Raw genomic sequence first — 285985 nt, 5'->3', positions numbered from 1 at the left:
CTGAGGCCAACAAGGTGAAGTGACTCACCCAGGATCACACAGCTGAACTCAGGAAAAGGAATCTTCCTGACTCTGGACTTGGCACTCTATCCACTAAGCCACCTAGCTGCCTATGTATGTTGTATACATGTGTACATATATGCATTTATACATATACATATTAAGAGAGGGCATGTTTTGCTACACAATGTATTCTGAGACGAACACTCTTCTTAACCAAATAATCCCTAGCATTTATATAGGGATTTACAAAGCCCCTCATGTGCTGTCTCACTTGGTCCTCAAAATAGCCCTTTGAAATAAGTGTTGCTATTATCCCCATTTCACAGGTGATTAAACTTAAGCTCACAGATATTAAGTGACTTGCTCAGGACCATATGGTAAAGGACCATATGGTAAATGCTGAGACAGCTCTTTCTAACTTCAAATCCAGTGCTATATCTATAATGCATCCCCTTAAGTCCCTAGAATATTCTGCTTGCTTTTACAGTAAAACCATATACATCATATACATAATAGTAGAGAAATTCAAATTTAGGAAATTATTAAGTTTTAATCTTAATACATAACAGACTACATCAAATAGCAGAATGGTGACAAATGGATCCTCTAAAAAAATTACTCTATTCCTATTAGCTTGCAGTTACTGGATTTGTACCACCAGATGGCACTTGGCACGTGGAGAAGGCCAACTGCTAAAGCTTAATAAGTTAGCTGTTTTTAAAGACCAGCAGAAATAGACATGAAATTAAAGCATGAAACATGAAGAGAATTTTTAGCATTATCATATGCCTTTAAAAGGCAAAAAAGGCAAGAAAGTATATACAGCAAAATCCAAAGTCCTAACTGAAAATAGTTTACTCTATCTTTGATCCAGAAATTTAATTCTAGAACGACTTGGCAATTACAATTAAGAGCACCTGGTTTGGAATATCACACCTGTGGAAGACTATTTGATACAAAACTGATCTTGATATTATTAAAGAGAAAATTTAACGAACATTTACAAGTAATGATTAATTATTATCATGATAAATGAAGTGCTTGAAATCTTCATTTGGAGTTCCAAGTATTGTTTTAAGTTTAGTCTTTTTCAGTTTTAAGGAAGAACTGTTTCAAACCCCCAAAATACATGTTTTCTGTTCCATAAGTAGGAGAACTGTTTTTGAAGCTTCCCAGTGATCTAGTTTCAGAGGAAAACTAGGATCTCAACTGTTTTACCCTTTTTGGTAGCAATATTAAGAAATTTCATCTTTTTATATTGTATTTCCTCAAGACAGTTTAATTGTCCAGTTAAGGGAGTATTCTGGTTGAAAGAAGTCTATGTAATGGAAAATTTACAAAATTAGAACAGAAAATATTGAAGATATAAAGGAAATACCAAAGGAGGGGTTCATAAATAGAATATTGTCAATAACCATTACATCTGTTTCAAACTAAAAGAAGAAAAGTAATGACAGTGGAAATCATTTCGAATTTATTATAGAGTGTGAATCCAAACATTATATGGCTAAAAATGAATTCCTTGTCCAGTGCTGGTTATTATAGTTTAGATATGCTTTGAAAATGCTTAGACTTATTAATGTAGATATGAAATAATGTGTATTTTTTTAAAACAAAGTTCTACTGTTTATCTTTTTTTTCTCCTTGCTTCATTCACTGCTCATGATCCCACATTTTTTGGTGCTGTGGATGCTTTAGATAGCATCCTATTTTGTAGTTTTGGCAGCGTGGCATTTTTACTTTTAAGAATTTCTTGTTCAGTTGGAATAACTATTATATGTAATTTAATTACTTTGTTTACTATGTCATTATGGTAGAATGTTAGCTACTAAATTAAAGAGAGATTCTTTAGATTTTTAGGGGTTTCAAATTAATGCTTAAATAGCTATTACAGAAAAATCTTTTGAGATTTAAAAATAATCAAATTATAAGCTAGTCCAATGTTCATTGACTTGGACTATTTTTAAAAGGGGGGGTATTATGAATGTTTAAAACACCTGCTTTTATTAACTTTTAAATTTTTGTGGATTTTCATATATACATGTTAATTTTAAAAACATTTTAAGATTTTTGAGTTTTCACATTTATAGTTTACCCATTTTTAAAACAAAATTACATTGTAATCTAGTTTTCATGCAAAAAACAATGTCTACTTAGTGTACTTTTTTGACATACTTGGGCTTGTGTGTTTTTAATTATATTTTTGCCTAAATTAAATGACAATAAATAATTTTTATAGGTGTAGCCATTATATATATATATATATATTTTAGATTTTTCAAGGCAATGGGGTTAAGTGGCTTGCCCAAGCTCCACATGGCTAGGTAATTATCAAGTGTCTGAGGTCGGATTTGAACTCAGGTACTCCTGACTCCAAGGCCAGTGCTCTATCCACTGCACCACCTAGCCACTCCCATTATATATTTTAATATGGCATTTTCCTGTTATGATTTTTGTGAGTTTCTTTATGAATTTACTTGAAAACCCATTAATTATATTGTGTGAATGTATAATTATTGTAATTTATTTGTATTATGATAGTTCATTTAATTTGCTTTCAAATGATTTATAAGAAGAATTAAATGTTTTTTATTTCTTATTGAAAAATATTTTTATTAAATGAATAAAATATCTCAAATAGATACACAAAAGTGCATTATTTTATGTAATTAATATTATATTAGGTTTTCATGATTACAGGATAATAGATGTAGGATGAAAAGGAACTTAGAAGTTATCTAGTGCTATCCTCTCCTCCTCCTCTACCCCACCCTTCAATTTTTACAGTTTTGGAAATTAAAATCCATAGAGGTGAAATGATGTGCTTATGATTACAGAAGAAGTAAGTGGTATTATGGATTTAATCTTATATTATTGTCTTAATTTCTCTCCATATACTTCCATAAATCCTCAAAAGAGAATCTACCCACCGACAAATTTCTTCTAATTATTCTAATTTCTTGTTAATTTCAAGGTAGTTTTCAAGACTATAAATCCATTATCAATCACTTTTAGCAAATGATTGATTGACCACCCCCCCACTTCTTTTTCTAGTCAAGCCTAGAATCACAGAGGTCATTATAATTCAAATGGAGAGCAAGAATCTCTTCCACATGCCCAACAACAGTTCTTCTAGCCTTTGCTTAAAAATATATCCTTGATGATGCTCTTTTCTATCACTTCTCACAATTTTATTGATGTTTTGTAGCCATACCCATTGTGTTCATGATTAGATTTTTCCCCTCTTTGCCCTTTAGGTTAGTCTTAAACCTGTATTTTCAGATTCAAGAATTCTGATCTTTATAACATCAGTGAGAGAATAGTAATGTTAAAAAGAGGGAAATTTGCATTAGAAAAAATTGAAAACTGCATTTTCTCCAGTGTGCCTGATCTTCCTTGTCTATTCAGTTTTGGTCCCAATTTACTCATCTGCAGTGCCTATGAAAGTAAATTTATAATTGGACTGACACTAGCATATACTTTTTGTTTTGTTTTGTTTTTTAGGTTTTTGCAAGACAAATGGGGTTAAGTGGCTTGCCCAAGGCCACACAGCTAGGTAATTATTAAGTGTCTGAGACCGGATTTGAACCCAGGTACTCCTGACTCCAGGGCCGGTGCTTTATTCACTGCACCACCTAGCTGCCCCTAGCATATACCTTTTTAGGTACTTAAGTTTATTTACATTGAGTTCAGGGCTTTTCTTGACTGATTTTATTGAGAAGCAGCATAGTGTTCTTGGTTTTAATACAAAGCATAATATCATCTGCATACGGGAAAAAGGAGTTTCTGGAGAATGTCTTCCATTTTAGACCTTGCTCAGGATATCCTTTGTGATCCTGGCAATTCTTCTGGCATGCCTAATCTCCCCATTTTGTTCCTGTATTTAGAAAGGCATTTAGATTAGACCCTAGAGAGATCAGAAATTGCCTCAACCAAATAATAATTTGGGGGGCAGCTAGATGGCACAATGAATAGAGCACCAGAGATGGACTCAGGAGGGCCTCAGTTCAAATTTGGCCTCAGACACTTGCTAGCTGTGTGATCCCAGGCAAATTATTTAATCCCCAATTGCCTCCAAGAAAAAAAAATATTTTAAAAAAAATTATAAAATGTTTCATTTTGTGGATGAGTGTAGCATTATTACATATAAAAACAACACGATTATGTTGCCTTTTAAAAAGCATTAAAAATCATTTATTTAAGGCCATACTGTGCATGCTTGGGGAATGATACCAAAAATAAATAATAGAAAAGGAAATAGTAAGGAAATGATGAGTACAAAGCACCAAAAAATCAGATAAGGGAAAAGATGTAAGGATGGGGTCTTAGAGGCAGATGACATCTGAACTTATAAAATTTGAACATTTGAATTCAAATATTATTTTTAGATTTTCTTTTTGTTATTATCTACTGGTCCTGCAGACAAGTTGGACTAGAGTCTGTCTTCTGTTCTCACCCTAGATAGTAGTTCTTTCTTCTAGAGTTCCCCAAAAAGAATCAGTCACAAAGGACAAAGATGACAAAAAAATGTGAAGATAAGTGAAAAAACATATTAGAAAATGGGAAATATGTAAAAATATCTATTTGAATGAATGAGCTTTTAAAAAAGCATTTATGAAGTTCTTATTATATGTAAAGTGCTGTGTTAATGGGGATATATAGAGGAAGAAAAGAAAGAAAAGACCCTGCTCTCAAGGAACCCACATTCTAAGGGGGGGGGGGAGATTTCATCTATAATATGGAAAAATCCTAGAGACCTCATGATAGACTGCCATGCAACTGTTGAAGACAATTTCAATATTGGTTTAGAAAAGATAGTGTTTCAGTTACAAAGCTATCAGACTATAATGAAATTATTCATATGCATAAAATATTTAATAATTCTTGAAAATTACATTTTAAAAAGGTCTATATAATAGAACAGAAAGCAAAATAGAATAAATACAACAGTATAAAAATGACTGAATTTGACAACAGGTTAATAAATAAAAGGATTCTGGTTTAGTCTTTCACATCAGTTGCACTGATAAAATCATAGCCATTTCTGATATTCAGCAGTACCAATGAACTTTTATCTCTTTGGTATACTTCATCTGTAATTCCTATAGGAGCAGTTGCCAGACTGCATCTCCTAAGGGATTCCTTCCCAGGAAGATGGCTGTGGACACCAGGCTGCAAGCACTACTATTCCCAAGGCTCCAGGGATTGTCTCCATCAGTTTCAGAGAGAAGATGGTGGTCAAGGTGGTAGTGTTTTGATTTGTCTGGAACAAACTTCCTCATCTTCCCCCCTCCCCCACCACCTCAGAGATTCTTTGTTTAAGACAGCATGATGGGGGCAGCTAGGTGGCTCAGTGGATAGAGCACTGGCCCTGAAGTTAGGAGGACCTGAGTTCAAATCCAGCTTCCAACACTTTATAATGGCCTAGCTGTGTGATCTTGGGCAAGTCACTTAACTCCATTGCCTAAAACAAAAAAAAGAAAATTAAAAAAAAAGACTTGATGGAAGAATCCAGATTGCAGCTTCATGAGGAATGACGAGGAGGCTAAACCTGAGGACACCCTCTTCAAAGAAAAGTTTTGAGAGAAGTCATCCAATCAGAGGGAGGGGCCCCAGTAGCTAAGGCTGAAGTGATCTCTCAGAATGGAAGAGTTTTCTGGGGCATGATGGAGGGATCCAGATTATAGCAAAATTAAGACAGTAGCTCCAGTTTCAGGGAAAAACCATAGGAAATAAACAAAAATTAGGTTCTGCTGCCTGAAGTCATCTTCCTTTCTGAGGAAAATAAAACCAACAAAAACAGCAAGGGTGACATGAGGTTACCTTCCTTGGATCACTTGGGAAAGGGGGGAAATGTGAGACAGGAGACAGATGCTACTTGTAACCTTTTGCCACAAATGACCTCAATTTTGCTTATTCTTGTTAAACCTGGAAATCCTTGATGGTTCGGAACATACAGAGGTAGAATTTCGCATGCACTCCAAAGCAGACCGTCCTTTTATCAACATGGTAAACATTTTCTGGTTGGTTTTATGTCCAAGCAAAGTCTCTGAATTTTTTTAAGCTGCTATGGAATTTAATGCCTTATTGTTTTCCTTTAATTGGATATACCAAACCATTTAATGTTGTATCTAACTTTGAAGTGACAATCATTCCTCAGAAAATATACATGACTCAGTTAAACTGCATCTGCTCATAAAAATAGTTTACTTCATTTATCATCAAACTAGAAATAGGGGGACTTTGCCAGGTTTGATTGTCACTTTGATTTAATTGTCTGCTTGGTATCAATAGATTAGGTTATACTCTATATACCTTCCTTAGCACCATAAATATGTTAATTTTCAAAAGACTTTGACCAGCAGCCCTTTCTAAACTTGGCTTTCATGATTCAACAACCTTATTCTTGCCTTCAAGTTATTCAGAGCTCAGGTTTCTCTCTTAAAATTACATTTTTTGATAGACATTCCCTCAGTTTCCATTTCTTCAAGGTATAGACCCAGTAGTGGTATTGCTGGATCAAAGGGTATGCACATTTTTGTTGTCTTTTGGGCATAATTCCAAATTACTCTCCAGAAAGGTTGGATGAGTTCACAGCTCCATCAACAATGTATTAGTGTCCCAGATTTCCCACATCTCTTCCAACATTTATCATTGCCCTTTCTGGTCATATTGGCCAGTCTGAGAGGTGTGAGGTGGTACCTCAGAGATGTTTTAATTTGCATTTCTCAAATAATTAGTGATTTTAGAGTAGTTTTTCATATGACTATGGATTGCTTTGATTTTCTCATCTGTAAATTGCCTTTGCATATTCTTTGACCATTTGTCAGTTGGGGAATGGCTTGTCTTTTTTTTTTAAAAATTGACTCGGGTTGGTTAGGTGGTACAATGGATAGAGCACCGGCCCCAGAGTCAGGAGTACCTGAGTTCAAATCCATCCTCAGACACTTAATAATTACCTACCTGTGTGGCCTTTGGCAAGCCACTTAACCCCATTTGCCTTGCAAAAAACCTTAAAAAAATTTGACTCAGTTCTGTGTATATTTTAGAGATGAGTCCTTTGTCAGAAACACTAGTCATAAAAATTGTTTCCCAATTTGCTACATTTATTTTGATCTTGGTTACAATGGTTTGTGCAAAAACTTTTTAATTTAATGTAATCAAAACTATCTAGTTTGTTTTTAATGATGTTCTCCATCTCTTCCTTGGTCATAAATTGCTTCCCTTTCCATAGATCTGACAGGTAAACTATTCCTTGATCTTCTAGTTTGCTTATAATATTTTTTTTATATCTAGATCCTGTATCAATTTTGCTCCTATCTTGGTATAGCGTATGAGGTGTTGGTCTAATCCAAGTTTCTTCCATCAATTGGGGAATGGCTTAACAAACTGTGGTATGTGTATGTGGTGGAACACTATTGTTCCATTAGAAACCAGGAGGGATGGGAATTCAGGGAAGTCTGGAAGGATTTGCTGAGAGAGATGAGTGGAACCAGAACATTGTACACCCTAACAGCAACATGGGAGTGATGATCAACCTTAATGGACTTGCTCATACCAACAGGGCAACAATCAGGCACAATTTGGGGATATCTGCAATTATAGAATGCCATCTATATCCTGAGAAAGAATTGTGGAGTTTGAACAAAGACCAAAGACTTTTTATGTACCTTTGATTTTTAAAAAAATTGTCTTATTATGTAATTCTGCTATATCTCATACTATATGTTTCTTCCTTAAGGATATTATTTCTCTCTCATGACTTTCAGCTTAGATCAATGCATACTACAGGAATGATGTAAAGACTAACAAACTGCCTTCTGTGGGGAGTGGGGGGAGGGAATCAAGATTGGGGAAAAAAATTGGAAAACTCAAAACTCAAAACCTTTTTTAAAATTAAAAATGAATTACATTTTTTCCTTTTCCTTTCACTAGAAGTTTCTAGTTCGTATCTTAGATTGTACTGATGCTTTATATCAACTGTGCTAGACTATTTAGTAATGCATTACAGTTTAGATTGCTTCACTCTAGTAAATGGCCCACGAGGACTGTACTGAATTGAAAGTAAATTTTGTGTGGTAAAGTAAAATTACTCTGAAAGAAACCCATACTGGTTTTACCTTTCACTCACTTTCCCATGCTTTGGCAGAGTTCTCATCAGTCTTTCGCTGCATGGTAGTGGGACTTTTTGTCCAATAAGAACTTCCAAACTCTTGTGTTCTAATGATTGGTTTGCCTTTACACAGTAAAATTTTATGATTGTTTTCAAATTATTCTTGTATCTTGATAGCTAGATTTCCAATTATTTTTATACATTTTGAATTTCTAAATAATCTTCCTTTTTTTAGTACTTCCATCTAGGCTTTCGTGACAGTATAATGAAATGCAGATGATTTGTATGAATTTATTTTACATCTTACCAAAGTTATTGTATCAAACACTTTTTTGACTGACTTTCTAGAATTTTCTATGTATACCAGATTATCTGCAAAAAAGCAATAATTTTGTTTCTTCTTTACTTTATTTTCTCAACTTCTCCCCTTATTTTATTGATATAGCCAGCATTTCTAGTACTGTATCAAATAGAAGTAATGACAACAAACACCTTTACTTCATCCTAATTTTATTGAAAGAATTCTCATTTATCCCCATTTACATATAATACTGGCTCTTAGTTTATATATATATATATATATATATATATATATATATATATATAGTTTATATTTTCTAGTGTTTTTAACTAAAATGGGTGTCGTATTTTGTCAAAAAAGTTTTTTCTGTATTGATGTAATCATATGATTTTTATTATGATCAATTATCTTTGTACATTTTTACTTTAATATTGAACAAACCCTGCATTCATGGTATAATGCCACAGGTGGTCTGGTGTACTCTTGGGTATTGATAAAAGCTGGGTTGAAGAGAGAGACACACACAACTTGATGTCATGAATAACTGTCTAAACTTTATTGTTGAAATCCATTCTCTTATAACAAAACTAATTTCAGACATGACTAGACAGAAGAAATCCAGCTTCCCTGGTTATGTTTACGATATTTATGTTTTGAAGTCTGTTAGACTTCCTTATCAGAATTTTCCCCACTACACTCTGAGTTCAGCAGATGTTTTAGGTCAAGGTTCATTGGTGAGCCAACCATCCTATTTAATGAGGAACAGTACATGCTGATCTCTGGTAACCTTCATTCCAGGGACCCCTGCATTCCAAATCCACAGAAGTTGGCCCTCTACAGTATAATTCCAAACTGATTGTGATTTTTATGATACATTGCTGTGATTTTTTTTAGTTCATTGAGGATATTTGTCTTTAGATTTTTTTTTTTGATTTACGTATCAGGTAGTAGTGACAATTTAGTAAGATTCCTTCTTTTGCTATTTTTGCAATTTTTATAGTAGTGGACTAACTATTCTTTGAATGCTTGAATCCATATGGTCCTTGTTTTTCTCTGGAAGCTTATTTATACTTTGTTTAATTTCTTTTTGTGAAATTTCAAAGTTGTTTCAATTCTCTTTCTTGCTTCATTAATCTGAATAGTATATATTTTGGAAATATTCATTTTACTTAAATTTTTTATTGACAGTAGTTGGGCAAAATAGTTTCTCATACTTTCTGTTTTAATTGTGAATTCTTTTTTAATTTTTTTCCTGGCAATTTGTTTTTCTCTGTTAGTAGCTGGAATTTTTAGCACTACTAAAATATTCCCCCTCAAAAGTCTTTTCTCTTAGTAACAAAGGTAACAACACTTTGTTTTAACATATATTATGTCAGTAAAGTAGTCATTATTGAACAGCTTGCAAACCAAAGGCAAGGTCTTCATAGAGCTATCACTATCTAGCTCTTGACATTTTATTATTTTCATCGCTCTTCAATATGTCCTTGAAATATGTGTGTGTGTGTGTGTGTGTGTGTGTGTGTTGTATCTAACTTGTGAAATTGTTGTATTTCAACATACAGTATATTAAATGATTGGGTAGCCTACCTGCCCCTATCATTTCCTTTCATGACCAGCCTAATACTACTTATTTCCATAGTGATTTTCTGCAGGTAAATAATATATGAAAAATATTTAAGAGAACTCCTTAGACTAGACTAAAATAATTTTTAATAATTAAAGTCCACAGCAATTTATAAGATATAAAATAAATTCCCATAAATCTTCACCATTTTTATACAGTATTTTAAAAAATCTATCAGGAAAAGAAATTGCAATTAAAATAAATATCTAAAGTATAAAATAATTTGCTAATATATATATATATATATGAACTATATGAATATAACAATAAAAAACTTACCCAAATAAATACAGATCTAAATAATTACAGAAAAACTAGGGGCAACTAGGTGGCGCAGTGGAGAGAGTGCCAGCCCTGGAGTCAGGAGTACCTGAGTTCAAATCCGGTTTCAGACACTTAATAATTACCTAGCTGTGTGGCCTTGGGCAAACCACTTAACCCCACTGCCTTGCAAAAACCTAAAAGAAAAATTAATTTCCTCTAATCACAGGTAGGCCAAGTCAATATAGTAAAAATGACAATATTATCTAAATTAAGTTAATGATTCAATGTCATATTAAACTATCAAAGTGTTACTTTATAAAGCTGGAAAATAATACATCTAAAAAAACATAAGGCAAGAATCTCAAGGGAAATAATGAGAAAAAATGGGAGAAGAGAACCTAAGTAGCACCAGTTCTCATATTTTGCAAGGAGTAATCATCAAAATAATTTGGTATTGGTTAAGAGATTTAGAGGTTAATCTGTGGAATAGATTAAATATACAATATTAAAAAGCAAAGGAGTACAACAGCCTAGTGTTTTATAAACCTAAAGATTTCAGCTCTCATAGGCAAGAACTTATTCTGTCAAAAAGTGTTGGGAAAACTGGAAAGTCTGGCAGAAACTAACTATAAACCAACATCTCACACTGTATACTAGGATAATTTCCAAATGGATATATCTATGGATAGGGAAAAATTATGACTAGATAAGGAATAAAGAGGGGATTACAGAAAGTAAAATTAGATCACTTTCATTACATAAAATTTAAGTTTTGTATAAACCAAACCAATACAACTAAAATTAGAAGAGAGGTAAACAGAAAAAAAAAATCTTTGCAACAAGTTTCTCTGATACAGATCTCATTTCTAAGATAAATTTTTGTTGTTCACTTGTTTCAGTTGTGTTAGACTCTTTGTTGACCTCATTTGGATTTTTCTTGGCTTAGATACTAGAGTGTTTACCATTTCCTTTTCCAACTCATTTCATAGATTAGGAACTGAGACAAATTGGTTTAAGTGACTTGCCTAGGATCACACAACTACTTAATATCTAAGGCCAGATTTGAATTCATGATCAATCTTCCTGACTCTAGACCTAGCATTTTACCCACTGAGCCATATAACTGCCACTTTGATATATAGGTAACTGATTTAAATTTGAGAATCACTATAAGAGCTGGGTTAGCCAAGTTTTCTATCAAAGGTCAAAGGATACAAACAGGCAGTTTTCAGAGAAAGAAATCGAAGAAGCAATAGCATATGAAAAAGTGCTCTGAACCATTAATAGAGGAAATGCTAATTTAAACAAATCTGAGGAACCATCTCACACCATCATATTAGCTAAATTGACAAAAATGCCAAATGACAAAGATGAAAACAGATGTTATCCCACTCTTGGTGGGATTTTGAACTGATCCAACCATTCTGTAAAGCAATTTGAAGCTATCCCCCAAACTGCACATTAATCAATATCACTACTAGACTAATATTTCAGAGAGTTCAAAGAAAGATATACACAAAAAATATAACTGCTTTTCGTTTTGTCAAAGAATTGAAAATGAAGGATGTGCCTCAAAATTGAGGCATATCTGGATAAGTTATACTATATGAGTGTGAAGATACTATTGAGCTATAAGAAATGATGCAGGGAAAATGACTTCAGAAAAACCTGAGAATACTTTATAAACTGATACAGAACATCAGAAGTATGTTTCTAATAACAACATAGTAAAGGTGAGCTTTGAGAAACTTAGAAACTCTGATGAGACAACAAGCAACCACAAAATCCAAAGACTCATTCTGAAACACATTGCTCATCTCTTGATAGGTGATGTACTCAAGGGCAGATGAAAACATATAAAGGGGAGCAGAGAGCAGGCCCTACAACCTTAGGAATTTATTTTGCTTGATAATACATTTTAACAATCATTTTGTTGTTCTGGAGGACTGGGAGGGGGTACAAAGGAAAAAAAGACATATTCATTGTTAAAAACAATTTAAAAACCCAAATTAGAGGAAAAAACTTTTCTCCCATATATTACCAAATAAACTGAATGTGCTTGATATGTCTGGGCTACTATATGGAGGATGACTTTCAAATTCTATGGTTCTGAATACTGTGGTATGTCACACAGTAAACAGTGTACTACTTACTGTGAAATAACTCTCAATTAGAATCATTTGAAATACTTTCATTCCAAAGGAGGAATGGAAATCAAGGAGAAGCAATAGTCTGTGATGCCTTTTGGGATACCTTCTAAAGACAGAGAATGTCTCATTCTGCCTCATTCACATCCTGCACAATCTGGGTCCTGTCATTCTGTAATCTTCCCTACAGCATCTCCCCACCATGATTCCTCCATAAAGCTCTTTACATTTTGTAGCCGCTAGTGTAAACTGTACCTCTTGTTGTTTAGTGAGGTGCACACACACACACACACACACACACACACACACAAACACACACACAAACACACACACCCACACACAGAGGAAACTCCCAGAGTGCAAATTCTACTTGTACAGATAAACTATGTGACTGAATAAGACTAATCTGACAACTAATAATGATATGTACAAAAATCTACATAGGAACCACATTAATACATTCTAAAAAATTTCCAATTGGTTAATATTACTGGCTGGGAGAGAATTCCAGGAGGATGTAGACCTTAAACTCTGACTTAAAAAGGTAAGAGTATGATTTGGGGGGCAGCTAGGTGGCACAGTGGATAGAGCACCGGCCCTGGAGTCAGGAGTACCTGAGTTCAAATGTGAGCTCAGACACTTAATAATTACCTAGCTGTGTGGCCTTGGGCAAGTCATTTAACCCCATTTGCCTTGCCAAATCCTAAAAAAAACCCAAACAAACAAAAAAAAGATATGATTTGGCAAATAGAAAATATACTATTTCTTGGGTTTTACATTCTGAGGTGGTAGATCCTTTTTTGGAGAGTCCATTCAATTAAATTAAGTGTGCAAGGCTACTGACTGGGCCAGGAAGGCAACAGTGTAACTACTTACTGTCTCAGAATTTGTATTCTGGTGGTACATACCATTATGAACAAAGTGAAGTACAAGAAAGAGAAAGGAGTGAAGAGACAAATGAGAGATCATAGAAAACTCCCCTGGGGAATCTGGGAAGGCACCAGCAAGAGTCCTAAAGAGGACTATCCTAAAGCATCTAAGAGGCAGATGACAAACTCATTCCTGACACAAGTGAAAAGAGGCAGGAAGTGGCGTGAATTTAGGGAATGTCTAATCTGGAACAACATGGGTTTGATGGGTCAGGTGGGGTGGAGGTGAGGGTGATGGTGAGAAGAGGGGAATAATATGAAATAAGACTCAGTAGAACATGGATTGGGTTTAGGGCAAGGGCATATGGCAAAGATTTCCTTGGGTGAATCTGTTCCAATCCCTGTCCTTGTTCTATGATGTAAAGTTGAACCCAAACTGTAGAGGATCCTAAAAATATTTAAGGATCCCAAGAAAGCCTGGTTGATTGAATAAGAGGTATGTGATAGATACCTACAAGCTAGAAGAAAACATTTAGGTCAGGAACCTATAAAGCTCAAAACTGATTTTTTATATTTTTGTTAAAAGACCTTAGTATAGTCTGTGTAAAGGATGTAATCCCTACAATAACTAGATAGCATTTAATATAGCTTTTACATATATTATTTCAATTGATTAAAAAATGCTGCTATTCCCATTTTATAGATAAAAAGACCACCTGAGAAATGTTTGTGATTTGTCCAGAGTGAAACATGATTCCAACTTAGTTCTTTATGCCTGCAAAACAACTTTTCCCTACAGTGAAGATCAAACACCTTTGCAAACCTGCCAAGCAAATGTCCCAGGGTCTAGATCCTGACATGACCAATTTCCCATCTCTAACCTATTGTTTAATGATATGACCTTCAAACATATATAAAAACATTACTGCTAAAGTAAACTTGTTATAGACAGAAAACTTGACTAACCCAGCTAGCCTATCTATAAGATGAACCTGAAGAAAGGGATGTGCAATCAGAATATCTCCACATAAGCAGCAGCCTTGCTTGACTTACAAAGTGCTTCATAAATGCTAGCTAATAATGTTCATTCCAAGTTTCTCAACAGTCCTTGCCTGAGGTCAGCTGTCTGTGACTGAGCTGAGTGATAACTCCTCTATTCAGAGATCCACTTGGTCTGAAAACCACAGGGGAAGGGAATTCATCATAGGAGAGAAAATAACATCTCTTAAGCTTCAGGCAGCCTCAGAAAGGATGGGGATTGGTTTTGCCATATGCTTCTGATACAACTGACTGATTTTGGTCTTATAAACCATCAGCTGAGAAACAAATCTAAGTTAATGCCAATTCATGTTCAGAATAGAATTATCTTAGCTCATTTATCAGTATGTGTCTTTAAATGTGGGTAGAATAGGCTCTCCTCATAATGCAAGTGTGGAAAAAACTGCCTACCCATCCCAAAATAGCTTCCACACTGGGCATGTAAAGAATTCTACCATTAGGTTCCTTCTTTTGAATTTCATATAATTACAAGTTGGAGATCACTTAGTCTTGGGGCCTTGTCTTCAGCACTTCTATTTTTAAAATGCAATTACCACAATGCAGATAACATTTAGTTTTTATTAGTCATGAATACTTTCAAAGGGTAAGTATGCTAGATTGTTTACTTAGATAGCCAAAAAGGAATGGGACACAAAACAGGTAGGTGTTGATAGAGGTAGAACAGTCTTGCAAAGTTCACTGAAACTGGGGACCCCCCTTTTTCATTTCAACAATTTTTGGTTTTTTTTTTTTCAAGGCAATGGGATTAAAGTGACTTGCCCAAAGTCATACAGCTAGGTAATTATGAAGTGTCTGAGGTCAAATTTGAACTCAGGTTCTCCTGACTCCAGGGCTAGTGCACCACCTAGCTGTCCCTCAACATTCAGTTTTTGAAAAATCTTGAATTCCAAATGTTTCTCTTTATCTCCCCTCTTTCCATCCCTCTCCTCCCCCAAATGACAAGCAATCTAATATAGGTTATACATGTACAATCATTAAACATTTAAACAAACCCATTAAACATATTTCCACATTAGTCATAATATGAAAAGAAAAAGAACAAAAGTTAAAACCCATAAAAAAACAAACAAAAAATGAAAACAGTATGCTTTGATATTCATTCAGACTTCATAGTTCTTTCTCTGGATCTGGATGACATTTTCCAACATGAATCTTTTGGAATTGTCTTGGATCTGTGTATCTCAAAGAAAAGATATATCTGTCAAAGTTGATCATTGCACAAAGTCGCTATTACTGTATACAATGTTCTCCTGCTTCTGCTCACTTCACCCAGCTTTAGTTCATATTAGATCTCCAGAGTTTTTAAATCCACCTGCTCATTTTTTTTACGGCACAATAGTATTCCATTACATTCATATACCACAACTTGTTCAACCATTTCCCAAGTGATGAACATCCCTGCAATTTCTAGTTCTTTGCCACCACAAAAAAATTGCTATAAATATTTTGTACATGTGGATCCTTTTCCCTTTTTTATGATCTCTTTGGTATATAGACCTAGTAGTGGTTTGCTGGGTCAAAGAGTAGGCACAGTTTAATTGCCCTTCGGGTATAGTTCCAAATTGTTCTCCAAAATGGTTAAGTTGAAACTGGGATCTCCTAAGTAGCCAGGTACAATTTAGAACAAAGTAAAAGGCAGGAGAAAATTTAAATGGAAATCAAAGACAAACTTTTTCTACTTCACAATATCACCTAGGATTAACCTCTTGCTTACCTTTCTAGCAATAGAAAAATTCTAGGAGAAGATTATTTGTGAATATTCCGCTATGAAGGAACAATACATGTTAGGGAAATGTTTAAAATACATTAATATAATTATAGACAGTTTGAAGCAGAAAAGGATAAGGTGGGGTGTCATTCAACATTTTTGAGGAAGTTTTTTAAGGTTTTTAAAAATCACTCCCCTATATGATTTATAGATTAAGCTCTCCCTGTTTGCTAATTTCTAGATGAAATAATATGGAAAGTATTTTCTCTTCTTCCTCACTCCGAACAATACTTAGGAAGTCAACCTGATGCAGAATAAAGCCTTCAAAAGAATTCCCAGCCCTGTCAGTTAATTGCTATGTGACATTTGATACTTTGCCTCAGTTTTCTAAAATGTAAAATCTCTGAGAATCATATCCTTATAATCATACTTATAGTAGATGTTGGAACGGTTCTTGTGAACTGAATTTGGCCTGACCCAACATAGGAGAGTGAAGCAAGGGCCAACTAAAGTACCTTTGTTGGGGAAGGAAAGGAGGGAGGTGTAGAGAAAGAGAAATGGATATGGGGAGATAGTGTTTAAACCCTAAGCAAGGGATCAAAATCTGAGGCCTTCATTTCCCTCTGCCTCCCACCCAGTTAATAACACTAGAAAGCATTTTGGAGAGGAAAGATTCTCCAGGAAAAGGAAATAGGAGGAGTGGCACTCAAAGGGAGTGACATGAAGATATTACCATAATTAATTTCCCAGTGAGTATGGAGAGAGCTTTTTTTCAAGTTATACCTTGTTCTTTGGGACTCTGCAAGTCAGAGGATGGAGAACTAGAAGGCAACAACAATAAAGTAACTACTATAACACCATAGGATGCTTGCTGAGAAAAAAAGGGACAAGAGAAGGAAGGTACCTCAGAGAATATTATTGTAGAGTGAAGCATATCCAACCAATTTTAGCCAACTAATGGGGAGAAGTAGCAAATTGGAGTGTCCAATAAGAGCTAAAAGCTATCTTTTAAAATCCAATTAAGCAAACATTTATTAAGCACCTACTCTATGTAAGCCACTTTTTGTTCACTGGTCTCCATGCCTCCAACTGAGAAATTGGTGTTTACTTTTTGGTATGACCCCTGAGGAAATTTTCTCAGTCTTCTGGGTAAGGACTAAAGCCATGGGCAATAGAAGTACCCCTAAAAAAAAAACCAAGTTCTTAAGATCACAAGCAACTCCAGTACAAGGGCTATTTGATTCCTCAGGGTTGACAAGAAGATGAAACAAGCTAATGTGAATTTGAAAAACACTATTAAATACTTTATAAATGTACTACTCTCACCATTTTAATGCTAGTATTCAGTTCTTTTACTAAGTCACATCACTGATTAAAGAAATGGTAATTAAAACAACGTTGAGATATTATCTCACATCTATCAGATTGACTAAAATGATTGTAGGGGAAAGGGACAAATGTTGGAGAGAATATGGAAAAAATTGGGACATTAAATTACTGTTGGTAGGGGTGGCTAGGTGGCTCAGTGGATGGAGCACTGGCCCTGAAGTCAGGAGTACCTGAGTTCAAATCCGACCTCAGATATTTGATGATTACTTAGTTGTGTGGCCTTGGGAAAGCCACTTAACCCCATTGCCTTGCAAAAACTAAAAAAACTTTTAAAAAATTACTATTGGTGTAACTGTGAACTGATTATCCATTATGGAAAGCAATCTTGCATTATGCCCAAAGAGCTACTAAACTGTCTGTACCCTTTAACCTAGCAATACACTTTTTGATCTGTTTCCCAAGATGATTTGGGAAAAGAAAAAGAACCCATATGCTCAAAAATATATAGCAGCTCTCTTTGTGGTGGCAAAGTACTGGAAATTATGGGGATGTCCATGTAAGATGAGTTAAAATATGGCTAGACATACAAGAAATAATGAAGAGTGAAATGAACAGAATCAAGAGAATGTTGTATACAATAATAGCAAAGTTTTAAGAACAACTTTGAATCATTTGACTATTATAAATTTTAACCATTTTGACCATTGTAAATACCCAAATCACAAAGGATGTATGAAGGAAGACTATCAGCTCCCAGAGAAAGAACTGACAAAAAGAAGTATGTATAGAATGGTTTTACAAGTGCATATTTGTGTCTAATGGCAATTGAGTAGGGGGAAGGGGGAGAAAAAAGGTAAAAAAGAAAAAGCTGCATGATAACTTTATTATATATTTAAAATGAATAATAGTTATACATAATAGATTTCCATTTTATGTACATCTTTTCTATCATGCTATGAAAAATGATTATTTTTTTCTTAAGTCAGAATAAAATAAATACATTTTTTAAAAAAGACACTGTCACAACCTTTCACATAAAAGAATGGCTGGCTTTGCATTACTTCATATACTCAGCACTGCTGCTGCATAGACAGGTTTCTTGAGTTCAAGCAAATTGCATCTACAACTAAGAGAACAAGATGAGTTCCAAGAGTTCCATCCAAATGACAAACCTGCACTGGACTGGGTACCTAGAAACATAACAGTGTTTTGGCAGAGATGATCATGACTTCCATTTATACTCCCACATTTGTTCTCACTTCTAAATTTGTCAGTGTAAAGACTTTTTTTTAAAGGATTAGCTGTTTTGAAGCCACATTTTCAAGGGGAGCTATATGGGTCAGTACACCAACTAGCTGATTACCTGTTATTTCTCCACTTGGGAGCCAAATGCTGGGGTTTTTCTTTTTAAGTCTATTTTCCCCTTTAAGCAAAATCAAAGATTTTGTTTTTTCTCAACAAAAAAAAGGATTCTGTTTAAATAAAATTCAAGTTTATTGTATCAAAATAATCCCCCAAGATGCAATATTGTTTAAGTTTGTGACCAAATGTTTTGAGTTTGAGTTTTTTCTCTCTCCTGTTGGACAGTGTGGTAAAGAATTATTCCCTTTTCAGGTAATAGTCACCACAATCTGAATAACAATTTCAAAATAAGAAGCCAAATTCTTTCTAGGATGTGATATTCTTAGTTTAACAAACAAGAAGGAACAATGGGGGGGGGGGGTTGGAGGGGGGAGGGAAAGGGAAAGGGAAAGGAGGAGGAGGAGGAGGAGGAGAGAGAGAGAGAGCAATCCAAATTTGTTAAAGACTAAAGTGAAAGGTTAAAAAAAAGAATTTGTAACTAGTTACCTGTATAAGATGGAAGCAGGTAAAGACTTCAAAAGTAGTGGGTTACTAAAAGACACTGTCCTACCCAATATAAAAATGGCTACTGAAATGTTAAATCATTTTAAATCATCATTTTTGGCATCTATCAGAAGTTGTCCATAAGTGCTGAGTGTTTGTGTATGGTTAATATTTTCCATCCATTCAGCACCAATTGGGTGAGATTTTGCTAATTGAAATATATAAATGAACCTACAAATCAAGACCAATTAATGAACCTGGTGCTATAGATCAGGAGTTATCATATCACAGATCCTTTTGGCAGCTGAAGAATCCAATGATCCTTTCTCAGAATAATGTTTTTTAAATGCAGAAAATAAGATATGTAAGATTACAAAGAAATAGTCATCAAAATATTTCTTAAATGATTCACAAACCCCAGGTTAAGAATCCCTCCAATACAGGTCATGGGTAGGTATAGATTTTTTAAAATACAAATCTCATTTTGTCATCAGACCTGAGCCTTTCAATGAAAAACACACTTAAAACTCTCCTGAATTAGAAACTAAATGCTGAAGTGTGATACAATCCCAGCAGATACAAGAAAAACTTGGACATTGACCTTGTCCTTTGGAGAGAGACATTTAAAAAGTAATTTTCTTTTTATGAACATCACATGTAATGGCTAGATTGCCTTGTGTAACAAAGGTATCCCTATTTCAAAGCAAATTCAGTCAGATGAAGAAAGAGCTATAGAGATAGCTTGAGGGTTTTATCTTTATTTAACAAGAAATCAATATTCACTAGTGAGAAAGTACTGAAATATTTAAAAAAGTGAGTAACAAGATTGTAAAATTAACTTTAAAATTGGAGCCAGAAGTGGATGAGAATGATGTGGAGGAGTAGATTCAGTCTCATGGAGAAGATTTATGGAATGAGGATCTGATTGAACTGCTAGTTGCAAAGCTTGCAGAAGAAGAAAGGGAAGCTTCAGAATCCAAGATCAAACCAAAAAAGAATCACAATGAAACAATTGGCAGAAGCACTTCATCATTTAGCTGATTTTTTCCCCCTTGTATTGATAAGATAGATCCAAGTACTTCAAGATTTTTAAAAGTTCAAAAGATATTTATCATTAAATTTACCTTTCATTTCAAAATTCTGCTTATTATATGATACAGTATTTAATATGTCTTTATTTTAGCATGTTTTATGACTTATTTAGAGGTAGCATTTTGTATATATGCCTTTGATATATAGGCTAAGTGAAGTGGGTGAATAGGGGCAAGTTTGCATTACATAAAAATTGTTTTACATAGAGGTATCTAGAATAGTTCACTTATGTAAATCAAGAAGTTTCTGCACTAGCTCACTGACCTTGCTTGTAGATATAATAGTTATGTAGATAATAGTTGAGGGATGAGCCTAAATTACTTTATAGAGAACTTTCTATGGCTATGCCATTCTATTTCCTCAAGCCTGAATTTAATTTTAGTCTCTCAGGTCATAAGTGGTCATCTAGATGTTCTAATTAAATATGCACACATAGAAAAACAGTTATTTTATTTTATAACACCTTAGAAATAACTATTTTTTTAGGTTTTGCAACACAAATGGGGTCAAGTGGCTTGCCCAAGGCCACACAGCTAGGTAATTATTAAGTGTCTGAGGCTGGATTTGAACTAAGGTACTCCTGACTCCAGGGCCAGTACTCTATCCACTGTGCCACCTAGCTGCCCCCCTGTTGTGATAATTTAGAAACATATATTAATGATTCCAATGAAGGCAATGACAGTCTTCCCAAAGGTGTTCTTCTAATAATGAAAGTAGATATGTAAACAGTAATATTATTTAAGGAGAAATATTTGTTTACCCTTGTCTGTGCTTATTTGTCATTTTCTGTGGATCTCTGACTCTCCATTGCTCAATCTAATCCTCTTCTCAAATTTAAATTCACTAAGTTAATTGAGAGCAACTTCAGCCCCTTCCCCCTACCCCTCCTCCATCTGTATGGCTCTTAGCAGATGGTTACTCTTTGACCTCCCCCCCATTCTTCCCTGCACAGGAGGTGGGCTACTCCCCATACAGGTTTGGTCAACACCCTCCTTCATGCTGGATCCATGTGATCCCAGCTCCAAACATGGCTGTTTCCCTTTAACTATCTTTGCTGTTCTCCTCCAATCAGTTTGTACCTGGTTCTTCTTTGCTTAACCTTCTTAAAAAATTCATTTTCTTTATCTTGTTAAAGAACTTAACCTGTGAACTTTCATTGTATCTTATGAGCTTTGTGTAACCTGTGAGCCTCTTGTTAATAATCTGTGCAAACTGTGAATTAAAGTCTATGCCTTTTCTTACCTTCCTGAGTCAGAGTCTGGTGATTTCTTACCTCAAAATGAACCACAGCTATCTCTCCTAGATCTCCCCACCCCCAGCTGCTCTGACAGCAATATAATTTGATAATCTCCCTTCTCCTAGACATGCTCATTTTAAAAATTATAATTATATATAATGGGAGATATTTTACCTTGGATATAACTTTAATGTCAAACACTTGTACCTTCATGACCAATAGCAAATTTGAACACTACAAGGAAATTATAAATTCTGACAACAAAAGAAAACTCTTCATATCCAAAAGGCTAACCAGAATGGTAACCAGTGTTGCTTGGGATTTTTCCATTCCTTTCCTCTCCAGGTATTTCTTCCAGGGAAACATATCAGGCCTGAGGTATTCCTTTTTTTTTTTAGTTTTTGCAAGGCAGTGGTGTTAAGTGGCTTGCCCAAAGCCACACAGCTAGGTAATTATTAAATGTCTGAGGCTGGATTTGAACCCAGGTACTCCTGACTCCAGGGCCAGTGCTCTATCCACTGCGCCACCTAGCCGCCCCTGAGGTATTCCTTTTAACCTCATTTTTATCCTATTCCAATTTGTGCCTGGGGAAGAGTAGGGGTCTGCAGATTGCAGAACTTTCAGTAGGTAAGGTGAGAAAGGGAGAAGAGAATAAATTCCCACAACTCTATATCTTCTATATCCATCTCACCAATTCCTATATATATATATATATATATTCCCTAAGTCTTATGTTCTCTCTCTTTCTCCCCCCCCCCATATTTCATACACTCTTATGGCTTCAATGATTGTATCTGTGTTCAATAAACAGCTGTTAAAGCACCTAGTATGTCCCACTTACTATATCTCGGTATACAATACAAAAGCAAGATGGCCCCTGCCTTCCAGGAGCTTTTATTGTATTATAATGATTTCCAATACTATTATTTCCAGTCTAAATTTCTCCCTCATATTGAAGAAGCCCACTTTAACCTGTGGCCAGATAGCTCCTCCTGAATATGCTACATGCTTTCAATACATTTCAAATCTCTCTAAAAACCCTGATGCTCTCTTCAACATTACTCTCTTTTGGGAATCAGATTCTTAAGTTAAAAGTGATTTCCAAGATTATCTCAGTTTATGTAAATAAAGATCTCCTTTACAACATCTCTGACAAGTGAACTTCCAGTCTCAATTTAAAGCTCTCTAGTGTTGAGGGCTTACCAAACCCCTTCCACTTTTGGATAGTTCTAATTGTGAGGAGATCTGCCTTTTTGCATTTTTTGCCCCTTGTTCCTAATACATAGTGCAACTCTTCTCACTTGTGGTACTTCTAGACTGACTGCTTCATTTTTAAGATATTCTGATTCTCCATCCACTCTTAATTACAACTGATGAGTCTCCTCTATGTGTTTAGATCTTTTGCTCAAGTCAATAAGAAGCCACAAAGATCTAGGTGGAGCAATGGATAGAGCACTGGCCCTGGAGTCAGGAGTATCTGAGTTCAAATCCGGCCTCAGACACATAATTACCTAGCTGTGTGGCCTTGGGCAAGCCACTTAACCCCATTGCTTTTCAAAAAACCTAAAAAAAAGACACAAAGATAATTAAGCAAAGATATTTAATGACACAGAACACATTCCCCCTCATAAAGTTAGGACATATTTTCCCACAAATATCAGAAAGGAGAGTGGACATCCATAGGAATCATAGATGAAGGCACATAATTAGGAAATGGCTCAAAGTATAACTCGATCTTATGATGCCACAAAATATCTTCTGGTAACATCTCATGCTCCTCTCAATGGACCTGATCCTTATTGGATTGATTCCTCCTCTGGGCACATTGCTCCACTGATCTTGCAGTACCTACTGAGCACATAGTGCTGCCTAAATGTTGCCTAATATTAACTTCTGGACTTCATTTCTTCAGGGTCAGTTAGCAGCATTCTCAACTCCAGTATGTTAGGGTCTAACATATGAGATTTAATACAGGAGATTGAAAGCTCTTTATAAATCTTATACATTTGGTGAAAATAAATAAGTAGACAGGCAGAATGCCCCTAAAATTAAGTATTTTTTGACCCTTCTCTCTATATGTAACTTATGGCTTTCTGTTCCAGACAAATATTGCATTTAAGATTAGATATTCCCAAGCTTTTCTCTGGTTTAGCACAAAAATGGATTTGAGCTTGGAAAAAAAAGGTAAACAAAGGAGTCCAGGTTTTAGTTCTACATCTACATAGCCACTGTTTCTGTGTTTAGTATACATATTTGTCAACAGTAAAAAAAAAAACACAGGAAATTTGCTTCTTAAGTACTACAATAATGCCATGAAAAAGGAGGAATATCAGGTATAATCTAGAGACCATTTCTCTACTTTTATAGATAAGGAAACTGAAGTTGTGATTTTTCAAGATCTCACCAGATACTAAGTAGCAGAGAAAAGACTTAAATCCAGGTGGATTTAAGAAAAGCCTGGAAGGAGTTATATGAACTGTGCTGAGTGAAGTAAGCAAAACCAGGAGAATATTAAGTTACGTTGATGATCAACTATGATAGACTTAGCTCTTCTTAGCAGTTCAATGAGCAAAGATAATTCTAAAAGACTTGTGATGAAGAATGCCATTCACATCCAGAGAGAGAACTATGGAATCTGAATGTAGATAGAAAAATACTATTTTCACTTTTTAAAAAAATTGTTTTATGTTTTTTTATTTCTTGTGAAAGAGGAGAGCACTTTCACCTACTACTATTTTCTTTTTTTATACAATAGCTGTACTAGTGGATCTATAACTAGGTTTCTTGAAGCAAGGGCAGAAATGTCTTCTCTATCCTAAGCCACCATATAAACCAAATTCAGAGTCAAAATCAGTCTGGGGCAAATGGAGACTTGCCTCAGGATGCCCATATTTGGGGGCTCTCACGTACTCTCTTCCTGCTATTCTTTTTTTCCCTTGGTCCTCTGTTGCCCTACAGATTAATCAGTCACATGTCATAACTCAAGGGGCATTCCAGGGCCCACTTTTTTCTTGGGAAATGAAAGCCCCCACTCCCTTGGACCAATTGTCCCTGCAGTAGGACTGTTCACTACCCTTCTCTTTGTCCATAAGTAGAAAAAATTCTTTATAATGGCTCCATGGGGACCTTCACTAACTACTATAATACAACTCTCTCTCAGAAACACAATTTCAGTAAGCATTCCAGTAGAAGACTTGCATGTGATCCCTAGATTTTTTTATCCTCTGAATTATATCTCTGAACTATGCCTCATACATTGATGATGCTTTCTTCCCTTTCGGTTTTCTTATCTTTCTCTCCATATGTAATTTCTGGTACCTGCTCCTTTTCAATTCACAATTCAATATCCTCCCAGACCATACTCATTATTTATCCCTCCTACCCAAGCTCTGATCTGCTCCTATTTTCTAGTCCTAAAGATGCTAAAAGATCCCTTGATCAAGAAAGTTCTGCTGTGTTACAATATTTGTAGTATCTTTTTTCCCAAAAAAGCTCAAAGCATTTTTATGTAAATTTTGTCTCTGGTTTCTGATTATTTCCAGAGGAGGCAGGAAAGGGTGGTTGTTATTTGCCTCATTCTACAATTAGTAAAATTCATAGAACTCAAGAAGAGTTGTAACCCTTCTAGAAGAGATGTAACCCTTCTCCATTTACTTGAGTTCAAAGATTTGAAACTTTGAAGGACCAGTCCCTCCATTTACAGATAAGGAAACTAGGCCCCCAAAGCAAATTCTCATAGCTACTAAGTAGCACAACTAGAGGACTCAAATCCAATTTCCCTATGCCAGATTCAGAGTTCTTTCTATTATACTAAGCTAATGTCTCTAAGGTTCCTCCCAGCTCTAAACTCCATGACTTCCAATAATTTAGTTTTGTACTTTCATTTGCGAGGAAGTCAGAGATCAGAAAAATGAAATTATTTACTTGAGGTCACACAGCTAACAGAGATGGGACCAGTTTTCAGTGTCCAGTCCTCCAGATTTTTCTTCTTTCCTCTCAACCTTCCTATCCCAAATTAGTAATACTTTATTGAAAACATCTAGACATGAGCTCTGGGACTCCAGGGTAAAGACTGTGAATGTGATTAATATTCATTCTTGCTCACAAAATGAAATGTAACTATGCCACCTCTATAGCAAGTGCTTTTTTAAAAGAAAAACTGCATACAAAGTGTAACTTATTTATTATTTTTAACATAAAAATCTTCTGAAAAGAATATGGAAATCTGAATAAAAAAACTAAAGTGCCATGATATCTCTTATCCTAAGGATACTGTAACGATTAATGAAAAGACATTTCTTAACTCTTGGCAAAGGAGGGACTATGTATTCCAAATACAAAAGTCCTATGATTACTGCAGTTTCCTTGAAAACAGCTAATCAGTAGTGAGAGCAAACAGGCACCTAGCTCCAACCCCCTTCCAGTTTGTGAAACACAATGAGACTTGGTAAAGTGAATGCTAGCTGGGTGCTATGGTGATGGATGCTATTTAAATAATAGTAAAAGGAAGTTGGGTTAAGAAATAAAGCTAAGCAGAAGGTTAAGTACACAGGAGCTTAAATACCTATTTAAAAAATGAATATGATTTCTTAGATATAGAACAAAAGGACTATATCAAAAGATGAGAGGAGAAAACTCATTTGTTAGTCTTAATCCATTCAAAGAAAAGACAAGTTTCTTCAGGTGCTTTGCCTCAATCCCAGTTCTAAACTTAATAAAATAGACAGGTCATTAGAAAATCAGTTTAAAAATAAAGGAAAAATAACCTGCCAATTTTAAAAGGCGGGGGGACCCAATTGAAAAGGAAAAGGAGAAATTATAAGATATAATTGTATCCAATTATATGTCAGAAATATGTTAAACAAAATAAATGAATATTTATAAAAATACCTTATTTAGATTGCCAGAGCAAGACAGCACTAACCTCAGAATATGAAATTGAATGATCCATATAATTAACTCCAAAAGGAAAAAAATTTAGGAACAGATGCATTTAAAAGTGAATTCTAATTAAAGAATAATCTGAATAGCTCAAGGAATATTAAGTACTCATTAGCTAGGTTTTGCCAATATAATAAAAAATGAAAATACCACAAAATTAAATTATACTTTTAACTTGATGCCAATCAGATTATCAAGAGATTGCTTAACAGAGCTTAATATAATAATAGCAAAATTCATTTGAAAAAACAGAAGACATAGAATATCAACAGAATGATGAAAAAAAGTAATAATGAAGGAGAAATAGCACTACCAAACCTTAAATTATATTACCAAACAGCAGTTATCAAAACCAGCTAGTATTGCTTAAAGAATAGAGAGATAAATCAATGAAGTATCCTAGACAAAGGAAAGTCAGAAACAATAGAACTCAATAATACAAAGTTTGATGAAATGAAAAACATAAGTTTCCTAGGGAAATGCTCCCTATTTGCTAAAAAAAATGCTGGGAAAATTGGAAAACAGTCTGGCAGAAATTGGGCTTATATGAATCCTTCATACCACACTCCACATTACATTCTTTTTCCCCCACATTCCATTCTAAATGGAAACCTGACCTTAATATAAAAGATGATATAATTTAAAAATTAGAAGAATAACAGAATATGTACCTCTCACACTTGGATTAGAGATGCATTCTCAATCAAACAAGAGACAGAAGCAATTATAAGAGATAAAATAGATAACTTTGCCTATGTAAAACTGAAAAGCTTCTGAACAGACAATATTAGTGCATGTAGGATAAGAAGTGGTTGAATGGGAAAAACCTTTGTATCAAATTTCTCTGAAAAAAATTGCTTATATATTTATACACACAAATTTATATGTATATATGTATATATATTTTCCTCAATAGATAATATTCCTCAGTTTCTCAATAGATAAAGGGTTAACTAGTTCTCAAAAGAATTTCAAAGTATTCAAAACCACTTGGAAAAAATGCTCCAAATCATTAATAATAAGAGAAATTATAACCAAAACAATTATGAAGTTTTTTACCTCATACCCTGAAAAGTGGCAAAAATGGCCAAAAACTGGCAACAGGAAATATTGGAGGGACTGTGGAAGAAAGGTTCAATAATATGTTGTTGGCAGAGCTGTGAAATAGTACAGTCATTTTGGAAAACAATTTAAAGAATTTTATAAATTAAGTGACTAAACTGTCCACACCTTTTAAACCAGAATTTCCATTATTGGACTTACATATTAAGAAAATCATAAAAAAGAAAGTTCTTATATATTCCATAATATTTATTGCAATACTTTTTGTGATGGATAAGAATTAGAAACAAAGTAGATATTTATCAATTAAGGAATAGCCAGATAAATTATGGTATATGAATGTAGTGGAATACTTCCAAGCCATAAGAAATAATATATATAATGAATATAGAGAAGCATAGAAATATTTATACAAACTGATGCAAAGTTGTAAACAGTGAAGAAAACAATATACATAGCATAGTGATTACAACAATTTAAATGGAAAGAATGACGCACCAAAAATTAAGAAGTAAATGTAACAAAATTATAAAGATCAAGTGTAGTTCAAATAAAGGGATATGAATAGATACCCCAATCCTGTGTCATCATGAAGGAAGGAGATCCACAAGTGTCACACATTGTGTATATTTTCAGATTTTCTTAGTGTATCAATCAAATGTACTGATTTTTTTTCCTCTCAAAAAAAATACTTTTGGTTATCTGGGGGAAGTGGAGAGTATACATAGGATACCATGGTTGTGTAAAAAATTGAAAATATCAATAAAAAATTTTAAAGTAAATTCAAACATCAATAGAACAATTTCTTTTATAGGCTGCAAAAATTGGGAAAGAAGGCATCATCATTTTCCAACTATGAGACAAATGTGGTCCTGATATATAAACCAGAAAGGGGCAAGTCAGAGAAAGAAAACTATACACCAGGAGTTCCTAAACATTTATCTAATGGACTACTTTGGCTGTCAAATGCCCTTTCTCAGGAATTCTTGTGCCCTTTGGGTCAAGGACCCCTTCCCAGAATAATCTTTTCAAATGTATAAAGCAGAAAAACAAAGCTGAGTGAAAAAAAAGTTGACAAATCACCTGAAAGCTATCCACAGATCCCAGGTTAAGAGCCTCTGCTGTAGTTTTATATCTAAGAAATATGAACACAGGAAAAAATGAGTAAATTATTAGCAAGGAGGATATTGCAAAATATTAAAACTATTATTGACAACACCAGGTTGGATTTATACCAAAAAGTCAAAGTTGATTCAATATTAAGAATTAGTATAACAGATCAAATAACAAAAAAACAATAAAAATTGGGGCAGCTAGGTGACACAGTGGATAGAGCACTAGCCCTGGAGTCAGGAGTACCTGAGTTCAAATCTGACCTCAGATAATTAACAATTGTTTAACTGTGTGACCTTGGGCAAGTCACTTAACCCCATAGCCTTAAATTTAAAAAAATTAAAAAAACAATAAAAATCACATTATTTTATCAATAGTAACAGGAAAAATATTTTGGAAAAAATGCAATATTGTTTTATATCAAAATATCAAAAAACATAAGAATAAGACTTTTCTTTATTATGATTAATGCTATCTAAAACAAGAACTACTATGCTAGTATTATCTATAGTAAAGAAATGTTAGTCTTTTCTAATAAGATTAGAGGTAAACCCAGGATGTTACTTATTACCACTACTATGTGATAAAATTTTGGAAGTACTGAATGTAATAAGAAAACAAGAAAAAATAAGTTGAAGTAATAAACAAGCATATAAGAAAAAATATATTGCTTTTTTTGCAGATTATATATTTTATTCAGAGAACCCTAGAGATTTGACTAAAACTCAATTGAAACAATAACTTCAGCAAAACAGTAGGATAAAATAAACCCATTAAAATCATCAAACTTTCTACATATTGTTGACAAAACCTAGAAAAATATATAGGAAGATAAAATAGCATTAAAGTAATTTTTGAAATATATAAGATATTAAGGAGTCTATTTACCAAGTCCCACATAGGAATTACATAAACACAACTATGAACCACTTTTTATAGAAATATAGAATTAAATAATTGGAGAGATATTAATTGCTCATGGTTAGATTATGCCAGTATAATAAAGATGACAATACTGCCTAAGTTAATTTACATATTCAATGCCGTGCGTAATACCAGAGGGTTACTTTTGTAAAGCCAGATAAAATTATACCAGATTGTATCTGGAATAACAAAAGGCCAAGAATCTTAAGGGAAATACTGGGAAGAAAAAGGGAAGGGGACCTGGCAATACCGGACATTAAACTATTTCACAAAGTAGCAACCGTCAAAACTATTTGGTCCTGGTTGAAAAAAATAAATAAAAGTTAATCAGTGGCACAGATTAGTTACACAAAAATCTAGAAGTAATTGAATATAGTTCCACAGTATTTAATAAAAAACCAAGAATACAAGTACAGGGGCAAGAATTCAATATTTGGCATAAACTCCTGAGAAAATTTGGGGGCTTAGTAGATATCTCACCCAAAATAACACAATAAACTCCAAATGGATGTATAAACTAGATATGAACTGTCATATTGTAAACAAATTAGAGGAAAATGGAAGGAGAGATACCTTTTTCAGCTATGGACAGGGGAAGAATTCTTGGTCAAATAAGGGGTAGTTATAATTACAGTATATAAAATGAATAATTTTCATTGCAAAAAAATTGATTTTTTTTTGCACAAAGAAACAGTGGTGGTGGGGGGGTTGCCTCAAATCCCTTTGATAAAGGTCTTATATACAAAATATATTGGAGGGTCAGCTAGGTGGCAACACAGTGCAGAGAGCACCAGCCCTGGAGTCAGGAGGACCTGAGTTCAAATCCTAACTCAAATACTTAAAAATAACCTAGCTGTGTGACCTTGGGCAAGTCATTTAACCTCATTGACTTGCAAAAAATAAAAAACAAACAAATAAGCAAAATATTGGAAATTATGCAAATATAGATAATAAAGGTGCTAGACAATGAAATCTCAATCCTGAGAACCTGAGGATTTGATGAACCTCAGGAAATCTCTAATGACTTTGAATGGAGGGGTCTGGATCTCTTCTTTAGAATAGTCTCCAAGTATTCTTACACTGTTCTTCTGAGAAGGAACTGTAGTACATAAGAAATGCCTCAAAGGAAAAACTCACTCTTTTTCCTTTCTACTGGCTGTAAGTTATAAAGATGACTTGCTAAACTCTTCCCCATAACATCCCATGAATGCATGACATTCAAACAGACCTGTTCCTGGGTGGAGCAATCTGTTTGCATTATATTTCTTTTGCAAGATGGGAGTCTATATCAGAGTATGCCTGTCACTGAGGTTGAAATATCCACATGGTTCTAAGGAGTGACTTATTTCACTTGACCTAGCAATAGATCAACCAATATCTTACTTACAGAAGTAAGTCTAATGGCTATACCTCATTTGGAAGTAAATTGATGAAGTAAATTTGTATCAGGACAACTAAGTAATATAGTGGACAGAGTACAGAGCCATTTGACTTCTCTTACTAGCTATGAGATTCTGGGCAAGTCACTTAACTCTGTTTGCCTCCATTTTCTTAAGTTGAAGAAGAAAATGAGAAACCACTCCAGAATTTTTGCCAAGAAAACTCCAAATGGGGTCACAAAGAATCAGAAATTAATAAAAAAAACAAATCAACAATGACAAAATCAGAAGTTATCACTTTACAGGGAATTATGAAGTAGAGGGGGAAAAATAAAGTCCTCCTGTGGGAGAAAACATTTTATAATTTTTGTTCTTGAGATATAGCTTCTCAGTACATATCACTTCATGAAATTTAATTTATGTCAACTAAATTTATAGTGAGTGTCTAATCCATAATGTTAATGTTATTAAGGAAATAACTGCAGATTCATCCCTATTGGTAAAAACACATCAGGATGAAACCTTAAACTGATGGCATCAGATACTCCATCACTTCTCATGTGTAATCTTAGAACCCCGAGGGAGGAGATATATCTAGCTAGCCGCAAGGGGCCCAACTTAGCAACAACACATGTGGGATGGGAAACTAAGTCCAGAGCTTTTCTTCATGTAATGTAGATAGCTGTTTAATATATCATGGCTATTCTGAATGGATTTTTATTTAAAAAGATAAAATGTAGAAACAGGTCCATCTAAATTATGGAGGAGACAATGATTTCTAATTTTGTGAGGAATAGTAATAGGACCATGGCTGCATTTCTGTAGTTTAGCATGAAATGGCAACTAGAATACATGATAACAATTGTTGGATGACCACTCTTTGTTCTCCTATCTCTAAGAGGAATATTGGTATAGAATTAAAATTTTTTACTATGCATCAGGGATGCAATCTAGGGATATGATGGTCTTTTCAAGCTTCAGAATAAAAACCACTTTCTCAAGTTAATCCCAAGGAGAGGGTAAATAGTTATCCTTCCCTTGATCAGCTTAGTTCCTTCCCACATAGAAGTTAATTATAGATAGTTAGAAAACACATTTATCTAAACAAATAGTAACAGACATTGAGGAAATCATACAAGTTAGATTAGATGATAGACAACAGAAGAATTCACAGGTTTTTAGACTTGGAAGCAAGATAAAATCTCAGTTTGACCAAGGAGAAAACATTTTCACCAAAGAAGTTTGCTCTTAGTAGGTTCTAAGGGTGCCAGGTATTGGGAGTCAAGAAGCATGTCAGTAGACTGGCTTGATTCATATTTCTGAAGCTCTGGGAGTTCCCATTATCTTTTCAAAGTTTCTTTCTCTGTCAAACTCTCCTCTCAAATCTCTCTGGGTCATGTTTGCCATACACTGCATCTCAGGTTCCAAGGCCCTTTCCACTTCATCCCTTTCATACACAGAGGGTATATGCAACATCACATTGCTATTCTTCAAGAAATTGTCTAACCTGTGTGTTATAGGAATGCAGTTATACATGTATAAGAACAAGAGTCAACCCCAATAGATAAATGCTCATAGATAGGAATAGGTAGTTCATAAAAGAAATATCTACCATCATATGAAAAATGCTCCAAAACAGAAAAAAGAGAAATGAATATTGAAATCACTTGGAGTGACAGCTAGGTGGTGCAGTGGATACAGCACTGGCCCTAGAATCAGGAGGACAGGAGTTCAAATTCAGCCTCAGATAATAATTAATCCAGTTGGGTGACCTTGGGTAAGTCACTTAACCCCATTGCCTTACCAAAAAAATAAAAGACAGAAAGAACTTGGAATTTCTATCTTACACCTATCAGGTTCCCAAAAATGACAAAAAAAAAAAAGATAATTGCTGCTAGGACTGTGGGATGCAAGAAACATTAATACACTGTTATTGTAGCTGGGAAAAGTAGTACAATGGTTCTGGAAGGTAGTTTGAAACTATACTGTACTTTCCTGCCCCCACAAATATTCATATTTCTTGACCCAACAATAGCATTACTAGGTAAACCCCAAGTTGGTTTAAAAAAAAAGGCAAGACTTTCTAGAATGCATCTCCAGATGCCTCCTGAGCGTCTCATCAACATCTTAAAATCAACTTGTCCAAAACTGATCTTATTATCTTCTTCCTTAAGCCCTCCTCTCTTCTTGTCTTTGGAACTAATGCAGGAGATAGTACCATCTTTCTAGTAATTCAGGCTTGCAACATAGGTGTCATTCTTAACTTTTTACTCTCTTTCATCCCCTTTACACAATCTGTTACCAAGAACTGACAATTTTTATCTTCATATTGTCTTTTTTGTATAGCCCTTTCTCTCCTCAGACACTGCACTGTCTTGATACAGGGCTTTATCATTTGGACCACTGCTGATTGGTCTCTCTGCCTCTCTCCCCACTCTAGTTCTCTCTTCCACCTTTGGTATCCATCTTTCACCAAACTCTATTGTGGCTCCAAGAAACCATAACATACACAGCTGTCACACATTGGCAAAACCATCTCAGATGGGCTAAACCAAGTTAAGGGTAACTCACCAAAATGTCTACCAAAATCATGAGACTTCCCCTGCAGAATGGGCAGATGAGAACAATTTGTTTCAACGACCATGAGAGGAGTTGAAGCAAGTGCTGTGGAACACTTAGAACTCAATGAGACATTCAGAGACACTAGTTATCCACTGAATTTTTTTTCTTGACACTGGACTTTGATGATTCTGGAAGAGAAAGTGAGTCTAATGACTTTGTGCAACTCTGCCTCACTTAAATACAATTCACATTCAAGTCAAGACATCACCTATGAAGTTACTGGTCCTTTTTGAAAATGAAGGACAAACAAGTCTGTTCACCCAAATGCTAAAGTGATCTTCTTGGAGTGCAAGTCTGATCATATTACATGCCTCTCAACTTCCCAAATTATCAAACTCCAATGGCTTCCTGTTCAAAGCCTTTCATACTCTGTCTCTCCTCACTCATATTCCACATTCACCCCTCCTCCAACTGCAATGTAGTCCAGTGACACTGTCGTCTTGGCTGATCCTCCCTCAAGGCACTCCTTTTTCTGTTTCCAGGCATTTTCACATACTACTTCCCGAGTCTGGAACTCTGTTCTTCCTCTTATTCTTTTGTGCTATCCCTAGCATTCTGCAGTCTCTGGAAAATAGTAGGTACTTAATAAATACTTGTTGACTTGACTTGAATGGACCCCTACACAAAAGTTTTAGTTCTTTTTGTTTTTGCAAATAACAAAAGCAAAGTGGTTTGAGGAATTGCTGAACAGATTATGATCTATAGGAGGGAAGAAAGGAAATGTATATTAAGCATCTACTATATATCAGGCATTGTGTCAAGTATTTTACAAATATTATCTCATTTGATCCTCACAACCCTGGAAGGAAGGTGCTATTATTTTCCTCATTTTACAGTTGAAACTGAGGTAGGCAGTGGTCAAGACTTGCTTAGGACAACAAGGAGATGATTAACAGAATGGATCTGAAGATACCTAGAAGCTTTGTATGAACTGATGCAGAATGAAGTGAGCAGAGCCAAGAGATGATTTCACAATTTCACAATGATCACGATTGCATTAGAGGAAGCAACTTTGGAAGAGTTAATAACTGATCAAAGCAGTTGTGACTCCAGAAGACTATCTCCTACCTCCTAGTAGAGAAGAGAAAAACTAGGCAAAGAATGAGACACACATTATCAGACATGACCAATATATTGCAAATTTATTTTGCTTGGCTAGAGTTATTTATTTAAAAAGTTTTTATTTGGGGAAGGGGAAAGGGAAGTGGGGACACTCATAGCGATACAAAAAAATCAAGAAAAATATTACCAATGAAATATCTAAAAATATAAGTGCTGAAGAAAGTCGCAGTCAAGGACAATGTAAGTAATAGCATGTTAAATGTAATTATATAATTTTAAAAAATCTAGCTATATGGAGTAGATTCATGATTTCATACACATTTTTATAGCCTTCCTTAAAAGTTGTATATGTAAATTACTTTTTAGTTAATAGTTTTATTTAGTTTTCAGTTTTAGTTAACAAGCTTTCAAAAAAGTCATTGGTGATAAGTCATATTGCATCTACCCCATACCCACAGATTGAGAACAGTTTTAGTATAACCCCTTGCCCAGAGATCCTAGCCTCATAGTTCTAGATATTTAACATCTATAAAATAGGTGGATGGGAGAATGTGATTGCAGTTGAAATACTTTATGCCATTTGTCACTGGATTTTTGTTTTGTTTTGATTTATTAAGGCAATGGGGTTAATGTGCCCAAGGTCACAAAGCTAGGTAATTATTAAGTGTCTGAGTCTGAATTTGAACTCCTGACTCCAGGGCCGGTGCTCTATCCACTGCATCACGCAGCTGCCACCTTGTCATTGGATTTTTGATGTCAATAAGTCCTATCTAAGAAAATTGCTCTTATAATTATGAAAGAAAAAGGGTGGATGGGCCATGAGATTCTCCATTTAAAGGATTATCTATTATTAAGCATCTTTCTAGAACATAAAATGGGTACTTCTCAGAGATACTAAGAATTTGAGTTTCTAACCCAATATGATCAGATACTAAGAAGCAAAGATCTAATATATGCCAAAATACTCACAGCAGACAAATGTTATCTTCATGATAGAAAAAATTGGACATTAAATGAGTCATTATTACTGGATAGTCAATAATGTCTACAAAAGTAGTGTATAGATATAATGAAATATCCTGCATGAAATAAATATAGGAACATTAGAATTACTAATTAAGAGTAAAACAAGAACAATATAAAGAAATTTTTAAGAACAATATATACAGTCACTACTCCAATGTAAATGAAAATAACATAAGTCAAAATTTAAATAATTTACAAGCTAATAATTGTCCCAGAGAACAGAATAAAATATATTTCCTTTCTGCTGGAGGGCAGAGGACCACCAATACATGTATTGTCAGATGTTGCCACTATAATCAAGTGTTTTGGTTTAATTGTTTCATTGTTCAAGGTGAGTCCATCTGGATTGGATGAGGGAAAGGTATTTCTAGGAAACTAAGGTGATATAAGCATCAATATAATTTATCATATTTCCCCATGTATAAGACACACCCTTTTTTGAAAAATTTGTGGTCTAAAAACTGGAAGCATCTTATACAGTAGTTGTAGATTTTTTTTACTTGCATTTCCTGCTTTTTCAAGCTTGTTGTCTTTGTGTTCATTGTTTCACATTTGTTACCAGCATATTAGGTTACCTTTTGCCACCTTCTGCTCAGAAATGACTCCAAAAAATTTTCATACAGTGCTAAATTCAAGTTCAAAGTGGCCCAGCTTGCAAAAGTAAATGGAAATCGTGATGCTGAATGTAGGTCTGGTCCTCCTCCAACTGAGAAAACAATCCAAGACTGGCTGTGGGAAGAAGAAACCCTAGTGAAAATGCCTCGAGAGGCAAGTCAACCAAATGGCCTGATTTTGAGAGAGAATTGAAGAGATGAATTAAAGAGCAAAGGGCCATTGGAATTCCTATGTCCACAAAGATGGTTCAGTATGAGGCAAGAAGAATTGCTGATGAAAAAGAAGTGATTGATTTTCAAAGAGGACACAATTGTGCTTCAGGTTCATGAAACAGAATGGATTGAGCATGGGTCCACACACTAGACTTGCCCAAAAGATGCCTCTGAAAGCTATGAGCAGAAGGTCATTGAATTTCAAGTTGAATAAAATGAGTTCAATAACTTTATGTAATACTTTTTTTTCAAATTTAGGGCCTCAAAGTTAAAGTGCATCTTATACATGGGGAAATGTGGTATTTTTGGAGGGAGGAAGAAATTAAGTTCTTCAAAAGATAAAATTTTAATAACTACCATATCTTTAAATCTTAGTTTGTAATGCCTCTATCATCCTGTCAAACCAAAGAAAAATAAGCCTTAAAACAATTATTTCCAGTAACCAAAATTCAAGTGGCAATGGGAAATATCCCCCACTCCCACTTATCCCAAACCAGTGAACCAGGGATATGAAAGAAAGTACAATTAGTCCTGGAAAAGATAACAAGGAAATATCATTTGGGGGAGCCAGATTACAGTGAGCATCACAAAAAAAATGAGAGTAAGAATGAAATAAGTAGCAGTATTTTATAAAATGAAAGGAACTTTGTTCATTATGAAACAGGAATCTCAGAGAGCACAGTGAAAAAGCTGGGACAATCTGTAGTGGAACATTAATAGGATAAAGATTTGGGAAATAGGAATGAAGGAATGGACAGCAGGATTTGGGAAGAAAGGGATTTATTTTTCAGCTGTTAGGAGCTGAATGTCATTACCACTGGAATGAGGAGACCAAGAAGGGATGGGAGTATGCCAATCATTGAAGAATGTGTCCTAATAGAGTAGAATGGATGAAAGGAACTCCATTGAAGAAGCATATTCAAGTCAAGTTGGGTGATACTTTTTCCTCAAGGTATCGAGAAGCCCAGTCTTAAAGCAAATAGTATTATTTTGTAGCAGGATCAAATACAACAAGAAGGCAACCACTTTTGATAATAGAACCAATAGTCTTCCTTCTATAATAAGGTTAACCAAAGTCAGAAGACTGGAACTTGGAGATTCTGAGTTTCTGAGCTAGTATCTAGGCTAGCTCACTGTGGAGGCAATTGGGTTCTTGTTTGGAATAGGAAAAAATAAGTGTCAAGTGATATTTTTTTTGCATTATGCATCTCTCATACATGTTGTTACTTGGGGTTGACTTCCCTTATTTACCTAGATTCGAATTTGCCCTGAATGTGTGTCCCAAGATCTTGTGTTTCAGGTTTCTTGGTTAAGTTTGAAGTCTTAGGTAAAGTGTGCACCAAAGGGATTAGGTGATGACTGTGTAACAAAATCAGTAATGCTGTATCTTTTTAAATGCCTACTGAGAATTTTACTTTTATTTAAAGTGTTCTTGTGTCAGAAGCTGAAGGACTTTTGCAGTCAGTCAGTGGCTATGGAATCCCATCATTTAGATATTTTGTTTCTTGAAATATATAGGTAGAAAGAGACCCTAAAGACTGTCTCAATCAACACTGATATCGGTAACTTTATTATTTCCTACTGAACTGTATATTGCTTCACCTCAATTAAAAGCACATCAGTTGGGGGCAGCTAGGTGGCACAATGGACAGAGTGGATAGAGTCAGGAGGACCTGAGTTCAAATGTGACCACAGACAACTTAATTTTCTAGCTGTGTGACGTTGAGCAAGTTACTTAACCCCATTGCCTTGCAAAAAAACAAAACAACCATCAGTTAAAAATAGAAGTATATATCACAGAACCAACAGAAATGTTACAACTGAAAGAGACCTTAAAGAAAAATTAGTCCCACCTCCTCATTCTATGTATCAGGTAACAGAATCCTAGTTGTGGTCTGCATAGAACAGCATTGTGAGTTAATGTGAAAATATAAACTAGAATTCAGATTTTTTGATATCCAGTTCAGGCTTCTATCAATATACTATAATGTCTCTTTAAACAGGATATCACAGGGCTACTCTTTCTTTGGGTAAAATAACATATGCATATGAAATATAACTATGAAATATAGTATATATGTATATAGATATAGATATATATGATTTAAGAAGTCATGGGGGCTTGCAAAAACTCTTTACAGATCACTAAATTTGCGTGTGGTGGGCCCTGCCAAAATTTATCAATTATTGCTTCTTCCTTGGCCATTATTTTCTACCACTTACTGTTTTTAGAGTATCTAAATATCTGCCTTTGACATATAAGACTATCTGTATATATCAAGCATACAAATGACTACATCTAGTCCATTCTATTCTATTTTAGGCATGTTAGGAAGGATAATAAGAGGACTATGAAATATGAGGAAGGAACTGAAGATGCTTGATATTGAGAAAGGAAGAGTTGGTAGGAGTCAGGACAAGGTAGTATGTAATAATCTTCCTTCAAAGTATTTCAAAGGAGGGAATGTAGGGAGAAGGATTTGTTTTGCTTTGCTTTAGTAAGTAGTTGTTAAGGACCTGCATAGAAGAAGAAAAGCAAATTTCAGTTTAGTGAAAGGATTACTTACTTGATTAGGCAGCCTCTGAGTTACCTCACAAATAGGTAGTGTGATGAAATGATAAAATCATTTGATTTGGAGTCAGGAGTTACCAAGGTCTGAATTCTGTTTTAAGCATTGCTTACTATGTGACTGTGGGTAAATCACATATCCTATCTGAGAACAAATTTCTTGGGATAATAATACCATTGATATTCATCTCATAAGATCAAGATGGGGGCAGCTAGGTGGCGTAGTGGATAGAGCACCGGCCCTGGAGTCAGGAGTACTTGTGTTCAAATCCAACCTCAGACACTTAATAATTACCTAGATATGTGGCCTTGGGCAAGCTACTTAACCCCATTTGCCTTGCAAAAACATAAAAAAAAAGATCAAGATGAAGAAAAAATAATGTATAAAGTGATATAATGATAAAATGTGATAAAATGTATTTAATGCACTTCATAAACCACCATATTATTTATAATCATCCTCCTTATCATCAGCTTTACTTTCCTAAAAGAAAGGATAAACAGAAGTAGAATATATTCAAACTAAAGGACCAAATGAGGAGCCAGAAAATGTATTTTTGTTATAATTCTTCCACTAGTCCTTACTATGTGATCTTGTGTAAGTCTCTTAATTTATCTGCACCTCAGCTTCCTTATTTGTAAAATAAGAGGATTAGACTTGATTTCCAAATTCTTTCCAAATCAAAAATCATTCTATTGGTTGTAAAGCACTGGATCTAAAATTAAAAGACTTTAGTTCAAATCCAAGCTCTGATATTTACTACTTGCTCAATCTTGTATAAACCACTTCATTTGTCTGCTGGATCTGTTTCCTTAGCTGTAAAATGAGGGGTTTGGTCTAGATAAGGAGTAAAGCTCTTTCCAGATCGGATTCTACACTCTAATTTATTTTTTATTAACCCTGCTAAGTTTCTTATCTAAACTACTTGGCAAAACAAAAAAAAACAAAAACCCCAACTTTCCATCAAAGTTCCACTTCCCCATGTGTTATCGTTTGTTTTACAGAATTATTGAGGGAAGATATATTCTTTTTTTTATTAAAGATATTATTTGAGTTTTACAATTTTCTCCCAATCTTGCTTCCCTCCCCCACCCCCACCCCACAGATAGCACTCCGTCAGTCTTTACTTTGTTTCCATGTTGTACCTTGATCCAAATTGGGTGTGATGAGAGAGAAATCATATCCTTAAAAAGAACAGAATTCTCAGAGGTAACCAGATCAGACAATAAGATATCTGGTTTTTTTTCCCAAATTAAAGGGAATAGTCCTTGTACTTTGTTCAAACTCCACAGCTACTTATCTGGTTACAGATGGTACTCTCCTTTGCAGACAGCCCAAAATTGTTCCTAATTGTTGCACTGACGGAATGAGCAAGTCCTTCAAGGTTGAACATTACTCCCATGTTGCTGTTAGGGTGTACAGTGTTTTTCTGGTTCTGCTCATCTCACTCAGCATCAGTTCATGCAAATCCCTCCAGGTTTCCCTGAAATCCCATCCCTCCTGGTTTCTAATAGAACAATAGTGTTCCATGACATACATATACCACAGTTTGCTAAGCCATTCCCCAACTGAAGGACATTTACTGGATTTCCAATTCTTTGCCACCACAAACAGGGCTACTATAAATACTTTTGTACAAGTAATGTTTTTACCCTTTTTCCTCATCTCTTCAGGGTATAGACCCAGTAGTGGTATTGCTGGGTCAAAGGGTATGCACATTTTTGTTGCCCTTTGGGCATAGCTCCAAATAGCTCTCCAGAAGGGTTGGATGAGTTCACAGCTCCACCAACAGTGCAATAGTGTCCCAGATTTCCCACATCCCTTCCAACAATGACCATTATCCTTCCTAGTCATACTGGCTAATCTGAGAGGTGTGAGGTGGTATCTCAGAGAAGCTTTAATTCGCATTTCTCTAATAATTAATGATTTAGAGCATTTTTTCATATGGTTATGGATTGCTTTGATCTCCTCATCTGTAAATTGCCTTTGCATATCCTTTGACCATTTGTCAATTGGGGAATGGCTTTTTGTTTTAAAAATATGACTCAGTTCTCTGTATATTTTAGAAATGAGTCCTTTGTCAGAATCATTAATTGTAAAGATTGTTTCCCAATTTACTACTTTTCTTTTGATCTTGATTACATTGGTTTTTATCTGTGCAAAAGCTTTTTAATTTAATGTAATCAAAATCATCTAATTGGTTTTTGGTGATGTTCTCCAACTCTTCCTTAGTCATAAACTGTTCCCCTTTCCATAGATCTGACAGGTAGACTAGTCCTTGATCTTCTAATTTGCTTATAGTATTGTTTTTTTATGTCTAAGTCCTGTAACCATTTGGATCTTATCTTGGTAAAGGGTGTGAGGTATTGGTCTAATCTAAGTTTCTTCCATACTAACTTCCAATTATCCCAGCAGTTTTTATCAAAGAGGGAGTTTTTATCCCAGTGGCCGGACTCTTTGGGTTTACCAAACAGCAGATTACTATAATCCTCTCCTGCTTTTACACCTAGTCTATTCCACTAGCCCACCACTCTATTTCTTAGCCAATACCAAACAGTTTTGATGACTGATGCTTTATAATATAATTTTAGATCAGGTAGTGCTAAGCCACCTTCGTTTGCATTTTTTTCATTAAGCTCCTGGCAATTCTTGACTTTTTATTTCTCCATATGAATTTACTTACAATTTTTTCTAACTCATTAAAGTATTTTTTTGGAATTTTGATTGGTAGGGCACTAAACAGATAGTTTAGTTTCCGGGAAGATATATTCTTAATCTTATTCAATATCACCCAAACAGGTTTGTTGCTTCCTCTGAATTTTGACTATTTTTCTCTGCCAAGAATTCCGACCTTTATTCTAGATATAGAATGTCTACCATTTTCTTAAGGCTTCATTACTCAAATCACTGGGTCAAATTTATAACCTAATTGACAAATGTTCAAAGGATATGAAGAAATCAAAATTATATGTAGTCATATGAAAAAATGCTCTAAATCATTAGAGAAATGATAAAAAAAATTTTGAGGGACTGTCTCACACCTATCACACTGGATAAAATGGGATGGGAAAAATTACAAATGTTGGATGGGATATGGAAAAAGAAGAATACTTATACATTCTTGTCTGATCCAGCCATTTTTTAGAGCAATCTGGAATTTATATGCCAAATGACCCAGTAATACCATTATTAGCCCTGTTTCCCCCACATAATCAGAGGGGAAAAAAAAGAAGAAAAACTAGTATATGCTAAGATATTTGAGGCAGCTCTTTTTGTGGTAGCAAAGAACTGGAAAGTGAAAGGATGCCCATCAATTGGAGAGTGGTTGAATAAGTTGTAGTAGCTAATTGTGATGGAATAGTATTATATTATAAGAAATAATTATCTCATTGATTTCAGAAAAACATGGAAAGACCTGCATGAATTAATGAAGAATGAAATGGGTAGAATCAAGAGTACATTGTATATAGTAACAGCAATATTGTTCAAAGAGTGACTTGTGAATGACTAGGCTATTCAGAGTAATAGGAATATTTAAATCCACTCCAAAGGACTTATGAAGGAAGATACTATCCTCCTCCAGAGAAAAACTGATACATTCTGTGTGTGTGTGTGTGTCTGTCTCTCTCTCTCTGTCTCTCTCTCTGTTTCTCTCTGTCTCTGTGTGTCTCTGTGTGTGTGTCTATCTGTCTCTCTGTCTCTCAGTTTCTGTCTCTATCACACACACACACAAACAAACACACACACACAGAGCTGTGTGAAATATTGACTTTCTCTAGTTCAGGGTTGAGAAGGAGCAATGGAGATAGCTTGAACTCAAAATGTAACAAAAATAAAATAAAATAATTTTATTTTTAAAAAAAGACATCTTGAGGCGGCTAGGTGGCGTAGTGGATAAAGCACCAGCCTTGGAGTCAGGAGTACCTGGGTTCAAATCTGGTCTCAGACACTTAATAATTACTTAGCTGGGTGGCCTTGGGCAAGCCACTTAACCCCATTTGCCTTGCAAAAACCTAAAAAAAAAAGAAATTGGGGATCTTTAATTTGTTCTTTTTCTAGCTTTTTTAGTTGCTATCCCAATTCATTGATCTCTTCTTTCTCTATTTTATTCATATAGACATTTAGAAATATAAAGTTTCCCCTCAAAACTGCTTTGGCTACATTCCATAAATTTTGGTATGGTGTCTCATTATTATCATTTTCTTGGATATAATCATTAATTATTTGTATTGATCCACCCATTATTTCAGATAAAGTTATTTAATTTCCAATTAGTTTTTGGTTTGTCCTTCCATGATCCTTTATTACATATAATTTTTATTGCATCATGGTCTGAGAAATGTGTATTACTATTATTATTACTATTACTATTACTATTTCTGCCTTTCTGCATTTGATTATATGGTTTTTTGTGCCCTAGTACATGATCAGTTTTGTATAGGCACCATGTACTTCCAAGAAAAAGATATATTCTTTTCTATCCCCATTAAGTTTTCTCCAGAGGTCTATCGTATCTAAGTTTTATAAGATTTCATTCACCTTCTTAACTTCCTTCTTGTTTATTTTGTCATTAGATTTATCTAGTTCTGAGAGAGGGAGGTTGAGGTTCCCCATTATTAAAGTTTTGCCATCTATGTCTCCTTGTAAGTCAGTGAGCTTTTCCTCTAGGAATTTGGATGCTATACCACTAGGTGCATACATGTTTAGTAATGATATAACTTCATTACCAATGGTGGTTTTTAAGAAGATGTAGTTTTTTCCTTATCCCTTTTAATGATATTGATTTTTGCTTTTCACTTTATCTGAGATTAAAATCACTATCCCTGATTTTTTTTTTACTTCAGTTGAGGCATAATATATTTTGCTCCAACCTTTTACCTTTGGGTAAAAGGTAAATATACATACATACTCAGTGTATATCTGTCTGCTTCAAATGTGTTTCTTGTAAACAACATATTGTAGGATTCTTGTTTTTTAATCCATTCTGCTGTCCATTTCTGTTTTATGGGTCAGTTATCCCATTCACATTTACAGTTAAGATTACTGCTTCTGTATTTCCCTGTGTGCTTTCTTTCTCCATTTATATTTTTCTCTTTGCTTTCCTCATATTCCTTCCTACCAAAGGTTTCTTTTTCCCTTTCCCCTTTAATTTTTCTTTTAAAATTTGACTTTCAATTTATTTTCACTTATACCTTCACCTTCCCTTTTATCAGTCCCTTCTTCCCTTATCTTTCCCTTTCCCCATTCCCCCCCCCCCCTTCCTTGTAGATTAGGATAGGTTTTTTTTAAACCCAAGTAAGAATGTATCTTATTCTTTTTCTGGGCCAAATCTATTGAATAGAATTTACTCAGTGTTCACAATCTCCCTTCTTACCCTCTAAAAGTATAAAGTTTAGAGCCTCTTCACCTAGTGTTATTTATCTCTCCCAGTCCTTGGTCTGCTTGCCTGAGCACCAAGGCTGCTTGGTGTGGTCATTCGAGAATCTCCATACTATTAATCAAGTATCATCAATTATAGTTTGATTGCTTGATAAACTCATATTATTCTCAAAGTATCATCCCAGATTGATTGCTTGATTGCTTGATAAACAACATTGTCTCAAATTATATAAAATTATAATTATAATCATTTTTTACCTTACCCCCCCCTTTTCAAGTACCCTTCAAGGACACACAATCCTCCTCATGAGCCAAAGTATCTTCCAAAACCAAATCATTTCTGGAACTGTTTGTGCCCCTCCCCCCAGGCCTATTTCTCTCACACTTTACCCTCCTCTCCCCTCCCCACCTAGGGTACTTAACTTCTTGTTAAGTTAAGATTAACTCAGACTCTGATGATTTTTTACTATTGATCTATATCTTGTCATTGGATCCAGATGACTCTGGAAGAGAAAGTGAGATTTGTGACTTAGCACAGCACCCCTTCAACTCAAATCCAATTCATGTCCTTGTCATGGCATTACCTCCCTGATGTCATGGACTTTTTCAAGAATGAAGAACAAACATTATTATTGTTGTTGTAGTGGTGGTTGTTGTTGAAAACATTTACAAATATAAAATTTCCCCATTGGCACTACTTTATCTGTATCTATATGTTCTGAGGTACTCTTTTACTATTATCATTTTCTTTGAAATTTCAAGTTGTTCCACTAATTTGTTCTTTGATCTTCCAGTTCTTTAGAGCTATGTTATTTAGTTTCCAATTAATTTTTCTTTCTTCTTGTTTTATTTTTGTTTTGAGGCTAAGTAATCCTATCTCACTGGGGCTAGAAGTGATATGGGAGGCATTGATATGGGATTTCTAGTCTATTTCAGACCCAGACCAGTTAATCCTAGTTGACCCTTCACTCCATTACTCCCAGGAGCACATCATTTTGCTATAAAAGTTAGTGTGGGGGAGGCTAGGCGGTGCAGTGAATAGAGCACCAGCCCTGGAGTCAGGAATACCTGAGTTCAAATCCAGCCTCAGACACTTAATAATTACCTAGCTGTGTGGCCTTGGGCAAGCCACTTAATTCCATTGCCTTGCAAAAAATTAAAAAAAAGTTAGTGTATATATACTCGATCAATTTAGCCCATTATAACTCAGAATTTCCAAACTCAAGAAACCCACCAGCTTCAGACAGATATTACAGATTTGTGCAATCATCCCTTTTCTCAAGAGCCCTGTATTGAGTAAAATTTTATTACATTGTAAATAGTAAATTACGTATTTAGGGGTTTTTTTTGCTTTTTCTACATATTTTGATTAGGACTTTATGTCCCAACACAAGGTCAAATTTCTTAAACATATGTACACAAGGAATGGATAAATTCGGTAAATACCAAACATATCATTTTTTATTTTTCTAAAGTTATCATCAGGCTTTCCTGTTTACCTTTTGATTAGATTTGTCTAGATATAAAGTTATAGTTTTTCTATTTTTGCCTTCAATTAACTTTTCCATTAGCTATGCTATTTGGTATGTCTATATTAAGTAATAAATAGTAATCACATCCATAGTGACATTATATAATCTTGCTTTTTATTACTTTTTATCATATCTGTTTTTATTAAATATATATATATAATTATGAATATCCTAAACTCTCTTCTTTAATGTGTCAGTGATCTTTACTGTGGTTCCTTGGTATTTGATCTATTTCTTTTTGTCTGTTGTATTTTTTTCTTTGTTGTAGAAGTTCTGGATTTGGCCATGACATTTCTTAGAGTTTCCATTTTTGTGTAAATAGTATGTTATAATAGACTGTGCTCCATCCTCCATTTCCCACAGGGATTTAGTCTCTCACTCTTAGGACCTTGATTAGTAAGCATTCACCTTATCTTGCCCAGACTCAGTCCCATCACTTTACTTCCCAGTCATCTTCACACCATGTTGTTTTGAATGATCTCTACCTGCCTCCACCCTTTTGCTTCCTAAATCTAGCTCTAAAAACAATAATCAGATCAATACTGCTATATAAAGTAGTAATCATCAAAATGATTTGGTATTGAGTAAAAAATAGAGAAGTTGATCTAAGGAACAGATTTAAGCACACAATATTCCAAAGCAAATCAGCACAGTTGCCTAGCATTTAAATAACCCAAAGATTTCAGTTTTTGGAGCAAGAATGCACTATTTGACAAAAATTCTCAGGAAAACTGGAAAGCACTGGTAGAAACTATATATATAAAGCAATTTCACAGCACATACCAAGATAATTACCCTTATGTTTCAGATAAAAAAAGGTGACATTCAAACAAATTGGAGGAACGAGGAAGAAATTAATATCAGGTATACAAATAGGGGAGAAGTTCATAATCAAACAAGAAGTTAAAAAGGTCATGGGTGATAAAATAGTTTTGATAACATAAAATTGAAATAATTATACACAAGAAAAACTAATCCTAAAATTAGAAGAGAAACAACAAATAGGAAAAAAAATCTTTATAACAAATTTCGCTAAAGTCTCATTGTTGAGATATATAGAGAACTGATTCACATTTATAAGAATGAGCCATTCCCCAAATAATAAATGCACAAAGGAAATGAATAGGCAGTTTTCAAGAAATGAAATTCAGGCTATTAATAGGCATATGAGAAAAGTGCTCTAAATCACTAATAATTAGAAAAATGCAAATTAAAACAACTCTGAGGTTCCACATTACACCTGAAAAAAGAAAAAGGAAAATGTTCAATAGTGGAAGAGTTGTGGAAAAACAGGTACATTAATGTACTGTTGGTGGAACTATGAACTTAGTCCAGTTATTCCAGAAAGCAATTTATGTTGGAGCTATGCCCAAAAAGCCATTAACCTCTACATATCCTTTGACTCAGCAAGACCACAATCAGCTCTCCTTGCTCTCAGTGAGCTCCACCAGACCCAAAATGACTAAAAGAAAAAAAAAACAGAAGAACCTATATATTCCAAAATAATTATAGTAGAAGCTTTTTTTGTGGTAGCAAAAAAATTGGAAATTGAGAGGTTGCCCACCAGTTGAGAATGACTGAACAAAATTGTGTATGTAAATTTGGTGGAATACTCTGGTGCTGTAAGAAATTATAAATGGTGTAGCTATAGAGAAGACTAGAAAAATTTATATGAATTAATATAGAATTAAGTAAGCAGAACCAGGAGAATAATTACAATATTATAAAGTCAAACAACTTTGAAAGTCCTAGCATCAGTGATGGACACAACAACCATACATGATTCCAAAGGATTCATGATAAAACATGCCACCCTCCTCTCAATGAAGTGACAACCTCAGGGTGAAGATTGAGACAGTTTTTTGGATCTAGCCAATTCATGAATTTATTTTGCTTGATTTTATATACATATATATATATATATATATATGTACACATATAATTTGCAACTAATTTTTTTTTGCTTTTTCAAGAGTGGGAAGAGGAGATTGGAGGGATAGAATGAAAACATTCAAAGTTAAATATAGTTGAATTTTTTTTAGCAAGACAATGGTGTTAAGTGACTTGCCCAGGGTCACACAGATAGTAATTATTAAAGTGTCTGAGCCTGTATTTGAACTCAGGACCTCCTGACCCCAGAGCCAGTGCTCTATCCACTGCGTCATTTAGTTGCCCCTAAAGTTGAATTTTTAAAAAATCAATACTACCATTACTAAAAAAGGATATGTTACTAAATTACCCTATTATTCTATCATCATTCCCTCATACTTTCCTGTCCAAAAAAATTCCTACTTAGCTACTACCTCTATAGATGTTATCTTCCCTTATTAAAATGTAAGCTCCATGAAGTCAGGAACCATTTTGCTTACTTGTATTTGTGTTCCCAGAGCTTAGTACAGTGCCTAACATAGACTAAGTACTTTAAAAAAATGGTTTTTCATTCATTCAGTCTAAGGAATTTTTATTTTATCTTACAGGCATTAAGGAGCCACTTGATGTTTTTGAGCAGGGGAGTGTCACAGTTACATTTGTTTCACAGGAAGTTTAATTTGACAGTTAAGTGGAAAATAGATTGAAAAGGTGGAAAACTGGAGTCATAGAGACCAATTAGGAAACTGTTATAGAAGTCCAAGCAAGAAGTGAAGACTACTCATAAGTACAATTCTTACTCTACATATCCGTTATATCTTATATAATTGTTGGGTCACAGGCTTACTCCTTATATAAAAAAGCTTTAAGAGACTTCTTGCTACCATGACTTATTATTCCTAGCCAGATAATCTTGGAATTTCATTATCCCTCCTCCTGCCCCAGGGGTGTAGACTGTTTTTGATTAAAAGCACAGGAACTCTAAACATGAATAGATACCATATTTCCCCATGTATAAAAAGCTCCCATGTGTAAGACACACCTTAATTTTGGGACCTGAAATTTGAAAATAAAAAGTATTACATAAAGTTATTGAACTCAAGTTTTATTCATCATAAAATTCATACAACTCCTTTTCACTGTCAAAACTCCCAACCATTAGCTTGTCCTCATCTATGTTTGATGATGAATCACTGTCTTAGGGGAGGATCTGATTGTTTTCCTGCCTGTGCGCTGGTCTGTGGTTGACCACAAGTACCCCCTGGGCAAGTGTGGCACATGAATGCATGTTTAGTCCATTCCGTTTCATAAACCTGAAGCAGCAATTGTGTCCTCCTTTGAAATCAGTCACTTCTTTTTCATCAGCAATTCTTCTTGCCTCCTGCTGAACCATCTTTGTGAACACAGGAATTCCAGTCGTTCTTTGCTCTTCAATACATCTCTTCAATTCCCTCTCTAACTCAGACCATTTTGCTGACTTGCCTCTCATGGCCTTCTGCTGGAGTGTTTTCTTTCTTTTCTTTTCGTTTTTTGGTTTTTTTTTGGGGGGGGGGGGCAAGGCAATGGGGTTAAGTGGCTTGACCAAGGCCACACAGCTAGGTAATTATTAAGTGTCTGAGGCTGTATTAGAACTCAGGGACTCCTGACTCCAGGGCTGGTGCTCTATCTACTGCACTATCTACTTGCCCCATAAATTACTGTTTTGAATTGTATTGCCCTTCAGTTTTTTACTCCTTAAAACCCAAGCACTAGGGATAGTTTACTTACAGTTTAGATATTAGTTCATGGTTAAGATACTCCTCAAAGGGTCTACAATATAAATCAAGCATGGCAACTTGGTGGTAAATATCTGTATTTATTTCCTCTACACAAAAGAAATGCTAAAACACAAAAGACTCACAAGACTCACTGATAGACTGATTTACAATCATTCAATAACAATTTATATTATATATAACTATTATATATATATGTATATATATATATATACATATATATATATATATAACTACAATGATTCTTCTCTCTTGGGATACTGATACTTCTCATTGGAACATAAAGCAGATTGTGGGATTATAGAATAGACATTTCCCATTTCACCTCAGGGCTCCACTGTCCAAACACTTCTTGGTCCATTTCTCCTTCCAAATCAGACCATAGATTAGACTCATTTTGTTGTTGTTCATTTTCTCTGATGAAGATAAAAACCTTTCCTTGCTACCAGTGAACTCCACCAGATGGACCCAGGTTGTTATGAACTCAAAGGTCACCTACAAGCTTGCTTAAGCTTATCTCTAGTCACCTACTCTGAGAAATTATACATAATGAAATTAGAGACTGAAATATAAGCTTACCTGATAGAGTCAAATTCTTCAAGGGAATGACTGAAGGATATAGGAAAAGGATACTACCTGTATCCCCACTCTTTTATGAAAAGTCTAGTAATGGAACTACAAGAGAGTTGAAGGATGAGAGGGAGTTGGAAATATTTCTCCTTTTTAGTAGACAAAGAATTCTGACCCATTCCTCCTCTTCTTTTTTTGCTGCTGGGAGTATGTGGGAAAGAAAACCAAGAAGCCACTCAAGGTTTTGCTATATCATTCCAGCTCTGAGTCCCATATGTCCAGAGACAGCCAAGAGTTCATCATAACAAAGTACCAAGTTCCTTTAGCACTGAGTCATACTATCTGGTTGTATAAAAGTAGGAAGGTCAACTTTGTGCATGTCATATACAATTCATCATACACACACATATCCATATATATATATATATATATATATATATATATGAAGGCCAAGTTTCACTCTAACCTGAATTACATTATAGCTATGTGACCTTGGGCAAGTCAATTAACTTCTCAGTGTTCAGACAATTTTCTAAAGTTCTAAGTTACAGAGAGACGATGTGAGTTGCTCATCTAATTTAAAACATTATTTCCCATACTGTTGAAATTACAGGCCTAAACGCATTCTGTTAAAATCTGTGTTCAATAGTCCATTTATAGAAATTTGCCTAATTGCTGATAATGTATATCAGAAAACCCCTGAGATTTTTCTTCAGTCAGAAAAGCCTTTCATTTCTAGGTAGTTTCAATAAAGTTCTATTGAAGTCTTTCTGTTGCCTTTGATAAAAAATGAATTGATTAATTAAATTCACATCATTCTTTAGGACTTAATGATGGTGAGTTTTTTCCTTAGAACAAAGCATTTGAAGGGCAGAGACTAGATTAATTTGTGTGTTTCTGACACATCTAGACATTCAACAGATAATATTTTAAGACAATGGTGATAATTGGTGGAGAATGAAAATGTAAATACAGTCATTGAATGTTTTTAACAAGATCATGGGGGTAAGGGTCAATTCTACTTTCTTTCCTAAAATACCAAGAATGTGTTGGATTTGTAGCAATATATATATATATATATATATATATATATATATATATATATATATATATATTTGTTCCTAAATCCTCTCTGATTTTTCATTCTCATTTATCTCTACATATACAATCTGGTGCCAAATCTTGTTTCTACCTCTTCAATATCTCACAAATGTCCCTTTCTCTGGAGGACAGGGACTATCCAGAATTTTTAATTGTATCCCTAAGTGCTTACTTGGATATTCCATAAGTGCTATTCATTCCTTTATTCATAATTGCCACTGAAAGGTTAAGAAATGTCTAGGGTCACATATAGTATGTCAGAAGTAGGTTGAACCCAGGCCTTTGTGACTTTGTGGCTTTCTTTCCATTTCAATACAAGGCCTCTCATTAAGCAGGTACCAAGATTTTGAATGATCAAGAAAAAAAAGACTGAAGGTGGAGAAATAAAAAGTAGATGGTGATTCAGGGCACTGTCATTGTTTGGTCATAGCTTGATGGGTTTTATAAAACAGAAAGTCATACATTCAAATCCACCATGTCTAACTTTCATTAATCAGTCAACCATACTCCAGAATATTAATGCTTTGGAGGATCCTTTGACTTAATTATAATTTGTTCTTTATTAAAACTCCTTTTTTCATGCAGTTCAAAGACATTTCAAATTTTTAAATGAACTTCTAAATGAATTTCTTGTACAAAAGGGAAAATCAAATTTTTTCAAGAAAGATTTTATTTATTTTGAGTTTTAAAATTTTCCCCCAATCTTGCTTCTGTTCCTCCAACCCCTCACAAAAGGCAGTCTGTTAGTCTTTACATTGTTTCCATGGTATACATTGGTCTAACTAAGCTGAACGTGATGAGAAAGAAATCATATCCTTAAGGAAGAAAAATAAAGTATAAGAGATAGCAAATTTACATAATAAGATAATGTGGTTTTTTAAATTAAAGGTAATAACTTTTTGTTTTTGTTCAAACTCCACAATTCTGACAATCAATTGTTTTAAAAAAAATAGATGTAGTGGCAACGAACTGGAAATCATGGGGATGGCCATCAACTGGGGAATGGCTGAACAAGTTGTGGTATATGTATGGCATGAAACTCTATTGTTCCATTAGAAATCAAGAGGGATGGGATTTCAGAGAAACCTGGAAAAACTTGCATGAATTTGCTGGATGACATGAGCAGAACCAGAAGAACACTATACATCTTACCAGCAACATGGAGGCAATGGTCAACCTTAAGGTTGATGGGACAGGCTCACTCTATCAGTGCAATGATCAGGGACATAGAGAATACCATCTGTATCCAGAGAAAGAACTATGGAGCTTAAAAAAAGACCAAAGACTATAATATTCAATTTTTAAAGTCATGTATTACATAATTTTGCTATCTCTAATATTTTCTTTCTTTCTTAAAGGCTATTTTTTGTCTCGACACATTTAATTTTTATCTATGCATATCATGAAAACAAATATAAAGTTTATATCAGATTGCCTTCTGTTGGGGGAGGGGAAAATTATAAAATTCAAAATCTGGCAAAAAAAGATTGTTAGAAACTACTATTGTATGAAAATAAATAAAATATTACTATAATAAAAAAAGATGCCCCCTTTTTTAGCTACATAGAGTTGTACTTTAAGTGACTTTCTCCTCTATCTGATTTACCTCAAATTCTTTAATTTGGCATCTCCTTCCCAAATAGGCCACCTTTCACTGCTTGTATGGTAGAAAGTGTTTCCTCAAAGTGAGAGAAAACAGTCCCTTAAATAACTTACCTCTTATATACTGAGTAAATGCATTGCTGAGTGTACCTTGACTTGGAGATAGAAGATCTGGTTTTTAGCACTAGCTTTGCAAGACTTTGCATTGACTTTAGGTAACCTATTTCATTGTTTTTTCTATATCTTCTTTAAAAATTCAATTAATTTCAACAAGTCTCCATTAAGCACCTACTCTGTGCAAGGTTGATGGACATAAAAGGTCCCTATTAGCTCTAGAATTTCAAGACTTAACTAGTCACATCTTTTTTTTGGTGTGAGTAGATTTCATTTTCATCATTATCACTATATACAAAAGGAATTTTTTAGGAGTTCCCTATACAGCAGTCAGGGCAACTAGTGCAAAGAATCCTGTGCCTGGGAATCAGAAAGACTTGTCTTTCTTAATTCAAATTCAGCTTCAGATACTTACTTGCCATATGACCCTGGGCAACTCACTGTTTCCCTTAGTTTTCTCATCTATTAGCAAAGGCTCTAGTATCTTTGTCAAGAAAACCCCAAATGAGGTTCCAGAGAATCTGAAATGATTCAACAACAATAAATAGCGATAAGATGGGAGGCTTTCTGGTATTATAAAAAGAACAATGGCTCTGGAATCAAGGGTCCTCTGTTCAAATTTTGACTCTAAAGTTCATTACCTCTCTGACTTTGGGCAAGTCTCAAGGCCCTCCCTGGATCTGTTCCCTCATCTAAAATTGAGGTGCTTAGATTAGATAATGTCTGAATCTTTCCAAGTCTAGATCTCTAGGAGATGAATAAATATGTATTGGGTGTCTACAACCAAATATAGTATCTTCATGAAGATATTATCTTTGCTTAGATATGTTTTATTTCACCCTTGAGCTCAAGCAAAAATGAAAAGTCAGGATCTCTTTCTACTGTGCAGCTATCAAAGTATTTCAAGAACTTCCAGAGGTCACCTCATACATTCTCCTGTCACCTCCAGACCTGAAGCTAAATTTAGTACAGCAGAGAACTTTCACCATACATACCAGCCTAATAAGAATCTTTAAAAATTAAGCAAATTAAACAATTAGTGGTAATACTTCTTTCATTGAAAGGAAGTGTCATTAATCCTGATGATTCATGTTGAGGTGCAGGGGGAACATCATTAGCCGGTAGAAGTGCAGGACCCACACGATGGATCTGTTTTTTTACGATTAAAACCAGCCCAATTCCTTTTGAGCAGGAGCATGTGGGCTTGTACTGCTTTGCATGGCAGATCTAAATCATTCTAAGGAGACTTGAGATGCCAATCTTACATTTAGATATCCCCGGTCGTGGGAGGTTCTATACTGAGCCTTGGTGCGTGAGTAGGGCTTTGTTGGCTTTACAGTGGGGATGAGAAGCTGGCTGATTCTTCATGCATAAGCACCTATGTGGATCGGATGAGCATGGAGAGTTGTTTTGTCTCCAGATTAGCTCTCGCCCGAGTGAACAATTGCCCTCCTTTCTGGTGGGCCCTCCTCTTCCTCAGAGAAGTAGCTGGATCTTTTCAACCTTCCTAGCATTAGCTGTATCTTAACAATTCAATCTCCTTCTCAAGTCCAAAAATCGAGTGTCCTCCTCTTTCTCCCTCCCTGGGCACCCTGGCTTTCCATGGGAGGAAGGTGGGAGCTCCAGGATTGTTCAGAATGTAAGAAAGAGAATGAGACTGGGGGGCTCAGCGCCAGAGGAAGTGGTGGGCTGGTGAGAGTGAGGGCAGGTGAGGCTTCCTCCACGTGGCAATATTCAGTCCACTAAAGTTCGTTCAGGGACTCTTCCTTGGTCTCGGTTTCTTGGGGTTTGGGGTGTTTTGGTTATCCGGTTTCCCTGGAGCTGGCAAAGCTTTGAGATTGGCATTTCCAAAGCGCTGCCCCCGGAGTCTCCGGAGAGGTGGGAACGGGGAGATGGGGCTGCCCCCCCGCCCCGCGCCGCAGCGCCTCTCCACGCCTCCAGACTCCCCGCAGCAGCTCGGCGCTCCCCGCCTCTCCCTCGCTCCCTGCCTGCAGGGGGCCCGCCGAGCCCAGCTCTTCCCTGCGGCGCGGACTGAGTGGGCGCTCCACGCAGCCGCTCCCGCGGGGCCGGGGCGCGCAGGGACCTGCCGCGTCCACCCTCGCGCCTCCGGCCGGGAGCCCCGGACCCGGGCAGCGGGGCCCCCAGCAGCTCCTGCCCCTCGGAGCGCGCGCCCAAGAGCGCAGGAGTCCGGGAGCCTGAGCCGCGGAGGGCGAGGCGAGCATCTCTGCGCGGGAGAGAAAGGTGGGTGCGGGTGTCCCGCTGCCTCGCGCATCCCCAGTGGTCCTCTCGCCATTGCCCCTTTCTCCTCTGAAGCTCTCTCTCCTTCCCCTGTTCGAGTCCCTCCTGCCGCCCTCGGGGTCTTCCACCAGCCCTTTACTTTGGCCACCAGCTCTCTGTGAGCGCTTTCCTAAAATGTCTTACGGGAGAGGGGCTGGAAGGTTTGGATTCCTTTAAAGGGTTGGGGGGGGGGCGGTGGGGGTCTCTCACAACCCATTCTTCCTCCGCTGTCCCCACCCTCCTCCTCTTCATGTTTCTTGTGGAGGAATTCTCTTGGGACTCTCAGGTCGCCCAGGACCCTAGCACCTTTGGTGAAACCGGCCCTAATTCTTTTGTGAGGCAGGAGAGAGAGGAAAATACCCCTGGCTTCTATGGCTCGTAGGTGTGCTTCCCCCTCCCCCTCCCCCTCCCCCTTCCCGGACCGGACACCTGTTGGATTTCCTCAGGCAGCCAGGTCTCAGGCTGCTAAAACCCGCATTAGTGGCTGGAAACCTGAGTAACCTCCATTGTTCTTTGCCTGGGGCCGGGAGTTCCTTAGGATGTGTTGAACTCGGCCCTGAGGGGTCCCTAATCTCCTGTTAGCCTCAAGTGGGACGTATGGTATCCCCAGCGAGTTTATCAACCTTCACACCAAGATTACATTTTGATTTCTGTGGTCAGTGGAGACAGGAGCCTGCTCAGTTTTCTCTCTTTGTACCCCCACCCCCCTCTGATTTACCTGAAACCACAAGAAATGCCCAACACTGAAGTTTGATTCTTTCCTGCTAAGTCCCTGAGCTCTGGGAGCTCACCTTTCTTCTACAGTCCCATAAGTCTCCTAAACCGCAAAGAGTTTTTGGTCGTTCTGGGTTTTGATGGAAGATATCAGTTTCCTTCTGAAAAACCATTGATGAACTCATTCAGCACTGTAGAAAGCTTTTTTTGTGGGAATTATTACATGGCCAACATTCAGACAAAATGTAACATCAGCCTTGGAAAACCAGTTATTTTTTAAAAGATGTGTTTATTAGCACCACTACAACATGCATGATGTAATGTAGTGAGGCAGCTTGTATATCAAACATGGTAAATGCTGACTTGTTTGGGTGTTCATTCTTGTAACGCCCACTCTTTCCTTTCAGATTTACAGTGGGACAGGCAGTTTGATTTACATTATTCTTCTGGAGGGTAGAAAACAGGAATCAGTTTGCAGGAAGAAAAGTTACAATTAACAGAGAGAAATGTAATGTAAACAGAACCTTTGCCAACTTGTTGCCTTTCTCTTCTTTGAAGGAGGGAAGAAAGCCCAGAAGAAAAATAGCAAAGGTGAGGCATGCTGTGGAGTATGGGAGTGGGTGAAACAATGTTTCCATTTGCTTGGTCTAGTAGAATTTAATTTTGCTTGTGAAATATGATTAGTACTGAAAATAAACTTCACCTTCATTCTAGCTAACCACCTTCTATAGTTATATTGCTGGCATGTTTTAAATTGCTAGTATGCACAGTTGTGTGTATGTGTATATAGGTGTGTATATTGACATGTATTTGTCTGTATGTTTATATACTTGCATATGTGTACATCTATTTCTATATGTGTATATATGCATTTATATATGGTTGTGAGGGTCTAATGTGATAATAATTGTAAGACATTTTAGTACAGTGCCTGAGTATTCTGTAAATATTAGCTATTATTGTTACTATTACTAATTCTGGCTGTCTTTTTTTTTTCCCTTTTGGTGTGACTTGTGATTTCATAGATGTATGGAAGTCCCTGGGAAGAAATTTTCTGATGTGCAAAGTCATTTAGTATATATTACTTCACTTTCTATTATCCCTATTTTATAGATGAATAAATGACTTGCCCAGGTCTCCCATCTAGTAAGTGTTACAGTCTTAGGTTTGTTTAGTCTTCAGGTTTTAGGGTTTTTGAATGAAGGTCATTAAAACAAATTGGCAGTTACTCTTCAATTTATTGACTTAGAGTTGCCTGGGGTTCTGTACAATTGGTTAAGTTCTGTACAATTGGCTAGTGACTAAGCCATTACATATTGGATATGAGATAGCCGGACTTCCTAACTTACGGGCCTTCCCCCAGGCTATGATAGCTGTTATCTACAAATGGGAAAAATAATGGATAAATTACTGAATAATGATAGCTCACATTTATATCCTTACATCTGTGAGTTAGAGACTCTCATTATCCCACTTTACGGATGAGGAAACTGAGACTGAGAAAGTTACTTGATCAGGGTCACAACAAGCCTAGTAAGTGTCAGAGTTGGGATATTTTCCTTTCTTTATATTTAAAGTTAATTATTTCTCTTAGGCAGCAGGTGTGGGATTTAGACAATGAGCCAAAGGAAATGGGAATAAATTTTATAATTTTATATTTCAAGTGATTGACAAATGCTTTTGAGTTTCTACTATGTGATACTTCCCATTGAGGGAATGGGGCAGAGCAGAACTGTGATTTCACTAGTAGAGGAGTTCCCTCTATCCAGCAAAGAAAACCATTCTACAAAAGTAGATTGATAATTGCTCGGTGTTTTATAATCTTAGAGAGTTGCTTGAGGCAATTCAAATTAGGGAAATTAAGTGTCTTACCTGTATATATAACAAAGGTCATTCTTGAACCCAAGTCTTCCTGACTTTGAGGAGGGGCCACTAACACTCTAAGAATGCAAACTTTCCCAAGAGAGTACTCAGGGCAACTGGGTGCAGTAGATAAATGGGCCATGTCTGGAGTCAGGAAATCCCAAATTCAAATCTAAGCTCACACATTTACCATCTGTATGATCCTGGGCAAATCACTTAACTCTGCCTTAGTTTCCTTTTTTAAAAAATAAAACAATACTGTTACTAAATTCAGAGAACCTCAGTTCAAGTCCTAATTCTAATACTACTTTTGTGACCTTGGACAAAGAATTGAATTTGGTTCTCTATTATCTATGACTTATGAACACAAAATTTTCCTGTTATCAGAACATAAGCTGTTAAATTAACATTTGGTATTTTATATTGAAGAACAAAAAATTACTTGATTAATTGTTCTTTCTGTCATTGTTAATTAACTGAAATTTTGTCTCCAGTTAAAATATATATCTATATCTATCTAATCTATACATATATCTATCTAATCTATACATATATATATATCTAATATATATATCTAATATATATATATATATATATATTCCAGGTTTACTTATCTCCAATGGAGGTAGTGTGATACATAGCAAAAAATTCCAAATTTAAAGTTAAGAGGGGCAGCTAGGTGGCGCAGTGGATAGAGCACCAGCCCTGAAGTCAAGAGGACTTGAGTTCAAATGTGACCAGCTGTGTGACCTTGGGCAAGTCACTTAACCTCATTGCCTTAAAGGAATGAATGAATGAATGAATGAATGCATGCATGAATGAATGAATGAATAGTTTTTAAAAAATTTAAAGTTAAGAAAATTTCATTTTAGCCCTGCCTTCAAAACTTACTGGCTGTGTGACTAAGGGCAAACCATTTAACATTGCTAAGTCACAGTTTTCTCATCTGAAAAAAATGAATAATGATATTTGTATTATTTACCTCGAGGTTTTTAATGGAGAATTATTGATGTTGTTCATTTGTTTCAGTCGAGTCTGACTTTTCTTGACCCCATTTGAGGTTTTCTTGGCAAAAATACTGGAATATTTTGCCATATTTTCTCCTCCAACTCATTTTACAGATGAGGAAACTGAGGTAAGCATGGTTAAGTAACTTGCTGATGGTGACATAGTGAGTGTTTGAGACTGGATTTAAACTCAGGTCTTCCTGACCTGTCCCCAGCATTTTGTCCACTGTGTTACCTAGCTGCCTCTTTAATGGAGAAATCACTCTGTAAACCTAAAACTTCTAGGTAGATGTGAGTTGTTTTAATGATAAAGTGCTAATTGCTATTGTGGGAATAGGGTCTGAATCTGTTATTTCATTGGGATAGGGAGTTCCTAGGTAACAACCCCCCCACATCAATCCTTGTTATTATCTTCAATTTATAATATTAGAAAAGTATCACAAGCATTGTGAGTTTAAGTGACTTGATCAGGATCATGCATTATCTGAGGTAGGTCTTGAACTCAAGTCTTCTTGACTTCAAGGTCAGCTCTCTATTTCTTTCACCACAATATCTATTATTAGTCTGTTTTAAAAATAAATACCACCACAGAAGTCCACTTCAGCCTTTGACTTCTTGCACTGTCTGTGCCCTCTTCCCCATTGCCTCTCCCTTTGATGAGTTGAATCCTCCCAAAATATCCCAGGCCATCTATGTATTCATTTCTCTCCAGGCTGCATTCCTGATAGTTCGGATTTTCTCTCTCATCCCCTACCAGATACTTTCTCTCTGCCATAACCTTCTCAGTTTTCTTTTATGTGTCGTCTTCCCCATTACAGTGTAAGCACCTTGAGGGCAGGGACTATCTTTTTGCTTTTTATTTATATTTCCCATGCTTAGCATAGCATCTCATAAGTAATAAATGCTTGCTGACTTGATTCATCTTGAACTTGTTAATATTTTAAGGACATCATTTCTCTCCTTGATAACACTCTACATTCTGATGATGGTCTCATAAAAACCTAAAGTCATACTTAGAGCCTTACAAACCCCAAGCTGCCTAATGGTAATGCCAATGTGAATATTATTTCATGGGAACTTTTAAGAGATGAAAAAGCACCAAGAAATGACTTGGACAAGAAAGAGAGAAGATATTTATTTTGCTTCTTCAAGTCCTCCTTTTCACTCACTCATGCTTGTACCATGAACTGCAGAGAAATCAAATGACTGAAGTCAATCATCAAGCATTTTGATGACTAATTAAATATTTACTGACAGATAATTTCTATTGTGGGAATAGGGTCTTGTTGTTCTAGGAGACATGGAGGAGGGAGAACATAGAAGTAGTATGTAATTATGTAATTATGTAATTATCTGTCATCAAAATACTTATAACCTAATAGGGGAGACAAGACTGACCTACACTAACCTACAAAACAACACAAAGCAGTGCATAATTAATTTTTTTTAGGTTTTTTTTTTTTTTGCAAGGCAGTGGGGTTAAGTGGCTTGCCCAAGGCCTCACAGCTAGGTAATTATTAAGTGTCTCAGACTAGATTTGAACCCAGGTGCTCCTGACTCCAGGGCCAGTGCTTTATCCACTGCGCCACCTAGCTGCCCCCATAATTAATTATTAAATTAAGGATATACTGTCTGTGTTCAGAGATCCTGTTCACAAAAAGGAAGATCCATGAGGCCTAGGGGCAAAAGAAAAGACTTGATAAGGAAGTGGAGTATGAAGGTTGGTAGGAAGTTCTGAATAGTCATCTCACTAAATTCTGCCAGTAATTTTTTTCTGTTAGCAAAAATTTGTTTTCACTCCCTTTGTACTTAGCACAGTCCCTAACACATAAATGCATTGCTCTTTGTTTCTTTGTTTCTTTTCCTCTCACCCAGAGAAAGTGTAAAAAGAGTGCAGAAGAAAACTAATTAATTTCCTTCCTTACTTCCTTCCAGCCCCCTTTCTCTTTCTCTGGATTTATCTATTTCTCCCTCTCCCTCTCCCTCTCCCTCCCTCCCCCCCTTCTTCTCTCCCCTTCCACCTTCCCCTCACTTGAAAAAAATTTTTTTAAGTATTTAATATTTTATTTTTCTCCAATTCTATGTAAAAATTTTTTGACTTTTTTTAAAATTTTGAGTTCCACATTTTCTCCCTCTCCATTCCTTTCACCCTCCTTGAGAAGGGAAGCAATTTTATAAAGGTTATACATAGTTATTAAAACATTTCCATATTAGTCATATTTTGAAAGAAAACACAAAACAAAAAAACCAAGAAAAATAATGAAATCATTTTTAAAAATATTTTTGATCTGCATCCAGACTCCTTTTCTTTGGATAGGGATGGCATTGTTTTAGATCATTGTGTTGTTGAGCATAACTAAATTATTCACAGTTGATCACTCAAAAGTATTGCAATTCCTGTGCACAGTGTTCTCCTGGTTCTGCCCATTTCACATTCATGCAAGTCTTTTCAAGAAAACAAAACTCTTGTAACAAATGTGCATACTCTTTGCTTATGATTTACATGCTTGACCTTCTTTTTATTTTCTTGATTATGAAATGCATTTTTTTTTGCAAGGCAAACGGTGTTAAGTGGCTTGCCCAAGGCCACACAGCTAGGTAATTATTAAGTGTCCGAGACTGGATTTGAACCCAGGTACTCCTGACTCCAAGGCCGGGTGCTTTATCCACTACGCCACCTAGCTGCCCCTGCACCACCTAGCCGCCCCATGAAATGCATTTTTGCATACTCTGCATGAATCAGCAATTAGTGTCAACTCTTTATCTTCCTTTTTCCCTCTGAAGAGGTGGTTGAATAGTGATGATGCTGACAGTAGCATTTACAAGGTATTTTAAGGTTTTCAAAGATTTTACAAATATTACCTCATTTAATCCTCATAGCAACCCTGAGAGGTAAGTGCTCTTATTTTCTTGATTTTACAAATGAGGAAACTGAGGAAAAGAGAAATTAAGTGATTTGTACAGAGTCACACATAGCTATTAAGTGTCTAAGCCTGGATTTTAATTCAATTCTTCTTGGCTTCCTACCTAGCCACCCAGTGCAATAAGAATAGTGTAATCTATTATTTTATTTATAATTTTAGCCACTTAAAATCATTTTATATAGCTTAACTGAAAAGTCATTCAGTATCCACTTAACAGTGAATTGCTAAACTGGATGCTTATGTAAATTATAAAATAAAAGCTCCTTAGCATCCCTAAACATTAATTTCATGTCTTAAAATAGGTTTGTAAAGGTAATTAAGATGCAGGTTCCAACCTCAAGATGCTTAATTAAATTTCCTAATAAAATATGAAATGCAACTCAAAAAAAATCATTTTATACCTTTTGGAAGGTAGGACTTTATGAATGAGATGAACTAGCTTGTTTAAAAAAAAGATTTCTGATTCTGAGCAGTAACCATAAAATCATTTTTATTATTTGAGCAATAAAAACCATTTCTGGACTCAAGGGTTTAGGACATTTGTCCCTCTCCCTTCTCCATATATTCTGGACTTAGTCATGTAGTCAGGACCAGAACCTTTCTTGGGGGGGGAGGAGTTCCTAGTCCTTCATTGATAGTGGCTCCCTTTCTTTACAATTTGTGGCTCACCAAATCCTTAACCTCATTCTTTGGAGACACATCTTTTTAAAGTTTAGGGTCAGCTCTTTATAATTAGAATACGAAGGTACTCAGTATACATTATGAATTATTTATGGAAAGGTATTTATTTACTATGCACCAAAAAAAAATACTAAAACACAAGACTCATATTGATAGAGTGACTTAAAAATAGGATTCTGTAAGCTGAATCAAAACATAAATTTCAATATCTTAAAACCTACAGAGACTGTAGGCCTGCTAATTAGGCATTTTACATTTCACCCCTCATCTTTTCTTTCAATAGGTGCACATCTCCTCTGCTGTTGTTACTTGCCTGGGAATAAGGGAAAGACCAAAGTACCAGTCAAGGGCTGATACCAAAATGGCAGATTCTTTCAGTGCTAGGTCATCTACTGACTGGAAGAAGTCATGGAAATGATTCATCTTTGACATGTACAAATGTTGAATCAAGGAATACCTGTGAATAGTCTATGCAACCAACATTATATTTTTAGTGAACAATTTATCATTATTTATCCCTTTTACTATCCTGGTCTATGTGAATTCTAATTCATTCCTTCAGTAACCCATTTATTAGAATGTTGTTATGTGCAGAGCATAGCATAAGTACAGTAGATAATATTAAGTTTAGCTGATAAGGGATCTTTATTGATTTACTGATTGATTAATTTTAACATGCTCCAGGAAGCTTATCATTGGGCTAACCTCATCATTCTATATGATATATATGTATGTTATGTGTAATAAAAATATACATTTATATATATGCATATATGTATATGTTTATATATCTATACATATATACATAGATAATCTCTCCTATTGGTTAGGAGGGCAGGGACTGTCTTTTGCTGCTTTTTTTATCCCCATTGTTTTCATAGTCCCTGGTACTTAATTGATGATTAATAAATGTTTATTGATTGATAATCATAACATAGAATAATATGTAATAAGTATCCTTTACAGGAGTCTAATTTGGATCTAAAACCTACTCTTAGCCCTTGGGGTTTGATTCTATCCCTGTAGTTATGGTCCAAGAGGCTCCTAAGTCTTTCATACATTTTTTTGCTATTTTGGAAATGGTTTCTTAGTGCTTACCCACACACTTATCAATCTTAAATGCTAAGTTATTAAATTTTCAATGAAGTTAAAAAAAAGAACAAGAGCAATTATAATATTTTATGATGTAAGCATTTGATACAGTATTATTTTCCAAATACTGTGTGTGGCCACCAAGAAGGAAGGTTGGCTGACATCCCAAGCCCAACCCAGCTTTATAATTAATAATAGCTAACATTCATATAGCATTTTAAGATTTGTAGAATTCTTTCACACATCCCATTTAATCCTCACAACAAGCCTGGAAGGTAAATGCTATTGTTGTTTTGTTGCTGTTGTTTAGTTGAGTCTGATACCTCATGGATAATATAGCACTTCAGACCCTTCTATCTTCCTCTGTCAAAGTTTCCTCAGTTTCATATTCTTTGTTTCTATGACTCCATTTATCTTTCTAATCCTCTGTTGTCCCCCCTTTCCTTTTGCCTTCAATCTTTCCCAGCATCAGAATCTTTTCCAGTAACTTTGCCAAGAAAACTTCAAATGTAGTCATGAAGAATCAAGAACAGGTAAGGAATCTGAGTCAAGGATAGAGGTTAGGTGACTTTCCCAGGGTCACACGGTAATAAGTATGGAAATTCCATATACTGTTAGGTGCTTCCAATAGACACATTTCTTTCCTTTTATACAACCTGGATCTATGAACTGGTTTCTTTTCTACTCTTTGGTAATTAGAAATTAGTAGATTCACTCTGCATATGGTTGTGGAGATCCTCCTTGCTGGGGGGGGGGGGCGGGGGGGGGGGCGGGGATTCATTGACAGAAAGAGCATTGTCTCTGAATTCAAAGGACCTGGATGCAAATTCCATGTCTGATGCTTAGAAGTTTTATAATACTGGCAAGTCATTTAATATCTTAAAGCCTCAGTTTCCTTATCTGTAAAATGAGGGAGTTGGACTTGAGAGTCTTTGTAATCTCTGAAGACTCTGAAGATTCTGGAGTCTTCTGGAGTTCTAAAACTCTTTTCCTTCCCTGTCTCCTCAAAATATTGTTCCTGCATAGTTGTCTCATCTCTTCATTGTCCCACTGATTAGCTAACTGGTCACACTCAATTTTCTGTAATGTGATTTGAATATCTAACTCTTTTGCAAAAATGGTTATTATTATTATTATTGTTGTTTTTTTAACAGAGAAAAATAAATCCATTATTTTTGAGGTCAAGATTCTGTAAACAGACAATTCTCAGAAAATCAGGTTAATTTTCTTTTTTTTTTTTTTTGCTGCTTATCTATTTCAAGGTATAAAACTGTAGTATTGAGCTTGTAGTCAGAAAGATTTGTGTCCAACAAATCTTCCTCTTAAATATTACATGTCTTAGAGATGTTATATCATTTCTCACAGAACTTATGGTTTAAATGTCTAAAAACTGAGCCAAATATGTTTATATAGAGAGATGTATATTTACATATACATGTATGTGCATTTATAGCTATATACACACATGCATATACATAAACATACATATATGGAGCAGCTACGTGGTGCAATGAATAGAGTCTTCATGAGTTCAAATCTGACCTTAGACACTTCCTAGCTATGTGATCCTGGGCAAGAAGACACTTAGCTCTTTTTGCCTTAGTTTCCTTTTCTGTAAAATGAGTCAGAGAAGAAAATGTCAAATCATTTCACTATCTTTTCTTTAAAAGTTTTTATTTATTTAAGACAATGGGGTTGAGTGATTTGCCCAAGGTCACATCTAGGCAATTTATTAAGTGTCTGAGGTTAGATTTGAACTTAGGTCCAACTGACTCCAGGGCCAGTGTTCTATCCACTGTACCACCTAGCTGCCCCATAGTATTTTTTGAAAAAAAAAAAAAACCTTAAATGGGGTCATAAAGAGATGGACAAGACTGAAAATAACTGAGCAACAATATACATATAAATGTGTGTGTGTGTGTGTGTGTGTGTGTGTGTGTTTCTGTAGTTTACTATTCCCTGCTGCTAATTTGGTTCAAGATAAACCCTAACATTCCTGAGAAGATTCAATGCAGGGAGGTTCTCAAATAGTTTACTAATGACTAAGTTATTATTTTAAGAGAAATTTTGAAAGACTTAAAAGGTGAGGAGTGGCAAGTTATTTGGGCCACCTCCTATCACATGTGACAATAGAATTCAACTGTATAAATGGATTTATGCAAGAAATATGGAGATTTTAAAAAAATTATATGTGACCCACAAGCTAGAAATGGTTTCTGCTCCTATGTTCTAATAAATAGTATACAATAAAGAAGTCTGTAATCAAGTGACCGGGAGCAACTATAATTTAGGTAGTTTCCCAGGAATAAAAATCTGTACTTTAAAAGTTTTTCATTTTGTAAAAGCTACCATAAAATATGTATTTGAAATACAGCTGTTAACTTCTTCCTTGTGTTCTTAAAACTAATTTTATAATTATAGTTTTAGGCCTAGGAATCTTAGAGACCATTTAGGCTGATACTTTTGCTTTGAAATTCTAGGAGTCTGAATAATTTGTCCAAATGACCTGGAATTCAAATTTAGGTACTTTGAATCCAACTGTGACTTTTATTGATACTAGATTGTGCTTCTTTTTTTTAAATTTTGAAAAATGTTGAAATTTTGTTGAGTTTCTTAAATTGGGCTATTATTAAGATAGGCCATAGAGTAAGATTATATTAAAAGAAAATGAAGAAGGTTATATATTTTGTTCTCTACATTTTGCTGGATAGGATAATAAAAATAGCATTGGTAGCTAATATTTATATAGTACTTTAAGTTTTGCAAAGTATTTTGTTATAAAATTTTGCATTTAAAATAATAGTCTAATTATATTTTTTCAGTTGTTTTTCAGTCATGTCCATCTCCTAATGACTTCACATGAGATTTTTGTTTTTGTTTTTTTTTGTCAAAGATATTGGAGTGATTGCCGTTTCCTTCTCCGGCTCATTTTACAGATAAGGAAACTGAGGCACAGGGTGAAGTTACTTGCCCAGGGTCATATAGCTAGGAAGTGTCTGAGGACAGATTAGAACTCAGGGAGATGAGTCTTCCTGACTCTATTCTTGGCATTTTATTCTCTGTAAGTCTAATTATATACATCCTTTTAAAACATTATTCCTGGAATTATATGTTTATGAGGACTTTTTCAGGAAAGAATCCTGAGACATGAATAATACCCTCATAGGACCCAAGCAGAGGGACTGAGCTGTGAGATCTTCTCACACATTCCTTTCCCTTTCACAAAGTGAGCATTTCTTTTGAGCTCAGATACCATGGTTGGTGGAGTTCATCTTAGATTCCCATGGGACAGAAATAACCCTGGTTTGATGATTTCCTAAATAATACACTCCCATAATATTTCAAAGCCCTTTCACATCTATTATTTCATTTTATCCTGGCAACAGTTGTGTGAGATAGGGAGGACTAGTTTTATCACTGTTTGATAGATGAGGAAAACTGAGTTGTAGAAAAGTTGTAAATTGCCTGTCACATAGCACAGGAGACTTAAACACCAGTCTCCTGACTCATAACTTGTACTCTTCCTGCTGGGATACATTGCCTTCATAAGAAACAAATAGTTCTTTTTTAATGTACCTGCCATTATTTTAAATGTAACGCCTAACTTTCAAATACAGAGTGAAAAAAATCCTTCTCATATATTTTAATAATTAATTTTTCAAGTAATGAAAGAAAACAAAAGCTTTCTTTCTTTTTTTTTTAAATTAGTACTTTTTGATGTGTCTTTGGCACTTAGAATTTATGATTTCAAACCTAAGTAAATAGAGCTCTGGATTTAGTCAGGAAGACTTGAGTTCAAATCCTGTTTCAGAGACTTGGAATCTCTGTAACCCTGGGCATGTCACTTAGCCCCTCTTGTACTTAGTTCCTCATCTGAGAATAGTAGACTAGATGACCTCTAAGATCTCTTTCAAATCTAAATCTATGTTAATTATTAAGGGTTATGGGATGCTTAGGTGGCACGGTAGATGGAGTATCAGGTTTAGTCAGGAAGACTTTTCTTCCTGTATTCAAATCTGGCTTCAGATACTTACTAGCTTTGTGACCCTAGACAAGTCACTTTACCCTGTTTGCCTCAGTTTTCTCATTTGTAAAATGAGCTGGAGAAGGAAATGGCAAAACCCTCCAATATCTCTGCCAAGAAGACCCCAAATGGGTTTACAAAGAGTCAGAAATGACTGAAATCGACTTCTGGATAGGGAGAACTCACACTGAGAGGATCAGATACTCCCATCAAAGTCAAGAACAAGGGGGATTAGGACAAATTTTTATTATTGGTTATCCTTGTGGCAGTGTAATTGACATAATAATTTGTACATTTAATGCAAATTTTCCTAATCATTTTGTATCAATGTTTCATTTACCTTTCCTGGCCTCAGTTGAAGGCTACAAAACAGTGGAAATAACACTCATTGGTTCTGGAGTTGGAAAACCTGGATTCAAATCCTACTTCTATCACTACCAATGTGACGTTGGGTTACTGAGTCAATTAACTTCTTTGAACCTTTTCTCTCATATGTAAAAGGGAAAGGAGAGAGAAGGAATTAGATTTCTAAGGTTTCTTCTTGTTCTAAATCTAGAGCCTTTAATTTTAGTAATGCTTTACCCTCACTTAGTTACCATGTCTTTATCTTTTTATTAGCTTCAAAGAACAAGGAGAGAGTGTTTGTATTGCTTCCATGTATATAGTTCCTCTTTAGAGATAGTTGAAGTATCATCTAAATTTACTGCATGGGTTATTTTTGTTCTCTGGAAATCTAAGAGTATCAAAGTAGTATCAGAACTAGTATCAGAAGATTAAAAGTAGTATCAGAGATCCATAAAGATTCTCACTTTGTGAGGAGGAGAGTATGAGAGGATTTCAGTTCTTTGTGTATACCTGGGTCCCATGAAGGCACCCATATCCTCAAGCTTCCTTCCATCTCTTGACATTCTGGAGACAGTTGCATATGAAAAAAAATGAACTTTAAGAAAAAACATTAAAAAGGCATTTATTAAGCTCTCTTTTTATTTTCCAAGCATCTTGCCAAACACTGAAAAGGAAAATACAAGAAAAAAATACAATCTCTTTTCTAATAGATCTTACATTCTCAAGAGGAAAGGCAGCTCATAAAAGAAATCTGGAAAGTAGCGGGGAGGTATGAGAGGGGAAGAAGGGGCAAAGAAGAAAAAGCTCATGTAATCAAGAACAGATCCAAGAGAGAAGAGGTCATGGATGACCTGGGTACTTCCTAGAATGATAATCCCAAGCAAGGATTTACTAATTAGAAGAAAGACCTGTGGGGAAGGAGGGGCATCTTCAGTGCAAGAAAGGCTGCTGTTAAGAATCTGGAAAGGTTAGCAGTGGAGCCAGAAGAGAAGAAATAATGTTTTTAATATTATGTTAGGCATTATGAGAAGTTCTAGGGCTAGGAGTGTCTTCATTATACTATTTGCATTCCAGTATTTGGGCTGTACCAATGCCTGTTTCCTACTAACTTTCTTTTAGGGGTGGTAGAGCCACCTGCAGGAGGCACAGCCTTGTCTTGGGATGGCCCTACAATATAATGGACTCTCATGACAAATTACTCTACATATTTCATCTCTGTGGGACTCTGAAAGATGATTTTTCTGATCTCTTCCCACTCTGAAGAAGTTCCCTTATAATTTTCATATATTTTTAAGGAAGCAGCTTGGTACACAAGAAAGAGGACTGGAGGTTTGAATCACCCTTCTTCTTCATACTATATGGGTGACTGGGGCCTATCATTTAACCAGTACAAGCTTAGTGTCCCTAATTTTAAAAATAGGGATTTTAAAATTTATACTAGTTATCTCACAGGTCTGATGATCCAAGGAATAAGGATAAAAAACCAAGTATACACATAAAGCACCTTGTACTAAAGAATGCTATAGAAATATAAACTGTAAGATATTACCTAGCTAGGTGGCCCACTGGACAAAGTGCTGGGTCTGGACTCAAGAAGACTTGAGTTCAAATCCAGTCTTAGACATTTTATAAGCTGAATGGCCTTGGTCAGATCACCCAACCCCTGTTTGCCTCAGTTTCCTCAACTGTAAAGTGAGGATAATGAGAGCACCTATTTCCAATTGTTGTGAATAGCAAATAGAATAATGTTTGTAAAATACTTAGCATAATATTGGAACATGCTATGCATGTGATAAATGTTTTTTTCTTTCCTTCATTTCTTTTTTATCAAAAGATGAGAGCCTTGGCTTTTTTTCTTGCCAAATCTACCAGAGGGCAGCTAGGTGGACCAGTGAATAGACCAGTTGGGAAGATCTGAGTTCAAATGTGACCTAAGATACTAGCTTTGTGTCCCTGCCTCAGTTTCCTCATTTGTAAAATGAACTGGAGAAGGAAATGGCAAAACACTCCATTATCTTTGCCAAGAAAACCTCAAATGGGATGATCACAAAGAGTCAGAAATGAATGAAAATGACTCAACATCAGCACACCTACCAGAAATTAGAGAGTCAGGGAAGATTCAGTCTCATCTTGGACTTGTGCTAGTTGTATGGCCATTTGCAAGTTGCTGAGCCTTTCATTGCTCAATGGGCAGTGGTTTTAGACTAGAGGTAAAAAGTCTCATTTTAAGATCTTTTAGGGGAGTCATGAACCCCTTTGACATTCTGACCAAGCTAGAGAGCTCCCTCTTTAGAATAATGTTTTAAATGCACAAAATAAAGTACACAGCATTACAAAGGAATTCAATTACATGGAATAAAACCATCAAAACATTACAGGAGAGTTGGTAGTCCTTAGGCTAAGAATCATTTTCCTAAGAATATCACTTGCAGAACAACTGATCATCTGCATTAACACTAGGAATCTTCATATCTGGAGCTCTTTCTACACTGATGAAGTCATAAGTCAGGGCAAAAAATAATTCCCTTAGCAATTCTGAGGAATGGAGGCAAGGTGCCTCAGTGTCTGCTGGCTGTCTAACCTGTACTAACATGTTCCTAGAGAAGCATAAAGGTATCATTCTCCTTGGAATGACTCATTAACCTATTTTCCAACTAGTCACATGGGGACAGGAACTTTTGCTCCAGTCACTAACCAGATGATGGGGGTTAGAAAAGCAAAGGTTGACTGAGGGGGAGGAGGAGAAGGGAGGGTAAGAGGGAAGGTGATCCTTAGTTAGAGTTTAGGCTAAGAACAGGACCAGAATTCTGATCAAGATAATTTGTGAATAGATTTTAATTACCATAGGATAAAAACTCTGTGTTCTGTTAACTCTTGAGTTTCTATACTTTGGGTTCTTTTTGTATTGTTTTATTTTTATTTTGTGTTACCCATGGTTTCAGGGGAAAGTTCCTGAGGAAAAATGGCAATCTGATAGCAGATGAATTAGCTATACAGGCCAAGATGGCTAAGGAAATCTGATTGTTCTTAGAGGCTAGCTATGCCAATGGTCATGCTACTTTCCTGAGTTAATCAAGGAAGAGAACTGAGGAAATATGCCAGGAGACGGCTATGGTCATTGATTCCTTCCTTCCTAGACCTAGATACCCCAACACCTGGAAAATTATCATTTGCCAAAATATCGTGCCTGGTGGCAAGATGTCAGAATCACAAGATTTTAGGACTAGAAAGTACCTTCGGAGATCATTTATCCTAATCCCTTTATTTTATAGATAAGGAAATTGAGGCCCAAAGATGTCAAGTGTTTTGCCTAGGGTGATACAACTTTCTGTCTTTTATCCTGCTAGACAGGGCTAATACCCATGGACCCATGATTTATCATTGCCTTAATCAGGAGTTCTAAAGTCTTTCAAAACTATTTTTCTCTAAGCTGTGTTATTATTATTGTATAAGAAGAGAAAGAAGACTCTCTCCTTTTAATATAGACATAGCCCACCTAACACTTTTAATTGGATCTGTGCAAGCATGCTATTAGGTGAAACAGTTTAGTTTCAGAGGGAACAATGTTATAAAAATAAAAAAATGCAGCATAATTGAAATCAAAAGAAGTCTTCCTCCAATTCATCATCTTGGTGGTGAGATGACTGTGCTCTTGAGAGTGTCTTGGTCAGTAAGGATGGTGAAAAAAATGTATTAGAAAATGACCTTTCAGAGGAAAAGGTAACCAAAATGATAGAAGAGATGATGCAGGATGAAGGAAAAAGAGGCTGAGTCTGGAGTCTTGAAGACCTGACTTCAAATCTCGGCTCATATTCTGACCAGGCAAGTCACTTCACTTCATTTTCCCTCAGTTTCCTCCTTGTAAAATGGGGAAATTACACCTATTTTGTAGCATTATCATGAGGATCAAATGAGGTAATATTTGTGAAAATATTGAGTTCAGAGACTGGCAAAGAGTAGCTTTTATAGAATAACAACATTTATATAACCTTCAAATGTGTCAGACACTGTGTTAAACATGTTCTAATTATTATCTCATTTGTTCTTTATGATACCACCAAGACGTAGGTGCTGTTGTTATTCCCACTTTAGAGTTGAAAATGAGGCAAAGTTCAAGTGACTTGCCTAGGATTATACAGCTAGTTGGTATATGAGACTAGATTTGAACTCAGGTCCTCGACTTCAGACACAGTGTGTCACTCAGCTACTCCCAAATATAAAAATGTTTATTTCCTTCTCCTCATTATTCTCCCCCCCCACTAGAAAGCTTATAGATTGATTGGTAGCTTCATATGTGTATATTATATGTATATTTTTGTTTATTATGTTTATTTTTTAAATCAACAAACAATTTTAAATACTAATCTATCACTATCACTCTATCTCTACCCCCATTGAGCAAATGAAAGAAAAATAAAGCTTAAAAGCATTAGCTGCATATGCTAGTAAAACAATTTTCCACATTGGACTTGTCTGAAAATAAATGTCTCTTTCTTAGAATTTTAAGTGCATCACTTCTTTGTCAAAAGGTGAGTGGGATATTTTATCTTCATTCTTTTGGATCCATGGTCTATCATTGCATTAATCAGAGTTCTTTATAAAGTCTTTCAAAATTATTTTTCTCTAAGCTGTTGCTATAATTATACAAATTATTTTCCTAGTTCTGTTCCTTTTACACATCATCAATTCATATAGGTCTTCCTAGTTAACTCTGAAATTATCTGTTTTACCATTTCATATAGCAAAGTAATATTCCATTGTATTAATGTTCTATAATTTGTCATTATTCAGTTGTTTCAGTCATATGTGACTCTTGGTGACCCTATTTGGGGTTTTCTTGGCAAAGATGATGGATTGATTTGACATTTCTTTCTCCAGTTCATTTTATATATGGGGAAACCAAGGCAAAAAGGATTAAGTGACTTGCCCAGGATTCACAGCTAGTAAGTGTCTGGGGCTGGATTTGAACTCAGTTATTCTTAGTTCAAAGTTATTCTTATATTCTTATAAATTTGTACTCATTCTTAATGTATCTTAGACCTTTATAAGAACAACTTCATTAAAAAGTCTTTTCCCCCAAATACCTGTTTCTCTTCTAATTTTTAACCACATTGGATTTGTTCTTGCCAAACCTTTTTAATTTTATAATAAGCAAAGTTTGTGCAGTCCTCGCATTCACTTGCTTAGTCACAGACTATTACCCTAGCCATAGTTCCAATGCGTAATTTCGTATTTGCTCTTCTAATTTGTTTTTATATCTAGGTTATTTATCCTTTTGAAGCTCATCATGGTCTTATAGTGTAAGAGGCTGATCTAAACCTAACTTCTGCCATATGATTGTCCGATTTTTCCAGCAATTTTTGACAAATAAATGAATTCTTTACCCCAGTAGCTAAGCTCTTTGGATTTGCCAAACACTATGCTGTGTTTGTTTACATACATACATATATACATAAGTATGTATATATTTAATACCTGGTTTGCCCACATATTAGACTCTTTCTTCTTTAATCATTTTAATTTTTATAGTACAATTAGAGATTTGGCACTGATAGAACCCCTTCCTTGTCAAGTTTTTAATTTTTACCATGCAGGCACTTAATCTTTTGTTTTTCCATCTGAATTTTGTTATTTTTTGAATATCTGTGAAAGTATATTTTTAGGAATTTGGTACATTGATGAATTCACAAGTTTATTTGATAAATTTATTGTCATTTTATTGATTTACCATTAGCATTTAAAATTTGCAGAGTGTAATGAAGTTATATTCATATAGTCTCTTAGTAAATCATGATAAAGTTCCAAATATTTTATAACTCCTGTGATTCTTTTACATGGAATTTCTCTTTTTAAATCATTTTGCTGTTTTGTTGATTTCATATAGAAATGTTGATGGTTTATTGGATTTATTTCGTATTCTGCAGTTTTGTTGAAATTATTATTTGATTTAATGAATTTTAGTGGACCCTTTAAAGTTTTCTAAGGACATATTTGAAAAAAATGATCATTTTGCTTTTTTCTTTGTGTTTGTTTCTTCAATTAAGACATGCTTGTATATGATGGAACACTATTGTTCTATAAGAAATCATCAGGGATGGGATTTCATAAAAACCTGGAAAGACCTGCATGAATTGATGCTGAGTGAAAAGAGCAAAACCAAAAGAACGTTATACACACTAACAACAAATGGAGTGATAATCAATTTTGTGGAAAACTACTGTTCCATGTAGTTGGAAAATAATTAATTAAAACAAGAACAATTAATTCTATAATTAATTGCTACATCAATAATGCCATACAATCTGTGATAAGGGAAAAAGGCACCCTTCTAACTCTTACTATGATATATTGGGGTTTTGGTTTTTGAAAGGCAGTGGGGTTAAGTGACTTGCCCAAGGTCAAACAGCTAGATAATTATTTCATTCTCAAAGAAGACCATGATATCAGGGAAGTGATGCCATAACATGCACAAGAATTGAATTTGAGTGAGAAAGTTCTGTGCTAAGTCATTTTGTTCTCCAGAGCCATCTGAATCCAGTGGACAGATAAGAATCAGGATGACTTGTGGTAGCTCTCTATACCAGGCAGTCAGGGTTAAGTGACTTGCCCAGGGTCACACAGCTAGTATCTGAAGCTGCATTTGAACTCAGGTCCTCCTGACTCCAAGGTTGGTGTTCTATCCACTGTGCTACCTAGTTAAGATTTCCAGTATCATGTTAAATAGTGTTGCATCCTTTACCACTGATTTTTTTGGAAAGGCTGCTAAATTTTCTCTATTTCATTTGCTGATGGATTTAGAGAAATACTTTTTACCATATTAAGGAAACATCTATTTATTCCTGTTTACATGCTATATTTCTTTTTTTAACCATTCTTTCATATATATATGTATATATATACATGTATGTATGTATAAATGTTTTGTTTTTTCAACTACATATAATGGTGGTTTTAACCAATTTTTTTTTTGCAAGGTTTTGAGTTTACTGTTTTTCTCCCTCCCTCCCTCCCTCGCCTACCTCCTCCCACTGACAGAAAGCAATCCAACATGGCTTTACATTTGTAACCGTTCTGAACATAGATCGAAATTGAATGTGTTGTGAGAGGAAAAATCAGATCCAAAAGGAAGTAAGAAAATATTAGAGATAGCTAAATTACAGAATACATAAGGCAACATTTGAAAATTGAAGATAATAAACTTTGGTCCCTTAAAATTGTCTTTGGTTATTGTATTGAAATGAACAAGTCCAACACAGTTGATTATCACTCCATTTGTTGTTAGTGTGTATAATGTTCTTCTGGTTTTTCTCTTTTCACTCAGCATTGATTATGCAGGTCTTTTCAGGTTTTTCTGAAATCCTGTCCCTGATGATTTCTTATAGAACAATAGTGTTCCATCATATACATACCACAACTTGTTCAGCCTTTCCCCAATTGAGGGGATGCCCATCAATTGAGGAATGGTTAAATAAATTGTGGTGTACATGCTATATTTCTAAATTTTTTTAACAGAAACAAAAACCTTTTTAGTATCTAATGATGTAGCCATATATTTATTTATATTATTAACTTAATTTATTAATTTTATTACTTTTCTTTAGCTGAACCAGTCCTTCATTCATGGCATGAACTCATCCTAATAATAGCGCATAATTTTTCAAATATATTGTCACCTATTGCTAATATTTTGTTAAAAATTTTTGCCTTATTGTTCATTAGAATATTGATCTGCAGTTTTATTTTTCTATTTTATCTCTCCCGTTTGAGCATCAAAACAATCAGGGGCAGTTAGGTGGCACAGTGGATAGAGCACCTGCCCTGGAGTCAGGAGGACTTGAGTTCAAACCCAGACTCAGACACTTAATAATTATCTAGCTGGTTGACCTTGGGCAAATCACTTAACCCCACTGCCTTTCAAAAACCAAAACCCCAATATATCATAGTAAGAGCTAGAAGGGTGCCTTTTTTCTTATCACAGATTGTATGGCATTGTTGATGTTGCAATTAATTATAGAATTAATTGTTCTTGTTTTAATTAATTATTTTTTCAACTACATGGAACAGTAATTTTCAACAATAATATTTTTGCAAAGTTTTAAGTTTTACATTTTTATCCCTTCTTCTCTTCCCTTACCCCCCCCTTCCCCTTACAGGAAACAATCCAGCATAGACCCCTCTATAATTATGTTAAACCTAAATACATGTTATTTATGTTGTGAGAGAGGAATCAAATCAAAATGGAGAAAAGACACTAGAGAAAAAACATTAGACAACTTTTAAAAATTGAAGATAATAAGTTTTGGTTTGCATTTAAACTTCACAGATCCATCTCTGGAAATAAATGATGCTTTTTCATTACAAGTCTTTTAGAATTGTCTTTGATTATTGCACTGCTGAAATGATTAAGTCCATCGTGGTTGATTATCACCCACTGTTGCTGTTAGTGTATATAATGCTCTGGTCTTGCTCACTTAACTCATCATTAGTACATGCAAGTCATTCCAAGCTATTCTGAAGTCCTGTCTCTCATGATTTCTTATAGAACAATAGTGTTCCATTGCATTCATATGCTATATTTTGTTCATCCATTTACCAATTGATAGACATCCCCTCAATTTCCCGTTCTTTACTGCTATGAAAAGAGCTGCTATAAATGTTTTTTACGTGTGAGTTTTTTACTCTTTTTGTGATCTTTTTGGGATATAGATCTAGTTGTGCTGTTGCTGGATTAGAGGATATTCATGGTTTTATAGGCCTTTGGGCATAGCTCCAAATTACTCTCCAGAAAGGTTGAATGAGTTCACAACTCCACCAGCAATGCATCAATGTCCTGGTTTTCTCACATCCCCTCAAACATCAGTCATTTTCCTTTCAGTCATAATGGTCAGTTTGATGAGTATGAGGTGGTCCCTCTGAATTGTTTTAATTTGCATTTCTTTAATCAATAATGATTTAGAGCATTTTTATATGACTATAGTTAACTTTAATTTTTTCATTTGAGAAATGCCTTTTCATATATTTTGACCATTTCTCAATTGGTAAATCACTGGTCAAAATGTTTTCTGATCATTTTCTTTATTTCCTCTTTTGTTGTGAGTTGTCATCCCCCCCCCATTTTTGGTATGAACAAAGTAATTTCCCCTCTCTTAAAATCAGGTTTGCTGTTTCCTCTATTTTATTAGTTTTTATGCATATACTTATTAAAAAGGAATTTAGAACTCATTCTTTTTTGGTGAGTATTGAATAACCATGAAAGTAATGAAATAAACTACCTTTTGATATTCAGTAAACCATTAGCTTCTGTTGCTGGCATTATTTCAGAATCAGCTGTCAGTGCAATCAGATCATTGATCATTTATCTAAGAGGTCAGTATTGACATCAAATTGCAATAAAAGACAAAGGTGAAAAGACATTGTATACAAATAAAATGGCTCTCATCTGACCTATTTAATCTAAGCTTTTCATTCTGAAAAATATGAAAAGACATTTGCTTTGACTGCTGACCTTTCTAAGAGTTTAACTGATATAAAACTCTTAACACAATGAGAGCACCAAAAGTACTTGGAAATTTTCTGAGCCAACAGTTTATTTTTCTGCCAGTTAGAAAAATAAGGCAGGCAAGGGCAGTATTGATTTTGAATATACTCATTTAGAAAACAATAGAGAAGGAGAAAACTAAATATTATGAGAAGTGCTATCTTATAAAATGACAAAAAAAAGCAGTAGAGAAGAAAGCAGACCTGGAGAAAACTTGCTGTGAGACACAGAAAAGATCATAATTAATAAATCCATGATAATTTATAGAGGGAACTGGAAGGAGTAAACAGTGATGTTAAATGGGGAAGAAAAAAGGAAAGAGTGTTTATTAACCATCTAATATATTCCAGACATATACTAAGCCTTTCGTAATTGTTGTCTTGGTTGTTTTTTTACAAGAACATGGAAGGGAGTTCCTATGATTATCCTCATTTTACAGTAGAGTTAGCTGAGGCAGATAAGCTAAGAATTTGTCTTTGGTCACATAGTAAATACCTGAAACTGAATTTCAGTTCAAGTCTTCTTAACTATCCACTTCATCACCTTACCTGCCTCTGATTTAGATCCCTCCTCATTCAAATTAACAAGTAGCTTGGTAGAGTGCAAATGGTTGTACATTTGGCTCAAGTGGACATGGGTTCAAATACCATCTCTTCCAGTTAATACTTATATGATCTTGGGGCAATTTAATTAATTCTTTGGGAGCCTGAGTTTCCTCATCTGTAAGCTGACATTTAATGTCTCTTCCAGCTTTAAATCTATGGTCTTAAACTATATATTAGACACTCTCTGATGACAATACATACGAAAACTGTGTAATAAAACTATCCTGGTTTTTAAGAACTTTTTGGTTGATATTTTTGAGTGATAGAAGCTGTGAATGCTTTATCTAAGGTCCATAAACTTTCACTTGTGTTGTTTGGAGGGAGTCACTAGGATTTCCATCTTTTTGTAATGTATTTTTTTATTCCTCTGTTAAGAAATGTAGAATCAGAAAAAGAAATATGGAATCAGACCTTCATCAGATGATTTGGCTAATAATTCATTCATCCCTGTGACAGATTGGAATCAACATTTATGGATCTTACATGCTTTCAATTTTTCAGGGAAGTCTGTATTTCATTCATTTTCCTTGATGTAACTTTTCTCTCATTCACTGTATTATACTCATTTTCTGTTTAGCATTTGATCCAACTTGAACTTTGTATTGAACTTTTTTCAGTCATGAAGTAAAGTAGAAATTTTTTTCTACCCTCTGCCTCCATGGGTTCCTTCTCTCTAACTGTCTTTGCTTCTTGTCTCTGTAATAAAGATTTTAATTGATGTAGTGGTTTGCTCTGTTCTTTGTGCTGCTTTGACTTTTTGTCACCATAACCTTTTATCTTTTACTTGCAATTGTTGATTGTGGCTATCAAGAATTTTCGGTGTATTTTTATTTCTGCTTTTGATTCATCATATTTCTTTTTTCATTACCTTTAAAAAGGCAATCGATATATATATATATATATATATGCACACACACACATATATATAATATATATATATATATAAAACAGTTTATACAATTTGGCTAGATATTGATATAATTTTCCAATTTCTCTCTGTAGATCTATGAAATTTATGTTGAGATTTCTTTTCTGTAATTGTATTTAACACTTTCCCTTAGGAATAGTCTTAGTTTCACTTTACCTTCTTTGGTCTTTACTGTTGCAACGGACAGAACGTATACCCTTATGGCAAGGTCTTAAAAGGTTTTTAACCCTCAGAATCAAATAATGTGAGACAATGAATTTGTTCACAATAATTATGCTAAAGGCCAACTTTTTTTAATTATTCCTTTGTGGTAGTTGATCTTTTAGCTGGAGTCATCAAACTCAAAAAGACCTCTTCAAAATTTCATTCTAAGTATGCTCATCTTCAATGAATAGAGTGTTGGCCCTATAGGGAGGACTAGACTATACAAAGATAACCTTCAAGGAGCCTACTTTCTTTTGATTGTTTAAACTTCATTGATCACTGTTGTCACAGAAGTGGATTCGTTGGGTGGGGGGTGTTTAGGTTTTTGCAAGGCAAATGGAGTTAAGTGGCTTGCCATAGGCCACACAGCTAGGTAATTATTAAGTGTCTGAGGTTGGATTTAAACTCAGGTCCTCCTGACTCCAGGGCCAGTGCTCTAGACACTGAGCCACCTAGCCGCCCCAAGAAGTGCTTTTTTTAATGACCCTTTAATTATCAAAATAAAAATAAATAGTGCTTAACAAAAATATCTGGCACATAGATGTTTAATAAATGCTTTTTGATAGATATTTGTGGTTGATGCTGTTAATATATATGTATGGTTTCCCCTTTTGGAAGTTTGCAAGAACATAGAAGGTAGTTTTTCTACTGTGCCCTTTTGGGGCTGTTGTCATTTCTGGTTTTCTGTTTTGAAGGCCTGGCATTCAATGAAAGCTTGTTCAATTGAATTGATTGATCTAATTGAATGTAGGTTCAAAACAGGATATGTTCTCTTCCAGGAAGATCCATGACCACTCAAAAAGAGATCAGCTTAGTACAAACAGAAGAAAAACCAAGGAGATGAAACACATTTCCCAAGTAATGACAGACTGAAGAATATAAAGCTAATTTAATAATTCTATCAATACCTATCCATACCTTATATAGCCTTGAATCTCATTAGAGAAATTGTTCGGCATTTTCAGTGAACCCAAGTTGTTGTTATCTGTGATTAAAGTCTATCTTTTTAACACCAATAAATTCAGTGACAGTCAATGTATCATGGTATATACAGTGTTGGGTTTGGTGTTAATAAGATTAGAGTTCGTTTCCTGCCTTTGATTCTTACTAGCTGTGGGACCTTTTAGTCAAGCAATTCCTAGGGCCTTTATCTATTCATATTGGCAGCTTGGTAGTAAAGTAGAGTACTGAACCTAGAGACAGGAAGATCTAAGTTCAAATCTAGCCTCAGGCACTTGCTAGATGTGTGACCTCATTAGACAAACCTCTTAATCTCTTGTCTCCCTTAATGTATTCAATTATAAAATGAGAATTATAATAACACCTAACTCTCAATGTTGTTGTGAGACTTAAACGAAATTTATGTGTCTTTGTCCTGTCTTTAGTGGGCACAGTATAAATGCTTATTCCTTCCCCCCTAAGTATTATGTCATATGTTGACTGTAATCTGAATTGGTACAGGGAGAGCCTATGCTAGAAGTTTTTACATTTGCATAATCTCCTACTGAATCTCTGTGACTCTAAATCATGCAAATCAAAATCACAATAAATAGCAAATAGCAATAAAATGATATGTGGTCAGTCTAAGTAGGCTGTGATGTGCTAGTATGTAAAAATAGTGTAAATATTAAAGTCATGTAAGTCATGGAAAAGACATGTAGAAAGAGCAAGAGTTAGATAGACTGACAGTCACAAAATACTTTAAGATCCAGAGAAAGGATTCTGTTATTTTGGACATATCTTTAGATTTCTTATAGAGATGGAATGGATTTCCTCAGGAGGCAGTGAGTTTTCCTTCACTGAAGGCTGTTAAGCTAAGGCCAGATGAATGACTCTTACTAGGTTTGTTGTTTGTCAGATATGAGCTGAACTACTGGTTCCTGATAATCACTTTCGACTCTGAAATTTTGTGATTCTGGAAATTATATTAGACTCTAGACAGGAATTTGCTTAGAATGAAAAAAAGCATATATGGGTTATAATTTGTTCTGGTATCATGAATTCATTAATGCATTAATTATGATTTGCTTTTAAGATTTTAATAACATATATAGGTATGCCTGGATAGGCTGATTGTATATGACCTACCTCCAAGACAGATTATTTGTTTTATTTTTATGAAAAATATTTCATTTGTTTTCAGTGAAATTCATATCAATAAATGATTCCTTTTGTCTGGTGAAACTAAGTTTAAAGAGGAGAAGTATTTTGTTGTGCCATCCATTTTTGTATCATTCATTGCATTTTTGGTTTATCATGTGATTTCATTGGCATAGGAAACTCCTAGTAAGAAAACCAATTCTATCAAAGCAAATCAATACTTTCTTTGTATTTTAGGATCTTAGGGAGTTGTATGGCGCAGTGAGAGGTGAAGATTATCACTAAGAGGGGAGGCTAGGTGGCACAGTGGATAAAGCACCGGCCCTGAAGTCTGGAGTACCTGGGTTCAAATCCAGGCTCAGACACTTAATAATTACCTAGCTGTGTGGCCTTGGGCAAGCCACTTAACCCCACTTGCCTTGCAAAAAAAAAAAAGATTATCACTGAGTCACAGAGCCAATAGTATAAATCATAAGCAGGGACCAAGGTCTTCCTGACTCCTAGGTTGATTTTCTTTCCATGATACCCTTATGACTACATTAAAATGTCAAGCTATTTACTCTACTTACAATTTATTTTTTTTCAAAATCTTTCTTTTGTTCATGGTACCCATTGAAACATCATTCTACTCAATAAAAATTTTTACCCATAAGATGAATTGTCGAGGAAACCACCCAAGATGTCAGTCAGAAACTTCACAGGCATTTCTATGTGAGGACTAATTGAATTAATTTTCTTATTCTTCCCAGAAAGGCATATTCTTGGACAAAAAATTTACTTTTGTTATTTTCTTAGCTTGCCTACAGTTTACTTTTTTCCCCTTTGCCTTAACCAGTCTACCTTACTGAGTCTACCTTATGAAGCCTTCCTTCCTAGAAACAAACTCTGAGCTTTAGAGCATTGCATCAAACCAAGGCTAAATGAAGCAACAGAAAGTTCATATATAGACTACTAGTTATGGTCTTTAAAAGGAAGGTGAATTGGACTCAAAACTCAAAGGAGAGAAAATTATTATGGATGCCTTAAAAAAATCAAACATGATACACACTTTTTTCATGATTTGCTTTTTTTCCCCCTTGGCAGTTTTGCATTCATTTCCAATAGTCTGGAGTTTGTTAATATTCTATAAATTTTTTCATGGGTTACAATTGATAAGCAACAAAATTTAGGAAAAAATATTTGTCTTTTTTGCCACTGCAAATAGACTTTGTGATTAATTATTGGCAATTCAGGTATTTTAAATTTTATTTATTTAAGGCAATGGGGTTAAGTGACTTGCCCAAGGTCACACAACCAGACAATTAAGTGTCTGAGGCTGGATTTGAACTTAGGTCCTTCTGACTCCAAGTCTGGTACTCTGAGCCACCTATCTGCCCAAGGAAAATTTTGTTTAACCATTGTAAGGAATAGGCAATGTGACTATATCATCAGAACATTACTCTGCTAGTTGCACCTATAGCTTGGTCTCTACAATCATTGATCTTGATTTTTTCAGGATTGGATTTCTTAGCTAAATGTTGGCATCTATAATATTATCATTAATTTATACAAATTATTGAGTCTTTCTACCATCTCTAGGAATAGTGAAAGTATGAGACTGTCAAAAAATGTTAGCATCCCTCTTTAACTCCTATCCCATCTCTCTTGAGAACAGTTTCAATGAGATTGTGACAACCCATACTTGAAACAAATTATGATAATTTGCATTAAAAGTACAAATACTTTGTATTAAAAAGGACATCAGTTAAGAGGTAATTGTTTGCTTTAAAGCATCCTTTGGTAAAGCAAAGGATTTCTTAGCAGTGTTCCTAGTGTTTTCAGAATTTTACTCAGTTTATGAATATTTGAATTACCTGTTTGGAAGGAGCTCTTTTGTTTTGTAGAGTGAAATTTATCTGTAATAGTTCTTATGGGAAACAATATATCCAACCTTCACCACTTAAACCATACTGGATGAGTCTCAACTCTTTGTCCAGAAAAGATATTAGATATTCCAGACTTACATATTTTGAAATAAATTTCTTATAGTCCCTCACAATTTCAAATTAATATGCTTAGAAGAGAGGTAGTGATTTGCCTTGGAAATACTATTTCTATATTACTGTTTAACTTAACACCCCATTAGATACCTTTATCTCTTTTTTCCCAGTATCATATTATGTCCCTTTATTCTCTTCATTTTTATTTTCTTGTCATTTTGTTGCTATTCTTAAATTTTAAGTTTTGGGAATTTTAGTTTAAGACTTGGAAAGAAAACTTAAAGGTCATCCAATCTAACCTCTTCATTTTTCAGTTGAAGAAACTAAGACTCTCAGATACTCTCATACAGGAAAAGCAACAGAGCTGAGATTTTTGAGTCCTAGATCTTCTGACTCTGAATCCATTGTTCTTTCCATTATATCACTTTTAAAGGAATAGGTAGAATATATGTTTAACTTGCCTAATATTATACTGAGTACCTATGTCTAACAAATGTTCATGCTATTTGTTTCAGGACATAAGAAGAGACAGTATGTTATGATAAGCAATATTTTATTAAATAGGAATTAGGATTGAATCACTTTGTATTCTCTTTTTTATTCTCTATATGTGGATCTATGTATACATATGTAACCACATATATATTTACAGATACACCTTTTTTTTGTCACTACCATTAAAATGTAAGGATTGATTTATTCTTTGTTTTTGTATCCTCAGTGAGTAGAATAGTGATCAGCACATGGTAGCTAATTAATAAAGTCTTATTATTTGATAAGAGTAGCTGATTAAATTCTCACAAAACCTTTTGAATATGCAAAAATTTTGGTCAGCATTTTTGCAGACAAGGAAACCTAGTTATTGAAAAAAGGCCACTCAGCAAATTAAATCTTGGTGCTTGTATTAAATCCTATTATAGTTCCTAGTTTCAATCCAATAGTATCTTATATGAACAATAAGTCTGATATCTCAGTATCTTGTCCCTTGGGGCAGCAGAGAGACTCCTTAAGATGAAAAGAGAAATGTGTCCTGACCATTCCACTTTGTCATCAAATAGAAAACAGGGAACAGGGGAGCCTTATCAGAGGGCATTAGGTCTTCTCATATTTTATATACCTGCTGTATTCTGGTTCCCTGGTGACCTGTTCTCTTCTTAGATCTTTCACTGAAGTTTTAATAGTGCCTATCTTCAGGTTTCAACTCATTTTTTATTATCTTTCCTTTCTTGGGTTTTCTTTTCTCATTGTGAACCTTGAAAAGACTCGAGCCAATTTGGACCCCTTCAAACTATGGGATTGACATTAATTCAGCTCAATAATGAGATCACAACATAACCAGTGGTGGCAAAATCTGAAGGTTGTTTTGGATGCTGCAAAAAAAAAATCTCAAATATCTAAAATTCTGTAAAGTTTATGAACTGCTTTCCTAAGAGAAGTTATGTTAAAAAAAAAAGTAGTACAAGTATTATTATTTCCATTTTATAGAGAGGGGAAACTGAGACTGAGAGAGGTTAAATGTGTCCATGATCATATTGCTGGTTAGTGCCAGAGTCAAGATTCCTTCCCAGATCTCTTGATGCTAGTTCCAAAGCTTTTTCTTTTAAACTATGCTACCACTCAGTCTCTTATTCTTTACATCTTTGTGTTAGAAACCTGTGAATATGTTTTTTAGAAACTGTTCTTGCTTGTTCACCATGTGCTACAAAATTAAATGAAGTGTTAAATATTTCCCAAATATCATCTGTTCTTTTTTCCTTTCATTTATTAAATAAATATTTCAGCTTTTGAAATACTATTAGAATTAGAATAGTCTAAAACTATCAGTAAGCATTATCTTGAATGGGAATAAGCCAGAAGCCTTCCCAATGGGATCAGGAGTAAAGTAAAACTAGAAACAGATAATAACAAAACTCACCTGGAAGAACAAAAGGTCAAGAATATTAAGGGAATTAATGAAAAAAACATTAAGGACAGTGGCCTAGCAGTTCCAGATCTAAAACTATATTGTAAAGCAATTATCAGCTAAACAGTGAATCAATAGAATAGATTGTATACACAATACAGTAGATAATGATCCTAGGAATTATCACTACTAGATTTATATCCCAAAGAGATTTATAAAATTGCAAAAGAACCTATATTTACAAAAACATTTATAACATTTCTTTTTGTGGTAGCAAATAATTGGAAATTAAGGGAATACCCTCAATTGGGGAATGTCTGAGCAAGTTGTATATGATTTGTGATGGAATACTATTGTGCTATAAGAAGTGATGAGCAAGATTATTTCAGACAAAACATGGAAAGATATATATGAACTGATGCAAATTGAATTGAGCAGAACCGGGAGAACACTGTACAGAGGAACAGCAATACTGTGTAGCGATCAACTATAAATGATTTGGCTATTCTCAACAATATCAAGATTCCTAAGGACCTAAGATGAAAAATGCTATCAATCTCCAGAGAAAGAACTGGTGGAGTCTGAACACAGATCAAAGCATACTATTTTTTAACTTTAATTTTTCATGGTTTTATTAGGTCTGTGTTTTCTTTCTTTATGACTAATATGGAAATATTTTTTGCATGACTGAATATGTATAACTTATATTTAATTACTTTGTTTTAAGTAAAAGGGGAGAATTCAGATGGAGAGAGAAAATTTGGAACTCAAAATTTTAAAAATCAAATGTAGAAAGTTGTTTTTACCCATAACTGGAAAAAATATTTAAAAACTTAAGAGAATTGATGTAGTTATCTTTTTTAATAGCAGAAATTGTAAGATATAATTAGTGACAAATATAATACTAATGCTCTCTTAGATGGCTGAACTTTGGTTCAGACTTAAAATTAATGTTTTTAACTACCAACTACTATCCTTTAAAATGATTAAAATATGTTTGCAGTCACTGGATTATGTAGGATTAACAAAGTTCATTTCCTTCAAGTGAAGAAAACAAATCTTAACCATCTTAACATCTTAACAGTTCCAGTAGATGCCATTAGGTGATGGTGGTGCTTAGAGATAAAATGATTAATCTTTTTTCCTGGAATGAATAACTAAAATAAATGGGTTTTTATTCTTTAGTTTTCTCCTTTCTCCTCTCCACCTTGTCTCCCTTGTTCCATTTTCCCCCTCCTCTTCTTTCACCTCTTGTTTTTACCATCTCCACTTCCTTCCTTTCCCTGGATATAATTCTCAACTTTAAGTTACTCATAAGCTTTTTATTGGTCTAATTATAATCTCCTTGCAGATATTGTCAAGATTTTTATATCCAGCTCTAGTCTCTTTCCTGGGCTCTAGCCCGTCATTAAAATGCCTATTGTATTTCCAACTGACTGTCCCATAAGCGTTTTTGGACATCTTAATATCCAAAACATTATCTTTCTTCCAAAACTCATTCCTCTTCTGCACTTCCCTATTATTGTAGGGGATGTCACTAATTTTCCACTCATCCAGATTCACAACTTTAGTGAATGTCCAAGTCTTCATTCACAGTCATCCCATATATCCAGTCAACTATAAAAGCTTATCTTTTTTTTCTCCACAACATTTTTCCCCATTTACATCACCTCTCCATTTACATAATCATCATCCTAGTTTAAGCTCCCATCCTTCCTATTGTAGCAGTAGTTTTTGTTTTTCTTTATATTCCCAGAGCCCAGAACACTATTGGAAATAGAGTATGTATTTAATAGTCCCTGGTTGATTGACTAAGTAATTCTCTAGAACTTATATACTTATTCTACTTGCTGCTAGGCAATCCTATTATATTTCTCTTATCAACTCACTGTCCCACTCTACACAGTGACTGTTCCAAACCTTTTCATCCCTCCTCAAATCTTCCATATTTTCCCTTCCCTACAGTCTCAGCTGAGAATCTTGTCTCAAATTTTACAGAAAAAAAATTTAAGGCCAATTGGTGTGAGCTCCTTATCCTGTCCTCTTTCTCATCTTCTATCTATTTTCTTTTATCATATCTCACATGATGAAGTGACCTTATTCCTTAACAAGGATAACCCCTCTACCTGTTCAAGTGATCTTATTCCATCCCATTTTCTCCAGCAGATTTCCCCCTCTTTCATCCCCTTTCACTTATTTTCAATCTCTTGTCCACTAGCTCATTTCCTGCTGCCTACAAACATTTCCATGTTTCCCTATCCTCAAAAAACTCACTTGATCTTTCCAAACCCTCTACTTATTTGTTTCGTTATTTGTCATTTTATATATTTATATACATATATACAATTGATAATATATACATTTTAGCATTCATTTTTTATAGTTTTGAGTTCCAAAGTCTCTTCTTCCCTTCCCCCCTTTAGAGGGAAACAATTTGATATTGATTATGCATGTGAAGTCATGCAAAAAATATTTCTATACTGCCATACTGCAAAAGAAAATACAGACAAAAACCCAAGAAAAATAAAAAACTTTTTAAAAGTATGCTTCAATCTGCATTCACAGTTAATCAGTTCTCTCTCAGGAGGTGAATAGCACTTTTTTAACTGATATTTTATTTTATTTTTCCAATTACATGTTATAAAATTTTTCAACATTCATCCACATGCATCCCACCCCCCTTCCCTCAGTGGTAAGCAGTCAGGTGAATATTGTACATTCACTTTTGTGTTTAGCATGTTTACAAATTAATCATTTTTGGTATGAGGAACTAAAGAAAGAAAACCATGAAATAGGAAATAAATACATAAGAGAAATTTTTTAAAAATGAATTAGTGTTTATTTAGATTCTGTAGAGTTTTTTAAGCTTTGTTTCATTTTTCTTCCTCTGAATGGGGAGAACAGTGTCCAAAGCCTGTCTCCTAGGGTTGTCCCGGCCCTCTGAACTGCTGAGAATGGCTGCATCCATCAAGGTTGATCAATTCACAGTGTTGTAGTTCATGTGGACAATGTTCTCTTGGTTCTACTCCCTTCTCTCAGCATCAGTTCCTGTAATTCATTCAATGCTTCTCTGGAGTTAGACCAGTGAATACAACTTTTTCATCATGGGTCCTCTGGAATTTGGATCCTTGTCTTAAGCAGAGTAGCTAGTTCTTTTATTGTTGATCTACCATACAATAATTTTGTTCCTGTGCACAATGTTCTCCTGGTTTTGCTCACTTTACTTTTTATAAGTTCATATTGTCCCAGGTTTTTCTGAAAGCATTATGCTCATCATTTCTTATAGCACAATCATATACCACAACTTATTCAGCCTTTCCTCAGTTGATCAATCCCTCTATTGTCCTAAATGTCTTTGCCCTTTATAGCTAAATTTGAGAAGACCAAAGAGGAATTATATAATAAATGCACCCACTTTCTCTCCTCTCACTCTCTTCATAACCTCCTAGTCTAGCCTCTGACCTTATTGTTTCACAGAAATGACTCTCTCCAAAGTTATCAGTGATCTCTTAGTTGCCAGATGCCTTTTCTCACTCTTCATTCTCTTTGACCTCTCTGAAGCATTTGATACTGTTGATCACTCTCTCTTCCTTAATACTCTCTTCTTTCTGGTTTTCAGGACACTACTCTCTCCTGGTTCCACTCTTTACTATCTGAGTACTATCTCTAATCATTGGCCCCTCATGGCTCTATTATGGTCCTTCTACTCTTATTTCTCTATACTCCTTCACTTGTTGAGCTCATCATCTCCTATGGATTTAATCACCATCTCTATGCAGATGATTTCCAAATTAACATTCTCTCTGTTGATCTCCTATTTTACAGCTCCAATTACCTTTCAGACATCTTAGATTGGATTTCCAGTAAATATTTTAAGCTCAACATGTCCAAAACAAAACACAATATCTTTTTCCTAAATATATCCCCCCTCCAATCTTCTCTTAGACTGAAGAGGGCAATGCTATTCTCCCTGTGCCTTGCAATCCCCTTGCAGATTTCTTAGTATTGATCACTTCCCTACATCCAATCTGTTGCCAAATCCTGTCAATTTTATTTTTAAAGCATCTTTTGATTATACCCCATTATCTCCCCTGAGACTCCCACCTCTCTAGTGCAGGTCTGCATTACCTTATATCTGGATTATTGCTATAATCTACTAGTGGATCTGCCTGCCTCAGGTATGTGTGTCTCAGGTATTTCTCCATTCCAATCTATTCTCTGTTCATTTTCTAAAAGTGATTTTCCTAAAACGTGATCAGAAAACCAATTTAACACAAGTGGCTCCCTTTGGCCTCCAGAATCTAGTACAAAGTGTCTATTTGGTATTCACAGCTCTTCATAACCTAGCTACCTCCTACCATTTGTGGCCATGTACTCTTTGATCCAGTGATACTGGCCTTTGGCTGTTCCTTGAATAAGACTTTCCATCTGTAAGCATTGTACTGCCCCCATTCCAAAAAATTCTTCATTCTTAAACTCCACCTACTGCCTTCCCTAGCTTGCTTTGAGTTTCAAGAAAAATCTCATATTTGACAGAAAGCAAATGCTCTTAATTCTAGTGCCTCCCCTCTGTTTATTCTTTTCCTTCTAAGTAGCTTATATATGCATATTTATTTGTTTGCTGTCTCCCTTATTATATTTTAAGTTTCTTGGGAGCAGGGACTATCTTATGTCTCTTTTTTTTGTAATCTCTGTGCTTAACTATATAATAGGTGCTTAATAATTATATTGATTCATCCTAGAGGACTTCAGTTCAGTCTGTATCTTTGTAACTTCATTTGGTGTTTTCTTGGCAAAGATAATGGAGATGTTTGCCATTTCCTTCTCCAGTTCTTTTGACAGATGAGGAAACTGAAGTAAACAGGGTTAAGTGACTTGTCCAGGGTCACACAGCTCATAAATGACTGAGACAAGATATTAACTCAGGAAGATGACTCTTCTTAATGCCAGTCCTAGCACTGTAGACACTACACTACATAACTGCCTTTTTATTAGAATAAAGATTATTGGGGTGGCTAGGTGATACAGTAGATAGAGCACTGACCCTGGAGTTAGGAGTACCTGGGTTCAAATCCAGGCTCAGACACTTAATAAATACCTAGCTGTGTGGCCTTGGGAAAACCACTTAACCCCATTTGCCTTGCAAAAACCTAAAAAAAAAGAATTAAGATTATTAGTTAACTTATGCAGTCTCATACAAATTATCAAAAGAAATGGAATGTCCAGGCACTTTATCACCTTAAGTCCAGATATCACTTTAAACTAAGCATTTATTTTGATTAATCATGAAAGAGCTCAATCTAATTTTGGTTTTAACTTTGGGTCAGTCACAGAATTCCAGTTCTAGAAGGCTAAAGTGGACCACATAGATTTCATATTGAAAACTTTTGGGCTCTGTTACCTGCTTTGTTTCTCAGAAGGGTTCCAGGTTTCTCCTTTCTACTTGTATCTTAAGGGAAGGCATCAAAGCGGGGATTCTTCATGTGTAATAAACAGTTTAGTGAAGCCTTTAAACTTCTCCTCAGAATGTTTTTTTAAGGTTATTTTTTTTTATTTAAGGCAATGGGATTAAGTGACTTTCCCAAGGTCACACAGTGATTATTAAGTGTCTGAGGTCAAATTTGAACTCAGGTCCTCCTGAGTCCAGGGCAGGTGCTCTACCCACTGTGACACCAAACTGCCCCCATCATGTCTTTTTTTTTAAGGTTTTTGCAAGGCAAATGGGGTTAAGTGGCTTGCCCAAGGCCACACAGCTAGGTAATTATTAAGTGTCTGAGACTGGATTTGAACCCAGGTACTCTTGACTCCAGGGCTCGTGCTTTATCCACTGGGCCACCTAGCCACCCCTTATCATGTCTTTTAAAAAAAATAATGAAAGAAATTTCTAAATTTTGTTAGAAAGTCAGTGAAAATAAAAATATAATTTTCCTATCCAGTTTCATGGACACCATGAAATCTATCCATTGGCCCTAGGTTAAGAATTTATACATCAAGGATTTCTGGGCACTATGAAGGTATCTTATTTTTTCTCCCTTTGATGTCTTTCTGTTCTCTTCTATGGTAATTTGGCATGTTCAGAGCAGAAAGTTCCCCTCAAATATGGAATACACATAGATGATTCTTTTTTTCCTACCTTATCGGCCAAAAAAAGGAAATGCTGATTTGAATGACAACTTTGCTCTCTGGGGGGAATCATATACCTTTATAGTATTAAAAGAATAGACAACTTATAGTTAATTAATAATATTAATAAAATAATTGAAGTTGCATGAACCAATTCTCCTATACTTCTATATTCACTAGACTTAAACTTTAAAGGAATAATTTCCATTACTAGTGTTTTATTATTATCCTTTGATTCATTCTACCATAAATCCAGAGTGAGCATTTATTGGGAGACAGATGAGCCTAGTTCTGATATGGCAAGACTGTGAAGTCACTTTAAGTCCAAGAATTCCTCTTGTGCTTTCCTTTTGCATCTGTGTTTTGTTTTGCCTTAACATCTCTTTTCTGGAGAAGATCCTGTGATGATCCTTCCTATATATTTTTCCCTGCAAAAAATATGTCTACAAAATTCTGTATCTTGAATCCATCATTTCTTTATGTGTATTGTGTATTTCATCACTGGATTTCTGAAATCAGGGTTGTTCTTTGGCACTGAGTGAAGTACTAAGGACTTTCAAAGCTGTTCTCCAGATTCTGCTCACTCCAATTTATTTCACTTCCTAAGGGTTTTCCTAGGTTAGTCAGAAACTGTTCTCTTCATCATTTCTTACACCACAATAGTATTCTGTTGCATTTTGTATACAATAATTTGTTCAATTATCCCTCTAATTAATGGGCATCCCCTTAGTTTCCAATTCTTTGCCTCAGCAAAAAAGAGATGCTGTATATTATTTTCAGGTTTTTTTTTTCTTTTTTATGGTTTTTTCCCTTTATTTCTGATACTTCTTTCACAACATGACTAATGTTGAAATGTGAGCAATATGTTATGATTTTATATGTATAACCTATATCTGCTTGCTGTCTTGGGAAGGGGAAGGGGAAGGGGAAGGGAGAAAAATGGTACTCAAAACCTTTTCATGGTAATTGGAAAAAAATACTATTAAACCAGAAAAAACTAAACAAAAGCCTATTAATATGAGAGAGAAATAATCATTTTCTCATAAATCTATTGCTACAGTAGTTTTAATTGTTTTACTTTGTTACATGAAACCTCTCATATGGTGGGGATAAATTGCAAATACTTATAATGTAAAGACAAAGCATGACAATAAAATTTTATTTAAAAAATGGAAAAGAGGTGTCATAAATATTTCTATGTGCATATTTTTTCTTAATCCTTTGACGTCTGTGAGGTACAGGTCTATTAATACCATATTATGTAATGTAACCTCTAGAGCTCACTTTCCCCAATTTGATGCTCATGGATTCATGTCTCTTCTGGTTGATGTGACTAGAGCTTTGTAGAATACCTGAAAAGAATTAGCTGTGCTCCAAAGTCGGCAAAAGTATCTGCCTTGATGGTTTCTGAGCTATGTTTTCCCTTTTCAAATAAGCTTGTATAGAATAATAATATGACAGAACACCAACAATGGGAATTGTACCTTCTAACTAAGATTGCAGTTCTCAACAGAAGCACTATAACACCTGTTCTTTCTGTCCCTTATGTTTCAGCTGCCCTGCTTTCCTTATTTCACTACTTAACTTTTATTCTTACTAAATTTATAAAGAGAAATTCATTGACTCTATTTGAGTTTAACATATATTCTTGAGCCCCAATTTTTCTCCAAATCTTTCTCCTCAAATCAGTCGAATCAGTTATATGATATCATGGAAACACAAAAGTATATTTATTTAAAATAGAGGAAAAAGGTAAATGACAAGCAATTAAAATCAAATAACAAACTCTCTTAAAACCTGTTTCATAAAACACTGACTTCTCCTTCTTATACACTGGAAGAGAACAAGTTCACTCTTCTGAACTTCTAGTGTTGTCTTAACAAACACAGTATTTAAATCAAGATTCTCATTTTATGTGCATTTGTCATTATTAATAACACCTTGGGTGCCCAAAGCTTACAGGTCATGGGTCCTTAACTTTTTGTCTATATGTAATGGGCCCCCTTTGGCAATCTAGTGAAGCCTATGAACCCCTTCCTAAAATAATATTTTAAATGCATAAAATAAGGTAAATAGAATTACAATTATATTCATCAAAATATTTTAAAATATTTTGAATATTTAATATTTAAATATTTAAAAAAATAAATGTATGGACCCCAGGATAAAAATACATATGTTTATACAATTTATTCATCAAGTTTGATGTCAACATAATCAACTTCCATCAAGAACAAACATTTCTCTTACAGCACCACCAAAAGCATTAGTCATTTTCATTAGTTATGCTCAGTAGAGTCCATCATTGGAGATGACTTTGAATCACTTTGAGTAAATTCGTTGACTTTGAAGTCCTGGGCTGTTTTTGAATATGTTGAATAAATGTGAACCTACAACATATATTTACAAGGAAATTGGTCAAGAAAAATAAATAAACTCACTCATTAATTCAAGCAGAATATCTACCCAGAAGTTACTGGCATCTTTGGCTATCACATTTACTCATTTTATCATTTGTAGTAAGTATGAGGTAGAAATGAGAAAAATTAGAGGTCTTCAGGGTATTAGCTAAATAAAAACATAATTTTCTTTCTTTTATCTCAAATCATCTTCAGAAGACTGTGAATTTGAGGATAAGACAGTGACTTAGAAATTAATGACCAGGAATCCTATGATCCTAGTCTATTTCTTGCTGTTTTGTTTGGCCTCAGAGGGTAAAGCTAATAAAAATATGTAGGCATTTCAGAAATTACCTTAGACTTAATTTGAATTACTAATTTACTGATGTAATTATTTGTCTAAAGGTGGAATGTACTGCTTCACGTGGCAGGTTCTTTATCATATAACAGACATTTACATATAGTGGTTCTTTAATTGAACTGATTCACCAGTGGTTTTCAATGGAAGTTAAATTCCCATTTGTTTAGGGATCTTGAAGAGGACAAGTATAGGTTGAGCCTGTGAGAACCACTTCAAATCAAAGATTTGATTATTTTGTTTTTTCCTCTTTCTCTAGTGTGAAGCACTAAGCCTTTAACATTTATTTACTGAAGGGGTTGTTGCCATTCATATCAAAGGAAGATTCTATGATCTTACATAAAATAGTGCTCTCTCTCTCTCTCTCTCTCTCTCTCTCTCTCTCTCTCTGGTTTAAGGAGTTTGCAAGCAAAGTTTTTTGCTGTTTCTTTGTACCCAGGCTTGATCTCTCTAACAGGATGAAGTGTTAATTCTCAAGAAAGTCCTTGTTTGAATTGGGCTGTTGGAAAGCTGGGAGAATTGACTATAGATTAGAATGGTGGAGATTCCTGTACTGTTTTCACCTTCTTAGAGTGAGCTAGACAAAATAAGGCTGGATTAAAGATCTGCTTTTTTCTCTGGAAACTGTCAAGTGGCCAGGACTCTCTTGGAATGTTTTATAGAAGCCATGCAGTCCTGTTCTAATGTAAAACTGATAACACCAACCTGGATGGAAGATCATAGAATGACATACTGTAAAATAAACCAAGAGAAAGTATGATAGTAAAAGTTAGATCCTTGAACAGAGAGCAAATTCATAGTTTGTACTTTATATAGAGTAGATATTTTAACATTCATAGTTTGGGTTTGGGGTCTGGGGATTTCGGACTGTAGATTTTCAGAGAAGGCTTTGTACAAATAAGATATTCTAGGAAGTTAGGGATCCTTCTTTATTCAGGTTTTTAGATTTTCATGTGTCTAATTCAGTGCTTTGTGCACATTAGGTGCTTAATGAGTGTTAAATTGAAATAACACTTCATTTCAATACTGATTCTGTATTCTATACCGCATTCTGACTTATTCCTAATGCTCTTTATTTAGAAAAAGAATTGTAGGACTTAGGGTCATTGGGTCTGGCCATTTACTTTCTGTGTGACCTTGGGCAAGTCAATTTTCCCACCTGAGTTTGTTTTCTCATTTGTAAAATGAGGACAATAATACTTGTATTGCCTATTTCTTAAAGTTGTTGTGAGAAAGTGTTTTGCAAATCTTAAAGTACTGTATGAGTGTGACTTATTATTATTCTTCCTATTCCTTTAGTCAGAAAACCTTATTTCCTCTGTCTGACATTTCTGTTTTGAAATCCTTTCTAATATACTCCACCCTCTGACCTTTCTGCATAGCTTGCACAAGTTTCACTACTAGTGTATGTCTATTGTGTGTATTCTTATTTAAATAATATCAATTTTATTTTTAAAAAACTTTAGAAAATTTATTAGCTTAAAATACAAAAAACCCCAACCCCAAAACAAATTAAGCATGCATTTCCAACTATTTTTAAAATGGGGGGGCAGTATTTCAGCATACAAAAGTTCCCAGCACTTTATTAGTTTTTTCCTTGAATGTGAATATCCCCTTTGCTTGTTGTGTATGTTTCTTTTCTTTCATGGAGTAGTCCATGAAACTATAACTTGAGTTCTAGTTTGTTGCTTTTTTTTTGAACTGCAGCTTTTCATCTTTCTATGTATTTTTCATTTATGTCTGTCTTGTCTCCTAAATTAGATCACCAGCTTCTTGAAGCCAAAACTTGTTTCTTCTACCTCTTCTCCTCATGGCACTTAATATTGTGGTTTGCATGCACATGTTGCTTTTATAAATGTTTTTGTAGACTAGTAGTTCTGCTTTTAAGCAGTGATAACCTCACCTACTGGGTTTGCTTATTTTTTCCCCCTTATGAGTGATGAGAGATGGAAAGCAATGCTTGTAAGGTGACTTGGAGTTCAGAAGTGGTACATTTTAAAATACTAAAACAACAGAAGAAACAAAGGTGCTTATTTAGATGTCTCAGAGACAGTCTATTTGTAGAGACTTCTTGATCATTCTGGGGAAGGGGAGTTTAACACTTAAATACCTACCAGGAGCCTCATTTGAACTTTATTTCTATTTCAAAATTAGCAGAGCTAAGGAAAAATGAGGTATTGGGACACTCTGTGATATTCAGCAGTGAACAAAGTCTAGATGTTTTTATTTTTACAGGCTAATTCTTCTTTCTCCAAGAACTCCTCCTATGTCAGCTGAGACAATAAGGTTCTTGTTCATGGTAAAAGACCTAGGTCTCCTGCCCCTGTGTGAATAATAACCTTTGTTGATGGATAACCTTTCTTGTAACTTGAGAGCACCATCTCTAAGCAGGCTCGTAAGGAGGCAGATAATCTAGTGTTATGGATCTTAGAACCCCAGTGAAGTTCCAAGGTCAGACATTAGCAACTATTAAAAAGGAAAAAACCACACACCTCAGTAAATGAAGTCAGAACAAACAGTGAATTACCTGGGCTGTGTTTGACTAATGTAATCTTAAATACACAATGCTAAAGAGATCAGATTCAGCTTATATAACAGAGGAAAGAGAAGGAACAAGGCAGTTTATATTGAATTTTCTTTTGGAAGTTCTTCCATGGTGTATCCACCCACACACAAAAGCACTGTGAAATGCATCAACCCACTCATACACGTGTATTAACAGACTGGATGGAGATTAGTGGAGCAATAATTTTGGAAAATACTTTGCAACAACTGTAAAGGATTTTTTTAAAGGAATTTATAACCCCAATGACTCTGGAAATAGCTGGTTAATCATTTCAAAATCTCTGAAAATGCTGATCAGTTCTTTTTCAAAGATACTTAAGAAAAAGGAATTGGAGAAGAGTCATGCATAGAAAAGTAAGTCAGTTAAGTATGGTACTCCCAATCTATGCCTAGAGATTAATGTGCCATTAAGCTCATAAAGATTGTTACCATTTACAGCTCATTTGTACAGTCTATCAAAATGATATTTTCCCTGAATTGAGATTACCATTTCTTCCTTTTATTTACAGATAGTTGTGAATGAATTCTAGGTAACTTTAAAAATATTTTGGGTGGCATTTATTCAAAACCACAACATAAGGATTTTGACTTCAAATCCTGTGCTCTTTCTACTGTATGACATAATTTCCTACAGATAATATTGAATACTTCCTGAAGATTATTTCATTGGACATTTTATTAAGACCAATCTAATTGTATGCTGTTGGGGAAGCTAGGTGGCATGATGGATAGAGCACTGGCCTAGGAGTCAGGGGGACCTGAGTTCAAATTCAGTCTCAGACACTTAATAATTGCCTAGCTGTGTGTTCTTGGGCAAGTCACTTAACCCCATTGCCTTATAAAATTAAAAAAAAGAAATATAATTATATGCTGGTAAGTTCATACCTAAATGTCTCAAAATAACCCATCAAAAGAATTATAGGGGCAGCTAGGTGGCGCAGTGGATAAAGCACTGGCCCTGGAGTCAGGAGTACCTGGGTTCAAATCCGATCTCAGACACTTAATAATTACCTAGCTGTGTAGCCTTGGGCCACTTAACCCCATTTTCCTTGCAAAAAACCTAAAAAAAAAGAATTATAGCAGCCTTTTGACATGACATTTAGCCTTCATCTTTGTGTGTGATAGGTGGCTTGTAGGCATAGACAAGGCATGCTTGAATAACACAACAACATCTGAATAACATCAGGGGTTGTCAGTTTAATAATGAAATTATGCTGGACTAAACTCTGGAAACCTAGACTAAACTCATTGACCCAAGTAATTCCTGAACTGTGACAAGCAAAAAAAAAATTCAGTCTCAACTACCATGAACATATTGGAGGTTAAGACTTGAATCTCTCTTTCACTCTTTTCATTTCTCAACACAGGCTTTTCAAAGCATATGTTCAAGAATTTAGGATAGGGGCAGTTAGGTGTCACAGTGGATAGAGCACCGGCCCTGGAGTCAGGAGTACCTGAGTTCAAATTCGGCCTCAGACACTTAATACTCACCTAGCTGTGTGGTCTTGGGCAAGCCACTTAACCCCATTTGCCTGGCAAAAACAAACAAACAAACAAAAAAAGAATTGAGGAGCTATAGTAAAGATGTATATGCAGCTTGAACAGGAGACTTGGCCGGAGGTAGAAGGAAGGAGAGTTAGTTTAATTTTCAGTTCTGGGGACACTGATTTAATTTTAAGGTTCAGTTCCCCCCGGGTTATATACAGCCGAGTTGTATACAAGGAATTGATTAATTATAAAGATTAACATGTTTTTACACTCTCTGAACAAACTTGTTTAAGATGCATATTCTCCTTCTGTTTGGATACCCTTAGAGACCTTGAATCTCCCATTAATTTCTGTTGCCCTGACTGAAAATGGACTTCCATGTGTGTACATAGAAGCCCTTCCCACAGTCCCTGCTTCAGGGCTGTCTCAAGAAATCAGTCAAAAATAGATGTAGTGTGGGCTTGTTTAAGATGGCAGGGAGCCCAGAATTAGTTCAGCCATGTTTCAGCAAGGCTTGAAAACATGGAGGGTGGTCAGCTTGCCAAGCTGAAATTTGAGAAACTGGGCAGCTTTGAGGGAGACCTCTATAAGGAGTGGTTCTGTTCTTAGAGACCAGATCAACCCTTGTGAAGGAGATTCTACTTCCCCCCCCCCATCTTCTTGTACCAAATGAGCAGGCTATATAACTCAACCTAGTTTGTCACCACTAGTTTAAGAAAAATATTAGGCTAGGACAAAGACCCTTAGATCAAAAAAGAAGAAAAACATATTTGACATGTCTGAGCCCCAGTCGGCTAACCTAGTTCCTGTACTTGTACTGCATTCTATCAGGACAAATGGTATGTAATTGACTCTAGATGAATTTAATACTTTGAATCTAAACCTCCCCCCAGTAATAAATACTGTCTCCACCTTTATTTAGCTTTCTTATATGCTTTATTTTATTCTGGCATCTAAAATGTTGCTGATGGATGTATTTTTATTACATGTTGGGAGTTAGAACAGATTTGATCATAGAAATGATGGTCCTAGGAGCTGGAATGTTTTCATGTGGCATAAAATCATCCAAAATTCTGTATTTGTTTAATAAGAACCCATGTTTGTATGTACACAACCCTGCCCCAGTTGCAGGTTCATATAGAGATGAATGAGATGCTGTTCCTGTCTTAAGGAGCTTATAGTATAGTTGAAGAAATAAGACATGTACACAAATAACTTAAGAATATGATGAGTGTGCAGAGATACCTGGAAAGACTTGCATGGACTGATGCTGAATGAGATGAGCAGAACCAGAAGTATATCGCACACCCTAACAGCAACATGAGGGTGATGATCAACCTTAATGGACTTGCTCACATTCATCAGTACAATAATCAGGGACAATTTTAGGGTATCTGCGATGGAGAATACCATCTGTATCCAAGGAAAGAACTGTGGAGTTTAAGCAAAGACCTTCAATTTAAAAAAAAAGTTATCCTATGTACTACGTAATTTTGCTATCTCTTATATTTTATTTTTTCCTCAAGAATATGAATTTTCTCAACACATTCATTTTTTTATCAATGTACAGCATGGAAACAATGTAAAGATTATCAGACTGCCTTTTGTGGGGGGGGGATGGGGAGAGGAAAGGGAGATTGAGGGGAAAATTGTAAAATTAAAAACATTCCAAAAAATTATAGGTAGAATATGATGGGTGCGAAAGGGAAGTGTATTTGAAGTGTCTTCAGAGAACTAAGGAGATGGAGGTGAAGAGGGACAGAGAAAGACAGAGAGAGACAGAAACAGACACAGAGTGGAGAGAGAAAGAAGAGAGAGAGAGAGAGAGAGAGAGAGAGAGAGAGAGAGAGAGAGAACAGACAGACAGACAGACACAGAGAGACAGAGAGAAATTAGTTGAGATTTTGTGTTTGAAGGTAATGAAGGAAAGAAAGTTAAAGTATTTTATAAATGTATGTTATCTTTATTCTTATTGTAATTATAACTGAACTAAGAGGGTAGACTTTATTTCAACCATAGAATGGTGTGAGCAAAAGTATAGAAGATTAGTGCAGTCTATTGTTGAACTCAGGAAGACCTGAGTTTAGATTCTGTATCAGACAATAGTTATGGGATCTTGGGTAAGTCACTTAACCTCTCTCAGCCTCAGTTTCCTCATCTAAAAATGAAGATAATATTACCTATAAAATGAAGATAAAAATAATAATAAAAGGTTGTTGTGAGAATAAAAAATGAGATAACAAAGTGTGCTGTAAAACTTAAAGCATGTTATAAATACTGTTACACTCATCATTATTAGTCTTATTGGATAGAAGAATGGTATATATGAAGATGAGTAGTGTGAAAGAAGACTGGAGAGAGTGGACTGAAATTGTGCAGCCTCTTGTATGCTAAAATTTGGCAAACTTTCTTTTTTAATTTAATTAACCAAATTCAATTTTCTCTTCCTCCCACCTCTCACTCACTTCACCACTTTCATTGAAAAGAAAAAAGACAAGTCAAACTTTTGTAACAAATATGCTTAGTCAAGCAAAAAAATTCCCACATTGTCCATCCAAAGTATGTATGTCTTAGTATGTACCTAAATCCATCACCCCTTAGTCAGGAGGTGAGTAGTATATATTTCATTATTTGTCTCTGGAATTGTGTTTTGTTATTGTATTGATCTGAGTTCCTAAGTCTTCCAAAGTTGTTTATCTTGGCAATATTGATGTTCTTGTATAAATTGTTTCTTCCAGTTATGCATACCTCACTAAGCAGTTCATACACATCCTCCTAGATTTTTCTGAAACTATTGCTCTCATCTTTTCTTATAGCTTTTGAATACATGAGACAACTTCATAGGTTTTATTATCTGCACTAATTGGGACTTGCTTTAAGTGCTTATTATGTGTTATACACTGTGTCAAATACAATATAATAGAAAGACAACTTCTACCCTGAGAGATTTTATATTCTAATTGGGGGTTGAAAAGAAGAACAATTTAAATAGGTCAGTAGTAACCAGGAAAGAGAATTTAGGAGAGTCACAAGGATGGTGAATTATAGACAGGGAGGAATTCATTTGACTCTTGTTTCCAGCCCATTAGGTATAAAAGAGCAAAAGGGGCAAGGTAGGAGACAGCACGAGGTGTAAAGCATGGTCTGTCTGGTCTAATAAATGGCTAGGTGAATTTTCATTCTCTCACCAAAATCAATTTACCCCCTTTTTAGGGTAGGAACTTCAAAACTGAATGAATTAATTATAATTATTCTCAAATAGATATTTCCCATGAAGTTCTTTATTTCAGAGAACTTTCACATATATTATCTCATTTAATCCACACATGGTATTGTAAAGTAAGTAGAACTAGTTGTACTATACTCATTTATAGATGAGTAAACTGAGACTCAAAACTAAATTTTTCACACAGTTAAATGACAAAGTCAGAATTCTGGTATATGCTTATTATATTACTATATGTTATTATATGTTATTACTACACAAGTACATGTACACTTGTGCCAATAGATTGCAAGTCGCTTTGAAGACAGAAACTATGTTTTTCTATTTGTATATCTTGCTCTGGTGCCTGATACCAAAATGTATACAGTAGGTATTTAATAAATATTTAATGAATGAATACAACCTGTTTTTCATGATTCCTCATCTAGTGCTGTTTCTGTTATGCTATGTGGTTTTTGGCTGTTCTCCTAATTTGTTCCACTAGTCTATGCCATGTTAATCTACCAGGTGTTCCATATCCTGGTCACTATGAGTAGGTCAATTATAGCAGATCTATGGACCTTGTCAAAATCATTCAAAAGAAGAAAAATCCTAGATTGTCTCATCATTATAATTGTTTTTACATAGTTTATTGTTTCTTTGATATTGTTTCTTTGACCTACTCATTATTTTGTGCTTATTAAGTCTGCATTTAGGTCTGTATCTTTTACTTATGTTACCTGAATTGATTACTATTTATTGCACTGTGACTTCTAAATAATGTATTTGGTATCAGAAATTTTTTCATTTAATGCAATTTTTCTATTCCCTAATTCATAATCATTTTTGTAAAAGTATGATGCAATAGTTCATTATTAATAATTCCACACAGAATTTGCCAGAAACATTTTATTTGTAAACTGTCAATTTTTTAGTTGTTTTCCTTTTTTGTTAATATTTCTGCATATCTCTCTAGCTTTGAGAGATTTTCCTTAATTTAAATATTGAACTATTTGATGTATCTATGATTAATGTTGATATTGATTCATTGTTTTTATAGTTCCTGTAAGCACCATGTAATTTTTTTGTTTGTCTCTGAAAAGTAGTGCAGATTTTTATGTAGAAATAAACTTAGAACAAGTATAGGGCTCAATTGATTTGTTTATATACATCATCAAAATTTAGAAAGCAAATAATTTTTCATCTCTGAAAGAAAAAACAATAAATGAGGTGTGGAGAAGACTATACTAGAATATCAGTTTCCAACTTCAGACTGAGACTTAAATTATTATCACTGAGCTGTTATTGGAGGATCTTGAGTATTACCTGGAAAGACTTAAAAAAGAGGGGAAGGAAACTGAGATATCTGACTAAAATATTAATATAATGTTAAGATATCTTGGATTTGGAGTCAGAGGGCCATAGTTGCTATTCCATGTCTGCCATTAATTAATAGTATTATATGAGATGAGACAGTTTAACCTCTCTCAGCCTCAGTTTACTCATTTGTAAAATGTAGGAACTAGATAGTCCATTTGAGGATCCCCTTCATATATATATATATATATATATATATATGTATATATATATATATATATATATATGTGTGTGTATATATATATATATATATATATATATATATATGTATATATATTTATATATGATCCAAAGGTTTTCTCATGGGCTATATCCAGGGCAGACTAAAGCACTGGTGCCTGACACACCCTTTTCCCCTCTGATCTAAATTCGTACTTTCCCTTCCAGCAAAGGGAGTGGAGCCCTAATCAAAATATGCATGCTAGTAACTGTGTAGATTTGTTGCCTATGTTGGAATGGCCAGTTCTACAAATTTTTTTAAAGTTGAAAAGCATTATGATATAGTGAAGAGAGGTTAGGGCTTGGCATTGGGAGAGACTTTGATTCAAATTCTACTCATGACACTGACTGACTAGCTATGTGACCCTGGGTAAATCACTCATACCTTTTGAGCCTCTTGATACATCTTGATCTATAAAATGTAAGTAATACTATATCATGATACCTATATCAGGGTATTGTTGTGATAATTCAATGAGTACACTATAATCATTCAAAAACTTTATTACTAGGGGGGCGGCTAGGTGGTGTAGTGGATAAAGCACCAGTCTTGGGTTCAAATCCGGTCTCAGACACTTAATTACCTAGCTGTGTGGCCTTGGGCAAGCCACTTAACCCCATTTGCCTTGCAAAAACCTAAAAAAAAAACTTTATTACTGTACAAATATTATTTGTTCTGGATCTGCAATTGTGATTTCATAAGTGTAGGAAAGTTCCAGCATAGAAATTCCCTACATTGCAAATGAGTAACTTGTAGCATATGAAAGTTGCTTAGATGGCCGGTTGTGTATTGCTCAGGGTGAAACAGATAGTATATATTCACTCTCCCTGATTTAGAAACTGCCCTTCTATCTACCATGCCTCTTCACCCATTATGAATGTCATTGTCATAAAAGTTCTTATATGGAGCTGTATAGTTACAAGCACTTTATATATTATCATCTGAATTTACAATGTGAAGAAACTGTTACTTGGAGAGATTAAGGGACAAAGATCACCCAACTATTAAGTAGAGTCAGAATTTGAATCCAGGTCTTTTGACTTTAAAATCAGGTCTATTTGCATGTCACCATTTCATGCAAGCGCATATGAGTTTGTCCATGCTATTTGAGTTAAGTAAAATTTTTTTCAGGAATACTAGATGCTGTGGTGGAATTACTGGGCACCATGACAACCTGGTGCCCAGTATTTGTTAAGCTCTTATCTGGTGCAGAAATATCAATTGACAGATGAGGAAAAAAAATGAGGCTCCAGAGAGCAAATGAAAATATAAGTATTTTAATCTTGGAAAGACTGGTGTGGGGAAGAAAATGAAGCAATCCAAAATAGATATTTAATTTGGCAATGTCACTAGGTCTATCAGCTAATTGCATAATAACAGTATTAGCATTTTAACAATAAAGTCTTTAATAAGAGAATATGTGTGATTGAATCCAAGGTAACTAACTTGGATAAACTACATCTTAGGATACTGAGAGCATTTGTAGTTATAATTGCTGAGCTGATATAAATTCTGGGTTAGTTTTTTGTTTTGTTTTGTATCACAAAGAACAAGAGACATACTACAGGGTTGGAACACTGAAAAGGACACTCTTTGGCTCTGGGGCGGGGAGTTCTGGCTTCAAATTCTGATCCTCTGATTTTTATTGTGTAAAGTATTTTGAGCAGGTCACTTAGTCATCAGTTTCCTTACTTGTAAAGTGTGGTAGTTGGACTAGATGGCCTTTGTGTAACTTAATTCCAAATTGGTAATTCTATCACCAAAGATGAATAAATATCTCAATGTTCAAAAAAGGGAAAATGGAACTCTCACTTCCCCACTCTCATTCTCTCATATCTTACCCCCTTCTCTCCTCTGACACTGCCACCACCTTAGTGCAGGCCCTCCATCACCTAGTACCTGAACTATTACAATAACTTCCTTCCTTGCCCCCTCTCTCCCCCTCCAGGCTATCTTCCAGTCAGCTGTCCAATTGATCTTCTTAAGTGAAGTTTTGACCATATTACCCCTATTTATTAAAGTCCATTGACTACTAATTACATCCAGGATCAAATATAAAATCTTCTCTTTGATTCTGAAAACCTTTCTTGGGGTATTCCTATCTTCAAAATCTTCTTACACCCAAGTACTTTGAAATCAAGTGGCATTGGGCTCCATGTTGTTTCTGACACATGATACCCCATTTCCTGACTGTGTCTCTTCATTGACAGTGTTCCATATCTGGAATTCTCTCCCTCCTCACCTGTCTTCTTGGCTTCCTAGCTAAAATCCTATGTTCTCTAATAAGAAGTTGCTCATCTGCCTTAATGTGATTATCTCCAGTTTATCATATGTGTGTGTGTGTAGGTATGTATATATATATATATATATATATATATATATATATATATATCTTTTTTGTATTTGCAGCTAAATTCTAATTAGTGTAAAAAATCAATTCTGTGAATTGATACATTATTTGAATTTGCACTGTATGGAGCCATTGGGATGGAACCAATTACCACATTATATAATTTTTACTTTGAATGGTATAAATTTGAATACATGACTATTTCATGGGGTTCATTATTTGCACTGAGACTTGGCTTATAGTTTTCATGTTATCTCTCCCCCATTGGACTGTGAGCTTTTTCAGTTAGGGGCTGTTTTTGTTTTTCTTTGTATCGTCAGTGCTTATCTTAGTTCCTGATTTATTTTTGTTGTTATTTAGTCATTTTTCAGTCATGTCCAACTTTTTTGTGACCTTTTTGAGGTTTTTTTGGTGAACATATTGGAGTGGTTGCCTTCTCAAACTCATTTTACAAGTGAGGAACTGAGGCAGTGACTTGCTTAGAATCACACAATTAGTAAAGTATCTGGGACCAGATTTGATGGAGGTTGAGTCTTCCTGATTTCAGATCCAGTACTCTTGCCACTGTGTCAGCTAGGTGTCCAATTTCACTTCACTAACCTTTAGAAAAAAAAACCTTTTAAAGGGATAGTTGGTGAGCATTTGGCAAATGGTAGTCATGTGTGTCACTTTGGGTACATCAAAAGCAAGTCATGCTTGATTAACTGTGTACTATTTTTCTTAGAAAAAGTGGCGCAATGGAAAGAGCGCTGAGGTTGCAGTCAGAAAACTCTTGTGTTCAAATATTACCTCAGACATTGACAAGCTATGTGACCCTGAGATAGTCACTTCAGCATGTTTGTCTCTGGAAAATGAGCTGGAGAAGGAAATGGGAAACCACTCTACTCTCTGAGCCAAGAAACCCTCAAGTATTAGAGAAATGCAAATTAAAACACCTCTGAGGTACCACCTCACACCTTTAGGACAAAAAAGGATAATAATCAATATTGGAGGGGATGTAGGAAAATTGGACGGCTCATGGCTGTGGTTAGAGTTGTGAAATAATTCAGCCATTCTGGAGAACAATTGGCAACTAAGGCCAAAGGGCAATAAAACTATGCATAAGCTTTGTTCCACTTCTAGCTCCCCTAAGAAATCATATAAAAAGAGGAAAGATCCACATGTACAAAAATATTTATAGCAACGCTTTTTTGTAGTGACAAAGAATAGAATTTGAGGGGATGCCCATCAATTGGGGATTGGCCAAACAAATTGTAGTGTATGAATATGATGGAGTACTGTTGTCCTGTAAGAAGTCATTAGCAGTGAACTTCAGAAAAGACTGAAAAGACTTGCATAAACTAATGCTGTGTGAATATTGTCACATTAACAGCAACATTGTGTGTTGATCAACCCTGATGGACTTGGCTCTTCTCAGCAGTTCAATGTTCAAGGACATTCTAAAAGATTTGTGATGTAAAATAGCAAACCAAATACAGAGAAAAAACTATGGAATCTGAATGCTGACCAAAGCATATTGTTTTCACTTATTAAAACTTGTTTTATGGTTTTTTTTTCTCTTTCTCATGGTTTATTTCCTCTTTAGTTCTGATTTTTCTTTCACAACATGACTAATGTGGAAATAAGTTAAATATGATGGAACATGTATAAACCTTAACATTACTCACTCTTGTGAGGAGAAGGGAAGGAAAAGAAGGTGGTAGAAAAATGTGAATCTCAAAAGTTTACAAAAAGAAGAATTTTGAAAATTATTTTTGCTCATAACTGGGAAAAATAAAATAACATAACATAACATTAAAAATGAAAAGAGGAAACCTTAAATAGGGCCTCAAAGTGTTGGATACAACAAAAACAACTGAACAACAACTAGATTAGTAACTCAGGCATGTAAGAGATATAGTATATCTAGAGTTCAGTAAAACATTTGATAAGTCTCTCCTATATCCTTGTGTATAAGATAAAGAAATGTTGATTGAAAAATAGTATAGCTAATCGAGTTTGGAACTGATTGAAGGGCCACAACCAAAGAATGTTGATTAATGAACTTCATGTCAACCCAGAGAGAGGTCTCTAGCAGAGTATTTTAACTGTTTAACAATTTTATTAGTACATTTTATGAAGTCACAGTAGAAACGTTTATCAAATTTATGATTGACACAACTCAAATACTTTAATGAATTTATAACCTCATTGATATTGGTATTTCCATACAGATAGTAAATTATATATATATATGTATATATATCCACCCATTCTGTATGATTTTTGTCTATAACCGTCCATAAATTCTTTTTTTTTTTTTTTAGTTTTTTGCAATGGCAGTGGGGTTAAGTGGCTTGCCCAAGGCCACACAGCTAGGTAATTATTAAGTGTCTGAGGCTGTATTTGAACTCAGGTCCTCCTGACTCCAGGACCAGTGCTCTATCCACTGTGCCATCTAGCTGCTCCCATAAATTCTTCAAAATGAATCCACCCCAATCTTCCAGGTGCCTTCTCAGTTTTTAACATAATGCCAATGGAGTAGATGAGTTGGCTATTTGTTTTCCCTCTCACCTAAAAATAAACTATTTTTAAAAGTTCTTATATTTAATGAGCACTTTATTTTCTTTGATCTTTGTAACTCCTCATTTGTAACATATCCATCATTTACCTCTCCTGAGATCTTCCTCAATCTCAATTGGAGATTTTAGTGTTCTGTAACTCACCACCATGCAGTGTCATTGGAAATATATTATTTTTAGAAAGATGAGTCTTTTTAGCTTTCATTGATTAAAAAAAAAAAACATTAACACAGGACTAAGCAGATTCCTGGTCTACTTTATGGAAGACACTTCCCAAGTTAACATAGAAATGTTATGACTATTTTGTGGGCCAACCATTCAGCCATTATGAATTCAATTGTCAAGTCTGCACCTCATCACATTTTGTCTACAAGAAGACCATGAGAGACTTTGTTAAATGCTTTGTTGAAATCTAGGTAAACTATATTACTCCTATGATGAAGAAGTTGGTGGTAAATTAAAAAAAAAAAGTGATTGATTAGTCTGACATGAGCCATCATTGAGGTGAAACCAGGTTTACTCTCTCTGGTCATAGCTTCCTTTTTTTTTTTTGGAGGGGGGAGGGGTTGTGACTAATCATCCTTTTAGGGCAGAAGACTCATCTTTTTGAATTCAAATCTGGCCTCAGACATTTACTAGCTGTCTGATGCTAGGTAAGTCACTTAACCCCGTTTTCCTCAGTTTCCTCATCTATAAAAATGAGCTGAAGAAGGAAATTGCAAACCGCTCCATTATATTTGCTGAAGAAAATCCCAAATGGGGTCACTTGGAAATAACTAAAAAAAACAACTAAACAACAGCAAATCATTTCTTTTACTATATTCTTTAGAATTTTACTGGATATCAAAATAAGTCACTGACTTCTGAAGTCAGTCTCTCTCTCTCTCTCTCTCTCTCTCCTTCCCTCCCTCCTTCTTCCTCTCCCCTCCCCCCACTTCTCTTCTCTTTCTTGGAAACTTAGGTCACCATTTTTTTCCTTCATTTCCTTCCTATTCTCCATGATCTCACAAAGATAACTGATAATGATTTAAGTATTGGTACTGCCAGTATCCTGAGGTATAGTTCACTTGGATCAGATGACTTTCTCCTTAATAATTATATTGTTAAGTTAGGGATACTTTGAAGCAACTGGAATGAGAGCTCCTTGAGTTTAAGGAGTTTAAAAAAATGAGGCAATTTGATCAGCTTTTTCTATTCATTTAAATTGTTTTATTTGTTTTAAATGCCTCTTCAAACAAGTGATTATATGGTACCATAATCAAGTGTCTACACTAGAGAGAGGAAAAGAAGCTATGCACAGGATTTGTATGTTCAAAGGAAATTTATTAAAGAATAATCTTTTCAGCTACCTGGAGAGAAGAGTTTCATATTCTTTCACCCTTCAAATACGCAACTAGATTCAGGTATGGAAGTTCATTAGATTGGTGTGGTGGGGTAGTTTCAAATATAATTTCCCAGATTTGTATAGGAAAAATTCCATCTGACATAATGTTAGAGATGCTTTTCTCTTCTGGGCTTCTAAAATGGTAATGGTTGAGATTAAGGTTTAATTTTCTCCCTCTAATTCTTCATCTGTGCTTTGGGATCTCCGAGTGCAGTAATTGAGGAATGGGGTGGATGAGGGGTTAAGAAAGTATGGGAGAGGGCAGCTAGGTAGTGTAGTGGATACAGTACTGGCCTTGGAGTCAGGAAGACCTGAGTTCCAACCTGAACTCAGACACTTAATTACCCAGCTGTGTGACCTTGGGCAAGTCACTTAACACCATTGCCTTGCCAAAAAACAAACAAACAAAAAGAAAGTATGGGAGTGGAATGCTTTCAAGAAACAAGCAACTAAGAAAGACATATATATATATATATATATATATATATATATATATATATATATACATATATGCATATATATATATATGTATACACACACACACACACGTGTTATCTGGTTAAGTGTCAGGAAAATGGCCTTTGATTTTTTTCTCTCAAATGAGGGGTCAAAGACCTTAAAGAAATGCTTCTGGAGGGCGGAGCCAAGATGGCGACATGAAGGGATGGAGTCTTAGGAGCTCTCTGATAAAAACTCATAACCTAAGGACTCTAACTAAACTTTCAAGGGACAGAACCCATAAAGGGACCCAGTGAGGCAGTTCTCCTACTCAAGGTAACCTGGAAAAGAACAGAAAGGCTCTGCTCCCCGAGCTTGGAGGGGCAGCCTGCCAGAGGGGTGGCCTGCTAGAACCAAAGAACTTCAGCCTCCCAGAGGCAGCCCCAGGGCACTGGGAGCTGTGGCTCACAGCAGCGGGGGAGTCTCCTGAGCTGCACCCCGGGGAGCACTGGGCACAAAGTGGGGGAACAGCGGGGGACCTCTGCCAGAGGGAGCATGTGGAGCCCAGTCCTCAAGGCACACAGCAAGCAGCTTGGTCTTTCAGCAGCCCAGATCCCGAAAAAAAAGCAGGTGGAGCCGGTAAGCAGGAGCCCCCAGGGCATGAGCCCATTGAGCTGAGGGAGGGGAGTGAAGAGAGAGAGACTGCCAAGCTCTGTCCTCTGCCCCTGGAACAGGACTCTGGGGCTCTGACCACATTCAGATCCTGATTGCAGTCTAGGCCCCCCCACAGAACAACAGGGCCCCCCCACCTCGGCCCCGTGGCAGAGGGGGGTGCTTATGGTCATTCACAGACCAGGAGGGAGGACAAAGCCTCACATACTAAGACCCCAAAAGCTCAGGAAGCACCCCAAAAAAACAGGCTTAGGCTGGGAAAATGAGCAAGCAAAGAAACAAGAGGAAGACCATTGAGAAATATTTTGCAAATGAGCCCAAGAAGGATCTATTAAATACTCAGTCTGAAGATGAGGAAGCACAAGCTCCTGCATCTAAAAACTCCAAGAAAAACAAAAATTGGGCTCAGGCTATGACAGAGCTCAAAAAAGACTTTGAAAATCAAATGAGGGAGTTAGAAGAAAAACTGGGAAAAGAAAGGAGAGAGATTCAGGAAAAACATGAAAATGTTTATTCAAGCTTAGTCAAGGAAATCCAAAAAAATGCTGAAGAAAATAGCATGCTAAAAACCAGCTTAGGTCAAATGGATAAAACAGTTCAAAAAGTTATTGAGGAGAAGAATGCTTTAAAAAGCAAAATTGGCCAGATGGAAAAAGATAAGAAAACTCTCTGAGGAGAACAAATCCTTCAGACAAAGAATAGAATTCAGGGAGATTGATGAATTTACCAGAAATCAGGAATCAATACTTCAAAACCAAAAACATGAAAAATTAGAAGAAAATGTGAAATATCTCATTGAAAAAACAACTGATATGGAAAACAGACTTAGGAAAGATAATTTAAAAATTATTGGAATACCTGAAAGTCATGATCAGGAAAAGAGCCTTGACACCATTTTCAAAGAATTACTACAGGAAAATTGCCCTGATATTCTAGAAGCAGAGGACAAAATAGAAATGGAGAGAATCTACCCATCCCCCCGAGAAAGAGATCCCAAAAAACCAACCCCTAGGAATATTGTAGCCAAGTTCCAGAACTCCCAAGTCAAAGAGAAAATATTACAAGCAGCCAGAAGGACACAGTTCAAATATCATGGAGCTGCAGTCAGGATCACACAGGACTTAGCAGCAACTACATTGGAAGCTGGTAGGGCTTGGAATATGATATACCAGAAGGCAAAAGAGCTTAGAATGCAGCCAAGAATGAACTACCCAGCAAGGCTGAATGTCCTCTTCCAGGGAAAAAGATGGACTTTCAGTGAACCAGGGGAATTTCAAATGTTCCTTTTGGAATGGCCAGAGCTGAACAGAAGGTTTGATCTTCAGATACAGGACTCAGGTGAAGCATGGAGATTGGAGGAGAGGGGGAAAATATGAGGGACTTAATGAGGATGAACTGCATGTATATAACAATGATACTGATAATATTCATATGAACCTTCTCAGTTAATAGAGCAGGTAGAGGGAACTTTTATAGTTGAAGCACAGGAGAAAGCTGAATTTGAAGATAAAATATGGTGTAAAAAATGGAGTCAATAGGATAAAAAGGGAAATGTAATGGGAGAAAGAAAAAGGAGAGGGGGAATAGTCCCAGATATTTCATATAATAAGATTTTTTTTATTACAACGAGCTATTGCAATGATATGGAAGGGGGGAGGCAAGGGGGAATGAGGGAACCTTTGCTCTCATCAGAGATGGCTAGGAGAGGAAACAGCAAATATACTCAATGGGGTATAGGCATCTGGAGTAAGAAGGAGGGGAGAGCAGGGGGAAGGGGTAGGGATGTGAATAAAGGAGGAAAGGATGGACCATGGTGGGAGAGTGGTCAGATATAACACATTTTCTTTTTTACTTCTTGCAAGGGGCTGGGATTGGATGGCCTGCCCGGGACCATAGGGCCAGGTGGATTCTGGGCCTAAGGGGTGGTATGGGGGCTCAGGGCTTCTTGGCCCCAGGACCAGAGATCTGTCAGCTGCGCCACTCAGCGACCCTACAGCAGAGTCAGAGTGAAAGGAGAGAGAAAATATAGTACATGGTAGTGGAGAAATAAGAAAGGAAGGAGTTGCGATCAGCAATGGCAATGTTGGAAAAATATGGAAGTAACTTTGTGATGGACTGATCATAAAGAATGTGATCCACCCATGACAGAATTGTTGGTGTTGGAACAAAGACTGAAGCACATTTTTTGTTATTATTATTTGGGGGAGGGTGCAGGGCAAGTGGGGCTGGGTGGCCTTCCTGGGGCCACATAGCAGGGTGATCTTTGGGTGTCTGGGGCCGGATTCAGACCCAGGTGCTCCTGGCTCAAGGGCCAATGCTCTGTCTGCCACCCAGTCACCCCTACTATTATTACTATTTTATTTTATTTTGTTCTTTTTTCTTCTTCTTTTTGGTTTTTGCAGGGCAGTGGGGATCGGATGGCTTGCATATCACATGGCTGGGTGATTATTGGGTTTAGGAGGCTGGATATGGACTTGGGTGCTCATGGCTCCAGGGCTGGTGCTTCGTCCATTGTGCCACCTGGCCATACCTACAATTATTACTATTATTTTTTTTAATTTTAATTTTTTTCTCTCCCCTTTACTTTTTTTGCCCAAGCAAGTCTATCTATATTCATGAGGGGAGGGGTATTTTGTTTACTTGTAAACAAGAATATTTTATTAATGTAAAAAAACATTTGTACAAAATGAGAATAAAAAATAAATTTAAAAAAAGGAAAAAAAAAAGAAATGCTTCTATTTTCCTACCCATATCCCTCCATCCTCAACCCAGAGATTCTACATATGAAAAACTAACTTAAGTTCCATAAGGAAGAATGAATAAATTTATACTATATAAAGATCCTGAAAAGGCTTTACTTATTAATAGAGCTACATAGTCTATAGTAGGCAATATTAATACACGTTAATTAATTGATTATTAAATCAATAAACTTACTTAAAGCAAGGATTGCAGTTTAAAAATTCTAAGAAATGGGGGGGGGGGCGGAGGCAGCTAGGTGACACAGTAGATAGAGCACTGGCCCTGGAGTCAGGAGGACCTGAGTTCATATCCAGCCTCAGACAATAACTACCTAGCTATGTGACCATGAGCAAGTCACTTAACCCCATTGCCTTGCCAAAAGAAATTCTAAGAAATAAAATGATAACTTTATAATGATAATAATAGTGAAGAGTCATAGAAACTAAAGTGATCAGATATTATGGAAAGCTTGGCAGAAGATAAAATTTTTTGGCTCTGCCATGATTGGGTAACACCTCCCTTTTAGCCCTTTTTTGTTCAGTCTTTATCAATATAAAGATTTCCTTGGTTAGAATACAGAATCAAATTAATAGTTGTTCATTTATCATTGCCTCTTTGACCCTGAACAGCTATATATCCCCTTTTTTTAAAAAAAAAAACCTTCTTTTCCCAAATCTAGCTAACATCACCTGTTTTGTTATCATTAGGTCCTTGCCAACTTCAGCTCATTCTGAGATTTAACACTCCTGATACTATTCTCATAGGACTCCTGTATTTATCCTTTGTTGGAAGAAGAGAAAGAAATAAGTATTTTTATAGCACCAGCATTTATCCCAAACACTTTTAAAAATATTCATTTGATCTTCGCCACAACTCTGTGAGATAAATACTATTTTTTAATTCCCATTTTACAGTTGAGGAACCTGAGGCAAAGTTTAAGTGACTTCCCTAAAGTCTTCCAGACTCCAAGCCAAACACTCTATCCACTATACCATCTGCCTCAGTTGTTTGCCTTGTAGTTAACTTTCAATCTTCTGTACAAGTGCTTTAAAAGTCAAAATTAGTGAGATTCCTGTTCATTCACATCAGTTTCTTTAAGACAAGCATTATTTTCCTTTCTCAAAATTATTTTCCTCTTTGTGTTTTCAGAATTTCATCCTTGATATCTCTCCTAGACTAGTTTTTTCTATAAAATTATATTCTGTGGGATTCTTTCCAACTGTTTCTCTAAGTGCTTTGAAATTCTCTTTCCTCAAATTTTGAATACCAGACTATTCATAGCTTCTATTTCTTCCTGATCAGCAAATTAAAAGTCTCTTCCCCAAGGTTCTGATCATTTCCTAGTTCCTTGGTTGGAGAGAATACATTCATGACTAGAAATGGCCACTGTTGGTTGGTTCCTCTAAATTTTTAAAGACAAAATTATTTTTGAGGGAAAATCTGCTTTTGGCAGAGAGAGAGAGAGAGAGAGAGAGAGAGAGAGAGAGAGAGAGAGAGAGTAAACAAATTTCCAGGTAATTGAAGTTCCCCCCTCTACTATTAGAAATAGGAGCAATGTGAAGTTGCCAAGGCAAATTCAAATTGATCTAAAGAAAAAATTTCCTTAACACTCAAAGTTTTTAAAAAGTGGAATGGTGGTTAGAGTACTAGCCCTGGAGTCAGGAGACCTGAGTTCAAATTTGGCCTCAGACACTTAAACACTTAGTAGTTGTGGGCTAGTCACTTATAACCCATATTGCCTCTGCAAAAAAAAAAATGTGGAATGCACTGTCTTGGTAGATAGGATATTCCTCCCCAACCCCTCCTCACCTTGAGGACTTCAATTCCTTTGGTTCATTTGAAGAGAGGTTGACCATTTACCAGAATGTTATAGAGATATACAGAGTTCTTAGATTAACAAAACCCCCAAGCTTTTAGCAAATGGGGGGGGGGAAATGCTCCAAATTGCTAATAATAAGAGAATTTTAAATTAAAACAACCTTTAGTTTTTATCTTACACCCATCAAATTAACATAGATTACCAAAAAACCCAAAATGACAGTTGTTGAAGGAGAGTGAGAAGATAGCCACACTGATGTGCTACAGGTGGAGCTGTGAATTGATCCAGCCATCTAAACTACCAGAAAAGTTGCCATACTCTTAGACATAGTGTTAGAAAAACCTATTTGTCCAAGAAATCCAACAGAAAAATGACTCATACATACAAAACTATTCATAATAGTTATTTTTGATGACAAACAAAACTAAGTCAATTCCCATCATTTGGGGAATAGTATATTAATATATTGTAATATATTTGTACTGTAAGAATGACAAAAGGGAAAAATTCAGAGAAACCCGGAAAGGCTTATATGGACTGATTCAGAATGAAGGTAACAGTCAATATAATTTAAGGTTTTATTATATGCTAAGTACTGGATAAGCACTGGGAATGTAAATAAAGACAAAAGAATTTGCTCTCAAGTAACTCGCTGTCCAATGGGTGAAGATAACATTAGACACTGTGTAAGAACAAGCTACATACAGGATAAATTGGAGAGAATCCACAGATGGAAAGCACCAGCAGGAGGGAAATTCCTAAGGGAGATTGGCAAAGGCTTCTAATAGAATATAGAATTTTAGCTGGTGCTTAAAGGAAGACAGAGAAGCCAGGAGGCAAAGATGAGGAGGGGAAGAATTTCAAAAATAGCAGGGGAGGGGAGAAAGATAATCAGTGAAAGTGCATAGAGCTTATTTTATTTGCTTTTTAATAAAACCAACTCATGTTTTTATTTACTAATGAAAAAATATGAAAGAATAAAAGGCCAAAAAAAGAAATTTTCCATGATAATCATTATATATTTAAAAGGACTAGCAAGTTGTATATAATATACTCGCAGTTTCATGTGCAATCTTTTTATTATACTTCATTATTAAATTTCATATAATTTTATTCCATATATTAAAAAATAGAATAAAATTTTAAAAATGAGAAAAATTAAATCTTGACAAAAAAACAGAAGAATGTCTTGTGGAATGAACAGGAAAGGGGCTAGTGTCAATGGATCACAGAGTATATGGGGGGGCTTTAAAGTATAAAAAGACTGGAAATGTAGGAGAGGATCTGGTTATAAAGGATCGTGAAGGCCAGCCAAACAGAGAAAGAACCAGAATAACTATACCATGACTACAACTTTTTAAAGAAAAACAACTTTGAAATACTTAAAAACTCTGATCAGTACAATGATCACTCACAACTCCAAAGGATCAAGAATGAAACCTATTACCCATATCCTGACTGATGTATTGGACACAAGATGCAAATGTGAGATGCACATTTTTAGACTTGACCAGTGTTTGCATTTGCTTTTCTTGACTATACTTATTTGTTAGGAGAGGGCTTGTGTTTTATCTTGTTTGCTGCAAAAGAGGATGCAAATTGGGAAAGAGGAGAATAATTACGAATAGTAATGCCAAAAATAAAGAAAAATAAAGGGAGGAAGAAGGAAAGGAAAGGAAAGGAAAGGAAAGGAAAGGAAAGGAAAGGAAAGGAAAGGAAAGGAAAGGAAAGGAAAGGAAAGGAAAGGAAAGGAAAGGAAAGGAAAGGAAAGGAAAGGAAAGGAAAAGAAAGGAAAGGAAAGGAAAGGAAAGGAAAGGAAAGGAAAGGAAAAGAAAGGAAAGGAGGGAGGAAGAAAGAGAGAAGAAAGAAAGAAAGAAGGAAAGAAGGAAGGAAGGAAGGAAGGAAGGAAGGAAGGAAGGAAGGGAAAGAAAAAGAAAGAGAAAGAAAAAGAAAAAAAAAGAAGGAAAGGTCATTGAAGCATTTTTTAAATGTATGTAAGAGAACAGAAAGAAGTTCTGAGGGAAACCAAAACAATTAGGACAGCTTAGAAATTGATGTGTTGAATTCATTACATATGTTAAAAAAATAATAGATTTGAGTTTCATATACAATCCTCTTATTTACTGTATTCAGAAATGTTTATCTTTATTGATATTTGTCAAATTCAGAATAACAAAATAAACAATAAAGTTGGGAAAATGTTGCAAGCAGAAGAGAATCTTTCCATCTATAGGTTGGAATAGATGACTATTTCCAATTCAGAAATTTTGTGTATTTCTGTACTCTTGAACACAGATGGTACAAGGCACTTTTTAATTTTTTTTATAGAGGGAGCAGACTTAGATCATATAAGATATAATCAATACCTTCAAGGAGTAGACAGTCTTGATGAGATGAAACATATGTGAATCAACAGAATTTTGTGTGCAGAATGAAAAGATACTGGGTGGCACAGAAGTGGGGAAAGAATACACACTTAGTACACACCTATTATTTGCCAGGCACTGTGGTAAGCCCTTTAAAAAAATTTTCTCATCTGATACTCACAGCAACCCTATGGGATAGGTACTATTTATAACCCTCATTTTTCATTTGAGAAAAATGAGGCAGATGGACTTGTCAAAAGGCCATAGATCTAGTAAGTGTCCACCTAGTAAGTGTCTGAGGCTAGATTTGAATTTAGGTCTGTCTGACTCTAAGCCTAACACTCTATCTACTGTATCACCTAGTTGCCTGTTATATAGTTATAAATATAGTCTATTGGAAATTCATGGAAGTAGAGAAGAAGAGGAAAAATGTAGGACAGTGAGATTAATGTGTAGCTATATGCTGATTAGTATAAACAATGAATCCCTTGAAGTGGTCATGTTATTTGAATTCAAGCTACTTATTTTCTTTGGACTAGGAAACAGTGACCATATTTCACATAATTAAGACTTCAAATCCAAATCCAAATACTCATGACCACGTCTGGGGGTTTATTATTCACACCTATTGTGATCTAACCATAGTGTAACTGTAGAGGCAATCCAAAGAGTACAGAATTTGGAATCAGAGGACATGAGTTTAAATCTAGCTCTAATACTGGGCCTCAATTTCCTCATCAGTAAAGAGCCTAAACTAGGAGATGTCTAAGGTCCTTTTGGTTCTAGATCTTGATAGCATGAAAGAAACCAGCATGTCCCATACAGAAAATACATCTTATCACAGAAAAGAAAAATTAGGTTTGAGGTTAAATAAAAGAGTATTGGTATTTTGGTATCTCTGTGATAGGCATATATGGTTAGGTGATCTCTATAATCTTGCTTCTGTAAAGCCTGGGGTGTTTTTGTGAAGGGAATCTTGGTGTTGCCAACTCAGAAGGAGACCTGAATGCTGAATATATTAATTGATGTATCAGCATAGTGGAGTTACTTTAATTTGCTGGAGAAACTTAAAAAAAAACCCAAAGCAAAAACACAAGATAGAAGCCTCCAAAGAGGCAACTGAGGAGAGATTGTTGAATAGTGGAATAGAACCCTTGAGTCCTGGATACGTATGGAAGCAATGCCAGCATATTCTTTGATTTCCAATGCTCTAGTCAGATATCCAGAAAGCTTTCTATAAGTTGTCTTCTTTGAGGTTCAACTCATAGTATGTGTCTCCAAAGTCTCTGCAACATATGAAACTATGTAGGCATGTGACTTCACATCTTGTATTCTCTCAGCCAATCAGACAAAACCTCTCCCTCCACAGCTGCAGGCATCTCAAGGTTGTTCCATGAAATCGCCCTGGGGGTGGAGGCAAACAAATAAAGAACCTAATTTAAAAACATTTATAGCATGATCATATTAATCTTCTTGCATCATTTCAGATTTGTTCATAACATGGGAAATAAAACTACAACCTTTTCCAGCTTAGGAGAATTATAACTCCTAAGAGCAGGAGAAAAGGAATTGGGTACCACATTATAAAGTAGGATAGTGTTACCACTTATAAGATATTATCACAACCAGGTTTCATTTCTCATGAGTAGCTGATAACTGTGTCTTATCAAATGTGTCAGATTCCTACTTCACACTAAACTAAATTGCCTCTTCTAGAATATAGTCCCGAGTCCTTTCTTTAAGCAGCAATGCTGTTTCATTATTCTTTGGCCCTTTGTGACCAAAAAAAGAGCTGTACTGCCACACCCTATTAATTAGCTGGATGCTTCAGTAAAGGCTCTTGGAGTTCTAAAGGTGGAGAATTGGAACAGGATTGTTTCTCCTGGCTGAAGGGAGTGGAGAAAGGAACATGAAAAATGATCAAGGGAATTCAGGAACTTCAGGAGATGTTGGGGTTGGGGGTAGATTGGTGCCAGTGTGCTAGGAGGGTTGATTAAATCTGGGCATTGGATTTCACTGTGTCTTGGAGTAGGCATATCAATAACAGGAATGCATAGTGGAAAAGTAATTCTGAATTATCTGAGGAATGCTTATTCACCTGCCACAGGCTGATGATGATGGCTCATGATCTGTCCAATTAGTTTATATATGTAGATTTTTATGAAGGATTACTTGGTGAAAGTAACTTGAGTTCTTATTTCTTGGAAAAATTTCAGTTCTTCAGGTAGCATTTATCTCAAAATTATGACTAATTTTCAGAAATTCAACAGGGATTTCTCTTGTTCCTGTTCTACTTCTGTTCATGAGTTACAGCAATTACCTTCCACAGATGTTAACAATAATTTAAAGGAAATTGAAATAAAATGAGAAGAGAATACCATAATTTAATGAACATGTAAGAACCACTTGAGAAACATGGGGAAACTCAGACATCTACAAAGAATGACAGAAAGACAGAGAAAGGAATTTAAGAATTTGCTACCACCATCTGGTGCAATTAAAAATATTAATTTCATTATTTACAGTAAGACATGCTATTTTGTTCCAGTGTTTAAGGAAATGCAATGATGACTTTTTTTATACATATTAGAAGTGATTTTTTTTACCTATCACCCTCACCTCATATGTTTATCAATGAATCCTCAGTAAATTCCCATAGGAAAACATTCTGGAATACTGATTCATTATATGAAGCTCATTGATGGAAGATTTATATTGAAGTAATCTAGATTGGAGGAATTGAGAAACTGAAAGTGGAAATAGAAATGTATGCTCAATAAACATTAATTAAGTAAGCCTCAACTTGGTACTAAAAAAAACAGACATCCTTACACTTAACCTTTTTAGTTTGTGTATATGTGCATATATATGTATATATATATATGTGTGTGTGTGTGATATACATGTATGTACCATATGTGTGCAAATGCATATATACATATGTTTTGGTAGTGAAAATTAATTTTTTTAAATAATAGCTGCTAGCAATATACTGTTATATCTGTAAAAGAAGTTTCAGGGAGAAAGAAAGACAGAGGTATACTATCATACATTTTTTTATTGAACTGTTTAAGTAGTTCTGTAAGAAATATTCCAAATCTGTTCATTGCTATGACTTCAGGAGCTGAGACTATTTTCATGGTAAATACATAAGCCTGTTGGCATGAGCCTTATTTGGCTGATGGAGTGGTTGATGCACATACAACTTAGACTACAACAAACTTGTATCTCTTCTAATTAGATGCAAATTATAAACAACATAAGAAATTGATTCATCAGTATACTTAAGCATATGATGACATGGGTATCAAAATAGATATAAAACAAAATAAACATCTATTTGGTCTAAATTCTGCTCTTTTTAGCTTCTAAAAGTATCATATAATGTATTATATATCAAATTGTTAAAATAAATATGCTTTATATGTATCTTAGAAATATATAAATAAAATTTATAATAAATAAATACAATATATTTAATATTTAAAATGTATGTAACATGTATATTAATGAATTTAAATATATTATATTTATTAGATTGATGGATGAATAGATAAATAAAATGAATACAAGGTTATTTTGGATGAAAGCACTAGAACTTGAGATCAGTAAGACTTCATGGAGGAGTTAAACCTTATTTTAAAATGGTAAATTATTTTTCCAATTATGTGGAAAGACAATTTTTAACATTCACTTTTTATGAAATTTTGAGTTCTAAATTTTCTTCTTCTCTCATTTCCCTCCCTTTCCCTAAGACTGTAGGTAATTTTATATATATATATATATATATATATATATATATATATATATATATATATATGTATGTATGTATTATATAAATATATATATGAAGTCATATAAAACCTATTTCCATATTAGTCATGTTGTGAAAGAAGAAGCAGTTTGCAAAAAAAAATTTGTTTGGAAATGTAAAAAACTATGAAAAAAGTAAAGAAAGTCAAAATAGTATGCTTTGATCTGCATTCAGACTTCATTAATTTTTTTTCTATATGTACATAAGCATTTTCCATCATAAGTCTTTTAGAATTGTCTTGGATTGTTGTAATGTTAAGAAGAGATAATCAATCATAGTGGATCATTGCACAATTTTGCTGTTACTGTGTATGATGTTCTTCTGGTTCTGCTCATTTCATTCAGCATCAGTTCATGTAAAATCTTTCCAAGTTTTTCTGACATCTGCCTGTTTGTCATTTTTTATAACATACATTACATTCATGTGCCACAACTTGTTCAGTCATTTCCCAAATGGTGGACATTCTCTCAATTTCCAGTTTTTTGCCACCACAAAGATTTGTTAAAAAAAATTTGTGCACATAGTTCCTTTTCCCCTTTTAATGTTCTTTTTGTTCCTTGATTAAAGGAGTGGCACAGTGTGATTGCCTTATAAGTATAGTTCTAAATTACTCTCCAGAATGGTTGGATCATTTAACAACTCTACCACCAGTGCACTGGGGTTCCAATTTATCCACATCCTCTCAAATATTTATAATTTTCCTTTTCTGTCAGGTTAGTCAATCTAGCAGATGTGAGATGGTACCTCAGAATTGTTTTAATTTGTATTTCTCTAATCAATTGTGGTTTAGAGCCTTTTTTTCATATGATTATAGGATAATTTTGATTTCTTCAACTGAAAACTATTCATATCCTTTAATTTTTTTAATCAATTGAAGAATCGCTTGTAGTTTTATAAATTTAATTCAGTTTTCTATATATATTTGAGAAATGAGGTCTTTATAAAAGAAACTTGCTGTAAATATTGTATTCCAACTTTCCTTCTACTTGCTTGCATTGGTGTTGTTTATGCAAAAGAAGAGGTAAATCCACAGGAATTGACACCTAATTAGACATCAGGGTTGAAGGAGAGAAAAGACCCTTTTTTGGCATAATACAGCATTCTCTTTCCCTTTTCACCTCCTGAATGAACACAGAAACCCCGCCCCCTCCTCATTTCTACTTCTACCATAGATTTTCCAAATCTATCTCTACTCAGATCCCTAAAGCATTACTCTGTTTTTCCTTACCATTAATTAGATCTGCTCCTTTGAGGCTGTTGCATCTAAGGATTCTTGAATCTCCCTAACTGCCCCACAGCCATTGCTTTAAGCTCTCTTGGCCTCTCCTTAGATCCTTTAGCTGTACTTTCGTACATGGATTTCTTCTTCTCTTAGCACAGCATCTTCATAAGAGCAAAATTTGTTTGAGTTTTCTATTTGCATCTTCAGTGCTTAGCAGAATGCTCAACACTTAATAAATGCCCCTTCATTCATTCATTCATTCATGCTAAGAGCCCTGGCAAACTGCTATCTCTGAATGCATAGCTGTGTAGCTTCCCAAATCAGTTTTGCAAATTTAACAAGAGGCTCCAGTTTCAGACTTAAAATTCAATCAGTCTAGACCCAAGTGAAATTGGGTTACAGTCTAATGAAGATGGAAAATCCTTTTTTTTTTGGAAAATTTTTTTGAACTGAAATATTGGCAAATGTGGAAAGAGTTGGAGAAAATCTGTGGGCTGCTAAACCATCTTGAAAATAGCCTGCTCATTCCAGTCTGGTTTCATTTACTTTGTATCTCTGGGACTTAATGGAAATTTGAACTGATTGAGGTGACTTGTACTTATTTGAAATCTATTAGGTTGAAAGATTTCTGAATCTATTCCCAGGCTATTGAAATAGAGCTGAATGCATATATTTAGTCAACCTCCTTGCTTTAACTAAAATTTGACTCTCCCTCAAAAGAAGTCTACATGTCCTTCCAAGTTCTTAACTTTTTCCCCATTCTTTTCATCTCAGGACTTGGTAGTAGAGTTGGATAATATTTTTTTTTGCTGTCCTCTGCCATTATCATTCTCTTTTAAAGTTCATTTTGTCTGACATATTACTCCTCCTCTTTCTTTTTTGCTTCCATCTTCTGTCTGCCTGGGAACCTGCCTACTTTTCTCCATTACTCTGACATCTGACTTACAGTCTTCTTTTTATCTTGTCCCCATACTCAGATTTCAGGATCCACAATGACAACCCTCTTGACCTACCCTAATACATACAATTCCTTATACTCTTCCACTTCTCTGGCCTTCATTTTTATTCTGTTAATCATTTATCCAGAACCAAAGCTTTGCAAATCTCACTGAAGGAGGAGAGGACTGGAGACCATGTCTATACATCAACACATGAAAGAAATAGAACACACACACACACACACACACACACACACACACACACACACACACACACAAATGCTTTAGGGTATCAGTAACTTGAAGCTTTAGGTAGTAGGTCAGATTAGATGATTTACAAACACTGCCTGAATCTTGCCTCCTGATCTAGTGTGGAGCCTCACAATCCTCCTTAATCTCACCCTAATTCTAATTTGAATCCTTCTTCAGGCACCTAGTTTCCTGCTCCCACCTCAACCCTGAGATTTTGGTGCCCTCTGGATTCCCAATCTGCTATGGTCTTTGGTTATTCTCTTTTGGATTAGTATTTTCACTCTGTCTCGATGTGTTTTGCTTTACATTACAAATAGATACAGGTTACACCAACATCACAAGAGTTCTTTTATAATAAAGTAAAATAGTTTAATAAATAAATAATGTGATGAACTCATTCAAAAGGGCAAAAATATAAACTAGAATCCTTTCTAGTAAAATGATGGGGTAAAACACAAGTTTACATTGTCATCACTTCTTATGGCATAGAATTAGAAATGCTGGCTATATGAGATGAGTAGAACCAGAAAAACACTGTACACCCTAACAGCAATATGGGGATGATGATCAACCTTGATGGACTTGCTCATTCCATTAGTGCAACAATCAGGGACAATTTGGGGCTCTCTGTGATGGAGAATACCATCTGTATCCAGATAAAGAACTGTGGAATTTCAACAAAGACCAAAGACTATTACTTTTAACTTAGGAAAAAAACTGTTATCTTATTATGTAATTTTGCTCTTATACTTTATTTTTCTTCCTTAAGGATATGATTTCTCTCTTAAAACATTTAACTTAGATCAATGTATACCATGGAGGCAATGTAAAGACTAACAGACTGCCTTCTCTGGGGATGGTGGAGGAAAGCAAGATTAAGGGGAAAATTGTAATACTCAAAATAAATAAAGTCTTTCTAAAAAAAGAAATGCTGGTGGTGGCTAGGTGGCATAGTGGATAAAGCACTGGCCTTGGAGTCAGGAGTACCTGGGTTCAAATCCGGTCTCAGACACTTAATAATTACCTAGCTGTGTGGCCTTGGGAAAGCCACTTAACCCCGTTTGTGTTGCAAAAAAAAAAACCTAAAGAAATATAAAAAGAAATGCTGGCTATAACAAGACAAGAAAAAGAAATTAAGAGGAAAAGCCATAGATGAAGAAGAAACAATTATTACTTTTTTGTACATGACATGATAATGTATTTAAAGAATATTAAAGAGTTAACTAAAAAAATTCTGAATACTTAAACTTATAGAATATTAAAGAAATCCACAAAAAATCATCAGCATTTCTATATAATACCAATAAAACTCAGAAGTGATAGAAAACAAAATTTCATTTGAAGTTGCTACAAAATGTATAAAATATTTGGGAGTTTAATTTCCAAACAAACTGAAAAACTATTATTACAAATATAGATTGACTACAGAAGTAAAGACAGATCTAAAAACTGGAAAAAATATCAATTGCTGACTGGACTAGCCAGTGTAACAAAAATAAAAATATTTCCTAAATGGTTTACTTTTTCAATACCATACTAATCAAACCACCAAAGGATTACTTTTTTAGAACTAGAAAAAACATTAATGAAATTCATATGAAAGGGGAGGAAATGGTCAAGTATCTCAGGAGAAGCAACAACCAAAAAAAATAGACAAAATTTCTTAATTATAATACAAAACAGTAATTATTAAAACAATTTGTTGGGGCGGCTAGGTAGCGCAGTGGATAGAGCACCAGCCCTGGAGTCAGGAGTAGCTGGGTTCAAATCCAGTCTCAATGATTACCTAGCTGTGTGGCCTTGGGCAAGCCACTTAACCCCGTTTGCCTTGCAAAAACCTAAAAACAACAACAACCAAAAAAAACCCCAATTTGGTATTAGTTAAAAAATAGACTGATTGATGAGTAGATCAGATAACATACTGAAATGAATGTATTTCATATCCTAGTAGCCAATAAACAGAAAGACACAACTACCAGATAAGAACTCACTATTTAATGAAAATTAGGAAAATTGGATTACAATATGGAAGAAATTAGATTCAATTATCAAGGATTATTGATTCCACATCTGGCATGTATTTCTCATTTGTGCTATCAGGACATTCTGATAGTATATGTGTGAATTTTGAGTCAAAGAAGGAACCCACATTTACCACTAAATTGATCAAGGCTATATGTTGATAGAGAAAGGAATCTGAAATAGGACTTTTGGTTTAACTGGTGTAGGTGATCAGTACACATCACCTTTTGCTCTTTAACTCAAGCCACTTGGAGTACTGAAAGTTGAGTCTATAATCAAGTCAACAAGTATTATAGACCAGGAATTGTGCTGATCGCTAAGGGAAAAAAAGGAAACATATACAAAAAAAAGTCTACTTTCAAGGTTAAGAAACTTCCAAGGGCCTGTTTGCCTCAGTTCCTCACCTGTAAAATTAACAGGAAAAGAAATGACAAACCCCTCCAGTATCTTTGGCAAGAAAACCCCAAATGGGATCACAAAGATTTAAGATTAAAAATGACTGAGAACCAACAATGATGAGCTAGACTCTACATGTTAGGAGTAAGATAAAAGAGCAATAGTTTCTCCCCTCAAGGACTTACATTCATTACTACATCCTCAACTTCTTCTGGGCTTCACTTCCAAATGCCATTCTTAAGAATGTCATGCCATTTTTTTAATTTCCTTCTAATCACCTATCCAACTTTCAATCTTGCCTTTCAAAAATCTGTCACTCAATAAATTCCAGGTGAAGCTACTTTGATCTTTTTAAACTACCTTTTTTTCCTTCTTTATCACAATCATTTGCATTCATGGCTTTAGTATTTAATTTTTAATGATCATTCCATCCCTCTTGAGACATGTTAACCCTTGGAATCTTAGGCTATGAAAATCTTTCTTATTTCTTGCTCTAAAGTTTTGGAGTACATGTCAGATTATGTTATCTGTGACATTCTGGGATGGTATGGTCATTCCCCCCCACCATCCCTAAACTTCTGACATTTCTATTTTGATGCTAAGTTCCTCCTTGCTGGTCAGAAACAGAACCTGAGTATTAGTTCCTTTCTTTTTCTACATCCTATTGATTCCTCCTCAGGCAACTATACATGTCTAATAGGTATGAGTTTGTGGTAAGGGTGGGAGGTTATCTAGACCTATGATTTCATTGATTTAGGGAATTTTCTCAGAAAGTGTAGGAGTTGCTCATCAGTTAAGGAATGAAAGAACAAAGAATGGTACAGGAATGTAATAGAGAATTGCTGCGATATAAGAAAAGATGAAAGTATATATTCAGTAAAGAGTTGTGTGAACTGATCCAAAATAAAGGGATCAGAACCAAGAGAACAATTTATACAATAATTACAGATTAATATAAAAGAAAACAACTTTAGAAGACTTAATAATTGTGATCAATATAATGACCAGTTAGGGAAAATAACAATGCAAAAAGACTAAAACTAAAGCATATACTTCCCCCATCTTGGCAGAGATATAGGATTATAGTTACAAAATGAGACATACATTTTTTTTTGCAAGGCAAATGGGGTTAAGTGGCTTGCCCAAGGCCACACAGCTAGGCAATTATTAAGTGTCTGAGATCAGATTTGAACCCAGGTACTCCTGGCTGGTGCTTTATCCACTACGCCACCTAGCCACCTGAGACATACATTTTCAATCCTGACCAGTGCCTTGTTTGTCTGGAGAGGGGAGTAAAATTATTGGTGGAGATCAAAGGATTGTGATAGAGTTGCAAACAAGAAGAAAAGAAAGAAAAAAATGTTGATGAAAAATTTAAAAATAATGGTAAGGGAGCAAAAGGAAAGTCAGAATGTAGTGAAAATAGGGCATTATGATACTGTTGTATCAAATTTCATGTATAGTTTAAAATGCAAGCTGGATGTAATAAAGATTTGTGGTTTCATAGAGATTCTTTTTTTTCAGTTCTTTATATATATTAAAGGGTAATATTTGTTGATCATTGTCAAGTTCCTAATTTTAAAAAAGAAACATTTTCAATAATGTGGCATGTAAGGCATGGAACCAAAGGATGAGATAGCTATAAGTATCACATATTGAATAAAATCTCGGTGCTGTTCTCCTTGTCGTCAGACACTTCTCATTCATATCAAGAGAGGAGAGAAGATATTGAACTTCTTTCTCAGGGTGGGGGGGAACTAGCCTATTCCTGTCCAAAAAGTGAATCCAGTTCAAGTTTCCAGGAGTAGAACATGGTGCCATCAGTGGAGATCTGAGTTATCAGATAGAAGATGCACTTCTTATGTGAAAATGAGAAACAAATGATTCTAATGAGCAGAAGGATTTAGGATACCTGCTATAGATGCAAGCTACTTCCAGTGGACCTAGAAATGACCAGATGAGTTCAGTATCACTTCATGGAGATAGCCATTTAAGCACACTGTCAGAAGAAAATTGGGACATTAGGGTAAAAATGAATAGTACTTGTAGTAGTTTGAAAGATGCTATTAAAATTTTGTCTGGATTTCTTGCAAGTTATGGTGCTTGCCCAATAGCAAAAAAAAGTCTCATTAGATTCCACCTAAAACAGTGGCAACAACAATAGATATCTTTCATTTATAACTTTAATGTTTGCAAAGTGCTTAAATGTTATACTTTATACGCATGATTATCCTGTAAAGTACATGCTGTTATTATCATTTTATACATGAGAAATTATGTGACTTACCAAGCTTTACATAGCTGTCCCTGAGGCAGGATTTGAACTCAGATCTTCCTGACTCCAAATCCAATATTCTATCAATATTATTATTTTAAGGTTTTTGCAAGGCAATGAGGTTAAGTGGCTTGCCCAAGGCCACACAGCTAGGTAATTATTAAGTGTCTGAGGCCGGATGTGAACTCAGGTACTCCTGACTCCAGGGCCAGTGCTCTATCCACTGTGCCATCTAGTCACCCCTGTCAATATTATTGTTGTTCTTTAATTGTCCAGTGGAATCCAACTCTTTGTGACCTCATGGATCATATTGTTCATGGGTTTTCTTGGCCAAGATACTGGTGTGGTTTGTCATTCTGTTATCCAATGGAGTAAGGCAAAGGCCATTTTGAGGTTTTCTTGGCCAAGATACTAGAGTGGTTTTCCATTTTCTTCTCCAACCCATTTTATGAATGAGGAAAACTGAGACAAACAGTGTTAAGTGACTTGCCCAGGGTCACACACCTAGGACATGTTTAAAGTCCAGATTTGAATTCAGGTCTTCCTATTTCAAGCCCCAGTACTGTATCCATTGAAACATCTAGCAACCCCTGTTTTATATTATAGATTATGTTCGATTTTTTTTTACCTTGGAGAGATTTTAAAAGTAAAAAGACAGTATGTCTCTTCTTATATGACCAAAGTTACCTTCTAAAAATGTCAGAATGCTGGTGTGTTTTTCTAAATCAGGAGTTCTTAACCTAGGATCTTGTTTTTTTTTTTTAAATATTTTGATCATTGTATTTCAGCATAATTGGCTTCCTTCATAACTTACGTAGTATTCTTTATGTTTTTAAAAAATAATATTTTTAGAAGGTGCTTATGGATTTCACCAGACTACCAAAGGAATCTATAGAGAAAAAGTGTTAGTTGGAAGAAAATGCAGGAAGGCTGGCATAATATAAAAATTATTGGCATAATATCTTGATTTGTTTGACTACATATATATTTATTATAAGAAAATGATCTTTCTTGGGTGTGGGGAGGTGAGTTGGCAAGCAGTGATAGAAGTGAGGTAAAGTGTCACTAAAGCACTTTATAACTCTCAGAGAAAATGAATTGGAGTTGCAGAAGGGGTAAAAAAATTGAGTTTCTCACTACATATTTGTATAAGAGTGTGTTTGTGTGTGTGTGTGTGTTTGTGCATAAAATATTGTATGTGGCAAAAGTTTATGGTTTCTTGTTTGACCTTTTTGCATGTTGAATTCATAATAAAAAAAGGTATGGGAAGGGTAGGTAACTGGCCTGGCAGAGACCCAAGTCCTGTTCTTCCCATTGCTAATGACTTACGTGGTATTGAGCAAATCACTTACCTTTTCTGCTCCTCATTTTTCTTATAAGTAAAATGGGGATATTAAACTAAGTGATCTGTGATGTCCCTTACTAAAATTCTGAGACTCTGAAGGGGAAAAAATGTCAGTTCATACTCAATCTATTCTTGCCAGTAATAATTTAAATAAAAACTAGAAGATAATTTTTAAATGTGTTTAATAAGGACTTAGAATGCTAGAAGTATTTCACGATGCTTGTGTATGCATGTATGCATAGGCAGTCAAACAGATGGTTATTAGCATTTTGAATAAATCACCAAGGAAGGTGATGGAGTAGGAGTGAAGGAGATGATACTATAATAAATTTTGAAAATAAACTTCTCTTAGTTCATCTTGAACCCTTATCAACTTAAAAAATGTTTGCTTTTTCCTACTGAATATGCTGGGTGTAGAAAGTGATTTTTCTCAGTGATATCCACACAGCTATTTTGGTGGGAATTAGACTCTTCTGTCTAGCTCAGAAGGAGTATGACTGGGAGCTTGTTCAGATGTGGAGAGAGAATATTGGCTATGATCTGAAGGGTAGATATAGTTATGTTCATGAAAATTTTTGGTAATATTCATAGCAACTCTTTGTGTAGTGGCAAAGAATTGGAAATTCAAGGAATGCCCATCAGTTTGGGAATGACTGAACAAACTGTAGTATATGTATGTGATAGAACATTATTGTTCTTCAAGAAATCACAAGGGACCAAATTTCAGAAAAGCCTGGATAGAATTGCATGAATTGATGTAGAGTGAAATAAGCATAACAAGAACATTATACACACCAACAACATGAGGTGATGATCAATTGTGACGGGTTTGTTCATTTCAGCAGTACAATAATCAAGGACAATTTTAAAAGACTTATGATAGAAAATGCCATTCATATCCAGAAAAGAAACTGTGGAATTTAAATAAGAACAATGTCTTCAATTTTAAAAAGTTGTCTTATGCATTATGTCATTTTTTTCTCTCTACTGGTTTCTTTCTTCCATTTGGATTTGATTCCTCTCTCAGAAGATGATCAATAAGGACCTATTATTTAACATAATTATAAATGTAGAGCTTCTATCAGATTGCTGTCAGAGGACGGGAAGGAAGGGAGGGAGAAAAATGTAAAACTCAAAACCTTGGGGAAAAAAATGATCCATCAAAACTACTATGACATATAGTTGGGGAAATAAATAAATAAATATTTTTAAAAGATATTTTTTTGGCTAATATTGGGAGGGCTAAAGTCTCTGATAGTTCATCCCCTGGAGACAGGCCACAGTCTTAAAGGGATTCCATTAGGAAAAATCACTGTTCTAGACAATGAGAACATTGAAAGTAGTTCCAAAATTACCTTAGTTCAAATGCTATTCTCTAATTAGAATAAAGCCTACCAATATTCCATAAACCAAAAGTAATTAGTCTTTCCTTGGACTAATTTTAAAATTTCAGACTGCTAATTTCAAATTTATTCACAGAGTACTTTAAATTCTAATTTGAATAGCAGCTTTATTGCCTCCACTAGACTCTAAGTTCCCTTAAGATAGGGTTGTGTCTTATACTGTTTTGTATTCCCCCAACTCCACATAACAGTATCTTCCATACAACAGATGCTAAATAAATGTTTTGAAAGGAAAAATTGGGTAAAGGAATTGAATTCATCCTTTTCAAGATAGTGAGGAAAAGAGGAACAATAATGCATTTAGCTTTGTATTCACTCTCGATTATCTTAAAATATACTTCTCCATCTTCACTGTTATTTAAACATGTCCTTTTGTTGTCTATGATTCAGTGTCTCCAATAGAGATTTGAGAGCTAGTGAAAAGTGAATGAATTCACATGATTTAAAACTGCTCAGGATTTATTTTAGAAGGCTTACAAAGTATACAGATTAAAACCTTCTAGAAAAAAACAACAAACACTTTGAGGATAGGCTAGTCAAGGTTTGAGTGAGATATATATAAAGAGAGAGAGGGAGAGCCATAAGGGCAGGTCTTCTCCAATAGGCAAACTGCATTTGGTCCTTACTGTCCCAAGGTATATGACTTAGAAGTCCAACATGTCATTTTCTGTCATGCCAGTGTCAAGGGGAGGGGGAAGCTGTAGGAAAGGTGAACAATCCAAGACCACTCCCACCCTGGAGTGGAGTCTTTGAACAACAGAATTCCAGATAGGTCACAACATTTTCCCTGCATCACTGATTTTCCATCCATATACATTTCTAAAATGTGTTTAAAACAATTGTTGCTGCATAGAATAGGACACAGAAATAAGAAGTAAAACATAAAAGTAATTAATATCTTTTAATGGAAAGATCACAAATCTTGCTTTACTTGAGTTGTCATCTTTTTTTTTTTAATTTTGAGGTTATCAGTTGAGGCACAGTGTGGTTAAGACTTGCCTAAGATTAAAAAGAAAAAAATTCAATATCTGAATCAATTAATCAAGACCTTTTATACCCACACCATCTCTGTGAACAGCAAGACATCTCTCAATTCACATATAGGTATCCATATATAAGTATAGGATATTTGGGGATATATTGATGGAAAGACTATTGATTTCTAATAGTTGATTACATATGTGAAAGAAAATTTAAGGATGATATAAAAGTAATATACAATTAATTGTGGGAAGGGACCTGCTCTGAATAATTATTTTTTTAATTTTAATTTTAATTTTTTCTTTTTTGTATTTTGAATTTTTTTTACAATTCCCCCCCATCTTGCTTCTCGCCCCTTACCCCCCCCCAATCTTGCTTCTCGCCCCTTACCCCCCCCCAAGGCAGTCTACTAGTCTTTACATTGTATCCATGGTATACATTCATCTAAGTTGAATATGATGAGAGAGAAATCATATCCCTAATGAAGAAAAATAAAGTATTGTGCCTGATTGCTGCACTAATGTAATGGGCAAGTCCATCAAGGTTGGTCATCACCTTCATGTTGCTGCCAGGATGCACATTGTTCCTCTGGTTCTGCTCATCTTGCTCAGCATCAGTCCATGCAAATCTTTCCTGGCTTCCCTGAATTCCCATCCTTCTTAGTTTCTAATAGAACAATAGTGTTCCATGACATACATATACCACAGTTTGTTAAGCCATGCCCCAATTGAAAGATATTTATGTTAATTTCCAATTCTTTGCCACCACAAACAGAGCTGCTATGAATATTTTTTGTGCAAGTGATTTTTTTTATACATTACTAAAATATTTTTTAAGACTAAACATAATACCCCTCCCCCCCAAAAAATATAGACCCTCATGAGAAATAAAATAAAAGAAAGGGAAAAAATGTGTTTCAGTCTGTGATCTGATACTATGAGCTCTGTTTCAGGTGGATCACATTTTTTATGATAAGTCCGTCATAAAAGTTACTTCCATATTTTTGCACTGTTGCTGTTGCTAATTGTAATTCCCTCTATCCATTCCTCCCCACTACCATATATTATACTTTCTCTCTCCTTTCACTCCTGTCCCTCTTTTAAAACATGCTGTAGGATGACTGAGTAGCACAGTGGACTGATCACTGGCCCTGGGGCTGAGAGGCCCCCAGCCCACATACCACCCCCTGAGACCCAGCAACCACCCAGCCCCTGGTCCCAGACAGACCACCCAATCCCAGCCCCTTGCAAGTAGTAAAAAAGAAAATGTGTTATATCTGACTATTCTCTCCTATGATCTGCCCTCTCCTCTCTTACCCACATCCCTGCCCTTCCCCTGTCCCCCTTCTCTCCTTTTTACTGTAGATGTCTATACCCTATTGAATGTGTATGCTGAGCCATTTCTGATGAGAGTGAAGGTTCCCTCATTCCCCCTTGCCTTACCCCACTCCCATATTATTGTAAAATCTTATTGTAAAAATAAATAAATAAAAATTTTAAAAATTATCTTTTATATGAAATATCTTAGCCTATTCCACCTCTCCTTTCTCTTACTCCCAGTGCATTTCCCTTTTAGCCATTAACTCCATTTTTACACTATATTATATCTTTGGATTCAGTTCTCTCCTGTGCTGCACCTGTAAAAGCTCCTTCTACCTACTCTATTAAATGAGAAGTTTCATATGAGTATTATCAGTATCATTTTTCTATGCAGGAATACATGCAGTTCATCATTAAGTCCCTCATATTTTTCCCTTCTCTTCCACTCTCCATGCTTCACCTGAGTCCTGTATTTGAAGGTCAAACTTTCTGTTCAGTTCTGGTCATTTCAACAGGAACATTTGAAATTCTTCTGGTTCATTGAAAGTGCATCTTTTTGCTGAGTGAGATGAGCAGAACCAGAAAAACATTGTACACCCTAACAGCAACATAGGGGTGATGATCAACCTTGATGGACTTGCTTATTCCATCAGTGCAACAATCAGAGACAATTTTGGGCTTTCTCCAATGGAGAATACCATAAAGAATTTTGGACTTGGAACAAAGACCAAAGACTATTACCTTCAAATTAGGAAAAAAATCATTATCTTATCATGTATTTTTACTGTCTCATACTTTATTTTCTTCCTTAAGGATATGATTTCTCTGTCATCACATTCAGCTGAGATCAATGTATAACATGGAACCAATGTAAAGACTAACAGAATGCCTCCTGTGGGGGTGGGGGGAGGGAAACAAGATTGGGGGAAAAATTCTAAAACAAAATAAATAAAATCTTTTTTAAAAAAAGTCCATCTTTTCCCCTGGAAGAGGATGTTCAGTTTTACTGGGTAGTTGATTCTTGGTTGCATTCCAAGCTCTTTTGCCTTCTGGAATATTATATTCCAAGCCCTATGAGCTCTTAATGTAGTTGCTGCTGAGTCTTGTGTGATCCTGACTACAGCTCCATATTTGAATTGTGTCCTTCTGGCTGCTCATAATATTTTCTCTTTGAATTGGGAGTTCTGAATTTGGCTATAATATTCCTGGGGGTTGTTTTTTTTTTAATATCTTTCAAGGGGGGATAGGTAGATTCTCTCAATTTCTATTTTGCCCTCTGCTTCTAGGATATCTGGGCAATTTTCCTGTAGGATTTCTTTAAAAATGAGGTCAAGGCTCTTTTCCTGTTCATGACTTTCAGGTATGCCAATAATTTCTAAATTATCTTTCCTGATTCTGTTTTCCATATCAGTTTTTTTCAATGAGATGTTTCACATTTTCTTCTAATTATTCATTCTTTTGTTGTTGAAGTATTATGTCTTGACTTCTCATAAAGTCATCAGTTTCCTTTCACTCCATTCTACATCTCAAAATATTTGTAGCAGACCTCTTTGTAGAAACAATTACCTCTAAACAAAATTTTTTGAAGAATTAATTCAGTATTTTGTACTGGTGATTTAACCAAGACATTCTTGATTACTTGTACCTATAAAGGAGAAAGTATTTCATTAGAGCAAGGATGAATTCTATAAATTTTTGAAACTATTAAAAATATCTTTGAGGGTGGTTAACTAGGAGAAGGAGGTACAAAATTAGGTGACTGACAAATATAAACAAGTAAGAATATAAATGAAAGTATACAAAATAGTTATTGATGCTTAGCATCTAAGAGAGGCTAATAGAATATCCTGAGGGGAAAAAGTTACATATTAATAGATAATTAATTATAGTAAGTTAAGTAGGTACTTTCCATTTTTCTGCCTAGAGACTACAAGATTTCCAATGGGAAGAAAAATTTCTCATTCCCTCATGTCTTATCTACCCATAGCAATTCACAACCCCGTCAGACTCTTTAGAGCAGGGATGGGGAGAATCTTTTTTTCTGCCAAGAACCATTTGAATATTTATAATCTCATTTCCAGGCTACACTTGGTCAAACATTTAATTAATTTACCCCTCAAAAACTACTAGGTTGATGGAATTTTCAGTCCAGCCTGTGGTTGTCTTAGCAACTCCAGACCAATACAGTAGGCTAGAGGCTTCCCATCTCTGCTTTTAGAGGAAACTATGTGTTGGAGTAGACAGAGTTCATGAGTCAAGGAGAGAGTTAAGTACTTACTGGCTATATGACTCTGAGTTAGTCATTTAATTTCTGCCTCAATTTCCTTATCTGTAAAATGGGGATAATAATAGGACCTATCTCCTAAGATTTTTGTGAGGATAAAGAGATTATATTTGTAAATTGCTTTACAAACCATAAAGTGTTATATTCATGCTACTTTTTATTATTATTAGAAAGGTTTGGTGACCTGTTCCCACCCATTCATTAGGAAATGACTGGGAAAAAACATGGTTTGTGAATATAATGGGATATCATGCATTAAGAAATGAAAATATGTGCAGTTAAGAGAAACATTGGAAGACCTTTATGAACTGATGAAAAATAAAACATCATAACCAAGGGAACAGTCAGTTTTGAACAGTTAACTTAATTAAGTATACTATGAGCACTGTGCTATTATGCTGAAGGAACAAAGAAATCAAATGGCAGTTCTTTGTCTTAAGGAGCTTACAGTCTAACAAATAGTAGCAGAAATGTATATAGCATTTTGTATGAAATAATTATAAAGTTATATAATTATAAATAGAATAATTTTATACTATATTATTGTTATAAAATTATATTATTAATATTATAAAATAGTGATTTGTTTTATTGATATTAATAATAAATTATAAAAATAATTTATAATTATTCTCTCATTTTATCTTCACAACAACCATGGAAGGTAGGTATTAAAATTATCTCCAGTGATGAAGGGAGGCAGACAACAATTAAGGGACATTCTCAGAGACACATAACTGATTAGTGTCTGATACATAAATATATGTATCTAATTAAAAATATTATTTGCTAAAAAATAGCCAAAGATGGTGCAGTGGAAAAATATTGAATTTGGAGTCAGAACAGTCCTTAAAATCCTAAATCAACCACTTACAAACTTACCTGTGTAACTTTGAACAGGTCATTTCCTTTAATCGTAAATTGTTTCCTTAACTAAATTGGGATAATTGGACTAGATGAACTCAGTGAACCTGTCTCTAAATCTCTTGAGCCAACTCCAAGTACTTGAGAAACTAATGAAAGCAGGGAGAACTGATAAGCAAGCACTTTGATCCTCAAGTCAGAGAGGTGGACAACTAAGGTATTAGATGTTTCTGGTTTGTTATTGCTCATTTGTTTTAGTAGTGTCTATTTTTTATGACCCCCATTTCCAGTTTTCTTGGCAAAGATACCCAGAGTGGTTTGTCATTTTTATCTTCAGCTCATTTTCCAGGTGAGGAAACTGAGACAAACAGAGTTAAGTGACCTGTCTAGGGTTACTGAGTGTCTGAGACCAGATTTGAAATCCAGAAGATATCTTCTTGACTCCAGGCTGGAATTTGTTCTATGTTTTTGGTTACTGTTATGTTTTGTTGCAAGAGAAGGTGTAGTCTAGAGATGGGAAGATTAAAAAGATTGTGATATAAAGACAAAGTACACCAATAAAATGTGTTTTTATTTCTCAAAAGGAAATAGAAGTCTTTTCCAGGAGTTACAGTATTGAAAACAAGTTCAAGGAAAACAAAATCAGTTTTTCAGCAGAACTGATCCACATAATCAGTGAAACTTCTAAAAGTCAGTTTTACCTGAATATTAGCTTTGCTGGGTTTTAAGAATCCTAATACAGATTCCAAAGCAAATCCTAAAGGGACCAAAAAAAAAACCAAACAAAAAAAATTGAAGAATTCTTGGATTTCCCCACTCTTTCTTGCCTTTTGCTCCTCAGAGATGATTTCTCATCTTTTATCATAGCCAATTAAAATGTGACCATGCAAAGCATAAAAGGAAAGATTTGATCATAATCTCCTTATAACCTAGGCATATTTTGTTGTATCTCTGAAGCTGGTATCTAATGTATTTTGATATTCCTGGCCATTTTGAGCAGGTTAACAGGGAACAGAGAAACCAATCCATGAACCCTAAATTATTAAAATTGTGTTCGTTGGGCATTCTCCTCTGAGATTCTCTGGATAAGTGAGTTTTCAATTAAATACCACTTATCAAACATTAAAACATGGAATAATTTGTTATAGTCATTCATTTAACAAACATTTGTAGTGTTCTCTATCTGCTAGATAATCAGAAAAATATAAAGTTAAAGCAATAAATCTTTCTAGCTCTTATGAAACTTATTGTTAATAGAGAAAGAAGGTGCAAACAGTTATTTGTTACAATTAAATCATTATCCCAAGTAATTCTTTGTGATTGGGTTGTTAGAGAGCCATCTTGTTGTAAACATAAAGTTCAATTCATCCTGCCAGGAAGTTCTTGAAGAGAGCTATTGAATATTTTGGGATAGAATTGTTGAAGCTGTCATTAAAACTGAGATAATCAGAAAACATGCATGTAACCAAGGGAGAAAGTAATTGAAGTTTAGGAGATTAAAGCCAGACCACAGCCTAGGGATGGGGGAGGGACTCCTAGTATTAGCCAATAAGATTCTGTCAGTGTTTATTCAGTACTATTTATAGAGTTATTACAATGAGTTTCTGGTCTACTTGTTAGTCATATTCCTTGAAATGGTGATGGGGTATCAAAACTGTGATTTAATAGAATTAGCAATTTCAAGCATCTGCTTCCACTTAGATATTGGGAACCCCAAGAAACTTTCTGTTATTAGTTTGCTTTCCTGTATAGATTGTTTTTACTGGGAAGAGAAGATATTGACCAGCTAATTCCATTGCTTTGTCCCAAGATATCAAACATCCACAATATGTGATACATAATACTCTCAAGTGTAACTCAAATCAAAATAAAATCTAATTGGAAAATATTTATAAAAAAAGAATCAGTAAAATATAATATTCTTATGTAGTTTTCTAAGTCATTATGAAGCCCCCAGGAATCCTTCATTCGATTGAGTTTGATTTAATCTTTTCATCTATTGTGTTTTTCATTGTGAATTAAAAAATTGACATCTTTGTTTTTTCAGCAACAAATATTAAGCATTTATTTTTTAATGGTACTATGCTAAGTACAGAGGGAACAAGGGAAGAAGATGAATCAACCAAGAAAAGAGTTTTTAGAGAAGGGGAGAAGCAGGAAATTTTGATTTATCTGAAGCCAAGGGAGAAAAGAACATACAGGAAGAACTGTTGAATATTTTGGAATATTCAGGCCCCAAAACTGTAGCAAGTCATTGTCCTCAAGAGGGCATTTTTGTTAAACTAGATCTAAAGAACTCTCAAGAAGTTTAAGAGTAAATTGGACAAAAGAGAAGGAATAGGTGTTCTATAGTGTACAAGGGCCCAAGAAAGTCTCTTTTGTTTGTTTGTTTGTTTGTCTTAGGCTTGGGGAACATGTTTGTAGGAAAACCAGGAATAGCTGGATTTGGGTGGGGGGGGGGGGGGACAGACTGCATGAAAGAAAATGGACCATTTGTGGAATGTGACCCTTAAAGAAGTAGAAGGAACTGAGCAAAAGATCAACCTTCATGGGGAGTAGGGCTACTTTTCTTGCTAGGCAGTAGTGGAATTAAATAATGGTGCTGAAATGTTAGAAGAACTAGAGAAAGAGAACTGAGTTCAGATGACCTCAGTCTTCTCAACTCAAAGAGAAGTTGTTTTTCATATTGTATTTGTAGCACCTAGCACATATGTATATAGTAAATATTTGTTGGATTATCTTTGATTGGAAAGGATTTTTATCTACTAGAAATATGAGAGGGGATGTTAGTGGATTGAGAGAAAAGGGAGAACAAAATTTTGAATAGTCATCCTGAGGAATGAGATTAGGGAATCAGTAAATATAGGGTGGAAGAATTCTTAAGCAGCTAGAGGGACCCATGTTATCTTGTTTAGTGGGTAAAATCCCCTCAATTTCATGACTCTACATGGGTTCAGCAACTCCTGAACATGAATGGAATAAGCCATGGTAGAGGTATTCTAAGATGATCATTTATAGGTCTTAGATGGTAGAAGGTCAGAGATAGTACAATATTAGCTCATCAAATATCTAAGGAGTATACCATGAGCTAAGTATAGAAGAAAGTAAGCCAGAATCCTAAGAGATAGGGTGTAGTAAGGGATGGGTCCAGGGACCAGAGAACGTGATGAGGGTAAAAAAATACATGTAGTATGAATGAGGGGGATAGAAAGACAAAGGGTTGTGATCTGAGAGTAGAATTTTAAAGTTACAAATTTTGAAGATACCGCAATTTAATAAAATGGCAAGACTTGAGGTAATAGTGTGGTTTTTAATGTATGGCTTCAAAAGAATGGAAAAGAAAGATTTGGAGTTGAAGTGTTTAAGGAATTTTGTGATTAGTATTAAAAGGGTTTATTAACATGTGTACTGTAGTCATGAGGTATAGATGGAGGTGACAAACAATCCTGAGACTGATTCTAAAGTTAGGAAAGTTGTGGTCTATAGGAAGAAGTATGGGAGTAGCATATGATTGAAAAAACCTCAAAGAGTGCTGGGATGGTAACAGAGTTGTGATTTTAATTAGTAGGTATCAGTCTTCCTCAAAGCAGATCATTGGCAAAATTGAACTGGTAAAGCTCATGGTAAAGCTCAGAAGCAGATCGTGAGTCTGTGAGGATTTTATTTACTGATATCCTTCAATCCAAAGAGGTCAAGCCTGAGCAATCACCTAGCCTCTCTTTAACACCATATTTTAGCTGCAATAGGATGCATCTGCACACTCATCTTCACTTGCCAGAGTTGCCCCCTTCTTCTCAGTAACAATGGGATCTGGCAAGTCTAACTAGTAATCAGCATGTTGTTTGGTGAGCAGTGAATCCAAATGCAAAAGGAGTGGGAAGGAAGTCTATAAAGGATATTTTCATCAAGCTGTCCCAGCCTGATGAGTCACCCACCTCCACAACTGGGATCAAGCTACCATACAGAGAGGGATATTCTCAAAGAGTCTTCTGCTCTAAGATACTTCTTTGTCAGACAGTGATGGAAATAACCTGACCAATTCTTGCCCCTTCCCCCAATATGTTCTCATTTTTCTAGATTTCAAGATGTCTTCTTCTCCTATTTCTGAATTTGTCTTAACCCATCTACTTCATTACAATTCGCTTCCATTATGTTATAGTTCCAGAGTTAAAGATTATTTTTCATGGACTGCACCTTGATCTATATCAAATAAAATGATTTCAGGATAGACTACTTTTGGAAAAGATTCCTGTAGCTAGCTGAAATGGGATAGAAGAGGAAGATATTGGGGTGGAGGAAGTTGAATAATATGATTGCAACCTCCATGCATTGCTCTGAAGTCAAATAGTACCAATCCAATCCCTCTTCTCTGTGATAGTCCTTTATTTTCTTTAATACAGCTTATTCTGTCTTTGTTCTTTGTTAAGGTCAAATAAATGAGCATTTAAGCACTTACTACCTGTCAGCCACTTTTGAATAACTTTTTGAATTCTAGATATATAAAGTCTTTTTCTCCAGATTAAACATCCCCAACTTCACATGGTATCACTTCTAGTCCTATCCTCCCTAGACAACCCCCTCTAAATGCAATCAAACTAGTTAATGAATGCCCTTCCTAAAATATGCCCAGTATTCAGCACAATGATCCTTTAGCACTTATTTCCTCTACTGCTACTACTTCTCTCAAACACTATTTTAGATGGTTTACTAGCATTTCGAGAGTTCCTGTCTTTTGCCTGAAACATTATTTATTTATTTGTTTATTTGTTTGTTTGTTTTCCCACCTACATGAAATGGTAACTTTCAACAAACTTTTTTTTTTTTTTTTTTAGAATTTTGCAAGGCAAATGGGGTTAAGTGGCTTGCCTAAAGCCACACAGCTAGGTAATAAGTGTCTGAGGGCAGATTTGAACTCAGGTACTCCTGACTCCAGGGCTGGTGCTCTATCCACTGCGCCACCTAGCTGCCCCAACAAACATTTTTCTATAAAGTTTTGAGTTTTGTATTTTTTCCCTCGTTCCCTTTTCTTTCCCCTCTGCCTGGTGAAAAATATTTCCACATAGGTTCTACATGTACAATCATGCTCAATATAGATCCATCTTACCTATTTTGTGAGAGAAGAATCAAATCAAAATGGAGAAGAAACAATAGAAAAAGACAACTTTTAAAAAGGCAACTTTTAAAAGCTGAAGAATAAAGTTTGACCTGTATTTATCTCTGTCTGGGTATGGATGGTGTTCTCCATAACAAATCTTTTAGAATTGTCTTTGATTATTGTACTAATGAAGTGAAAAGGTCCATCATTGTTGCTCACCATCTAATGTTGCTGTTGATGTATATAACATTCTTCTGGTTCTGCTCACTTCATTCAGCATCAGTCTTGCTAGTCTTTCCATTTTGCCTAAAATCTTAACTTTTTTTGTGCCATGAATCTTTATAGCAGCCTGACAAAAATCTATGAATTACTTCTTAGAATATTTTAAAATAATTGAATGAAATGCTAAATTCCATATAGAAGATATTGAATATAAAATGTAATATTTTTCTTTTGCAGTTTATGGATCCTCTAAGATTTATCCAGGGACCCTTTACTGTCTATGGACTTCACACAAGCGCAGGGTTTTTTCTTTCTTTTCATTTTTCTTATGAAATAAACATCAACAAATATGAACACTTAATTTTATTAAAAACCCAACAAAGAGAATCGCATATTAAATTATTAATTTCTTTGACATAGAGTTGGGGTTTAAGAGTATGACAAATTAAAATTTAAAAAGAAAAAAGAAAAGAAAATCTTCCCTTGTTTCTTTGAACTTCTTCCTACTTTCATCTGAATATTTTAAAAAAAAGTTTCATGGAAACCCTTTGTTCTTTGGGGCTTTTTTTTCCTCCACTCTTCAAGTACATTTTAGGTTCTTCAGTATATTCTTCAGTATTTTGTAGTTCCCCAGAAGGGTCAGCACAATGACTTGTACTTAACAGTGCTCAACTGAAGAATCCTTTTGCACAGGGGAGGGTTGATGTTCAGGAGTGCTTTTCTGCCTCAAAGCCTATAAAGTTTTGTTTATTTGATTTATTGGTTGCACTGTTTATAAAAATTCTTCATACGCATCCAAATAAGTCTGCACAAAGGAAAATTTTACATGCAGTTAAGAAACAAACCCCCTGCTATGAATGAATCTTAGCCTCATTTACATACATACTCAATGCTCCTTCTTAAATTTGCAAACAAAGGACTCCACAAACACACTTATTCTACAACTCTTAAATACCTTCACTGTTTTAGAATATACGGAAATATAATCAGTGATAATGGTAAGATGATAGCCCAGGTGTTCCATTAACTTAAATTCAGCTCTCAGATAACTGTGTTGAGGATTATATCTGATAAACATATTAAGGGAACCAAACACAGAGTGTACTGTGAAAAGGAAGATTAAGTTCTGCTTCAACCTAATATACTCAGACTGTTTACAAAACATAAAAAAAGAAATTTTAGAAATTATTATCTGGTTCATGTGGCATAAATGTCAGTGCCTCAAGCATTTCTCCAAGACTCTCAATTGTATCAGTGGGTTTATAATGATGGATCTGCATCTGAGAGTGTGTCCATGCTGGAAATTCACTATGCTGCAGACATCATACCCTCTAACTCTGCCCCCTAGTCTATTTTTCATAGTATCACTACTGGCAAGTTAGGTTATTTAGCTGACTTGCAGCATGAACATATATACATATATATATATATGTGTGTGTGTGTGTGTGTGTGTGTGTGTGTGTGTGTGTGTATTCACTCACATATATACCTATATATATTTGTTTATATACCCTACATATATTTGTGCATATTATGTATGTTTATATGTATGTATATACACCTACACATATATACACTCTATACCTACCCTAACAGATATTCAGATTGTGTGCTGTTGTCTACCAGCTTGAAAGCACAAAGAAGGGAGATTCCCAACTAGAATTCTAGTGCTCTTATAACAGTTTAATATCCCTTTCATTACTTGTGAGAGCAGTAGTTCCACTGAGTTAACCCAAAAGCCATGGTCAACTCTACTAAAGCGTTTAGAAATAGGAACTAACATCTCCTGCACTGACCTCTGTAATGAAAGAATGAGCAAGTAGGGGAGTCCAAGTCTCAAGTTTAGGCACAAAGACAGTTCATCTACAAATACAGATAGTACATACTGGGTGCAAGGCACTGTCCTAGGTATTATATCAAAGTCAAAAAGTAAGACTTCTAGATCCATCTATTCAGTCCCACCTACTCCTAGCTATCTCTCAAGCATTACTGTATAAAGGACATTTCAAACTTGATGTCCCATTGATATCTCAATTTCAGTATGTTCAAAACAATTCATCTTCTACTCTCCCTGCTAGCCCCTCCTCCCAACTTCCCCCAAAATGTATCCTCCTAATTTCTCAGGTTCCCTTAAGGGCACCACTATAAATTTTTTCATGTGAGCATTTACGCTACTGAAATTACAAATCCTACAGTAGGGATAGATTGATTGATTGTTCAATTGATTTTTTAGACTCAAGGAAGTGATGGAGAAAATAATAATGCAGATTAAGCTTAAATGTGAACCTTTTAGGGGCAGCCAAGTAGTGCAGTGCCAGAACATAGGCCTGGGAGTCAGGAGGATCTGAGTTCCAATCTTGCCTCAGATACTTGACACTTACTAGCTATGTGACTCTGGGCAGGTCACTTAACCCCAGTTGCCTCCCCCCCAAAAAGTATGCCTTGTGTACATATTTCCCCCAGAGAGATAATGCTAAATATCATTAAAAAGCCACTTCTGGCTAGAGGAGTCAAGAAGTGCTACCTCAGTCACATGCAAAAACCCCCCCAACATAATGAGATGGAATTCCTATTTAATATCAAAAAACTTCTCAGACACATTTATGTTTTTATATTATTAGTATATATTCGTTGAGGAAAAGGTAGGATAAAACATCATTAATTTATTAATCCTTTAAAATTAATTTTTCTAAATAGCATCTATAGTTATAATAGTTCTATGTATGTTTAGCTATATGCATATATGTAGATATATAAAAATATATCATTCTATGTAAGAAATGTTTAAGTTATATTATATGAGTGGAGCTTAGAGTACTGGGTGGGAAATTTCAAGTAATGTTAAAATAATGCTGAAAATGTAGGGTAGTAAGAAATTGAAGAAGGCCTTGACTTTCAAGCTAAGATGTTTAAATAAGAGGTTAGACTAAATGATCTTTTATATCTTTTGCTTATATAAATGCTGTAATCCTGGAATTATTCTGTAGACAATAAGTAACCATAGAAGACTTGACCAGGGGAAGGTTGTAATCAGAGATCAGTTTTATATACATGTTACTAAACATTTTTCAAATGCCAATGTCTTCAAGAACCATTAAAAAACATAATCTTTTAATCCTATCACTTTGACCATCATCCTACATCTTCCCTGACCTTCATGGCTAAATTTATGGGAAAAAACAGATTAAATTACTCTCTTCTGAACCTTTACAATTTGACTTCTGATCTCATCGTTTAACTTAAATATCTCTCTCCAAAGTTACTAATGAGCTCTTCATTGCCAATTCTGATGACTTTTTTCCCAATAGTCATTCTTCTTGACCACTCTGTAGCTCTTAACAATGTTGATCATTGTTTCCTCCTGGATATTTATTTTTACTTACTTTTCTAGATTTTCATGATGTTGTTCTATTCTAGTTCTTCTCCTACCTTTCTGACTTTTCCTTCTCAATCTCAGTTGCTGGCTCTATGTCATGTCCACTAGTAATGGGCCACAGGCTTAGATCCTCTTTTCTTCCCTTCTAGATTTCCTCACTTGGTAATCTCATCAACTCCTAGTTTCAATTATCATCTCTATGCAAATAATTGCCAGATCTGTACATCCAGTCTTTATCTCTGGTTCAACATCACTAATTGCTTTTGGACATTTCAAAGTAGTCTTCCAGTCCAACTATATTCAAAAGAGTACTCATTATCTTTCCTCCCCACTTTAGACTTACCTTTTATTTTTAAAAGCACTAACATAGGGGCAGCTAGGTGGTGCAGTGGATAGAGCACCGGCCCTGGAGTCAGGAGTACCTGCGTTCAAATCCGACCTCAAACACTTAATAATTACCTAGCTGTGTGGCCTTGGACAAGCCACTTAACCCCATTTGCCTCGCAAAAAAATAAAATAAATTAAATAAAAGCACTAACATCTTCCCAATCACCCAGGTTCATACTCTTAGTGACATTCTAGACTCCTTTTACTCATGCTACATATCTAATCCATTGCCAAATATTGTTTCTTTACCACATCTTTCAAATGTGTTCCCTTCTCTCTGCTCATACAGCTAATATCCTGGTTCAGATGATGAAGCTCTCTTCTTGCCTGGACCATTACAATATATAGCCTATTAATTAGTCTGGGGTAGCTAGATGGCATCACCTCCAATTTTTACTGACTTCTTTCAAGACTCAAAGTGTCATCCCATCATCAGGAGACCTTTTTTCAGATCTCTCTGATAGTTACTTTCTCTCTGACATTACTTTCCATTTGTATTCTTTGTAACTACATAGAATACATAGTTATCTCCATGTTTTCCCCATTAGAAAGTGAGCTTAAGAATGGGACTGTTTGTACCTTTTTTTGATTCTTCCTTGTATAACATGCTGCTTAGCATGTAATATGCATTTAATAAATGCTTGTTGATTAACAGACTAAATGATATAAAACATCATATGGTCCTATATAGGTAATGATTCTCAGCTGACCTGAAATGAGTTAATTAGATCTGGGAATCGATGTGGGCATCTCAGCTTTTGTTGGAAAATCTAAACGATATCTGCAGCTCTCAATTAAATGTGCTGATTATCTCTTTTGTTGAGTATATGTGTTGAATTTAAAACCCCTGGTTGATTTCCTCCTACGGCCCAGCATGCTTCTGGGCTGCCTGCCTCTATTGACAGCTGGTGTATGATCAGGGAACAAAAGCTAATTTTAATATGAACCTAAGAAAGACCAAAATTAGGAAGCTAAATGTTCTGCTTAAGAATAACAAAATACATAGCAAAAACTAAATAGAAATGATGTTTAGAATATCCATTATTTTGGTTTATTTGTCTTGAGGAAGAAATTGCTTTTAATATTTTCTGACTTCTATAATGTCTAAGATAGAAAAATATTCATAAATTCTCAGTAAATGTTTATTGAATGAAGGTATTGGACTATATGAGTGCTCAAACTGACCCCTTTGAGTTAGTGCATTAATTCTCAAACTTTCTAGTTTCAAGATTCCTTTAAACACTTTAAACATTTAATTTTTAATGACAACCACAAAGAGATTTTGTTTATGTGGGTTATAGCTATCAATGTTTACCATGTTAAAAATTAAAATGTCTTAATATTATCATAAAAAATTAGTTTTGACTTCATAGACCTTTTTTTGAGACATTCTGAAAGGGTCCCAGAGTACCATCCCTTACATCAAATCTGGTCCACAGTTTGAGAGCTGCTAGGCTAGTAAGAAGAGTGAAGGGAAGAAAAACATTTATTAAATGTCTACTATATCTTAGGCACTATTCTTTACAAATATATCTCATTTGATCCTCACAATAGCCTTGTGAAGGAGGGGCTATTAATTATCTCCATTTTACAATCAAGAAAAGTGAGGCAGACAGAAATTGTGTCTAGGGGTAGCAAGGTGGCACAGTGGATAGAGCACTGACCCTGGAATCAGGAGGATCTGAGTTCAAATTTGATCTCAGACACTTAATAACTGCTTAGCTAAGTGACTTTGGGTAAGTTATTAACCCTATTGTCTTGCGAAAACAAAAGCAAAAAAAAGAAATTAAGTATCTTGCCCAGGATCTTGATATCTGAGGCTAGATTTGAACACAGGTCTTCCTGATCCTAGTTCCAGTACTCTATTCACTGTATCACCTAGCTGTTAGTAGATAACCAAGATACTTGATGACAGTCAAGATCCATAAACACATCCAGAACTTAAACATTTGGATGAATTGCTTAAGATGCAATTTAATAGGGATAAATGTCAAATCTTGCATTAAATGGCTTGTGGTTAGACAACAGTTTATCTGAGAAGTATCTTGGGGATTTTGTATAATATGAACAAAATATGAATCAAAAGAGAAATATTACAATCAAAGAAGTTAAAGAATGACTTCCAGGGAAAAAAAAAAGTGATGATGCTCTGTCCATGTCCAATCTTGTCTAGAGTATGGTTTTTATTTCTGAATATCACAGTTTAGGAAGGACATGCATAGTTAAATAGAGGAGGGTCCAGAAGAGAGTCTGTGTCACATAAGAATCAGTTGAAGGTAACTGTAGATGTATAGCCTGGGGAAGAGAATGGAGAGAGTAAAGAAAGGGAGAGACAGAGAGACAAGACAGTGAGTGACAGAATGAGAGAAAAACAGAAATTGGTTGAACATGTTAGTTATCATTAGACATTTCAAGGGTTGTGTGAAAGGTAGAATTGGATTTTTTAGCTCTTTGGTGTCTGTGATAGGATCAATACTTAACCACTATTTTCCTGACATAGTTTGATGGCTTTAGTAGATAACACATTTGGTCTCAAGTCTGAAAGATCAGAGTGTATCCAACTTCTAATGCTGACTTGCAGTGAAAACCAGGCAAATCATTTAATTAGTATCTGCCTCAGTTTCCTCTGAAACTTCTCTGTGTCATTGAACTTATCTTTCTTATAAAAGATGTATATATATATATATATATATGTATGTATAAAATGAGAATTGATATTTATCCCTATTAAATTATATATTATCCTTTATCTAAATGTTCTAGCCTGTCAATATGTTTATAGTTCCTGACTATATCACTATGTTAGATTCCACTAATAGCTAGGTGGCATAGTGAATAGAATACTGGGTCCAGAGTTGGGAAATCCTGAGCTCAAATCTAGCCTCAGACACTACTAACTGTGTGATTCTGGGAAAGTTACTTAATCTCTGTCTGTCTTACTTTCCTTAACTGTAAAATGAGGATAATAGCAGTGCCTACCTTTAGTGTTGTCAGAATCAAATTTGTAAAAAGTGCTTAGCATAGTTGCAGGTATAGACACATAGTTCCCTCTTCCTTTTACAAATATTACCTCTTTTGAAAATAGGTGATATTGTTATCATCCCCATTTTATAGATGAGGAAACTGAGACAGAGATTAAGTAACTTTTTTAAGACATACAACTAATAAGTATGCCTGAGACCAGATTTGAATTTAGGTTTTCTTGGTTCCAGATCCAGTGCTCTTTCCAGTGCATCACTTAATTGATTGACTTCCCTGACAAACTTCTTAGGTAATCAAAATCATAAAAGTACTGGGTATGGGCATTCAGGGCCTCTGAAATTTGGTAGCCGGGTCAAGTCCAGACAAGCTAATTGCCACTCTGTTCTGTGGCAGGTGGAATGACTGAAATGACTTGAGGAAACAAAGGTTTGAGCTTTTAAGCAAAATGATTTAAAATGTTATACCAATTGTATATCGAATTGGGACCAGGTCTCTTCAGGTTGTCACTGAACCTTGAATACAGGAAGAGATAGATTTTTATACATTAAAAAACAATTAACAGCATATAAACTGGAATACAAGATTGGGTAGTCTGATTTTTTAAATGAAAGAAAGATTTGAGACTTTGCAAGTTAGGGGGGGGAAGCAAACAAGTGCAGTTCTCTGAAATCAGAAAAAAAGAGGTATCCCAATCTTAGAGAATAATTTTAATCTAATGCATTTGTTTAGACAAGCACCTTGGTGAGGGCAAGGTTTAAGGAACAAGGAAATAATAACTAATTAATTGATCAGTTTTCAATAAGACACCAGAATTGTTTGAGATATGTGAGAAAGCTCCTTGCAACAATTTTTGGATCTGATCAAGTTTCTGGACAGCATAACTTAAGTCCTTAGTTAAGAGTCTTTAAGCAACAAGTAGAGGTAGACCAGCTTCCCAGCCAAACAATGCAATAAGGTTTTCTCACAATTTCCATAATTGGATAAAAATTTCTCACAAGACAGAAATTGATCTAGACCCATAATTGAATCAAAAGCCAACAGCTCCAGAATTGAGTCACAGGATGGAGTCAGTGTGGATCATTCTGTTCCCATAATTCCTTCAATCCCTATTGCATATTCATGCTGTGGAGAGGGAGAGTAAACTTTTTGTTGTTGTTTTTTAGGTTTTTGCAAGGCAATGGGGTTAAGTGGCTTGGCCAAGGCCACACGGCTAGGTAATTATTAAGTGTTTGAGGTCACATTTGAACTCAGGCACTCCTGACTCCAGGGTCGGTGCTCTATCCACTATGCCACCTAGCTGCACCAAAAGTAAACTGTTAAAAGACATGTGAATGCCTCATTTTGTCTTAACATGGAAACTGAACTGAGTGCACTAGTGTTAGTACCATCTTCAGCAACCCCAGAAGAGAGAACTAGGATCCTAGAGTAAAAGTTCCAAAGAGGTAAATTTAGGCTAGTTATAAGGAAAACCTTCCTGATAATTAGAGGGATCCAAAACTAGAATCTGGAGTAACTAGGTGGCACAGTGGCTCATCTTCCTTATTTCAAATCCAATCTCAGACATTTATTAACTGTGTGAGTCTTGGAAAGTCACTTAACCCTATTTGTCTCAGTTTTCACATCTGTAAAATGATCTGGATAAGGAAATGGCAAAGTACTCTAGCATTCTTTGCCAAGAAAACCCAAATAGGGTTACAAAAAATCAGACACAACTGCCTCCACGATAGATTTTCATTGGAGGTCTTCAGACCTTGGATGCTTATCTTTATAAAAGTATGAGTAGGGCTAGATGACCCCCTAAGATGTGTTTTATTTCATAGATTCTGTAATATATCCATTAATATCTCCTTTAGTTTTTTTAATCTTTTTTTAAAGACAGATTTTATTTATTTTGAGTTTTACAATTTTCCCCCCTGTTCTTGCTTCCCTCCCCCACCCCCCACAGAAGGCAATCAGTCTTTATATTGTTTCCATTGATCTAAGTTGAATGTGATGAGAGAAAAATCCCATCCTTAAGGAAGAATAAAGTATAAGAGATAGCAAAATTACATAATAAGATAATGGGTTTTTTCCCCCTAAATTGAAGGCTTAAGGTTAAGGTCTCTTTTAGTTTTAACAATCCATAGTTGTTAAAATAAATGAATTTGTATCTTGGTTCTGCTTGATCAGATTTAGATGGAAAAAAAATCTTAAGATTTACATATAATTAATATATGTATTAATGTTTCCTTCTCTTATTAATAATTCTACACCTTTGTGAAAGAATAGCACTTTACGTTTAGGGAAAATAATTTTCATCATCAGTTAACAAGCATTACAAATACTAGCTAACATGGGGGTGATGATCAATTTTGATGGACTTGCTCATGCCATCAGTGCAACAACCAGGGACAATTTGGGGCTATCTGCAGTGGAGAATACCATCTGTATCCAGAGAAAGAATTATGGACTTTGAACAAAGACCAAAGACTATTACCTTCAAATTAGAAAAAAAAAGTTATCTTATGTAATTTTACTATCTCTTACTTTATTTTTCTTCCTTAAAGATATGATTTCTCTGTCTTCACATTCAACTGAGATCAATGTATACCATGGGAACAATGTAAAGACTAACAGAATGCCTTCTGAGTGGGGTGGGGGGGAGGAAAGCAAGAATGGGGAGAAACTCAAAATAAATAAAATCTTTCTAAAAAAATTAAAATAAAAATACTATCTAAAAGAAAGAAGGCTCCTGCTTTCAAGGAGCTTACATTTTAGATGGGAAGACATCACTTAAAAGGGAACTAAAGGGGAGAGGAAGGCAAAAAGAGGCCTGAGAAATTATTTTTCTAGCCTTCTTATGTTAAAAAAAGTATGGGGTGGGGGCAATTGGATGGTACAGTGAATAGAGCATCTGCCCTGGAGTCAGAAGGACTTGGGTTTAAACTTGACCTCAGACACTTAATAACCACTTAGCTGTGTGACCTTGAGCAAGTCACTTGACCCCATTGCCTTGCAAAAACTTTTTTAAAAAATTAAGCATGATTAAAAGGATGGAGATAGAGGCAAAAATGAAATAGTCCCAAGGAGTTTACATTCAAATGGAGGGATGCAATATGTACTATACTAATTACATAGAGTATATCCAAAGTAATTATTTTTTATATTCATATTTACTTTAGCAAAGTAATTGAGAGATGGACAGAGAAGTGCAAAAGTAGAGGGGGCTTAGAAAAAGTCTCTCTTCAGAAGTAGCATCTAAGCTGTGCTTTGAAGGAAGTGGGTAATTCTAGATGTGGAATACTTCTTGTCCTCTGTACTTACTGAATGGGGAGGCAGGGTCCATGTATTCATTATTCATGACATAGAAGGGTGAAGAAATTCAGATATCAAAAGAGCAAGGAAAGTATAAATATAATTAATATCATTTGTTGTTTTGTGATGGTTGATAACAAGCTGACTGATCTAAGGACTGAATTAGAATCATTGGGAAATGATTACATTCAAAGCAACTAACTTTATATGCTAAAGCCCAGGAATATCCTGCTGTCTTGAACTTAATTTCTTTTTAGTTTATAAATGTGTAGTCATACAAAAAATTTCAATAATAGTGATATTATGAAGACAATATAGTCCTCCCCCCCCCCAAAAAAAACTTCAAGAAAAATAAAGTCCAAATTAAAGTAAAATCTGTATTCATCACCATCAGCTCTTTCTCTGGGGATGAATAGCATTCTTTATCATAAGTCCTTCGGAGTTTTCTTGGTTCACAGTATTGCTGAGAAAAGTTAAGTCATTTACAACTAATCATCCTATAATATTGCTGTTACTTTGTACATAATACATTTCACTTTGTATCAACTCATGTAAGTCTTTCTTGAGAGCATCTAGCTCATCATTTCTTTTTTTAATACTTTATTTATTTTCACAACTACATGCAACAGTAATTTTCAACAATTATTTTTGGTTTTGAGTTTTACATTTTTCTTTTTCCCTCCCCCTCTCTCCCTGACAGAAAGCAATCTAATATAGGCTATACATGTAAAGAAGAATTAAATCAAATTGGAAAAGAAACATCAGAGTGGGAAAAAAGCACATAACACAACTTTAAAAAACTGAAGATAGTAAGTTTTAGTCTGTGTTTAAACTCCACAGTTCCTTCTCTGAATATGGATGGTGTTTTCCATCACAAGTTTTTTTCCATCACAATTTTCTTTGATTATTTTACTGCCAAAGTGAGCAAATCCATCATTTGTTCATCATTTCATATAATAGAATAGCATTGAACTTAATTATTTTAAAAGTCATGGAAAAGCGGAAAAGCTAGTCATTTTCAGGACACTCCAAATACCAGAGTCTTAGTTTCTCTTACCATTGACTAACCAAGGGCTAGTAATTCTACCTTCCTTTCCCTTCCCTTTCCATTGGTCGAATGAATAATTTATTATAGGACAGTTTAAGATATTAACTACTTTAGCTTTGCAACAAACAAAAGAAGTATTTTCTTTCCAACCAAATTTAGAATTCTTTCTTTTTGTTAAGGTGGACAATCATCAAGATGCCTAAATTTTGGGTTCAAAAGATGGTCTTTATGCAGACCCAGAATGGTAGAATTCTTTAATTAGGTTTCAATTTATCTCTGGTAGTCTTTCTGAACTGTTCTTCTGGTGACTTAGAGAGATTATTTTTGTTAATTCTGAATAACAATTGACTGAAATGAAAATGGCAGGGTTGCTTAGTTACTGTGATTCATCGTTGTGAATCAGTATTTTACTCAGTTCCTTCTAGGTCTGAGCAGACTGGGGGCGGAGGAGGCTGGCTTTGGAAGTCAGTAGGAGCAGAGTGTGCCCAACTGGAGGGGCAGGGAGGGAGGAATTACTATTTTTATGGAACATGTAGGATTGAGATTGATTTGCTTGATTGTTTTAAATATATCCCCTGAGTTGAGTGTCTGAATGTATTTTGACCCTTGAAAAGTAGGGCAATGATTTTTAGTGAGTCTGAATCTTTTTTTTTTTTTGCCTTTCCCACTAATTTATTTGCTCAGCTGCTTTTAAAAAAACATTTTGGTCATAAATGACAAATTTAGAACATTCCTATCTTTTTAAATATTTAAACATGTCTCTAAAATATTTATATCTATCAGATCATTTGAGGAGATTCTTAACTCTCATGTCCTTAGCACAGGGAATGCAGAGATAACATGGTCCCTACCCTCATGAACTTTATAGTCTAGCTGAGATCAAACTGATACATGGGGGAAAAAATTTAAATTTTGGTACTGATTTCAAATGAAGTAAACATTCACAAAAAAGTAGTTAGGACCAGTCTACTTGGAGAAGGCTTCCTTGGGGAAGCAGGATTTGAACTTGACTTTGAAGGAAAATGATAAAATTAGATGTATATGAATTATGTGTCCAATATAGGGTAATAGATTATACTGAAGATATATAAATATATATATTTATATGTGTATATATGTATGTGTATATAGATAGAGAGAGAGAGAGAGAGAGAGAGAGAGAGAGAGAGCTGTCACTGTGGATTCTGATTTCCATCATTGTAGAGAGTAGAAAGAAGTCTTGATTGCACTAAAGTGATCTGTGGAAGATGGGGAGGTAAGAGACCAGACAGCTATGGTGAACACTAGCCCTTTCCATCTACCACTCTTTAAATATTTGTAATCTAGAGATATTCTGTTCTCTCATAGGATTTTGAAATAAAAAGTCACTTTCCCTGACTACTCTAAAAGTAGAGGGTAACAGTTAATTTACTCTTATCAGCCTAATTCCCTCCCACTAAACTGTTGGAAAAGCTATACAGATTAGAGTAGACATTAGAATTCACAAAAATGAATGAGCTTTTTTAATCAGGAGCTAGATAAAATCCATAAAATCCCATTTTAATCAAAGAGGGAATCATATCACCAGGAAAATGTGTTCTTAGTAGTCTCTGGAAATCAAAGGACATGTTAGAAGTGCAACTTTGACACATGACTGGGGCCTAGGGAAGCTCTCCCATCCACTCTTTTGAAAAGTGTATGCTTCTCTTCTCCCCTCAACACCTAGGACTCTGAATTCCCACACTTTAACAGAATGGCTCAGAAATCTCTGAGACAATCAAGTGCCGACTTTTATATACAGCATCAAAGTAATGCAAAGAATTATGAATATAATCTTTTATGTTGTTAAATTTTGTTAATTGTGGAAGATTGTTTGCTGAGATGTAAACTGACCTCTGTTGTTTGTATCCTGTCTCCCCATTCCTTCTTCATCCAGCTTCTGGTTCCGTTACTTGACCTTGCCCACTGAAGCTAGAGTGACAGGAAATGACAGTTTAAAGTCATACATCTTAGGACAGGAAGGAGCAGTACATAGCTTGCCCATTGGAGAATACCTGGCCCAGGTGCTAAACAACTCCCTAAGTGCCATTGTTTGTCCAACCTACTTCAGAAGTGCATTTAAGAGGAAGCACTGACCCTTCTACCATTGTAGGATGTCTGAATCTTTCTTTCCTTCCTAGGCCATGTCTCCCATGCTAGATCCTGGTAGTTCACCATGAGCCCCCATGCCACTTGACCAGGTCTCGTTTGTTCTCTCTCTTTCTCCCCCACTGTCCCCCTCTTTCTCCCCCCCTCCCCTTCTCTCTAACTTCAACTGCTTATCCTCAAAGTGCTTACTGTTTTCCTAAGAGTTTTAACCTGCTTACTTTATAATAATTTGTAATAAAACCCTGAGCAGTTTTAAAATCCCTGAGTGTTCAAATTCCTTCATCTTTCAGTAACCCTCGATTTCTTGGTCACCCCAAATCCCATCCGCAGCAAAAGGGCTTTCTTTCATGGAACCACCTCAAGTTACCTTTGGTCAGGATTATTATTTGTCCAAGTTAAGTAAATATAAAGGTATATGGAGGGAATTACAGACCAAAGAAATAATGGAAAATTGAGCATAGGATGTCAGTGATGATAATGAGAGGAGCAACTAGGTGGCACAATGGATAGAGCACCATCCCTGCAGTCAGGAGGACCTGAGTTCAAATTCAGCCTCAGACTCCTGTGTGACTTTGGGCAAGTCATTTAACCCATTGCCTTACAAAAGCCAAAAATAAAAAAACCAAAACAGAAACAAAAGAATGAGGAAATCAGCTTAACCAGAATGGAAGATATTTGTAGTCAAGTAATGAGTCCTAAGGTTGTTGAGGTGGGGTGGAATCAGGTTATGGTGAGCCTTGACAACTAAAATGAAGAATTTGAAATACTGTAGATGTTCACTATCTACTCATATGCCTTTATGTCAACAAATCAGAGAACTTGTTCAGGAAGACTTAACCCTTTCACTTCTAGAAATCCTACCTTTTGGTGAATGCCTCCAGTGGATTATTACATTTAGGTGGTCCAGCTTTATTCCCTGATACTGATTATGTCCCTAATATCCTATCCCATACTATCCAATTTCCAGTTCTGGAACCAAAATCTAATTAATACTCACAGAGCTACTGAAAAAATGTGTCAATCTATGATTTTGCAATTCTTTGTAAACTTTCAAAATAAAATGTCCCTCTTTGACCACCATTTTCCTTTTATGTGTTTCCTCCCAATAAAATGCAAGATCCTAGAGGACAGAGATCATGTCTGCTTTTGTTTTTGTGTCTCAAGTAGTTAATTTACTCTTATCAACTTAATTCCCTCCAACTAAACTCTCTGAAAAGTTACACAAGATTAGACAAAACTAAATAGCTTTTTGAATCAAGAGCTAGATAAAATCCCATCTCATTTTGTGTGCAGTAAACACTTGATAAATGCTTTTTGATTCATTCATTCTGTAATGAGGGTCTGGTAGATTCCAGGCCTCCTGAGATGGCTTCTTTCCAAATGAAGGATACTAGGTAGCTGCTTCTGGAAGAAATGAGATAATTTGTAAGGAAAGTACTTTAGAAAGACCAGAGCATGCTTAAACATTCCATAATTAGCTTTAATTATCTAACCATGTGAAAAGGAGGCTCATTGAATGACTATGGAGGCATTCAAAAAGACCCATCAGCTTCAACCTCCTATTTTTGTCTCTACCTTCTAGGGAAAGCTTTTGCTGTGGATGGGATTTGGGGTAACCAAGAAATCAAGGATTACAAAAGCAGACATGATCTCTGTCCTCTAGGATCTTGCATTTTATTGGGAGGAAACACATAAAAGGAAAATGGTGGTCAAAGAGGGACATTTTATTTTGAAAGTTTACAAAGAATTGCAAAATCATAGATTGACACATTTTTCAGTAGCTCTGTGAGTATTAATTAGATTTTGGTTCCAGAACTGGAAATTGGATAGTATGGGATAGGATATTAGGGGACATAATCAGTATAGTGAAACCTATTACCTTATAATTTGAAAGGTCCAGAGGCTTCCATGATATGTCATCATTCCAGGCTTCCAGAGTTCTACAGTCAGTTCAGCCTCCCAGAGGATCTTCAGGAGTGACCTTTGCTTCACTTTGCCCAGGAGTAGCTAAAACAAGAACTCATTCACAGTCATGTCTCTGAATGGAAACCTAGTGGGACTAGTAGTGAAAATAATTAGACAGAGAAATGTTTTACAATTATTCATCTGTACCCTCTGTATTGATAATGTATCCTCCCCCCACCCCATCCCATGTTCCAAGCTAAGAGAGGAGGTCAAAGAATTTTTAGTAAATTATCTTACCCCCTCCCTGGCAAGACTGACCCAGATCAATAAAACAATGGATCCCTGCCTTAGCCTGAAGGATTAAGTCTTTGAGCTACCACTCCTTATCTACATATCCCTGATTACCTCCTCTCTGCTCTTTGACCTATTGCCCTACATCAATTTTATGTCCTTAAAAACTCTCTCCTCAGTTGAGTTGTTCATTCTCCTTTGGAGGAATCTACTCTAAGGAACTGAAATGCCCCAAACTCTCCTGCCCCATTGTCCTTCTCTACTACTTATCTTGTTTGCTATTTATGCTTGCTTGTCTTCCAGTGAAGGCAGTCTGGAAGTGTGATCCTCCAAATAACCTCTCATATTCTTTCCTCTGTCTTAGCTGTTCTTGATGTTCTCACCAGCCCAGCTTATAGCTGTTTCTTCTTTATTCTACTGAAACTCACTATCTTGATGCTTCTTCAAAGAACTTAACCTGTGAACTTTTTGTAGTATCTTGTAAATTTTTCTGCAACCCGTGAATTAAAATTGAACTCTATTTTTACTGTCCTTTGATGCAGGGAATTCTGGGCATAGAGGAATATTGTAATTGGAAACATTTTATAAGCTTTCCCCCTGCACTTGACCTTTACTTTGACCCTGGCCATGCACTCACCAGTAGGTCAAACTAGATGCTAGATTATGTTAGGGCCGAAAAGCCCCTCAGGACCGACAGGGACCCCCAATCACTACAGAAGGCCAGACTTGATGCAAAAGCAGGAGGATTTATTAACCAGCCGCTGGGGCTCAGTCAAGAACTGGCCCCAAGCTGCTCTCAGCACAGTCTTTTTATGTCTGAAAACCGCAAGGGGGATTTTTCTTTGTGGTTTAACGAGTTGCTGAGTGGGGACACGTTCGCAGCAGCTGAGTTTCTCGTGGCCTAGAGTTGTTTGTCTAACAGGATGTTTCCCAACCACTTGGTCCTTAGGTTTCGTTTATCAAGAACTGACACTGTTATAGAAAATCGAAACTTAGGGAGACTTAGGGTGGGGGAGCAAGATGGGCCTAGGAGAGCCGGTTTACGGCTGCTTCAATTATTCAGGTGCAATAATATATCACATTAAACCAAATAAGAGCTCATTTTACAACCACTTCTCCTATGCAATCTCTCCCATACAATACCTAAACCACCACCCCTCCAATGGATCCTGAGGGGGCTATTTAAGGAGAAACTGGAGTGTTTCTCACTCTCTTACCACCCTTACCTCTTTTACCAGATTTCTAATTCGAGTTAATCAACCACTGACCTGCCTGGTTAAACTGCTACACCCAATATCATATGGCTTTCAACTATCTTTTAATTTTATGGTCTCCAACCCTAATGCATGAATTTAATCAGGTTGGCTTGCAGTGCCCCAAAATACCTGGTCTTTAAGGAATTCTTAAATATCAATTTCTTTTGTGTTGAATTGACTTCTTTTTTAAAAATTTTACTTATTTAAAGCACTGGAGTTAAGTGACTTGCCCAAGGTCACACAGCTAGGCAATTATTAAGTGTCTGAGGGCAGATTTGAACTCTGATTCTCCTGATTCCAGGGCCAGTGCTCTATCCACTGTGCCACCTAGCTGCCCTCAATGACTTCTTAATAAATCTGTTTTCTCTTTACATCTACACTCTGGGGTCAGAGTTGTGAGTTCTTCACAGGAAACTAGCAAATCCTCCAACATCTGAATCTGAGAGTCTAGTGAATTCTTTAAACATCTTTCCTTAACCCCCCCCCCCCCCAAAGTCAATCTTCCTTTCTTCAGTAGTATTTAGGAACTGAACTAAGTTTTGGGCATTTTTCCCCAGAGACGAAAGAGGAAAGTTATGAACATAGAATGTTGATAAAGAAGAGAGAGATTTGGATGTTTGCTCTTGCTTAACTTTGACTAGCTCTTACAAAGGAATAATTCCTTCAGCTTAATTTAATCACTTGACATTGAAGTACTAGTCAGTGGTGCCCTAACATGAAGGAGGAGGAAACACACCTGAAACTCTGAGAATGCTTGGCTCTGGGAAAGAGAACCAGAAGGTTCATAATGCAATCCACTCCTTGATGACATTATGGAACTGCCTTGGGTCCCTGATTAGGAGAAGAATTGGCATTTATATATAAAATTTACTTTACATACTTACAGCAACCTGTAAAAACCTCCATTTTTATAGATGAAACAGATCATAAAGGCTATATGATTTGTCCAGGATCACACAGCTAATGAGTATCTAAGGCAGGATTTGAACCTAGATATTTCTGAATCCAAATCTGGTGTCTTCTTCTGTATTGATTATCTTTTTTATCTTTATCACCTGTCAAGTAAAAAAAAAAATTTAAGCAAGAACCCATGCTGCCAGGGAAAAATGTGGTCAGTTAAAAATTTGGGCAGAACACAAAAGAATTCATGACTGACCTAGAAGAAATTTTAGGTACAAAAAGGTTTATTTAAATACTGCTATGGTTAGTAGAAGCTAAAGGAAAGGAAGAGTAAAAGTAGTTGAAAGCCAGCAGCAGCAGCCACATAGACAACATAGGTCATCATGAGAGGATAAGCTTATGGAAAGGTTACCTGGAAAGATCATGTTACCCAAGAGTGGGCTAGCTTCACAGGAAAACAAGAAATCAGTAATAAGTAGTAAACAAGAGCATAGGAGCCTGAGAGGTTAGTTGGGATATCATGCTCCCCCAGAGCAGGCTGTCCTCCCAAAGGAAAAAGAGCAGTTCAATGGAGGAGTGAATGAGCTTTTAAAGGGGCAGAAGATGATGTAATTTAGGTATATGCTGATGGGAGCAGTAACTCAGTTTGCAGAGATGAGGTAATTAGCGATATGTAGATGAGAGGTGCAGGGTCGTAGGCTTACTCCTTTCAGGCTAAGGCAGGGATCTATTGTTTTGTTGATAGAGGCTTGTTTTGTGCCTGCCGGGCAGGAAGGGCAAGATCATTGACCCCATCTCTTAGCTTGGACTGTGGGATGAGAGGAAGGGATCATTATTAATGTGAGGAACATGGTCAGTGCTGAGGGAATCATTAATTATAAAATTTTTTTGACCACTAATTCCTCTACTTCACCCCCAGAATATGTAGATTTACTTAGTTATAAGTTATGTATATTACAAAAGTTAAAAAATACTAAATGAAAAAGAATGAGACAAAGGTAGAATACTACTTCATTGAGAAGCACTAGAAAGCAATATGGAGTTAAGAAACTGACATGGTCAGACAAATGCTTTTACCAAAAAATACTGGTTAAATTGAAAAAGAGAGAGACCTGAGACAAGAAGACCAATTGGGAAATGAAAAGTGATGAGGACCAAAAATTGGATAGCAATTATATTGAACAAAGGGTACAAATGTGTGATAAGGATAAATTAGAGATTTGACAACTAATTGGATATGTGGAATGGATTAGAATGAAGAGTCAAAGGTGACATTGATTGCTTTGTGAGAATCTGCATTAATGATAAAAAAAAAATAGTGATGCCCTCAGTATCCATTAGGTGATTTAGAGGTTTGAAAAATGTTTAGGGACAGAATTTTAGCATCTGAGCAGCTGTTGTTGTGGGTGCCTGGGACCATTGAGCTGATACCTGGTTCATAAAAAGGTAGGTTGGGATCTCTGGCAGGAGAGGGAGATCACAGATTACTGAGAGATGAGTTGTGTGGTTGTTAGATACTAGCCCATCAATTGACTGGCTCAGCAAGAGCTAGTCAACCTATCCTCCCACCTTCTGTTTGACTGATCACTTTTCAATCCATAAATTCTTCTTCTTCAGTTTTGCCTTCCTCCCCACTTTCACCCCTACCCCATCCCCACAATATATTATTGATGAAAATGTTGCTGGGGAAGATTAGTCTGGCATTGGTATGCAGGACTGATAAAAGTATTTAGGAATAATAACTAGGAGGCTTCTGCATTAATTGAGTCATGAATATAAAGTACTGCAGGAGAAAGTGCTCAGAAGAGGTAAATCTTAAATATTTGGAAAGAAGATGACCGATGGAATATAGAAGATGACAAAGAAGCAAACTTCTTTTTCCCCTTTTCCCTCTTTGTATTTTCTGAACAAAGATGAGAGGATGAGAAAAACCACATAATCTAGAACAGAAAGAAACTTTATAGATCATTAATCTCACATTCTCATTTTAGAGATAAAGAAACTGATTACCAAAATAGTGAAGTGAATTATCCAATGTTGTAAAGGTAATTAGGTGAAGAACTTGGATTTGAATTCAGGTTTTCAGACTTCAAATTCAATGTTCTTTTTGTTTCATCATGTTGCTTCATGTTTCCCCATTTGAGATCCCTGGTTTAAGAACAGCTAGGTAGGAGGCAATGAGGAGTTATGTAACAGATTGTGACTTTAGCAAATGAAAGTAATTTTAGAGCATATTAACTATGTAAAGGAACTTAAATGCTAAATTACATTAATAATGATCTTTAAGGCATTTCTCAGTGAAAGCTTTTCCAACTAATTCTTGCACCAATTTGTTTTTTTCTATCTAATTGAAATACTTAAAAGTTCACTCTGACCCTCCTTCAGCTAGCTAACACATTGCCTAGACTATATTAAACTGCTCCCAGCTTCCTCATTTTACCTTTCTTCTTATACTGAAAGCATTGCTACCTATGGTCTCTCCAAGAGAGTTCATTTGCTTTCTCTAACTTGTGCCCCTTTGAATACAATTTGGAATAATAAGATTGTCAAATTTTCATGCTATCACAGTACTTAAAAGATCTGTAATTTTTGATTCATGCTTTAATAAGCCATTTCATTAATTGCTGTGATCTATCCTCCCCCAAATAATTAATTGCTGAGAAGCCAACATGGCCTTTTCCATACTTACTAGGATGATCCCTAGATGATGGGCAAACAATCCATAATTAAGCTTATATTGAAATTTTCCCATTTTGATAAAGCTTGACAAAATTTGCAATTTTCTTGTATAGGCTTCAGGAACCCAAGACTACCCCCATGTTATTATGAAGCACAGGAGATAAGATATTAGTAGAGGTAACTTTTTAATGTCTCAGATAAAATCACTTCTTCAAGTTTTTAAGTATAAATTTTTTTTTCCAGTTTTATGATACATTACTCTCTTTGATGACTCCATGGTCCAGCCAACCTGCTTTTACTGTTTTTCAGAGACAACATTCCATCTCCTTTGTCTGTGTATTTACACAATCTTTCCCTTCATGTTTGGAATGTATTTCCTCCTCAACTCCCAACTCTTAAAACTCCTGGCTTCTTTTAGCACTTAGCTTGAACACCATTTCCAGACCTTTCCTGAAATACCCAGGAAAGCAAATTTCTTACTGTGCCCAAAGAACACAAAGTTAGACAATACTCTTTGACCTAGTGACACCACTACTAGATCTTTATTTTACCCCCCACCAAAAAAAATAAAAGAGGAAAAGGACTTATTTGCATAAAATAATTATGGCAATTCTTTTCACAACAGTAAAAACTAGGAAATAAATAGATGTTCATTAGATGGGGAATGGCTGATCAAATTATAGCATATGAATATAACGTAATATTATTGTGCCATGAGAAGTAATGCAGAGGATGATTTCTGATAAACTGATCCATCAAAGGTCAAACCAATAGCCTTCCATTTATCAAATCCATTGGGGGGAGTTTTCAGACCTCATTATCATTGACTTCTCTAAGTTCTTGACATAGATGACCATTATTTTCCCTTGACTTCATAGTAACCACATCCTTCTCTTGTTCTTTTTACCATTCTAACCATTGCTTCTCTAGTATATTTATTGACTCCTGAGATAGATGATTTTAATTGAACTCTTATTTTGTTCCAATCTTCATTAATCAGTTGAGTATGATTTCACAGGAGTAATGATTATTAGCAATTATTAGTGTCAGTCTACTGACTAACTCGAGTACCTTCCAACTTTTCTTTCTGTTAAGTAGGGGACCAAACCCAATGCAGCAGAGATGATTCAATGTTATGGAAAGTCCTCCTGCTATTTTGTTGACCCTCTCACCCTCCTCATCTTTCAAGTGGCCATAGGCACTTGAATAACAAGTGATCTCTTTGCCAGCCTTTGGCTTGCCTGTCCACCAGCCCATCAGCCCAGGAGGATGTTTTGACCTCTCTTTATAATGAATCTGCTTGTTGACTCAGAAAATCAAGATATGGGATTTTATATTTTATGTAGTCCTCTTGCAAGGTTAAGTTCAAGATTTATCAGCAGACACTGTCTTTTTAATTTCTTCATCTATATTGTCTGAATATCACATACTATAAAACTAAAGCCCTGGAGGAAGGGGGCATCCCAAATCATGAGGAATACCTGAGTTCCCATTAAGGGTCCAATCCTTTTAATAAATGGTTATTGACTTGAAGCTCTGCCCTAGTTTCTTTTATTGTGGTTTGGACATTTTTTGGATTCCACACTCCATCATCTCTCCAGACACTAAATGTAAGTGTTTTCTAATTCTCTGATCTGATTTCCCACCCCCCTTTTCATTTCTCTTTTGGTAACCTCATATGCTACCACACAGCTACTATCCCTAAACAGAACATTCCCAAATCTCTTTTCACCAGTACTAACTTCTCTTCTGAATTCAAAACCCACGTCTCTACTTGCATATTTCACCAGCAACTAAAATTCATCTTTACCATTACATCCTTGCTGATTTCATGAATTCTGTCTTTGTTACCAAATTTAAAAATCTCTGGATTTTTCTCTCTCATCTCTCTCATAGCCAATGGTTTTACAAATTCTCACTGAAGTATTTCTTGCATTAATCCCCTTCTCTCTATTCCCAGTGACAATTTCTAGTACTAGACCTCACTGACAAATGAATAAATTTTTGCAATACTTTCTTAAGTCTTAACCTCTTTTCTCTCTTCTATCAAACATTCCCCACACTGCTGCCAGAATTGTGTATGTGTGTTTTTTTTTAATGCATGCTGCTCAAAAATTGGAAAGGCAAAACTTTCATCTAATATTCATGCCCTTCTCTATCTGGTACTTTTTCAGCTCTTTGTCATTACTCCTTCTGTGCTCTGAAGTCTAGTTTGCTGGTTTACTCTCCTCACCTTTATCCCACAATGTACCCTTTTTTTCCTCCATTGCTCTACCTCTCTTCATATTATTTCTTCTTCCTGAACATCCTTATTCCCCATTTTTGCCTCTTGATTTCAGTAAACATTTCAGTTCAATAAACATAAAGCACCTACTGAATGCAAAGTCAATGTGTTTAAGCACTGCAAATAGAAAGGAAAAACTGAAATAATCTCTGCTCTCAAGGAAATTTTCATTCTGCTAGGGGAGGGGAAAACTTAATTCTACCTATACATTAAAGTTCAATTCAAATGCCATCTCCACTAAGAAGCTTCCCTCTTCACGCTGCAGATAATCTTTACTTTTGTAGGTATTTTTGTGGCTATCATATATGATTGTATATTATAGTTATCTGTTTGTGTCATCCCTCTATAAAACCAAAAACTCTATAAGGCCCTGAGCATAATTTATCTAAATTTTTATCTCTTCAGCATCTAGTACATTGCTCTATACACAGTGAGCACATGTAAATGGTTGTCACATTAATGAGTGAATGAATGTTAGGTTTTTAATTAATTCATTAAGCATAACAATTTATGAAACATATAAACCCTAAACCATAAGTCTGGCATACTGTCACCTAGTATATAAATTCTATTTTTACAGTGTCTTTATTTTTTATTTTTTTCTAAAAATTGAGAGAAAATGATTGTGACTGTATATAATACTAAAACATAAGGCCTTCTTACAGCTCTTAATTAAAAATAACCTAGGAACAACTAGTAACTGCTACATCTTGCCTGGATTAGTTTTGGCTTGTGCTTTTGTTGTAAAATTTGCCTTGAAGTTAATAATCTCATTGGAAGTTTCAGTCTCAGTATATAACATTAGTGTTGGACTTGATTTCTGATCCTGGCTCTACCACAAACTGTTTGTCTAAGGGCAAGCCACATAAAGGACTGGGTAAGGGGAATAAATGATCTTAAATATTGTTACATGAAAGAATGTCTTGTCCAGCTTGTCCCTAGAGGTAAAACTAGTCACAATTGTAGAAGTTTCAGATTTAGTCTTGATATAAAGAAAAACTTCCTGACAAAGAACTATTGAAAAACAGAATGGAATTCATTAGGTGGTGGTAGTTCTTTTTCACCGGAGGTCTTAAAATAGAGGCTTAAGGATCAATGGAATGAGATGTTTCTGGAAGAATTAGTGTTCTATTATAGGGACCTAGGTGAGGAATTTTGGTAGAGTGAGAAAAGGCTCTTGAATCATAGGTTGTTGCTGTTCAGTCATTTCATCCTGTTCAACTCTTCATCATCCCATTTGTTTCTTGGCAAAGATACCAGAACTGTTTGCCATTTCCTTCTCTCGCTTATTTTACAGATGAAGAAACTGAAGCTAACAGAGTTATGTGACTTGCCCAGGAAAGTGTTTGAGGCCAGAATTGAACTCAGAAAAATGAATCTTCTTGAGCCCAGATCCAGCACTATAGCACCACTTAGGTCATACAAATCCGACCTCTGATGTTTCCTATCTGTCATATTAGTCAAGTCACCTAACTTCCACAAGCCTCACACACACATCTTGAAGATAGATGCATTTTAACATAATTGCTTTTGAATTCTGATGTGTCTTATTTTATTCATTTAAAAACAGTATTCTGAGAAAGGGCTCATAGGACTCCAGGGCTGATGCTCTATCCACTGCACCACCTAGTCGCCCTGTGTGTTTTCTTTTATCTATAGCTATATTATTATCCTTTGACATTTGCTGTCCCTTCTAACTATGAAATTCCCTTCCAGCTCTATAATCTTTTAATCTCCATTTTTTCATTCTTTCTTACAGATTTTTCATTCCATTCTTTTAATTTCATTAAATTCCATATATTTGTGTGGGATGTGTTTACCTGCTTAAATAAAACTCGGAGATTTCTCAAGGTATTAAGAGAAACGTTTTATTCAGTTCTCAAGAATTGGACCCCCTTGCTCCGTCTTAAACATGAAGAGAGAGAGAAAAGGGTTAAAGAGCAGGAAATCCAAGATCCATTTATCCTAGTGCGATCTCCCCCCCCAACTCTCCCCACTGACCCATCCTTGTTAGTGTGGAATGGGGTCTTCACATGTAAATTACTCTAAAGAATAAGCATTTAATTCAAACAGAGACAGATTCTCCCCCTCCAGGACAAGGAATGTAGGAATCTGGACTTGTCCAGATAAAACAGGGTCAGTTTACTCTTTACATTCTGGTCAAAGTAACATAAAATTGCTCGTCAGGGAGAAGGGGTAGAAGGGACATATACACAGCTCAACTATTTCTAATCTATAATATTCTACTGAAGAAATCTCAGACTTTATCCCATTCATATTTAAATATCAATACATATTAATTATTTTAAATGAAATTTTATTTTCCCAATCATATGTAAAAAGTTTTCAACATTGATCTTCTATAAGATTTTGAATTCCAAATTTTTCTCCTCCCATTGTTCACTCTCCTTCCCAAGCAATTTGATGTTATACAACACACACACACACACACACACACATATATAATGATTTCATTCTATAATGTAAATAATCTGCCACTGACATTTAAGAATCTTGGATTTTTCTTTGTCTTGAAAAAAAGAAATGAGAAAATAAACTTTTATTCTTTTCTATGTTTTTTTTCAGAAAATCAAACTGGAGGTTTCATTTGTTTAGGAAACACCTAGAGAGTCAACACCCTCTACCATTGTTAATAACTAACTGCTCTATAACCTAATATCTCAAAGAGATGCTTCCGGTTAAAGATTGAACCCAGGTCTTTAGGACTTGAGCCAATTCTTCATCCATTATGTTAAGCTCTTTTGATATTATTAATTCAATTAATTTACTTACTGAATTGAATTACTTTTAAACAATTAGAAGATCATAATAAAAGATCTATGCCATGGGCTCTTAACCTTTTTGGTATCAGCAACCACTTTAGCAGGTAGCAAATCCTAGGGATCTTTTCTCAGAATAATATTTGATATATATATATATATATATATATATATAGATATATATCTATATATATTCATAATTGAAAGAAATCTTAAATTCCAACTAAATTAATGAAAATAATGCTGTAATTTTTTTCCTAATCAATTCATGAACACCCTAAATATATATGATATATCTACAGATTCCCTGACATTCTCTGATTACCAGGTTGAAAACCTCTGATTTATTCAAAGGAAGTGATTCATTATCTCAAAAGATGTCACCCCAAGAAAACTACAAAAATAATTAAATATCACAAAATTCCATGATATAAGAATTATGAAGATCCAGGTATATTTATTCATTGCTGATGGAACAACAAATGAAGTATATTTTTGAAGATTAGAACTGAAATATACAGCAAATATGAGAAAAAAATTTAATCATAAATATGTGCTAATTAACCTACTTGCAATTCAAGATGTTTTCATTCATTGCATTGTATCCCTATCACTACATCAGGAGTGACTGACACAGTGATCATTACTGTCATTTTCTATCAATTACAATGTCAGTGGTTGGCATTGAGTCAATTAATAAATATTTATCAGTTGAGTCACAGTTTATTTGCTTACTATAGCATAAGCATAAGCCATAACTCTCCTAATTTTCCTAGCCCTTTCTATATGTAACCTTTCCTCTGTTTTCTTGTGAAATGAAACAGAAGCAACAAGGCATCACTTGTTTTTAGGATTCAAGTTAGAAAGATTGGAGGCTGAAGCTGGATGCTAGGTTTTTTTTTTTGAAGCCTAAAATTATCCCACCTTATGTGCTAATAATAGTTCATCTTTATTTAATGTGTCCCAAAAGTCTTAGTGCAGTCATTAACGCTTAAATCTACACTAAAATTTTTGGAAAACCCTGAACAGTTTTTTAAGATAAAGATTGAAGAAAATGCTTGCTTTTATTGGAACAGAAGCTAAAGGAATTTCTCAATCTTCCTCCATAGTCTTTGAACTTTAAGTCATTATTGTAAGGGACTGGTTTAGGGATACAGGATGAATAGATAAGAGTCAGCATAATTATTTTGGGGCTGGAGGTTAGCTCTTGTCCAAATCATCTTTAGCCTTTTTTCTTTTAAACTCTTGGAAGACTGGAATTGTCTGACTTTTCTGTGTGTCTCCCTAGCACTTAGCACAGTTATTTGCACATAGTAAATTCTCAGCAAATGCTTCTGGAATAATATTGCTCACTTCTGAACCCAGTGCTTGCAAGTGCAGTTGTACCCTATCCCCACTATTAATTAGTCCTCTCTTTAGTCCACTTAGCCAGCTCTGTAGAGGACAGCAGAAGCATTAGCAGAGGAAGCACGAGAGTAAGGAGCCTTACAGTTTCAAAGTGTTGGGCGTATTGCCACTGATACCAACCATTATGGACCTCTTCTTTCAGTGCCTGGATTTTGGTCTGTCAGTTTTAGTTTCCTGTTCTGTGACTCTCCATTATCAGACCAATTTTCACTATAATTCTCTATACCAATCCTGATTTCCTTAACTATAATTTGTAGGCTCATGGGATTTCATGCTGGGAAGTACCTTCAAGATAATCTAATCCAGCATCTTATTTTTTAGATGAAAAGATGAGGTCCAAGAGGGGTAAGTGATTATCTGAGGTTATCATGGAGGTAATAAGAATCACAGTCAGAATTTGAACCCAATTTCTAACTCTTATTCTAGTATTCTTTCCTACGGTAGGATAACATGTTGGTTTCCATTTCCATTTTAGATCATCCCCATTGAACAATACCCAGATTAGGACTCTCCACATTTACTTTTCCCACTGGACAAATTTCCCAGTATGTGTGAAACTCTAAAAATACCTTTTACCTACTGTTCTGCTTATAGCAGTCCACAAAGTTTTGGCTGCTTCCAATGAATACAGTACCTTTAATTCCTTTTATGGGAGTAACCCCAATGGAAAAATGCAGGAAATCTCCATTGTGAGCCATTCAGGTCAAAGTTTCTCTGGTTATATCCCACGTGTTGAGGTAGTTTGATGTAGATGAAAGAGCACTGGGCTTAGATTCTAGAATCCTCTCTCTGTCACTTAACTAATCTTGTGACTATGATGAACTAATTTAACTTCTCTGAGCCTGTTTCCTAATCTAAAGAGTTGAACCCAAACAGTATTCACAAGTGCTATGGGAAAAATTATCTAGTCCCTCTAGCATATAGAGTTATGCCTTCCACATTGCAGGTGCATGGCACCCCTACAATCTGGAAAATCCACATAAAAGTTTTTGACCTTCCTTCATACCAGAAAAAAAAATCTAATTTTTTTCTTTTTTCTTTTATGAGATATTTACTAGTACCATATTGTAAAATTTGGGTTAAGTATTTGGTCCTAGACTACATGCAGGTCAACATTAAGTAAAAATACTGCTGGCCTTTTCGTGTCATCTTTGGTTTCCTCAAAACTCCCTCAAAATTCCCATTTAATTTCTTATGCCAACCTATGATATTTCAAAACCATGATGGGGAAAGTTGCAATGCCGTGCCTCACTCTCTTTCATTTTGGTGGAATGATAATATGAGCTGATATGAATAGGTTATGGTCTGCTTTGCAGACTTTTTCCTCCAGACCATTCTTGTAAGCTTTGTTACTGCCAAGAACACTGTTATCTTTCCAGTCATCCAGGTTCATCTACCCTGGTATCATCTTTTTACTCTTTCTCTCTGCACACTTATACAATCAGTAGCCAAAATTGTCATTTATTTTTCTTGTTTCCGTCTTGTCTGACTTTATTACCCTATTTAGCAAAGGTACTGGAGTGATTTGCCATTTCCTTTCTCCAGCTCATTTTACAGATGAGGAACTAAGGCTTGCAAAGTTTAGTGACTTGCCCAGGGACATGCAATCAATAAGAGTCTGAGACTGGATTTGACCTCAGATCTTTCTGACTTCAAGGACAGTACTCTAAACTATGACCACATAGCTGCCTCAGTTCTTACACTTACTTATTGTTTGACCATTTATGAAAAATTCCATGACATCAGAGAGGTGATGCCTTGACAAGCATGTGAATTGGATTTGAGTTATGGGGTACTGTGCAGAGTCACACCATGTAACCTCTGAATCTCAGTTTCCTCATCTATTTTATAAGTTTCACAATACATAGTTATGGGAGAAGGAGGAAGGAAAATTTCCCAATGGTTTCTATGTAATTGTTGCTGTTGGAGCCCACTGTTTGTTGTTCCATCATTCAGTTTTATCTGACTCTTCATGGCCCCACGAACTATGTAGCACACCAAACTCTCCTATCCCCCACTGTCTCTTGAAATATGTCCAAGTTCATATTCATTTTTTCCATGACACTATCTAGACATATCATTCTTTGGCATCCCCTTTTCCTTTTGCCTTCAGTCTTTCCCAACATCAGGATCTTTTCCAATGAGTCCTAGTCGCCAGCAATGCATGACCCATCCAGGGACATCTCCAGTTGTTCTGATTTATATCTGGCCACTGGACCCAGATGGCTCAGGAGGAGAAAGTGAGACTGATATTAGCACAGCACTCCCTCACTCAAATCCAGATTATAACCACCCTGCATCAGAAGGAAGATGGTTTGAAGTTAACATAGCTAGTGGGAAGGGGTAGAGAGAGTTCAGAAAGAATCATAAGTTTGGGGTGGTTGTGTAGGAAATAAGTCCACTGGCTGGCTATCAATGTAGGTGGAACAATATCTACTTCATAGGATTTGAGGAAAACTCTCTGTAAATTGCAATTTGCATTTTGTGAATGTAATGTTTTGGTCATTATAATGGAAGAGCGCCCCCTGCTGGATGACTTTGGACAGCTCTTTTAGTCTGGACCCAGACCATTACAACTCCTTAAATAGAAATGGAGTGTTGACTAAATAAATAAATAAATCATCTTAATAATAATATGATAGCTGATTTCTTCTAATAAATTTTTCTAAACTCAACTCAGATGTCACCTCCTCTAAGTTTTCCTTTATCCACCCAGTTATTAGAGACACTCTCTTCAATTTTGTGTTTGCATACATACAATGTGCCCCAAGCAGATGCAATCTCTGTAAAGACTTGTGCTTTGTTTTTGTCTTGGAATCCACCATAACTCTGCACAACACCTTGCCTATGGAAAGGTACTTTATATATATATATATATATATATATATATATATATATATATATATATATGCTGAATTGAATTTAATAACCTCCTCCCTCCTTTTTATGCCCTCTGATGGGGGTGGGGGAGTGATCCAGAGGCTAGCAATTTTAGATTGAAGAAGGAACTCCTGAAGCCATCACTTCTAATATCCATCGTGACCTGTTTCCCATGTCTTAAGGAGTGATCTAGTGCTAAGTCTTTGAAACCAAATAGGACAGTACTAGATCCACCATCTAGGTCTTCTGAGTACTTCTCCACAAAAAAATTTTCAGTGAGTTCTCTACCCACCTAGTGAGATAGTAATAACATTAATATTTAAAAGTACTTTAATATTTATAAAGCAGGAGGGAAAGATGGAAGGGAGAGAAGGCAATTTTTCTGATTAAAACTAAAATATAATCTTTAAAATGTTTATCTTAATGAATTCTCTTCACCACATTCCCATAGACTCCCAGGATTCTGAAATGAATGGAGGCTCTGAATTCATCTTGTACAGCTTCATCATTTTACAAGAAAAGAAATAGAAAGAGATAGTGTGATCCCTTGGAAAGAACAATGGATTTTTAATTAGAAACAGTTTTTCAACTTAGTATTTCTGTGACCTTCAACAAGATAACCAACCTTTTTCAGGTTTCAGCTTCAGTTTTCTTAGCTCTGAAATGAAGGGACTGAGCTTCATGGTCTTTTTGATCCTTTCCAGATCTAGATCTATGATCCTAGGAGTTTCAGAGAAAATATAAGTAGCACAAGCAAAGTATTATTAGGTCCATTTTACAGATTAAAAAACTGAGGGTCAGAGAGGTACTCACACAGAGACAGCTAATTAGCATTATAGTAAGGATTTGAACTCATATCTTCTAATTCTTCCTAATTCAGCCTTTTTTCCATTACACCACAGTTGTCTCTTAAAAAAAAATGAGAAAAAAAAACCCCGTGCTGCTAGGAGATGGAGAAGCCAACTATACTTACTTCCACAACTAATTGTTTCTTTACTTTCTGCAGAGCCAGAAAACTGCCAAAATATAGTTATACCTTTTGTGGAGGTCTAGTTTGTTTGTTGCTTGTGAATTGGTAATGTAGCAGGTTGGAGTTGGGAAATTTGTTTCACTTTTTCTGGTGTGAGTCAAAGACAATAAAACCCTTCCTAAGGGTAATTTATAGACCACTGTAAAGAGAACACATACCTGTGTCCTGGATGAAAAAGGATGAGGCCCAATGCATCAGATGAAGTATTTCCTCTTCAGATACTCTTCTCTAGAGCTGTACACAGTCACTCACTTTATTTTGTAAATATTTCCCTAAATTCACTTTCTTAACTCCATACTATTGCCAACACAATTCCCTGTGGATGGAATACCCTCCTTTGTCCTTTTTTCTGCTTTTACTTATCTTTAAAGACCCAGCTCAAAGCACTGTTACTGCTGGTTCTGGCCAGAAACTGTGAGGGTTCTACCCTCCCAGATTGATTCTTTTGTGAAGGCCATCTTTTGCCTCACTTCTTACCTTGTCTTTAACTTCTGAATGGGTATTGACTTGGGATAGACCTTAGCTTAAAAAGGCCAGGATTTCCTACTGTCTCCAGGGCCATCACCAATCATCTTGACCTATGTCTTACCACTGGATCTATATGACTCTAGAGGAGAAAGTGAGGTTGTTAACTCGGCACAGCTTTGCCTCACTTAAATCTAATTCACTTGCAAGTCAAGACATCACACTCCTGATGTCATTGGTTCTCTTCAAGAACAAAGGACCACCACCACCACCAACTACAAAATACTACTTTTATTTAAATCTATTTTAATTTTTTTTCTCAATTGCAAGTAAAGATAGTTTTCAACATTAATTTTTTTGTAAGATTTTGAGTTCCACATTTTTCTGTCTCTGTCTCTGTCTCTCTCTCTCTTCCATCCCCTCTTCCCATGACAGTGAGAAATCTGATATATTATATATGTATAATCACAAAACACTACTTCTGCCACATGAATCTTTTCTAGTTGTCTTTCCTATTCCTAGTCTGAAAATGACATTCTGTCCTTTACACATAGCACTTTGTATCACAAATGTTCTGTACACATATGTACACAAAGTTCTGGTTTATATCATTCTTCTCTCTTCTATACAATCCAGGGAACAAGACCATATATTTTTCATATTGGTGTTTCCCCTTTCCTTAGTATAGTTCTCTGTTCTAAGAAAAACACTAATAAAGAGTTGAATGGACTATTTTTATATGATTAACATCTTGTTCACTCAATATGCAGAAATACAAAAAGAGAACATGGGATCATGGATTTAGAACATGACATATCAGAGGTCACCTAGTCTACCCTCTTCATTTTACAGATGAGGAAACAGGCCAAAAAGGTTAAATAACTTGCCAAAGGTTATAGAAGAAGTAAGTACTCAGATTCACTATACCATGCTCCCTTCCTTTCTGATACACAGGTCAAAGTGTAGTCGATCTCCAGCATGGCCAGGCTTTTGCCCATAGCTCTTCCAACCCAAGCCTCTCCCTGTACTCCATCCTCTCCCTAATCCCTCACTGATAGAGCAAGCACAGTCTTTATGATACCCTGTCATTCACTGGAAAGTGTACTTCCTCCCTTCCTGGGCACTGAGTAGGCCTTGGACTGAATTCCTCTTGCTGACTTCTACTCAGCTTCTTCTTTATCTCCCCAGTTGTCAATATAAATCTTTAATTTTCCACTCTTGTGAGCTCCCCCTTTCCCTAGTAACTTAGCAACCCTCCTTCTCCTGACCAGAGCCTCCTTTGCATTCCTCGGTTTGTTAAATTTGTTCTGTAACTGGTACCTCCTCACCCAGGGAGGGGAGAGAGGAACTTCTTTAGAGGAAGGAAGCATCATTAAGGTGAACTCTGGAGCCTGACACTGCTAAGTTCATTGCCTGGGGGCAGTAACATCAAAGTAATGTCAAGAAAGCAAAAGGGGTAGAGGATGAAGTAGAATATTGCCTTGTTCTTAAATGTATATTGGTATTGTAGAGGACAGTTCTCCCTGCCCTACCTGAACTTCCATTTCTATGAAACAGTGAGATCAAATGAGATAATATTTGTAAAACACTTAGCACAGTTCCTAGCATATAGTAGGTTTTAATAAAGGGTTGTCCCTTTCCTACTTTCCTGCAACTCCCTCTCCTAATGCACAGGCAAGTGATTTCCATGATTTTGACTTGTGTTGAGTCTGGGCATAGTTATGCCTACGCTTTTCCACAGAATGTGACATTTAAAAAGTTAGATGGTTTCCGTGTAATTTAATCATCATATTAATAGTGCCAGCACTTTAATTAATGGATGGTCATTTGATTGTCTCTCTCTCTTTCTCTCTCTCTTAGAACAAAGGCATTCATGATAGCAGGTTTACAGATTATGTGACTATGTTGTCAACTCTGATTGGTTAACAATTAATGAAAGAATGAATATCACAATTAGGGGCTGAACTTATTCAAATGACTATTTTGACTATGTCATTTACTTCTAAGTTACATAAACACTCCCACCTTGAAGCAATCTTTCAAAGAATTTATCTTCATTCAAACTTGAGTTGAATAAAATGACTTACCCATCTGGATGGGGTCTGAACAAGATTGCTAAGAAAGTTAGTCCAATCTCTCTTTTAGCAATGACCTTCAAAGGACTTTTAGAACTTTAGAAAATGGGGAATCTCTAGATCTTCCCAAATAATTAATTATTAATAATTATTTTCCTCAAGAGACACCTGTGATAAAACAATTTCAAGGGATTTGGAATAATTTGAATTAATTTAAGTGGCCCTGCTTTAAGTGACTTAGTCATGATTTAAGGTTTTAAATATCCCAAAAGAGTTTTACTGCTAGTAGAATAAAAAGCTATTTAAGGGCTTGGACTTCCTCACTTGTGTATTTGTAGCCCTGGAACCCACCACATAGATGATTAATAAATGTTGTTATATTGTAGGTGATTAATAAATGTTGGCTTCCTTTAAGACTCAGTTACATGGCCATCTCTGGCAAAGAGACCTTTCAAAGAAGAGTATATTGCTTTCATCACTAAAACTGCCTTCTATCTCCTCTATATCTATCTATCTATCTATCTATCTATCTATCTATCTATCTATCTATCTGTTAACTGCCTCATTACAATGTAAATTCCTTGAGAGTAGGAACTGTTATTGCTTTTTCTTTCTTGGTATACTTAGCACTTAGATCACTCTCTAGAACAAAGAACTTCATAAATACTTATTGATTGACTTATGGTACAATTTATATTATCTCTATTATGATATTGCTCCTAGTTTATGTAATAAAATACTGGAAATTATCACTTGGTTGATCAAGCTGTACTAATATCTAAGGTGTATATGGATTGATTGCTTATTGAATTATATAAAATGTCAATAGGCAATTTCCACATTGGTGGACTTAATAGCCACCTCTATTAACTAGGGACTGAATTTTTTTTACTATCTAGACTCATTTTTTATTTGATTTATCTAGTTTAATGATTACAAAGTACTTTGTCAATCCTCTTGATCAGTTGGATGAAAACAGTTGCTTTGGGATCAAGCTTTTTGTCATATACATATACATACATACATACATATATGTTCTCCATATATAGCAGTGTAAACTATGCTCAGTAACTTGGATCAGTCTGTTGTCAGTAAGAACACCATTCAGCTTGTCTCCTTTCAAGCAAAAATACTGACAGCCACAAAATTAGGAATGTGCTGCATTTCTTTTCAATTGCATTATTATTCGTTAAATTCTACTTGCTTAAATAGTTAACTGTTATAGCAGTAAGGAAGACTTTCTCCAACCTATCTGTCTTTTTCCAGAGGATATAGTAACTTGATGTCTATCAATCATTCATCCTTGCAATTCTCTGCAGTCCCTTGGCATCCAGATAGAAATTAGACTGTAACAGATATGGAAAAGAAACTCCTACTCCCTTGGAGTATTGTTAAGTTGATCTGTGCTATGTAATACTGCCACCTGTCTTATATCCTTGAAGACTGGAAATTGGTTTATCACCCAAGGGATCAGGCTTCACTAATAACCAAGGCATATGAATGGATTGCTTATTGCATTTTATGAAATAACAATAAGCTACTTCATATTTTTAACCCTTCTATTCAGTACCCTTGCTATTATATAAAATTAATACAATTCTTAAATTTTAAATTTTAATATATCATTTTATATGAAAATTTAATTTTTTAAGGTAAGTTTTTATCTCTCCTTTCTAATTTCTCTTCTTCTGCCCAAATTATTGATAAAAAAGAATACCTTTATACAAATATTCATAGTCCAGAAAAAGAAATTTCCACACTGACCATATATAAAATGTAAGTCTCATATTGTACCTTAAACTTTTAAGCTCTCTAGAAGAAGATGAACAGAGTGGCTCTCTGAATTGTGGTTTACCATTGCATTAGACAGTTCTGGAGGATTTCAAAGTTGTTTCTGCTGAAACAGTTTATTCTGTATCAGTTCAAAAGTTTTCCTACTTTTTTCTGAAACTTCCCATTTGATCACTTCTTATATCACAATAAACCATTTTATTAATATGCCTTAATTTAGTTAGCTATTCCCAAACAGGTGAGCATCCCCTCATTTTCCAGTTTTTTTTCCTGTTAGAAAAAGAGTTGTTATGAACATATCTATATATTTGGGTCCTTTTTCACCCCCTCTTTTGTTTTAAACTTTGAAATACAGACCAATAGTGGTAGTTCTGCATCAAAGGATATGAATAAATTAATGACTTTGAAAGCATACAATTCTTTTTTTAAACTTAGTTTACTAGTATATTGTCATATTGATAACCCTTTAAGTTGCAAAATCAAAAAAAAAAGGCAAAGATTTCATGGGGAGGTGGGATTAGAATAAATTCTATGGTACTTAACTTAGAAAAAAGATACAGTTAGGTACTGAAGATGCTGAAGTTTCTAAATATCCTTTATCATATCTTCATTTGACTTCTTATGATTCAATTAAATGAGTATTATATATGTTTTCGTTCTATGTACTAACAATACAATGAAAAAAGAAACAGTCCCTGCTTCTAAGTTTTAAGACATCAGCACTAACCCTAGAGTCAGGAGATCCTGAGTTCAGATATGACCTCAGACATTTATTAGCTGTGTCACTGGGCAAACCTGTTTGCCTCAGTTTCCCCATATGTAAAACAAGCTGGAGAAGGAAATGACAAACCATTCTAGTATCTTTGCCCAGAAAACCCAAAATGGGTCATGAAGAGTTATACATTATTGAAAATGATTGAATATATTATTCTCTTTATTTTAGAAGCAAAAGGCAGCTGGTTCTAATTAAATTCCATGCTTCTGTGCTCAGTACTTTCACATTCAGTTTGTTCTATCCTGTACTGTTCAACAACTAAAGGAAAAAATTATTAAGAATTTTCTATTTGCGATCAGCTGGAATTCTATCACTTCCCCTAACTTAATTGTAAGTAATACTTCCTAAGAACACCTTGACTTCATTCTCCAGGATGTCTGGTTCTAGATCAGTAATGACACCATCTTGGTGATATTAAAAATCTTTCTCATATTGTTCTTTATATTTCTGAATAGAACTGTAGGACAGTTCATTTTGTCCTTTCTGGAGGCAATTATAATGTTGCTTCCATGAGCCTGGGGAGGAAAGGGGGTTATGCCCTGTTAGTGAGATAAATGATGGAGGGGATGGATAAAGAGGCATGGACTCATGGAGTGCTGACACAAGAGGCTTGTCTTCTCCTATGCATGTTCATTAGTGGTGCAATTTATTTCAGATGTAGGTGAAGACAACATGGGTTCAGGAAGTGAAGAGCCAAGTGTATTAGCTCTTCTTCCCAGACTTAATGACATATACATTAAGTATAGAAATAAAAAAATATATTCTTTATAATAGAACCATTTTGTTTAGTTGATTTATAACTAGTTCTAATTTAATGCTCTAGAGTTGTTATGTGACTGTTATGTCTTATCAATGGATTTTTCCTAACTTTAAAATATTTTATCTGGAAAAATTTGTGATCAAACAAAATTTCTTGATTGTCAAACCAAGGAAATTAAATTGAGATTATTTTCCTTTTTGGGTAAATAAATGAATACTTTTTTTAAAAAAAAGTTTTCTATTTGTTTAGTACCTTGTTAGAACCTGTGATATGCAAAACCATATTGTAGCTGTGATGACACTGTTCCCAAAATGTTTCTTGAGAATGGATACAGAGAACTTCAGAAATGTACTGTCTAACATAATAATAAATTAACACTTCAAGTTTTGCAAAGCACTTTACATATATTTTCACATCTGAACTTCATAAACTTTTCTAGGTCACTTAATTATATCTGAGAATTTACCTCCTCAAGCAATCTGACCTACTTATTATTGTTCTTGGCCCCTTCCCATTGTTCATAGACTGGCTAAGAGGAATGAAACCCCTACTCAGGGGATCTCTGATCTTTCAGAAACACAGAGGCCACTCGTTAGAGGTGACTGGAACCTGAGAGAAGCAACAAATCCATACAGTTGGTTAACCAAAAAACCAGACCCTTGATCCCCCAGTAACAATTTCCTGGGCTTTACTTGAGCTTCATACTGGTAAGATTATATAACTTTAATATTGTAGTCATTTTTCCAAGCTATATTGAGAAACATACAACCAGATCAGTCAGTCTAGTTCACCCACACTTGATGACTTCTATAGACAAGTTGAGAACAGCTTCCAAAAGGAGAGATGAGTGAGATGTTCCAACTGTTCTACCTGAGTACTTGCTTTCATGACTTATGTTGTTTATGTCTCCTTATGTTTGACAAAAGCATTTACTCTTTATGATTGCCTGGTAGCAATGGCTTCCACTCCACACATATGGCTTTTTTAGTTCTTCTCTGACTTGTGATTACCAGTTGTTTGAAACTTAAGCCTCTGACTGAAGTAGAACAGGGACAAAGTTTTTTTTCCCACTCTCAAAAAAAATGCAGTAGAAGGTTGATATAGTACTTTGAGTGTTACCTGAATAACAAAATGATTTCTCTTCTCTGATATGATACTCAGTTCCCCAATTTATAAAACGGGAGTGTTGGACTAAATGGTCTCTAAGATTTAAATCTTAGTCTCTGATCCCAGTCATTCTCAAATAGTATCAGCCAACAAGTATTTATCAAATACCTATTGGTTAATCATTGCTATGTTAAATTCTTCTGGGAAACAAGATAAGGGTTTTTCATCAAGAAGTTTGCAATCTAGCTAGGAAGAAGAGAAACACTTTTTATTAAATAACAATAAGTGCTATGTTATGTAGTTGGATGGTATAGATAAATGAATGATACCTAATATGTGGAGAGAGCTTAGAAATTTGCAAAAAGAGTCTAAATATACATTATTCTTGTGAGTCTTTTAAGAATCCTTTGAAACAGCTATTCCAGTTCTTATTACATCCGTTTTACAATTAAGGAAACTTTCCAAACAATTAAATGTTCTTGGGAGATATTTTTTATATTATTCTCCCCCCAAATTAATATTATTAGAAATATTGAAACCTTTTGGATTATAGTATTTAATTTCAGGATAACTTAAAATCTGAACATACAATTTCAGTGATTTAGGGTACTCCCAGATCTCCTTCCACCAATGAAGGTCAGCACTTTCTCTTCAACTTAAAATCTTAGAGAGTTTATACCCAGAGCACTGAAAAATTAGGTTGTTGTTTGTCCTTCATTTTCAAAGAAGAAAAGGGCAGACAGGTGATGCAATGGCTAGAGCACTGGTCTCAGAGTCCAGAGGACCTGAGTTCAAATCTAGATTCAGATATTTGATACTTACTAGCTGTAAAACCTTGGACAAGTCAACCCCATCATCTCATCAAAAAAAGAAAAAAGAAAGCAAGCATTGTCAAAGAGGACCAATGACTTCACAGGTTTATGTCTTGACTTGATTGTGAATTAGGTTATAGTTGCGACAGGAGAAAGTGAGGCTGGTGATTTTGCACAGTTTCCCCCTTCCCCCACTTAAATCCAATTTACTTACATTCCATGACATCATATCCCTAGTGTCATGGTCCTTTTCAAGAAAGAAGGACAAGTAACAATTCTGAGATATTTCTTTTCTCCCAAGTTAAGGATTTGTTTACTCCCAGCTTATACTTTTGATTGATGAATTGATGTGACTAAGACTTGTTCACACGTAATTATACTCTTTGATTCAAATCAAAACAATCAAGGAGGCATTCCTTTCTGATAAAAGTTTTAGGGCAAAGAATAACTCATTAGTTTCATTCATTGGAGTTATAGTTCAAATTTTCCATCATTTCCCATTTTTAAAAAGTATATTCAATCATCTATATTCCACTCCCACACCCATTCCATGATTTCAGGTTTTCTAGAAATCACCCACTCACATTTTAATTGCTTTATTAAGTAGGCTACAATACTCTTATAATACAGTATCAAACACCCAGAAGATAGGCAACAAATATGTTTTAATGCTTGTGTTGGTAAAGAGTTATTTGTGCTACTTTGTATTCCATGTACACACTACTTATGTATCTCACTTTATGGAAACATACATCACCAATCTCGAGCCTGGAAAGAATCTCAGAACTAGTCTCAGAGGAGAACTAGTTAATCTTTCCATTTTACAGATGAGAATGCTGAGGCCCAAGAAAGTTAAGTGACTTGACCCCTGGTTATACAGGTAATAAGCATTAGAGTCAGATCTGAATCCAACTCTAAAATGCAGAGCTAGTGCTCTTTCCCCTATACCACATTAGAAAAAATACACAACTGGGGGGGGGGGAATCACATTATAAAATGATTTTGATTATCCTGAATTTTTCACTGCAAATTTCCCTTAATTTCCCTAGTACATTAAAAATCTTCAATTTAATGTACATCTTTTTGCAAGCACCTGCCCATTATGGTAAAGTGAATTATACTTGTATTGATGTTTTCCTCTTCAAATTGGCTGGCAAGTCTGTGTTCTTTAGGTGCTTTGCTTACTTCAGATTCCTGTTTCCCTGTGGGGAGCCTAGGCCTTTCCAATATCATCAAACTGAAATAAGAATTCAGGTCAGGATCTCTTTGCTTGTTTTCTAACAACTCAAGGATTGTGGTGCTTCCTCCTCCTATTGAATTGTTCCATGAAAAATTCCAGCATCATTTGGTGTAGGACTCAGGAAAATGCAAATAACTTTCATTTGGAGAGAATAATCTAGTATGATAGTGATGGAGTAGGGTTGTTGTAAGACTGAGGTCAGAACTATTACACAAATTTTTCTGACGGATTCAAAATTGACTTGAAATTATTTCATTTTTTGACTTGGTGTTTCCACTGATGGACTTTCCTTGTAGCTCTGTGATGAACCTTTGAAAACTACTGGAACCATCTGCTAGATTGGTGCTTCTTTTGTCAAATCTTGCCTCAAAATAAGCTGAAAGACTCTCTTTGACCTGTCAGAACATAGAAATTTGTCTGTTCTTGACTTTTACCACTTTCTCCTCTCCCTCTAATCTCCAACTCCCCACTTTGTAGCTTCCTATTATGTGTTATTTTTCTCCATTAGAATGTAAGTTACTGGAGGGCAGGGACTATATTTTTGCTTGTATTTGTATGCCCAGCACTTAGCCCAGAGTCTTGCTTGAAGTTAAGAACTTAAGTGCTTTATCTCTCATCTGGGGTGTAAAGGGAGGACTTGCATTGTTTTCAGGGCTGATTATCTTTTTGATGTCCACCTGTCACTGAACTCTTACCTGTGGCTCCATTGATCCTCATCATTAATGAAGGATGAACAACTGCCTATCATTTATCAATCTACCTGTAAATACCTCTGATTTCATTTGCACCAATAGATTTAAAAGATTTTGTTGCTATTATTTTAAAGGGTCACAGTGAATTTGTAATCTTAAGTCTGCTTTCTTCAGTTTTCACTTTATATAAATCTTTCCATATTTATTTCTATTATGTTTTTATTTCTTTCTATTCTTAAAACTTACTATTTTATAGTTTAATATCCATAGTTTATCCAGCCATATTTTCTTAAAAGTTTTTTTTCCTATTTTGCATTATTACAAATAAGGCACAACAAATACAGGAAAGAGATAAACCTCATTATCCTTTTAAAAACTTTCTTAGGATCCTCAAGGATAGCGACTTTCTTTTATCCTCCTAACTTAGTACCTAAAACATAAGGTAGATCATATTTATTGACTGACTGACTTAGAGAAAAGATGGTCAAAGCATCTTTTTTTTCCTTCTAGGATCTAGTTTGAGGACTTTCAAACTAAAACCTAGGAAATCCTGACAAATAGAACTATTTGGTGACAATGGAATAATATTTTATTGCCTAATTATATATGTGTATAATTCATATAGCACTTGGAGGTTTGCAAAGCACTTTAAAATATCATCTACATCCTCACAACAATTATGGGAGTTAGATGCAATTATTATACCTATTGTGCAGATGGAAAAATTGAGTTAACGAGTTTATGAAATTTGTCCAAGGTCACACAGGCCTGAGGCCATATTTTTAGTAAAGTCTAACCAACTCCTGATCCAGTGCTCTATCCCCTGAGTCACCTAGGGTTTTTTTTTTTTGTGCCTTTACTGACATAAATGTTGAATTTGTTTTTTCACCATAAGATAGAAGGTATCATATAAGATACCTGATTTTGAGCTATAGATTCAGCAAACCCAGTCTTAGATTCTAGCCAGGAGAGCAGACCCACAAAAGCTCTCCAGGACTCAGGCTTAGGATTCTGTTTTATTCAAACAACTTTACACCAAAAGAAGAACAGCTAATAGAGAAACAATCTTGTCCTTTGGCAAAGTAGATATGACAAGAGAGAGCAGAAAAGCTTCATTCATCCATAACTTGAAGATTAACCCGAAGAAAGATGAAGGATTTCAAGAACCAGTGATGTAAGTTGCCCTAGGCACAGATGTCCCTTATGCATATTTTTCCATGATGTGTTTTGTCAATTTGTGCTCATTCTCCTCCATGGTCATTGTGTACAAGGGATTGGAGATGGTGACCCAAATATATAGGTGGAATAATACGTTTTAATTATTCTAGTTTTGCCTTCTGCCTAAGAATTAATTCACTGATTTGCGTATCAGTTGGGAAATGAAAAAACAAATTCTGCTAAAGTCATGTAATGGGGAAAAAACTTTCTTAGGGTATAGTTACAGTAATGGATCACTGGGTCAAAGAGTATGATCAATTGTATAATTCCTACTTTATCTTGTCAGATTGTTCTACAGAAGGATTGCACAAATTTATGGTTCTACTGGTAATACAATTGTATACTTGTTTCCCCACAACAAAAAATTAATTCTCTCATTTCAAACTATTTTTTTGTCAATTTAAAGAATTTTAGGGGTCACCTCAAAAGTATTATTTATATTTTCCTTATCAAATAAATAATTTTTAAATGATATCAACTTCTTCAAAATTTCTCTGATTATATATATTTTGGACCTTTAACCATTGGGGACAATGGGAATTACCATGAATTTTTTGTTAGTTCTTACTAGATTTTTAATTTTATGGCACATTTTTAGTGGTTATACAACCTGTTGACCTGGATTAAAAAAGTTTTGGCAGCTAGAAATCATTGCCAGTTTTTGATGCTTTAGAAAAATCCCCTATCCCTATGGTAAAAGCGAGAGAAAATACATTTGAACCCACCAAATGAAGCTGCGCTATTTCTGAATCAATTCTATTGGAAACCACATCTGTCATTCTTTTCAGTAACTTGAATTGCTGTTGTACTTTTTTTTAATTTTTAAAGATTTTATTTGAGTTTTGAGTTTTACAATTTTTCTCCCAATCTTACTTCCTTCCCCCCACCCCCTACCCCCCCACGGAAAGCAATCTATTTTGTTTCCATGTTGTACATTGATCCAAACTGAGTGTGATGAGAGAGAAATCACATCCTTAAGGAAGAAACAAAAAGTATAAGAGGAAACAAGATCAGACAAAAAGATATGTTTTTTTCCCCTAAATTAAAGGGAATAGTGCTTCAAATTTGTTCAAACTCCAAGGCTCTTTATCTGGATACAGATGGTATTCTCCATTGCAGCAGACAGTCCAAAATTGTCCCTGATTGTTGCACTGATGGACCAAGCAAGTCCATCAAGGTTGAACATCACCCCCATGTTGCTGATAGGGTGTACAGTGTTTTTCTGGTTCTGCTCATCTCACTCAGCATCAGTTCATGCAAATCCCTCCAGGTTTCCCTGAATTTCCATCCCTCCTTGTTTCTAATAGAACAAGAGTGTCCCATGACATACATACACTACAGTTTGCTAAGCCATTCCCTAATTGAAGGACATTTACTTGATTTCCAATTCTTTGCCATCACAAACAGGACTGCTATGAATATTTTTTTACAAGTGAAGTTTTTGCCCTTTATCATGATCTCTTCAGGGTGTAGACCCAGTAGTGGTATTGCTGGATCAAAGGGTATGCTCATTTTTGTTGCCTTTTGGGCGTAGTTCCAAATTTCTCTCCAGAAAGGTTGGTTGAGTTCACAGCTCCACCAACAGTGTAATAGTGTCCCACAACCCTTCCAACAATGATCATTATCCTTTCTGGTTATATTTGCCAGTCTGAGAGGTGTGAGGTGGTACCTCAGAGAAGCTTTGATTTGCATTTCTCTAATTAATTATTTAGAGCAATTTTTCATATGGCTATGGATTGCTTTGATCTCCTCATCTGTAAATTGACTTTGCATATCCTTTGACCATTTGTCAAGTGGGGAATGGCTCTTTGTTTAAAAAATATGACTCAGTTCTCTGTATTTTTTAGAAATGAGTCCTTTGTCAGAATCATTGGTTGTAAAGATTGTTTCCCAATTTACTACATTTCTTTTGATCTTGGTTACAGTGGTTTTATCTGTGCAAAAGCTTTTTAATTTAATGTAATCAAAATCATCTAGTTTGTTTTTGGTGATGTTCTCCATCTCTTCCTTAGTCACATACTGCTCCCCTTTCCATAGATCTGACAGGTAAACTAGTCCTTGATCTTCTAATTTTCTTATAGTATTGTTTTTTATGTCTAAATCCTGTAACCATTTGGATCTTATCTTGGTAAAGGGTGTTAGGTGTTGGTCTAATCTAAGTTTCTTCCATACTAACTTCCAATTTTCCCAGCAGCTTTTATCAAAGAGAGAGTTTTTATCCCAATAGCTGGACTCTTTGGGTTTATTAAACAGCAGATTACTATAATTGTCTCCTGCTTTTGCACCTAATCTATTCCACTAGTCCACCACTCTATTTCTTAGCCAATACCAAACAGTTTTGATGACTGATGCTTTATAAAATAATTTTAGATCAGGTAGAGCTAAGCCCCCTTATTTTGTACTTTTTAAATTAAATTCCTGGAAATTCTTGACTTTTTATTTCTCCATATGAATTTACTTACAATTTTTTCTAACTCATTGAAGTAATTTTTTGGAGTTTTCATTGGTAGGGCACTAAACAAGTAGTTTAGTTTTGGTAGAATTGTCATTTTTATTCTGTTAGCTCTACCTATCCATGAGCAGTTGATGTTTGTCCAGTTATTTAAATCTGATTTAATTTGTGTGAGAAGTGTTTTGTAATTGTTTTCAAAAAGTTTCTGAGGGGCAGCTAGGTGGTGCAGTGGATACAGCACCGGCCCTGGAGTCAGTAGTACCTGGGTTCAAATCCGGTCTCAGACACTTAATAATTACCTAGCTGTGTGGCCTTGGGCAAGCCACTTAACCCCATTGCCTTGCAAAAACCTAAAAAAAAAAAAGATACTCGAGTGGTTTGCCATTTCTTTCTGGAACTCATTTGACAAATGAGGAAACTGAGACAAACAGGGTTGTAGAATTGCCCAGGTTCACACAGCTAATAGGTGTCTGAGGCTAGATTTGAATTCACATCTTACTGACTCCAGGCTGAGTACCCTGTCTACTGCTGTCTAGAGTTCAATATATCATTATTCATTATATCATCTAACTGCCTGACATTACACTAATGATGTGTAATTATAAACAAGGCTGATAGTTCATCTCTTTATTGCTCTCTTCCTTAGTTTCTTTAAGTCCTTTAAACTCCAGAGCAAATGCTCAATATCATCTTTTACCCTCAAAAATCCTGTCCCTGTGAGGTAGAACCAAGAATTACTATCTTCAATTTATAAATGGGCCCATTGAGTCATAGACAAAAGATTGTACTTGACCTTCACTTCTTTCTTTCTCTGTACTTTCTCTTGATCACCTCATCTATTGCTAGTAGTTCACTCAGCACCTTCTGAATACATGATTTCTAATTTCTATATCATTCCATAATTCCTCCTCTAAATCCTTCTGTGTCACCAACTTTTGCTCAAAGTCCACTATCCACTGGGAATATCCACCTTAACTCAGTGTGCCTGAAATTCAATTTAGCATATTCCTGCTCTAAGCCTACCTCTTCTCCCAAATTTCCTATTTCTTTCTTTCTTTCTTTCTTTCTTTCTTTCTTTCTTTCTTTCTTTCTTTCTTTCTTTCTTTCTTTCTTTTAGGATTTTTGCAAGGCAAATGGGGTTAAGTGGCTTGCCCAAGGCCACACAGCTAGGTAATTAGTAAGTGTCTGAGACCAGATTTGAACCCAGGTACTCCTGACTCCAGACTCCAGGGCCGGTGCTTTATCCACTGCGCCACCTAGCCGCCCCCCAAATTTCCTATTTCTATTGATTCTACCATCCTCCCAACCTTATTTTGAACCGCAGCTGGGGGGCACAGTAGATAGACCCCTGTCTAGTAGGAAGACTCATCTTAATGAGTTCAAATCCAACCTCAGATACTTACAAGCTATGTGACCCTGGGCAAGTCACTTAATCCTGTTTGTCTTAGTTCCTCATTTGTTAAATGAGCTGAAGAAGGAAATAAAAATACAGTCCAGTATTTTGGCCAAGAAAATTCCATGTGGAGTTACCCAGAAGTCATGAAGAGTCAAACATGACTGGACAATTGAACAGCAGCAGGTTTCAAATATTAAACTTATTTTTGATTCTTTCTCTTTCTCCAATACCTATAACCTATCACTTGTCAAGTCCTGTCAATTTTATCCATACAATATTTGTATTATCTCTTCTTTTATCCACTCACTGTTGCTATTCTCCAAGCCCATACTGATTCTTTCTACTACAATAGTCTATTGTCAACATGGAGCAGTTTTCACTGTTCCCTATCTCTCTCTTCTTTGAATGTTCCAAATAATGTTCCTAATATACACACATCTAACCTTTCTTACTAAAATATCTTGAGATCAAAAATTATTAATATTTAATTGGTCATTTTTTGTTGTTTTTGACACCAATAAGTTTAAAGAGTCCCCTTTGGTAAACTTCCCTTTTTCAGATGCCATGAGAATTAATTCTTCATATGTGTCATGATCATGTTACTACTACCATAGATCTCCTCTGAGAATACTTAGTCTGGTCCAAATTTTCATCCTATGTTTGTTTTCCCATCTTTTTAGAAGAAAAAAAGAAAACCATTGTATTTGAATCAAAAAGACCCAGGTTCAAAAGTTTGCTACTTTCTTCAGTTTTCTTACCTGTATAATTGAAATGACCATTGGGAAGGAACACATGTGCTAATATATATCCAAAGCATCCTATAGCTGAAAAGTCCAATAGAAAAATGCCTTTATGTTTTTCTGATATTAAAAATTATGTATTTAATCAGGACCCAGGATTTATTTGTAAAAATGAAAACATTTGGCATGGAAATAGAAAAAATCAAAACTTGTTTTCTAACCCCCAAATTAAAAAAAATACTCTCACTACTTTACTACTTAATTGTAGTAATTGTCTTTTTTTAAAACGATTGTCTGAAGTTTCCTTTCATTACCACATATGTTTCCTAGGTATTCAATGACTGTACTCTACTGACAGACATTAGACTTTGGACAGGACTAGAGTGATGTGGCATTCAGGATGCAGGACCAAAAAAGCTTTCTTCTTTTTTTTTCAGTTGTGGGTCACTAGGTACATTTAATTTTATCAATAAATGACTCTAAATATTTGGATTTAATAGTTTGCTTAAATTTAGGATAATAAAAATAAAATTATAACATTAAAATTAGAATATAAATCTATTGATAGACATAAAAATAAATATATAGATATAAGAACTTCAATTCCACTGAATAAAAGACATCTAAAAAAATGTCTTGAGGTTGGAGGTAAACATTTTTTTTTGCTGTGCTCTTTTTGAGCAGATTTATTTTCCAATACATGTAAAGATAGTTTTCAACAATCATCCTTTTAACACTTTTCCATATTAGTCATGTGAAAGAAGAATTAGAACTAAGAGGGGGGAAAAGCCCCTGTGAAAGAAAGAAAAGAAGTTTTTTTTTTTTTTAAGTGAGCATAAAACTCTTTGTTCTACATTCGGAATCTGTAATTTCTTCTCTGGATGTGAATGGCATTTTCCTTAGCAGATATCTAAGGATTCTCAATGAGAGAAATTGCTTCCTTTGTAAGGTGATCATCTCACAATGTTGCTGTTAATGTGTACAATGTTCTCCTGGTTCTGCTCACTTCACTATGCATTAGTTCATGCAAATCTTTGCTGACTTCTCTGAAGTCAGAAAGCTCATGATTTCTTAAGGTACAATAGAACTCCATAATATTCATTTACTATAACTTGTTCAGTCAGTCCCCAATTGATGGGCATTATAAGGAGTATTTCACAAAACTTCACAAATGCATCTATTAGCCTCAGCTTTACAATGTTTTTCTCCTTCCTTATCCCTTTTAATTAAATCGATTTTTACTCTTGCTTTGTCTGGATTACTACTCCTGTTTTTCTTAACTTTAGCTGAAGCATAATATATCCTGATACACCTTTATAACTCTACCTTGTATGTATCTCTCTGCTTCTTGCAAAAATCATATTGTAGGATTCTAGTTTTTAATCTACTCTGCTATCTGCTTCTGTTTTATGGGAGAATTCATTCCATTCACATTTCCAGTTTACTAATTTAGAGTACTAATTTTGTATTTCCCTCCAACCTATCTCCCCTCTCTTTGTTCTTTTCTTTTTCCTTTCCCTTGCCTCTCCCCATCAGTGTTTTTCTTTTAATACTGCAGCTCTTAATTTTCCCCTCCTTTCTACCAGCCTTCCTCCTTCTTCTCCCTCTACTCTTTTACTTTATTTTAAAAAAAATTTTTACTTTAACTTTCCCTTTACTTTTACATACCCCTTCCCTTTTTATCAACCTCACCTCCTTTCTTTCCTCTTCCCCCCTACTTCCTTATAGAGTAGGATAAATTTCTAAACCCACTTGGGAATTCCCTCTTTGAAGTAAATTTGTTGCGAGTAAGATTTACTCAATACTCACACCCTTCATTCTTTCCCTTACCTTAATTCATCCTTTGTGCCTCATCCTGTGGTATTATTTATCATCTTTCTTCTCCCAGTATAATTTTCTTTGTCATGTCTTAATTGTTTTATGCCTTTCTTGTATTGTCAGAGTATAAGCCTTTCAACTGCCATAAGCATCATTATATATTGGCTATTTCTCACGCCTCATTTCAAGAACAATCCCTTCCACACCTAATAGGAATACATCCCTCAAGACTAAAAGATTGATGGGCAGCTAAGTGGCACAGTGGATAAAGCACCAGCCCTGGAGTCAGGAGTACCTGGGTTCAAATCCGGTCTCAGACACTTAATAATTACCTAGCTGTGTGGCCTTGGGCAAGCCACTTAACCCCATTTGCCTTGCAAAAAAACCTAAAAAAAAGCCCCCCAAAACTAAAAGATTGATCATATAACAGTCAATTTATACCCATACCCCCTATCTAAATATGTTTCTTTAAATTGTCCTAAGAGAAATACAGTTCTCAAGAGTTACTAACATTTCCCCCATCTTCCATTTGACTTTTTACACATCTCTTGAGACTTGTTTCTGAAGATCAAGTTTTCTGTTCAATTCTGGTCTTGCTATCCAGTAAAATTGAAAATCCTTTATTTTGTTGAAAATCCATCTTTCCCCCTGAAAGAATATGCTGAAATTTGAAGGGTAATTGATTCTTGATTGTAATCCAAGCCCTTTGCCTCCAGACCCTCCAATCCTTTAAAGTTGAAGCTGATAAGTCCTTCATAATCCTGACTGGTTCCCTGGTATTTATATTGCTACTTCTTTTTGGCTGCTTGCAATGTTTTCTCCTTTAGCTGAGAATTCTGAAATTTGACCATAATATTCCTTGCAGTTTTTATGTTGAGATGTCTTTCTGGGAATGATTGGTAGATTCTTTCAAGGACTATTTTTATCTTCTTGTTCTAGGATATTAGGAAAGTTTTACATGATAATTTCCTACATGATATTGTCCCTGCTGATTGTGATTTTTCTGATTTTAACTTTCAGGTAGACAAATAATTTGTAAATTATCTCTACTGGATCTGTTTTCTAGGTCAGTTGTTTTTCCTAAGAAGTATTTTACATTTTCTTCTATTTTTTTCAGACTTTTGGTTTTGATTGATGAAATCTTGGTGTCTAAGAGTCATTAATTTTCATTTGTCCAGTTCTAATTTTTAAGGCTTTATTTTCTTCAGTTAGCTTTTTTTTGGTTTCCTTCTCTAATTGTTTAATTTTACTTTTAAAATTATTCTTTTTCTCAGATAGTTTTTCATAATTCTTCTGTATGACTACCATTTCTTTCCTTCATTTTTCTTCTCTTCTTTGGTTTTTGAAATCCTTTTTGAGCTCTTTCAAGAGATTTTTTTTTGAATTGAGATCAGTTCATCAATGTCTTAGAAGCTTCACTGTAGACATTGTGTCACTGCTTTCCTCTTCTGAGAATAAATCATCCCTATCAGAATAGTGGCTGTCAATGGTTGGTGGTTTTTGCTGGGGTTTTTTTGGTCATTTTGTCTGTTGAATTCTGTTCCTGTGGTAGCAGGTGTATATAGTCCCAAGCTTTTTTGCTGGGGCCTGGGGTTCTGGTCCCTGGCTTTCTGCTCTGACATTTCTGGTGTTCCAGGTTTGCTCCCTGTGCTAGGTATCCCCAAACTTCCCAGAGCTCAAAATCTTGCTCTCCACACTGGGCCGGGACCCTTACTGCTGACAGAGCTGAGCAGGACCTTAGCTGCCTTGGGGCTAGAAACCTTCCTCTGACTTTCCAGCTCTCCAGCCTACCCTGGGCTAGTTTCCTCTTTTATTTAATTAGGGTTTTGGAGTTTTTTGCAAGGCAATGGGGTTAAGTGGCTTTCCCAAGGCCACATAGCTAGGTAATTATTAACTGTCTGAGGTTGGATTTAAACTCAGGTACTCCTGACTCCAGGGCCGGTGCTCTATCTACTGTGCCACCTAGCTGCCCCACTATTTTCCTCTTTTACCCATGTGATAGACCCTCTCCTGAATTTCCTCCAAAATATCTCACTGAAAAGTTTTTTCAATGTTTTTTTGGAGGCTTCATTCAAAGTTGTTTAAGGAAAAACTCCAGGAACTTGGCTTTGCCCAGATGTTGAGAATCTTTATTTTTTTTTGAAATGACAGGTCCTCTGGTGTGTAAGGTCTCCTATATTTGAACTAATCCTGTTGTTATGGAGGGACAAATAGCTTAATCATACCAAAAATGATTATCTCCTCTGTGATCTGGAATTCTCTATCTACCACAAAAAACATCTGACAAAGATGGAAGTAATTAACTTGATGGAGGAAAACCTTGTCTCCAGGAATGTGAGTCTAACTGAAAAAGGCTAGATTAAACAGGTGTCTGAGGCATAATTGGAAGGTTTCATAAAGTATTTACAGAAAGCTAGATAATGTGTGTATTATTAAAAGGCTAGGGATAGAATATGAGGGGCAGCTTGATGTAGTTTGTTTTTTTCTTAACTCTGAGAGGACTTCACTAGGAATATTAACCTTAAAAAAGGTTTTATTGGGAATATTCTACTCAATAGGGTGGTTAAGTGGTGTGGATAGCAGACTAGATCTGGAGTAAGGAAAATTCATCTTCCTGAGTTCAAATGTGACCTCAGACTTTTACCCTGGGCAAATCATTTAACCCTTTTGCCTCAGTTTCCTTATCTGTAAAATGAACTAGAGAAGGAAATGGCAAACCACACCAGTATCTTTGTCAAGAAACCCCAAAGGGGATCATGAAGAGTTGAACACAGCTGAAATAACTGAACAACAACACAAGAGATAGGAACTGGACTATGATTTCAGTAATAAAGATAATATTTGGATAAACAAACTAATAATACAATGCTGCAGTGTCTCAGCAAGTTAATCTTAGCAAATTGTTTAGATCACTGAGATATTAAATAACTTGCCTTGGTCATCCAGTCAGTCAATAAGCATTGATTAGGTGCTTATTGTACATCATCAGGTACTAGATTAAGTGCTAGATATTCAAAGAAAAGTAACACAAAGTCCCTGATGTCAGAAAGCTCATATTCCACTGGGGGAGACAAGCAAATAATTCCATACAAAGAAGATATCTTTAAAATAGTTGGAAGGTCATATCAGAGGGAAAGTACTAGCAGTGGAGAGGTGGACTCTAGGGAGGCTTTTCTCCCTGAACATTCTCTTATCTAACTTTATAGGGCACACATTACTCTTATAGGGCACACATTAGACCACTCCTTCTCAGTCTCTGCTAAATCCTATTCCAGGTCTCACCTATTAACTGTGTATAACAGACTCAGTCCTGGTCCCTTGATTGATCTCAACAACTTCCTTGCAGTTAATTGTTATCTCTATGCCTGTAATTCTCAAATCTACCTAACCTGCCCCAACCCCTCTGTTCACCTCTAATCTCACATATCCAACTGTCCTTCAAACACCTCAAACTAGATATCAAACTCAACATGTCCAAAACTGAATTCATTATCCTTCCCCCTAAATTGTCTCTTCTCCCTCTCAATTTACCTATTACTGTTCCTCCTAATCACTCAGACTTGCAAACTAATGATATCCTCACCCTCCACTATCTCTCATTCATCATATGCAATCCATTACCAAGGTCTATTGATTTCACCTTGCAACATCTCTTAAATTTGCTCATCCCCTCCTATTATATTGCCTTCACCCTAGTGCAAACCCTTATCACCTCACACCTGAACTATTGCAATAGCCTGTTGGTAGGTCTGCCTGCTTCAAGTGTCTTCCCATTCTAATACATCTTTCATTCAGGAACCAAAGTGATTTTCCTAGAGCATGGGTCTGACCACTTCAACCACTTAACCCAGTACACTCCAATAAGCTCTTATCATCCTCAGGATCAAATACAAAATCTTCTAGTGTTGAAAGTTCTTCATAGTCTAGCTCATCCCCACCTTTTCAATCTTCCACCTTCTTTCCATCCCTGGGGGAAGTTCCAGAGACATTGGCCTCCTTGCTTTTCCTTGAATGGGAACTCCATCTCTCAGCTCCAGGTATTTTTTTCTGTCCATCCCCAATGCCTGGATTACTCTCTTGCTTCATCTAAACCCACTGCCTTTCCTGGCAGTACGTGTGTGTGTGTGTGTGTGTGTGTGTGTGTGTGTGTGTGTGTATATATATATATATATATATATATATATATTTGCTTGTTGTGTCCCTTAGATTGTGAGCTTCTTGGGGGTAGGGACTATCTTTTGCCTCTTTGTATCCTCAGCACTTAGCACAGTGCCTTGTGGTAGGCACTTAATAAATGTTTGTTGATTGATTGAAGATTACTTTGACAGACAAACATAGTATGGTTTTAGTGAAAAGAGGCATGAATCATGAAGACCAAACATAAAACTATACCAGTAGTTCAGGAATAAGGTTTTAAAGTCCTACACCAGCTTGGTAGCTATGTGGGTAGAGAGAGGACACATTTGAGAGATGTTCTAAGGGAGGAAACAACATGATTTGGCAATAAGTTGATTATCTGGACTGATAGTGAAAGAGGAATTGAGGATCCCATCCTGGGTGATTGGCAGGATGGTACTATCATAGCAATAGGAAAGGAAAAAAGAAGGGAAGGAAGATTTGGAAGGATAAGTTTTAAGACAAAGCCTGGAAAAATCAGCTACTTTTGAATATAGGTTTTTTGGCTTCTGAGACTGACTCCCTCTCTACATCTCCATGCTGCCTTTAGAAAATATCAACCAAAAGTCTATAGAGTATTTGTGGGAATATTGTAGGAATGAAGCAGGAAAAGAACTTAGTGTATCAATTTGAAAAATGTGCAAAAGCTAGACGGCAGCTAAATGGTATAATGGATAGAATACCAGGTGAGGTCAGAAAGGTTCAACTTCATGAGTTCAAATCTGGCCTTAGACCCTTAGTAGTTATGTGAGCCTGGGCAAATCACTTAACTTTGTTGCATCAGTTTCCTGTAAAATGAGCTGGAGAAGGAAATGGCACTCCAATATCTCTGCCAAGAAAACCCCAAATAGGTTATGACGAGTTGGACACAGTTGAAATGACTGACAACAAATCAAAACTAGGGAAAAAAGTGTAGTAACAATTGGAGAAAAAATGTATTCTGTATTTTAACTTAGACCAAGATTGAAGTTTATATGAATGAGGAGGTAGAATGGGCTTGGGTTATGCCCCTTTTCTCTTTTGGATACTCCCAGACATTAGTTCCTAATTCTTATTAGGATTAGCCCTAGATGAGACCTGGAATGTGACCTCACCCATCATTGCCTTTCACCCTCACCTGCAGTGAGTGCAATAAAACAAAGCCTATGTTTGTTATATTTCATGAATGGTAACTATGCCAATCAGCTCAACTAAATGCTTAAAGAAAGGAACCAGCTTCTTGGAGAGCCATTCTTTCTTTACTCTCTCTTTGGGGCTCTGAGTGAAATCAGGAAGTGCAGAGTATGTTTACCAGGTAGATACTGTTGCCAACACTCTTTCCCCAGGAGATCTCACTGGGCCAGTCAAAAGCCCCATGGGCTGGGCTTGGCTGGGCTTGGCAGAGTCCACACTTCCTCGAGAGTGCTTGCAACCTGTGGGCGATGCTGGGTCTGGCTGCTGAGTTTTTTGGAGGAGAAACACGGAAGAAGAGCTGTCAATAAGCATGGCCTGTGGTGTGCCAGGAGCCTTCTTTTACTGCTCTGGAGAAAGACATAGAGAGGTACCCTGTTCTCTCTGCTGCTGGTCTCTGGAAGGATGAAAGAGTTGAAGGCTTGGTCTGCAATCGGAAAGATGGCTACATTTTACCAATGCATCCGGGCTGACTCCAGGTTAGAGCTTGAGCTGGCACTTGGAGCTTCTGGGATGACCTTGTCAAAACAAAAGAAAAGAGCAGGTGGAAAGGGAGGAGTTGAGGAGAGGGTATGGTCTAGTAGACATAGAAACAGGGGGGGAGAGAGAGAGAGAGAGAGAGAGAGAGAGAGAGAGAGAGAGAGAGAGAGAGAGAGAATGAATGAGTGAGAGAGAGAATATGAGTGAGAGAGAGAGAGAGATGCCTCTGTACTGAACAATAGCTGTAGATCACCTTGTCACATAAGCAGATTCAGTGATTTGTTAAATAACTAGCTTCAGGCATCCCTTTTGTGTTTTAATTATGACTGACCACACCGTAGAAACCTAATCTAAGCCTTGGTGTTCTCTAGGTGCATTCCCTTACATAAACCCTATTTGCTATTCTGGAGACAAATGATGAGATTTTAACCTGTATTATCTTTATAGGACAGATATGCTGGCTAATCACTCAGCTGATTTCAAAATGAAATATGTTTTGCAGTAGTTTGAATACAAAGTCCTTGAATGCAAATAATGATTCATAGTTTTAATGTGTATATGCCTTAAACAGGTTATCCAAATGCACTTGATGAGGGCAGAAGGAAGAGAAAGGACATAGGTGGTCTTGTTCCTCCGAGATTTGTCCAGGCTATTTAAATATGTACCCTTTAATTTTTGAGGATATTTTTTTCCTTGTTTGTTTGTTTGCAATACCTGAACTGATTATCTTTAGAATGAAAGGTTATGTATATTGCACACAAGGTCATAAGTTCTACTATAGGGTTATTTCAGCCTAATGTGAGTTCTTTACCTTAGTTCATTTTGCTATGTGCCCAACATAAAGTTAAATGTAGATCTGGCAAGTTTCCAGCAAATTTGTTTAATGTAGATAGTCAAAAATATATTTCAGCTCCCAAAGTAGAAAATATTTAGCTTGGCAAAATGATTATATAGTAATTTTTATGGTGATAATTATAGTATTAAATACAGTAGCTATGTTTTGTTGTTCAGTCATTTTCTGTCATGTCCAATCCTTTCTGACCCAATTAGGGTTTTTTTGGCAAAGATACTGGAGTGGTTTTCCATTCCCTTCTCAAGCTCATTTTGCAAAACTGAGGCAAGCAGGACTAAGTGACTTTGCCCAGGATCACATAGCTAATAAGTGTCTGAGAACAGATTTGAACCCAGAAAGATGAATCTTCCTAATTTTAGACTTAGCACTCTATTCACTGTGCTACCTAGTTGCCCTAGTATCTGTGGTAATAGATTTAATTGATGTTACCATACAAAATACTCATAATCTATAAACTGGGTGAAATTAAAACATTTTAAAATTAAGAGGCCAAGCAGAAGAAATCAAAATCACCTGATAATAAGATGAGGTATGTATCATCTTCATCATACGGTCTGCTCTGCTGATAAAGTTTATAATAGGAATGCTTTTAGTGCATTTATAGATGAGCTTATAAAACTAATTCCTTTATTCAATTACAAAAAGCAATTTAATTCATCTGGGCAATAGTCCACAAAATATTAGATATAAAGAATAATAGCAGTATTTGTTCTATATGAACCTTATCATATAATATGAAAAGAAAGATTTTTTTCTATGTAATATATTTTAATGTAATAATTTCTATGTGATAATATCTTAAATTAAATTAATTAATTATTAATCTAATAAATTATTTTATTTCTATAGCTCTTAGTGCTTTACAAAGAACTTTCCTTAAGATGTCATTGTAAGGTTAGAAGCATAAGTAATATTGTCCAGATGAAGAAACTGAGGCACAGAAAGGTTAAAAGATTTGCCCAAAGTCAACCAGGTTCATGGCAGAACTAGGACTCACCCCCAGGGTTCCAAGTTCCTTATTCTTCCTACTACACCATGACCCATGTCAGTTTTTTGGGGATCATAATATCACATGTAGATTTAGAGCTAGAAATAACCATTTAGAGATTCTGTAGTCTAATCTGCTTTTATTTTTGGTCGACTTGGTATTAGAGGTTGTTGTTCTTTTGCTATGGGAGTATAAACACAAATACCCAAATTAAAAAAAATCTATTTCAAGTCATACAGATTATTACTCTTTTCAAAGGCAGTTGGTATTAAGTGATTAACCTAAAGTCACACAGTTAGTAAATGTCTTGAGGCCAGATTTAAATTAGGTAATGCTAGTACTCTAAACACTATGCCTCCTAGCTACCTCTTAAAGAAGAACATGCTGAAGAAAATATAAATATGATATACTCTTGTCCTTGTTGAGCTTTTATTCTAGCAGTGGAGTGATATATATTTTCTTTCCTCATCTGTACAATGGGAATGATATTACTTATCTACCAACCTTTTACTGATGATATAAGTTGCTGAAAGCTTAGTGAAATGACATCTAGTTGGGAGAATCAGATGACTACTGAAAGAGGTGTACATGGGTTGGACTATTCTACCTGGCTGAGTAGAATTTCAGTAGAATTTTCAGACAGGCATTGGGGGTGAGGGAAAAGAAGAGTACATTGTCTAAATTTCAGATATATTTTGAATCTCTGAGTGTACAGAGTAGCAGTGTTATATATTTTTATTAATAGATTTTGGGACATGCCATCAGGCAACTGAAGAAAACAAAATTTGCATCTGGTGTGATGTGGAAATGTCAAATTGTATAGCATTTCAGATAAATTAAGCCTCCAGGATTTGAAGTCATTTTTATGACATGCATACTGAACTTATTTTTAATGATAATTTATTACCTTATCATTTAAATCAGGAGAAAAACTTGTTAAAAATTCAGTTGTACCTCACATCAGATGGTGCCTTCATATACATATTAATTTAAATAAAAATTTAGTATTATAGTAAAATGGACAGTAAAGTGTTTATTATCCTTGTCATCTCATGCAGGAATTATAAAGAAGGCCATTACAAAATTTTATGTAAATTCTACTCCTAAATTAGCTCTCCAGTGTTTCAAGCTTTTCTTTTCATTTTTGATTTAATAATTCTATATAAGTTTATAATAGATTTCTTCACTAATTTTTCTCCACTCCGGTAACTTACAAATAAAATGTAACTTTTCAGTAACTTCTCAAATGTCAGTTACGCAATAAAACCAAACCAAAAATAAGATAAAAGATAAGATAAAACAATCATTGAGTGAGTAAAAACTTACATGCAAATAAAAAAGGAGTTGCACTTCAAACTTAATATGAGGAGACTGAAATTATCATTGTGTTTGTGTATGTATTAGAGAGATGGCATCCAGTTAGGAGGATCAGAGGACTATTGAAAGAGTTGAATGTGAGTTGGACTATTCTACCTGGTTGAGTAGAATTTCAGTAATGTAAGACAGGGATTTGGGGGGGGAAGAATTTATACTAAATTGTATACTCTTGTTTATATATACGTGATTCACAAAACAAATTCTTAACTTGAGAATCTATATACTTAAGCTTAACCCTTCTCATTGGCTTCAAATAATAAAGTGGTTTTTAAATAAATATCTTTTTTTGTTTCTCCTCTTGGGGGTGAAGGGAAAAGGTGACAGACCCATCATTTGACTTGTTGGGAAACACTGTGGAAAATCCTGCAGTTAACACAGCTTTTCAATTCACCTGTAATTTATGGTCTTAGAGAATTACTTAAGAGCTTAAGAATTTGCCCAATGTAACAGATATGACCAGATCTGAATTCTAGTCTGTTTTCTAAAGCCAACCCTCTATGCATTTTGCCATGTTGTCTTTTATTTGGACTAAATTTGTCCAAATAGTGGCTGCATTTTTTCTCTCCAAATGTGAACAAACCACATATGAGTTTTATAATTTTTGAAAATTATATACTAACACATTTGTTTTTCTTTTCAAAGAAATCTCATTTTAAGGCATATTTATGTTCTTGGAAAACTGAACTATTCATCAGTGCAAGCACACAGTCTCTACTTTCCAAATTTGTACCTTTCTCTTCTGATTCCCTCTGCTCTGAATGCCTTCTTTCCCTGCCTTTGCAATTATTGCCCATCCTTTAAAGGCAAACTCCAAGAAGCTTTTTCCTTTCTCTTTCACCTTTCTCCCCCCACCCATGTTAGTAGTACTGACCTTTTCTCTTTCATGTGTTCCATAGCACTTTACTTAGATTTTCTAATCTATATATTATTGTTTCTGTGCATATGAGATCCTCTCCTAGATCATAAATTCTAGAAAGGGAAGGATAAAATATTATATATATATTTTTTACAATCACTATATTTCCTGTGCATGTAAAAGACCACTTAATGAATTGAATTTAGAGATAACATCTTCAAACCAATTTTTCAGAAATCATAAGATCAAAGGTTTAGGGTTGAAAAAGATCTCAGAAGTTATCTAATCTAACTGTCTCATTTCAAAAATGAGGAACTGAGACCCAGAGAAGGTGTTACTTGTCCAGGAGTAAGTGGCAGAGCTAGAATTTGAATCCAGGCCCTGTAATTCTAAAGCCAGCAATAATTCCATTGTACCCTACTGCCTTTAAAGTTTATTTTAAGGATGGTTGAAATTACTTGAATAGAATTTTATTTTTGTTTTTGTTATCATCCAACATCTTTCTGCTTCACTTAAAAAAGACACACTCTCTCTCTCTCTCTCTATATATATATATATGTGTGTGTGTGTGTGTGTGTGTGTGTGTGTGTGTATACATATATACTTCTACAGCACTTCAAAGAAATCCAGTTTCCTCTATTATTAAAGTATGTGTATCTATGTATGTCTTTTCTGGAGAAGCAATAATATTGTGACAGTCTTTTATACTAGGATATAGGATGCATTTTGAATATTTGCTACTATTTTAGCCACCAAAACCAGCTTGGTCTCTGAAAGAAAAAACAGATTTTACCTGTTTGTTCATGGACAGGTCAGGTGGATCAGGAACTCTAAGGACTGAGCACTGGGAAGTTGTTTTTCTACATGAAACAAAACCGCTCTCTCCATAGAAGCAAGAGGAAGTTTTTCACTGAGTCTTCAGTGTGACCTGATATTATCAGGATGGGGCATTGCTAGGGATGGCCACACCTTGCTGAAGGTATGATCAGTGTAACTATGGTCATGGTCTAAGAGCAGAGAAGAAAGGAGACATTTACCTGAAGGCTGTAAGAATGTAGGCAATTTTTTTTTCTGAAAATAATAATGAAAGATTCCATGATGTCAAAAAGTTTATAATTTTATTTAACTAGGCAGATTTAGCAAGGCGAGAAATATGGTGCATAAATAGAGAGGGAGTGAAGGAATAACAGAGAGAGATCCAAGCCACTAGGAATAGTTAGGAGAATAAGAATAGGAACTTCTGGGAAGAAGTCAGAAATGATAGCACCTGTACTGAGCCTAGGGACTCTGAAAGGCAAAGATGAGTGAGGAGTGTTTTCCGGGCAGGGCATATGGCTTGTGGGAATTGAGTCATACAATCTCAGTTTTGTCAAGAACAATATTTAAAGGTTGCAAAAAGACCAATGTTAGTTTGATGCAAGAAAAAACTTCCTGTCTATTAGAGCTATGTATGCCAAAATGTAATCCACAAAGAAAAGGGACAAGGTATACTGAGTTTGGGGAGCGAATAGTCCAGTTTAGCTGGGAGGCTATATGAAAGGGAGTGTGTGAAAAGGGTTACTTGTTGTTGACTTCATGTGTATGTACCTTGTTTGCCAAACCAGATTAAAACTTTTGTTTCATTTTTGTTTTGTTTTTTAGCCTTTTGCAAGGCAAATGGGGTTAAGAGGCTTGCCCAAGGCCACACAGCTAGGTAATTATTAAGTGTCTGAGACCAGATTTGAACCCAGGTACTCCTGACTCCAAAGCTGGTGCTTTATTCACTATGCCACCTAACCTCCCCCCAGATTAAAACTTTTAAGCTCATGTTTTACACTTCTTGGTTTTGCTAAAAAAAAAAAATAAGACAGTGCTAAACATATAGCAAATGGTCAATAAATAATGAATGAAAGTCTTTAAAATCAATCTCTCTCTCTCTCTCTCTCTCTCTCTCTCTCTCTCTCACTCTTGCTCTCTCTGTACATGGTCTAATTAGGTATACATATAGAGCTATTCATCCAACTGAGACTATTAAACAATCTGGTGTTATGAGGCATATTCCTTAAATTCTGGCAATTACAGAAAGGAAATTATTGATCCCTAATACAAACTAGCTTCCAATTTTACTGATAAATAGCAAAATGCTACTGATATTTGTAATGAAATAAGGCTGTAAACAGAGCTTTTCATAACTTTATGATTAATGGATCAAAGTCATTTTGGAGGAAGATTTATAGTGTGAAAGTCCAGGACTCTGTCCTCACCCCTAAGTCTGTTCAAAAATGTTATCAGTGACTTAAAAACTATCAAAGACTAAATTATCAGATATACAGCTGAGGGAGGGAGTGGGGAGAAATGGCTAAGATAGATTTTTTTTAAAATCTATAAAAATAGAATGGAGTTCAAAAAGAACTCAATCAATAAGATAGAACAAAAGTAACAGAGAAGCAATTAATCATTGCCCCAACCACTATTTGAGGAGGGATATTAGAAATGATTCACTTCATTCATAAATTCACTCTATGGACTTTTTAAACTCTTCACCAGCTGTCTGACCTCAGCCTGGTTCCTTTCCAGTTTCCTTTTGTTGTCTTTTCCTATTAGAAAGAAAGCTCCATGAGGGTAAGGACTTGTATTTGTTCTCTTGTTTTACCCAGATAAAAATGTCAATCATATAATAAAACCAAACCAAAACCTTACTCTGTCCATGTCTCTCTCTCTCTCTCTCTCTCTCTCTCTCTCTCTCTCTCTCTCTCTCTCTCTCTCTCTCTCTCTCTCTCTCCCCCTCCCTCCCTCCCACCTCTCCCTCTCTCACCATCATCTAATCCTGGTATACCATTATAGTTAGACATGTGACACGGCCCAAATCACCTTACTGATCTGATCCTGTTTCCTAATCTGTGATTGTCAATAAGATTCAATCCAGCTTCAAGATGCTGTGATTTTGTAATTCTCTCAAGATGAAAATTAATGGAAATAAGTATTTGATTTTTATTTGGGTTTAAAAATTCAAGTTACAAGTTAGAGGAAATTTAGCTTAAAAATTCATTTGAGAAAAACTAAAGTTGACTCCAAAATTCAATCTGAGTTGATGGAGGTTCATGACTATCAAAAAAGTTTGATTATCAGAATTAAGGAGCAGTTAGATGGTGCAGTTGATAGAGTGCCAAGACTGGAGTCTGAATTCAAATCTGTCTCAGACACTTACTAGCTGTGTTGTCCCAGGCAAGTCAATTAATCCTATTTGCCTTAGTTTACTCATCTGTAATATGAACTAGAGAAAGGAATGGCAAAACCACTCTAGTATCTTTGCCAAGAAAACCCCAAATGAGTCAGACAGGACTAAGTTGGACCACAAAAGCAGAAGTATAATAATAAAGATTTATTAAATATATATTAAGTGCCAGACACTGTACCAAGCCCAGGAGGCTTGTTGTTCAGTTATTTCTGTCTGTCCAACTACTCATGACCTCATTTGGGATTTTCTTGACAAAGATAATGATGGAGTGGTTTGTCATTTCTTTTTTCAGTTTATTTTACAGATGAGAAAACTAAGGCAAACAGGGTTAAGAGATTTCCCCAGGGTTACATGGATTTGAACTCGAGAAGATGAGTCTTCCTGACCCCAGGGCAAGGACTAAGTATCCACTTAGCTTCTCTTTTTTAGAAATCCTGGACTAGATGAAAGTATTTGGATTTCATAGTCAAGTACTGCTTTTTTGATCTTTTTTGAAGCAGATGTGGGAGAACTGGGCTCCACTGTGACTTATCACAGTGATACCATAAGTAGGAGCAATGGGATAGCCTTTTGCATGGAAAGGAGAAAATTGACCTAAAAGTGACTTTAGTTCAATCTGTGTCTGTTTGGGAAAGTATCTGACTTATTGCCTTTTTTCCTTTCTCATCGTGGGTATCATCATTCTTTTGCCTTTTTGGGCTGTATCTGCATTTTTTTTCATTTCTTCTAAAAGGATATGATCTGCACTTTTGGAAGACAAGGTTGGCATTAATGCTCCCTATGGCAAGCTATATTGGTCAACAAAGTTTTATTGGGCATGAACTGTATGTAAACCTGTGATAAGTTTTGCATGAGTTAATAATTAAACTTTGACAGCAATAGAATTTGAAGATTCCATCCACCATAAATTTGGGTGCTTTTGAAGTGGAAGGTCTTGTTCATATGTTATTTTCAGAAATCTATAGAATGCAGATAACCATTCTTGCTTATTGTGACAAGTTTGTCAAAGTATCTGAGATGCTTCCTTGAACTCAAAGATAATGTGATTATAAGCTCAAATAAACAAAGATGAGTTTCAGAGTGAGGAGAAATTAGCTCTGAGATCCTGTTCGTTTTCAATTTAAGTTTCTTTTCTTTCCCCCACCACTCAGTCCAAAGACTTGGATTCAGAAAAAGGTAAACAATCTAATGATTAAGCAATATAGCAGTCTGATATTCTATTCTATAAGCAACAATAACCCTCTTCTGTATTCTTCTGATATGATAGATGCTATGATATGATATCTGATATGATAGAAAACTTTATGTAGATCTCTCTAAATGCTATGTTTGGGGTTTTTCTTTTTTTTTTTTTTAATTTGGTTCAGACTTGTGGTTTCAGTGGTAACGCTCCCTCTACTGGTAAAGATGGTAAAAATGGTTATCCTGAAATTTTTAGACAGAAATTTGTTCCACTGAGAAGTTAAGTGACTTGTCCAGGATTACACAGCCACTATGAATCAAAAGTGGGACTTGAATCCATCTTCTTGACTTGGAGACCAGCCCTGTATCCACTCTGCCATAGTGCCTCTATACTAAGATACTTAATTGTCTTCCTGAAATAATATAATTTCACGCAGAGCAATACAAGTCAAGCTAGAATGGATAGGACACTGGATTTAATAGTCAGGAGATCTATATCTTATTTTTCTGTTGTTCAGTCATTTTTTTCATTCATGTCCAAATCTTTTTTACCCCATTTGGGATTTTCTTGGCAAAGATCGTAGAAGAGTTTGTTATTACCTTCTCCAGTGGTTTAAGGCAAACAAAAGTAACTTGCCCAGGATCACAGAGCTAGTAAGTGGGTGAGGCTAGAGTTGAACTAAGGTCTTCTTGCTGTATCCACAGTGCCACCTACCTGCCTTCATCTTATTTCTAGCTTTGCTTTTACCTGACTGTGACCTTTTGCCAAGTACTTCATTTTGGGGAACCTCAATTTCCTCATCTATAAAGTAAAGGAATGGTACAAGGTATAATCAAAAGTTCTTTCCATCTCTATGATTCATATGATTAATGAAAAACCATGCTTCATTGAAAGAAGCACATTCATATTTGACTACATTGAGACCTCATAACTAAAACATATTGCTTCTGATTTTGACATTTTTATAAACTATGTTCTCTATTTTTTAAAGTGTTTTCTTTAGCTTTCTTATCTACCATTTGGAAAATTTTATCATAGGTGGTCTTTTTTTTGACAGTACATTATTACTACACATTAATAACTCTGCTTTGTTACATACATAAATTTTAAATTGATATCAATCTTTGTCAGCCTTTAGCAGTAAATGGGTGTGAACTTTAATGAGGTTTTTTCAAAAATGTTTGCAATAGCTAATATATTACTCAAAATTGAAGTTATTTTTTAATACAATTCTTAAATAATAAGTTGTTTCCATGGATCATAGCTTCTAAGAAATTCAGTTTAACTCTGCAGTTTTTAACTTTCTATTCAAATCTCTTCAGATTGCTTTCATCTGATATAATATTATATAATAAAAGTAAGGAAACAAGAATCTGCCTAGCAATATTAGTCATGGAAATACCATTCTTCTTCCTGTAAGCCTGCCTTCACTAATCTTATGTAGATGTTGCTGCTTTATCTAAAATTTTCCTAAAAACTACTTCTGCTGTGGATGAGTGACATATGTCAACCAGACAGACCCTTGAGCCAAAGTCATTCTTTGTTCCTCCTGGTCATTTCCTCTTCACAAACTCCAGAGATTTCTATTGATGAATTGATTAGAATTATAACATATTAATTTGTAATCCCCAATCAGCCAACAATCAGCAAACATTTAAGTCTGTTCCAGGCTATACAATGGAGATGCAAAAACAAAACCTTAGTTCAATCTATATCTAATTGAATGTGCAAATACATTTTACCTCTTCATAGAAGAGCCTCCTATGCCTTTCTTTAGAGAGGGTTTAGAAATTTACATTTTTCACCAGCTACTCCACTTGGTTTCTGGGAAATATCACTTCTGATGACCTGAAATCTTATCACTATGCAGATTGAATCAGTTTTTGATACTCAGCAATTTTTCAACTTCCTCAATTATCTCTTTTGTTTGGAGGAGTGGAGGGTTAGAGAAACACCTCACAAAACCTTTCTCTATATAGGGTTTGTTGTTATTGTTATTGAGTCATTTAAATTGTGCCTGACTCTTTGTGTCCTCATTTGGAGTTTTTTGGCAAAGATACTGGAGTGATTTGCCACTTTCTTCTCTAGCTCCTTTTCCAGATGAGGAAACTGAGGCAAACAGGGTTAAATGACTTTCCCAGAATCATACAACTAGTAAGTATCAGAGTCCAGATTTGAACTCCAGGCTTGATGAAACCAAGGCTGTCATCAGAGGACCAGAGTGAAACCAATATCATTGTCTACATGGATTATCATCAGTCAATCACCTTATCACCATTCCCCAGGGAAATTCATTATTGGAAAAACCTAATTATCTTGTAAAATTTCATCTGCCTTGGAATTTGATCTCATTACTAACCTGGGCCCCCTTTGACTGAAGGGTGGAGCCATGAACTCTAAAACATCCATTTAAGGCAAATGCTCCTCTTGGAACTTCATTTCCTACCTGGCTGTCCTGATGTGGGACAACTCTGACTCCTCCATCCTTTTCTCATCTGTAAAGTACCTCCCCCAGCCCTTTTCAGCTTTCTTTTGTGTTGTCTTCCTCCACTAGATTGTAAACTTCTTGAGGCTAGGAACTGTCTTTTCTTGGATACTTGGTATCTCCAAGTACCTGACAAATAGTAGGCTCTTAATAAATATTTATTATCTCCACTGTCACAAAGGGATCAAGTATTTCTTCCAACCATGCCTACAAGTCATTAGAGACAGTCCTCACTCTGAAACCCTGTCCACTTTTTTTTAAGAAGAAGAGATAGAGAGAAGGTAGGGTTTGTGAAGATTGATTTTGATGGAAAATAATATGCTGGGGTGGCTAGGTGGCACAATGGATAGAGCACGGGACCTGGAATCAGGAGTACCTGAGTTAGGGCAGGAATGTACAGATTGTTAAGAATGACATATTCCAAAACCCATTCTTGTGGGATCCTCTACTCACAGGTGGAGATGAATGCCCCAAGGCCAAGAGTGGGGTGTTTAAGAGTTGACAGGAGCTTTAAAGAGGAGAGATTGTTTTAAGGACTTTTTTTCAGAGACCCTCTTTTTTACAGAAACTATGGTCTCTTTAGGTACTTTTTAGTTTATACCTAGGAGAGAGAAGATGGTCAGTGCCATCTTCACTTGATGTTGCTAAAGAAAAAAGGCTTTGGGAAGAAGCCAACATTAAAGAAGCTGGGTGAAATTTGGAACTGTCTCTTGATTGAATTTGTTCCCAAGTAGAATTCCTTCACTCTTTATTATCTAGTGCAGGTTCTATATATATATTTTATCTGATTTCAGTTTTACTATTGACTTGGATAAATAGGTTTCTTTTCTGTGTTCATTGTGGAATTGGTATTTGGTGGTAAATCAAACCTTAGATATAAAGTTTGTAGTCCTGCTTCCCCTATTAAAGAAACAATAATCAGCTTGAACCTGAAAACTATATCTCTTAGATTAACAATAATTTAAAGATATAATTCTAGCCTTATACCCCACCTCTATACGAGGAGAGCAGAGTAGCCAAGCTCCTGGCCCTAACCTTCTGCTTCTCCTGTAGGCTAGAAGTAAAGTGTCTTTTGGAAAAGAGTTAGGATAGTTGTCTTACTTCAAGCCACATGATTACTCCTCCATGCTACTTATGGGGTAAAGCCTGCAATACATAAAAGTTCCTTCAAGGAGACTACAGCTAGATTTTTTTTTTCCCATTGGGGGTACCTAATGTGGCAGTCTCAGAACTTTTTCTCTTAGTCTCAGACACAGTGGGAAGTGATGGCAAACAGGAAAGGAGACCCTTGTCTCAAATTTCTCTTGTTGAAATTCAACTCGATGCATGGGTAGTTGTATAAATCTAGAAAACATGAGGGAAGGAAGGAAAACAATCCTTTATTGAGAGAAATAATGGTCCAGGGAGAGGAGAGCTCACAAGCTGGCCCTAGGAGTACAGGGCTTGTAAACTGTCTAGTTATAAGGTTGTAGCCCTGGGAGGGATGGAAGAGTGTAGGGAAAATGAATTGAGTCTGAAGACAGAGGACCTGGGTTCAAATCCTAACTATGCCATATTTAGTATGACCTTGAGCAAGTCACCTAATCTCTGTGAGCTCTAGTTTCTTTATTGTAAAATTAAGGGTTTGAATTTTAGGAGGTCCAGGGTTTTTCCTCACTCTAAATCTATAGGTTCATGAATATATGAACTGGATCTGGAATGTTCATAGATGCAGGCAGGACAGGGTATTTATTCAAACACTTTTTTTTTAAAAGGAGAACATTTATTTTGGACGTTTTTATCCATCAAGCTAAAGAAACTAAAAAGAAACTAACACCAAGCTATAATACTTATGCTTATTGTAACAATCAATTAATATTACCTATGATGAGATTAAATTAAAAAGAAGGTCATTTTAGGGAGGAGCTGGATTAAATTCTAGAAGTGTACTTTTAGAAGTTCCAAAAGCTAGGGGTGGCTAGGTTGCCCAGTGGATAGAGCACCGGCCCTGGAGTCAGGAGAACCTGAGTTCAAATCCTGCCTCAGACACTTAATAATTACCTAGCTGTGTGGCCTTGGGCAAGCCACTTAACCCCATTTGCCTTGCAAAAAAAAAAGTTTTCCTTTTGGCTGTAGGGTATAATATGCAAGGGTAAGAAAGCTGGCCCTAGGTGCTAATTGAGTTTTCCTTCTTGCTATGGGGCAGAAGAGAGTAGAATGGAGGGCTTGTTTCAAAATGTGCATATAGATAGCACAAGCTTCCAGACACATGAAGCCAATGAAGCTAATAAGATAAATGGCCCAGGCAGCTAGGTGGCACAGTGGATAGAGCATTGACCCTGAAGTCAGGGTTCAAATCTGGCCTCATAATACTTAGCTGTGTGACCTTGAGCAAGTCACTTAACTCCATTGCCTTGCAAAATACAAAAACAACAAAAAAAAGTTTTGAGGAAATTGGGCCAGTCCATGCAGCCTGGAGGACCTAAGGAAAGATAAATGGCCAATAGTCCAAATGTGGCAGTTATGACTGGCTTGAGTGGGAGCAATGACTGCAAAGAGTAAGCAAGGCTCAAGATTGATAACTGGTTATGGGAGGAGCTTATCATTGTGACAGAAAACATAGCCCCCCTTTTTTAGTTTTTTTTAAAGTTGCTATTTGTTTTAAACATGTTTTTTGATTAATATGAATCTTTGTCTAGCAAAATTACACATGTAGAGTCCATATCAGATTGATTTCTGTTAGGGGGATGGGGGAAGGAAGGGAAGGAAGAAGAAAATTGTAAAACTCAAAACCTTGAAGGGGCGGCTAGGTTGCACAGTGGATAGAGCACTAGTCCTGGAGTCAGGAGGACCTGAGTCCAAATAAGGCCTCAGACACTTAATAATTACCCAGCTGTGTGGCCTTGGGCCCCATTGCCTTGCAAAAACCTGACAAAAAACTCCAACAAAACTCAAAACCTTGCAAAAAAAAATGGTGAAAACTATCATTGCATGTTGGAATATCAAATAAATAAAAATATTTTTAAAAATAAAATAAACATTCTTTTTGAATTCTGAGCTCCAGATTTTCATCCCTCTTATCTCCCCCCCCACACCCAATGAGGAGGCAAGCAAAATTATATCAATTTTATATGTGAAATCATGCAAAAGGTGTTTCCTTAGCTATATCATGAAAGGAAGGAAATAAGAAAAGAAAATTATACTTTTATTTGTATTCAGTGTCTATCAGTTCTCTCTTTAGAGGTAAATAGCATTTTCCATTATGAATCCTTTGGATCTGTCTTAGATCATTGTATTGATCAGAGTAGCCAAGTCTTTCATAGTTGATAATCATAACTTTGCTATTACTATACACAATGATCTCCTGATTCTTCTCTCTTCTCTTTGCATCAGTTCATATAGATGTAGTGATTTTGTTTTTCTGAAACCATCCCCCATATCATTTCTTATAGTACTAAAGTATTCCATCACAGTCATATTTCATACTTGTTCAGCCATTTCCCAATTGAGCATCCCTCAATTTTCAGTTCTTTTTCCACCACAAAAGAACTGCCACAAATAGTTTTGAACAGTTAGGTTTTTTCCTTTTTCTTTGATCTCTTCAGGGTGTAAACCCAGTCATGGTATTGGATCAAAGGTTATGCAGAGTTTGATAGCCCTTTGGCCATACTTTGAAACCGTTTTTCTCCAGAATAGTTGAGTCAGCAAATTTGTAGTGAACCTATTTTTCTCATTCCCTTCCCCCAGCATTTGTCATTTCTGATAGATGTGAGGTGGTATCTTAGAGATGTTTTAATTTGCAGTTTAATTTAAACTTCTAGTTTTTGGAAGAAGTCAAAACTATATATAACTATATTAAATATGCTCTAAAACACTTGATTAGAGAAATGTAAATTAAAACATCTCTGATTTCCCAACTCATACTTATCAGATCAGCTAAAATGATAGTGAAAATGACAAATGTTGGAGGGGATGTGGAAAAATTAGGACACTATACACTATTGGTGGAACTGTGTACTGATCCATTCAGTTTGGAAAGCAATCTGAAATTATGTCCAAAGAGTTAAAAAACTATACTTCCTTTCATCCAGCAATACCACCCTTAGGTCTGTTTCCTAAGGTGATTAAGGAAATGGGAAAAGAACCTAGTTATTCTAAAATATTTATAGCAGTTCTTATTGTGGTGGCAAAGAACTGGAAATTGAGGGGTTACCTATTAGTTGGAGAATGGCTGAATAAGTGTTGGCTTATAATTGTGATGGAAAAATACGTGTTGTAACAAATGATAATCAGGTTGATTTTAGGAAAACATGGAAAAATTTGTATGGAATAATAAAAAATGAACAGAACTGAGAGAACATTGTAATCAGCAATAGCAATATTAGAAGAGTAACTGAATCATCAAACTTTTCTGAGTTGCATAAATATTCAAATCAACTACAAAGAACTTATACTATCCACCTACAGAGAAAGAACTGATATATGGAAGTATGTATATAATGTCTGCATCAAATGTTGACCTCTAGTTTGGGGTTCAGAGGGAGCAAGGGAGAAACAGCTTGGGATTCAAAATATAAGCAACAAAATAAAATAAATATTAAAAATTAATAAAAATTAGGGGCAACTAGGTGGTGCAGAGGATAGAGCACTGGCCCTGGAGTCAGGAGTACCGGAGTTCAGATCCGGCCTCAGGCACTTAATAATTTCCTAGCTGTATGGCCTTGGGCAAGCCACTTAATACTGTTTGCCTTGCAAAAACCTAAAAAAATAAATTAATAAAAATTAAAACTACCCATTTAATTCCTTTGACCATTTATAAATTGGGGTATGACTCTTATTTTTATAAATTTGAATCATTGCCCTATGTGAGAAATGAGACCTTTATCAGAGAAACTTGTAAAAGTTTTAGATATTGCTTCATTGTCTTTGGTTGTTGTTCAGTGATGTCTGACTCTTTGTAATCCCATTTGGAATTTTCTTAGAGTGGTTTGTCATTTCCTACTGAAGAAACTGAGACAAATAGAGTTAAGTGACTGTCCAGGATCACACAATTAGTAAGGCCAAATTTGAACTCAGAAAACTGAATCTTCCTGACTCCAGGCCTACCTCTATTCACTGTACCACATAGCTGCCTAAGTTATCTCAATAAACTAGATTATATATTTTAATTAGTTCTGTTTTTGCATTTACATTGTCTGAGATAATAATTACTATGCCTGCTTTTTTTTTACTTCAGCTGAAGTATGATAGTCTTAACTCTATTTTAGACTTTATTTCTGTTTCAAGTGTGACTCATAAACAACATATTGTTGGAGTCTAATTGCTAATCCATTCTGCTATTTGCTTCTGTTTTATAAATGGATTCATTTTATTCAAATTCAGTTATGATTACTATGTATTTTCCTTCTCTATCTTTTTATCCTGTCCCTCCTCAAGTATTTTTTTGCTTCTGATCACTGCCTTTCTCAATCCATCCTCACTTATATCTTCTTCTGTACCAGTATGTCCTACCCCCTCCTTGTTTCCCTACTCGGTGAGAGAGAGAGAGAGAGAGAGAGAGAGAGAGAGAGAGAGAGAGAATATTCTTCCTTTGGAACCAATTCCATTGAGAATAAATTTCAAGCTTTGCCTATACCACTACTCAATTTTTTCCCTCCACCTTCTTTTTTTTGAGCATTTCTTTTATGTGAGAAAAAATTTGTATCCCAATGCATCCCTCTTTTTCATTCCTTCATTTTTTTATGGAGATCATCCCTGCATAATTTACTTATATTCTTGACCTCTGCTGTATAGACTCCTTCCAACCACTCCAGTAATGAAGTCTTCAGGAGTTACATGTATCATAGTCCCATATAAGGATGAAAATAGTTTAACTTTATTGAGTTTCTAATGATTTATCTTTCATCTTTTACTTTTTCAATGTATCTAGAGTATTGTGTTTGAATGTCAAATTTTCTATTCCGCTCTGGTATTTTTTATCAGGAATGTTTGACAGTCCTTAATTTTATTAAATATCTCCCCCCCACCCCCACCCCGGCCCAGGATTGTACTCAATTTGCTAGATAGGTCATTGATGGTTGGTTTAATCTTAACTCCATTGTCTTTTAAAAGATCATATTTCAAGTCTTCCACTACTTTAATATGGAAGTTGCTAAATCTGGTGTGATCCTGACTTTAACTCCATGATAATTAGATTTTTTATTTCTGGTTATTTAAATATTTTCCTCCTTGACCTAGGATCTCTAGAGTTTGGCTATAATGTTTTTAGGAATTTTCATTTTGAGATCTCCTTCAAGAAGTGATCACTAGTTTTCTATTTTATCAAGTTAATATATCAGGGCAATTTCCCCTTAACGATTTCTTGACATATGATGTCTAGGGTTTTTTTTTTTTTGATCATGGCTTTCAGGTAGACCTAAAATTGTTGGATTATCTCTCCTCAGTTTGTTTTCTAGCTCAGTTTTTCCAATAAGATAGTTCACATTTTTTTTCATTCTTTTGACTTTGTTATATTGTTTCTTGATGTCTCATGGAGTCCTTAGCTTTCACTTGTCCAATAATTTTTGAGGAATTATTTTCTTCAGTGACCTTTTGGTCCTCCTTTTCCATTTGGCCATTTATGCTTTGTAAGGAATTCTTTCCTTCAGTGAATTTTGGGGTTTTTTTTTTTTAACATTAAGCCAATTCTGTTTTGTTTTAAGGTTTATTCTCCTTTAGCGTTTGTTGTGCCCCCCCTCAGGTAATTCTCATTTCATAATTTTTTTACATCACTCTCATTTCTTTTCTCAATTTTCCCTCTACCACTCCTCTCTTTAATATTCCAGGAATTCTTGTTGGCTTGTATCAATGAGCATTTTTTTTCCTTTTGTTTGAGCCTTTGCTTATAAACTGATTCCATATTGTTGTCTTCTGAGTTTATTTCTTTGTCTTCCCTGCCATTGTATTAGGTTTTTATGGTCAAGTTCATTTTGTTTTTGCTATTTGTTCACTTTCCCTGCCAATATTTTGATCCTTAAATGTTTTGGTAAAGTTGTATTTTTTTTCACCTGGGATGGGTATATAATGTCCCAAGCTTCAGACTTTTTCTTGCTATTATTTCCACAGCTAGTTCAAGGGGTTAATGCTTCCAAGGGAGAGGTCAGAGTTGCTGCTCTGCTTGTCTGCCCTCTGGTCTTTACTCAGGAGAGGCTTGGGCTCCCCTGCAACTGCAAGCACTAACACTGCTCTTGGCCCTGGAACTGTGACTGGGTCCCCTTCTCTCTTGCAACCACAAACACTAGCACTCCTCTCTTCCTTGGAACTGTGACCAGAGCCTCTGCTCCCTTGTGATTGATCATAAAGACTCCTCTCCACCCTGTTTATGGGCAATAGAACAACAGTGCCAGCTACACCCAGTTCCGATAAAGAATCCCCTGTCATTTCTTTCTTTTTTTTAAATTTATTTTTATTAAAGATATTATTTGAGTTTTACAATTTTCCCCCCAATCTTGCTTCCCTCCCCCCACCCCCCCACCCCCCCCACGGAAAGCACTCTGTCAGTCTTTACTTTGTTTCCATGTTGTACCTTGATCCAATTTGGGTGTGATGAGAGAGAAATCATATCCTTAAAGAAGAGAATAGAAGTCTAAGAGGTAACAAGATCAGACAATAAAATATCTGGTTCTTTTTTTCTAAATTAAAGGGAATAGTCCTTGCACTTTGTTCAAATTCCACAGCTCCTTATCTGGACACAGATGGCACTCTCCTTTGCAGACAGCCCAATATTGTTACCGATTGTTGCACTGATGGAATGAGCAAGTCCTTCAAGGTTGAACATCACTCCCATGTTGCTGTTTGGATGTACAGTGTTTTTCTGGTTCTGCTCATCTCACTCAGCATCAGTTCATGCAAATCCCTCCAGGCTTCCCTGAAATCCTGTCCCTCCTGGTTTCTAATAGAACAATAGTGTTCCACTGTCATTTCTTTCTGACCAGGTGTCTAGCCCCCTTAATGTCTCTGGATTGAGAGTTCCTATTCGCAGCTGTCATCAGGGACTCTTGCAGGTGATGATACTGAGCTCCAGGTGAGCTCCCAACCCAGTGATTTAAACTCATCTTCTGACTCCCCAAGTTGTCTTACCCCAACCTTTTATTGACTCTGCCACTTAAAATTTTGAAGTTATTTTAAAGCTGTTTGGCAGGGAATGTTGGGTTGCTATCTGCATTTTGTCACCTTATTTCACTTTTCCAGCCCTTTTCTACTAAGGATAATTAGGAATTGAATTTCACTGGAGTAATGTGTAAGAGCTGAGTGCCTCTTCCTCCCATCCCCGCCCCCCATCCACACATGTGCTTCAAACAACCATCTTGGCAGGAAGTCCAGGAACTAATTTTGGGGGTGTGGCTAATTGTGCTGGAATTGAGAAAAACAAAGGGAAGCAGGATGTAATGACTTACATATGATGTTAGTTTTAGAATGTAAGGTTTAGAAATCTATGGAAGTGAGGTCATGTGTTCACTCTTATCAGAAAAATTCATTGGACAGGTGCTGTAGGGTGTGAGGTCATCTTGAGAAGAGTCTTTTCTGTTGTAGACCCTTGTTCTAGCCCTACCCTGCAACATATTTCTTCTTTTCAATATCAATGAATTTTGCAGGGTTTCAGTATGTTATATTATATGCAAAAAAATCAAATCAGAAATTTTCAGATATGCAGGAATAAGTATCATCTTGGCCTTTAAAATAACCCATACCATTAAAAAGTACCTAGAATCAATTTTGCATATTTTTAAGTGAATTTGTTATAGATCTATAAGTAGGAAGGAATCAGCACTTAAAGGGAGAGATTTAGTGTGAAGTATTGTGAAAGAACCCATAAAATAGGAGTTTATTTTGAGGACAGTTTTTAAAAGAAAAATAAATCATAAAATAAAATCCAGGGTGATGGAAAGATGAAGACTGGAATAAATTGTGAGCTTGTGTGTCCCTGAGAATGCCTTACTATACAGCCACCCCCAAGGGACTCAGATAACTGTAGCTGTAGGTACTTAGCATCACACTTTTATGTTCCAGAATGTTTGAGAGGTTCAGGACCCTAAAAAGCATTTGGAATAATAACAATAGAATCAATAAACAAACATTTATATAAACATTTTAAGGCGAGTAAAAATGAATTATCTCATTTGATCCTCACACCAAACCTGTGAGGCAAGTGCTATTGAAACTTGATGATCCTTGAACATGGCACTCAATCTCCCATTTATTCTCTTTCTTTTTGAATACCGGATTTCTTCAAAACTCAGATTCAGTGTAGTTGCCTGCATAAAGTCTTTCCTGAGGCCCCTAGTTGCTAGTGTCTTCTCTTCCCAAATTACCAAATTACTTTTTATTTATTTAGTATATGTATTTGTAATTATATTTTTAAAAAATTATATTTAATTTCGAGGGAGAGATCAATTCCACCTCATCCAATTTTAGCATATATATATATATATATATAAAATATATATATATGACTAGAATTAGCTATTTTAATCCCCATTTTACAGAAAAAGAAATGAAGACTGAGAGAATTAAGGCACTTACTCAACTTCACATAGCTTCTAAGTATTCAAGGGAAGACTTAAACCCGGGTCTTCTTGATTCCCAAGTCCACCACTCTGCTTACTATTTCTCTTGAAACCCTGGACAGACATGCTTACATGTCACTCACATGCCAGATCAGTAATTTGTTTAGTACAAGGAATAGTACTGGAATGCCAAAGTGCCATGGAGCTGAAGCTATCCTAAAAAATAGGATATAGGTACAAAGGAGAGATATTTTAACATCTGCTCACATTTAAATACATCTCATGCCATTGTGAAAGAAATTATTGTTTAGAAGGTTGGGGATACTTTCTGAGGTGTTTATATTATATCATCCTTTCTGACTGATCATTAATTTCAATTGGTAGGCTTGGGAAGGGTCTGGATGAGGAAAAGGAAAGCTTTTGTGACTAAGCAAACAAGATTTTATATCATAACCATAAGTTTTTCTACTTTTGGAATGAATGGAATCATTAGAATGTATGAATGGAAGAAAGCAGTTAAGAGGTTTTTCACTTAACAGTCACCAAGATATTACATTCTGTATCCTTTTCCCTGCCAGTTCCTACCCATTCTTTTAAATGCAGTCTTAAGAGACACAGGGAAATGACTGTGATAAAAAGACTTTAGTAAAACTTTATTTTTTTGAAGGAATGAGAGGAAGAAAGAAAAGAAGGGAGGGGAAAGAGGGAATAAGGGAGAGAGGAAGGGAAAAGAAGGAAGAGGGGAAAAAGGTGATTACTAGGGCTGATAACTGGTAGTCAGGACTTACAATTTGAAATTATTATTTGAAGACTATTTAGAAGATCTACATGTCAGACCAACCTCTATTACTAGCTCTATCATCTTATTCCCATCTGTCTTTCCCTTATGAGATGGGAATAATGTTTCTTGTGAACTTAGTCCACAGAATTGATTAATTTACAAGCTTCTTTAAAGCAAAGATTCTATTATTTCTTATCTCCTCATCTCCCCTTAATAGTTTAGTTTTTGCTACAAGAGACTACTAGATGAATATTATTGATCTAGCTCTAATTTGTATCCTCTCTTTTGAATCTATCCTTTATAGAGGAAGTACTTCATTCAAAGCAGTTCACAATAAGGAATGTGTGTATGTGTGGGGGGTATATTGAAGGATATAAGCTGCTGGCGGGTTGGCACACCACCTACTTTAGGGTGTGTTTGCCTCATAAATGTCAACCAGTAACTGTGTATATGACTTCCATGAAGGTACAAAGGATTCTTTCATTGGGGCGGGGGGGGGGGGGGGGGGGGGGGGGGGAGGAACCAGATCTGACTTGTATAGTTAGTGGTATGGCTGATTGTTTTGCACCTCGGCTACTGCTATTGTTTGTGGTCAGTGATCAGATGAATTTTTTTAAGTGATTGCCAAGCTTAGGGGCGTAGGCACATTTCTCTTCGAATGTAGAACTTTGCCCTGTGATCTCAATCTACGCCTGGGTAGGTGTGTGCAGGGTTACCAGCAAAAAGCAGTAACTTGATTGACTTGTATCTTTTACTGAAGATGTTCCCTTAACTAAAACTCATTTCTCTTTGATTTCTAGAGATCTGGACATGAGCTCTACAAGAATAATGGATATTAAGATGCGTGAAGCTGCAGAAGGGCTTGGTGAAGATAACTCAGGTAAGGTCTTTGTTTGCCTACCTCTTAAGGGGAACAGATGAGCCTTGTGTCACAGGGTCACTTCTGTTTGTGAAGAGGAAGGATTCAGTTGCCCAGAGTCATATCTCAGATTCACTTCAAGTGAATGGTTACAGCTCACACTGGTGATTTGATGGGGGGAAGGGAGAGAGAATTCTAGGTAATTTCTGTTGCTCTTGGAAACATCTCTTTATGCCACTGTATAAAACAGATAACATTTTTAAAGATCTTTTTTATGACCTTTCAAATAAAACATTTCTTAGTCTTTAAGTGGCTGGAAAAGAGAGAAAGAAAAATAGAACCATTTATCACCTCTATTGCCTAAGAAGTTAGGTTCTTGTCTAAAAAAAGTCAAAATTCCTCAGAAGAAATCATTGTTTCTTAGCAAGAGCCTCTCACCTCTTCCTTTATTGCTCTTTCCTTTCTTTCCCTTTTCACACTTTTTATTTAAGTAGAACTCAGTCAATAAATTTTTATCTTATTATTAAAAGATTTTCAGTGAATATGATTGCTTTTGATTTTCCAAGATATCTAAGTTATAAACCTGCCATAAAAAACAATTCCTTTCCCTATAACGTATCTTATAAACTGATTAGCCTTTTCTTCACTGAAATTAGCCTTCTATTTGGTAACAAAGCTGTTCTTATCTTTAGTATTTAACAGAAGGTGAATATCCTAGATATCTTCATCATGATAAGCTTTACATTTCTGGGGGAAAGATCATTAATTACATTAAGCCTAAGCTTAGTAATACATGTGTATTCATGTATACTACATGGATACTCATTTCAATAGGGTTTGAATTTCATAGATTATAGGCATTTTCATTCTTAAAGCATCATAAATGTGACTACTGCTTTCTCTGGCAAACATGACTAAATCATGATTGATAAATTATATAATAATTTGGCTGTATTACTACAGGATTTGTTATTGAAATTTGTTTTTAGTATTTTCCTTGATGGAAGTATTTCTGTAATAAAGAAAGATTTGTAAAGCAAGAAATATAAAGGAAAAGTGGTAAGGGAAACAGTAGAAAGATTTACTCCTTGCTTTTTATTTATTGTTTGAGAGATTATACTTACTCATAATTAGAAAAATGTCCATGATCACTTAGGATACTTCCTTATATTGAAAAAGAAAGTCCAGGACAGACTGCTGTAATCATTTAGGAGATATTTCTTGTTAATATTTTAACCAGAATTCTTTTGAACTGGCTGTTAAATGACACAGTCGATTTAGAGCATAGGGTAATATGGGTTTATACATTTTAAAATAGAAAGAATCCTTGGAGGTAGTAGGTCAACTAATACAGACCCTTCATATTTTGTTCCTTAAATTAAATTTTTTTTCCAGTGAACAAAAATCTATTTTGTTTTTCCTTCCCATATATTGGAGTAGAGGAAGAACAAACAAAACTCTTGAAATGTGCTTAGTTAGGCAAAATAATTTCCTTCATGGATCACATCTAAAAAATATCTTATTCTATATCCTGAATACAGTAGCTTATGTATAGTATATTTTTATACATGTACATGAATATGTATCTAAGGAATAGCTATTAGGCTATTAGATACAAAGTGGGCATCTAGGTGTCAAAGTAGATAATCAGCTCTTGTATCAGGAGTACCTGAGTTCAAATCTAGCCTCAGACACTTACTAGCTATGTGACCCTAGGTGAGTATTTATAAAATTAGTTGGAGAAGAAAATGTCATACCACTCTAGTATCTCTGTGAAAAAAATCCCAAATAAAGTGATGAAGCATCAGACACTACTTGAAACACGACAACAACAATAAATATAAGGTGGATAGGGAGAAAAGTTAAGTTGCTTAACTTGCCTGGATCAATTATTTCTTCATCTGTAAAATGAGGGGTTTGAATTAAATGACTTCTAAGCTGCTTTCTATCTCTAGAGCTTTACAATCTATATTGTAGTTCTCTTATTACCTCATTTTTGTGTTTTGTAACCCCATATCCTGGGCAATGCCTGGTTCATAAGACATAGAGGTAGCAGCTTGGACTTATGATTTCATTGCTATAAGGAACTCGGGTAAAGAAGTTACCTCTATCAATGCAAGATGGCACCTTCTTAACCATTTAATAACCTTAAGGTATTTCTTCATTCTAAAACTGGAAATTCTGAGTTTCAATGACTTGTCTGGTAATTTCCCCCAGTTACATTTTAGTTTAGGCTTCAAGGGAACATGTAGGACAACTAGGAAGTGCAAACAGATAGAGTGCTCAGCTTAGAGTCAACAGAGTTAAGTGACTTTACCAGGGTCATATAACTAGTACACGTCAGATTTGTAAAATCTCCCTGAATTCAAATCTGGCCCCTTACAAATCTGACACATTACTACTATATGACCCTGGTAAAGTCACTTAACTCTGCTCATACCAGTTTTCTCCTCTGTAAAATGAGCTGGAGAAGGAAATAGCAAATGACTCCAGTATCTTTGCAAGAAAACCACAAATGACCTTACAAAGAGTTGGGCAAGACTGGGGGAAGAGGCAACAACAACAAAGGAACTGAGGGAAGTCAGGAGACAGAGATAAGAAGGGGGGCATGCCAGGTACAAGGGGAAGATAGCCTGAGAAAATGCTCAGGCCAAGAGCGATGTCTTTTTCTTAGAATAGTAAGGAGGGGTATCACTGAATTGAAGACATCCTGCAAAAAGGACTGGGTTATAAAGAGCTTTGAAGGCCAAAAAAAGAATATTTTGTATTTGACATTTTGTATAAACATTAACAAGCTCCAAAAGGAATAGCTAACCAGAGTCCTTAAATGTGGAAAGAGTTGAGCTGCCTTGACCTCTTTGGGGTATTTCTAATTAGCATAGATAAGATAAACTGGTCAGGAATGGCATCTTTGAATTTGTAAAAAATATATTCAATCCACAGGGGCATCCGTTTAGGGCCATTCAACTATTTAAAGTAGAATCTGTTAAAAGTCATTATCTGAAATAGAAAGGAGAAAATTACTCAACCATCTGTGATTTTAACTGCAAAACTATCATTTGCATATTAGACCAGGTCACCTGACTCCTCAGAGGTCAGAGACTAAGAGTGATTTACAGAGATGGTTTTTATAATAAAAAAAGAGAAATTTAAAAAAATGACTGGAGATTTTTCTGAACATAATCCAGTTTGACACAGCAGGTCATCTGACTAGTTAGTGTCTCCTAGACTTTCTTAATCCTATGCCTGAGGTCCTTTACTCCAGGTAATTCCTTCTGTAATCAGAAAGTGTACATTGTGGAAGATAGTTAGCAGCCACCCCTCATTTTTCTTAGAATAGTCCATTACTCAACTTTGAGTCTAGTTCAAGGAAAAAAATTTAACTTAAATCTCTGCCTAACCTTTCTCTGAATGCTAGAAAGAGGAACAACCTCTGTTCTGTTCTTTTCTGCTAGAAAAGAAGATTTTAGCCTTTTGAAAAACCTTAACAATTTAATGTTATTTTATTCTTTTAAATTATCTGCTCCTCAATGATAAAGTTTTCTAATCTATCTATTCACTAAAACACTAGGTAAAATAGGTTTCCCACAGCATCCAGGACCATTTCCATTTATCCTGGTCCATATCTGGCCACTGGACCTAGATGGTTCCAGAGAGAGAGAGATTCAAAAACAAGTAACCTAGACTTAAGAGACTGTCTACATTCTGGATCAGTTTAGTTCTTCCTAAATAAGGAAGCCTAATCCTATAATCAAACCAAAAATATGCAAAAGTAGCTGATATCTTTTTCAAATCCTAGAATCTCAGAGTTGAAAAGAACTTCAGAGTTCATCCAGTTCAAACCCTACTTAAAACAGAAATCCTTCTTGAGGATGTCTAGGAATCAGGATAGCATTATCCTGACATAGCATTATCCTAAATCCCAAGATCATTATTTTCATTTCTGGCCATCTCTCATTATTAGAATGTGTTACCTTATTGAAAGATTTTGAATCAAAATCTATTATATGTGCTACAAAAAAGAGGTGAGAAGAGACTATTAGTAGGAGAAAAATCAAATTATCATTTTATGATCAGAATGTTATGATCAAGAAACTGGGGATTTATGAGACAAGATGATTTGGTTTTAAGAACCTTATTTGATAACTTTGAATATCAGTAAAAGGTAATATAACTGGTTTTCCTGTAGTTGGCAGAGATTTGCTTAAGGTAAAAATAACTCCAGTATTTTTGAATGGCTTTAAATGGCCAGGATAATATTTCCCAATTAATTGCATGTGGCTTTTATTTTGAGGAGGAAAGGATTCCCTTAACTAACTGAGGGAATTGATTTTATTTTTTCTTCTGAGTAGTATTTTTTTCCCAATGGCTTGTAAAGACAATTTTTAACACTTTTAAAAAATAAAACCTTGAATTACAACTTTCTACTTCTCTCTAAGATGATAAGGAGTTTAATATAGGCTCGAGAGGTTCAGTCATGTAAAACATGTTTCCACTAGTTATAGTGTGAAAGAAGAAACAGAGCAAAAGGGAAAAGACTGGAGAGAGAGAGAGAGAGAGAGAGAGAGAGAGAGAGAGAGAGAGAGAGAGAGAGAGAGAGAGAGAGAGAGAGAGAGAGAAAGAAAAGATAGCATGCCTTAATCTGCATTCAGACTTCCATCAATTCTTTCTCTGTATGTGGATAGCATTTTCTATCATGAATTGGATCATTGAATGGCAGAGAAGAGCTAAAACTATCATAGTTGATCATTGCACAGTGTTGCTGTTACAATGTATAATATTCTTCTGGTTCTACTTAACTTTGCATCAATTCATGTAAATCTTTCTTTGTCTTTTTTTAATCTGTCCGCTTGTCATTTCTTATAGCACAATAATAGTGAATTAATCTTAAAGAATTTAAAAATTACAGAATGAACAAGATAGGAAAAATTATATTTACTGGAGTTTTTGAAATTAAAGAATTTTTTCCTTTAGTAAATAATGTATATAGCACCAATTAAAAGCATGATCATGAAACTTACTTTGATTCAGCATTTAATAAGAACATACTTATTGAAATCCTCAGGACTAAAGAAAATAATAGTTTAAGTAAGACAAGTTCTCTTGCTTTATGGAGCTTATATTCCACTAAGGGGTTTTGACAAGTCCACAGATAACTAAATAATACAAATGTGCAATTAAGTGCAAAAGACATATGCTAAGCAAACTGCTAGATGAAATTTGAGGAAGGTTCTTACTGGGTAGCAAATCAAGGAAGACTCCTTGGTGGGAGTATGAATTGAACTTTAAAACATAAATAGGAATGTGGAATTGTGGGAGGAGTGAGGGAGGACCTAGGGGTCAACAAAAGCAAAGAGAAGTATAGACTAAATGGGAGGAGCTGTGAGTAGTTCCATTTGGCTGTTGCATGGAAAATTGGCTTTGGTCTGAGATAAAATTTATAGCCTCTGACACAATGTAGGGGTCTTAAAATAATATCAACTTTTTTAAAGATGGGGGAGGGAGAAGACCCTAAAGAGTATAAGTAGAGGGGGAGGCTAGGTGGCACAGTGGATAGAGCACCGGCCCTGGAGTCAGGAGTACCTGAGTTCAAATCCGGCCTCAGACACTTAATAATTACCTTGGGCCTTGGGCAAGCCACTTAACTCCATTGCCTTGCAAAAAAAAAAAAAAAACTAAAAAAAGAGTATAAGTAGAGTAGTAAACCAGGTCTTTGTAGAAGAAAAAGATAAATTTGGCAAAAGTTTGAAGAATGGATTAGGAGATGGGAAAACTTATTAGCAAGTTATTGTAGCTGTCCAAGTGGATTTTAATATCTTTACTAGGAATGTGGGGGGAAACATGGAAATAGAAATTAGAATAGAATTAGATATGAGAAATACCATGAAGGGATGTATAGAAATTATTACTTAATTTGGTATGAGAGATGAGTTGGACAGAAGAATCCAAGATTTTTTGAATAGGAAGAAACTATATGAATGATAGTGCCAATAATTTGGACAGGTTCTTCATCCCCTTGGGTTTTCCTGTGTGGATTATTATTATTATCATTATCATTATTATCATTATTATTATTTTTATTATTATTATTGAGTGACTGGGATTCTTATGAAAGAGGCCCTGGAGTGTTCTGAACTTAATACAAATAGCACATCACTACCAATATAAGCATCTCACGAGCTTTGTCTTTTGTAGCAGCAGTTCTTAACCTCATTCCTGTGTTATGGCATCTGAATGGCAGTCTGGGGAAGTTCATACATATGGAACCCTCCTCAGAATGCTTTTATCAAAATCCTTTTTAAAGAAATAAATTCATTGAGTCCAGGTAAATTTTGCTCTGATTTGGATTTTAAATATCCTTTATGACACTGAACACCTTTAGCAAGTATGTCTGTTCTATGCTTTGACTTAATAATTTGGACTAAATCTCTGTGGCAATATCAAGGAAACTTGTAAGAACTTAACATAACATGGGAGCCTCCTTGTCTCATATTTGAAAACATTTTTCTCTACTGACTCAAAGATTTTTTTTTACCTTTTATAATCAAGAAATTATAGAAACAGAAACAGATTTTATATTCTCTACATATTTGAATCAGTTGTATGAATGTGTAACCTGTAGTGAGTCACCAGGGAAAGGCTGCCTACTCCCTTTTGATATTTTCACCAAGGAAACCTTGATACATGTGTTCATTGGTCATTCTCTTAAAGATTTTAGAGGACTGATAAAGCAAACAGATAGACTGGTAACTCATGTTACCAGTCTATCTCCGTGGTCTTCTTTTGTTATAATTATACCATATAATCTTTATTTTTTTAAACTTCTCAAAGTTTTCTTTTTACATTATGAAGTTGACAAACATCAATACATAAACATTCCCTTGTACAAAGAAGAACAGAAAAGATATTTCATTCATAATTTTATATATTCTATTAGAAGCTTCTCTTTGGGTTATGTTGAAGGTTGGTCCACAAGTACCTTTAATTATATCACCTCTAGTATAATTTTCTTTATATGTATATACAATTTGTAGTTAGGTCTTATTATTCTTCCTGACAATTTATTTCAATGCTCTTTCTACTTAGATTTCTGACATATCTGAAACTGTAAGTGTTACAATTCAAAAGTGATGGTTCCCATTGTCATTGATGATGAAAATAGGCCAGTCTAGGAATGATGACTAATCTTGTTCCATTTTTCATATACTTATTTGCCTCTTTCCAGTTCCAACTCATAGTATTTTAATCATGGTATAACTTAAATTGGACCTAACATTGATTACAGTTTTGTTATTTCTACCACTATCTATGTTGTTATTTTTTTCCACAAGGCAATGCCCAAGGCCACACAGCTAGGTAATTATTAAATGTCTGAGGCTGGATTTGCACTCAGATACTCCTGACTCCAGGGCGGGTGCTCTATCCACTGCACCACCTAGCCGCCCCTATTTTTCTGTTTTTTTTTTTAAAAACTCTTTGGTTTTATACCAAAACCCTTTCGTTTTATACCCGTTGGTATTTTCCTTGCTGCTCATATCTTTTTACTTTGCAAAGAAATTGTGTTTATTGACTTTAACAATTCCTGGATCCTTGGTCTCTTCTTTGTAGTAATGGTCAAAGAAATTGTCAAATGGCAATAATTAAAACCAATGCCTTAACTTTTAAGGTTTTTTCTTTACTTTTTTCTTTAACTTTTAAGTTCTTTTTCAGTTCATCACAATCAATAGCTGATTTATTGTGGGTTGGAATGAAGGTAATTTACCTGTTTTTTCAGCTTTATCTTTTTCTATGAGCTTTTTGAGAGCAGAGACTGGTTTATTTTGTTTTGTCATTTTTTTTGCCATTGTATCCCCAGTGCTTATCATCAGTGTCATAAACATGATAGATATCTAAGAAGTATTTGTCTTGACTAACTAATTTCTACTTGGGTAGCTAGATGGCACAGTGGTTAGAGTGGCAGACCTGAAGCCATAAAGACTTTTCTCCCTAAGTTCAAAACTTACCTCAGATAACTTACTAGCTGTGTGACCCTGGAAAAGTTGCTTAACCCTTTGCCTCAGTTTCCTCATCTGTCAAATGAACTGGAGAAGGACATGGCAAACCATTCCAGTATCTTTGCCAAGAAAATACCCAAATGAGATGACAGAGTCAGACGTTGCAAAAAATAACTCAACAGCAATTAATTTTAACTTCTAAATAGTAAATGATCTGACTTTGTATAGACAGCAGAGTCAGAAATGAATCCCACAATGGTAAATAGTAATTTCTTACATGTTAAAATAGAGTTCATTTCACTTTGGGTGGTGATGTTTGCCATTTGTTTTATTAATACTTTATGACTTTCTACTAGAACAAAGTCTGAATCACTCAATATTAAATCGCAAGTTTTCTGAAAAAATCTAAAAAACTTTAGCCTCTTTTGTTTCTTAATCCTGAACCACTTTCTCTTATATATATAATTTTTTGATGAAGCATTTGGGGTTAAGTGATTTGCTCAGGGTCACACAGCTAGTATCAAATGTCTGAGGCAGGATTTATACTCAGGTCCTCCTGACTTTAAGACCACTGCATCACCTAGCTGCCTCTCTCCAACATATTTTTTTAACCCTTTAATCATCTTCCCATTGAAGTCACCAAGTATTTATTGACTTGATTTGGAAGATTTTATCAAGTTGTTTTTTGGTCATTTTTTTCTCCTTCCTCTGCAACATATGACAAATATATAGTACATAACTGAAATTATGTAATCTATTTGTTTATATTCATAAAGATTACTTCCAGATCATTTGCCCATATTTCTTAGAAGTGACCCTTGGTAGCAGAATGCAATTCACTCTACCAGTTCCTTTACTTGTTTCTCTGAAAAAAAAAATTATGACCTATCCTGCACCTTCTCTTCTCTTCTTTCTGGTTTCATTTATAGTGAAAATCTTAATTGGAAATGGTTCGTTTCATCCAGTAGTATCTCTTTTTTAGTTATTAGGTTAAAAGATCTCACATCTAGAGTAATTAATTTTAATTAGTGGTAGACAAAAGGGGCAGGAAATGAGATGCTAAAATTGTATTTGTGTTCTCCTTGTTCAGTTTTTCAGGTGTATTGAAACATAGAAGCCAAAGGATACTAACTTTTTCAGTTACACATTTATCTATTTGACTGTCTCATTTATTTAGGAAAGAAGAAGTCCAAGTTTAAAACTTTTAAAAAATTTTTTGGGAAGAAGAAGAGAAAAGAGACCTCATCATCTGCCAGTAGCAGCAGCTGGAAGCCAAGCCAATCAGAGAGTGATGTCATTGCTCCAGTATCTCTGCCCATCGGCTATGATTCAGAGGATGAACTTGAGTAAGCTTCAGGGACTAGACTTTGCCTGTTATTAGACAGACCATAAATATTTATGAGCACTTACTGTATATTAGGGACTGTGCTAAGACTGAGCATGGATTATTATACAGACAGCTAAATAGTACAGTGGGAAGCTGGGTGGCACAGTGGATGGAGTTCTGTGCCCAGAATCAGGAAAATCCATCTTCCTGAATTCAGATTGGATCTCAGATACTTACTAACTTGGTAATCCTGGGCAAATCAGTCAGCCTCATTTGCCTCATCTGTAAAATGCACTGGAGCAGGAAACAGCAAACTATTACAGTATCTTTGCCAAGAAGCCCCATATGGGGTCACGAAGAGTCAGACATGACTAAAATGACTGAACAACAACAAAAGTTCAGAGGTAATACAACAACTGCACTTGTAGTCAAGAAGAACCAAGTTGAGATTTGACTTTAGATATTTCTTAATTGTATGACCCTGGGCAAATCATTTATCCTCTGTCTGCTTCAGTTTTCTCTGCTATAAAATGAGGATAATAGCAGCATCTCCTTTCCAGGGTTGCTTTGAGGATCAAATGATGATCACTATGATCTTGAGGGAATTTCTGAACATGTAACAAGTTTTTCTCTTTCTTTGTCTCCCTGACCTTTCCTCATTTGGGAATCAAGAAATCTAGAGGAAATTTAATATTTGTGTGCCTTTTTTTTGGTTTTTGCAAGGCAATGGGTTTAAGTGACTTGCCCAAGGACACAGAGCTAAGTATGTATTAAGTATCTGAGACCGAATTTGAACTCAGGTCTTCCTGACTCCAGGGCAGGTGCTCTATCCACTGCACCACCTAATTGCCCCATTTGTTGTGTGATTTTGATGAATCACTCATCTCTCTCTCTCTCTCTCTCTCTCTCTCTCTCTCTCTCTCTCAGTTGTAGGATCTTCACCTATAGGTTAAAGTTAAATTAGTTGCTTTCTTTTTTCTGATTTTTTTTAGATTAGTTGCTTTCTAAGGTGTTTTTTAGTTTTAAAAGTTTTACAATCTTTTTTTTAAAAAATTATTTTTATAATCTTAAGATTCTCCTAAATCTGTTCTTCCACAGAATAGTTTTTTTCTATCTTTCCCTATTCTCCTGGGGTGACAATTTTCTACCTGAAAGTCTTTTTTAGATTTTCTCAAACTTGAAACCCTTAGACAGAAAGAAGCCATTTGGGGAAAGCCACTTGTTTAAAGGAGAGTTCTTGAATAAATGAAAAGCATTTATTAATTACTGTGTGTATAACACTGAGAATAGAATAGGACTAGGGAGAAGTAGTAGACCTGTTATTTCATTGTTTTAGGGAACTCCCAGATCAGGAAATTTTCTCTATCAGTGCACGTGAGCTACTACTATTGTCTGAAAGAACTGATCAGAGCACTCAGAGGTCGACTTGTCCAGAGTCCCACAGCCAGTGTGTCAGAGCCAGGATTGAAATTGTGTCCTAGATCCAGAACCAGATCTTTATCCATTGTACCATGCTGATTCTCTTTTGTAAAACCAAAAATCCCTAAACTAAGTATAACCTGAAGGGAATAAAGACAACTTTTAAAATGGCTTTAAAAAAATAAAAGAATATTCTTAAATTTATTCAATAGTTTTCAGGAAAGATAGCAATTCCCCAGGATTAGAAAGTTAACAGAAGCCAAGGAAACTTTATTGTTCCCAATTAATGCTAATTTTATCAATGTTGGTTGCACTGGTACCTAATAAATGCCCAGTTGCCTAATAAGTGGCTAATTGAACTGTTCGCCAAAATCTGTTTCATTTACCTAAGAATGACCACTTGGTGGCAGCAAACAATTAAAATATCTTGTAAGGTTTTGAATTATTTTTTCATTGTTTTTAAGGTTTTTTTCCTTCTCTCCTTCCCTTTCTCCCTTCCTTCCTTCCTTCTTTCTTTTTTCCTTCCTTCTTTCCTTTCCTTCTTTTCCTTTTATGTGTAGCACCATCATCTATAATCCACACTTGGTATTCAAACCTTTTGAGTAACCTTATGACAGAATTTTGGCAATAGAATGCTATTCATTGTGCACTTCCTTATTGGCAAAAAAAACCCTTAAGGATATTGTTGCCTTCCATTTTAAAGAAACAGTCTCCTATAGGGGCAACTGGTTTATACACGAAAACCAATGCAATAAATCTGGTTTGATCAAAAGTATTGTATTTGATTTCTACCATTTCTTGCTATACTTATTTTAGGTTGTCATGAATTATAAATTTTCTCATTACATTACTGATATATCAAACCATAGCATAAAATTAGATGTAATTCCATTATATATGCATTATTATATTATTGCATATAATATAATTCATTATTTATAAATATTACATATATTTATGTAAAATCACAAATTTAGAACCAGAAAAAAAACCTAAGAAGTCCCCTAATTTTACAGATTAGGAAATGAAGTCAAGGGAATTTGATCATTAAGGTAATAAGTGATCAGAGGTAGGATTTGAATGTTGGTTCTCATGCTCCAAAGCCTGGTTCTTTCTTTGATACCAAGAGGTAGCACTAAATAGCATTGAGACAGTAAACCTCCATGTCAGAAAGATCTGGCTTCAAGTTTCTTGCTTTACCTTAGACTGCATGAATAGAAGCTTAGTGTCTAACACACAGAAGGTATTGGTATCTGCTCTACTCTAATTGAGTCATATCTGGAATATCATGTTCAATTAAAGGTAAAATACTGTTCAATTAAAGGTAAAAAATAAAATAATATCCAGAAGAAGGCAGTTAAAGTGCTGAGGATATCCATGAACTTTTTTTATTAAGAAAAAATGTTGATAATTATATTTCATTATGTTGACTTTGTTTTCTGTCCAATTTTATTTATTTAAAAAATTATCAGAAAATAGGTTCATAGGTTTCACCAGACTTCTAAAAAAAATTTAAGAGCCTCAATTCTAAACCCTATCATGTAAGGATAGGCTGAAAAAAGATGTACATGTTTACCAGGAAGAAGAGAAGACTTCAGCAGGAATATGATTTCTATCTTCATTTTTTCTTTTTCTTTCCTTTTTAATTTTCTTTTTTGAGATTGGAGCTTCTATCTCATGCAGACTGAAAATACAATAGCCATTCACAAACCAGAGCCCATTACTGATAGACATGGAAGTTTTGACCTACTCTGCTTCTCACTTAAGAGTGTTCACCCATTCTTAGGCAGTTTGGGTTCCCTGGTGACCCAGACCTCTCCTTACAGGTTCTGAGGACAGAAAACCAGTCAGCTCACTTCACTGTAGCTCAGAACACCTGAGCTCAAATAATCTACCAGCCTTAACCTCCCTGCTGTAGAAGGGATGTTCACATTAGGTCATGATTATATTCAGGTTTATGAAGGTTGATGTGGGAAAGAGGTTTAATTAAGGTGTATTTGTGGGAAAGAGTTATAAGGTTTGTTTTGTATGATTAGGACAAATGCAGGGAGGCAGATTTTTGTTCAAATGAGGAAATCTTGCCTAATGATTAAGAGTAGTCCAAAAGTAAAATAAACTACCTCCATAGATCATATGGTCTCCAACACTAGAGACCCTCAAACTAAGACTGAACCTTCTACCTATGACATATTACACACAGACACACACACACAGACACACACACACACACACACATCTCTTAAAGATGTTATAATAGGGGGCAGCTATGGGGGCGTAGTGGATAAAGCACTGGCCCTGCAGTCAGGAGTACCTGGGTTCAAATCTGTTCTCAGACACTTAATAATTACCTAGCTGTGTGGCCTTAGGCAAGCTACTTGACCCCGTTTGCCTTACAAATAAATAAATAAATAAATAAATGACAGAGCAATTTAAAAAAATGTTATAAGAGGGAATTAAGACTTAAGGTAAAGGTTGAATCAGATAACCTCCAAGCTTCTTTCTGTTTGGGTTGTTTGTCATTTGAGTACTATTTGAATTTTGGAAAAATGTGTATTCACAGAACTCCTTGGATTTCCTCAGGATGGTATTCATTTTAAAAACAGTGCTTCACAAAATAGCCTTCAAGACTGTTGCCAGGTTACTAGGGTCAAATTTCCATATGCACAAATGCAGCAAATTGGCAACATCTTCAGTTCAGCATACTGAGTCAAGATTTCCTTCCTTCATTGTCTAAATGAAGGTGTCTAAAATAGAACCTTTTCCACCTATTGTTTGACTGGTCATCATTGCAAGGAAACCATGACTTTTAATTTCTACATCATACATCCTCCATTTATTCTTCATGAATCCTCTTCCAAACAATTCCTTGATTATCTAGTTGGTGGGGGAGAGTGTCAGAATCAAGATTAGAAACCAGGATAGTTTCAGGAAGGAATGATCTAAAAAATTGGTAGTATTCCCACATTACATTTCAGAATGTACCCCATGTTCCTGTATTAAATAAAGTAATAAAAAGGGGCTGTGAATTTTACAAATTTGAAATTTCCATTTAACTATGCCATCTGCTGAACCCAAGTGCCAGGACAGGAATGGATAGTGGATATTTTGGATAATCTCTGTGACCAGACTATCAGACAGCCAGTTCACCCAGCCTGCTATGCAAACACAGTCTCCAGAATAGCTTCTCTACATGGGAGCCAGAGTGTCTGCTTGCTTACATACAAGAAATGACTTCATTCTCTTCAGATTTTCCATATAACTTAGAATGGAGAGGGGTTAGAACTGAGATTGGCTATGAACTGTTCTTTTTTAACTCTGCTTCTTTGGGGTCATCATTTCTGTTTCACTTTAAAAAAAAAATAAAATAAAAAGGGGTGGCTAGGTGGCACAGTGGATAGATCACTGGCCCTGGAGTCAGGAGGACCTGAGTTCAAATCCAGCTTCAGACACTTAATAATTACCTAGCTGTGTGGCCTTGGGCAAGCCACTTAACCCCATTTGCCTTGCGAAAACCTAAGAATGAATAAATAAATGAAATGAAATAAAAGTTTGCATTTTTTCTCATCACATATCTCCTCTCTACTATGAGAATTCATGTCTCTGATGTACCTGACATGTGGAGAGAGTTTAAAAAAATGATTGACTGAGTGACTGCCATGCTTCCAATGGTCCTGAGGATTGGTCTTTGATAATATCAAGAAGGTATTATTAGGAACAGTCCCAATATTGGTGTTTTTTATGTTATCAGGCTACAATTATATTTTTTTGTGCTTCTTATCACTAAAGCATAGAGTGATTAGGAAGGAATGAAAGTATGCATAGTATACTATTATCTCTTCTATCCTAGGGAACACAAAGGTACCCTGGGGAGCCGTGCCCTTTCACATGACAGCATCTTCATTCCTGAAACGGGTCAAGATCCCCCCAGACCAGCTCGGGTGTTTTCTCAGGAAAATGTATCTGAGAGAATCAGAGCCTTACAGGTAATATTCCAAACAGTGACATGAGATGAAGAATTTGAGGTATTTCTTTTCATGTTACTAGGACAATTTGGGTCATCATTTGGATATTATGCTATCACTCAAAACATCATTACATGTCTAGGGCTACTCTACTTCTTTTACCAACAAAGATCACCACCTCTCCCTTCTTCTTTTTTTTTTAAGATTTTATTTATTTTGAGTTTTACAATTTTTCCCCCTAATCTTACTTCCCTCTCCCCACTCCCCACAGAAGGCAATTTGCCACTCTTTACATTGTTTCCATAGTATACATTGATCCAAATTGAATGTGATGAGAGAGAAATCATTTCCTTAAGGAAGAAACATAAAGTATAAGAGATAGCAAGATCAGACAATAAGATATCAGGCTTTTTTTCCCTAAATTAAAGTTAATAGTCCTTGGTCTTTGTTCAAACTCCACAGTTCTTTCTCTAGATACAGATGGTATTCTACATTGTAGAGAGCCCAAAATTGTCCCTGATTGTTGCACTAAGAATAAGCAAGTCCATCAAGGTTGAACATCACCCCCATGTTGCTGTTAAGATATATACACTGTTTTTCTGGTTCTGGTCATCTCACTCAGCATCAGTTCATGCAAATCCCTCCAGAGGCTTACCTGAATTCCCATCCCTCCTGGTTTCTAATAGAACAATAGTGTTCCATGACATACATATACCACAGTTTGCTAAGCCATTCCATTGTAGGACATTTACTTGATTTCCAATTCTTTGCCACCACAAACAAGGCTGCTATGAATATTTTTGTACAAGTGATGCTTTTACCCCTTTTCATGATCTCTTCAGGGTATAGACCCAGTAGTGGTATTGCTGGATCAAAGGGTATACACATTTTTGTTGCCCTTTGGGCATAGTTCCAAATAGCTCTCCAGAAAGGTTGGATGAGTTCACAGCTCCACCAACAGTGTAATCGTGTTCCAGATTTCCCACAACCCTTCCAACAATGATCATTATCCTTTCTGGTCATATTGGCCAGTCTGAGAAGTGTGAGGTGGTACTTCAGAGAAGCTTTAACTTGCATTTCTCTAATAAGTAATGATTTAGAGCAATTTTTCATATGACTAATGGATTGCTTTGATATCTCCTCATCTGTAAATTGCCTTTGCATATCCTTTGACCATTTGTCAATTGGGGAATGTTTTTTTTTATATATAAATTTGATTCAGTTCTCTGTATATTTTAGAAATGAGTCCTTTGTCAGAAACATTAGTTGTAAAGATTGTTTCCTAGTTTACTACATTTCTTTTGATCTTGGTTATAGTGGTTTTGTCTGTGCAAAAGCTTTTTAATTTAATGTGATCGAAATCATCTAATTTGTTTTTAGTGATGTTCTCTATCTCTTCCTTAGTCATAAACTGCTTCCCTTTCCATAGATCTGACAGGAAAACTAGTCCTTGATCTTCTGGTTTGCTTTTTTTTTTTTTTTTGCTGGTATTGTTTTTTATGTCTAAATGCTGTATCCATTTGGATCTTATCTTGGTATAGGGTGTGAGGTGTTGGTCTAATCTATGTTTCTTCCATGCTAACTTCCAATTTTCCCAGCAGTTTTTAATCAAAGAGAGAGTTTTTATCCCAAGAGCTGGACTCTGGGTTTCTCAAACAGCAGATTGCTATAATCATTTCTTGCTATTGTACCTAGTCTATTCCCCTGGTCCACCATTCTATTTCTTAGCCAATACCAGACAGTTTTGATGACTGATGCTTTATAATTTTAGATCAGGTAGAGCTAAGCCACTTCTTTTGCACTTTTTTTCATTAAATCCCTGGAAATTCTTGACTTTTTATTTCTCTATATGAATTTACTTACAACTTTTTCTAACTCATTAAAGTAATTTTTTTGGAATTTTGATTGGTAGGGTACTAAACAGATAGTTTAGTTTTGGTAGAATTGTATTATATTAGCTCTACCTATCCATGAGCAGTTGATGTTTGCCCAGTTATTTAAATCTGATTTAATCTCCCCTTCTTAATATATGATTTCAAGAGTTACCATGGCCCCCTAAAATTCTTCATTTGGTGGGGGGTGGCTAATCCTTTAGAAATTCAGTTCAATTCAGTTGATATTTGTTGAGTCTCTACTTTGTGTAAGGTACAAGGGCTGTAAAGACAAAAATGAAATGTTCCCTGCTTCAAGTAGTTTACACTCTCTTGGAATATCCATATTAGGTCATACAATCCCTAGTTTACAAATGATATCCATTGCCCAGCTCATACCCAAAGCTTTTCTAGCTTGGAGACACCAGTGTCGTAGCCTTTGAGGACCCATGTCAAGCTTATACAACACAGTGGGACTACATTGAAAGTTTCTATACTATGAATACCTTTCCATTCATTGTTAGTAAAATATTCTATTCTTTTCTATTCTAAATTACAGCTACAGAATTATTCATTTCTGAGATACTATTAGGAAAGGATATAGACTTAGCAGAGTGGATTTCATAGTTCAGTTTTTAGCACTTAGTATGGTGCCTTGGTACAGAGAAGATATTTAATAACATTATTGATTATTAAGATTATTTTTTTAAAAGTCAGTTATTATCAGCCATATCATACCTCTGCAAAAAAAGAATTCCTGTTAATAAATACTAGGTATCCACTTAATAGAATATTTCTATTTTTTTCCATTACAGATGAAAATCCAGTATAATATGAAATTGGGTCCCCCTCCTCCATGTGGGATTCCCACTAAACGGGGAGAGGATGCTGGCATGAGTTCTGAAGATGATGGGTTACCCAGGAGTCCTCCAGAAATGTCTCTATTTCATGATATAAATGCCAGCACAACAACAAAAGCAAGTATCAACATCAACAGCCTGTGCTTTTGACCCATTTTTATCACAAAGGGCAGCTAGATGACTCTTGGGTCACTTGCTCCCTTTCCTTTTCAGCTTATTCCCAAAGGACATATGTGTCTAAGGTAGGGAAGTGCTAGCAGATTTTATTAGATGGATCGGTCCTTTGATGGATTGGGGATATGGGGACCATTGACTCAATTTGGTTTTTATCCTTTGAGCTGAAAGTTGGTCTTTCTTTAGAGATATGATTCAGGTAATATGATATAGGATGATGTTAACATGTAGAGGTTAGATGTCACATTTTTCTTGGTAACACATTTAAGAAAAACACTCTGACATAGCTACCTCTTCTGCCAGTGTATGCAACAATCCATCTTCATAATCATCTCTACTCTAGGGCTAACTTGATCATTATAATTACATAGCATTCAGTTTTGTCCTATTGTTCTTTTCATTTGCCCTGTGGTAGCTGTTGTGTATTTTTTTCCTTGTTTCTTAACTTCATTTTGCATCAGTTTCTCTCTCTAGTAAATATTTCTTATGTGATCATGGACAAATCACTTAAATTGCCTTAAACTAGATGGCCTCTTAAAGTCCTTCCATCTCAAATCTATGATTGTATGATCTTTCTGGTTATAAATTGTTCGGACCAGGTGACTAGTTTAAATGAGCCAAAACATTCTGCCTCTTTTTTTTCATGTATGTTTGTGAAGTTGAACAATTTGTATTTCTGGGTAAGCATTGAATGTACATGGCTATAAGTTCCTGTTAGAACAGGAGAGTTTTAGGATTCTGAACAGAAATAAGATAGGGTCAGGATGCTAGAGGGGGCCAAAAACTGCATGGATAAAATGGACAGGACCATTTAACATTTAGCAAATATATTTTTAAGAAATGTTTATGCTTTGGTAAAAAGAATGAAGGAAATTTCTCCTGTCACTTTCTCAGATAACATGATGTGATCACAAGTTAAGAGGGAAAAAAATTCAACTTCCATTTAGTGCTATATAATTTATGCAGTAAAAGTCTAGGTTTGGAATACCCCTGTCCACTGGAAACAAGAAGGGAAAGTAATATTTTCTTAATAATGACTAAAGGTGGCATCCCTACTGTATCATGTGTATTTTATTGTGACTAAGCAAGAGGAGACAGAAGACCATATTTCAACTAGGTCTAGGATATGTCAATTTATAATTTATTGTAGTTCTCTTTTTTAGTATAAGTCAAATAGTCCCATGACCATGGGCATAAGAGCATTAGACCATTCCAAGCATGTTTCTTTTCTTTTAGGGGAGAAAGGAAAGAGGAAGAAAACAACCAGTAGAGTACTGAAAAAAACTCTGACCTGGGAGAATCAGATTCAAGTCCTATCTAAGACACTAACTAGGTTTTATGACTTTTGGAAAATCACTTAACCTCTTTGGTTCTCAGTTATCTCATCTGTGGAATGTGAGAATTGAATTGATAATTTCTTAACCCTGTTTTCCAGCTTTCTCATTCTGTGATTTTTCATAGATAGAGTTGGTCTAATTTTTCCTGGTTCCCATATCAATAGCAAACCTTCCCAGGTTTGCCATGACTCTTATGATACAGAAGGAATACTGTTAGTACTTCATTTATAGTCTGAATAATATCAAAATAATAGCAGCATGTTACTTAAATAGCATAGTATTTAGATTAGACCCTCACTTTTTTTCTGTACCTTTGATTTTTTAAAATTTCTTTTATGTTAAAGTTTGGCTTTTTAATATCAAATGTTATTTTGTTTTGCACATAGGTGTGTTATCTGTTTGTAATTCACTTCATTGTTCCTCGTTGACTGAATCTCTCCCTCATTCCATTCCAGTTCTCTGACCCTCACAAGCATCTTAGCTCTTTGAGTTTAGCTGGAACAGGCAGTGAAGAAGAAGAACAGGTAATTTCTTACTCTATTCATTAAGAAGAAACAAAAATCTAGACCCAACAAAATCCTTAGTCATAAATATCATGATAAACAAAATCAGTATTTTGCAAAAGAACAGCTAGTTTTATGTCAGAATTAACTTTTATAGGTTAACTTTTGATAGACTGTTGATTTATAATTCATACACTTTCTACACAGTGATCTAATGTCAGTGCATTTGTTTTTGTAAATAGATTCCTTTTTGAAATTATAAGAACTTCCCAGAAATACCTGAGCAAATTCCAGTACAAATTATATTTCCCCAAAATAGTTTAGCAAAACCACCTAATAGTGTGATATTCATCTTTCACTTCACTTCACTTAATTCATAGTAAAAGAAAGTAAGTGCAATTGAACTTTAATAATTAATTTAACAATTTAAATGTCAGGTTTTCAAAAATATCCCCCCAAATTACTTGACTTCATTCATTTGAGCTAATAATAGCCATCCACATGGCAAGGTACTATGCCAAATTTATGACATTAAATAAAATAATCACTTACTGTTATAAAATAACCATAAGTGATAACTTATTGTTACTGCCAGTAGTATAATTCAGGCTAATGAAGAGAAGGGAGAGGGTATCCTTTAGTTATGAGGACCAAACTCTGGTGACTGAAGGGGGTCTCTACATACAAAATTAAGCTTGAAAAACAAAATCAAGTCAGCTACTCAAACATGTGATTAAAACAGACACTGGGGTGGCAGTATGTAGATCATCGGCCCTGGAGTCAGAAGGACCTGAGTTCAAATCCAACCTCAGACACTTGATACTTGCTTAGCTGTGTGGACTTTGGCAAGTTCACTTAACCCCATGACCTTGCAAAAAAAAAACATCAAAAAAATAGACACTAGTCTTTGCAACTGTGCTTTTAAATTTCAGAGTGTTGGGTTTATATTCTTAGTTTGTGGTTTGGCCTCAATCACGTTATCAAGAAAGTGGTTTTTTTTTTGTTTTTTTTTTTTTTTTAGGTTTTTGCAAGGCAAATGGGGTTAAGTGGCTTACCCTAAGGTCACACAGTTAGGTAATTATTAAGTGTCTGAGGCTGAGTTTGAACTCAGGTAGTCCTGACTCCAGGGCCAGTGTTCTATCCACTGTGCCACCTAGCCACCCCAAGAAAGTGGTTTTAAAAATCCATTATCTGAGTATAATTTCATGGTATCACTTCCTGCTTGAATAGGGTTTTTTGTGAGTTTTTAAATAAGGTTATTTTTTGCTAATTACATGTGAAGACAATTTTTAAGCGCTCATTTAAAAAAACTTTTGATTTCCTAATTTTTCCATTCCTAGGACAGTAAGCAATTAAAATAGGTTATATGTTTGCAGTCTTGTAAAACATTGAGTAGGTTATTTTGTAGCAAATTTTATTTTAAAATGTAATTACTAAGATTTACAAGACTGTCATTATCAAAGGAAGCTATTTGGTACAGGGACAGCTAGGTGGGCAGGGGATAGCATGCTGGGCCTGTAGTCACAAAGACCTGAGTTCAATTTTAGCCTCAGATACTTACTAGCTCTGTGACCCTGGGCAAGTCACTTAGCCCTGTTTGCCTCAGTTTCCTCATCAATAAAATGAAACCACTTAAGTATTTTTGCCAGGAAAGGCATCATGAAGAATCAGATGTGACTGAAAAATGGCTAAACAACAACAGTTTGGCATAGTGGGAAGAATGCTGACCATGGAGTCAGAGAACCTGGGTTCAAATACAGCTTTTGATGACTTGCTACCTGTGTGACATTGGGCCTTAGCCTCCTCATTTATAAAATGAGAGTTCCAGCCTACAGCACCACAGAAGCCCATCCAATTTTAGAGCCTAGGACATGAAATCAGCCATCAGTTTGATTCAATTCAACAAGCATTTATTAAATAACAAATATGTGTAAATGTTAGGCACTAGAGTTGGCATGAGAATTTTTTTGGTAAATGGCATTTATTTCCAATTACAAGATCGTTTCCAACATTCATTTTTTTTATAACATTGTGAGTTCCAGATTTTTCTCCCAAGCTAAATAAATAAATAAATAAATAAATGAAATTCAAAAAAATAAACCAAATTTTTCTTCCTTCCTTCTTCTTCCTCCTTCTCCTCCCCAAGATGGCAAGCAACCCAATATAAGTTATACATACATGTGCATTCATGCCAAACATATTTCCACATTAGTCATATTGTGAAAGAAGAAACAAAACAAAAGTGAAAAACTGGGAAAAAAATGAAAAAAGCGACATGATAGAATACATGGGAATTTTAGGGGAATTTTGTGGAAGCCATAGACCAGCAGATGACACAGAAAAAATTTAGATACTCAGAAATGCATAACATATATGTATAGCTTTTTTATATTATACATCAACATATATCTTTTTTTTTTTTTGCAAGGCATTGGGGTTAAGTGGCTTGCCCGAGGCCCCGCAGCTAGGCTATTGTTAAGTGTCTGAAGCTGGATTTGAACTCAGGTACTCCTGACTCCAGGGCCAGTGCTCTATCCACTGTACCACCTAGCTTCCCCAAAATATTTTATCTTTTAATAACATTAAAATATATTTTTCTTATGGTACAAAGGGCAGGTCTAAAAATTTTACATGATCTTCCAGATGGAAATGTGAGGAAAGGGGATGGGACAGGGGGCCAGAGTGGTGTATTCTCTTTGAAGTGGAAGTGATGAGTGTCATGGCTGCTCTGCCAGTGACTACATTTTTTGCCATATTAGAGGAAAGAGAAAGCCCCCTAGAAGAATTTCAATGAAAAATGTCCCCTAGACCTGATTACAACTAGAATCTTCAGAAAGTGTTAACATATCTGTGATTAATATCAGGTATTCACTATAAGCAGCAGCCCTGGTAACTAAAAAGTGAAGATTTTCTTTCTTCCAGTATGCAAAAGATAAAATAATCCCTGTTTAGAGGTCATTCCTAGAGCAAGAAAAAAATGAGGAAGGTCTCTAACCTATTTGGGTTTTGTTTAATGTCTCCTAATCTGGTTCTTTAGGCCTTCTCTACCCTTGCCTTCTCCATCCCCTTTCAAATTCAGGTGATTTCACTTGAATTTGCAAAGATAGGACTTTGAAATTCTGTGCAGGGGAGTAGGGTTACTTGACCCTTGACTTCTGAGATCCCTCATAGTCACAGCTAAACCCAGACCAGAAGATTTTAGAGATAGCATAGTTAAAAAAAAAAAACTGCCTCTCAGTGCATCCATAGCATGTATGTGTGTGTGTGTGTGTGTGTGTGTATGTATATCAGTATATATGTATAGATAGATAGATAGATAGATAGATAGATAGATAGATAGATAGATTTGCAGGATTAAATTGGAGAATTGACCCTTGAATTTACCAATCCTGTCTAAAGCTGTGCAAAGATAGATATCTTGATTGCCCCAGGCCTTATAAACTTTCTGAATAGCTTAATTAGAAAACAAAGCCAAGACTGAGACTTAGGCTCTAAAGCTAGGTGAAAAGAGAAATTGGTTTCCTTCCAATTTCTTTAAACACTTTCCCAGGAGTAAAAAAATGGAGGGTTTTTAAGTAGAGAAAAGGGATGGGGGAAAGAGGGGTGGGAGTGGAACAGGAACTATTCATACTTCCTGAGACCTCTTGGTATTGTGCTTCCATATTTTTATTAATAGAGAAAAAAAAGATTGAAAAGTCAATGTGTGCATATGCAAGTTTACCAGTTCTTCTGAGGATTCATTGTGTTTGGATTATTTGTAACACACAGTTCTGTTTCCAATCAATAAGGAAGACATGCTGCTCCCTTTAGTGAGTCCCTTTTCTTTTGGTAGTCTCATTGTAAGAAAGTGAGATGCTTGCAATCCTTTGGTGTGTAATTAATTTAATACAGTAAAATGCTTTTTTTTGACTGCCCAATATTCAAGAAAGCAATTTTTCTTTTTTTAAACCATTTTTATTATTTTATATCAGATAGCAGCCTTGTTTCAGAAAGGCTGAGTTTGCCTGTGTAAGATTACCCACATCATCGATTGCCTGAATCTAGATCATAGGTTACTCATGAGATTAGTTAGCAGTTATAGGATTTTTTGCCTTTATTTAGCTTTTGTTTCCAGGGCTTTTTTTTTTAATACCCTCATAAACAGATAGATAAAGAAAGAAAAATAGAATCTCAATGCCCTTGATTCCTCTTTTCTGCAATTTTTAATCATTTTTTCCTATCTAGCTAGTGCAACTAAAATTTATTTTCATTAGACTGAAGCAGCATCATAGAGACCAATATGAAAAATGAATGACTTGCTGAAGTAATTTGCCATCAGGGCACAGCAGGCCCCAAACCAGTCTCTCAAATCTCACATTCAGGAGATTATTGTCACCCAGGCTTTGCCAGATTCACTGTGCTGAAATGAAATTGTCTTATACATTAGTTCAACTATTAAATTAAACTTTGTTGATTTTTAACATTACACAGACTAAAATTTTGGTGCTAGGATTTTTTGAGGGGGTTTTGGATCAGTAAACAATTTTTTTTTATCTGTACCACAATCTTCCACTAAATAGGCTATGGTCTGAATTGCTATCTTTCTCTTTGCCCACATTACTTTATATTGATGAATATCTCTGCTAGAGAAGCCATTTAGACGTCATTCATTTAAGGAGCTCTGCCAAATAAGATATTTCATAATGTGTGTGTGTGGGGGGGAACTTCTAAAGGAAGTTCAAAACTAAAATAACACCCCTTTCCTGAACAAAGTGTCCTCTGTTGGGTAGATACACCCAAGTCAGGGAGTGCTTGAATCAAAATATTTGTTTAGAAAACACATCAACCTGGCTTACTGGGGCATGTGGATACCATCAAAACCATCAACAATGTACAGCTAAGAAATTATTTGAGTAGTTATCATTTGAATTTACCGTGCTTAGCCAAAGTCAAAGCTAGACAAACAAGAAATTAGCACCCAGAATTTGTCTTTCATGACTTCTAACCTTCCATACTCTGGAAAGATATTTGTCCCTGGTAAAGAATTAAGGAATAATAAAAGACTTAATAAGAACTTAAGTGAATACAGAACGATTTTGGCCTTCAAACCCTGAGAGAATGAAACCATTGAGATGAAATCATGTGATGAAACAGATCTTATTTGAGTAGCACATTATAAAGAGGACCCACTTGAACTACTGGTCCAACCTTATTGCTCCAAATACAAGGAAAAACCTGTTATGGTTCATCTATTACATCTAAGTGTTACAAGTGGTCAAAATCCCTTATACAAGGGTTTAGGAACAAAGAGTTGGCACATTCCTGACCCTAAAGATTTTCCAAGAGAGAATAGAAGTGATTTCCTGAATTTAGCACTTTAGAAGTTCTTAGAAATATAGGACATATTTTCATACAGTATTTTTGTTAACATTTAACATAGTCATAAGATTTGGAGTCAGGAGATATAAGCTCCAATCCTGGGACAAATTGTTTGACTTTATCTCCCAGACCCCATATTCTTAGGCAGCAAGATGGCATAGTAGATTGAATATTATACTTGTAGTCAGGAAGATCCAAGTTCAACTCCTGCTTCAGATGCTTGCAAGCTCTGTGACTCTGGGTAAGTTACTTAAATTATTTTAGCCTCCATTCCCTGCTGTGTAAAATGGGAATAATAACAGCAAGGATAAAGTGAAATAAAATATGTGTAGTTCTATACTAAATATTATCCCTTATTTATTATTATGATATTTCTAAAAGATGGAGTTAGTAAGACCTACCTATTTCATGATACTGTTGTAAGATTCAGAAAAGAGAATTTAGGTAAAGCAGTTGGTACACACTAAAACATGATTTGGATCTCATGCCTTAATTGTTGCTACTTTCTATTAAGGTATCACAGAATTCGCCCCATCAAGTGCCAAATTGTGTGTATTTAAATATAAGAAATAAAAATTTTTAAATTAAAAAACTGAAAGACTTTTTAGATGGGATAATTAGAATAAAAATTTAGAAAATTTAGGATTCCTCATAAGAAAGACCAAGAAACAGTACAAAAACAAAGCACATTAAGAGAATTAAATGTTTTTGATCTGATTCTTTTGCTTTTTTAAATTAATGTTCTGAATATCTTTCCTTTGTTTTCCAAAGGTTCCTTTAGGTTCTTCTTCCAGACCCCTCTCTCCAGACCAACTTTTCTCCAGACATGCCAGTGATACCATGACCTCTCCAAGGACATCTGACAGTAGTCTTTCACCTCTTGCAGATTTTGATTATCCTCCTGAGTTTTCTTCCTGCCTTGATAATTCTGCAGCAAAGCACAAACTCCTGGTTAAACCCCGAAACCAACGGTCCAGCAAAATGAGAAGGTTATGTTCGGTAAGTTATGTCTCACAAAAATAAGTGTGGGTGGTACCCTTTCCATTTGTGTCTAGAGGTGTTTTTTTTTTTAGGTTTTTACAGGGCAAACGGGGTTAAGTGGCTTGCCCAAGGCCACACGGCTAGGTAATTATTAAGTGTCTGAGACCGGATTTGAACCCAGGTACTCCTGACTCCAGGGCCTGTGCTTTATCGACTGCACCACCTAGCTGCCCCTTAGAGGTGGTTTTCTGATCATAAGCAGGGTCAGATGTCTCTATTCATTTTCAGCATAACTACCACTAGATCTCATCACATTGCCTGTGTGTCTTGGTTGGCCTCAAGAAAAGGAGTTTGTCTCCCTTGAAGTGATTGTCTCCCTTGAAGAAAGAACCTAGTCCTTTCTGGCTGTGGAGATGATGATGGAAATAGAATATTTCAGGGAAAAAATATACCTCAGCAGAAGACAGTAAAGATGCTTTACAATGTTTTGACTGAACTGGCCTTTGATTAGTGAGTTTCTAGTCAATTTAGTTCTTCTGGATGGAAAATTGTTTGTTTTTCCCTAACTTTAGAGAAAACAGACTACTTTCCTTTCATTAATTGCATGATCCTATAGTTGGATAAAGTTTAAACTCCTAGTTAAGTCCACTAATGTTGACCTTCTGGAGTGTCAGGAGTCTGAGATGTTTCAGTTTTTTAGCATTCTTTTGAGAGAACAAAATAGTTTTTTTCCCCTAAAAATGTGAGAGGCTGCCTATTAAGCAGAATGCTTTTTCAGGGAATATGTCAACAAAAGTCTTTTTGTAGCAAAAAAGATCTATCTTCCTGTAAATGTAGCCAAGTGCAATGTGGAGACAAAAAAAAATTATTCAGACTTATTCATTGCCACAGACATATGTTTACTGAGCAAATATGAGACCTTATAAGGACTTTACAAAACATCCAGTTGAAACAGTTACTCCTGGTTCCTTGCTCTTAAGTAGTTTTATAGCCAGAAAAGATTGGATTGAACAGGGTAGAGTGTGTACCTCTTTTGGAATGGATAGGGATAGTGGAGGAAAATACAAAGTCTCAGCTGCTTATTCATTATTCTTTATCTAGGGAGTTTTTGTGTCATTATGAAGTGTACTTCCAAGGATGAAGAGGATTTGATTTAGAAACTAGGGGAAGAATAGCTCTTCCTATATGGGAAGTTGTCAAAGGCAGATGAGAATGTTTTAAATGGATTGGGGGAAGGAAAAGAAAGGGAAGAGAATAAGGCTTTATGCACTGCCTTCTGCAGGCATAGTGCATGCACATTTTTTTTATAATCACTATCTCATTTAATCTTCACAAGAACTCAGTTCTATTTTTATCCTCATTTTACAGTTGAGACAAACAGGAGTTAAACGATTAGCCCAGGGTCATAGCTAGTAAGTGTCTGAGTCCATATTTGAATTCAAAGATTCCCAATTCCTCCCCAAGAGCTTTATTATCCATTGTACTACTACCTACCTAAGGTTCAGGGACAGGGAGCCTGGAACTTCCAATAACTGAATTCCTTCCTGTAGTATACAGTGGAGGATCTGGCTAAAATTCTCTCCTTTTGCTACTTTGAAGGCCAGTATTCAGCTTTGGATGCCATCTTTGGAAAGTTCAACCCAGTTGCTCCACTGCCCAGACAACTGGGCAGCCTTTGCTACAAGTGAATTACTTGTACTGTCTTCAGTCAAATTCTGGGTCAGTTTTGTGGTAGGCAAAAACTGCTACTGCAATATTCATTTCTCACCCTGAATGAATTTTATTACTTTTGACTACAGATTTCTTGACTCCAGAGTTCTTTGAAATGCTGTATACATATTACTGTGCATTAGATACCTACTAACATACAAATAAAACCAGACTCAAGTGAAAAAAATGTATTTATTATTTGATATTTATCAAAGATCTATCCAAGTAATTAAGAATAATTCATTTTTTGAAAATTCCACATTATCTTCTCTTTTGTCAGTTTCTCCTCTTGATATATTACTGATCATAAATTCAGAATGAGAGGAATTTTAGGCATCATTTTATAAAATATTTTCATTTTACAGATGAGAAAACTGAGGCCCAAAGAGAAATAACTTGCCACAGAATCACAGACAAGAATAAAAATTATATAAAATATTGTTTCTGCTCTCAGGGAGTTTCTAGTCTAGTTGAAGAGACAGGACAGATGAAGATAGTTCTCTCTAATATTATTTCAGTCTTTCATTAAAATAATCACTTAAGTGATGCCTCATGGTGTAAAGCTGATCCTGAGTTCTCAAAGGCTTTCCCAGAAGGATGCAAGCTATTCCAGGGTCTGCCAACTCTGTATTACTGTTGCCTATAAACAAGCCTACCTCAGTTCTGTGTTGGCAGAGGGAATATTTACACCACCAAAATGATATATACTTGTACTGTAATTTTAGCAGAATGAAGTAGTCTGATCTAAAGGAGAAGACCCTTATAAATTAGTTTTACTTTACATACTTTATTTTGTGACCTAATTGTTTCTCAATCATGCTGTATCTGTTGGTTAATAAGTTGAAAAATCCATAAATAATGAAAGATATTCTTAATGTATGAAAGGAAGAAAAAATAAGGCCAGAACAGAAGAAACAGTTTGAATGTCTTGGGGGGGAAAAAACTCTACTAGCACTCCCAGATGCCAGTGAGATTGAAGCTGGCATATCTTTTGAATTCAGGAGTTGTGAGCTGCAGTGGACTGTGCTACTAAGTTCACTTTCCATGGGGAGAGTTCACTAGGTTGCCTAAATAGGGGCCCTTTAATCCAGGTTAGAAAAAGAGCAGGTCAAAAATTTCTTTCTTTTCTTTTTTTTTTTTTTGTTTTTGCAAGGCAATGGGGTTTAGTGACTTGCCCAAGGCCACACAGCTAGGTAATTATTAAGTGTCTGAGTTCGGATTTGAACTCAGGTCCTCCTGACTCTAAAGTGGGTACTCTATCCACTGTGCCACCTAACTGCCTTAGGTCAAAATTTCTTTAGAGGAATCAGCCTTATAAATATTACCTGCATTTTCAGCCTGGACAAGATAGGGAGACTCAGTCTTTTAAAAAGACTTTCAAAAAAAAAAAAAGAGAGATAGAAAGGAAAAAAGAAGGATACTATTGATGGTACAAGAAAAGGAAAAATCACCTTTTAAGTACTTTTAAGTACTAGGAAATTATCAAGAAAATCTCAAGAAGAGATTTTCAAGCTTTTGATCATACTTGGTTTGAATTCTTTTAGCTATGTGATCTTAGGCAAGTTTTTTTTTTAAACCTTGGGCCTCAGGTTCCTTATCAGTAGAAGTAGAGAGTCAGACTAGATGATCACTAAAATCCATTATTTTATTATATTCTCCAATAAGTTCTCATTTTTAAATAATTTATTTTTCTAATTAAAGACAATTTTTAACATTCATTTTTCTTTTTTTTAAGTTTATTTTTATTAAAGATATTATTGAGTTTTACAATTTTCCCCCAATCTTGCTTCCCTCCCCCCACCCCCAAAACATTCATTTTTCAAAAAATTTTAGTTCCAAATTATCTGCCTCCCTCTCCTTCCCTTCCCTAATGTGATAACTAATTTGCTGTAAGTAATAAATGTGTAATCATGTAAAGCATTTCCATATTAGTCATGTTGTGAAAGAAGAAACAGATCAAAAGGAAAAAAATTACCAAAAAAATAAAGTGAAATGGTATGTTTCGATTTGCATTCAGACTCCATTAGTTCTTTTTCTGAATATAGATATCATTTTCCATCAGGAGCCCTTTGAAATTGTCTTGAAACAATAAGATCTCTTAAAGATTTTATTGAATGATCTTTCTTTCCTCAACCTTTGAGTAGAATTTTGGATCTTATATTCCTAGAGTATTTATTATTGTTATTTTATATTGCATAACTTTTACATATGCAGCTACTTATGTAGTTGTAAAGTCCACGTGAACAGGGATCATATCTTAACTATCTTCAAATCTTCCCCAATATTTAGCCTGGTACTTTGCACATATTGGGTGCCTAATCAATGATTGTTGAACAAATGGGTAACCAAATGATTTCAGAAGAGAAAGGGATCACTATCACCAACTGGAAATCTTTCACCAAGTAGATAGAACTTAAGCTGAGATTTATAGGATTTGAATGGGTCAAAAGATAGGCATCCTGGGCACGAAAATGTGTTAACTATCAAAAATCATACAACCTGACTTAAGTGAAGAGATTTTGGTAGGTAGAAAGAACACTAGAGACAGAAGAACAGTTAAAAGCCAGTCCTGTGATTCACCTTATTTAAAAAAAAGTACATAGATGTCTCTAGGGTGCAGTTATACACTTTCACTGGAAATTACTTTGTTTGAAGCACTAAATAGGTTAATTGTATAAGACATTGAAAAGAATGCTTTAATTTGTTTAGCATTTTCATTTATAATTTTATCTATTTATGGGTACCATTTTCTAAAATCTCACAAATAGTGAGAGGATTGTTTTTGAAGAGGCCTGGGAATTAGAGGAAGAGCTCCAAATTTTTTTTTAAAGTTCTATGTATGTTTAAAATAGTGATGAAATCTAATACATCCTATATTTCTTACAGCGTGCACAGTCAGAGTCTCTAAGTGATCTGACTTGTACTCCAGAAGAAGAGGAGGAAGAGGGGAAACAAATTCTCAAAGACCACAAAGATGAGAATTCCAGTTACAACAAGGAAGAAATGATGGACAAGGAGTCTGTAGCAAATAGCCCAGATATTTTGAGACCAGAGATGCCTGAAGAGCCTTCCCAGAGCCAAGAGAACCAAGATGAAAAGTCTGAGGTGCTCCAATTTCCTGATGTATTTGCCAGCCCAGAGGAGTTGTCATCATTAGTAAATAACCCTGAAACTTCAGCGGAAATCAATGACTCAGAGTCAGACCATTTACCTTCTTTAGATCTCCCTTCTCTTCCTGAAAACTCCTCACTTCCTACTCAGGATGAAGAACAAAGCAAAGAAACATCTCCCACAGAAGTGTCTCCTCCTACAAGTAGCACATGTGAGGAATTGGTTTGTACACTTAGTGAAGTCCAAAATCAATTTTCAGACAGCCCTCTAGATATGCCTTCTCCAAAGGCTATTTCTAATACTACTGAAATTTTATCCAGTTTAGATTGTTCAGAAAAAAATATAGAAGAATTAAAAGACAGTCTGGAAATGTCTGATGCTGGAAAATTAACAAAAGAATCCATGATAATAGCAGACCAGGGCACTCAGTTACCAAAGAGTTGTTTGAAAAACAAAAACTCTTCAGTCACCTCAAGTCCCAGTATTTCTCCCATTTCTCTAGGTTCAGTGTCACCAAAGCTGACACCTATCTCCAGGCACCTGGAGAAAAGGACCACTCCTGAAGAAATCCCCAAGTCTGAGCAGCAAGGCTCTCCTCCCACGTCTCCCAGGGGAGAGGTGTCAGAAAGTAAACTAGAAAGGGGAGCCAATGAAGTGAGGAGCTCAAGAAAATTCTCAGTGTCTTCCTCCTGGGAGAGACCAAAGACTAGCAACCTCTATATGAAAGAACATTCAGGCAGTGAGACTCCATCAAACACAAAATTTTCCTTGCCGAAGACGAACCTGGCCTCAAGAAATGAGATGACCAGGGATAATCTTCAGATGAACACTGAACACCAGGAAGGGAAATTGGGCAGTATAAAGCAGGCACTCCCAGTCGAGAATGACTCTCAGAACTCTGTAGGCAGAGAAGCTGACCACTCTGACTTGAGCTGTATGTCCCCAGCTTCTAGTGCTGTACTGCCAAAGGCAGCTCCCTGTCCACAGTTACCAAGTCAGCCTGTCATTGAAGACAAAAACCCCTTTCAAGTCAAACTCCGGTCCACCTCACTCTCTTTCAAATATAGAGATGGATCTTTCACAGAATCAAGAGGAATGAAGCGATATAGTGCAGAGATCAGGGTGGAGAAAGGAGGGTTGACTTTGTTTTCAAAAGATGAAAAAACTCAGATCAAAAGACTATCAGATATAAGTGCAGCTAGTCCTTTAAATGATAAGGTGAAGGGTAAAGCCAAGTCTTCTGAGCAGCTTAGTCACAAGCCTCCATTACCCAAGAAACCTGTTTTGCAAATGATAGGTACTCCCCATTCTCATGCACTCCCACCTGGGAACCTTGAAAAACTGGACAAATCAATCAAGTCTCCAGAATCCAGAAATGAAACTAAGACCTTGGAGAAAAAGTTGCCTCTTCACAAAGTAGCTGGTAAGAATGCTGATCATGTGTGAGTCTGCTTTAGGATGGAGGTGATTCTGAAGTCTTCCACTGTGAGCCCTTTGAAATTTCTTCTTTGAGTTAGAACATGTACATGTATAAACAGAAACACTTTAGGAATATTTGAAGAGTAAATAAAAAATTCCTTTCAACTTCACAGAGAAATGTTTGTTGGTTTAAGGGAGCTGGGGGACAGGGAGAAAAGGGGAAGGAAAGAAAGAGGTCAAGGAAGTGAAAGTAGAGAAAAATTCTTGCTATATTTCATACAGAAGATTCAGATTTATAGAAAGAAGATAGCAATGAAAATGGAAAAATTTAGAAAAAGAACAAATTCCTAGGCAAGAGACAAAACACTAGTAAGGAAATGTTCTTCTTTGTATTAATTTATAACTTCCATTTTCACACCTTTTAAGAAATCAACAGGGTGTAGATTGCCTGTAGGTTATAAATGGTTTCCTGTAAAATTGTTTACATTCAGTGATCCAGATTCATCTTATCATATATTTGTTCACATCATACTTTTCTCCTCTAAAAACTTCAATATCTCCTCCTCATCTTTTCTGATAAAGATCCTGGTCCAAAGTCTTTCATAGCTTCTCTGAAACCTACCTTTCAGTCTTATCCAACATTATTATTCTTCATTTAATTCAAATCATACTCCTCACTACCTACTATTTACATCTTGTCTTGGGTGGTTTCCATACATTAGTTCATTTGTCCTAAACCAAATTTAGGGTTCTGCAATTAAAACTTTTCCCATGCTAGTTCCTTTTCCAAAGACATGCCATTTATCCATCACATCCTCTTTATCAATCTGTATTGCACTAGTACATACACTTCTGTTTTACTGGACTTGGGTCCACCAGTCCTATAAGTCCCATAGTGGTGGCACTTCTCCCACCAAAATCATTCTGAGGAAGCAGAGGATTCTCTAGAAAGTAATTTCTCTCTCTCTCTCTCTCTCTCTCTCTCTCTCTCTCTCTCTCTCTCTTTCTCTCTCTCTCCCCTTCACACACACACATACACACAACTCACACACTCCCTATTACTCAGCAAAACCATTCCAAGTCACAGAACTAATTTTTAATCCATGTGTAAAAGGAACTTCTTTCTGCTCCCCTCCCCCATATTTCTACTTATTAAAAACTTTGCCTTCAGGGTCCAACTAGGGTATTATAACTTCATGAAACCTTTTCAGATCTCTCCCAAATAAAGTTTCCCTCTTCAAATTTCTCATGACACTATCCTTGCCTTTTTCACATTACTTCTTTTATCATAGATATTTGTGCATGTGCCTTAATTCTCATATTAGAATGTGAGCGGTCAAAAGACTTTTATTTCACCTTTGTTTCCCCAATATTTAGCATGATAACCTGAACATAGTGTTAAATAAATTTTTGTTGAATTCTCTCTAGGACTTAAGCCATTTCCTTATAATAAATGAAGTACCTTTGAAACATGGCACCAGTTTCCTAAATCAGCTTCTTTTGGACTTCTCAAGAAAGGACATTTCAGGTCATAAAATGATTATTTAGTCATTTATTATCTGGTTATCTAGAAGAATTAATTTAGGACCAAATTGTCTTTTGTGTCATAGTTGTTTTCCAATGTATTAAATCACAACTACCTTAGTAAAATTGAAATGAAAACATATATTTTATGCCATAGATGAAAAAATTGAATCCATACCCATAAAGGAAAATGTGAAGGATGTATGAATGCAAGAATTTGTCAATAGCAGGCATCTTCAAGAACTGGAAAATTGAACTAGGTTACTTCTTTCTTTCTCCTCCAATCTATCCTTCCCACTACTCTCTTATTGGTCTCCTGAAAGCACAATTCTTCTCGGGCCATTCTCCTCTTCAAAACCCTTCAAAGACTTCTTCATTGTCTATACTATAGGATTAAATAAAAATAATTAAGCATTTTCAAGGTCTTCCATGTTCTGGTCCCAGCCATCTTTCCAGCCCCATCTTCCACTATAATCTTTCATTTCAAACACTGAATTATTTGATGTTTCCTAAATATACCCCATGATATTATCCCTTGGAGTTTATTATCTCACTGCCACGTGGAATATTCCACTGCCCAACCTACCCCATTGAAAGCCTACTCATCTTTCAAGACCAGGCTTAGATGCCAATTCTGTCAACTAGTTTTCCCTGATTCTACTCAATCAGCTGTGATTTGCTCCATCTCTGAATTTAGGTTGTGTTCTGTTCTTTCTCATAGAATTGATTTTTTTCTGCCTTTCTTTATAGTTTCTTGCCTTCTTAGCTCCCCTCTTCCCAGTTATAAACAATTTGAGATCAGAAAAATGCGTTTTCTTAATCTTTGTGCCTAGCACAACATGTTGCTTCAAAGGAGGTGTTGAATAAATATTTCTCAAATTGGATTCTATGTGTTTGACAAGACTGATTGTTTTATTTGCAGTGATTCTGATGAACAGAGCATTCTGTTGGATATGTGCATTTGACTCTGCCACTACTAGCTTTTTATTAGGAACAAAGATGCCAGAGAGTAAAATTATAATCGTTTCAGTTCATCATTGCCAAAGGAGGGTGTGAATAGTGTTTATGTGCTTTTAATATGTAAGCATTGAGTTGATATTTATGTGTAAAAGAGAGAAAGAGATAATCAATAAACATTTCGAAATGCCTACCATGTGGTATTACTAATGAAGCAACACCCTCCCCCCACCACACACACACACACACACACACACACACACACACACACACAGACACACCATTCTTAAGCCTGGAATCCTCATAGACATTATGATTACCCCTCTAATGGCTTGATGATGATGATGATGTCTAAGAAGACCACGACATTGGGGAGGTGATGCCATGATAAGCACATGAATTGGATTTCTATGAGGGGGATGCTGTGCTAAGTCACCAGCATCACTTTCTCCTCCAGAGCCATCTGGGTCCAGTGGCCAGATATGAATCAGGATGACTGGAGATGGCCCTGGATGTGAGGTAATTAGAGTTAAGTGATTGTGCCCAAGGTCACACAGCTTATAAGTATCAGGTATCTGAGGTCAGATTCCAACTCCCATCCAACTGATTCCAAGGGAGACTATTCAGTGCTCTATTCACTGCACCACTTAGCTGCCCTGAGATAAATATAAGTAAAAAACGTTCCCATCAAAGGAAATGAATTGAAGGTTGCTAAAGAACCAATGGCCCAACATCCCATATGAGCCCTACACTGTGTTGGACCAACACTGCAAAACACTGGGTGTCAAAAACCAGTTTCAGTTGGGGAAGGACCTTTGGCCCAAATTTTTTCTCTTTGTCTTGTTTTGCCCTCAAAACGAATTTGCCCCCTGAACTTCAAAGTATAGCTTATGTACAGGTCTTCATGGATGTTGAGTATATATAGGAGAGCCTTCTTGTGTTTCACAGACTGTAAAAGGAAGAGGAAGGAAATAAGCATTTTGCACACTTAATCTGGGCCAGACATTGTCTTAAAAATCTTTATACAAATACAAATATAAAAAAAAAATCTTTATAAATATCTCATTAGATTCTCACAACAAAATTGGGAGGTAGGTGCTATTATGATTCCCATTTTACAGTGGAGGATACTGAGACAGACAGTAGTTATGTAACTTGCCCAGAGTCACATAGATGGTAAGTGTCCAAGGTCAAATTTGAACTCAGATCTCCATCAGCTCAGTATTCTATCCACTGTATAACCCAACTGCCTCAATACAACAAATATATAAACATAGGAAGTATGTATAATTTATATATGTATACATTTTCTTCCTCTTTACTGAGGAACCATATAGTTTTCCAGACTCAGAACCATTTTGTGGTATAGAGTCCCTTGGAAGGAAATGAGATTTCTAGAAAAACAAATCACAAAAATCTTTGAACCCTCTCGTTATAGTGTGTAAATCCTCTGTGAACTTCATGGATCAGTTTGCATCATAGAAAACACTGCAAACTGCAGAACAATATATAAAGATATGCTTTATTACCTAACAAACTTACATGCTTTTTCACCAAGGATGAGGGAGGTTTGATTTGTGTTTTTCTCTTCTTTCTCTTTTTTTTTTTTTTTTTTTTGGATTATTTTGCTGTAAGTAGTTTTTGTTTTGGGGGATTTGGTATGGACTTTTTTTTTTAGGTTTTGCAACACAAATGGGGTTAAGTGGCTGGCCCAAGGCCACACAGATAGGTAATTATCAAGTGTCTGAGGTCGGATTTGAACTCAGGTACTCCTGAATCCAGGGCCGGTGCTGTTATCCACTTCACCACCTAGCCGCCCCCTTGGGATAGACTCTTAAAAAGCAATAAGGTAAATGAGAGTTTAGAGGACCTTTATATGTCGAGAATAAGGATAAGCTTAGACCCACACAGCTATGGAAGTTCTGGATACTCACATAAAATTGATTTTGGGAAATGCATCATGGGCACTGCCCTGGGAAAGGCATTCAGGAAAGCGGTAACTATTGGATAAATTCCTTGGAGAAAGACTTCTACTACCTCCACTTCCTTCTCATTCTCTTCTAATCTCTCTGTAGTTGACCTTTCCATCAGCTGAAACTGCCCCCAGAATGTTACAAATGATCTCTTCACTTATTTCAGTCTTTTCTTAACTTCTCTGCAGCCTTTGACCTCGCTGATAAAACTTTTCTCTCTTTCTATGCTAATATTTTCTCCTGATTCTCCTACTTATGTTGACTGTGTCTTCTCAATTTCCTTTCTTATTTTTTCATCTTAGATCATGTCCATCCATCCAGGTTCTGCCCTAAGCCCTTTCTACTATTCACTTGGTGAATTTAGTTATCATCAGTATGCAGATGATTCTCAGATTTATTTATCTAGTTCAAATCTCTATCCTGAGGGACAGCTAAGTGGTGTAGTGGATAGAGCATTGGCTTGTTATCAGGAAGATCTATCTTCATGAGGTCAAATCCTGCTTAAGATACTTCCTAGTTGTATGACCCTGTGCAAGTCACTTAACTTTGCCTCAGCTTCCTTATCCTAACCTTCAGTCTTGTATCTCCAACTACCTTTTGGACATGTTAAAAAAAACTCATCTTCCCCCCTAACCCTCTCATCTTCTTAATCTACCTAATTGTTGTTGGCAAGACCATCTTCCTAGTCACTCAGACTATAACTTAGGTGTCATCCTTGACTTCTCAAACTATCTTACCCACCCTTATCCAATCTATTGCTAAAGACTATCAATTCTACCTTTGCAATATCTCTCATATCTGCCCTCTTCTCCCTTCTGATGCTGGCATTAACTTGGTACAGATTTTCCTCACTTCTTGCCTGACCTATTTCAAGAGCTATTTCTGGTTGGGCTCTGTTTCATGTCTCTCTCCATCCTCCAATCCATCTTCCCTTCAGCTATCAAAGTGATCTCCCTGAAGTGTAGGTCTAATCATCATCATTTCCTCTACTCATTAAACTCCAATGATTCTCTGTTCCATTCAGGATCAAATATAAAATACTCTCTTTGACTTTTAAAGCCCTTTGTAACAGCCCTTTCCTATATTTCAAGTCTTTTCACATTTTTACTTCCCTTCACATATTGTATGGTCCAGTGATACTAGTCTCCTTGTTATCCCTCACACGAGACATTCCATCTTTTAACTGTGAATTTCCACTGGTTGTCCCCTTTTCCTGAAACATTTCCCTATACATGGGGAAAGAGAATCAGAAGATGATGGGAAAGAATCTGAACTTGAGAATTTACCAGGAAGTGAGTTTTTGTTAGGGACTTTTTATCTTTCCCTGGCAGGTGACTACTGATAACCTTGCTGAAGGGATTGGAAGATACCCACAAAGTATTTGTTAACCCTTTTGCTTTTCATGGAGGCTTGTGTGTCAGAGTTAACATTTTGCATGAGGTTCACAAATGGGAGCCTGTGGACCTATGACAAACTTTTTTTTCTTTTATTAAAGGTTTTATTTGAGTCTTACAATTTTTCCCCCAATCTTAGTTCCCTCCCCCACCCCACCCCATCTATCAGTCTTTACTTTGTTTCCTTGTTGTATATTGATCCAAATTGAGTGTGATGAGAGAGAAATCATAACTTTAAGGAAGAAGCAAAAAGTGTAAGAGATAACAAGATCAGACAATAAGATATCTGTTTTTTTTCCCCTAAATTAAAGGGAATAGTCCTTGAACTTTGTTCAAACTCCATGGCTCTTTATCTGGATACAGATGGTATTCTCCACTGTATGACAAACTTTTCTGAAAGATTCAGAGATAAAGACAGAAAGACAGAGGAAAAAAACTAAGCAAAGGCCAAAAATCTAGAGGCCTAATATTGGACCTGATTCCTAGCAGGAAAAATGGTTCTGTATCTGTACAGCTTACTGAGTGAGACCCTCTGATGGCAGGCTCGAGGTAGAGACACATCATAATTACATTTGCCATTATCTATAAGGCAACAAGAGTCAATAAAGTTTTTCAATTATATACCTTAGTTGATAGAACTCTTTCTTTGCTAAAAAAAATTAAGTTTTTCACCATTTCAGGGTCAAACATCCATATAAAAGAAAACAGTATCATATAGGGATAGCACCTTAACTAATGGTACAGCTAGGTAGTATAAGTAGATAGAACTTGGAATTAGAAAGATACATCTTCATGAGTTCAAATCCAGCCTCAGACACTTATTAAGCTAAGTGAACCTGGGCAAGTCACTCAACCCTATTTGACTTAATTTCTCCTGTAAAACAAACTGGAGAAGGAAATGACACACCACATGAGAATCTTTGCCAAGAAAACCCCATGGACAGTATAATCCCTGGGTCACAGTCACTATTGGCTAAATCAGTTGAACCTTACATAGTACATAACGGCAGGCAATGTAGTCCTGTGAGCCTGAAGTTTAATTTATGGCTTCTCTGGGCAATTCTAGAAATATCTTTGATGCCTGGTCACTAGGTGGGAGCTTCTAATGATAGAGTTCTTAGTTTGTAGTAAGCCCCCAGTAAATATTTGGCTATTGACTTTTACTTATAGGGAAGGTTTCTGGAAGTAGAGACACTCCATTCATGTAAAGTCAGTGGAGCAAGGGATAATAATTTAGCATAGCAGAAAGAGTTACAAACTTAGAAGCAGGTGGCCTGAGACAGGTGTCCCAGATCTGCCACTGAAACAGGCAAGATCTCTCTCAACCTCTGTTTCCTCAGCTGTTAAATTGATATAATAATAATAGTGCTTATCTTCCAGGGTTTTTGTGAGGATGAAACTATTTGATAATTGTAAAGGATTTAGCACAGGGCCTGATTCATAGTAAAAGATATATAAATGTTAGCTGTTATTATTAATTATTATCTTTAAAAGGTGTTAGACTTAATGATCTTCCTGTTCTGAAGATCCTCTGACATTCTGTTATGATTCTCATTGAGAGTAGAGGCAGAATGTAATAAGGTTCCCACCCCTGTTACTTTTTTTCGTATTCTCATCCTACCATCTAACCCCCAACCCTCTCCACACCAACACACACACAAAGTATTGAATTCATTGAATTCTCTTATTTCATCCTGTGCTTGTCCATTGTAATTGGAATCTGCTCCTTAGTAGAGCACTGATTGGACTTGGATTTCCCCATAATTCTGATTAATTGATCATTCATTTGGATCTGCCATTGCTTGGTACAAAAGAGGATCAGCAGTAATAATAGAAAGAACACTTGATTCAATTAAGAAGGAAGGAAATAAGCAATTATTAAACACCTATTCTGTCCCAGACACTATGCTAAACATTTTACAAATAGTTTTTCATTTGATCTTCACATCCATCCCCATTTTACCATTAAGGAAACTGAACCAGGCAGATAATAAGTGCCTTGTCCAGTATCAGTTCTTTTTTTGGGGGGGGCTCATGCAAGATTTTATTTGAAAACAAATGAACATATCCTGTCATGCAGACAACTTAGAAGATGCTACTAAGAAATCTCCACCATTCTAAATTCCCTAAACTTGTTTTATTGCTCTCATGCTACTCTTCTTGGGAAGAGTTAGGGGAATGGCTGTGTTGGGAATTGAGGCCAGGACTCTAGCTCTTCATCTGGAGGGGTGGTATGTCCACAGAGTCCTCAAGAGAGTATCCTTGAAGGACAGCTAGGTGGTGCAGTAGATAGAGCAATGGCCCTGGAGTCAGGAGGACCTGAGTTCAAATTTGACCTCAGACACTTAATAATTACCTAGCTGTGTGACCTTGGGTAAGTCACTTAACTCCATTGTCTTGCAAAAAAACTAAAAAAAAAGAGTGTGTCCTTGAGAGTGGTCAGAGGTGGGCTGGGGTCCTTCTTCCTCTGACTGGTGCAAGGTCATTGAGGAGAAAAGGAAAGTCACCCATTGCCTTCTGTGAAACACTCCTAGAAGTATTGGTTGGGAGGGGACCAGATGTCTGGCCTTGTAGGATGAGTCTTCTTGGCTGCTGTGGTTCACTCCCTTCCCTCTTTCCTAAGGAGACAGACCATGGAAAGGCAGGAGAGGCAGGTCCAGGGGCCAGGTCCTCCACCCTAGAAAGGTCTAGTATCAATTTTTGACTCTAGACCCAGCCTTCTATCAGCTTTACCACCTAGCTACCTCTAAGGTTCAAATCCTTGTTTTAGTACCTAATGTGACCTTGGGCAAGTCACCTCCCTCTGTCCTCTGGACCTCAGTTTCTTCATGTATAAAATGAAGGAGTGGGACAAGAGTTTTTTAGACCCTCTCTAACTCTACCTCCTGGGTAGAAGGTTTCCATTACAGATTTTCTGAAGCCCAAAGCAAATATCCTATACTGATTGATTCCATCTCTATCCAAAGAATCTACCTTTCTTACCTCCATAGAGTGGTTTTGTAAATCAATGAGTTAACATGTTTAAAACATTGTAAGCTTCAGGGATGCTGCCTAGAGGACAGAGGTTCTCTAAAGACAACAGCATTCCCCAAGCCAGGCTCAAAGCCACTGTTTGTTTGGTGCCATGATGCCTTTTATATGTGGCTACACTGAAATTAATAAGCTTTGCTATTAGGGATGCATAAACAGTAGCTAATGAAATTCTCTGCAGCATTTCATAGCAGTTAGAATGAGTAATTCTAAAAGCAGGATGGGGTTGGGGAGGGGTAATCACTCAGTATGAGTACAATCTTGCATTGGCATTCATTTCTACATGATCTAAAACGGAAAGTGGCCTCTTAGACATCGATTATATACAGAATTTAGTTCCTATAAAAGTTTTCAAAGTTCTAAGAAGAAAAGTGAATTTTCAAAAAATTAATATTTTTGAGATATTCAGTCATATTTATTGGATTTGTTGTCCTAAGTTTCTAATTGTCTCTGGCTCAAGTTTGGGAAAGGTTGTTTTATTTTGAAAAGACTAATTTTTCTTTGTTGTACTTTTGACTCTGTTCTTCTTCCATTGCTGGAAGCAAAAGAAAATGATCTTTCTTATGAATTAGAGCAATAGAAAGCTCATCAACTTCACAGCATCTGCTAAGTACATGGTAACATAGAGTAAGACCACCTGCTCTTGTCTCCAGTATGATTGAAAGCTGACACATACTCTAGAACTGAAACTTCTCTAAATGATCCATAGTTAATAATGGAGGTTAATAAACCTCAAAATTTCAATATATCTGCTTTTAGCTTGCAGATTTTGATACTTAGTTGCTCAATGTTTTGTGAGTTGGGGCCTCCTTTGTGACTTGCATTTCACAATGCAGATTTTTCATATTTGGGGGCTTTAGCCTATATTATACAGATTTTATTTTTTTTTCTCTGTTTGATTTTTAGGTTTTTGCAAGGCAAATGGGGTTAAGTGGCTTGCCCAAGGCCACACAGCTAGGTAATTATTAAGTGTCTGAGACCGGATTTGAACCCAGGTACTCCTGACTCCAAGGCCGGTGCTTTATCCACTACGCCACCTAGCCGCCCCCAACAGATTTTATTTTTCAGTAGAACAAGATACCCTCATAGTTTGCAATTTGTAATTTATCCAGTCCTCTCTGGTGAATTATTTAGGGTATATTCCTTTCCTCATATTTTTGCTTTGAGGTTCACCTTTGCAATACATAAATACATTTTGAAAGTACATTTCTATTAATGCTTTATGTTTAGGGATACATCATGGTACATATGGGGTACTGTGGGATTCTAGTTAGCTATTTCAAATAGCACAATCTTGAACTATATCCTAGAGTATAATATATCTTTTAGCTTCTTTCCTTGTGGATTATGAAGTTAGAGTGAATTGTATGTCTTGAAGTACCTAATATAATTGGGACATATACACTGTTGGTGGAATTGTGAGCCGGAGAACAATCTGGAATTATGACCAAAATAAAACTGTGTATATTCTTTGATCTAGCAATATCACTACTAGGTCTGTTTCCCAAAGTGACCAGGGAAAAAGGAAAAGAAACTTTATGTACTAAGATATTAAAAACATCTCTCTGGAAATAACTGGAAATTGAGAGGAAGCCCATCAGTTGGGGAATGACTGAGCTGTGATTTATGATTGTGATGTAATACTATTGTATTATAAGAAATGATGAACAGATTGATTTTAAGAAAATATGGAAAGACAAATCTCAAAATATTCCTAGGCATGATCCCAGTCATAAAATATGGACTTTAAATATAAGCTTTGAGATCATAATATACAATCATCTTTTAACCCTGGATATATCCTATAGCTGCAGACTTTTTTCATCTTTTTAAATATGAGTGATTCTCTTTGCCATTCAGCACAATTATAAGAAATGAGGGAAAAGTCCTGTATAAAGGGAAAAGATATTTATAAAAGCTTCAAAATAATCAGATTTTCCTTCAATCTATTTGTCAAAAATAGATATTTTCTTCTCCCAAAGTAGATATCTAATACAATTTCTTCTCCCAAAGTAGAGTTAAGAAAGTCAACCTTTTATGGAAATATTTTGACAAATATGGAAAAATTCCATCCTGGTATCACAGAGCTGTATTGTATTCTGGACATTGCCACTAAATAGCTGGATACCCTTGGACATATCAGTTAGCTTCTATAAAGAAATACTTAGTTTTTTTTTCTTTCTTTTTCATGGTCCCCCCCCCACCTTAATTCTAATTCTTCTTTCACAAGATAACTTTCTCACTTGGGGCTTTTTTAAAATATAGCTTTGCTTTTTTTAAAAATTAATTTAAGGAGGTAATCAGGTTTAAGTGACTTGTCTAGCCACATAGCTAAGTAAATGACTGAGGCCAGATATGAATTCAGATCCTTCTTATTTGAGGAGAGATACCAAAATGATTTTCCTAAGGCATAAGTATGATATCATCATCATCACCATCATCATCATCATTACCAGTATCATCATCATTACCAGCATAATCATCATCATCATCATCATCATCATTACTACTAGGTTTTACATAGTGTTTTAAGGTTTGCAAAGCAGTTTAAAAATATTATCTCATCTTGGGTGGCTAGGTGGCATAGTGGATAGAACACAGCCCCTGGAGTCAGGAGTACCTGAGTTCAAATCTGGCCTCAGACACTTAATAATTACCTAGCCGTGTGGCCTTGGGCAAGCCACTTAACCCCATTGCCTTACAAAAAAAAACCCTAAAAAAATATATTATCTCATCTTATTCTCATAACAACCCTGGGATGTGGGTACTATTACATGCCCTCCTTCCTCAGTATCTTGGAATGTTAAGTTTCCTTTGGACAGAAAAATTGTTATCTTCTGCATCAGGCCTTTATTGACTCCTCTCCTCTCTCAAAGTATTAGTTTGCCTATTTTTTTCTTATAAGGAAAGGGTCACCAGAATAAGGTCAGTTTATTTCATGCAATTTAGAAATTACCATTACATTAAAAACTAAAGACATGAATAAAAGTGTTTTTTTTTTTAGTTTTTGCAAGGCAAAGGGGGTTAAGTGGCTTGGCCAAGGTCACAGGGCTAGGTAATTATTAAGTGTCTGAGACGGATTTGAGCCCAAGTACTCCTGACTCCAGGGCCAGTGCTTTATCCACTATGCCACCTAGTCGCCCCATGAATAAAACTTTTAAAAGTTAATTTAAATCAAGCAGGCATGGGGGATTCTGCCTTAGGGGGATAGAACAGGATCAAAATTTATTTGCTCATCAGTCATCCCTTGTTGTTGTTGTTGAGTTGTGTTTGCCTCTTTGTGACCCCTTGAACTATGGTTCACTAAAACTATGCATAGGATTTTCTTGGTAAAGATCATAGAGTGGTACGCCATTTCCTTCTCCAGTGAATTAAGGGAAACAGAGGTTAAGTCAAAATCACACAACTTCTAAGTATCAGAGGTTGAATTTGAACTCAGGTCTTCTTGATTCCTTGACTTAGCTCTATCCACTGCATTACCTAGTTGTCTCAGTTAAATGAAAGTCACCACAAAATGATGATTTTTTTTGAGCAATCCAAGTAGGGATCTGGGCAGTGGTATTTTGAGATGTAATTAACATCTAGCACTAAATACACACACACACACACACACACACACACACACACACACACACAAAGACACAAGATTGGAGGTTCTCACACATTCATATACACATATACACATATACACACATATACTCATCTTCATCACTCAATCCTGAATTAATGTAATACTAGTGTGATGTAATAAAAATGAAAGGGATGGTTTCACATGTATGAACTGATGTAAAGTTAGTAGAACCAAGAAAATAATTTATGTAATAACAAGCAAAGATGAAAAATCTTCTATTATGTATTGATGATCGAAGAAGAAGAAGAAGAAAAAGAAGAAGAAGAATGAAAAGGGAGGAGGAGAAATATTGAGGGGGGAGAAGAAGGGAGAAACAAGTTGAGGGAAAAAATCTCACAATTAGAATTCTAAAGCAGTTGTCTCTACAAATGAGGAAGAAATGGGATGTATGGGTGACGCTAACTTCTTTCTCATCTGAACTGGTCAAAGGAAGAAGCAATACACACACACACACACACACACACACACACACACACACAAACACACAAACACAGACACACATTTGGGAATAGAAATACATTTCACTAAACAAGAAATTAGAAGAAAAAGGGAGAAGAGAAAGAGAGAAATAAAGGCAGGATTAGTCCAAAGAAAACACACCCAAGAAGTGAGCAGAACCACAACAATGCGCACATTAACAGCAACATTGAGTGATATCTACTATGATAGACTTAACTCTTCTCAGCAATACAATGAACAAAGATAATTCTAAAAGTCTTGTTTTGGAAAATGCCATCTACATCCAGAAGAAAAAACTAGGGAGTTTGAATGCAGACCAAAGGATACTATTCACACATTTTAAAATTAGTTTTGGGTTTTTTTCTTTCTCCTGGTTTTCCCCCTTTGTTGTGATACTTTTTTCACAACTGACTAATATGAAAATGTGTTATACATAACTGTACATATATAACCTATATTAGATTACTCGCTATCATGGGGAGGGAGAGGAAAGAGAGGAAGGCAAAAAAAGGTGCAACTCAAAATATCGCAAAAAAAGAAAAGCTCAAAATAAGGACATTTGAAATATTTATGATATCTCTTTTTGCATTGGCTAAAAGAATTGATGACAAAGGAGTACCTATCAAATATGAAATGGCTAAACAAATTGAGGTATATAGATATGATGAATTACTACTGTCCTTGAGAAGACTTTTATGATATGAACTGATGCAGAGTAAAATGACAAGAAGCAGGAAAACAATTTGTACAATGGCAACAATATCATAAAGAAAAACAGCTTTGAAAGATTAGGAACTCTGATCAGTGTAACATCCAACCATGATAAAAGAATGCAGAATGAGACAAATATTTTTGAACATGCACAATATGGATATTTTTTTACTTGACTGTACTTGTTTGTAATAGGAATTTGTTTTTCTTTCTCCATTGGAGGTAGAAGGAGGTAGAAGGGAAAGATGGATTCTTGAAAATTAAAAAAAGTTATAGTTCCTGCTCCCACAGAACTTACTCTCTAAATGATGGAACTAACATTTACATGTACTCATATATTTATAATGTATGCAAAAATGAATAAATAGTAGTTTGGGTAACAAGAATACTTGTTTGTCTTTTGTTTTCAAAGACAACCAATGACATCACAGAGTGATGTCTAGACCTGCACATGAACTAGGAGAGTTGCAAAAAGTGAAGTTATTCTTTCTTCCTGAGTCATTGAAGTCTGATAGTAGGACAAAAGTCAAGATGATTCCCAATGGTCCAGGTTGTAGTAGATGATTCTGACATCTTCAATGTCTAACCAAACTCTAAGGACTCCCCAGCCCCTGCTTCAGCTGCCTTCATGACCCTTGAAACAATTGTTTTTCATCTGCCAGGGAAAGTCTTCACATACCTGAAGTAGCCTCCGCCTCACTCTCTGACAGGCTTGAGGTCTCTCAGTTACCCTCAGTGTGGCTTAACCCATCTGTGAGATTTATCAGGTTTGGCCTGATGCACATGTTAGAGCTTCTTGGAGCCACAGATGAGAGTTGAATGAAGGTAGACACCAAAGGTAGATGGGCATTGGGAAGACTCAGTAAGCCCACTCACCAAAGGGACTACTCTTCCCTTAATATCCCATTCGCCCTAGGATCAAGAGCCTAAAAGGATCAGGAAAAGTTTCAAAGTGGGGGCAACCCTTAGAGTATTGAAGCAAACTAGGAATTCTAAGAGATGGAGGGGAATTAGAACCTTTTAGGGTGTGGGGCAGATGTGAAAAAGTACCAGAGATGACAAGTGGAAGGTTTTATATGTATAATATCAAGTATATCCACACTGAGAGATATAAGGATGGAAAGTTAGAAAGGGGATAGTTTCTCAAGAAATGTATTAATGTATTCCCCTAAGACTAGACAGAGCTTAGCCCAGGGCCTAGCACAAAGGAAGCATTTAACAGATGCTAATTGACTTACAGTTCATACAATGTGGATTTCTGCTTTCAGGATCTAAGGAGGGAGTTTTGACCAGACTTAGAGGAAGCATTTTGGTCATGTGCAGAGTGTATAAGGAGGACTCTTTGTTCTTGTTTGGGCTTAAACTCAATTGTTATATACAAAGTGTTCTTGTTGCCACAGGAAAATGCAATCTTCCAAAAAACCTTGACTTAAAAACAAACTTTTGAAACACATGCCATTTGTAAAGTGTGGTCTTCCTGTATTGAGACATCTCCATATTTCTATATAGTGTACCTTCTTCTTATTCCCTGTGACCCTATAATAATCATGTTATAATTAGTAAATTTAAGATCAATCCTTTTATTTCAAGAAATACAATATCTTTGACATGAAGTAAAAATATTTTATTGAATATTTTAGGAAATATAAAGGTCAGTTAAGTTCATCTTTAACCTTGTTGATATTGAAAATTGGTGTTTAATCTGCATAGTTTTATGTGCTTCTAAATGTTTATTACATAGACAATCTTGGTACTAAAAGAGCTGATAATGAAATAATCCTCCTTTTTCTCAGTGACAAGGTGTTTGTGTTGGGGTAGAGGAAGGGAACGATATATGGGTTATGCATGTGGAAAGTGGTATGCAATATCAGAAACTATAATTTTGTCAATTTTCTGTGCTTAAATGATTTTTTCTTAGTCATAGGAAAGGGATCATTTGTTGTGGGAAGGTTAAATGGATTTGATGTAAGAACAAAGCAATAGTGTTTTCAAAAATAAAGTATGTCTATGAAAATTTAAGAAATTACCAATTTATGAAAGTACTTTCATAGTCAACCTACTTCTAACCAGTCTCAGTCCAAGATTCTTGCTTCTCCCTAGTTAGCTCCTCCCTCCTCCTGCTTACTTTAATTGTCTTTGCAGAATTTAAATACCTTGAAGGCAATGATTATCTTACTTTTTTCTTATATTTGTATCACAAATGCTTAGCAAAAACTCCAGAACATAGTAAGCGACAAATAAATGTTACTCTAAATCCATCCGTTTATCCATCCCTCCATCCTTCCATCCATCTAATTATCTATTTATCATTTTTCTAGCTAAAAATAGGAAGTGGTCTAAGAAGTTGAAGTTGGGAGTAAGAATTTTGACATGTAGAAGGGCAAAAGGTTCCACAACCCACTTGGGCCATTAAAAGAAAGGGTCTTAAAGATTTTTTTTTAATGTCTGAAGATTGAATGAAGAATTGAATAAGCCGAATCCCACCTCCATTCCCTCAGAGAGTGTCTAGCAACATAAGAAGCTCACTTGATCAAATGGAACCTTGCTTCTCAATTCCTGTAGAAGAATAAATGTGTTAATCCTATACCGCCTCAAGACACAAGTTCCAACTCAAAAGCAGTTCTACCAGATCCTGACAGAATACCAGAGCTCGCAAGTCAGTCTTGAGGAGAGTTGGGAGTATGATGTAGTAAAAAGAGCTACATGGAGACAAAGGACCTGGGTTTAAGTTATGATCCTGTTCATTGCAACCTATTGTATCAGAAAAAAATGTTATATAACAAATTGACTTAGCTTGAGAAAGTTACAAGGTCTCTGGACCCTAGTTTCTTTATCTGAAAAAGGAAGAAATAGGACTAAATGACCTCTAAATACCTTCGTAACTCAAAATATCATGATTACGTGAACAAATATTTGAGCAAACAGTTAGTTAAGGTCTGGGAACACGAAAAGACAGAAAACAGTTTTGCCCTCAAAGAGACATGATTAGAGACACAGGAAATGTAAGAATATAATCCATGACAATATTTCAAAATGTAATTTTCATACTTAGTGCAATAATAATCAAAATACACAGGGATGTCTTTACTAAATTGGATAAAATCCATAATGAAATTGCTATGGAAAAATAATATTTAAGGGCATATTGAAGGGAAAAAAGTTTATGAAGATGGACTTGTGCTCCTAGACTTTAGGGAATGTTTTAAAGTACTTAGTTTAAGAAAAACTGGAAGAAGGAGAAAAAAAATAGAGAAATGGATCAATGGAACTGAATAGAAACATCAGATTTATAATCAAATACATACAAAAGGAAGCTTTTTTTTAAGAAACAGAGAAAGTAAAAGCTGGTGGAAAAATTCATCATTTAGCAATTGTACTTGAGAAAATTTTTAGAGTGTAATTAGGTGGGAATTCAATTTAGACTCACTTGGGGGCAGCTAGGTGGTGCAGTGGATAGAGCACCAGCCCTGGAGTCAGGAGTACCTGAGTTCAAATCCTACCTCAGACACTTAATAATTACTTAGCTGTGTGGCCTTGGGCAAAGCCACTTTGCAAGCCCATTTGCCTTGCAAAAACCTTAAAAGAAAAAAAAGAACAATTTAGACTCACTTGTCATATACATATCAGTCGATTCCAGCTTACTTAAACATTAAAAATGAACTACAAAAATAGAAGAAAGAAAATAGAACATTTAAATTTATTCAACTGAGATTACTTTGTCGGACAAATTAAACCAATTCAAAGAACCATTAGGGCCAAGATTGCATTAAAATAAAAATTTTCTCTATAAATCTAAATCATGATATATATACACACATATATGCATATTTATATACATATTCAAAAGAAATATAATCAAATAAAAAGAATACAAAAATGATGACTTGGATAAAATATTGATAGCAAATATGGCATTTAATAGCTTGATATCTAAAGTTAACAAGAAACTGTTAAAAATTTACAAAAACAGGGAGGCTAGGTGGCGTAATGGATAAAGCACTGGCCCTGGTGTCAGGTGTACCTGGGTTCAAATACAGTCTGAGACACTTAATAATTACCTAGCTGTGTGGTCTTGGGAAAGCCACTTAACCCCATTGCCTTGCAAAAACTAAAAAATAAAAAAATAAAAAATAAATAAAAATTGACAAAAACAACTCATAGTCCCTTATGCACAACTAGTTAAGGGATATAAAGTAATAGTTTATAAAAGAAAAAATGGTGAATAATCACTTGAAAGAATGTTTGATCATACTAAATTAGAAATAATGTCATACTTATCAAAATGAAAAACAATGACACTCAAACTCATTTTTGGTGGATTTTTGGAATAACATAAATTCATTCATTCAGCCCAATATTCTAGCCTGTCTAGAGCTTTTCGGATCTTGTTTTTTGTCATCCACTGTATCGTCCTTTTCAATGCTGTGGCATCTTGAAGTCAAAGTTGAAAAGCTAATCATATGACCTTCCCTAAGTCATTGATAAAAATATTAAATAGCATAGGGCCAAACCCAGATCTCTTATGTACTACACTGAAACTTTCTGCCTTGTTGATAGTGAACCATTAACGAGTACTTTAAAACAAAACAAAACAAGCATACAAAGAAACAACAGATTCTTTGAATCTGGCCATCCAAACAGTTCTGAATATCCAATTACATTATAATCTCAATTCATATTTCTTTAATTTCTCCATTATAATCATATGAGATATTTTATTAAAAACTGTGCAAAATCTAGGTAAAACTCTGTCCCCAATCATTTTGGTTAGATTAAATTAAAAAAAGGTTTTATAAAATCTTTTTAACAAAATCCAATGTAGCCAAGATTAGAAGGAAAGAAGGAAACTGGAAAAAAAATTTTTTACAAGAAGTTCCTCAGGTAAAGGCCTAATTTCTCAAATAGAGAACTGAGTCAAGTTTATAATAACAGGTAATTGATAAGGTGGCATTGCTGGATCAAAGAGTATGAACAGTTTTATAGCCCTTGTTTTATAGCCCTTGGGAATAATTTCAAGTTGCTCCCCAGAATGGTTGAGTCAGTTCACAACTCCTCCAATTAGTGACACACAATTAGTGTCCCAGTTTTCCCACATCCCCTCAAATATTTGTTTCCTTTTTCTGTCCTGTTAGCCAATCTGATAAGTGTGAGGTGGTACCTCAGAGTTGTTTTTATTTCTGTTTCTCTAATTATAGCATTTTATATGACTATAGATAGCTTTAATTTCTTCATCTGAAAATTGCTTGTTCATAACCTTTGATCATTTATCATTACTGAATGACTTATATTATTATAAATATGACTCATATAAATATGGCTGTAAAACTGCTTCTCAGCTCTTTGCTTTTCTTCTAATCTTGGCTGCACTGGGTTTTTTGTGCAAAACCTTTTCAATTTAATGTAATTGAAATTTTCCATTTTGCATTTCATAATGTTCTCTATTTTTGTTTGCTTATAAATTTTCCTCTCCACAAATCTGAGAGATAAATGTTTCTTTGTTCTAACTGGCTTATGGTATCACTTTTTATGTCTAAGTCATGTACCCATTTCAACCTCATCTGATCCAAGACAATTCCAATAGACTTAGGATGAAAAATGTTATTCATTTGTGCAGAATGAACTGATAGAGTCGAAGTACAGGATAAAGAAGTATGATTTTTTTCATTTTCTTTATTTTTCTTGTGTTTTTTCAACATGCCTAATATAGTTCATCTTTCAGTTATTTCAAATATTTCAATATAGTTAATGCTTTGTATGATTTCATATATATATAAAGAGTATCACATTTCTTGCCTTCTTAATTGGTGGAAGAAAATGAGAGATTTTGGGGCTCAAAATTTTAAAAAAAGAACATTAAAATAATAAATGTAAAAAACCCTATATCCACATTTCCTTAATCTACCAGTTTAATTATTCTGTCAAAAAAAGGAAATGAAGCTAATCTGGTATAACCTGTTCTTTTTTTTTAATTAAAGATTTTATTTATTTTGAGTTTTACAATTTCTCCCCTAATCTTAGTTCCCTCCCCCACCTCCACAGAAAGCAATTTGTCAGTCTTTACATTGTTTCCATGTTGTACATTGATCCAAATTGAATGTGATGAGAGAGAAATCATATCCTTAAGGAAGAAACATAAAGTATAAGAGCAAGATCAGACAATAAGATATCAGGGTTTTTTTTTCTAAATTAAAGGGAATAGTCCTTGGACTTTGTTCAAACTCCACAGTTCTTTATCTGGATACAGATACAGATGGTATTCTCCATTTCAGAGAGCCCCAAATTGTCCCTAATTGTTGCCCTGATGGAATGAGCGAGTCCATCAAGGCTGATCATCACCCCCATGTTGCTGTTAGGGTGTACAGTGTTTTCTGGTTCTGCTCATCTCACTCAGCATCAGTTCATACAAATCCCTCCAGGCTTCCCTGAATTCCCATCCCTTCTAGTTTCTAATAGAACAATAGTGTTCCATTACATACATATACCACAGTTTACTAAGCCATTCCCCAATTGAAGGACATTTACTTGATTTCCAATTCTTTGCCACCACAAACAGGGCTGCTATGAATATTTTTGTACAGGTAATGTTTTTACCCTTTTTTCATCATCTCTTCAGGGTATAGACCCAGTAGTAGTATTGCTGGATCAAAGGGTATGCACATTTTTGTTGCCCTTTGGGTGTAGTTATGACCTATTCTTAATGAAGTCATGCTGACTTTTTAAATACTGCTTTTTTTCTTGCTGTTTGGTATGACTCTCCTTTTGGGGTTTTCTTGGCCAAGATACTAGTTTGTCATTTCCTTCTCCAAATAAAGAAACTAAGGCAACTAGAGTTGTGACTTGTACAGAGTCACAAAGCTAGTAAATATCTAAGATCATTTTTAAATTCATGAAAATGTCTTCTTGATTTCAAGCCCAGTGCTCTATCCACCGGGCCCCTTAGCTGCCTGTTCTCCATTCTTTTTCTAAAAGATTAATTTTTTTTTTTAGGTTTTTACAAGGCATTTGGGTTAAGTGGCTTGCCCAAGGCCACACAGCTAGGTAATTATTAAGTGTCTGAGGCCAGATTTGAACTCAGGTACTCCTGACTCCAGGGCTGGTGCTCTATCCACTGCGCAGCCTAGCCACCACCTAGCCACTGCCCACCCTTTTTCTAGATGCTTGCTAATTATCTCTTTGATGCCCATTCTATTTCCTGGGAAAACAGTCAAGTTCACTGGTCTGTAGTTTGCAAACTCTGCTTTTGTTTTTCCTCTTTCTGTGATCTTTTCAAAAACTTGGTAGTACCAAAGACTTGGATAATAAGAATTTTATTTTCTGAGTTTTCAGTATTGCTACTGCTAAGCATTTCCACAAACCCTGTTTCCATGGGTGAAGACCTGGGAGACTGGACTGGAAGCTTTTGTATTCAAGGCTAGTCTCATCTCCTTTGAAACTATGATGCTCCTTAACCTGGAAGAATAATGCTGCATTATTCTTATAGAACCATCTGAGACCCTGAATGTGTTGGATTTGGAATCAACTAGACCTAAGTTCAGATTCGTCCTCCAACTTTCAACTGTATAACAATTGAATTTCCCTGAGTCTCAAGTTCTTTATCTGTACAAAAGAGGAAGGTAGCTATAAGTACCCTGGAAATGTTGTGAGATTCAAATGAGCTGATATGGCTAGATGTTTTGCAAAACTTAAAGGGCTATCATTATTATTCACATAAATTTAGAGCTAGGAAAAGATCTTAGAGGTCAACTAGTCACCCCGCCCCATTTTATAGATAAGGAATCTGAGGCCCAGGGAGGTTAAATTATTTGTCCTAGGTCCCATTGGTAGCAAAAGGGAAAATCTGAGATTCAAAATAGATAGTCTGATTTCATATCCAGCCTCTTTGCCCTTTGTATTAAAATGGGTCTCTTTATACAGCACCTCTTAGATGTGAAGAAAACTATAAGGAGAGACATTTTTAAGGTGTGAAGAAAAGATGAATGTAGTTAAATTAAAGAACCTAAAAGGGAAGGTCTGTAAAATGAGTTGGAGAAAGAAATGGCAAATCATTCCAGTATCTTTGCCAGGAAAATCCCAAATGACATCTTTTTTGGGGGCAACTAAGTGACACAGTGGAAGGATCACTGGGCCTGGAGTTAGGAAGACCTGAGCTAAATCCAGGCTTACTAGATGTATAAGCCTGGGCAAGTCATTTAATCCTCTTTGCCTCAATTTCCTTATCTCTAAAATGAATTAGAGAAGAAATTCACAAACCAATCCAGTATCTTTGCCAAGAAAACCCCAAATGGGGTCAGGAAAAATCAGGTATGATTGGAAATGACTTAAAGATGACAAAAAAGTTCCCCTTAAACCTAGTGAATGTCTTCATCTATTCTTGGCTACCAATGTAGACTCTGTCATATACTGATGGGGATGCTATTTATTATACTGATGGAAAGATGAAAAGGGAGTCCAATGTCTTCCATATTCTTTAACCCAGATGGTCCTCATCTAGAATGTCAGTGGGTAGCAGCAAGGAGGTTTGGCTGAAGGCAAAGCCTCTCCTTTCCCTTACTTAAACTTGGCAGTTTCTTCTTAAGGGATTCATTTAGAACTTGCTTTTTCCAATTTCTCTTATTTTTTATTCCTGCTAATTTGATAGAATTCCTCAGTCAATTGAAACAGAATTATTATCTGGGTCATTTCCCTTTATCAAATTCCCTTTTTCAAAGACTTTCCACACTTAAATTTTAATGTCTCTGAGTCAGTCAGTCAACAACATATTTATTAAGAGGCTACTGTGTGTGTGTGTGTGTGTGTGTGTGTGTGTGTGTGTGTGTGTGTGAAGAACTATGTTGAACTTTATTGTTGTTCAATCATATGAAACTCTTTCTGACCATATTTGAGACTTTCTTGGAAAAACTAATGGAGTGGTTTGCCATTTCCTTCTGTAGTTCATTTTATAGATAAGGAACTGAAGCAGGTGGAGGTTAAGTGACTTGTCCAGGGTCATACAGCTAGTGTCTGAGATCAGATCAGAAAAATGGAAATTGAGTCTTCCTCACTCCAAATCCGGAACTCTATCCACTGCACCACCTAACTACCTTTAGAAAGAATATGAATAAAATATACATTAAACAATAGTATCAGATTGATGATAGATAAGTGATAGAATGATTGATGGATAGATTGATAGAATTTTTAAATGTTTACTATGATTCCAGACCTTGTGCTTTAAGCACAATGGATATATAAATATGTCAAACAAGATATTCCATAGGATGGCTAGGTGGTGCAGTGGATTGAGCACTGGAGTCAAGAGTACCTGAGTTCAAATTTGGCCTCAGACACTTAATAATTACCTAGTTGCATGGCCTTGGGCAAGCCACTTAACCGCATTGCCTTGCAAAAACTAAAAAAAAAAAAAAAAAAAAAGATATTCCTTAAGGAGTTTATATTAAAATGGAAGAAAACAACACTTAAAAGGGAGGAGGGGAAATGGTTGGGAATCCAAAGAAAGGAGTCTACAATCCTTTGGGAAAAGTGATGGGTGAAGCTCAGGGCAAATGTTTCTCCTGAATGACTAGGCAACTAGTGAGAAAGCAAAGAAATCTGAACAATAAATAAGGGAATGATGTAGGTTGGTTGGGGTCCCTACTGAAATGGAGATGGGGAAGGGAATTTAACTAGAGAATGAGGCACCAATTGAAGTTCAATAATATAAATTAGACTAAGTAACTTTCTCCCTCCAAGGAGTGGTTTTTGAATTGATAAGGACTAACTTGGAAGTTTTTAACTAGAGTTCAGCAAAGGATGAAACCTAGGACAAACCTTGGAATAAGGGACTTTGAAAGCCCACACCTCTCTTTAGCATTTGAATGATAGGAAACTGCCAAGCTCATTTCCAGAGCCAAGCCTCCAAGCATAGTTTTTGTAAGAGGTCAAGACTCCACTACTAGCTATTAGGAACAGCTCTGAGATAGCTGCCACTTGGAGTGGGCAGGATATTTGGGTATTTAACATAAAATTGAGCCTCATTTCATGCATTTCTTTCAAGGCAATGGGGTTAATGTTGTCCAAGGCCATACACTAGATAATTACTAAGTGTCTGAGGTTGAATTTGAACTCAGGTACTCCTGACTCCAGGGCCAGTGCTCTATCCACTGCACCACTTAGTTGCTTCCTCATGCATTTCTTACTAGTGCTTGTAGAAGTTGCTTTCTGCAGTGCTGCTAGTGTATATAATAGATATCAATGACCTTGTGTTCAAGAAATAGGGACTTTGTATTGGATCTTGGGAATCTGGGTCATAGCAATTTTGGAATTTGTCTTCTGGTTTCTCCTATAGATTAGTTATGTGACTCTGCATGTATTCTCACAGGGAATAGTTTTTTCTCTCTTTCATTTTTGGGAGGTACAGGAGGTGTCTTTGGGGAGACCCTTCTCTATGTAAGTCATCTTAATAACATAATACATCTTAATAACATCTATCTGCAAACTAAGTGAGAAATCAGAGTTAGTTGCTATTATACAAGGGAGGTAATGAGAAACTGACCACAAACTTAGTCTAGAAACAACTTTCTGACCTGTCTGCAATGAAGCATTTCTTCCTTCCGTAACAGGAAATATTTTTTTCTATTAATAGTATTTTTTAATAACATGTAAAGATCATTTTCAACATTCATTTTATAAGATTTCTGAGTTCCACATTTTATGTTTTTCCTTTTTTCTCATGGTTTTTTCCTTTCCCCTTAGTTCCCTTTAGTTCTAATTCCTCCTCCACAACATAATTAATGTGTAAATATGTTAAACATGAATGTACATATATGACTTTTACCAGACTGTTTGCTGCCATGGGAAGGGGGAGGGAAGGAAGTGTGGTAGAAAAATGTGCAATTCATAAATTTGCAAATGGATGGATGTTGAAAAACTACCATTGAATATAAGTGGAAAAATAAAATAAATTTTCTATTAAAAAAAGATTTTGAGTTCCAAATTTTTTTCCCTCCCTCCCTTCCTCTCTCCAAGAAAAATAATCTTTTACAGTTCATCAATCTATAAGTTCACAATCAGGTTAAACATATTTCCATATTAATCATGTTGTAAACAAAAGATCAGAACAAAAGGGGAAAAAACCATGAAAAAGAAGAAAAAAAAGTGAAAATAGTATATTTTCGTTTGCATTCAGAATACATATATCTTTTTCTGGATGTGGATGGCATGTTCTATCACAAATCTTTTGAATTATCTGATCATTGAGAAGAGCCAAGTCCATCATAGTTATCATTAAACAATGTTGCTGTTTATGTGTACAATGTTCTTTTGGTTCAGCTCACTTCACTCATGTAAGTCTCTCCAGGTTTTTCTGAAATCTGCCTGCTCATGTTTTCTTATAGAACAATAGTACTTCATCACATTGATAGGTCACAACTTATTCAGCCATTCCCCAATTGATGAACATCCCCTCAGTTTCCAATTCTTTGCCATCACAAAAAGAACTGCTATGAATATTTTTATACATTTGGGTTCTTTTCTGCTTTTTATGATCTCTTTGGGATAGAGACCTAGTAGTGCTATTGCTGGATCAAAAGTATGCACAGTTTTATAGCCTTAGGTATAGTTGCAAATGACAACTGGAAATCTGACACCATCACCCTGCTGGAGTCTGAACTTTCCCTCACTAAACCTGAACCTAGAATCCTGAGAGGGAGGAGGCAGGAAGGAGGTGACAATTTGGAACTCCCCCCGCCCCCCAGGACTCTAAGTTCATGTGCCTTTATTTTTAAATTTTACCGCTTATTTTCCGGGATGCCTCTAAAATGAATGAAACATTATAATTATAAAATTATAATATATTATAACATCATAATATATAGCATTATATTATATATAATATGTATGTAAAACATTATATATAATATATATAACATTATAATATAATGAATGCTTTGTCAACAGAATCGAGATTATCCTCTTACACGATAAACCTATGAAGCAAAAGACTTAAATTCACTGGATTTATACTTTGTTACTTTAAGAGTTACCCAGTGCAATCCAAGAACTATTCCATTGTTCCACCATCATCAAAAAACTCTGGGCAGTGACTCAAGGTTTCCTCCAATTCCATGAAAAAATGTATGGTAGGCTAAATTGGTGCTGGATTCCCATAACTTCCCCTTTCTGTCTCACTTTTGGTATTATGTGATGTTTCTTTCTACCATGTTCATTGTATTTATGTTAATCCAGAAGCAGACCCCAAATTCTCTGGTGTCCAAAGTCCTTCATAACCTAGACCCTTCTTACCTTTACAATCTTTTTAATATTTTAAACCATATCATGCAAATAATGCTCGACCTCTTTGCTATTATAAGAACAAGACATTTCATTTCTAGGCTCTAGGTATGTTGTGTTCTTGTCAACCATGCATATAATGCTCTCTCTCCAGCTCTACCTTCTGGCTTTCTTCAAACTCCAGTTAAACATCTCTCTCTTTAGGAAACCTTACCCAAACCCATGTAATTTTTGTGTCTTTTCTTTATTTTTTTTACTGTGTATTCATATATGCTATTTGCATATATTTATTTGGTTGTTATTTTCTCCATTAGATAGTGAGATCTTTGGGGGCAGGGAGTACTGGTTTGTTCATTTTATACAAAGGATATGACTCAAAGTGTTATCTCTCCTAGAGTTAGTTGCATTTCAACTAGGAGTTAAAAGTCTTTCATCTAAGAGGCAAAATACAAATGGTGGGCATTCAGTATTCTGAGTGGATATTTATGAATGCAGTAAGGGGCTGAGATTGGAAAGGCCATCATGGTCACAAAACAGCATACCATATAGGTAGTTATCAAATTTTAAAATCTGGATAGTAAATAATAACTTGCTATCTGAGTAGGGTACTGAGAGAGGGAGGAAGTGGTTTGATACTTTCTTTGAAAAAGAAAGACATTTAACTAAACTGAATGGACTGAAATTATAGTTTAAAAAATCTGGCAGTCTTACAAATACAGATTACAAGAAATAGGATTACCAAACAATGTTCTCTTTACATGGAGTTCATTATTTAGTGCTGTCCTAAGGCTTTAAAGATGTGGGCCAAATCAGTTATTTTACAAAATGCTCTCTTTGTGTTTTATTCTATGTGTAGGACCATTTAGGTCTGAATGTTTGTATAGGAGGTTTTTTGTAGGAAGTTGTTTTTGCAAGAGACCCACATAGATAATTTTCATGTGACCACTTACAGAATCCTTGTTAAAGACAGACTGAGGGGACTAATGAAAGATTTAAATTGCTTCCCAAAACTTTGGTGATCATTTTTAGGAGTTAGAAGCAACCCAGGGTTTGGGATTCTCCAGATACTGGACTTGATTTCCTGCTAGGAGAAGGTAGATTAAATTCCTCAAAGAATGGCGAATATTCCTCTTCTCTAATCCCATATTGAATTTATATTCAGGGTACTTTCCTACCTTCCTACCAGGAGGAGTCAAACAGAACTATACTTCTTTATGTGTTGCATTACCTTTCCTGGTTGCCCTTAATGCTTATGTCTTCCCTTTACTGATTATCTCTATGTATCCTTTTTGAACATAATTGTTTTTCATGGCATCTCCCCATTAAGCCTGACTTTTTGCCTTTCTTTATATCAGCAGCACTTTGTATAGTGTATGGCACATAGTAAGTGATTAATAAACACTGATAGACTCACTTACTCTGGTCATTTATTTGGTAATTATTAATGTTTCACCTATTATCAACAGGGGATAGTATAAATTCCCTTCTTCTGTGAGCAGACCAAGGATAGAAAAGAAAGACATTTGAATGACTTTCATTTACTAAAATAAACGCTCCAATTTGGGATATTTTGCAACAGAAAACAAAGGGTTAAATTAAATTAGTTGAGAAGCTCCCTAACTACTGCTGTTGATACTAACTTCTTAACTAATCTCCTTTTCATCAGTCTTATCCATTTCCTTCCTTTCCCATGACCATTCCTATTTAGAATCTCATGAACTAATCTCAACTTCCCAACTGTGCTGTGATAGATTGAATATGAAAGTTGCTATCAAGAAGGCCTGAGGGGTAGCTAGGTGGTGCAACAGATAGAGCACCAGTCCTGGAGTCAGGAGGACCTGAGTTCAAATCCAGCCTCAGACCCTCAATAATTACCTAGCTGTGTGACCTTGAGCAAGTCACTTAACCCCGCTTCCTTGCAAAAACCAAAAAAAAAAAAAAAAAGACCTGCATTGGAAAACCTCATTTTGAACTAGCTAACTAGCTGGCAAGTCCCTTGACCTTTTTTCCTTATCTATAAAAAAGGGGTAATGACATCAATGTTCACAGAATTGCTATTTTAAAGCTCTGAATCAATGATACTTCTTTTTTTTACATTTGCATTGTTGCAGGGATTTCCAGCTTGCCCCCATTAAAATGCAAGCTCCTTGAGAGCAGGGGCAGTTTTTGGCTTTCTTCATATCCCCAGAGATTAGCATAGAGCTTGCCTTATCATAAGGTCTTTATAAATGTTTGTGACTTGATCAGTTACCCATTCTCTTCTTTTCTTTGGAACCATAGTGACTGCTGATTGCCCATTTTGGCTGTTTTCTTGGAAACTGCATCTATTCTAGCAGAGAAGCAGAAGAGAATGAGTGCTACCCTGAGAAGTAGGTCATTGTGAGGAAAATTTTAGGAAACCATGAGTTCCAAAGCAGAGACCACAACTGAAGCATAAAGTAATATTCAGAGTGAAGAAGTTACCCAGACAACTCTTGTAAAAGACAAGAGAATGGATTTCTTCATGGCTTTAGGAAAAATGTGGATATTACATATTTTTTGATTGCTATCTAAAACCTCTATTGAACAGGAAATGTTGTATAAAACCTATATTAGATTACTTGCTGATATGAAGAGGGTGGAGGAAAGGGAGAGGTAGAAAATGTGGAATCAAAAGCTTACAAAAAGATGAATGTTGAAAACTATCTTTGCATGTAATTGGAAAAATAAAAAAAACAACATTCAAAAAAAGAAAGGACAGGAAAGGAAATGTTATGAATATGAATGCAGTAAAGAGCTGAGAATGGAAATGTTATGCAGGGCTGCTGAAGCAAATTATGAGTATGAAAATGAAACACTATTTTTTTGTGGAGGAGGGATGCAGTGCAGTGTATAAGACAGCACCACACACTCTGAATTTAATAATTCAATTCAACAAACATTTATTGGGCATCTATTATGTGTCAGGCACTGCGCTAAGTGTTGGGGATTCAAAAAGAGTCAAAAGACAGACCCTGCCTTCAAGGAGTTTACAGTCTAATGGAGAGGAAGGAGACTCCTGGCAAACAAATACATGCAAAGTTATATACTGTCTAGATAGGAATAAACAGAGGGAAGGAACTGGAATAAGAGACATTAGGAGATGCTTTCTGTAGGAGATATGAATTTAAAGGAAGTCAGGGAGGTCAGGAACTGTAGATAAGAAAGGAGAGCATTTCAAACTTGGAGGATACCCAGAGGGAATGCTCCTAGTCTAGAGATGGAGTGTTTTGTCCATGAAATAGCTAGAAGTCCAGTGTCACTATATCAAAGAGTATATGTGTTACATATACAAAAATATTTTCAGCATCTCTTTTTGTAGTGGCAAAGAATTGAAAATTGAAAGGATGCCCATCAAGTGGGAAATGACTGAACAAATTGTGCTATAAGAATGTGATGGAGTACTATTGTTCTATAAGAAATCATGAGCAGGCAGAAAAGCCTAGAAAGACCTACTGATGCTGAGTAAAGTGAGCAGAACCAGAAGAACATTGTACATACTAACAGCAACATTTTGTGATGATCAGTTATATGGTCTTAGTTCCTTTCAGCAGTTCAGTGAATTCTAAAAGACTTCTGAACATGCCATCCACATCCAGAGGAAAAACTATGGAGTCTGAATGCAGACCAAAGCATGTTATTTTTACTTTTTAAAAGTTTGTTTTATGTTCCTTTTTCTTTCTTGTGTTTTCCCCCCTTTAGTTCCGATTCTTCTTTTACAACATGAAAATATGGAAATATATTAAACATGATTGTACATGTAAAATCTATACCAGTTATGGGAAGAGGGGGAGTAGGGAAGAAGGTAGAAAAATGAGGAACTCAAAATCTTACAAAAAAAAATGAATGTTGAAAACTATCTTGCATGTAATTGGAAAAAATAAAATAACATTTTAAAAAAGAGTATATGTGTTAGAGAGTAAAAGGGAAACCTGTCCTCTGCAATCTCTTTTCATAATTAGTAGATGTGCCTAATAAAATTCTATAGTTACTTGGCCAGCAACTCTTTCAATTTGCTAAATCCACTTTGAATCCATATCCTTCAGGATATTTGGGAGCTGCACTCTCCAAAATGTTCTTTCAAGGTGTAATAGTCTTGGTGCTTATTGACTGGCAACATAAAATTGACTAGTTTAGAATTGATTGGATTGGGAAATTAGAAATGAAGGAAAAAAATTTCTCTCGTGGTAGGTACTCAGTAAGAAAACTATTGAAGGAGCAAAGTGATCACTTTCATAGGATCAGCAACATAGAGCTACAAGAATTTTAGAAATTCATTTGATCCAAACCCCTTATTTTGAATATGAGGAAACTGAGATCCAAAGAGTTAAATGACCCATGATATCAGATGAGTGAATTCAAATGTTTCTTGACTTTGTGCCAGGAACTGTACTGTCCAACAAAGATACAAGTGTGTTTATTTCTGGTTCTGGTATTACTTATTTTCTATGATAAATTGCTTCACTATTTAAGGCTATTTCTCCAATAGTAAAATAAATAAATTGGACTATTTTCCTCCAATAGTAAAATAAATAAATTGGAGGAAGGAAGTGAGGGCAAGTCCTTCTAGTTCTAAATCTATAATGTTGTGAAATGAGAAATAGAAAAGCCGTAGTCATTAGCAAGAGGTAATTGTATATCCACAATGTGATTAACAGTTTAGAACACTATATTTAGAGATGGCAAATAGTAAAGAACTCTTGATTAGGTATTAAGGTGAGAGTTGAAAATTTGGTCTCTCAACCTTCAGTCTGTTGCAAATATTTGAAAATCAGGTTTCAAGAGAGAGTATCAATAGTTCTTGATTATTAATTCTAATGGAGGATTGTTGTTGAGAAAAACTCTAGATAATGTAAAATGGATAATTACATAGATATATCTACATACTTGGTTTTTGAAATATGCTTGAACACAACTGTCGTAATTCTTCATACAAACTAATAGAAACATGTTATGAAGACCTCATCTAACAATAATTAAACAGTTGACTAATTTCTTTCCTTGCCATGTTAATCAACTTTGCATTGTTCTCCTTCTTGCTGGATGGAAGAATCATCCCTTCTAGGCAGCTTGGTTGTATTAGACATAGTACTAGACTTGGAGTAAGGAAAACCTGAGTTTTACTAGTTGTATGCTCCTGGGCAAGTTATTTAACTTCTGTCTGATTCAGTTTCCTCACCTGTAAAATGGGGATAAATAATAGCTTCTACCTTCTAGGGTTTTGGGGTGAATAAAAAATTAATATTTGTAAAGTACTTTGAAAACCTTAAATCACAATATGAATGCTATTATTTTTGCTATCATCATCATCATTATTAAACCTTTAACCTAGAGCCCTTAAGAATCAGGAAGCCTGGATTCTAGTCCGATCTCCATTATTAGCTTTCTATTACTTCACCTTTATGGACTTTTGTCTTCTCATCAGTAAAATTAAAAGACTGAATTACCTAGATTAACTTTCCAGTTCTATAATTTTGTAATTCTATGATTCAATATGAATGTTAAAAAAAGATCATGAACAATATCCATAAAGGACACAATTCCAGAGCATAGTAAATTCTTTGAGGGTAGGGGACTATAACATCAATTTATTCCCTCCATAGAGTCATAAAAAAAGTTCTGAGCACATAGTGCTCAATTAATATTTATTGATTGATTAATGTTCTATTTTAATGATCTCTATTGTGAATACTACTGTCACTATAATATAGAGATAACACAATGGTTTAATAGTGCTTTCAGGTTCTCTCTAAAGAGCAAAAAGTGAGTGTTTGTGAGAAGGGCACGTCAATTATACATCTCCCACCTGAAGCCAAAGATGTGACAGATTTATAATTCTAAATTCCATCACATTACCATGATAAGCTTCTAGCTCTTCTTTGTAAAATGCTTTTTATATTTAAACACCTGCCAGGGATATGTGGTTTCAGCTGCTATAATGTAAAACTGGAATAGAGGATTAGAGAGGAGGAAGGAGAATAGGATGGCTCCTGATGCATCGTTATCCTTATTAAAAATAATCAATATTCTTAGCAATCCTGGTTCTGTGTGCTGCTGTGATTTGTCCCTTGTTCATGAAGAGGACAATGTCAACAGGGATGTGACATGACATGCAAGTACAATGGATTTAAATGAAGGGGTGCTGTGTAAAATCTCCCACTTTCTCCTCCAGAGTCATTTGGGTACAGTGGCCAGATATGGATCAGGATGACTGGAGATGGCCCTGGATGCAGTGGTACTTGAGTATGAACTCATTGCTTAACTTTTTTCCCCTAAGCCTATTTAAAACCTCCTGATAGATTAGTATGCCTAAAGCAACTAAAATTTGTTTTGTTTGTTTGCGGATGGGTGCTTCATCCACAGGACTGTTGATCCAGCATCTTTCACAAAGTCAAAATATTCTGAGAAAGGAAAACAGAAAAAATTCAAAGCTCTGCAATTATTCTGAGCTTCCTTCCATTCCTCTGTGTCTATTAAGTACACATTAAATAAAATAAAACAAGTGAGATAACTTTAAAAGTTTGTTTAATCACTTAAGAGGAATGAGGCCTACCTCAGGGTCTCCTAAACCACCCTAGGTAGAAGATTTTGCTGCTGCACAAGCATTTCTAACTGCTCTAAAAAATGAATTGAGGGTAGTTTATCACTAGTAATGAATTGGGTTGTCTTTTTGATTAGGGGATTTCTGACAGACTTGTTGTGTCACCTTGATAAAAGAAGAGAACTACAGAAAGCCAATCATAATGTCCAAGAGAGGCCTGTCTAAGGTTAGATCAGAACAACCACATTTATATGGTCCATAATCTGATCTGATCTGAATGGTTTCTACAGGGTAAATCTCCTTTAATAGATTTAAATAGTTACAGTAAGTGAGACTGGGTGGGGAAGAGGAGAGAGTGGTCTGTTGGATTGAGGTAGGCAAGGAGCCCAAAGAGATAAAAATGAAGTACAGAACTAATTCTGAGCAACAATTTGGCTTTTGCTGGCTTTTATATAGTCTTGAGTATTACATCTGTAGTTTATAATGAAATGCAATTTGTGAGATTTTTGTTGCTTATTCTGCTGATATCATTCCTCCATCAAACTCTGGGAATGAACATTACACAAAATGAGATACATTTGGCAATGGAGTGAAACTGTTTAGTGTTTTCTGAAGCACTTAAAAACTACTAAGTAGTTATTATTTGTTTTGCAACTTTTGGGCTACTTGCTCCAATTATGTGACCCTAAGACCATAGAGTATAGTGTGGAATGATAGACTCCAAACCTGATTTAAAAATAAGGAACCTCCCCCTTCTAATGAATTCAGTATACTGAACTTAAAATTACAGCAATTCATACTACCAGAAGCATAACACTTGTTAACCATAAAAAAAAGAGAACTATTATTGCTTAACAAATTCACATAAAATAGTGAGATAAATAGATAATGAATTTAGCCACATAAAGAGACTAAGAACAAAGACCCCTTTCTTTTAAATTTACCATCTTCTCTCTTTCTTCAGCATAATCCTTCCTGATATATTAGATTTCATAAGTGCTTAATAGCCCAATAGCCTTTGCAAAATAGTTCTAGTAATAGATGTGTCTTCAGAGCATTGATATTAACATATAATACCATAACCAGAGACAAGTTTGACCTGGTGTTGTCATAGGCAAAATTGCACAGAAAATAAGTCTGGGATTCAGTTTGTTCTTTAAAAAAACAAAAACAATCTGAAATTTCTGGCTGGCAGGAGGTAGACCAAATCTCATAACCAAAAAGCTTAGAATGTTGGCTCTAATTCAGTATCTGTAAGCAAGTTGGTCATAGCATACCAAAAGGAATCTTTTTTAATAAGGAAAGAAGAATTACTTTCTCAAGTAAATTATTGTATCTCAAAATCTAGTGTCCTTCTATTGCAAGGTTCCCTTTCATTCTAGACTCTTTTCTACCACAAATCACTAGTCCTGTTCTCTCATTATTTTACCAGTGATTCTTTGCTCCATACTGACAAATTATAATCTGTGTAACTCTTTCCCTTTATAATGACCTCAATTGCAAATCTAGAGTCCTTTTGTTTATTCATCCCATAAGCAATTATTAAATACCTATTTGTAACAAGGACTGTGTTAGGCGTTAGACTGTGGTCCTCCCATTATGTGAAACTTAGTGTGTTTTCTTTAAAAAAGGTTTTTTTTAATTAAAATTTTTTTCAGTTATCAAATAGATATTTTTTATACTTCTACCCTCCAGGGAAAAGAAAAACTGAACTCTTGCAACAAATATTCATAGTATAGCAAAACAAATACCCATATCGGTCATATTAAAAATGTGTTTCTTTTTGAATATTAGTCCAAATCCTCTCTGCCAGTTGATGAGCAACCTTTATCATGGATCCTCTGGATGCATGGTTTATCCCTGTGTTGATAAGAATTCTTAAGTCTTTCAAAACTGTTCATTTTTACAATGTTTTTGTTATAGTGTAAATTGTTCTGATTCTGTTCACTTTGTTCTGCACCAGTTCATACAAGTCTTCCCAGGTTTCTTTGAGATCCTCTTTCATCACTTCTAATGGAATAATTGAATTTCATTATATTCACATAACATATTTTGTTAACTGATGATCTCTTCCTAAGTTCACAATGCTTTACTGGTACAAAAAAAAAGATCTCCTATAAATATTTTAGTACACATAGGACATTTTCTCTTTCTTTGATCTTTTTGGTGATTTAAGCCTGGGAGCAATATGAAGACATATCCCTTCTCCCTGATATTGTATTGCAGTTATTCGAGAATCTATTGTTAATTATAGATATTCTTGCTCCTGGCCAGGGTCAGGAGAACTGAAGGGATTTCTAGGTTTAATTATATATGACCCCCCAAACAGGGTATCAGACAAGGAATTCCTTTTTGTTATGATTCTACCTGAAATAGCATCATCTTAGTGTCACTTTGGGGTAACATACTAGGATGTAATAAAATATTGACATTTTATGAGATTTGAATGAGAATTCAGTAAAATTCAAAAAGCACTTCTTGACACTCATGATTTTATGAAGTTTAAAAGTTCCCAACCCAGTGTCATACACGGCTGTTTAATAAATGTAAGAAATAGAATATGAATCTTTTGCAGAAAGCCTAGGTAGAAAAAATTAGACAAGATGGGGGTGGCTAGGTGGCGCAGTGGATAGAGCACCGGCCCTGGAGTCAGGAGGACCTGGGTTTAAATCGGGTCTCAGACGCTTAATAATTACCTAGCTGTGTGGCCTTGGGCAAGCCACTTAACCCTCTTGCCTTGCAAAAAAAAAACTAAAAAAAATTTAAAAAGACAGCAGAGGGGGAAGGGGGTTCAGAGAGAGATAAATACAGCTGGGAAAGTGCTACCAAAAAAAAAGCACCTTAAGGAAGAAGTTGTTTCTGTTTGTTCTTTGTCTTATGCTCTAAATTCAGTGATCAGCAGTGCCCCTAAGATTTCCTGCCCTTTCCTTATGTATTATCTTTTTTTCTTTTCAAACATTTTTTGTTCTTCATTCATCACTAACTCGGGATTGTGGTGAAGTTCAAATGAGACGTTTGAAAAGTTCTTTGTAAGTCTTAAAGTGCTCTACAAATGTCAGGTATTATTAGGTGTGTTATTCTTTTGTTCTGAGCACAAAAACAAGTGTGCTCGCCTTTAGAGAAACAGGGGAGAAAAAGGGGGAAAAAAAGAAACAGATCAGTCAGCTTCACTAGTGATTGCAACACTTGAGCTTTTCATCAGCTAGCTTGGGTCCCATGTTAGAACAATGGAGCTGATTGAGTGATGGCTGGGTTTGTCTTTGTGTACCTGTCGTGTCGCATGATGTAGCCTAGTTAAGCACAGCGTTTGTTGAAAAAGACCCCTGGCTGGGGAAGGGGAAAAAAAGGGGATAAAGGGTCAGAGAATACAGAGCGGGTCCACGTGAGGACGTGAGCTAGCCGTGGGGTCTCAACCTGGGCTATGGTCCTGCCAACGCCCCGCCCCTCCCGTTCTGCGACGGTTTTGCTTCAGACTGGTCACTTCTGGCCCCCGGGCCTCAGTTTCCACTTCTGCAAAGAGAACCCGTAGGATGATTAGCCGGCCCCAGTAGCTTTCTTGTCCAGCTGCGCCGCTGCGGGAGGCTGTTTGGGATGCGCCAGCCGCGGCTGCGGGGACGGCCAGACGTGACTAGGGATGCTGAGGATGGAGGCTGCCCCAGGTGAGTCCCTTTTCGCCCGGGACTTGCCAGTAGCGGTGCTGAGTGCTACGTGCTCAGCCAATCCTTGCAGCTTCAGCTCTCTCGGTGACAGGTCGGAGGAAAAAAAAAACAAGAAAAAAATATCAAAAAAAGAAAAA

The 285985-nt window shown here is 35.5% G+C and overlaps 1 protein-coding gene and 1 long non-coding RNA gene across 7 annotated transcripts; one reads left to right on the top strand and one right to left on the bottom strand.

Annotated features, from left to right (window-relative positions):
* The first annotated feature begins 55209 nt into the window (after positions 1-55209).
* Positions 55210-258795, top strand: CRACDL (CRACD like). Of its 6 annotated transcripts, XM_074213749.1 has the most exons (9): positions 55316-56641; positions 178790-178941; positions 217600-217679; positions 226830-226998; positions 232246-232381; positions 235047-235208; positions 237058-237126; positions 243235-243462; positions 248041-258795. In XM_074213749.1, exons 3-9 carry the CDS (start codon positions 217610-217612, stop codon positions 249709-249711), a joined length of 2505 nt encoding a protein of 834 aa, XP_074069850.1. In that variant the 5' UTR covers positions 55316-56641; positions 178790-178941; positions 217600-217609; the 3' UTR covers positions 249712-258795. The 6 variants fall into 6 exon arrangements, with proteins under 6 accessions (XP_074069854.1, XP_074069850.1, XP_074069851.1 ...); XM_074213753.1 differs by lacking the exons at positions 55316-56641; positions 178790-178941 and adding an exon at positions 55210-55300; XM_074213750.1 differs by lacking the exon at positions 178790-178941.
* On the bottom strand, positions 142137-157926 carry LOC141506731 (uncharacterized). The gene is made up of 3 exons (XR_012473968.1): positions 156836-157926; positions 154702-154779; positions 142137-142547 (listed from the first exon to the last, which is right to left on the bottom strand). It is a non-coding gene; the product is annotated as an uncharacterized LOC141506731 (long non-coding RNA).
* Positions 258796-285985: the final 27190 nt, after the last annotated feature.

The sequence above is a fragment of the Macrotis lagotis genome, chromosome 1 (genome assembly GCF_037893015.1).
Source record: "Macrotis lagotis isolate mMagLag1 chromosome 1, bilby.v1.9.chrom.fasta, whole genome shotgun sequence".
Classification (NCBI taxonomy): domain Eukaryota; kingdom Metazoa; phylum Chordata; class Mammalia; order Peramelemorphia; family Peramelidae; genus Macrotis; species Macrotis lagotis.
The sequence above is the reverse complement of the archived record's forward strand: the minus strand, read 5'-3'. Positions and strand labels throughout refer to the sequence as shown.

What these genes read in the sequence shown, in the direction of transcription:
- CRACDL (XM_074213748.1), top strand. Translation starts at nt 195,461, where the DNA reads ATGAAAGAGTTGAAGGCTTGGTCTGCAATCGGAAAGATGGCTACATTT. An exon ending in TGCATCCGGGCTGACTCCAG is followed by an intron (nt 195,535 to 217,599) that starts GTTAGAGCTTGA and finishes TTTGATTTCTAG; the next exon opens with AGATCTGGACATGAGCTCTA. An exon ending in GCTTGGTGAAGATAACTCAG is followed by an intron (nt 217,680 to 226,829) that starts GTAAGGTCTTTG and finishes TCATTTATTTAG; the next exon opens with GAAAGAAGAAGTCCAAGTTT.